The 234,909-nt window shown below is 44.5% G+C and overlaps 1 protein-coding gene and 1 long non-coding RNA gene across 4 annotated transcripts; one reads left to right on the top strand and one right to left on the bottom strand.

Annotated features, from left to right (window-relative positions):
* Positions 1–6,967: 6,967 nt before the first annotated feature.
* LOC123335247 lies at positions 6,968–8,684 on the bottom strand. The gene is made up of 3 exons (XR_006553651.1): positions 7,518–8,684; positions 7,368–7,418; positions 6,968–7,277 (listed from the first exon to the last, which is right to left on the bottom strand). It is a non-coding gene; the product is annotated as an uncharacterized LOC123335247 (long non-coding RNA).
* A 1,454-nt stretch (positions 8,685–10,138) lies between these two features.
* On the top strand, positions 10,139–141,412 carry SEMA6A (semaphorin 6A). Of its 3 annotated transcripts, XM_006078739.4 has the most exons (20): positions 10,139–10,756; positions 75,943–76,080; positions 78,573–78,690; positions 83,327–83,387; positions 84,364–84,426; positions 85,128–85,229; positions 91,223–91,313; positions 94,880–94,999; positions 95,698–95,786; positions 96,635–96,852; positions 100,603–100,734; positions 103,577–103,732; positions 105,137–105,313; positions 105,696–105,836; positions 105,910–105,990; positions 108,487–108,545; positions 111,234–111,254; positions 111,391–111,441; positions 116,549–116,704; positions 137,117–141,412. In XM_006078739.4, exons 2-20 carry the CDS (start codon positions 75,981–75,983, stop codon positions 138,319–138,321), a joined length of 3,141 nt encoding a protein of 1,046 aa, XP_006078801.3. In that variant the 5' UTR covers positions 10,139–10,756; positions 75,943–75,980; the 3' UTR covers positions 138,322–141,412. The 3 variants fall into 3 exon arrangements, with proteins under 3 accessions (XP_006078801.3, XP_006078803.3, XP_006078802.3); XM_006078740.4 differs by lacking the exon at positions 111,391–111,441 and having other exon boundaries at positions 10,141–10,756; XM_006078741.4 differs by lacking the exons at positions 111,391–111,441; positions 116,549–116,704.
* Positions 141,413–234,909: the final 93,497 nt, after the last annotated feature.

The following is a 234,909-nucleotide window of genomic DNA, read 5'->3' as shown; positions in this document are numbered from 1 at the left end:
TGTTCATTCAGTTACTCAACAAACAGGGATTGCATTTCTAGGATGTGGCAGGCACTGTTATAAGTGCTGGGGATACACTGGTACACGAAAGTCTGTTCCTGCCCTACTGAAGCTTAGTCTGAGTGGCAGGAAATAGACACTAAGTGTTAGTCACTCAGTCGTGTCAGTCCCTTTTCGACCTTATGGACTGTAGCCCTCCAGGCTCCTCTGTCCACGGTGATTCTCCAGGCAAGCATACTGGAGTGGATTGCCATGCCCTCCTCCAGGGGATCTTCCCAACCCAGAGAGTGAAGCCAGGTATCCTTCATCGCAGGCAGATTCTTTGCCATCTGAGCCACCAGGGAAGCCCAGGTGGATGCTAAACCAATAAGCAAGTAAATACATACACGGTCACAGGGCAATAATGGCCATGAGGAAAATGAAGTAGGGTAAGGGGTATCAGAGGAAGTATAATAGGTTGAGGATTTGTAACATTATATATGGTGGTCAGGGATGCCTGACATTGGAGCAAAGACCTGAAGAAGGAGTGAGCACAAGGGATATATTAAGAAACAGTGTTTCTGGTGGAGAAACAAGCATAGGGCGAGATGTGGAGGGAGAGAGGAGGCTAAGAGGAGCTGAGGAGGACAGGTAGAGAGCAGACCACCAGGCATGGGTTTTGACTTTCAGCCTGAGGAGATGGGAGAGAAACCACTGGATGGTTTGGACCAGAGGAGTGGCCAGACTTTACTGAAAGCATTAACTTAATGGATCTTTCTGATGGCCATGTGGAGACTAGACTGTAGGGTACAGAGTATAGCACATTCAGGAGTGGGAAGACCAGTTAAGAGGAGACTCCAGATGGAAACGATGGTGGCATGGACCGGTGTGATAATGGCGGACAGGAGAAGTTGTCAGACTCTGGATACATTCTGAAGGCAGAGCCAACAAGGTCTGCTGATGAACTGGGTGAAAAACATGGGAGAACGAGACGAGTCAAGATGACTCTCAGCTGCGTGGCCCGAGCACCTGGAAGGATGACGATGACCTAATGTGATCCACAGAGAGCAAGCTGATAACAAAGGCATCACTCAATCTGATTCACCATCCTTCAATAATGCGTCAGTAGAAACCTGGGAGCACAAGGATGACTCTCCCTCCATGTGAGTGGTCAATACTCCCTCAGTTCAGTTCAGTCGCTCCGTTGTGTCCGACTCTTTGCGACCCCATGAATCGCAGCACACCAGGCCTCCCTGTCCATCACCAGCTCCCGGAGTTCACTCAAACTCGTCCATCGAGTCAGTGATGCCATCCAGCCATCTCATCCTCCTTCGTCCCCTTTTCCTCCTGCCCCCAATCCCTCCCAGCATCAGAGTCTTTTCCAATGAGTCAGCTCTTCACATCAGGTGGCCAAAGTACTGGAGTTTCAGCTTTAGCATCATTCCTTCCAAAGAAATCCCAGGGCTGATCTCCTTCAGAATGGACTGGTTGGATCTCCTTGCAGTCCTAGGGACTCTGAAGAGTCTTCTCCAACACCACAGTTCAAAAGCATCAATTCTTAGGCGCTCAGCTTTCTTCACAGTCCAATTCTCACATCCATACATGACCACTGGAAAAACCATAGCCTTGACTAGACAGACCTTTGTTGGCAAAGTAATGTCTCTGCTTTTTAGTATGCTATCTAGGTTCGTCATAACTTTCCTTTCAAGGAGTAAGGGTCTTTTAATTTCATGGCTGCAATCACCATCTGCAGTGATTTTGGAGCCCAAAAAACTAAAGTCTGATACTGTTTCCACTGTTTATACATTATTATTATATTATTGTTAATATTATATAATATTATTATTACAGTTTACACAGTGTGTTTTGTAAGAAAATAGCTACAGCTTTCTCCTCTCCTTCTCCCAAAAAGGTGATCAGAAAATGTATTGATTAAAGAAAACTGAAAGTGAAACTCGCTCAGTCATGTCCAACTCTTTGTGACCCCATGGACAGTAGCATGCCAGGCTCCTCTGTCCATGGAATTCTCCAGGTCAGAATACTGGAGTGGGTCACTGTTCCCTTCTCCAGGGGATCTTCCCGACCCAGGAATCAAACTAAGGTTTCCTGCATTGTAGGTGGAATCTTTACAACTGAGATAGACTAATTCAAGGCAAAAGGGATAACTGCCCAAGGCAAGGGACTCTGACAAAATGATGTTGACACCGGGTTGTAATAATACAAAAATCTATGCTTGCAATCTTGTTCGCAGGGTAGAGAAGGGTACAGAAATGAGGAGGAGGAGAGGAGAGTTAGGGCCTTTCAAAAGTTTGCTTAAACAAGAAAGAGGCTGTAAAGGGCCATTTGGTGAACGGAAATGACTCAATCGCTTTGAAGCATGGAGAGAAAGGGAGAGGAGCTAGGAGGAAATCGACATGTGTGTTTTTATAAGTCTTAATAATACAATTCATGACACAATATTTCTTAAGAAAACGGATGGGTAGGTTTTCAGTTCAAATGTTAAAATGGAGCATTCTAGTTTAAATTAATAAGCACCTGGTTATGAATAAAGGTATATTTAAGAGGTTTCACAAAGAACATGACATCAATTGTTCCACTTGTCTTAAATTCTGAAGTACCAATTAAGCACTAGTACCGTGTGACTGAGTCATCTGAAACTCTGGGGAAGTGCTGAACAGTATGCTATTTATTTTAAAAGGTAATATTTAAGCTCATTTCCACCAAAAACTTATCTCTGGAAACATTAGTAAATAGAGCTAGTTACATGTTGTCAGTGTTTTATAGGACTATTAACTAGAGATTTGCCCAGGTACAAAATCCAAAGTCAGCCTAAGACTTTAGGAAACCATGCTTATATTTTATAAGTACAGAAGAGTTTTCGGAGGATCATTTTGTATTCAAAGACATCATTTTTTTTATACTTCATTTAAAAATCTACGTTAGATCTGAGTGTATCATTTTTTTAAAGTGCTTTCATTGTCCGCAATTATCCAGCCTAAGTTTGACATTTAAAACAGCTGTCTTCTGTTTTAAGATTTTGATGTTAAAACAAACAAAATACCCTTGGTTTTCTCCATCTCTCTAGTTATAAAATTTATCTTAAATACACATTCATCATAAACAGCCTGGAAAAAAATCTTTCAGTTGATATCAATTCAGTGTTTTCTCACATAATCTAAAAACTAGATTTGGAATGAATTTGAACCTATTAATAATTTGACATTAAGCTAAGCACAGGCCAGTGTAGAGCTGCCAGAGGCCTTCCACTACCTGGAAGCAAAGGCTTTGAAAACAATTCTCAAAAAATAAGTTATTTTACTTTTCATCATTCTTTTGGCTAAACAGCAAATTTCAAAGTGGTGTTTCATCATCTGGTTTATCTGGTTATGAAAATTTTAAATTATACTTAGCAAATTGAATTTTTAAACAAACTCATATTTAAAGCAGATACTTTTTAAAATCTAAATGGTAGGAGGAGGGACAATTAAAAGAAGTTAGGTTAGAACAGAAAGACGAAAATAAGGTCAGACATAGCTTTGGCTCTGTGTTACGTAACTAAACACTTCGATTAAATGTAAAGAGCTCTTGTGAGGGACAAAAACAGAGTTCTGGTTAGTTAACATTTATTGTTCACTCATGGCCTTATTTCTAATCTACCATTCTCTTCACTTCCCAAACAATGATTCCATATCAGGAGGGAATGGAGGTCAAGCGGCCCTGTGGGACAGTGGCACAATTGTTACACACGGAGAGGGTGCCACCCGTGAAGCTATTCACGATGGGCAGACAGTAAATCACTGTTAGCAGACTCCAGCCTGCTGGGACAGCAGTCCCCAGAGATGTTCTTACACTGTCCCCAGGGGATTCAAACTACAGTTTTATCTCATTCCACCGGTGGTCTTTTAGGGTTACATTTCTATTCTTATTGCACCTCATTTTCAAGCATCTTGTTTTGTAACCGTGGTATTTACTCATCACTCACATCTGTAAACCCTTTTATCCTCATTCAAAAAGCAAGTCAGACATCATACACTGAAAGTTCTATGATGGGGGGGAAAGCCTAGATTTTGTTAATCTTGAAAACTGAAATCTCAAAATAATTTTCTCGGTTTTTTTCCCCCCTTTTTAAGTGGTGCTTAAAAGTGGTCCCATCCAACCATCTATTTCTTTTCCAATTGAATCCCTGAAAAAGAACTCTCTGCTTTCACTAATTCACCCTGTCTTTTAGGTACCAGGCCCCTACTGTCTGCTAGGTACTAGAGGTATAAGAGAAATGAAAGATATGTAGTCCTATGACTCAAAGAGTTTGTGATCTGACAGGAAAGAGAAGCATTCAATAAGCTACTGGACCAAAAATTACCTCTAGCTGTGACAGATGGACTGACCGGGCAAGGTACTTTAAGGGCACATAGTGGAGGGGGTATGATGCCTTCTGGGGTATCAGGAAAGTCTGTTTCTAGCAGAAACATTTGGGCTGAAACTTGAAGGATGGGTAGGAGTTAGCCAGGTAAAGAGGGGAAGATGATAGTGTTGCAGAGTAGGTGTGTAGTTACAAAGCAGCTTGGAACTTTCCACACCAGTGATCCTGTGAGGGAAGAAGGGGATGGGAGCCTGGCAGAGAGATGAGAGCAGAGAGGTAGGCTAGAAGTGAGTCCTGTACAGGCTTGAAGGTCCTATTAAGGTTTGGGGACATTATAGTGTTTTAAGCCAGGGAGTGATGTGATCAGATATGCAACTTTCACAGATCGCTTTAGCTACAATGTGGAGGACAAGAGTGAACAGGATATTATTTATGTTAATTTGGGGGAAAACCCCACCAAAAATATTTCTCTATATACTGGTTCTGGGTACATATGATCTATATATAAGTATAGAAAAGGAACTATAAAGATGCACAGGAAACTCAAGACCATGAGTAATATGAAGAAGTGGAAAGACAGTGTTGATTCTCTGGACACTAAGCTTTATACACCATGTTTCAGTCCTTGCAATAAAGACAAGAAACAAATATGAAAGAATATGAACAGTTGCTAATTCTGGGATGGTAAAAACTGGAATGTTTTATTATTCCTCAAAATTTTCTGTATCTTTCAATGGCCTCAAATGTTTAAAAACAAAAAAAAAAGGAGGCAGGAGGAGAACCAGGAGAGAGCAAAGGCTATTTCCCAAAGGAAGGAGTGGTCGTGTACATGGCTGCTAAGACTTCAAATACAATAAAAACTTTAAAATGTCCACTGGATTTACTGTCATGGATGTCACTGAAGACATAAGCAAAAGCCCTGGCAATGGAGTGCTGGGAATAGAAGCCAGACAGGAACGACAAATGAGAGAGAAGACAATGGCAATGGTGATCATCAACAATCCTTCATCTTTGGAAGAGAGGAGAGAATACTGAAAAGCGCAGAAGACCCAAGGAAGGCTTGTTTCTAAGATGAGAGAGACTAAAGCCTGTTTACATGCAGTTGGGGAGATGCAGAAGAGATGGAGACAGTGGGGCAGAATTTCTGAGAGTGTGTAAATGATCTGAAAACAGGTGGAGAGTTTGGCCTCAGATTGGAGAAGGGAACTGCCTTCACCCTAAGAGGAGATAAGCAGGAAATGATAGGTACAGAAGCAAGAAGCACCCACGCCACGGACTCTTTTTCAGGGAAGTAGAAGACACTGAGGGTGAACTATCCAATTAGGGGGAAAAGTTACAGACTAACACAAAGAAAGGGAAGATGATGATGAAGCAGCTTCATGAAGCAAGTCAGGTTCACGACAGAGTGTACAGCCTGCTTAGATGTGTGCTTGAAATGTTTTTCTAGTAGGTTTCAGCTGCCAGACGCAAGAGCAGGGAAGGAAGGTATTTTTGTAATTTAGGACTGGTTTTCACTCAGATGGGCGTGACCAAAAGAAAGAGGAGTCAGGGAGTTGAAAGTGTTCACCAGAGAGACAGTTATTATGAAGCTCTCCTGGACACAGAGGGGAATGAAAGAAGCAGGGACTGGATGGATGGAAAGAATGGCAGAAGGCTTCCTGCAATTAGGGTGAGTGTGAGGAGGTGCGTAGGCAAGTAAGCTGGAAGGAGAGTCCATTGTGATTAAAGAGAGGATGTCAGAATTAGTGATTTAAAACCTGGAGCCTCTTCTGATAATAATGAAGTCCTGGAGTAGGCGGTAGAGGTGAGGAAGAACAAAGGACAGAGTAGATGAGGAAGGCAAAAAGCTGAGAATGCAGAGGCATGGTTAGGTGGATGCTCACACTGCCATGAATGGTGACAGGTGGTGGGACAGATAGGACAGTAAGCCTGGTGCTAAAATCTTGAGTAGGGTAAAAGTCTGTGGATAATAGTACCAATGTATTCACAGGGCACAGCCTCCAAAGCTCTGAGAGTTTGGGGGAGAAGGAAGAATGGTCTGACAAGCACCAAAGACACTAATTTCCCTTCATGATACTAACTTCACTTTGTGATAACGGCCTATTTGTACAAACTGTACTCCTCATGTAACTTCCAGGAACACCCACATGGAGTTGAGCAATAAGTAAGCACCAGCAGACATTTCGGAGAAGGCAATGGCACCCTACTCCAGTACTCTTGCCTGGAAAATCCCATGGTCAGAGGAGCCTGGTAGGCTGCAGCCCATGGGGTTGCTAAGAGTCGGACACAACTGAGCGACTTCACTTTCACTTTTCACTTTCATGCATTGGAGAAGGAAATGGCAACCCACTCCAGTGTTCTTGCCTGGAGAGTCCCAGTGATGGTGGAGCCTGGCAGGCTGCCGTCTATAGGGTCACACAGAGTTGGACACGACTGAAGCGACTTAGCAGCAGCAGGAGCAGCAGCAGCAGCAGCAATTTCCTCCAAATGTACTACTCCATTCTGTGGTAAAGCTGCTGTAGTTTAGTCACTAAGTTGTGTGCCTTTTGTGACCCCCTCAGACTGTAGCCCGCCAGGCTCCTCTGTTCATGGGACTTCCCAGGCAAGAATACTAGAGAGGGCTGCCATTTCCTTCTCAGGGGAATTTTCCCAGACCCAGGGATGGGACCCACCACTCCCACATTGACATGTGAGTTATTTACCACTCAGCCACCAGGGAGGCCAGTGGTATAGCAGAGATCAGATCAAATAGCTAGATGTGATCTTTAAAAGAATCCTGAGTTCACATTTTCATTTCCTCTTCCTCCATCATACTTTTTCCAGGTGATGTGGGGGAAAGCAGGTGTGGTCTTTTGAGCACTGAAGAGGAATTACGATGGACTAGCTCCCAGCACTGACACAAAGCAAGCCCCTTCTTTGCTCCGCCTCCGTCTGACCCCTGTAAAACGGTGGTGGGAGGTTTGAAGTGGAGGATGGCAAGGATGACAATGATGCTGGTTAATCTTTATAGATGCTAGTTAACCTTTACCTCTACACCCCTGCGGTTTACACTCTCCATCTCATTTAATTCACACAATTCCTGGGAAGAAAGTAATAGCGAATCCCCATTAACAAGTGAATCCACTGCTCCAGAAAAATTAGTGACTGCCCCCAAGGTCACCACCAGCTAGTAAGTTACCTAAAAACAGCTGGCCTCCAGAGACTAAGGCTGTTCTCACTCCAGGCCACTTAACTACCGAACAGTCCAGGGTTTCTTCTAGTCCTAAGGCTTGGTGATTCTTTAACTCCCATTAACTTTCTTTCCCTGAAGGGACAGGGTAGACAGCAGACTTCAAAGGCTCTGTAAGGGCAGCGGTTTTACTTAAAAGTTAAGGCAGACTTCTGGGAGTCGGTCAGCGCAGCGCAGAAGGGGAAATGACGTCATGAGGTTTCTCAGGGCAGCTCCCTACAGGTGCTCCCCTGAGGGCTTCAGGCAGCGACACAATAGCTGGCTTTTCTGCCAGCTCCCAGGGAGTATCTCTCCCCTGGCAGGTGGAAATGTCATCTCACCTGGTCAGGACTATGGGTGCCTAATTGGATGGTGAGACTTCAGATCTAGTCCTTGACAGGAAGATTCTGGGCGGTATTTCTCAGCCACGCAAAAAGTTAACTCAAATTCTTTTCTTCCTGTATTCTCTAATTTTAAATTACGTAAATTTAATCTCTTGCTTCTTGGCTCAGCGTTACTGCAAATTAAACATGCAAGTATTAATAATGAAAATAATTTCCCTTTAAAAACATATCTTGAAAGTCGATGTGGGGCATTTCCAATATATCCATAAAACAAACAAGACAGTTTAATTGTTTGTTTCTCCAAGGGAAGACGCTAAACTAGGAATTAATTTGGTTCAGCCTGTGAAACAATTCGTTTGCTCTGCCTCATTCTGCCAATTAAAGAACTTTTCCCAGACACAATTAGCATGTAAACCAGGGGCAGAAAAGGAAGAAGGGGCCTTGGCGATCCGGCCCGGATGGAGACTGCCGGCGGAGAACCCCGGGGACGTCTTGGGCCAGACATGAGGGACCGCGCCGGGGACGCACAGACGAGCTCGGGATTGAACGTCGAAATCAAGGGCGTTAAATAGTCGCGGCAGAGGATTGAGCGGTCACAGCTAGCCGGGACCCTTCCCCAGGGTCCGGACCGGATTCGAAAGGGATGTCCGCGAGCCAGTCGCCACCCGGGCCGCAGAAGCGCGCAGACAAGACCTCAGCCCCCACGCCCCAGCCGCTCCTGAGCTGGCGCCTCGTGCGGCTGGGGCTGCGCGCGCACCTACGGCCGCGGCACCCCACCCCCCACCACCGCGGATCTCTGGCGGCTTTTGCCTGCGAAAGGTGGGGATAGCGGCCCCTGCTGGCATCTTTGGCGAACAGCAGGGAGACGGACCTTTTTCCCTCAAACCATTTTCCTCACCTTTTCTAAATGGTTTGTGGACAATATTTATACTGTTGTCACGAGTGCACTTATTTTATTCTTCATGAGCCCTCATTAGCATGCTTGTGCGTATTTTAGTTGCCCGTACGAAAGGCAAAAAAAATGGGGGAAGGGGGTCTTATTAGTGGCCCTAGCCCCAATTAGGCAGCAGCAGCCCCAATTAGGGAACAGGTACAGTTTCTAATGCATTTATTTAAGGGAACTCGGCCTAAGGGGGACTGAGACCCTGATCTTCCCAGTGCTTTCCTCGGCCGACCCCATAACTAGTAAATATTGATCCGAGGACTGCTTGGCCGCCAGCGCGAACCAAGTGAGAAGCCCCCTGGGTGCGGGGGCCAACGTGCTCCTTTGCGGTCTTTTCGGCCAGCAGGCAGGGAGCGCGCAACGGCCGGGACAGGGGGACGTCGTGTGGCCTGCCCAGTGGGCACAAGCCTTGTAACTGTAGGACTTTTGGGCTACTGAGCTTTCAAGCGGAGGAAGACTGTGATTGCCATTCTCCTCCTGATGGTAACACAAAAGCGCCTTGGAAGAAGTTGCGATTTAGTTATTCCATGAAGCTGTTGGATACTCATTGGAATTGTGTGTTATTTCTGAAGTTTACATAATTATTTCTAAGAACAGTGTACAGACTTTCTAAGTTTAAAAGCAGATCGTCGCTACCAGCATTTCTTGCACTATAGTTAATTTGCTTACTTAACATGCTTTATTAACGTGTGTTGTATGTACGTTAACTAATAGCTGAGTTCATATCGTCGAAGTGTATTTTTAAGTGTACCGGTTTCTATCCAACTCATCTGGGTGCGCAGAGCGTCCGTCACTTCTGGAATTTACCTCTTGATATAGTAATCAGAAAGACTCGCCGTTCACTTACCCTCATCCTTTAAAACTTTTCCATTTAAAAAAATCGATGAACAAATCCTTTCTTGTAACTTGCTCCTGCACTACGTCTATTTTTATTTATTTTTTTGATTTGGCAGGGCTCGGCAATGCTGTCCGAGATTTTTTCCCCCCAGCAAGAGCAAATGCGGGGGTGAGGGGAGGCACGGGCTGGGCTTCTGCGGGTGTCGCCCCCGCCGGGACCTCCACCGAACGCGCCGCGGGCGGGCAATAGTGGTGGAAGGAAGCGGCGCTGACCAGTCGGTCCAAGGCTCCACCTGCGGCCACAGCGCGTAGTTTCTCCCTCTCTCCGCCTCGCTCGCTCCGGTTCACACACAGAGACCGCAGCCCTCCTTCGGGTCGGAGAAGACGCCAGCCAAAGTAGGCGGGGTTGCAGGAGAGTCCGCTTTGCGCAATCCAGTCCGGGACTTGGCTCCGCCCTGGAGCGGCGGCCTCTCCAGTGACAGAGGAGTAGTGAGCGGCACGGGGTGAGGCTGCAGCCAACTCCGCTCCCCGCGCACTTACCCAGGCGCTCCGGCCGCAGCAGCAGCGCTTCTCCGCGGAGCCGACCTCCCGCGATGCCAGCTTAGGAGCGGCGGTAGCGTCCAGCACCGCCACACCCGCGGCGTAGCGCTCCCGGTCGTGAAGCGGGGCTAGAGCGCGCACCCCTGCCCCAGCCCCCACCCCGCCCCCCACCCTGAAATGACTTGTTAATCGGCGCAAACACCAGCGAAGGGACTCGCCGGAGTGGAATCCAAGTGCTATTTGGATTTGGAGAAGAGTTTCTTGAACATTTCCTCCTTTCTTGTTGTTTTTTTCTTTCTTTTTTCATCTCCCCTTCTCCGCCTGTCATTGGAAATGAATACGGCGCGTTTGCATCCCAGAAAGTAGTCGCTGCGACTGTACCCCCACAGAGACAAGCACCCATGTAGGAATGACAAAGGCTTGCGAAGGAGAGAGCGCAGCTCGCGGCCCGGAGAGATCCCCTCGATAATGGATTACTAAATGGGATACACGCTGTACCAGTCCGCTCCGAGCCCCGGCCGCCTGCCCGTCGATGCACCGAAAAGGTACGGCTGGGGCGCCCTGGTGCGCCCCACCTCCCGGGCGGTTCCGCTCCCTCCTGCGGATCCCGGGGCCGCGGTCCGCACACCGTCTCGGCTTTGTGGTGCTTGCGTTTTATTTTGTCTTGTGTCTGTCTTCCGAGCGTTGCCCGGCCCTGGGGGAGCAGTCGCGAGCCCTGTCCGCCGCTCCTCTCCGCCCTGCGCCCCAGAGACCTCCGGGCTCCGCGTTATGAGCTTCCCCACTCGCGTCGCGCACACGCCAGGCGCCGCCCGGGACCCCAACCGCGCGGATAGCTGCCTGGCCCTGGGAGGTGTGTGCAGTATCCCTGGGGGCTCGTCCTCACTTTCGGGCCAGCGGGCAGCAGAGAGGCCAAGAAAGGGTGAGATTCTCGGAAGCGCCCGGTCCTGGTGCGAAGGCAGGGGAAGGGGTTCTACCCTCGAGGGCTAGAGGAGGTTCGGTCCAGGAGCGCTGTTTTCTCTCGACACTAGGTTTGGGTTCGATGTGGGAGGAGGGGTTCCACAGACACTGGGAGATTGGGGTGGGGGGAGCAAAGAGAGTCTTTTGTTGTCGGCGCGGGGTCTGGGCTGGGTTCAGTGGAGTGCGGGAAACTTGTAATGGCCCTGGCACCCGCGCACCCTGCCACTTGGTGACATCCCGGCTCCCGCGGCCGCTGGGCACCAGAGGTTCCGGGCTTTGTTTGCTCGAATGAGTGGCCTCCTCCCGGTGTGGCGCGGCTTCCCCGCCCTGGGTCCTATTCCCCGCCGCAGCTCCCTCCTGGGCGGCGAAGACAGCATCTGTAGCGTCTGCGTCCCTCTCGGGCACAGAACCCCGTGCCGGGGGCTGGCGCCCGCTGCTCCCTCTTCCAAATACTACGTGGTCCCTCTTTGGAAAGGAGGTGTCCCGGGAGGGGGAAGGGTGGGAAGACCTGGCTAGAAATGGCTCAGTACTTGCTAACCAGACGAGACCTCTGCAGGGGCCCGGGGTTCTCGATTGTCCGGACTACTTGCTGCGTGTAAGAGCGCTGCCTCGCTGGCAGTGGGGCGCTCCGCTGCCAACCCAGCCCGACAGCGCCCACCCACTCTGCATGACCCCGCTGGGATGGGAAGTGTCTCTCCCCCGTCTCCCAGATGCTCTGCTTTTTTTCTGGGCTCCCCACCGTATTATACGGTGCATAGCAGGATCCCGTAGTCCGTTCCCTCCTTCCATGACCGGAACGGTACAGGGGGAGCCAGGGAGCAGTCCTAGACTTGTGGGTATCGGGAAAGGAAACAGGATTCCGCTGTCGTTCCCGCTCCCTCGCCGCCGCCACCCTCCGCCCAGCGTCTCTTTCTCCTCTTCTTCTTCTTTTTTTCCCCTGCACGGGGTCACTCGACCAGGCACTTCTGGAAAGTTTCTCTGAAGGCCAGGGATGGGGGAGCACGACCGATTTCGGGCTCAGCACGTGCAACCCGCGGGAAAACGATCCCCCAGGGAGGTGGACAGACCGCCCAGGATATGGCTAGGAGGCAGGAGCCAGAAGCCAACCCTTCGGAGAGTGGCACCCCGGCCGATGGTCCAGCTTGGTTGGGGTCGCGGTGCGGCACTTGCTGGACTGGTCTCTTAAGCAGTCGAACAAGGGGAGGGCGTGGAGAGGGGCGAGAAAGGGAAGTTTCCCAGCAGGACTCGGAAGCTGGTCCGGCCACTGTGGACAGCGGCTGGCGCGAGGGTGCGTGTGGACACCGGCCGGGGATCACTGGCTCCAAGCGCAGCATCTCCAGTGTCCTGCACCCAGCTCGCCGTTTTCCAGCCGGCGGGTGTTCAGGGAGGAGCAGAGCCGGGAGTCAGGTGTGCGTGGAGCCAGGGAGGCCCCGCTGTTTTCGCAGCCAAGGCAAACACTTCCAAGGGGCTTCCCCCTGCCTGTTTTGCAAGGAGCAGCCCCTCCAGCCAGTCCGCGTCTGTCCTTGGGAGAAAGGCGGCTGCTTAGTGAATCTGGTGACCAGAGACGATCACGGTGGGATCGTGGGATCGCTCTCTGCTTGGGCTGGATGGAAATTAAGTAGCAGCTGAGTGTGATCCATGAAAGGTTGAAAACACAGGCGTGTGAACACACACACGTACAGACACAGACTCTCTAACATGTACGCCCAACTTTCTTTGCCTCCAATCTGAAAAGACGTTTAACCCAGTGGCAGTGTCCTGCCAGCAGGTCTCAGGAAAGCTATTTAATGCCCCCCAGCGCTGACTCTTAAGTCTTTCCGGGTAGGAAGGTCGAGTGCCTTTGCCTTGCCTTTCTCTAATCCTGATAATCGTCTGGTCTTCTTTCAACATACCTCTTGGGCATTAAGTCTACAGACTGCCACTCTGATGACAGTGAGACGATTGTTGGTTCCAGATAACATGAATCTTTATTAAGATTTTTTTTCCCCCAAAGTTAAGATGCTGGTACATATTTCTGAATGGAACATCTGATTTTTCACACCCTTTCCAAATGACTACAGAGGTCAAGATTGCAAGCATTTTGTATGGTTCTTTAATACCCTTTTAGTCTGCATGGAGCAGTTTTTATAGTAAGCTTTGATTAAACTACTCCAGGCATCAGAGTTAATTATTAACCTAACCTTAAATATAGTGGCAACACTGTGTGTCTCCACCTATTAACCTAAACTATCTGTTAAAAAATAATTGCACTATTTGAATTTGGCTTACCCATGCTTGTTTATATGGTAACTTTTATTTGACTCTTGAGTAACCACTACTCTCTATTATTATTTTGGTTTTAGGACCTTCTTAAATGAGGTGCTTTGCAAGCCAATCTGAAAGCAGAAATGAATAACCATCAGATTTAAACCTTTTGTGTGTTAGGCATTCTAGTTCATTTTTCTTATTTACACTGTTTGATAGCAATCTTCCCTAAGTGTTCTGTTTTGCAGTTATTACCCTCTAGAGATGGGCCACAGTCTCATAATGCATTTAATGTTCAACAGACACCTAAGATCGTTATCTCAGGGGCTACTTGCAGAGTATACTCATTGGATAAAACCATCTAAGTTTAAATAAGTTAAAATTTCATCAGAACCAGTATAGAAACTCAAGTAAATGTTGAATGAGTAAAGGAAAGAAACAGTCCCAAATGGGTCACATGTCTCCTCTTGAAGGAGACCTGGGCACATTTTTTTCCCTGCAATGAAAAAGAAAAATCTGTGCCTTTAAGTAAGTGGTTATAATAAAGTGGCAGTAAGTGCAACTCTTTATTTACACACACAGACACACACACACAAACATACACCCCTCAAGTTCTTTCAAAGTCTAGTGACTGCTTTTCCCATCAGTAAAAAAATATAGCATTTGCATTTTGAGGAGGTGGATAACATTGCCAGCCAAGTGTGTTGAATCAGAAGGATGGCAAGAATTAGGAAGACTGTTATCATCATTGAATACAAATAAGACACCCAAATTAAGAACTTGTATTAAATTCGGAATAAATCTTCCTGCTTTTAAAGGCAAATGGGTAGTTGCATTCCTTTATGAAATGGAAGGAAAAATACTGTTTTGAACAAGGAGGTAAGTCACATACTTAAGGTTGTGTATATAGTGCTTCAGCTCTCTTCTGAGCAGGACAAAAGAGTAATGATGGGAGAAAAAGTTTTTTTTAGAACTAGATTGCCAAGAGCTAATATATTCTCCCATCATATTTGTTTGCAGAAAGGAATCACAGAACAAGCCAAACTAATTGCAAATGCTTTAATTAGGCATCTGCCATTTGCAGCAGTAGAAAGTCTAGGAAAGTCTGCATGAATCCCTGCACTGCCTTCTGCCCTCCACACACACTTTAAGTTCATCGCCCTCCTCCCAGAGCGAGTGTTCCTGGGTGTTCACATCTCCAGGGGAAGCCTGGAAGCCTCCTGTTGGGACCTCCCAGTGTCCCCCACTCTCTTGGGGTGCCCTGGAGCCAAGTTGTCTCTGAGAGATTTCTATTCGAGTGAAGGCTTTTCTCCTCTGCCTTAAAATGTGCTGCAAGAGCAACTGAGCTATTTCTCTACTGGCAACCACACAGCTGCCTCTTGGGGATATGGGAAGGGAGGGAAGGGAGGGAGGCATTTAATCCCTTTGAAATGGGCAAGTAAGATGTCATACCACACAAACCTCAAGGGGGGAAGGGAGTTGAGCATACTTCTTAGCCTGGGACTATTACAGTATAGTTTATACACAAGGGTAGGGTATACACTCATTTGCAAGCAGATGAGTGCTTGCAAAACCTTTTTATTAGAATAATTCTAATTACACTAATGGAGAATGTCATATATAACTATCAATACTCTGATCTTTCCCAAATAACCCCTTCAGCACAGATCTTTCTCCTCCACATATGCCTTTCTTATCATCTTTTCCATCTTGGTAAATGGCAGTTCTAGCCTCTGAGTTGCTTAGGGCAAGAAACTCAAGAGTTATCCTTGACTGGCCTCTCTCTGATGTCATCACCTGTTCTCACTGCCATGTTGTTGGCCCCACCTGCAGAGAGCATGCAGACTCCTTCCAGGTCTTCCACCTCAGTGGCCCTCGCACTGGCCAAACCCCTGTCTCCATCTGCCTGCCGGGGGATCTACCGGGCTAGCCTCCCGGCTAGTTTCCCACCTTTGGTCTATGTCCCCTACAGTCTTTTCTCAACACAGCAGCCAAAGTGATAAACATTTTTAAAAGCAAAATCTCATCAGCTTATGTGTTCTCAAATGCTTTCCCATCTTATTCCATCAAAGCCAGAGTCCTTCCTATGATCTTTGTGGACCCACATGATCTGCACTGGGGCCCCCACCTTTCTGACCTCCACTCTTCCTTGGGGTCACTTGAGCATGCCCTCTCCCAATCTGGCCCTTTGCAAGGTCTTGCCCTTTCAAGGCATGGGGCATGCCTTTGCCCAGAGAGCTGCAGAATTTGCTTCTCCTCTCCTCCTGCAGGTTCTCTGCTCACATGTCGCTATCTCAGTGAAGCCTTTCCTGATCATCTTTCTTACTTCACCATTTTTCCCCCAACACTCCCTAACCCAGTGGACAGCCTCAGGGTTGGTTTTTTTTTTTCCTTAGGACTTTTCACATCCTGACAGACTGTCGGTTGTCCCCATTTATTTTCTGTCTTCTGCTGGAACATAACGCCACAAGGGTAGACATTCTCATGTCTCACTGCTGTCTCCGGCACCTACACCTGTGCCTGTCACATCACAGGCCTTTCATAACAAGTACTTGTTGAATGAATGAAGAGGAAATCGTTTTGTGAACAGCCAATCTTTTTCACCTGCTCCTGTTTCTCTGTGTGTCCATCAAATGAGACGTCTCTCTGCCTTGATGAGTGTGTGTGTGTGTGTGTGTGTGTGTAGCACTGTCTTCCATGTACACAGGTGATGTGTCTCATATACCATCAGTGGAGCACCCCTTCGAGGTTGTTTTCCCAGTCTTGGTGATGGATTGGAGCCTGCCTATTCCCACACTCGTGCCCATCAGTCCCCGTTCTGTAGTTCAGAGCGCACATCTGTGGGACACCTGGTTGAAGCTGGAGGGACTGTGAGTTAGGTAGAATCAACCTTCTAAAAAACAGAGCTAAGAAGACAGCCAGCACTTATGGGGCTTGAGCTTTTGACCCTGGACTCATTTGTTCTGCATTCTAACCGCTGGCCCCAGAACCGTCTTGCCTTTTAGGAGTTTGTTCAGAGTAGTTTTTAAAAATTAAAGTTTCCACCAGGAGGAATAAGCATGCGCATTAACTAACTCACATTTCTGCCCGGTCCCAGTGCAGTAATGACTATTGTTGAAGATCCTGTGCTTGAAGTCAGATGACCTGAGTTCCGGACTCATTACCACGGACAAGCCCCTTAACTCTTCTGAAGGTCAATATTTTAAATAAAAACTGTAAAGAGTAAAAATGCATGCTTTCTATCTAGTAGAAGTATAGGGAGAATAATACAAAATCATGAGTGTGATTGTATTTGGTAAAATATAAAATGCACTGTGATTTGACAAGTTTGACAAGTTTGATGCTAACTCCCTTCTCATCTCCCGAGACCCCAGGCCTAGCAGAGACCCTGCTTCATTGTCGTTTATAGAACAAAAGAAAGATTATACCTTGTGGATATCATTTTAATGTTAACCACATGATGAAATTAAATAAGGTCCTCAGACTCACTGAAAATAATCTAGGTAGTGTATGGATGGCAAATTTATGAATCAGATGCCAACCGTTTCAACTAGTGATTGTTTTTAATGTGACCATTAAATTAGGCAAGGTCATAGGAGTATCACTCTGCCAGGCATTTTTTTTTTTTTTAAAGTAAGGGCATTTTTTTTGCTCAGGTAAGTTTTAAATGGTTCACATCAATGAAAGCATTGGGACCTCCTTGGTGGTTCAGTGGTTAAGATTCCTTGCTGCCAGTGTGGGGGGGTGGGGTGGGGCATGGGTTCCATCCCTGGTCATGGAGCTGAGATGCCACAAGCTGTGAGGCACCACCAAAAGATAAACAAACAAAACTACAGACAAAATAAAATGAAAGCATTAATGTAGAACAGACACACCAGGGTAAAGTTTTGATCTCTGGTATATACTGCTATCTTCCCCATCAAATGCAGGGCAAATTCATTAGGTTTTGTGGCATATAGTTTCTAAAAATGTGGAGGGACTGTAGATAGCTTGGGAGGTGATGCAGAGGTCACAGTCTTAGGCAGACACAACACAGATTTGCATACCCCCCCTTTTTTTTTGCCATTTACAAATAGCCGTGGCTTTGAGGAAGTTACATCTCTTGTCTCTGTTTCCATTTGTCAAATGCTGGTGGTGTTTTTGTTGTTGAGGAGAGGAAATACGACAACATCTGTAAGATTCATGGCACAATGCCTGACACTACACACACTCATTAAATATGAGGTGTTATTTTTATTTGGGTGACAGTTGTCATGGAGAGTGCCCTGGTGGGGAGAGGACCAAAGGAAACGGCCTTTCACATCTGCAACATGAAGACAGGATGCAAAGGAAATGACCTTTGGACTAGAAAGGAACATTCACACCATAAGCTGGCCACGATGTCAGGGGTTCTAAGCAGAGGAGTGTGTGAAAGGGTCACTTGCGTGAGAAGAAGAGCTGGGATCCTTTGCCTAACTTTGGAAGTGGAAACATCATACCCAAAACAGGGAAGAAGAAAATACTATACAAGTAAAACAATAGCAAACAGCTATTTATATCTGTTTATCTGTATATCAACCAAGTACCCAAAGGACAGTTGTTTTTAAAAAATCATAGCTTTCACTTACTAATACTGTAAAAGTAAAATACACACACAGCCTGTATCCACTAAGGAATCTGAGAGCACCCACATTTAGAATCTGAGAGCTTCCCATAATGACCATTCAGGGATGAGCTGAATTGACCCCAAGGACCACACACGTGTCACAGAGGAGAAGCTTGGCTGTCAATCAACTCCTCCAGGAAGCTTTGGCTGGAATCTGCCTGAGTTTCTTCATGGTGGACATATACTTGCCAGATGACTCTTCCATGGCCAAACCTGACATAGTGACAGTTTGGGAGTGCCTGAATCTCCATGCCGAAGCAAACCACTACTTTCCCACAAGGTGGCACAGTGGTAAAGAATCCACCTGCCAATGCAGGAGACACAGGTTTGATCCCTGGGTCGGGAAGATCCCTTGGAGAAGGAAATGGCAACCCACTCCAGTATTTTTGCCGGGAAATCCCATGGACAGAGGAGCCTGGCAGGCTACAGTCTACGGGGTCGCAAAGAGTTGGACTAACTTGGAGACTGAGCGCACCTTTCCCACCAAATGCAGAAAATAGTCAGCTGACCCCAGTGGAGACAAGGATTACGCTACTGCTGATACACTGATACACAACCTGAAATTTGATTCAAACGATAGCCATAGATGTCCTTATCAGTGAGAAGACTCTGACTCCTCAAGAGCATAGCAAAAGGGGCAATAAATTGTTATTATCACTCCAGTTCCCTGAAGGAGTAAGAATCCCTCCACGCTTAGAATTACAGTTATTTTCATCTAGACAAAATTTTTCTCTTAAATTTTGTAAGCGGAAAGAGGATGTACAGAGAGCAGAATAAATCAGCAATCCACAGGCCCCAAAGACTGAAGGACCAGCTCCCACGGAGCAGCCTGTGCGACGACTGGTGCTTTGAAAGTATTGTTAGTATAGATGTTTCCGCATTCAGCCTTCAGACCTGAGGCTTTCATTTAGTATGACTCAGCACTTTCGAGTGGTTTCCAACTAACCTATAATTGCCATCTGCAGAAACTTTAATTCAAAGAATCCAAGCCAATTTGAAAACCTTAGCCAATGAATTTCTAAAATTGATGTTATTTATCCCTCTCTTACCCCTTCTGCCCTCACACGTGTTTAAGACCAAGCCTTTGTCCATCGTTTGATTTGAAGCATTTATAGAAGAGAACAGCATCTGGCATCAAAACACAATGAAAACACACCACTGGAAAATAAGCATTTGAGGGAATGAGAAATAAAGAATCTATTATGGTTTCATGTTATATGAGAGTTTTAAAGACAAGCTATCTGTGGATCCATTCTTTTTTCCTTTTTCTTATTCCTGAGTCTTTTTTTTCAGGAGCATATTCAATCTTTTCATTAATATTGCAGCGATTCCAGTGCTCCCCCGACTCCTGCCCCCGAGACTCTTACTGCCCTTGAATGAGGAAACTAAGAGAATACTGATGGAGCTGGTGAATGAAAAGGTTCCTTTCCTGAAAATGGAATGCTTTATGAAAAAATTGCACTCCGTAAAAGACACTCACAACAGTCCAGCGACTGTCTCTCCTTTTTACCCCAAGAGCCACTTGACTTCATTCACGTATTTTGGTGTATGAATGCATTTGTTCTTAGGCCTCAGAAACCCAGGTGGAAAACCAGCCTATAAAGCCTTGCATTATTCTAAAAATGTGAGCTCTGAGTTACTTTAAGAACATTTTCTGTAGAGTGAGCGCTAAACAGAAAACAAACTGTTTAAAGCATTCTAAACTGGAGTCTACGTAGCAGGATGGCAGTTGGGTGGATTTTTATAAATACTCGTTAATGGTTTCCGAGATGGATTCTGTGCTAATTCTTCTCACATCATGAATGATGGCCCTAGCTAGACACTGTTGCTGAGATCTTCATCTATTAATCATGGAGGCTGCTTTCTTATTCGGTTGCCATAGTTTCAGGGCCTCAGATAGTGTTGGGGTGTCTTGGGAAAGGTTTGAGATAGACTAGGCTTGCGAGCCTCGCAGTGATTTTGGCAGCCATGGTCTTCTGAAAGCACTGAAAACAACTTCTCGTATAATTCAGCATTGGATTAAAAGAGGCGACTTCTGAGAGTGTCTCTCTGGACCTTGTTATGTGCGCATCCAGCTGATATTTACTCCAGGATCTGTCTCTCACTCAGTCTTGCTGGTAAAAATTTACGGTCCAGGGGCTGGTGTCACTTTCATCCTTGGACAAGCCAAAGGGTGCGAACCCTTCGTTAGGCTGTTCCTACACATGGAGGTAAATGAGGTCAGTCCTGACTTCACTCACATTTCAGTCTCATAATTGGGTTTCGGCTCTGCAGATGGCTAAATAAATAAGGTGACCTCAGGAGTGTTGAATGTTGTGCTTTGGTATGGCCATGTAAGCATTCAGTGCTTTCCTTCAGGTTTCACCTTAATTTTTTCAGGTTTGACATACATTACTGAAGGGCTAGGGACCATTTGACTGCGTTTTGCAACACTGGCCCAGAGGTCTACTGCTTTGCCAGTTCTTGAGTGTATGAGCGGTTTTTTTTCTTCCTGTAATTATAATATCTTACTATGTCAGAGTGATAAGGAAAAGCTCTCCAGTTGTGGACATAGTGTGTGAGTGACCCAGTCAAGAGAAGATGTGGAGGAGTAAATTGCTACAAGAGGGAGATACACTCCACAATTTATGGGCTTCATGTGCAGTGGAGAACACAGCTTTCCTTTGTTAGGTAAATCTGGCCTCATATGACAGATACGGGTACATGTCTTCACGTTTTAGTTGCCATATTCCAAGTGGACTTTCAAGGATTCCTACCCATCTAAGCCCAGCCATTTCATTCCTTTGTAGATTAAAACATAAAACTGTCTCACACTTGAAGCACATAGCGCTGGATCCAGGACATGCAACACAGCATATGAGAATCCAGGTGGGTTCAGAAGAAGAAAACCTTGCATTCATTATAAATGGGCTTAATCTAGAAAATTAGTCATTTTTTTAAAAAACTAGGAAATGACAGGGTGAGCTTCAAAGCAGCTGTTTTAAATTTCCACAGATCCGGCCTGCCAAAATTTTTACTTAAGATCAACAAGCATTTGTAATGCACGTGCCTATTAAATTGACCCCTCCCTTACTCAGCCACACTCAGTGATTGATTTTAGAGGCCAATAATTTGAAGTAAATGAAAAGGATAACATGGCCTTAATTGCTACTGGCTTCACCAGGCTTCTGGGCACCAGAATTCCTTGTGGAGAAACACTTTTAAGCGTCACAGCAGTTTTTGATCATGTGGTCTGGCTTACCCAGAGGCCGCAATTATCCCCCAGCCCTTCCCCACCTCCCTCCAACATCTCTGGAGAAGCAAAGAAAACATGCATATGTAAATTCAGTCTTACGGACGCTTGATTATTTGGTAGGGTCAGAAAATAGGTCCTGCTCCTTCTATGGTATTCTTATGAAATAGTTGTTGTTATTGTTGTTGTCCTTGTTTTTAAAAAAGGCATAGAGTGGGAAGGACAAAGGGATTCATATTTCAGATCAGAAACTTTTTCTGCTCCAAGAAGAGTTGCTGGGAATTGACTTTGCTGTCCTCTCGACAATCCAAGACGTGATTACTCTTCAGTATCCGGTCAGACACAACATCGCACACCATCGCACACCGGAGCCTGAAGAAAAGTCACAGGGCTTTTGTGAGGCTGTCAGTCAAATACAATGTAGACTTTAATTAACCTTAATTAATGATTTCTGATTACAGATTTTTTTTTTTTTTGGTGCCTCCAAGGCATCAATACCTTGGAGGCTGCATTCTGTTGGAACATTTTCAGACAGCAGTGACTTGAACATGCTTCCATTATCTTGCCATGCAGACTACACGAGGTTCTTTATGAGAAACATGATTCTGTATCATTCGCAGAATGGTCATGTAAAGAATGAAATATCACTTGGGGGAGAGTTCAAACTGATAAGTGGTGCAAAGTGTTTTGAATCTTTAGAGGAACCATTTTTTATTTTAACTTAACAAATTTGTTGATATTTACTGGCACCTTTCTGGATTTGAGGCCATGCTTTACAAAAATAGAATGAGACTTTAAGTGGTGGTGCCCCAGGTCTTTCAAATGAAAGCCATTGTAGGCTGGTGGTGCTGGATCAAGTGGTATTTCCTTTGTCTGCTGAAAAGAATCCGCTTGCTACTGCAGGAGACTTGGGTTTGATCCCTTGGGAAGATCCTCTGGCGAAGGAAATGGCTACCCACTCCAGTATTCTTGCCTGGAGAATTCCATGGACAGAGGAGCCTGGTGGGCTCTAGTCCACTGAGTCACAAAGACTCGGACACAACTTGGCAACTAAACAAGAACAACAAAATACTCTTTCTTGAGTGCTAACCATAGTGATTGAAACACTATAAGCACTGGAGAAACTGGCCTTACTTTTGGTTTATTTGGAGGGAATGATGCTGAAGCTGAAACTCCAGTACTTTGGCCAGCTCATGCGAAGAGCTGACTCATTGGAAAAGACTCTGATGCTGGTAGGGATCAGGGGCAGGAGGAGAAGGGGACAACAGAGGATGAGATGGCTGGATGGCATCACTAACTCAATGGATGTGAGTCTGAGTGAACTCCGGGAGTTGGTGATGGACAGGGAGGCCTGGCATGCTGCAATTCATGGGGTTGCAAAGAGTCGGACACGACTGAGCGACTGAACTGAGCTGAACTGAACTTTTCCTTGTGTCATGAGTTTTGGAACAGATGTCAAGTAACTGAACTATAATGTTAACGCACTATTTACATTCAACTTTTAACCAGAGGGCCTAATGAAAGTTAGGTATAATATATTAATGCCAACTTATGAGTTAAGTTTCTGTGTGAATAATCACTTTGCAGCTTATCTGAAACTCTTAATAGCATATAACCTATCTGGTTGAGCATAATTTGTGCTTATGAATTATAAATGCCTAGCTTTTACAATTAAGCTTACCAATCTAGAAGCATCTTTAATGAGAAATTACCTAAATTAAATTGACTGATACTATTTGCTGTACTGTGTTCTAGGGTAGTGATTACCTAAAATATAGGCAAGATGGTTGCCCCCTGCATGCAATATGGTTTTACTTTTAACAGAAGTAAAGTCAACCGAGCGTCATGATCCCATGTTTGCCCAAACAAGAGAATATGCTACTGGTATCATCTAGAAAGCAGAGTGGTTTCCTATATAGCCAAGGGGAAGGCAACATCTTTTGGATACTTTTCTCTTTTAAAGGGATGTTTGGCTTACAGGGAAAAGTTTTCTATTAAAAAGGCAACTTTTATCTACAAGATGTTTCCGCTCATTTGTGATGAGGGGAAGTTCAACATGTTGAATATGCTGATTAATTAATTCTCCTGGGAGATCATGGAGGGTGGAGCTTTCGTTTTCATATTTTGTCCTGTCCAGAAACAAGACGTGTTAATACTACTCAAACACATCCGTTCCCAAGAATGAAAAGGACAACGTCACTGCCAGGACTGTTAGAAAACAGCCACTTCCAGTTCCCCAAGCAGATCCTACCCCACGCCAGGTGTGCCAGAGGAGGCTTTGAAATGTTGTGAATAGCTTGACATTATCACGTCGTTATTGAGATGCAAATTCTCCAGCACAACTTGCAAAGGTTTTCAACATAGGCAATGTCTATTCTCGCTTATTGTCAACGGTACCCAGTCTTCACTGGAGGGCTTATTCTAATAAAAGCAATCACAGTGCATCTGCAGTGTTTCATCGTTTCTCACTGCCTATGTTTGAAGAGCTCGACACACCTTCCTGGAATGGTCTCTTGCAGCGGGAGGACAGACTGACTTTGCAACAGTGAGGTGCACACCCAGGACTGGTCTGCCCAGGAAGAATCTTGCTGCTCACATTTAGAAGTCAGGCTTACCGATGATGATCAGCATCAACAGTATTTAACAGTGTTATTACTATTAATAAAGACCTCATTACATAGTCCTTATATTTTTCTAAGTATGTTTACAAACATTGCCTCGTTTAATATCATTACAGCCTAGGTTAGGCAAGGCGGGTATTATTATGCCCAATTTAAAGATTAGATAACTGAGATTCAGAGAGGTCAAATCCTTGGCCTAAGACTATACGCCTCTGGGAAGGGAAGGGCTTGAGACAAGGTCTGAAGCCTTCTGAAACTGAGCTCCGTGACATTGTACAGTTTGCTGAATACTTTAAAAAGCATTTGGAAATAATTTTGTCTTCCAACAGAAGATGTTTTCACATTATGCCTACTATGCAGATTGACTCCTGCCACAGAAAACCTTAGAAGTAGCTTTCCGAGGACTCCACCCAAGGGTTCAGGACCTAAACTCCTGCTTCTTGATGCATGCCAGTGCAGGTCTTTGTCTCCAGCAGCTCTTAGGACCTTGAGTCTGTCATCCAAAAAGACATCATTTGAAAAATGGAGGATGTTGTTATTTAGGATTCTAGCCCTGTTTGATAGTAGGAATAAAAACAAAGGTGGAAACTTTGACCCTGGTGCAGGGTACAACTGGAGGGACAGAGGACTCAACCAGATATTCCTGCAGGAATATCCTCCTGGGGCCTTCAACCTGTACCTATGAAACAGAAACATGCTTTTAGCGAGGAATAAAGTAGACCACATGGCTCAACATAAATGGATTTTCCCTCCAACCAAGGTCATTTGACTCCTCTGGTCCATACTGCTAGATGCAGTGAAAGCATCAGGTCCATTTAATTCAGCAGATACGTATTTAGCACCTATTCTAGGCAAGTTCTAGATACTGCAGAGACAAAGTGATGACCTAGTTCAGAATCTATTGATCGATTGTGGCATAACCACTTAGGGCCTAGACAGCGTATTAAAAAGCACAGACATCACTTTGCCAACAGAGGTCCATATAGTCAAAACTATGGTTTTCCCAATAGTCATGTACAGATGTGAGAGCTGGACTATAAAGATGGCTGAGGGCTGAAGAATTGATGCTTTTGAACTATGGAGTTGGAGTAGACTCTTGAGAGTCCCTTGGACAGCAAGATCAAACCAGTCAATCCTAAAGGAAATCAACCCTGAATATTCAATGGAAGGACTGATGCTGAAACTGAAGCTCTAATACTTTGGCCACCTGATGCAAAGAGCCAACTCACTGGAAAAGACTCTGATGCTAGGAAAGATCGAAGACAGAAGAAGGGGGTGACAGAGGATGAGATGGTTGGATGGCATCCCTGACTCAATGGACATGAATTTGAGCAAACTCCGGGAGATACTGAAGGACAGGGAAGCCTGGCATGTTGCAGTTCATGAGGTTGCAAAGAGTTGGACATGGACATAGCGACTGAACAACAGCACTCAAGGCCAGACATTGGGCCCACATACTATCCAGAAAGGTAGATGTGCAAAAAAAAATACTACAGTGTCTGAGGGCTGACTGTTCTCCATGTCCAAAGCAGTGTGGTAAGGATGCTGAGGACAGAAAGGAGTGCTCTGTCAAGTCTGGGAAGAAGCATTTGAGCTGCACCTAAGGGTGGACAAGATTTTGGCACCTAGTTGGCAAGGGGCAGAGGAGCAATGGGGCTAAGAGAGAGGCAGGAGCAAAGGCCAGAGGCAGAGAAATCCAAGATTTGGCCGCAGAGCAGCAAGGGAAACTCCTGGTGACAGGGGATATGGCCTGGAAGCCCCACAGACAGAAAGAAGGATGGAGAACAGCCCATGGAGGTCTCGGCCCTGCTTAAGAGGTAGGACTCCAAGCTGCGGGCAATTAAAGCTTTTCAGCCAAATGTTGATGTCATCAGACACGTGTTTTGGAACTATAAATCTGCTCATGCTGTGAGTGGAAAAAAGGAAATGGATTCTGGGTGCATTGACAAAGTTTAGCCTTCAGGACTTAGGGGCCAGTTGGATGTGTGGGGTAAGGGGGTGAAGGAGTGAAAAAAATGGTTCCAAGATGTCACATCTGGGGAGCTGAGTGGATAGTGGTGACATTGGCCGAGACAGGCCAGGTTTACAGACAAAAATTGTTCATTTTTAACGGCTATCAGAAACCATATGTAAATGACACATAAGAAGCCAAACACCAAAGCCTGGGACTTAAGTTCTATTGTGCTCATACCCAGCTCTGTAAAATGAGTGCTAAAGATTCTCAAATTAAGAGCACTTAAACTGTTGCATTTGGTCTGGCAGCTGGTACCACTTTCTCCAACATTAGGGAGGTTAATACCATGAGCTGAGGTGGATAATAATGAGAAAGACTGAAGCACCATCCAGCGCATCTATAAAGACTGGCTGCAAAGTGCAGGGCAAGCAAGAAGCTTGTGATTCACTCGTGGAGGAATCAGGGCCTGCATCGAGCCACCTGTTTCCTATTTTTCCCATTCTGAACGGTATGCGAGTCTTTGAATTCTGAAATTAAATGTACATGTGTTCGCCCCTTCCTTCCCTCCCTCTTCCCCACCCCGCCGTGGGCATATTTATATGAGTGTTTATCTCTTAAGTTGCCTTGTGCAACTGAAATGTTACAGGTGACGTAATTCACAAAACACAAATAACACCTAAATTGTGTTGGTTATTTAATAAGACAGTGTTAGCATACAGCTAGGCCTTTTCTGCTGCATGGTGCTAAAATTGAACACTGCTTATGTAGCAGAAGAAAAAATGTGTTGAGTAATATTTTATTTAGGAAGAAACCAACCTTCAGCTCATAGGTGAACGACACATTACAGATTTCATTTTACGGTTTCAACCTTTGGATAAGTACTGATACTATATAGTTCTCCACAAGAGTCCTCCAATGCCTTTAATGGTGGAAAATAACTAATATTTATGCTATAAAAAGGAACCCTAAAAAGACGGATATTCTGTCTTTACCCTTCACATTGCATTTTTATTTCAGAGGTTTCTGAATAAAACTTGTAACAGCAGAGTTTTATTCTCTAATAAAGTTTTGTTTGTTATTTTAAAAAGAGGTTGAATAACGGAAGTGAAACAAAACAGGACTAGAAACATCAAGCATCTTCAGGAGGGTTTAACAAATTAGTGAGTTTCTAGAAGGGAGAAAACATTTATGAAGTTATATCCTTTGAAGTCTTCTTTTAAAGGCACATGCAGATTAACCATTAAGGAATGATACGATGATTTTTTGCTTTTCACTGGGACGCCATATTTGAGCTGTTGTCTGTTGTGCGATGCCAAAAGCCTGCCTGTGTAGGCTGCCTTGTTTCTAACTTGTAGGCTGCCCTCTAGTGTTACTTAATCTCAGCACACCCACTTTTGTTCAGATCCCAGGCAAGGTGAAAAAACATACAAATCTTAGCGGCTAGTTAGCAGCTAACCTAGCCCACCTAGACACTGTCCCCAAATACAGTGTTAAAAAGTTTGATGCCTGGTCTGAAACGTGGTAAACACATTTAAATATGCCCATCACCAAAGCTCTTGATTGCAAAGAGGACAATGTTGTGTGGAAAACACACACACTGATGACTGGGAATGGAAGTCCGACTCCGTTACAAAGTTAATCATCGGACGAGAAGTTTTAGGACTACATTATCCAATTAATTTCACTGATATTTTTCTTTTATGTCATGCAAAAGAGCAATATACAATAACGTAAGCTCTGTCAAATAAGTCAACAAGACCTTCTTCAACAAGTTTAACTAAAATTACAAATGTCAAGGAAGAATTTTCAACCACCCCTGGGTGGGAGCTGTTTGACCAGAGAGACTCACCTCTAAGTCTCTGGCATAATTAGCCCTCAGGGAAAGGTTCTCTAACTTCAGTACACTATCCTATTACAGACCTTCAAAGAGTACATTTCAGCACTTTATAGATTATCCTCTGAAGACATTAAGAAGAGAAGCACGCACTGCAGCCTAAACCATGGCATTAAGTCCTTTCTGACAGTAGCACCAGCTCTGCTTTTTCTCGGATGAAGAGTAAGCATACTCCAGAGTCGGCAGTAAGTGGAGAGTAAATTTCAGTCTCGGTGGCTATATTTTGCATGTGTAACCTTGGCATTCTCAGTGGGTTATGGAGGTAACCTTACAACGTTCCAAGTGCATCGAGCTGATAGAAGCAGAGTGATGGACACGAATTTGATAGAAATGCTGACTGATGACAATGATGATGATGATGTCCCTAAAGTTTGAGACTAAAATCAGGAAGAATACCTGAGATCCCATTACTGCTGGAAACACAGAATGAAGCTGAGGGTTAAAAGTGCATGTAGGAGTCAACTTTTCTTCTAGAGGGGTATCATGACGAAGGAGTTAAAAGTCTGAGCCCTGGAGTTTCCTGTTCTGTTGGCTGTGAGGACTTGGGAAAGTCACTTCACCTCTCTGTGCCTTGTTTGCCTCATCTGTAAAATGGGAATACTAATAGTACCAACCTCATGAAACAATTCTGATGACTGAATCAGACAATATGTACCAGAAGAATGTCTGGTATATAATAAGCACTCAGTGTGAATGATCTGGGTCTTCCCCAGTGGCTCAGCGGTAAAGAATCTGCCTGTAATGCAGGAACCGCAGGAGATGTAGGTTGGATTCCTGGGTTGGGAAGATCCCCTGGAGGTGGGCATGGTGACCCACTCCAGTATTCTTGCCTGGAGAATCCCATGGATGGAAGAGCCTGGTGAGCTACTGTCCATAGGGTTGCAAAGAGTTGGCCATATCTAAAACAACTTAGGATGCACAAAAATTATCTATGATAATTTGACACCAAATTCTCCCAATAGAATCGGTGAAATTCAGTGCTTCATGTCACTGGGAGGGCATAGTTGACATTGTAAGTTAAAACTGAGAAGACAAGATGATGACAAGATGACAGCGTCCAGATGAGTCTTTCTCTCTGCTTCTGTTGCTGTCTCTTTTTCTATGTACTTTTGTGTGTCGGGGCGTGATTTTAAATGGTTGATTGAATAATCCTTCATTTCTTCACTTCATTTAGGAAATATTTAAGTGTGTACCTACCATATGCATCCAGCTATATTATATATTAGTTCTTATGGGATGAGAAGTTAGGTGAATAGGTTTTCCTCCCATTTTAATTGTTCTTCGTTGGGTCTGGTGTTCCACAGGTAGCCTGTATGTATCAGGCTTATGCCACAAACCTTCCTGCACTCTGGGAACAGACTATGTAGGAACTCCAAGGCAGTAATACTGAGGGCTTTTCTCACTGAGGGAGTTTTCTGTGTTAGATTGTAGTCAGGGTTATGTTTGGAATCACAATATTCCAGAGAGGGCCCAGAGGTCTCTGTTACTCTAACCTGACTCAAAAATCAATGTGTAAATACAAAAAGTTTATACTTTATACAACAAAACTTTAAGATATATATGGCATTAACTACCTACTCCAGTAAACTGAAAATGTCAGATTGATCCACTGGCTTTAAGTCGTTGTTTTTCACAAAACCCAAGAACCGAGCACTGAACCGCAGAGTAGATGGATTGAAAAGTGAATCCCCAATCCAGCCCAGTCTTCACCCCTGCTTCCCTGAGGCGCACCGAGAAGACCGAAAGGAAGCTGGGTGGTTAAAGCATAGACACAGGGCCACGCTGCTCATTAGCTCTCAAGCAAACGCCAAGTTACTTCTGGCTCTATCCATTCAAAGTACTTACTCCAGTGGGCAAAGCCTAATTCACAAATAAGGGAGTTGCCAGTCAGCAGTTAGGTAATGTGTTGGTGGCAGGGTACTTCCTGAGACAGATAATGGAGATGTTGGCCCCTCCTCCCCTGTGGCAGAGTGGACTCTGTGTGTTTGGTATTCACCCAAATGCAGGACCATCTGACAGCTGTTTGGTGTTTCCTGTGAAATGGACTTGGGCCCTGGCCAGATGCTAGTGGACAGATGTTCACAACACAAACCTGTCACCAAATAGGCGCTAATTGGTGCCCTCCTAATGATCCGAACAAATAAGGCAGGAATGGGCTGGATCTGCCGTGACCCTCTCGGGACCCATGCCTACCTTTCCCGGCTTGTGGACGAGGCTTTGTTGGGAAACCCGGCTCTCTCCAGCCTCAGGGATTTGGGGTTCCTGGGCCCTGTGATATAATACCTCCACAGGGATAGTCAGTGTCTGCTTTGTGTGTATGGAGGTCTGTACATAGGTACTTAGAATTGAAACCTTTCTAGAAAGTGGGCAGATCAGGTTGTTTAGACTACATCACTCACATCAAGGCAAGTCTTAAGGGTGGAGAATTTTCTCCACAAATTTGGTTTCTGTGCCGTAGTTTTTGATACTTTACAAAAATCATTACCTTCATGGGAATCCTCAAACAGAATGTGTGCGCTCATTTCACACCTTTGGTTTACCTGGTTAGCTGCAGCGTAATTTTGTTCAAATGTTTTGGATAAAATGGTTTTTAAAAAACTAAAGTTAGTTGAAAGTGAGTATTTCAGGGTCAAACTGGTTTGACAATGCCTCATTCATAATTAGGTGGAGTTGTTCCTACTTGTACAGACTACAATTAACAGTCTTTGATTTCAACAGTTCAACTGTCTTTTAAGTGCCGGGGGCCCTTTTTGAATAGGAATTCTGCACTCTCTTCTCTTCATTTTGCAAGTTGGGAACAAACTAACTCCTGGCTTGTTAATAACAGAATGTTACCTATCTTGAGACTGACAAATAATTCTTTATATAAGGCAGGATGTGGTGGTGCAGTGAAGAATCCGCCTGCCAATGTAGGAGACGTATTGGATCCCTGAGTCGGAAACATCCCCTGGAGAAGGAAATGGCAACCCACTCCAGTATTCTTGCCTGGGAAATCCCATGGACAGAAGGGCCTGGTGGGCTACAGTCCACGGGGTCGCCAAGAGTTGGACATGACTAAGCACATCAAGAAGGAGGAGGCAGGATGTAGTTTTATAATAAGTGATTTAGAACATCTTTTTCTGATGTTACTGTTCATTGCTTGTTTTCCCTCGATTCAGATTGTATACTGATGAGTACTCAGAATACAGACCCTCTCTAACTCTTGAAACTCGGTAGCCTACTCCCTAACATTAAAGCCTTCTTTCCCCCACCCTCTTCCAGAACTAAAGATCTAAGAAAGACTCATCCTTCACCCAGATCTTTCTAAAGCATGCCCTATACTAACCCAGCTAAAGAGGCTGGGCTATTCTGCTAGTCCTTTCTATAGCTGTTTATTATATACATATATATATAGAGAGAGAGAGAGAAACTTGGTTGAGTGTGGGAAAATATCTTATCATTGTATTCATCCTGGTTGAAATTCTCTAGTTTTTTTCCTCTAACATCTTATCCTCCGGATTGCTCTGGACCAAAATTGCACTCCCTTCCTTTCCATTCTTTAGCATAGCTCCTGCTCCCTTGAATGAAAGGCAGCTCGACTAAAGCAGCTAGAATGTGCCCAGCAACCGGTGCTGGGTCCTATTGAGCCCATTGTCTGCTCCCAGTACTGTGGAGCCAAATCTCATTTGATAGCACAGTGTGTTCTAGGAATTCCACTTCATCAGTACAACAGACCTTCTCTAACGCTTGCCTCTTTTCCCCATTTGCCACTGTCACCCGCAGTGCCACGCAGCCCCGAGGCCGACAATTATAATCCACTTCTCTCCAAGGCTCTGCTCACCCTCATTGGCAGGGACCACGAGGCATCAGCTGCCATATTAAGCAGACGCTAATGACACCGAGTGTGATCAGCTACAGCAGTCGACGTGATGGTGCGTTTAAGACTTAATCCCTTTGAGGGACTGAACTTGGAGTTCAGAGGTGGTCTCCCTATAGTGGTTACCCGGAGGTTCATAAGAAATCTGGCTAAAACTACAGTTGGATTTTCAAGTGCTTAACGGTCAGTGAGGTGGCTGGCTGTGTATGTTTAAACTGAACACATTAAAAAAAAAGTCTTCCCAATACAGTCACAAAAAATGAGCCTGATACACAGTTGCATAATGTGTTATACGAATGTACTGTACACATTTATAATCTACAGTTTTCAAAGCAGTTTTCAAACTCATATTGTCCTTATTTTCCCAATGGAGATGTGTCCTTTGGTGCCTCACAAGGATTCTTGGGAAGAAGGGATGCTCTTGAGAGTCTACTCCCCCTGCATCCTCGTCTGTCAGGAAGAGGCTCTCCTCCTGGAGACAGGGTCTCCATCATTTCTTATTTATCCCTACATCCCATCCACATACAATTTCACTCTTTCAATTTTCTAGTGGATTTTGGCAAGGAATACACTGGATGAAAATGTTTTCATTTTTGTCACCTCTGGCAGCATATGGCACCATTTATGAAACAATTTTCTATTGGATGCATAAAACTGCCCTTTTAATAAAACTTCCTGGGGACTTTTCTGTTGGTGCAGTGGCTAAAACTCCACACTCCCAACCCAGGGAGCCCAGGTTCAATCCTTCACCAGGGAACTAGATCCCACATGCCTTAACAAAGATTGAAGAGCCCATGTGTCACACCTAAAACCTGGCATAGCCAAATAAATAAATAAAATATTTTTTAAAATAACACTTGCTGTAAGTAAGCATGAGTATAAGCGATTATCTGCCACTGATAGAAAAGCCTTTGAGAGAGGATGGGAGCTGCCCCTGAATGACAGGCGCAAATGCCCCTCCCGTCAGTGCTGAGTGCTAAGTTGCTTCAGTCGTGTCCACCTCTTTGTGACCCTGTGGACCGTAGCCCGTCAGGCTCCCCTGTCCACAGGGAGTTTCTAGACAAGCATACTGGAGCAGATTGTCATTTTCTTCTCTACGGGATCTTCCCGACCCAGGGATCAAACCTGGGTCTCTCATGTCTCCTGCATGGGCAGACGGGTTCTTTACCACTAGCGCCACCTGGGAAGCCCGGCCCCGCCTAAAATGGAGACCAGCTCACCTTCCCACCTTCCAACTCCTCAGGAGCTTACCTGACTTGCTCCAGGGCCCTAAGCAACTGAGCTGAGAGATGGGGAAGAGCACCATCCTAACAAGCCCAGCCTGGGAGAATTTCACTTTGTACCAAGTCAGTAATGGGCCCAGACGATGACCCAGTAATTAGTGCAAGGCTGTCAATGCTCTTTTATATCCGCCATCTCATTTGACTCTCACAATACTCTATGGCACGTCTTTGCCTTGGTTTGGAAAAAGAGAAGAAACCTCCTCTTGAATAAAAAGACAATCTGTGTAAAGTTAGATGTGCTTATTGTTTGGTCCAACTCTTGTGCTTTGTAATCTTCAGCTTGGCAAAGTGAAACATGTTGAAAAGGATGGTTGGCTACAGAATCCTTTTTTAAACAGAAATGTGAACATCAGAGGAAACCTGGGGCCGGGACTACGGTTATTTGACACGTTCCGGGAAATTTTCAAGAGTAGGAACAAAGACCGTGGCTCACCTCGAGGTGCTCTCCAGGTTAATCAGTAATTCTCTGCTGTTGTCAGTGACATGCAGTGTGTGGTGGTGGCCTGCCTACGTTTTCTTATCATCATTTTTTTTTCAGATTCATGTAGATCACTGAGTCAGGCTCTACGGACAGAATCCCGTGATGGACTCTAAGGAGAGTCCTTCTGGCAAACATCAGGCAGGTATTTTTAAAGCCCTGTGTGAGCTGTCAGAAAGTTGATGGCTCCTGATACTTTGTCAGTTCAGACATTCTAATTCCTTAGAGGAATTATTGATGTTGTTGTAGCATGTCTATATTTAATTGCAAAGAGGAAGCTGATAGAGCAAGCTTGCTCTGATTACATCCTCCAAGATACCTATTCTATCTGAATCCAATAACCAGGTCAAAACTTAGGGCTGGGTGGGAGGGAAATGACTTTAGCAAAAAAAGCACGTGCCCGAGAGAACAGAGGCATCATGTCAGTGGTCACTGGCAGAGACGCTGGAGCTTGGGTACAGAGTCAAAGTTCATCACTCACTGGGCTGTGTGACCTCAGAAAAAAGTCAGCCTCCCTGTGCCTCAGTTCACTCCTCTGTATAATGGAATACTAATGGTGTCTGCTTCAGGGTTGCTGTGAGGATTAAATGAGTCAATATGTGTAAATTGCCTTAAGGGTCTATTATATAGTAAGCAGTGAAAGTGAAAGTCATTCAGTCGTGTCCGATTCTTTGCGACTCCATGGACTATACAATCCATGGAACTCTCCAGGCCAGAATACTGGAGTGGGTAGCCTTTCCCTTCTGGGGGATCTTCCCAAGTAGATAAGTGGTTTTTTGAGTTTGTTTTTTTGTTTTGTTTTGTTTTGTTTTTTGCTATTTTTACATCACCACCCACCCAAATCTTGTTTATATAAGTATACTGATGAGGCATAAGCTACAAAGAGTGTGTGTGTGTGTGTGTGTGTGTGTGTGTTCTGTATCCCATTCACACGCACTATAGAATGTGATATAGAATTGAATTGACACAAATGACAACATGAGCAAGTTTGCCCTTTTTGGCCTGGCCTGCCTCATCTGCTTCAGCACCGTCCCTACACCCAAGGTCCCTGTTCTGCCCCTCCCCACCCTACCTCCCTCCTTCAGATTCTTTCACCCACGTTCTCTTCGGTCATGGGCCATCTCTCATCTAAGTGACATTGTATGAACTCCATAAAGCCACTCAACTTTGAGGTCCCTGAGAACAGAGATTATACCCTAATCATTTTCGCATTCAGTTACTTGTTGAATGAGCTAATTGATGCTGATATTTTAAATATTAAGCTAACCCGAGACCTCTTTTGATGATACTGGATAGCTGACCAAAGGTGAGAATTTTAGGCATGATGTTTTTGGGGAAACTAGGTTGCAAAAGACCTACCTACCTAACTAGAATCGCCAGCATGAAGGCCTAGGGAGCAACAGGAGTCAAATGTCCCTCAGATGTTTGTGAGGATCTGCCCGTTTGGAGAGAAGGCAATGGCACCCCACTCCAGTACTCTTGCCTGGAAAATCCCATGGACGGAGAAGCCTGGTAGGCTGCAGTCCATGGGGTCGCTAAGAGTCGGGCACGAGTGAGCGACTTCACTTTCACTTTTCACTTTCACGCATTGGAGAAGAAAATGGCAACCCACTCCAGTGTTCTTGCCTGGAGAATCCCAGGGACAGAGGAGCCTAATGGGCTGCCGTCTATGGGGTCGCACAGAGTCGGCCACGACTGAAGCGACTTAGCAGCAGCAGCAGCAGCAGCCCGTTTGGGGAGCCCTGATTTAGTGAACTGTTCTAAGAATAATGTTCCTTATGGTGTAAGAGGATTAGAGTCAAACTTCCCTCCCAGAGTTTGCTGCAGATGTCATATATGTGTTTACACAGAGTGAAGTCCCTGGTAAACTTAAGGCACTCTTCTTACTGTTAGATTCTGAGTCCCTGGGAGCTATGATGGTGCTCAGGCCACAGGGCCCAGAAATGTCTGCTAGGCACATGACACACCGGCCCTTCAAAAGCTGGTCATTGGAGAGAATCCTTTGCTTTTGCTATGATTCAGTAAACCCACTTGAAGCCAAGATTTCAAGCCCATGGAGCCGGACATGGGGTTCTCTGGATCATCGATATTGTTAACATTAGCACTTTTTATTAGAGTATCATTTCACAGAGCTGGTTTCAAATTCAAGAACTAAAAGGTAGAGTAATGGTGTCAGATAACCTCGGAGGGGATCATTCTGTTGGTTATCTCTCCTTTCTTAAAAATAATTCAGACGCTGCTGACAGCATGAAATTTGTGACTAACCTTCAGTAGATACATTTGTTTTGCTTTTAAAACATGGTTAAAGTGGCTTAGACGCAGTCATAGAAGGAAATATCGGGAAATTAATTACCTGAAATAACTGAGGGATATTTATAAGGACATCTCTATTTAAAACGCCTTTAAAAATAAATAAACTGTTAACCATGGACCCCTTTCTATATAAACCCTAAAGAGAGACAGTTCCTTATCGTCTGTCTGCACAAAGCTAGGATCCATCACTGAGTTAAACATGATCATAAGATGCCTGTTGAGAAGGCTTATGACTGTCTACAGCCATCCCACCCTGAATGCACCTGATCTTGTCTGGTATTGGAAGCAAAGCAGGGTCAGGCTGGTTAGTACTTGGATAGGAGAAGACCCATGACCAAGGAACCCAGTGAACCAAGTGACCTTGAATGTTTGCTGTGACCAGTCCCAAAGGTAGTGGCATTGACCTTTGGCAAGAAGTAGTTGTGATAGTGTATGAATATTGGTTAAGAGTTCTGGTTATTGTGTGTATACTTTTATATGCTCTGAAAATTTATAATTTACATACAGAATAAGTGACATGAGGGGAAACTCTCTTGCCCACTTCACATAAATGGTGCATCCCATTTGTCAGCAGAAGAGATTCTGTGAACAAGAATTGGATATCCATGCTTCATTGAAAGTGAAGTGAAGTGAAAGTCGTTCAGTCGTGTCCAACTCTTTGAGACCCCATGGACTATGCAGTCCATGGAATTCTCCAGGCCAGAATACTGGAATGGGTAGCCTTTCCCTTCTCCAGCAGATCTTCCCAACCCAGGAATCGAACCGGGGTCTCCTGCATTGCAGGCAGATTCTTTATCAACTGAGCTATCAGGGAAACCCTGAGGAGTATAATTTATCACTTATTATAAATAAAAATCATTTTTATTTTCTGTCTCCAGTTTCTATCTCTTTACATTTTATTTCTCTGGTCAGTGTTGGCAGAGGTGACAAGAAAATTAACCTCTCTAACCCTCAATCAGAGGTTAAGCAAAATGGGTCACAGGGGGTTCCAGCTGGAGCCCTGCTGGGTCAGCTCCCCATCCTTATCCTCTCTTTCTGAATGTCACAAGGGTTTCACAGTAGTCTGGGCTCCTCCGGGAAATACATATAATCACCAAGATCCTTCTGCTTCTTATCTCTCTCCAGGCTTTAGCCTGAATCGTGTTCTAGTATCTGAGATCTCCATATGCTGTGGGATGGCGCAAAACAATGTATCCTATCGTTAAGGCTAACCTCTCAGACTCCAAGGGAAACTTTTATTTCTTGATATAGTCCTCAAATAGAGGCTTATAAAGTATCCTCTTACTAGGCCCTTATATTAAGGGAGTATAGCATGTGATACAGCCCCCCTAATTTTCAGAGACATTTAAGAGATGATTTATCAGATCTATTTTCTTATTTGCTTATAATGACTTTTAATTATATTTTTAGTTGATTCATCAAGAGCTTGAAAAGTGCTTATTTGGTCTTCCCATCAGTTAGTTCTGAGAGCCTTTAAATTCATGGTTTACAATACTGTATCTATAAGATAATGCTTTAGTTATTGTACATGTTTTTCTAGAAGAACTGCCAACAGAGAATGCCAGGCCTGCCCCATTATTGCCTTCATTTTCAAGACAGCATTCATGTAAGAACAGAGTTTTAAATTGTTTTGGATAGTGACAAAAACCCGTTTGGTTATGAACCATGGATCACAGAATGGAACTGTGCAGAGCAGTACTGTCTTAAGGTGAATTGAAGCTGTATAAGCAAAGAGAATAGAATTGCCTTTGTATATCTTCTGTTGACTTGGTAAAATCTGTGAGCAAGCCTGTTTGTTCCCTGGCCTCGGTTTTCCCATGGAAAGGGGGTTTTTTTTGGAAATATATCTTAAAACCCTTTATTTGGCTGAAGAAGCTGTATTAATGAAAAATGTATTATTTAAGCATAGCAGTAGCTTTTGGGTAGTGTGTGTGTGTATGTGTGTGTGTGTGTGTGTGTGTGTATATGTGTTCAGACGTGTCTGACTCTTTGTGACCCCATGGACTGTAGGGCACCAGGCTCCTCTGTCCATGGGATTCTCCAAGCAAGAATACTGGAATGGGTTGCCATTTCCTAGTCCAGGGGATCTTCTCAACCCAGGGATTGAACCCACGTCTCCTGTACCTCCTGCATTGGCAGGCAGATTCTTTACCACTGCACCATCTGTATATACCATTATGTCTCTAGATTAAATTGAACAAAATGTAAAACGGATAGTAGGAGGCCGGCTTTACGATTCTTGACCATCAAAAAGCCTAGAGATTTATTAGCAGCCCACAGCAACCCTCCAGAACCCATTTTCAAAGCAGTCTGTGTTAGAATGACACACATAGTTTCTGCCCTTCACGGCAGGAGCTTGAAACTTTTCTCCACACACCACCCCAAAGGAAGTTTTCTACTCCAATGTGACAACAAGTGTGATATTCACTGAAATACCCCAGGAGCCTTGAGAACCATTGTTGAGCTGACCTGGACATGGCAGCTCAGTAGGCACCATAGGGAGTTTGCCAATCCTCCTTGGAAGCAAGAACTAAGGTTGATAAATCAAATCTTAAGTATGGAAAAGAAAGAAAGAAAAGAAAGTTGTCAAGGGGGGTGAAGGCTTCATAACTGGCTCTCACTGTTCTGTAGTGCTCAGCTGTGCTGATGCCCACAGAGCTTTGGGACCAATTCAAGACCAGTCAGCCACCAGCTAGACAATTAAGTCCAGGGCTGCCAGATATCCCTGCCTGCAGGTGTGAATGTAAGTGATAGGGTAGATGGTCTTACACAATAACTATGATAGCCATGGGGCCAGAGTCTTCCAGCACAAAAGGTATGTATGTCCAGGGATAAAGTTTAGCCCTTTTGGAGATGGCATTGATCTATAGCCCCTCAAAGTGCTTTTCATTTCTCCCAAAGAATAGTGTATGTATTGCAAGGTTCTAGGTGGAATACACCTTAATTAATAGCGTTGAATTATGCTCCCTCCTTGTTTGCAGAATGCTTTACATTCATGGTGTTGACTCAAGGGATCATTCGGCTTCTTTTACTAAATATCAGATGTATAGGTGTTTACATCACTGGATTTTCTTCTCTGGTTTAGATCCAAAGACATTATTAGTCAGTCTGAATGCTTGCTTCTTGGTACTACTGTTATGAATAAAAGCTTCTGTTACAGAGGCTTCATCAAGAGATAAAACAAAGGCCTTTTCTTAATTAGCATATGACTTAAAAGAATACTAGTCAAATAGTTCAATAATGAGAAAAAATAAATGCTTTTAAAACTTTTCACCTTAAGAATATATAAAAACCACTTATTTCTGATAACACATTCCAGATTGGCTGGTGTTTGAGGAGTTAATTCCTAAGTGTTAACTTCATGTTTGAATATTGAAAAAATAAACAAACATAAATGGAGTGTGAATATATTTAGAGGGTTTGAAAGTGAAAGTGAAGTCGCTCAGTCATGTCCGACTCTTTTCGACCCCATGGACTGTAGCCTACCAGGCTCCTCCCTCCATGGGATTCTCCAGGCAAGAGTACTGGAGTGGGTTGCTGTTTCCTTCTCCAGGTGATCTTCCCAACCCAGGGATCGGACCCGGGTCTCCTGCATTGCAGGCAGACGCTTTACCATCTGAGCCACCAGGGAAGACTCTTAGAGGGTTTAGCACCTTGGATTCCTTGACTGGGGTCCAACTGGGATGACCAAAAGGAAAAGGATCAAAGCAAATATTTCCAGAAAATTGAATGTGAGGTTTTTCAGCCATATCAGGACTCGACCTCACTAGGATATTTGGTACACATGTCCATTTCTTTAATGCCAGTAGAATAAAAAGGATAGATTTTTTTTTTAAAGCTAATAGTTTGTTTTTTTCCCAAAATCCTTTTCAATGTCTTTATAGAGTAGCAGGAAAAACTGATGCAGAGGCAGCAAACAGAATGACTTAATGGAAATCAGGCAACAAGCCTAAGGAAAAAAGTAGGTTTGGAACTGAAAATAAATTGAACACATAACACCTCTCCATTCTGTTCCCTTTTCTTTTTGTTTTTCATGAGAATCTATATTTATGGAAAAGTCAGCTGATTGCTTATCAAGTTGAAGCTTGTGTTTGTTCAGACTAGCGATAATGAGCAACAAAAAGAGGTGGGCATGGCTAACACGCAGGAAGATGGAATCAGGGAAAATGGGTCCACTCTGGATGTGAGTTTTGAAAGCTCTTTAATTCTCCCTTGTGCTGTGATGATCACTGGAAGAGGTTAGGATAAGGATCTGTGTAATAGGATAAGGATCTGTGTAATTGGATGGGGGCTTCCCAGGCAGTCTGGATAGTCTTCTGGCTGCAGGCAAGAACTATCAGTCATCATCTACTTCAGCCCTGTGATCCAGTTGACAGGTGACCTATAGCCTTGCTCCTGGAAGTGTGGCCAAGAGACCAGCAGAATTAGCATCACCTGCAAGCTTATCAGAACTGCAGGTGCTCAGCCCTCTCTACGCCACCCTCACCCCTGGCCAGCCTGACTGGAGAGGAGTCTCCCCTGTGACAGTGGCACTCGATGATGTTTCAAAGCTACTGGCCTAAAGGATATGTGGACAAGAGCTATGAGGGCACAGTGGAATGTGGGGTGCCAAAATGGGGGTCTTAGAAAAGGGAGGAACAATTTTAGCTCGCCAGCTAACTACATTGTAGGGATGTGATGGTATTTATTGGTAATATATATCTTTCAGGATGTAAAGCAGAGTGTCTTGAGGAAGTTGTTAACTTGGGCTTTGACGTACTTGTACCCATGGAGTCATGAGGGCCCAATATTTGTCTAATAGCCCCAAGGCCACATGGGCAAATAGAAGTGAGGTCAAAGCAGTGGATGATAAGAAGAGAGATGCTAATCTCCATGATCTTTAGGATTATGGCTGTTATTAGGTTCCAGAGCTTTGACTCTAAGAAACAAGACTCCTCCCTTGGTTTCCAGCAGGTACTTATTACTGAAATGACTTATTATTTTATTAAAACTTCCTGCATCCAAAATGCTTTCCAGCCCTTTAAAGACAATCTTCGTCATCATAATAACCTTGCTGGGTAACTCAGCACTGTGTTCCCTGATCCTAAGTCAAATGAGGATTTCTGCCATCACTTCCACAATTTTGCTGGACAGAGGAACCAGATGAGGCTATGAAGATGTCAGGAGAAAGCGATGTGCCCCTCTTTAGAGCAGTCTGTCACCACATCCAAATAGCCTCTTCAGGCCCACATGGAGAGACGAGGTCAGACCTTCTCTCTTGCCCTCCCACTCTGGGCCGCCATTTTCCAGAGCAATCAAGTGATTAGGTGGCATATGAATATACCTCTTCCACAGTTTCTTGTAACAGTGGAGGGTGAGGCTGCAGATAAACGCTTGCCACTTCACCTTGTATGTCAAAGTCTAAAAGCAATAAATACAGCACTAGAGAAATAATGACTAGAAATGACGATATCACAGTAATTGCAGATCTATTTTTTTGTCCTTGCAACATTTTGATGTAATTATCTCAGTCCTGTTTGGCAGGCAGAATCCATTCTGAGAGTCACAGGAGGTCTCTCCAGAGAGGTACACAAGGAAACTCCACATTGCATCCATGCCCTGGTACTGCCTGGCCCCAAGCTCAGCAAGGCGATTCCTCAGTGAGCTCACGAACAAACTCTGAAAAGAAAGGGCCACCCCTAGTGACAAAGGTTGGAAGAAATGCCTTCAACAGTAATAAACCAGAAGTGTAAACGTGTTCCTGGAAAAAGGACTAAAGTCTATTCCCAGCTTTTCCGATAGACAAATCATTTCTTGGAAACACTAGGGACCAAAGAGAATTCTCTTTTCTTCCCCATCTCTACCAAGGTGCATTTACTCTGCCTGATAAATTCAGCGGAGGATACTGACATCCTCAAAGACTGACCAAGTGGATTTCAGGAGCTGCCCAAAATGTTAAAGAGTTTCATGACAAGAGAAGGAGAAGATAAATTCAGCGGAGGATACTGACATCATCAAAGACTGACCAAATGGATTTCAGGAGCTGCCCAAAATATTAGAGGTTCATGACAAGAGAAGGAGAAGAGAGAATCTACGAAGTTTACTACAAATGGGAAAAGCATTAGTTGGGTACGGATCTGACCACACTGGAGACTCCACCAAGAGTGTGGAGGCTTAACCGCATTATCTACACACATCTGTTCGCTTTATCGTAGTGTCCCATTTCCTTTTTCTCCTTCCAGCCTAAACTCATGTCAGTAGTGGGGGCAGTATCTCTGCTGGCTGGTCTGGGTGTGACAGACCTGGGAAGGCAGCAAACTAGTTGGATTATAAACCTTTGGAGAAGATCAAAAAGTTACCAGACGTTGGCCAGTCTTGACCACTCAGAATTAGGAAATGAAATTCTTAGCCTTATTTAAAAGGTTAGTAAGTCCAGAGGTTAAGGAGAAGCTTTGTTTTTAGATTAGTGGGTAATGTTATATATAGTATTCTATAGTAGAGCCTGTGAGGGTTCAAGAGTAATGAGAATTACTCTAGGAAGAAAGACGTATTTTCAGCAGAAGGTAGGTCAAGAGAAAAACAAAAGACTGAGACCCATCTCCAATTGCAAAGATGATCTCAGAAAAGGTGAAAGGGGTTCTGAATGGGAGAGAACCTCTCCTGACCTGGGTCACCTGGTACTTGGGCTCCATGTGTGGGAGGGTACAGGGGAAGGGAGTCTTACCGAACCAAGGGAACTTGTAAGGACTTTCTAAAAACATGAAGTAAAATTTAACTAGTTATGAAATACAAAGGCCGGACTTCTATGGCTTAAATGAATTCAGGTATAGTCATAACCGAAAGGCCAATCACAACCCCTAATAGTTGAAAAATGAAATTGACATCATCTTGAAAGGAAAAAGCTAGTATTTTCAGAGCTTAGGGGGGAAAAAAACCTTTATCTTCATGATATGCTGCCTGGGCTTTGTGAGTATTCAAATAGACCGACATTCACAGAATCTCAGTGTTATAAGTGGAAAATGATCCTATCTCCGACAGGACAAAAAAAAGTCAGGGAAATGTTTCAAGTGATGCTGAAGCCGCAGGCTCTGGAGTAAAGGAAGCGGTTTCCAGCCTAAAGGAGTGAAGAGATGGAGAAGCGAATGAAGCAGAACCGAGCAGAAGAGGCTCTGACGCCCTCACTTCCTTGCTCCTGGGACAATTCAGCCACAGACGCTTCCTGTTTCTCCAAGCATGACGCAGGAACCAACTACCCTCCCAGCAGCAGGGACAGAATTTCCAGAAAACATGGGGAAGAAATGGAGTGGGCAAATCCCCATGCATTTCCCAAGATACAACATGTGTTTCTACATGGGAGAAATTGGATAAGAAAGCATCTTGAAAAAGTTAAAAGTTTCTTCTGCCCTAGATATCCATTCATGTATAAGATGTTACCAAGTTCCTCTAACTATTAATTAGCATTTGAACTTACAATGACAACAATGTGAGCTTGGTACTGACAGGAGGAACTTGTGTGGGTTTAGCATAGCATCACACACAGTAATTTATCCTTTATTTAGTTACGTTAGTCCAGGGTTGCTACCTTTTAAGAGTTCCACTTTCAAATGTCCTGGAATACTAGTTATCACTTAAAATATATATATAATAATAGTTTTGGTGACTCTACCTTCCCCCTCCCCCACACACAGTAATCACAATAGGGCTTCTGAAAACAAACACAAGTTTAGATCAAAGACCTGCAGGATGAATTTGGATTCTTATTTTGAATATGTAACACACACTAGACACAGTGATCATCACTAATCAGCATTCTGCGTAGCCAGGCTGGCATGTGATTCAACTGTTTGTGTGTTTGCCCCCAACCTGGGCCACCCATCGACACTGATCCACATGAATGCTGTCAAGCAACTGCAGCTTGAGAAAGACATGATCCTGATCTGCCCCAGTTAGAATCGGGGTTGGGCCCTGTAAGCCATTTTCACTGTCATCTTCCTATTAACATGCTTATGAATTTTATTGTCTTGGGATGGATCGAGAGCTTTCAGTGTTGTTAAAGGAAAATATTATTTACACCAGACTTTTTCCTGTCTGCTTTCTGTTGTGCAGAAATATACTGTCATCTAAATGCCAAAAGATGCTGATCTGAAGAATTTGTTGGCTGGTATGGGTGCCAGTCAGATGAGAATAAACTGCCAGGGAGGACACAAGTACAAAATGTTAACTTGGGCCAAGTTTGTTTCTCTCTCTCTCTCTCACTCTTGACATTAGGTATGTGACACACAACGTCAGTCTCTGAAACAGGAGGGATGTCTGATCACAAGCAAACAGGGACTCTTGGGACAAAACTCCAGTGTCCCCTCATGCCCCACCCCCTTATTTTGCCGTATCATGGTTCTGACGGTGACAGATTAGCATGATCTGTGCCAAAGACGGGGGAATTCACTTCTTTTGCTTCAGGGAACAACCAGGGGCTAGCCTCTTCTAGTAGAGGTGAAACAGAGCCATAGCCAGACAGTAGGGGATCTTCGTGAACACCTGCAGCAGGAGCTCATCCAGGGATGGAGGGCACAGGCAGGGCACAGGGCAGGAAATGGCCTCTGTGCTGCAGTGTGTGGTGATGACGCAGTCCAGTTTGGCCTGCACTTGCTATAATAATTGTTCACTCACCTACTTTACAAGTGGTGTTTGAACTGATGGTGAATCAAAAGAATGATAATGGATACTTTTCCCAATCAAAATATAATATATGTATGGATGTGTATATATATATGTGTGTGTGGCAACCCACTCCAGTATTCTTGCCTGGAGAATCCCCTGGACAGAGGAGCCTGGCGGGCTACAGTCCATGGGGTTGCAAAGAGTCGGGCATGACTGAGCGATTAACACACACACACAAGGCAATTAAACATCCTGCCTATATGGCCTACCTGTATTTATTCCCATATGCCAACTCAAATACTTCTGTGGGTTTTTAAAAAATATCTTTCCTAATATTTTTTTCTAAATATACTAAAATTTCCAAAAGAAGGTAAAAATATGCTACTGTTAATAATAGCACCAATCATTAACAACCAATATATTTTTAGTACATGCTATTTGTTCACATAATCTGTACAGCACCCTTAAAGGTACTTGTGACTATGATCCCCATTTCTCAGTTAAATGAGTTGAGATTCTAAAGAGTAAAAGGATGTTTCCCTAGGTCACACAACAGAAATCAGCAGTGCTAGGTGTACAAGCCCAGACTGGACTGATGGCAAAACCCACGATCTGGTCTCCACTGGCTCAAACACCGTCTTACATGTGAGGCTTGTGGAAGTTTCTCTGTGAAGTATCACTGTCTTTGGGCAGGTCATTTAACCTCTCCAGAAGCCTGCTTTTCAGGAAGAAGGCTTCTTCCCTGCAGCAGAGGTACTGGATTCGATGTTTTCTCTGGTTTTAGCTTCTATTTATTGTTGTTCAGTTGCTCAGTCGTGTCCAATTCTTTGTGACCCCATGAACTGCAGCACCAGGCTTCCCTGTCCTTCACCATCTCCTGGAGTTGGCTCAAACTCATGTCCATTGAGTCAGTGATGCCATCCACCCATCTCATTCTCTGTTGTCCCCGTCTCCTCTTTCCCTCAGTTTTTCCCAGCATCAGGGTTTTTTCCAATGGGTTGGCTCTTCACATCAGATGGCCAAAGTATTACAGCTTCAGCTTCAGCATCAGTCCCTCCAATGAACATTCAGGACTGATTTCCTTTAGGATTGACCAGTTTGATCTCCTTGCTGTCCAAGGGACTCTCAAGAGTCTTCTTCAGCACCACAGTTCAAAAGCATCAATTCTTTGGCACTCAGCCTTCTTTATGGTCCAACTCTCACATCCGTACATGACTACTATAGATTCCATTACGGTACATAACTTCTATTACCATCTTACATATGAAATGTACTTATTATGAACACAAGCTGTAGTTTCCTATCAGTTGGTCTTTGAGTGAGCGTGTGTGTGTATGTCATTGTTGCCAAAAGATTTTCATCAAAAGCAAAGGAATCAACATCCCTACCTTCTAACTGCTGCTCAAGCTGCTTCTGGCTAGGTAGGTATTCTGAATACTGGGCTGCTCTTATTATGGACTCGAGTTTTTTAGGAACGCCTATTCTTTTTCACACAGGCTAATACACTGTCTTGCCTCTCCTAATAGCCCATGAGTCTTGAACTTGGAGCCAGAAAAGTACTGCCTTTGTAAAGCACAAAAGAACACCAGTTTGGGTGTTGGTTTTTTTTTTTTTTTTAAATCACACAAGGACTGAATAGAAAGCTCTTGAGCCATTCAGCGGCTGCTTGCATTGTACCGCTGCTCCTTGACTGCTGAGAACAGGGCCCCGCTGACAGTGCGCTACCTGAAGGAGACACCGCTCAGGAGTTACAGGACCTGGGATTTCTGCCAGTGTCCTCGGAACACAGAAGGCCTTTTTCTTCGTCCAACCCCGATAAGCATTTTGCAGTTTGTTGCTGGTCATGGCCTGCCAGCCAGCATTTGTTTCACAATTTTGTTGCCACCCTGTCTTCCCAATGTGCTGACACTTGGGGACTTTTTCTTTTCCTGTTTCGGTCCCACCTCCGTGAAATGTACAGCGAGACTTTGATTGGTCATAGTCCATGCCCAGTTAGCAATGCATCACTGTGTGAGCTGAGTTCCCAGGATTCGGCCTCCCTAGGACAATGTCTCTTTCTTCCCCCAAGCTGATGGTAAATATCTGGATGGCCTCATCTATTTAAAACCAGCCAAGCAGGCATTCTATTGCAGGGAGAGGATTCTTTTGTTTGTTTGTAAGTAAACAATGGGCCTGATCTTCCTTACTAAAATTAAATTCCAATCACTCTTAAAATAATACCAAAAAACAAATCTGATTGCAATAGCGGGGTGGAGAAAGAGGAAGGCAAATTTACTGGTGCTGGTTGTTGTTCCCCCATGCTGCCTACAGTGAGTTTTCTAAGTGATGATTCTGGAGATTTCTTTAATGCAGAGGAAATGACTGTGTTCCCTGCAGGTAGACAGGGCTGAGTGAACTCAAAGCCAGACAGGCATCTTTATTTGAAATCATTTCCTTTGGGATATACAGGATTGAGTTAATTGAGTTATTTAGTGTCAGCATTTCATTTTTAAATAATATTTTTTAGTGCCTAAAAACTAAAGGGCTATGCAAAATGATTACCGTATCTTCTTATTTTTGAATGATGCAGAAGTGCCCTGCTGTCAGTAGTCTCTGTATAGGAAAATCCAGACTGGAGAACAATCAAGGGAGTGGGTGTAACCTGTTTCACAAAATCATTATAGGAGGAGTCTTCAGCAGTTCTGCTCCCATAGCTACAACATGACTTTTTAAAAAGCTGAACATTCGTTTAAAGGTGCTACGTACATATTTCCAACTTCTACTTCAGCTAAGCATCATTCCCACACTTCAGGGTGTATGGGCCCCCTGAACCCAGTAGGATATCAATATGCACAGTGATGCTTTATGACTCCAGCTGAGCCCCAGCTGACAGGCTGCTCTCATTAACTCCCTTGGGTTGACGGCAGCCTTTATTCCTGGTTTACATTCCCATCTAATACTCGAAACATCATTGATCCAATTACCTGTGTTTCTGATTGGATACAAAGTCAGGATAACCGAGATATTACCTGGATCACAGTTTCACCTTGTTGAAAATCCAGTGATCACGTGCCTACCATGGATCTCCTGCTGCTCACTCATATGTGCTCACAACAGCATCCTACTGCCATGGGCTTTTGCTCATCACTGCAATTTCTATTCATCTCCACCCAGATCCTTCCTGTCCTCTCCCTCTAACCATCGCAGAGCCAACTTTGCATTTGTGCAGACTTGCAGTTCTGCACCCCCCAGCTACCCAGCTTCCCTGTTTCCTGACAAGGTCAAGACCTGATTACTTGTTCTGACTTTAGCCTCCCTGCCCCTCCCACCCCTGACCCCCTGTGCTCACAGCCATCCTGCCAACGAGTTGCCCTTCTTCCTTCTTCAGGCCACCCTAGTCCCTGAGCTTGACACAATGTCTGTGCTTTTCTTTGGACTCTCATCTCCTTATAACAGTACATGTGTTTGTATGATGCTGAGTGCTTTTACCCTCCTGGCTGTGTGGCCTGATTTGTTGTCGTTTAGTCGCTAAGTCATGTCCAACTCTTTGTGACCCACGGACTGTAGCCCATCACACTCCTCTGTTCATGGGATTTCCCAGGCAAGAATACTGAAGTAGGTTGCCATTTCCTTCTCCAGAGCCTCTTCCCAAACCCAAGTATCAAACCTGGGTCTCCTGCATTGGCAGGTGGATCCTTTACTGTTGAACCACCATGGAAGCCCTGTGGCCTGATTTACCTACAGGTAAATATGAGTAAGGCAATTCCAAGGCTAGAAAGCTGAAGACGTGAATTTCTTCAGTTGCTCTTCATGGAGTTATATCTCTGGTTAGGTTTCAGTAATCTTTTAAACAGGCCCTTTGTTGTAAGAGTAGAAAGTCTATCTGCTCATTCAGTAACTACATGCCTAGCACAAGCTCAGCACTGGGTGTCGAGTGGTAAATGAAAAGACCATGATCTGTGGATTTAGGAGCTCACAGCCTAGTGGCCACAAAAGATGAACCCAACCAGTGAGCAAGTGAGTTCACTGCCCATGACTGCCTGTGGTCAGCAGTGTGAAGGGAAAGAAGGGGGTTCCATGAAAAAGATCAAGGTGATAAGGAGGGGTGTCGGGAACTCACATAGACGGTTTGGTCACAGAAGTCTTGAAGGAGGTAGCACTGGAACAAAGACCTGGAGGAGAAGGAGCAGGCCAGAGGAGATAGAGGGATGAGCTCTCCAGGTTGACAGAACCACAGGTAAAAACAGCACCATGCAAGAAGGAACTTTAGGATATGTAAGGACCCTTGAAGCCGGCTTGACTGGAATGTGTTGAAGGAGGGAGCAGGGCTCCCAGGAGCTGAGTGTACAGGTCTGTGGGTTCAGGAAGTCTGTATTTTGTTCCAAGTGCAATGGAAGCAGTAAAGGGGGTGATGAGAAACCTGACTCATACTCCATACCCCATCAGCAGAAAGAGGTGGCTACAGAGGTGGAGAGGAGGGAGGAAATTCTAGCTGTGTAGAAGAATCAACAAGGCTGGCAGAGACAGAGCCACTGGATCCCAGAGTTAGTCTCTGATGGCCTTTGCGAGGGCAGCTTTGGTGTAGCTCCAGGTCGGGGGGACACATACCTCTGTGAGTGATGGAGGTTGGGGTGTTTACAGGTGGATCAGAGCTGTACTCACCCTGGTGAGGGGTCTGGCAACAAAGGTTAAGGCCTTTAAGGGAAGGGCAGAGGGAGAGAAAGGTTTGTTTGGAGTAGGGAGACAGGAGTGCCTATGGCCATGTCAGTGGGTTGGAAGAGGCAAAACTTCCAGAGAAAGGGCAAAGAGATGGCAGCCTCCTTGGGGAGGGTGGAGAGAATGAATCCGGAACAGGGGCGGGCGAGTATTGAAGCAAGTGGAGACTGGAAAGAGGGAAGCCTGGGGGTGTGTGAGAAAGGGAAGAGAGAATCAATGGCCACCTGGCCTTGGTTTTATGCCCCCAGTAGCAAGCGGGAGGATTGAAGCTGAAGCTCTAATCTTTGGCCACCTGATGTGAAGAGCCAACTCATTGGAAAAGACCCTGATGCTGGAAAAGATTGAAGGCAGGAGAAGAAGGGGGTAACAGAGGATGAGATGGCTTGACGGCATCACCAACTCAGTGGACGTGAATTTGAGCAAACTCCAGGAGATGGTGAAGGACAGGGAAGCCTGGTGTGCTGCAGTTCATGGGATCATAGTCAGACACAACTTAGCGACTGAACAACAACAAAACAAAGGAAGTAGGGCCTCCACCTAGACAGGGGAAGAGGGTAGGAAGGGTCTGGAATCTTAACTGCCTCGCCAATCCAGAGAGGGGCAGCTTTCGAGCAAGAGAAAGGACTGGAGAGGACGGAGCAGCATTGCTAAATTTGTTTTGCAGCCGCTGCAAACAGCTATGTACAATTTTTCTCCGGCAGTACTGCTTCACTCCAGAGAAAAGCAGCTGATGTACTTTGGAAAGATTTTCAATAACAAGGGCTTTCTAAATAACTTTCAGCTTAACCAGGAAATCATTCAACCAGCACTGCCCCCCTTCCCTCAAGTATTCCAGTTAGTCAAAGTTTCACTGAGACATGTCAGCAGTGAAAAATGCAGAAGGCATCTAAGTAGGAACTGACTGAAAAGGCGTAAGAAATCACAGAGCAACAATGGCCAGTCTCTTTAAAGCCTAGCCATTTCAAACCTGCCATCTCCAACGCATAAGGGCACCATAGGTTCAAAAGGGGAAAAAGAAAAGAAAGAAATCCACAGCTCAGAGTAGAAAGACTGTCCATTTGGAGTATTTCAAGACACATGTGTTTATTTTGTGGACCTGGCATTCTGCAATAATAACTTCAAAATTAACCACTCTGCAGTCTGCATGAACAGCCAGAGGGATTCAGATGGCCAAAAGGTTACTAAGTAGGTGTGACACAGGATTTATCTAAAAACGTTCCTGTAAAAATGTGTACCGTGCAGGCCGGAGCCCAGTTAAGGTGTGCTGGTGAGCTGTTGGCAGAGGGCATGGAGAAACCCGATCCTGCACTTTGTAAATTATAAACTGTTTACACTTGTCATCTCTGTCTGGGACACTTGAACAATTGGCTTATGTGTGACAGAGCGTGCAGAGCCAGCAGCATCAGAGTAACCGCATCCAGGGGCATTCTGAGTGACGTCTGCTGGAGCTTGGGGGAAGATCACAAGGCGCCGTGATGTGACAGGGGTGACGACCTTTACTGCCAGGCTGTGGGTGCCTTTAGGAGAGTAACACTGTAAATGTTTCCAGGGGCAAAGCAGGGCCTTTCCACAGGCTGCCTGGGCCAGGCATGCAGGTATACCATTCTGAGGAACCCGAGTGTCTCCCACACTAGCCTCCGGGTCCCCCAATTCTCCAAGCTGGAAAGGTCAGCTGGAAAAGGCAGGATTTATAATATCAAACTATAGTCATTTGAGGACTTCTCTGATGATCCAGTGGTTAAAAATCTGCCTTACAATGCAAAGGACATGAGTTCTATCCCTGGTTGAGGAACTAAGATCCCTCCTGTGGGCAGTTAAGCCCATGCACCACAGGTGGAGAGTCCATGAGCTGCAACGAAAGCTCCCACATAACACAAATCCGACACAGCCTAATTTATTATTTTTTAAGAAAAGGAGACACAGAGGTGGACTGGCCAGCGGGATCTCAACAGCCTAGGGACCAGGGACCTAAAGACACCTCCTGGTGCCCAGGGGGAAAAAGTCATTGAGTCATGTCTATCTGACCCACAAAATTGTAGGAAGAATTGTTTTTTAAAAATTTTGTCCCCCAGTTTTCTCCATTCTGCTGCTGCTGCTGCTAAGTCGAGTCAGTCGTGTCCGACCCTGTGCGACCCCATAGACGGCAGCCCACCAGGCTCCCCCGTCCCTGGGATTCTCCAGGCAAGAACACTGGAGTGGGTTGCCATTTCCTTCTCCAATGCATGAAAGTGAAAAGTGAAAGTGAAGTCGCTCAGTTGTGCTTGACTCTTAGCGACCCCATGAACTGCGGCCTACCAGGCTCCTCCATCCATGGGATTTTCCAGGCAAGAGTACTGGAGGGGGTTGCCATTGCCTTCTCCGTTCTCCACTCTAGACCCTCCCATTTCTGACCCCCAGTCTCCAGTACAATGCCCTGCACCTAAACTAATAAGCACTTATTAAATGTTTAGCAAATTTAAGATTCAGGAAATGACTATGATCAGAGGGCAGTATATGTAGTAGTTAAGAGGAAGCTTTGGAGTCAGCTTGCCCAGGGTTCAAATCCAGTGTGTGACCCTGGGAAGTCTCCTGGCCTGTAAAATGGGGATAATAATAGCATGTGCCTGGAGATGTTGTGAGGATTAAATGAGTCATTACACACAAAGAGTGTTGAGCCTGGTGCATGGTAAACACAATAAAATGTTACTATTTTGCAAAACAAAATTCTTCTTGGGCAGAGGGAACCCTTCTGAAATATACCACCTATAATAAAGGTAAACATGTATTTTTGGTCTCTGATTAAGAAAGATTGTACAACTTCTGCATTTTCATTATCCTGTTCCTAAAGGTAAAATTCTCAGATTAACTTGAGATTTTTACTCTTCAGAAGACCAAAGGGTTTTAAATAAAGTTATATACAATTTTATCTTTTAAAAAAGTCAATATGAGCCTTTTTTAAAAATAAGTTAAGCTTCTAAAATAATTTTTCCTCTAAAAAACAAAAACTTACCAGATTCTCTTTGGAAACAGATTCACATCTAGATTGCCAAATTTCACTCTTAATACGGGATGGAACAGCTGAGTTGTAATTTTTTAACCTCTCAGAACACACACACTTGTGATGGGAACATGGGAAAGGACATTTATCTTTTCAGCTGCATGAAAATGAAGCCCACAATACTTGAGTGAACTAAACGAAAAGTATATATTAAAAATTAAGACCATGTGTAACAGGGAGTGTCTATATAACTACAAGATTGAAATTCGTACAGTTAGGCTATTATAATGTCCTTTACCAGTTGCTGGAAGCAGTCGTGCCTTTTATATTAGAATGAAAGCAATGAAAATTTTCATTCTAAGGTATTCAGGATTTACATTTAGCGCAAATGGATGTGCAGCCATATTGAATCAGAAGCACCTTGTGATTAGGAAAACAAAAGCACTGAAAGAAAAGGGGGAAATGCCGATTTTAAATGCTCACTTAATCCCTAGTTTTAGGCCATACAACAGCTCTCTCATGGATGTCTCTTCAGATACCAAAATAACGGGTTGAAATATAAAGTTGTCCATGAATCACTATTCACACTAACTAGGTTCTTTGTTCACACTCGCCAGATTATTTTTCAGTTTTGTTGATGTTTTGTTTTAATGGCTGCAGTTAATAACCACCCTTCGAGACTGTCTCTGTGCCCACCTAGTACGTGGCAGAGCTTGGATTATGATGATGAAGGCAGTTTTACAATCAGAATCCATTAGTTAATTTAACACAGAGCAAAAACTCATTTGTCTCCTTCAGTGCAATTCATACTCAGAGTGACACAGGGTCAGGCCTTATCTGGTGGAGGGGGACAGCGAAATTAAAGTCCGTGGGTCCCGGCCCTTCACAGCGGTGGGATGGATGATTATCAGGATGGATATAATTGTACAGCCGCAGCAGTCCCCCACAATACACTGGCTATCTGCTCAGCACAAAGGTTTAGATCCTTAATTTGTTGCCAGCCAGAACATCTATGAAGGAGCTATGTATTTTCGTGCACCATCAGTCACAACTTAGATAGGCTGCTGCTGCTGTTTGCATTTTGGAAGCTTGGCAGCTGTCAAGTTCCTGCCTAGTTTTTGGCCAGAAAGATAGGATGCAGGGCTGTGGAAAGGCTTTTAGTGGCAGAAGTGCACCTCTGCCCGGGTCCTATCTCAGGCTCATTAGCTGAGTGGATATTTGAGCCTTGTTTCAAAGGTGTACTTCGATACAGAGTCATCTGTTTCATTAAGTTAATTTACCTGAGCAGGCTTTCCTGATAATCAGCTCAATGATAATACAGCCTCTGCGGTATCCGCTCAATTCTAAAGACAAACAATGAGATGAGGCGAGAGGACTGATGTGCAGGGTACTGGGGTCTGCATACATGCACTTGCCTTTCATGGGACATTCCCAGAAATTCACAACGTGTCCCTAAGCAAGCAAGAACCGTGGCAGGAAGTTTACCACGGCTTGGTATTCGCTTTTGGTTTCAAAGGATGAAGTTGGAAAATGAGAACGAGAGCATGTGCTATGTTAATCGCTTAAGAATAGTATCCAATTGTTAAGAAAGGAAATGAAGAAAGGAAAGGGAAGCAGTAAAAAAAAAAAAGAAAAGAAAAAGGGCTATGCTTTTGTTGATTAGGTGTTTAACCTCCAGTGATCCTGGAGAGAGTAAATTGCTTTACAGCTAAATTCACTTAAATGATATGGCCTAAAGGAAATGATATCTCCAACTTATGTCCTGTAAGAAGCTGTTAATTAAAAATCCACATTTCCCTCCCCCTCCCTTTGTTGGTTCTCTAAGTTGTTCATTTTTAACAAGCTTTTCCTTTGTGGTATTTAGACTTGAGTGTTATTATATTAATGACACTTGAGTTGGATTTCAGCCTGTTAGACAGATTAGTTGAGAGCTGTTTGGATGTTAAAATTTAATCTTATCTAAGGTTTTGTGGTCTCAGCGTTGACTTTTAACTGAAAGTGCTCACCAACTTTCACACCATGCAGTTAACAGACCATCTAAGACTAATCATTAGACTTCATTAGAACCACAACTGGTTGACAAGGACAGATGAAACAGTCCATGTTCCCTACCCCTTTCTCCTAGCACGGAGCGAGAATATCGGCTCTCAGGAGAAAGATGGAGAAGAATTCCTTCTCCAACCTCATTTATACTTTCATCTTTCCCTGGCCTGCTGATTATAAAAGATCACTTTCTGACAGTGCTTTGGTGAGAAACATTTTTCCCTCCATATAGAAAAAAATAAATTAAAAAACCTTATACTTCCATGCATTGGATCATTCTCAACAGTTTATTTTTATTGAGCAAGTCCCAAATCCATTTGTTTAATCTGGCAATAATCATCTTTTGGCCACATTCAATCTTCTTGAGCCAACATATTGGAAGATCCAACTCCACCCATTTCTAGGGCAGAAATGGACATCAGTTTTGTTCTGATGACAAAATGTTGAAAGCCAAGTATGACTGTGAAGAATTAACCTCTGTTTGAATGATATTTTTCTGGTAGGAGCTTGAAGCAACAATTTAAACTTCATTGTCAGGAGTAGATAAAATAAATATCATCGTTTCACACCCAGGGGAATCTGGGCCAGCTACCTCTTTCCCAGTTCTTATTTCATTGTCCATGTAATTGAATAAAACATATACTCTAATGTAATATTAAGATCACAGATTTAATAATACAGAACTTGGGGAATGCAAAATTTACTTTTCTCAAGATAACAATTTCTTTCACGTGCTGGGCATTACATGCACTTAAGCTGTGCTTTCAGCAGTGTAACTAGGTCAGGGATTTCGTATACTATGGAGGTGTTCCTGTCATTATGTGAATACCAGTGTCTTACATTTCATGTATATTTCAAGAGCCTGTATTTGCAAATAGAAAGGCCAAGCCTGTGTTAGTCTGCTGCTGTGTGTTACCAGGGCATGCATACATGATAGGGTTTCTGAGGCCAGTTTGCATGAAAGTCTTTTAAAAAGGAGGTTGGGTTCAGTCTATAGTAACTGCTTCATGGCTCCAATCCATTATGAACTGAAATAAGCAGGTAAATCTAAGCCTTTCTGGAAAAACTCAAATGTGTGGCATTTTCCTTATAGTAAATTTGTATTTGGACTTTACCTTGCAGTTTGTGTTATTGACATATGTCTCCCCCATAAATTGGAAATCCTCTGGGGACAGAGATTGTGTGTTTGATTATTCATTCATTGATGCATTTATCTATCCACCAAACCTTTGTTATTTTGTTAGCCTTTGCCTGCTGGGTTCACTGTCCAGTGGTGTGGGCAGATCAGTAAACAAATAATGTCAGTTTGACTGTTATGATAGAACTCTTTCAAGTGGAAGAAAGAAGAGAGACATTAGTGATTAACTGTCAGTGGGGATCAGGAAAGACCTCACAGAGGAGGTGATGTTTGAAGAGTGTCTTAGGGAAGGGAGGAATTCCAAGGCAGAAAAAAAGAATGGGATGGAGAAGTAGGCTGGGTTGGGGGGATGGCAATGAAGAAAATATTGGGGGGGCGGGAATCACCCTTCCCTCGTAGATCAGTTGGTAAAGAATCTGCCTGCAATGGAGGAGACCCCGGTTCAATTCCTGGGTTGGGAAGATCCGCTGCAGAGGGGAAAGGCTACCTACTCCAGTATTCTAGCCTGGAGAATTCCATGGACTATATAGTCCATGGGGTCTCAAAGAGTCAGACATGACTTTCATCAGTAGAGGGGAGAGCAGTGCAAGACAGATACAAAGGATGGATAGATGAGGAGAAAAGAAGGCAAAGAAAAACCAATAATGGCCAATTCAATTAACTGAATTGTGAGAGATTCTCATCCTATTGTTAGGAGCCATTCAGTAAAACCCTGGTATATATTCTTAATCCTGGGCACAGGTAGGAAAGCTAAGGTACTAGGGCAGGGCCCCTCACCAAGGAATACTAGGTGAGAAGATTACAGAAAGAAATCTTAAAAAAAAAAAAAAAATTTTTTTCTTAATCATTTTGGCCATGCTGTGCATGCCAGGATCTTAGCTCCCTGGTCAGGGACCAACCCTGCACTTACTGCCGTGCAAGCACATAGTCTTGACCACTGGACTGCCAGGGCAGTCCCCTTCAGAAAGGCTCTTAGGGCTGCTTCCGTCTCAAGTTCTTATACGTCAGCCAGCCCTCATCAGGATACTAGCCACAGTACCTTGCTCATCAATATAGACAATAAATACGCAATGTATTGTCTATCATAAAAGGGTTTTTTCCTTTGAGGTGTTTGTAAAGTAGCTGGAAAGAGGGTTGTGAGCCTAGTAGATAATGACTAACACCAAGGACCACAGGCTCTTCGTCCTATTCATAATGTCATGGCCCCATGCATCCAAAAAAGTACAGCACTCCCGCCCCTGAAGTCATTAAACCACCATGACAGTCTGGTTAAGCACCAAACTGCATTTGCCATCCTCTCAGAATGGCAGCAATGCATAAGTGAATCAAAATGTGGGTGACTCCAAGGCAAGACACAGAAGGTTATATGCGGTTGGGAAGTTTGGGGAAAAGAGGCAAAATAGAAACTACAGTGAGGAAGTATTTTTAGGAAATGTGTGATATATAGGTACAGTATACAAAATTCAAAATGCTGAAACATGAAGATAGAGTTTCCATATGCCAACCCCAAGCACAAAGGGGAATGGAGAAGAAAATGGAGGCATATATTAAACACCTCTTCAGGGGCCAAGGGCTTTTAGTCCTAAAAATAACCAGATGAAGAGAAAGTATTACTATCCACTTTATAGGAAGCCTACAGATATTAAATAGCCCACCCAAGGCCACAGAGCCATGAATAGAAGGAATCAGCTGGAAGCCCACTAGAATTACCTGAAAGTGGAGGAATCCTCAGTGCCTAGGACATGCCTGGCACACAGTAGGTGCTCAGCAAATCTTTTCTGAAACAGCCCAGACTTCTAAGCCTTTGTTTATGGCGTGGATAAGGTTGAGTCAGTCACAGAGACAAACTTATACATTCTCCTGGGATAAAGAACTGCCTTGAAAGTCAAGGGGGCAGACATTCAATGGGAATAAATAACAAAGTAACAGCAGTAAAAACTAACAAGATTAGGACAATGAGGAGTTAAAGAGAGAGTACTGTCTAGAATGTTACCCAAAATATTTTTTTCTTAAACTAGTATAAAAATGTTGTCATTGCAACAATAGCCAGGACAAAGCATAGAACATCTGACCCCTAAAAAATAGCTTCTAAAAATTAAGTGTGTGTGTGTGTCTGTGTGTGTCTTTATGTGAGTACAAGTAGTCAGACACACATTCTATTGAGGTTAGAAACCTGTGAAAGTAAGTAGATACACTGAAAGCTGTCTTTAACCTTAGCTGTAGCATTTGCTAGTGGAAACTCTGTAATAACTGTTGTGTTTTTGGTGGTGGCCATGATTTCTGTTCAAAGTTCTGACAGCTGCCCTCTTGCTATTTATGTATTTCTTGTTAGGGAGCCCAAGATGCACAACTGTGAGCTTGTAATGAGGGAAAGAAGACAATACAAATAACATGAAAAGGGGAGATGAATTGGTTATCGCCAGAGAGACAAATCACATATTCTATGCTGCTTTAATTGGAAAACAGTTCTTTTCAGGGGGTTACTTTCTCTTCAGCTGAGATAATTAAGTCTGGGCTGACATTGGTGACCAGCTCCTGATGATATATAGTCACTTACTAACAATGCAGCAATCAGTAATCAAAATTTATATTTCGCAGGTTACCAGGGCACTGTCGAAAAGAAAAGCCGTCCTGATAAGGCTGCGAGATAGGCTTCTAATCCAGTGTTCACGTGGCCTCTACGCTGTAGCATCTGGGTGGGTTAATTAGATCTGCTTTATTTCAACTCTTGTCATAGAAGAGAACGTACCTATTGTCTGTGTTTACATTAGAAATACTTTGCAAGCCCCGTGCTAGAAAAGAAGTTTCTGCAGGGCTCCCTGTAATTTTGAATGGATTAAATTATATTTTGCTAGTGGTTTGGCATGAGGGTGGGTGGGCACGAAACACGCTTGGATATTTGAAAAGCCACTCCATGTGGCTGGCACAAATACAAGTTCTCTGAATCATGATTAATTATCCCTGGCTGAAGCTGAAGGCATTGCAATGAAAGGGATTCAGATTGTAATTTGGAAGCCATTTGTGTTTATATCAGCAGTTCCCAAACTTGTCTGCTCACTTGAGTCACCTGGGGATCTACTAAAATTTCCGAAGTCCAGGTCACACCCCCAGGTCAACTCAGTCACAATCTCTGGGTGTAAGACACAGGCATCCTTAATGTTTAAAGCTTTCCAGGCAACGCCAGTGTACAGGCAAGTGTGGAAAGCACTGTTTTATGCCCACAGTGTGGTCTATTTTCACATTTAGCTGTGGATAGGGCTTCCCAGGTGGCTCAGTGGTAAAGAATCCGCCTGCCAATGCAGGAGACACAGGAGAAGCGGGTTTGATTACTGGGTTGGAAATAGCCCCTGGAGGAGGAAATGCCAACCCACTCCAGTATTCTTGCCTGGGGAATTCCATGGGCAGAGGAGCCTGATGGACTACAGTCCACGGGGTTGCAAAGAGTTAGACAAGACTGAGCATGCATGCACAGGGCAGCAGGTACTGGTGGAGTGTGGAAAAGCGAATATTCATGTTCCAATAGGCAGCCCTTGCCTCCAAGGTTCAAGTTGGAGTTGAAATTCAAATCAGAAACTACTGTCTCCCACTGAGAGACTAGAGCCCCAAGAAGAGCAGTATGTGACCCACCTGGCAGGAGAAGCAACTCAGTGATTGAAATGGACTCTCAGGAGAATGGAAACCAAGGAAGGAAGCAATCAGCCTTGGCCCCCATCTCAGCCCCGAGCTCAGTGTTTGCTGAGTAAACAAGTGAGAAGAGGAGCAAGGAGGAGGCTGTCCCTCGTAGCTGCCCTCCTGCAGAGGGATGCTGGGGGAGGGTGAAGGACACTTTTCACCCAACATGTCCCGTGGGTACAGTGAGTACCTTGCCACTCATCCCCCATCGCTCTTCTCATGAAGTTTCATTCTTTCTCTAGTCAGTGACCCCTCTTCTCTGGGAGAAGGCATTCTGGGAGAGTCTCTGGTGATCGTTCACAGAAGAGAACATTCATTCCACTTGTAAAAAACTGGGCATCCTCTGGAGATGCTTTGGAAGCAGCCTTTGCCATGGGATGTGAACGCCAAGAAAGGGCAATCATGCCAGAGATCATGCGGCCAGGAGCTGCCCAGAAGGGAACAAGCAAAACATCAGCTCCCATACACAGCCCTGTAATCCTGCTTACAGAAAGTAAAATTTTAAATATGAAGGGCATTTGCTTTGAGTTCATCTGATGCTTGGTATTCGACTTCATCACGTCCTGCCTTTCTGACTTGGTTACATTTTTATTTGAAAGTTAATAAATTAGGCAGCCATTCATATGGCACACAGGGGGTGGTTGTGGTGTTACGTAAACGACCAGCCACCATATATATTCATCTGTGTCACAGATGGAGTTACGACCGCCGACCCTACAGAGCCTGTAAATGTACCTCACCCTCCTCCTGTATTCCAGAACATTACCACTGGCTGAGCATGCTGTGAGGGGATGGGATCCTGGGGGAACTGTGGGAACTGGCAGGTAGCAGCAGGCCTGTGTTCCAGGTTTGCCTTTGGAGACACAGATTTTAAAAAATAACTAGTTCTGTTCCGAAAATGAAACACATACCTAAGGGAAAAATTTGAAAAAAAAAAAAAAACATAAAAGGACACAGCATAAAAAGTGAGTTTTTCCCCACATCTGACCCCCAGTCCTTCCCCGTCTCAGAGACAGCCACTGTGGTTGCATATGTAACCAAGCTGAAATATTCACCACAGTTTTAAAAAATTAGTCAGTCTGACTTGCGTTTCAGTTTTCACTTAAAATTTTGCCCCTTTTACAAATGCTACAGAACGCAATGCGCTGATATGTAAAAATAGTCAAAGCCACTTGGGATCAATATCAACAAATATTTAACAAGTGCTTTCAGTGTACAAAACATTGCCTAAGCAAGCCATTTCAAATGAGGATTTCACACATATATATTTCCTAGTGTTCTGGTATATAATCAACTAATCTAATTTAATGTCTTTGTACTAAAGCCTTTTCTCAGAAACCAAGATCAACCCTTCCTTGCCCCCCACCTCTACCCTCTCGTTCATCTTCTCATCCTTTCACAGGCTCTTTGATTGGAGATCTGTTTTAAGGCCAGACATCTGAGTGGGTGGTTCATTCATGGCCAGAGTACTATCTCTCATACCTTCTCCAGATGGACTGGCTCAAGGATCTAATAGTCCCCAAAGAAATAAAACTTTTCCAAGTTGAAGAAGAAGAGAAGCTGCAGAGTTTTGTGCTCAAAGACACGTACGTGTTGGAGGATGGGAGATGGTCCATGACAGAGCTGATGTCCCCATCCACCTCTCGTCTGCAGAGGGGGAAACACCCCCAACTCTGTACCCCACGGGAGCATTCTGGGCTGACTGAAGATGGGAGACCCTCAGCCCCCTCTGACTCCAGCCAGCAACATCTGTATGTCTTCTCTCCAGCTGGCTGGCCCAGCTGCTGTGTTGTCAGGAGAAAGTTATGAGTCACTGGTAAGGGATTTGAGACAAGAGCAGAGTTAAATCATCTCTTGGGGTCTGTGTGTCATTGGCAATTGAGCCTTAGTAACAAGCCAGTGGATGACATGCATCCCTAGGAAGGCCACACACCACAGCTTAACTGTATCCCACACTTCAGGACTTTCCGTGAGCCTTACAGAGATGGAAGAGGCTGGGCAGTATGCACACGGAATATTCCCAGCCCAAAAGGCTTCTGGTCATTAGGTTGTGACCATCTCTCTCCTTGCATATACTTTTTGGCTACTAACCCGCAGCCTCTACAAGCTGCTCAAACTGGGATCCTGAATGAATGAAGCCTGGTCAAAGCCCAACAACATCCTCTTTAGTCCTCTGATTGCTGGCATGTTATTTCATCTTAAGAGCTTAAGTCAACAGGAGGATTGTGCTGGACCACCTGTGGTTTTCTGCTGTAAGCAGTGCTTCCTCAGTATGTGGGAGGAAGGACTTATCAGAGGATCCAAGAATCATCAACAATCAGCCTCTCTACTGGGACCTTCAATGTCTAGTCTAGCCCCACATCCAATGTCTGACTCCATGCCCAATATTCCTTCCGTCCCAGCATTCCTCTGGCCTTCTGGTCCCTTAGGGGAGCCAGTCCATGTTTGTGTTACTAGGACTATGAGAAAATTCCTCCTCATTTTCAGCAGAAATTATCTCCTCATAATTTCTGTCCACTGATCTTAGTTCTACCCTCGTAACTGTCTTCTAGGTTTTCCTTCAGATATCTGAAAATACCTCTCCTTGCCCCTTGCATCTCCTCTTTTCTTTGTTTTTAGCACTGATCTGTCAGAAACTGTTCTGACACTCTTCCTTGGATTAACATTTATTCATTATTCAATGAATAATTGTTGGGAATTCACTGTTCCTGGATGTGGAGATACAGTGATTAACAAAAATCAAATTTGCCCATACAAAGCTCACATTCTCATGGAGGGAAGGGACAGACAGAAACAAATAAGAATATAAATGTAGGAACATCAATTAGGGACAAATCCATTACAGAGATTTAGAACAAAGGGATAGAAGAAAAGGCACTGGCCTGTTTTCAGGGTCAGGGAAAGCCTGTTGAAGGATACGGCATTTCAACTGAGTTCTGAAGGACAGAAGTGAACCAGCTATGTAAAGACCGGGATAGGGGAAGATTATTCTAGGAGCTGCTGCTGCTGCTGCTAAGTCGCTTCAGTCATGCCCGACTCTGTGCGACCCCATAGACAGCAGCCCACCAGGCTCCCCCGTCCCTGGGATTCTCCAGGCAAGAACACTGGAGATTCTAGGAGCCGGGAGCAGCAAATCTAGAAGCAGGAGTGAGAGAGCTGTGCATTTGAGGAAATCCAAACTGAGAGGTTGGAGTAAAGTGGGCCATGGTGGGATGGAACAAGACTGGGTGTGGGAGATGGGTGACACCATTTGCACCTGGGAGAGAGGGTTTCAGCTCTGTTGTAAATGCAATAAGGAACTACTAGAGTTTTAGGCAGAGGAGGACATGATCTGATCCATGTTTTTAAAAGACTGTCTGTTGCTGTATGGAGAGTGAAAGGGTGGAGAACCAAGTGGAAGCAGGGAGTTTAATTAGGAAGCTACTGCAGTAGTCCAGGCAGGAGCTGACGGTGGGCTAGATGATCATAGGTTGTACACAGAGAAGAGGAAGATTCGACAGGTGTTTTGGTTGTAGAATCAACATCATTGTTGTTGAGTCACCAAGTCATGTCTGACTCTTTTGAGACCCCAGCCTGCCAGGCTCCTCTGTCCATGGGACTTCCCAGGCAAGAATACTGGAGTGAGTTGCTATTTCCTTCTCCAGGGGGTCTTCACAACCCAGGGATTGGACCCTCGTCTCCTGCATTGGCAGGTAGATTCTTTACCACCGAGCCACCAGGGAACCTGGATGTTACCTCTCAGTGCTGTGAACTCTCATCATTTCCTTTTACATGCTTTCTACTTTGCTACAGCTGCTCGTGTACTATCTTCTGTAGTAGTCGTGGGGCTCCTCAAGGGCAGAACCCGCAACTGACCTATGACCGGGGTCTCCCCTGCCACCCCTGCACAGGGCCTTGGTTGCTCATATCAGACTCCTGAGGGAATGAAGGGATGAGTGAGTGAGTCAAGGTGGAACCAACAAAGGCAGTTTCTTATTTTACCTTCAGTGCCTACACACTTGTATGATATTTTCCTCATGCATCGTGTTCTTACTGGTAACCCCCAAAACATTAAAGAAATAATCCATGATGTACAAAAGCTATGCTCCTTTGAAGTAAAATGATTTGCAAAACATAGGAAAATGACGAATCATGACCCTCAACCTGCAAATCCACCTTCTGTGTGAGTAAGGGGGAGGCATCCGAATGCCCCTCACTTCCAGACGAGGCAGCAGTGCCCGGGGCAGGGATCATCTTGCCCTCCTGCTCTGGAGCACCTTGCTCCCTCCTCACTGAAGATTCGGGAGGAGATTCAGCCTTTCCTGTCTCAGACCTGATGGAAAGCACCGATTATTAAATCGATTAACGCGAGGAGCACACTGCCTGTTCTTGCCTAACACTTCGGAATGACTTTTCTGTGTTTGCTCTTCAGAGAGATGACAATTGTGTTAACTGAGCAGGAAGACTATTGCTATTAGGGTAGGAAATCATTCTGCTTTAGACTTCACTTTAGTTACTCAAAGTGAACCAGTGGACTCTCCCTTTCAAGAAGTTCATGCATTATGCTCTCTCCTTGTGTTCCATGGCTGTGTTTTTTTCCATCTCACTGCTCAGACCTTAGAATCCTCACCAGGGAAAGCCTGGGTGACCCAGAGGCACCTCTGTGCTTTCCAGTAACCAGGCAATGAGGAGCTTTCAGAACCATCAGTGTATTTCCTTCGCCTCCTCCACTTCCTCCCCTGAAAGGTGAGCCTGCACGTGCAGGGTTCCTGGGTGACCAGCCGCCCCGGCACGCCTGCTGGGCTCAGCCCAGGTCACACATTTGCTTTCTCTCTGATTCATCACATCCCTTTCGTCTAACCCTCAGCACTTTAATTTGGTTTCTGCCTGTCACCCTCAAGCTTATTGAATAATTTCACTTTTCCTCCTGATTCTGGTCTCTCTCACAGAGATGGTAATTATACCGATTTGTCTGCTGGGCTATTAATTACAGGAATTGTGGCTTATTTATTTATTTTTAGACTCAGAGGCTAATTGCTGGTGGCCATGTGCTGTTTTCCGCCCCCAGATAATTTGGACTGCAGTGATTAACCTGGTGTCCAGGTTACCTGCTATTAACCATCTGCCTCCATTTTATCCCAGAGTTAGAACTGATTACCATTGCGCCCAATGCCCAGCATCCCTTCTGTGAGGAAGAAAGGAGAGAACAGTGTGTAGAGGAGCCCCTCAGACAGGAGGGCAGGAGAGTATGACTTCCTCCTCTGCCGCCCTGCCCATTGCCCAAGATAAGAGCTGTCCTCCCAAAATATTTTTGAAATTTAGCATCTTCATTGTATTCATTAATCCTGCAACCTAGTAGTATTCTCCATGAAAAGAGAATCACAGGTAATGCAGGTTCAATCCCCTGGGTTGGGAAGACCCCCTGGAGGAGGGCATGGCAACCCACTCCAGTATTCCTGCCTGGAGAATCCCCTGGACAGAGGAGCCCGGCGGGCTACAGTCCATTGGGTTGCAAAAGAGTCGGACATGACTGAGTGACTTAGCATGCATGCACATTTAACAAAGCAGAGGGCAGGCCCTGCCAGCCCACAGTTCCCACTGATTACAGGGACTGGAGAAAGCCATTACCAGCGTCATTCCATGGGGAAGAGAAAAATTACAGGCTGCAGACAATCCTTTGGAGAAACCACCACCAAATGCACAAAAAAAGCCTTTGAGGTCTTTCCATTTGGGCTTCCCTCATAGCTCAGTTGGTAAAGAATCCGCCTGCAATGCAGGAGACCCCGGTTCAATTCCTGGGTTAGGAAGATCTGCTGGAGAAGGGATAGGCTACCTACTCCAGTATTCTTGGGCTTCCCTGGTGGCTCAGCTGGTAAAGAATCTCCCTGCAATGAGGGAGACCTGGGTTCGATTGCTGGGTTGGGAAGATCCCCTGGAGAAGGGAAAGGCTACCCACTCCAGTATTCTGGCCTGGAGAATTCCATGAACTATACAGTCCATGGGATCCCAAAGAGTCTGACATGACTCAGCATTTAACTCAGAGAGGAAGGAGTATGGCACTGCCTGAGGTTGGCTGTTCAATGGGAGGAACGTCCTCGCCAGGTGAGCCTGTCACCTTCTGCTACTGCTGGATGTCACCACTCGCTCACGAGAGCCTTGGAGCCCATCTCTACCAAGATCAGCCCTGCTCTGTGAGCATCACTTATCTGCGCAAACCTTGTCAGTCCCTGTTATGGCTGGGAGCCTGGAAGCCTGTCGTGATGAGCACAGAACAGAGGAAATTGAGACTAGATGACTCCGTCAGCAGTTCCTAATCTCAGAATTATTCTTGCAAGCAAAGTATAACAAGATATACAGTTTTTTCAAAAAATGAAATCAGATTGCATTTTTTAAATTCTGTGAGAATCTCACAATACACCTAGGGATAATTAGAGAGCTCCATGAGTGGGTACGTGCGTGCTCAGTTGCTCAATCATGTCTGACCCTTTGTGACCCCCATGGACTCTAGCCCACTGGGCTTCTCTGTCCATGGGATTCTCCAGGCAAGAATACTGGACTGGGTTGCCATTTCCCTCTCTAGGGGATCTTCCTGACCCAGGGATCGAATCCTCATCTACTGCATTGGCAGGCAGATTCTGCTCTAAAAGATCACCTTCCCCCTGCCCCCCGCCTTTTTTTTTTCCTATTTTTAAATCTCTTCAAGACAGAGGAATATAATTCTATAGTCTCTTTATCAAAACCTTTGAAACAGATATGCGTCAGAAAATTTAAAATTTTTAAGATTTCAGAAAGGTAACTTGGGACATATCTCCCAGTGCAGGCAATATCTAGTAATCAGCTTATTAGTGTTTTTGCAGTGAAATGTATAAATATTCATCCTAAGAGAGATAGAGTGTCATGCCACTGGAGGTCAAGTTTTGTCACCAAATGAATAGAAAAAAAAAAAACTCTTGATTTGGGGGGGAGGCATTGTTATTGTTTTGTAATTGCAAATAAAGGATTGTATACCTGTATTTCAAACACTGATTTGCTTGTCTTTCTATAAACTAAGGGAGAAATGAGGCATTTTTAAAACCAGCTCCCACCGCCAAAATACTTCAACTGGATGCTGACCGCCTTCATCTCAGTGGATGGGATTTCAGATGGTTCTGTGCACTGACCTTTAGGTCACTTATATAAGGAATCGAGTCACTAAGTGGTAGAAGCATTCAGACAAACTCATAATTTCCTGGAACTGACTCTCAGTGGCCTTAAGGAAGCCTATTTTCAGGATGTTTAGAAACAGTTCTTCATTTTGAAGGCAGGATTTCACATTAAAAACAAATGAACACTTAAGGGAGTGGGTAAGTAGTAAATAGTACTCTCTCGACCCCAATCCAAACTGATCCTGTCCTAAGTAAATCAAGCTGGACTAATGAGTCACTTTCATATGTGTAAAGAACATGAACAAAGCCAGTAAAGATATTTATTTCAGAAAAGTGCAGCGATATCTACCAGATACCATAATAACCTGAAATAGGCTTAAATGTATAGCTTTGCAATTTCCCTCTAGTTTAATGGGACATAAAGTGGACTATTTTTCTCCTTTTCATAAATGAAATGAATTTCCTAAAGAATATAAGAGAATTATGGAAATTCAAGAGACAATGCTTTCATCTCATTTCTGTTCTGGATGTGTCTGCACACAGAGAGACAAATAGTCCGCTGTGTATGGAGATTTCTACTGCTGATAAGTACTGGTCAGCAATATCATGCTGTGTGATGAACAGATCCTGAAATTATAGCAGGTCTAAAATCAGAAGCTTGTAGTCAGATATAAACTCTACTTTGGGCTTCCAGGGTACTGGGAGAGCATCAGAGTTCATTGAAAGAGACAAGAAATACGATGAAAGATGGCATGCAGTAAACACCAGAGAATCTATTTCAAAAGCTTAGTTTAAGGAAATGATTTTTACTCCCTGATCTTAAACTCCTTACCAAAAACAGCAGTAAGAATGTATAGGATTCTGTCAGTTTCAGTCTTTTGTGCTTGGTGATACTGTTATTTGGGACTGTTATTCAGAGCTCAAAAGGAGAAACTTGCAAGTTGTTCTTAATTTTCTCTCATGTCTACGGTGGACTTTCACTCCAAAATCGGGAATGACCACAATCCCTCAGCCACCTGAGCCTCAGAAGTATGACTGGGAGATTCTGCTTTCTGTAAATTATACTGAGACCAAACACAGGAGTGATTACAAGGGAGAATCATCCTGACAAAGGGCAGCCATTGCTCCGTTTTGATTTAAATCAGCTCAGGGTTTTGACAAAGGTTCATGGAAAACTCCAGTCAGTAATATCCTTCGTTTTTTCCCTTTAAAATTACTCTGCAAATATCTTTCTAAGGGCTGGCCAAAATTGCCTTCAATTTAGGCATGTTAGTTTTGCCCTCTTTCATTTTTAATGAAATCACAAATGTGTAGAAAACCAGGGAGAGTAATACAACAATAACTCACATACTCAGCACCTTGAAAGAATAAACACCAATATTCTCAGCTCTTCCCTCAGAGTTCCCCCCGACACCACTTTTTCTTCTTCTGTCATATTCTTAGAAGGAAAAAATAATCAGATACCAGAGCTACATTCTGAGCTACGTTCTTTAAACTGAACTTTGGGTGAAGTTAAAAAAAAAAAATCCATTCATTACTTCAGACAAATATTTGAAATTCCTTAAGCAGAGAGTGAAATGGCCCCATTTGAAAGCATCTGAAAGTCTGATCAGCATGGATTCACCCATTTCAATGCCCTGCTCTCCAGACCCAGCCCTTTGACCGGAAATGTCCTCCAACCTGCTTCTCCTCTAACCCCCACCATCCACAGTGAACAGTCGTGCAACCTGCCAAGGCTTTCTCCAAACAGAGGTCTCACTGAGCATCCCGCCCACGTTCCTCTGCAACACCTGCACCCTCCAGATAGTATTCTCCCCAACAGAATTTTAATTCCTTTTGTAAAAATGATTGTCTAGGTGTTCTATTTTTGGACAATGATCTAGAACTGTCAGGCCCACCTACTAGGACAGCAAGGTCCTGAGGAGGTGAAGAGATCTAGTTTTTTCCATCTCTGGCTGAGACACAGCATCCAGCACAGAGCCTGGCTCCTGGCAGAAAGCAGGGAACCAGAAAGAGGGAGAGCGAGTGATGGAAGTAATGAACATCAGGCAGAAAGCCAAGGAGAAATGAATGAGCCTTGGCTTCCTTTCCGAAAGCCACGTAACACAGGGACAGAGCTCGGGGCTGGCGTCCGGAGTCCTCAATGGCTGCTCAGCATTGCCGCTTCTCAGCTGCACGACATTTGCTAAAATGATCTCACTTCTCAGGGCCTCAGTTTCCTCAACAGCAAAACAAAGCAGGTATCTGTTCCTATCTCTGGAGCAGATGTTTGAGGGCAGCAATATTACAAAAATCGAGAAGCACGGAGATGGCAGGGAGCTAGGGTGTGATGTGGGTAAACATGGTTGGGATGGTGGCAGCTTTCTGAGATCAAGGGAGTCTGCCACAGCCTTTTCTGCATAGATTGCCAAGATCATGCCTGTAATTGCGGAGCCCTAACGAGTCAGGAGACTGTATCTGAAACAGCCAAGAAACGTGCATTAAATACACCGCCTCAAGCACTGATGGGGTGGGGAGAGCCTTGGTAGAAAGGAAGAAAATGATCATAACAATCACCTGAAAGACCAGGCTTTCCTTCTCTCCTCCAAAGTATCATAGGTTTATAACCAATCTTTATTTTTCTTAAAAAAAAAAAAAATTTCCTAAAAGGACTTCTGAATTCACAGCTGTTTTTCTGCTCCTTTGTGACAGTGGTTTCAGATCTAAAATAGGACACCTATTAAACACAGTCGATATTTATTACCGTACTCCACTGAATGCCATCATCCTTCTCCAAAATGTGTTGAAGTTCGGTCTGTGCCACTTCCCTTTCCCCTGACATGGGAGCTTTTATGTCTCTGTTAATGGCTGAGAAGAGGAGGAGAAAAAAATCAGATGCTTTACTTGAAGGCTAGAGCTGTTTTTCTCTTGTGCATAAAACTTGTATCTTCACACAACATCGCCCAGCAGGTGGCCAACATGACCTGTGAAGACTGCATACAGTAGACATTTCAACCAGACCAGCAGGTCCCAGTTGTCTCTACCTCCATGTGGGAGGGGTTCTTCTGTGGCCATCCCTATCATGCTGCAGCCCGTGGAACAGGGAGGCCCAGGCCAGGGAAGGACACCTGCTATTTAAACACTCTGATTCTTGAACTGTCCCCTTGATACAGGAATAACCTTCAATCTCCAGCATTCAGCAAACTGGATTTTCTGCACTGACATCCGCTCCCCACCTTTTCTCTGAGCAGAGGTTCCCTACTTGGACTTAAAGAGTGTCCAAATCTATTTATCCTCTCAGCTCCTGAAACAGGCAGCTTTGTTTTCACCCTTTATCACAGACAATGTTCTCCATGATGTATTTATTTTAAAACATCACTCTTGAGGGGGCTGCCAGCAAGCAAGTGGTTCTACTTAACACAGAGGTGTCACGAGCTCATCTATACCTCCTAAAACTGTGGTCGAGAAGCGTTTGAATCTTTCTACCACCTTCAGCCTGCAATCACCAGGCCATAAAGCAGAATGAGCCTTTGCATGCCTACACGTTTGCAAGCACCTGTGTACTCCTTTTATAGATTTTTTTATTATTATTACTGAAGCCATTAGGGACTTTCAGCCACTCTGTCCACCTAAGCATAGATGTATCAACCTATATCCAACTGTGATCATTAAGTGCAGTTTCCATTTATGCCAGCCTCTTTCTCTTTCCAACCTTCTGTCTGTTCCCCTTTCTTTGACATGCTAGGAAGGACATCCACTTTGGCATCACATAGCCCTGGCTCAACCCAGGTGGTGCTAATGGTAAAGAATTCACCTGCCAATGCAGAAGATGCAAGAGACACGGGTTTGATCCCTGGGTGGGGAAGATCCCCTGGAGGAGGAAATGGCACCCCACTTCAGTATTCTTGCCTGAAAAGTCCCACAGACAGAGGAGCCTGGCAGGCTATAGTCCATGGGGTAACAAAGAGTCGGACATGACTGAGCAACTATGTATGAGCCCTGGCTTGGTTTCCTGGCTTTCCCCTTTTACTGATGGGCTGTAACTACTGACTGGACACGTTCCTTATCCTTTTGAGCCTCAGTTTCCTTGTCTGCACAGTGGAGAGCATATGGCCTGTCTCTCTGGATTGCTGTGATATTTAATCAAAATAACAAACATGTGTGTCACACATAGAAGGTGCTCAATAAACTTTCACTTCCACCCCACCCTTCACCAGTGTCCACACCAATGTTTTCCTTTGCATTTGTGAGAGTGCTGTGATTCACATTTTTAAAATCACACAACGTGAGCTGTGCCATGTGAGACAGACTCTCCCTCCAGAGAGGAAGCTTAGGGGCTGGAAGGAGGAGGGGAGGGATGGAGGGAAGGAAAAGAAGGAGAGAACTGCTTCTCCTACTGAAGACATAGAGCTCCAGTCGTTAATCTGGGAATTCAAAGAATCCCAAGAAAAGCTGTTAAAAGGCAATTTTTAGTATCTCAACTGAAGAATGAGCAGATGTTTGTGGAGGGCTACCATTTTCTATGTGCATTATCTCACAATCTTGAGAAGCGATTTTAGCCACTTTCGTGATGAGAAATCCAAAGCTCAGAGATCTTCAGCATCTCTCCAGAGGTCCCAACCCATGAATGGAGCAAAGGCATTCAAGTCCTGTGTTCCTGCCCTCTGCTCCCACTGCCTCTCTAGGAATTATTAACCATCATTTCATTTCAAGGAAAAGCTTTTACGCCAGATTCACTTCAGATTTTTTCAAGATAGTCATGTTGTAAAGACAAAGATGAAGAGGTCAGAAAGCTGGGCAATAAAAATGAAAATGTCATCCTTAGAGTAAAACCTGACTAAACTCCAAATGTGACTCAATTGTAACAACAGCGATCTCCTCAACCAGGTCAGAACTAGCTATGGGCCTTGAACTTTGTCCTGATGTTGACCGTAGGCAGCGTCACAGTTCTTTTGCCCCAGCTTGAGGAACCTTCCACAGTTGGTATGTTGTCTATTGCAGTCCTCAAGGAGCAAAGTTGAAGAGAGCCTGTTCCATTCCTCCCGTTTGCCACATACAGAACCAGTGACACAATATGGCCCCTTGAGTTTCCAAACCATATGCAATTTAGGGGCAACCAGGAAAGGATACTGGCTTCCCTGGTAACTCAGCTGGTAAAGAATCCGCCTGCAATACAGGAGACCCCAGTGCAATTCCTGGGTCAGGAAGATCCCCTGGAGAAGGGAAAGGCTACCCACTCCAGTATTCTGGCCTGGAGAATTCCATGGACTGTATAGCCCATGGGGTCACAAAGAGTCAGACACGACTGAGTGACTTTCACTTTCAGGAAAGAATACAGAAAAAACCCAGCCCTATTCTCTTTGGAAAGAGCATCCGCTAGGTGCATGGAGTTTGTTCTGTTCCCACCTCTGTGGTCATCTCAGAGGGGCGCTAACACAATCGCCGCAGAGCCCAGCTGCCTCTCCCGCTGTCTGGAGCCCCAGTGCCCACTCTGCCTAGACTCCGACTCCCGTCCCAGCCCCACACCTCCACAAGGTGTCCGTGGCCTCGCAGCATCCAGTTCAGGGTCACTGCAGGCACTGTCCTCCCAAATCACCTAGAATTGCAATTGCTCCAGTCTCAGAGCTCAGAGCAGTTTTCATAGGCCATTATATTTTATATCCCTTCACTGCACAGGTGAGGAAAGTAGGAGTCAGTGCGGCTATGAGATTTACCCAGCGTCACACCTTCCATCTATTAATGATGGAGTGAACTAATGATTACCTTTTAAACTTCCTATGACATTAGTAGAAAATGTGCTTTTAAAAAGAAACGTTAGCAAATGCTTTTCCTCACAGGAAAAAAAAAGGGCTACTACCATCATTTCCTTTTTATTTCTAGGCTACACTTAAGAGTTATCATCAAGAGCATTTTGCATTTGCACGTTTCCAGATAAATTATTTTCTCATATTATCACTTACTATTAAAATGTTCACTGGTTACCAACATTCTGGAAGAATGGTTGTAACAAATCACATGCAAACTGTATCCATACAGCCAAGTCCAGGTACAATGATACTACAGCTGAACACATAGATAGTATGTGGAACAGCCCACTTGGGTCTTTGAAAACAGCAATGCCCATTGACTTGTATGTATCAACAATAACTGGGGTTTCTATTTACCCCCCACCCTTGTTGTACAGAAGTCATTGTGTCAGTAAAAGCATGAAGTGAAGGGGATGTCACAAGAACCAGAAATGGTTATGAAGTCAAAGAATGAGGTCACAAGTGGTCACATCTTCCTTCTTATTAATCAGGTTAATTTCACAAGTGCCACATGACTGAGAAGCCATGATAAGCCCACCCAGCCAGGAAATTGCTCACTTTGCCCAATACTAGTTCCAATCCTCTACCCACTACTCCCCAAATCCTGCCCCAGAAAATTCTACTTGGGCTCACAAACTTGTAGGATTTGGACAAACTGACTCACAGAGAAGAAAAACACTAAATTAGTTGCCAACATTTAGGGGGGGAAAAAATAGGAGATTTAACATACAACTTTAGCTTTCTGGCTTCTTAAGGAAAAGAAAAACTCAGAGAGCTGGATTTGTAGGCCAACACTGCAGCAGGCCAGCACTCCAGAGCTGCGTGGCTGCTGTCCACAGGAGAGGGGCCAGCCCTCCCCCAGTGGAAACATTCCCACCATTGTCTTTGGAATGTCTTTTTTACCCATTAACTTCGTCTGCCTATTCTTAAGGTTTTCCAGTGAATTTTGCAGGTTAGAAAAGTGTTGGAATATCATGTTTTAGGGATGGTATATTTTACAGGGGTCATTCCTCTTCGGGCTAAGAATAATGGAAGACTGAGACAATGTAGATGGAAAATTCAAGCGTAATAAGCTTATTTTTGAAGTAAATGTTTTTGTTTAGAATCCTCATATTGATACTCTTCCCAGGATCTAATGTTCTGGGTAGCTGATCAAGTCTAAATCCTTTTCAGCCTATACAAGCACAGTCAGAGAGGGAAATTGACAAGAGTCTACAGATGCCTATAAATATCCTATATGTTGCTATTTAGTTGCTCAGTTGTGTCCGACTCTTTGCAACTCCATGGACTGGATAGCCCACCAGGCTCCTCTGTCCATGGAATTTCCCAGGAAGGAATACTGGAGTGGGTTGCCATTTCCTTCTCCAGGGGATCTTCCTGACTCAGGGATCAAACCCGTGTCTCCTGCTTGGCAGGCAGATTCTCTACCACTGTGCCACCTGGGAAGCCCCATCCTACACTTTACAGAGTTTCCAGATCACTTAAACAACCCCATAGCAGCAGCTCAGCTAGCTCAAGATGTTGAAAAGCAGTGGAAAGTTCTTATTTGTTTTTATTCTCCTGGGCTAGTACAAGTCTGTATGCTGTGGTCTTAGCAGAGAGACTCAGCCCGTGTTCAACAGGATAGAAAATGACAATGTTATTGAATTGGGATCTCTCCACAAAGTCATTGTTTCAACAGGAAAATATATTGTCTACTTATTTACAAGGGTTAGAGCCCAAAGTTCTGTATAAAGGGAATGATACATCAAAACCTCAGCTGAAGAAAATTATGAAGCATTCATGTGGACTAGCCAAGATTAACCGGGACTGCCAGAACACTTTCACCCATATGATGTACATGTTAAAAACCTGATGATATGATGAGAGGAAGACACATAAAACAGATGTTTTTCCTGGTATACAGCCCTCCTGTAAACCTGGAGATATTTAAATAACCCATCTCAACCATGATCGGGGCAAAGTGTAAGGATTGGGGGAAAAAAGCCATTGGATTGCATAAGAGATTTCCTCTTTATGCGTTGCTCTTCCTGCCAGCATCTGGGTTTGAGAGTGTTGCATCAATCCATGCAATCGTTAAGATGGAAAAAATTAAAATTGGGAGATAGATTAAAATAGTGGGACTTTGTCTCATTAGCTGGAGGACATCTGTACAAAGATGGATGTAATTGTGGGAGGATACAGACTCCTTTGTCATGTCAAGAAAAGTTAACCTTTAAAAGGATACAGATATTCTCAAAGATTTCTAAAGGAATGAGAACCGGTTGTTGAGTCTCCATTATTCTTCCGCGGTGTGCTGCAAACTCTCAGAGGTGAAGGCTTCTGTACAATACTATGATATTGCTCTTGAGCCCTTGGTAAAGGTTGCCACTTCCTTTTACCCGAATACTTTCTGATTGGGGTCTGCTTTATGTTTTACTTACTCCTGTGATTGATTTCTCCTCCTTAATGTTATACTGAACAGAAGCCCTGACAAGCCAAATCAGGGCATCTCAGAGCTTCTCTTTGGGTTTAGATTCTCCAGAATAGGAAGAACTGGCAAATGAATGAATGGCTAGAGCAGTGCTTTTCACCTGTCTGTAAATACACATTTGCATCTCTGGGTAATGGACTGCCCTGTGACCAAGTAATTATTTAAAGTTTAATTTTAACCTACACATCAGAAATGGAGATTTGGAATGGCTTAGGCTTTTCTCTCAACCTCTCTCCCTCTTTGATTTTCAAGGTAAGGCAAATTAATTAATGTGCACTTTTCGATTGAACAAATGATTAAGACCCAGCTGTGTCTGTGAAACCATCAGTTGTGATGCAACACTTGGGGCTTGTTATGCTTTTTTTTGGCATGAAGAACAGACACACAGGTATCTAATATTCAGTGTGTTCCAAAAAGCGTCAGTTAGCAGCTTGTTTGCCAAATTAACTTTCAAAGATATGTAAGTTGCTAAGTTTGACTTTATTACACCCAAATCTTAAATGATTGATGGACTACTGTGAAATAACTTTGTTCAAAAAAGACAATCTTTGGCAGGCTACTTCAAAGACTTTACGAAGATAAAAAGATATTCCCATTTTACATTAATTTCCCTGATAGATCAACAGTTATTTGAAATATGCCTGGGGATTATGCAATAGGTTCTGTCTTACGACTTTCCTTTCACTGTATCCAGTAGCCCCACGTGGGAGTGTTTCTACTTCTAATGATTTAGGATATTTTTTTCCTACACATAAAGAGCATCTTTAAGAAAATGCAGATGGGTAGAACAGTATATCTGGCATTTTTATTCACTACCATTTCATCACATGGCAGCATCTGACACTAAAATATACAAAGATAGGGTTTTTTCAGAGTCAACAATACTATTCAGGATGTGGTTTCAGATGCTGCCTGTAACATTCTCCACAGAGACTGAAAGGATCCATTTCTTTCTTTTTAAACATAGATTGTGTGACTTTATTTATGTCTAAGGTCACTATAGAATTACTGTAGAATTACATAACCAGGAGTGAAAACCTCAACTAAGGTGTCAAGGGGGTAATGGAAATCATTGAACTGGGCCAGTACAGGTGTTGGGGGTCAGGTGGGGTGGTGGTGTTTGTGGCTGAGAGCATAATGCTTGAAGGAAACTGTCATTTAGGTCAGTATGTCAGATATTCTGATTTTTCTAAAGAAAGGTAGAAACCTCCTAATTTTTCAATATTGGGGAACTATTTCAAAATTCTGAAAGATCCTGGGGTGGCCACACAGAACATGTCTGGGGATGGCATGTTGCTCTAAACCTGCTGAGAAGAAAAAAATATATACATTTACATTAAAAGGGGGAAAAAAGCATTCTCAATTATCCACATTTTTCAGAATGTCATTTCGTGATTGTGAAATAGTCACACATAATGGCCTCACGATGGCTCAGGGCAAAAGAACCAAGACCCTGAGTCACTGGTTTGAGAGAAATTTTGCAAAAGGGTTCCTATGCATGAGGGAGGAGGGTGCAGTGAGTGATAAGACACAGGTTCCTTCTGCAAAATACCATCACGCGTGTATCCACCATGAGAAAGATAGAACACAGAGGCCCCTTTCTCTAAAATTTATCTTCAAGGCCATTTGATTTTATGGAGTGGAATAAAACTGACTTGCAAAAAAAAAAAAGAGAAAAGAATAAAAATCCCTTCTTTGCTCTTTGGCAGGGTGAAGTAGAGAAGTAAAGTCTCCCCGCTGAACTACTATGAGGTCAGAAGCCTTGCTGCTATATTTCACACTGCTACACTGTGCTGGGGCTGCTTTCCCAGAAGATTCTGAGCCAATCAGTATTTCGCATGGCAACTGTAAGTATCCACCTCTCTCTCACTCTCTCCGTGGGCACTTGTGCCTGTGTCAACCGGCAAAACACACACATTAAACATTTCATAGAAGAGGAGACTTGTTAATCACTTAAACTTGTGTGGATGGCATGCATGTGTGCGTGCTAAGTTGCTTCAGTTGTGTCCAACTCTTTGCGACCCCATGGACTGTAGCCCTCCAGGCTCCTCTGTCCATGAGATTCTCCAGGCAAGAGTACTGGAGTGGGTGGCCATGCCCTCCTCCAGGGGATCTTCCCCACCCAGGGAGTGCCACCTGGGAAGGTGGATAATTCAAGTCTAGTCAAACTGGTGGGATGACTGTTCTATGACTCCAATAAACAAGGTTGCGGGGACACACTTGTGTGAGGATTTGAAACAGCCCTCAGTACCTCCAATGAAGTCTGAGTTACTACAAGGAGGCTGTGATCACGCCTAGAAACCAGCTGCGGGAGAACATCACGGTCTTCTGGGTGTTGCCAGGACTGCACGTTTTCATAGGGTAACGAATACAGAGGCATTGTTACAACAGAAAAGAAGAAGACTGGGACAAAAATTAACTTTCGTTTAGACTCAGAAGTATATCATTGCAAGACTTAAAGTGCTTCTGAATTCCCAGTGGACCTAGTTTAACTGTTCATAACTTTCTTTTGATCTCTGCTATCAAGGGTAGAAAGCACCATGATGAAAAGGTCAGTTGACTCCTCAAAAGAGGATAATTCTACCTGTGTGTGGAATGAAATAGACAATTAACTACTTTTTTTCCTTTTCTCCAAAAGATAAAATATTTTATCACAGTAAAGGGGAAAGCATTTTACCCAAATATCTATCTTCACAGTAGTTATCCTCAAACATTGAATGAACCATTAAAAAGGTATTTGACAGTAGGATACTAACGCCGTCCACCCAGCTTTCTGCCGGACGGTCTAGGTTGTAAAAAGAAGTAATTTTACATGAAGGTGAGGTGGCAAGGCTTTACACCTCTAATTAAGAACAAAAGTTAGGGTATGACTAAGGACCAAACTGTGTAGTTTGAAATCATCATTCTTGAAGTGGCGTGTGTGCATGCCAAGTCGCCTTAGTCATGCCCAGCTCTTTTGTGACCCCATGGACTGTAGCCCACCAGGCTCCTCTGTCCATGGGGATTCTCCAGGCAGGAACACTGGAGTGGCTTGCCATTTCCTTCCTCCACCTAACTCAAGGTACTAAACCTTAATAAGCGTTTATCTCCATTTGAGATAAGTATTCTATCTTTGGTGCCCCTGTGCAGAAGAGACTCCAGGAGAAAAAATAAATAAATAAATAAGAAAGAGACCCCAAATATGCTGCTGAAAACCATACTTCAGTGGACACTCAAATCTTTGACAGGACAGAGACAGGAATTAATTGTTTTAGCAACTTCCTTGGTGAATGGGTAGATAAAATTTCAGAGCAGTGGAAGGGAAAGTACAAGATAATCCCATACCAAGCATGGTTGTGAGTGAGTCTCTAAGAGTGAGTCAGACTCAGAGGCTACAGGGGTTTAAGGTGTGTGGGTCAGAGCATTAATCTATGAATGGATTTTGAGTCATTATTTACATTTCTCTCACCCCCCAAAACAACTGCCTTTTAAATGTGACTCATCTTTTTCCCGCCTTGGTTTCTCTGAAGGACTGCCAGTGCTCTGGAGATCATACGTTTAAAGGCAGAGAGATTTTTGAGATGTAGGTATTTCCAAAGGTCAGGTATTATTACAAATTGCCTATTCTCCACTGAGGAGAACTGCAGAAAAGGAGAAATACGCTCGCTGACTCTGCAGGTCAGGGAAAATTCCAGATCACCCGACTGGCTACACTCAGTTTGACCCTGTCCTGTAAAAGTCCCCGTTTCTGTGAGATTAGCCAATTGCTTAACTTGAGAGTGAACTTCCCACAGTTCCTAGAATGCCAGCCGACCTAGCGGAGCTGCCTTCAATAGTAGATTATTCCAGCTGGACGCCTGTGGAGACTGTATTTTCCTTCTGGCTCCTGGACGAGGGCTCTTGCCTCCAGACCACATTGCCTTTGTGGTGATTGATGGGAAGGCTGCTTTGAAATAGTTTTGTCCGGAGACAAGATCTTTGGCAGACTGCCCCTCAGGCTTAGCACTCTAAAGAAGATGAAAAGAAAACTGGGCAAGAAAAGAGCACCTTCATGTAAAGGGTTCACTGGCAAGTTTAACCCCCCAGAAAGAGGGACAAGTCAGAAAGACTGACGCTCGGAAATCTAAGCCCAGGCTTATTAGCATCAGGAAATGAAACTGTAACTCAATTATCCTTAAAGAGCACTTTTCTATCACAACATTTCCTAAAATAACAGACCTGCGTGGAAATGGAAAATGGTGGCATGGTTGGACTTCAATATGGTTTTGTTCTGCGGCCACCCACTTCCGCCCGCCCTGGCCCTGTCAATTCTTGGCTTGATTTCCTCTTCCCTCTCTTGCCCCATGTCCTCTTTTCACAGATACAAAACAGTATCCGGTGTTTGTGGGCCACAAGCCAGGACGGAACACCACGCAGAGGCACAGGCTGGACATCCAAATGATCGTGATCATGAACAGAACCCTCTACATTGCTGCCAGGTGAGCCCCCTTTCCCCTGCGTTTGCCTTTGGAGCATCCAACGGGCCTAATACCTAAATGTCCACAGTCTGCCTCATAGTAAAGATCCTGACATTCCCAAAGAGAGTGTTACTTCATTTAAAGGCTACTTTCATTTGTCAAGCAACCATTCTTTCAAGACTTTCTGTGTCCTTTTAACTTCATGAAGTGGATTTGGATAGAAATAATTGCATATTTTGGAGTTTAAACTCAATCCACGGTTTATCTTGAACATTGTGTATATACATATATATGTATATACACACACACAGTATACACAGATATTTCTCAAGCATAGGGTAAAGTGTTCTCTCCTTGATACTTGCTAAATTAAGTTGAATGTGTCAACATGTATCAAATTAAGTTGAATGTATGTGTGGGTGGGTGTATGTTAAACCTGTATTTTTGCAGATAATATATAGTATATATTATTACTTTAGCAGAATGGCAGCAGCCACCCAGTAGAAGTTTTTGATAGGGATCTAGTTCAGAAAATACTCATCCTCTGGGAAAATGTTATTCAAACAGACCATGTCTTAAGGATGAATGGCCTGGTAAGACTACTACCCAGACAGGGATCATATGGATTTAGGTTTTGTTTCAACTCTACTCTTAACTTACCTGGACCACAACTTCTCTGGCTGTTCAGTGTCCTCTGTTAAATAAGAAACTAGAGTAGAATTTCTTAATGGTGTCCCCTGGGATTCTAAAAATACATGATCCCCCATTGGGGACAGGGGTTGTGGCTTATTCAAAATATTTCTAAATAAACAGCAACAGGGAGCACTATCTTGTGGGGTCCACTGTGGTATAACCTGGGTCTAGACTGATGATTGTTTTACACTGGGAAGGAGAAATAGAGATTATGTTTGTAGTACCTGTCTGGCTGTGAACACAAGTAAAGTAAATAATAACAGTGCTGGTTCCTTCAAAGCACTTAGATGTTCTGAAAATACAAGCTATACAATGTAAAGTTAAAAAAAAAAAACACTGGCTAGATTAAAATATCCTATGAGTACCCTACATTTTGGTCACAGGGAACAATGCCAAAGCACTTTCTAAAAATTCTACTTCACAAACACTGAGTACATACTTATTGTATGTGCTATATAAATTGCAAATATAGTTGTAAGTTCTTTATAAATGTTAATTCATTCAATCCTGGGGCAAAAAAAAAAAAAAAAAAAAAAAACCCTTTGAGTTAGAGCTGTTTTCATCCCCATGTATACCAGGAGGAAACCCAAGTGCACGAAGGTGGAATGACTGGGTCAGAATGACACGGGCAGGATTTGAACTGGAATGGTCTTTCTCTAGAGTCTAGGTCACTACTCTCTGTGCTCTGCAGCCTACTGAGCCATAGAAGGCCTACTTGTCCTGGTAATAACCTTCTAATAGCTTTTCCCCAAGAACAGTAGCCACTGTGGGTATTCATTAAAAACATTCCAATGAGTCCCCAGTAGCCACCTCTCTGGGAGAGTATTCAGTTCAGTTCAGTTCAGTCACTCAGTCGTGTCCGACTCTTTGCAATGCCATGAATCACAGCACACCAGGCATCCCTGTCCATCACCAACTCCCGGAATTCACCCAAACTCACGTCCATTGAGTCGGTGATGCCATCCAGCCATCTCATCCTCTGTCGTCCCCTTCTCCTCCTGCCCCCAATCCCTCCCAGCATCAGGGTCTTTTCCACTGAGTCAACTCTTCGCATGCAGTGGCCAAAGTATTGGAGTTTCAGCTTCAGCATCAGTCCTTCCAGTGAACACCCAGGACTGATCTCCTTTAGGATGGACTGGTTGGATCTCCTTGCAGTCCAAGGGACTCTCTAGAGTCTTCTCCAACACCACAGTTCAAAAGCCTCAATTCTTCAGCACTCAGCTTTCTTCACAGTCCAACTCTCACATCCATACATGACCACTGGAAAGTATTAGCTCCCTCTTAAATACCATTTTCAGTTTCCTAAATGTAACAGGGATGGAAGATTACATTTGTACCCAGTTAGCTAAAGGCTAGTCAAAACAAATGATTGAACATTATATCCGTGAGAAATAGGCTGACTCAAGAATCTTCTATGAATTGTTCACTTTGCAACCCAGTCTTTAGGGGAAAAGAAACATAACCGACTACCTGATGACTTTAATTTGGCTGTGAAACAGTCCAAGGGGCACCAGAATTAGGAAGAAGGTGCTGTGCAGACTTCAAAGTGACCAATATTACCCTTTGTTAAAACCAAGACTGTTTCATCCTAACTCCTGACCCCAAGAAAAGAAGAAAGGAAAGAAGGAAACAAAGGAGAAACACATTCACTTTTGTAACACTATAAGACAGACTCATCTTTGGTTAAAGGTCAAATCTTGACCTTGGTTAAAAGTCAAATCTGTAACAGCCTAGTATTGACATGTTGGTTTTCACTTTGTGCAGTCACTTTCCTGGAGTATGCACCCGTGGAAAAATTCCTAAATGATTTCTGTGGTTTGCATATTTAGGGTCTCTCCTTTCTCTTAAATTTCACATTTCCCAACAGAGCCCCAAGAGATCCACGTTCCCAGGCAACCACTAACATGATTTAAAGTGAAATCCTTCCCCAGACTCAAGTCATGCCAACATAGTTCAGTGGTGCTCACTGGAGAGGGGAAGGAAGAGAAGTCCTAGGATTGAGCAGTTTGTGTTCAAGTAACTGAGTTCAGTAAGAGCAGCGTACGAACCCGGGATGCGCACACAGTGCTGGGGAAACCCCTGACCCTTGATATGTGGTTTAGCATAATGCATCGTTCTGTGTGTTGGGCAATGTGATCTCTTGGAGGCTGAAAAATATTGCCACTGTCCAAAGGAGATTTCACTCATAGAATTTTTATTTTTAAAAGGCTCCCCAGTTCTTCTAGACAATAGGTGTCAGCTATCAGAAGCCATGTCCCCAGCCAGAACCCAGGGACTGAGTGAAGCTTGATGAGCAATGCCCCTTTTCAGTTCTGCTTTATTATTATCCATTTTGTAAATTCTTTTTTTGTTGTTTAATCTCTGAACTGCTAATTAACATAAACAGGCCATGCCAAAGGGGTGGGGGGGGGGTGGCAATCAAGAGCTTTCTGAGGAATTGCCAGTGCATATTAATCAGATGTTAATTTGCAGTTCATATGTTCAGCTCCTACTTAAAGTTTTGAGGAGAGGCAGGGCCAGAAAAAATCTAGAGTCATCTCAAAGCTGATACCAAAGTAATAGGCAATTCCACTCCAATAATGAACCTGACCCACAGCACCGCCAATAAAGTCAAACAAGCAATAAAGGAATGCCATAAAACTGCCTCAGAATTAAAGGGCAGAGCAGTTCTGGCACCCTACTGGAGTCTGAAGAACTTTCCAATTCAGCAATTTACAAAACAGGCTCCTCTCTCTCTCCCTCACCACTCTTACACACACATACACACTCACACACACTCACAAGGGCAAGGGAATTTTATAGGCCAACTGCCTTACCCCCTCCTTTTATTTTCATAGGAGAAAGCCTGTTTTTATTTCTGTTTTTCGGTGTTGTTCTTTCCCTAAAAGTAGTAGCAAACAGATTTCCAAAGAACTGGGGGCGGGGAAATGGAAGTGAATCCTGACAGCAGGATTCACTTTTTTCTTTCTCTTGTCTTTCTCTTTTCTTTCTTTTTTCTCTCTTCCCTTCTCCCCTTTCCCTTTCTTTTAAGTAATGAGGGGCCCTGAAAGTCTGCATGGGAGCCTTGAGGTCTTGCTTTAAAGCTGTGGGTAATTTTCCAGCCCCAGGACTTCCTGCATTTTAGAAAAAGTCAATGTTATTTCAAGGGAAAACGAGCTGTTTTGCTTTCCCTCACTAGCCCCCCATCTCCTCAGTTGAATGTAGCGCTTTTCTTTTCTTTCTTCTGAATTCCAGACAAAAACGCCCTTGTACTCAGCTCACACAGAAGGGGATGTTTAAATATAGCCCCACACCTGAGCTGCTCATTCTGTTTCTCCCCTTCCAAGGGGAGATTGGCAGCAAATCATAAAGACAACCAAGTTCTCAGCAAAACAGGAAGGTGAACAGAAGCAAGAAATGTAAACTTTAGCTCAAGTACATCTTAACCTTAATTGACCATCACTGTGTGAAAAAGAGTGGCTTCTGGAAATAATTTTACCTTTATCGTCTTGCGTCTTGTCAATCAAATCATCAAAGGTAAAGCTGAAAATATGTTTTCGAAAAAGTGATGGAGATAGACATTAGCTTTTTGTTAGCTCTCTTGATGAACAATTCTAGCATGTTGAATACCAAGTGAAAGGCTATGCGAACCCATCTGTGTGCTAGTTTGGAAGCCTATTTAACTTTCAGACATCTCCCACCTAAACTACGTATGTACATACAGATGTTATTGTTACGGGATGCAAGAGACTACTGGAAAGTTTTCATAAAAGGTGGCAAGATGCCATGATTTCTCTGAAGGTACTGAATGTGTTCCTGAAGCATCTCTTAGAAGCTGAACCCTCCCCTTCTTCTTGCCCTTGGATCTTGTTTTTAATAACATGGATGTGGATTTATCTGCCTTGAATGAGACATGGACTCATTCAGGAGAAAACGCACTGGCTTGACTCGTGCGTCTAACATTCTCTTAATTCTTTGTTTATAGGGACCATATTTATACTGTTGATATAGACACCTCACACACAGAAGAAATTTATTGTAGCAAAGTAAGTAGTTTTAAAACGTTCTTTCAGAAATGAAGATCTTAGGATGGGTCTTGGAGAGAATATGTATTGTAAATGCATTCATTGAGATGACATGGCTTAGAATAATTGGGAACATCTTATGAAATTCTAATTTGGGGATGAGTTAGGGCTTAATATGAAATGGTTATGTACTTCATATTTTATTCATCAATTACATGCACATAAACACACTGGAATTTTAGGTAATTCCTAAATTCTTTGAATAAAATATTGGATGTTTGTCCAGGAAAAGATCAGTTTCCATATGTAAACTTTTGTCCCACAAGTGTTTCACTGTTATGTTTCCATATCTTGCAATATTACGTTTGACTCAACTGTTGTGGTTCAGGAATTTGATCATTATCCATTTCAGGCAGATATAAAATATAACCTATGCTTTCTTATAACTCCACATGGAGGTATTTTAAGTTAATAAAGTCTGCCCCAGAGGTAGATGATCCCTTCAACACATGAATTTATGTGAAGGAGTATAACCTGAATTAAATCTTTGTCCACCTAAAGTGAATGTCCCCTTTATGTTTAAGAAAATGACTTCCATATTTTAAGGAAAAGGCCTGCTTTATGGAAACTGATTTATCAAGTGAAAGGAAAGGGCAAGGACATGTATTTTATCAAAATGAGCATAATTTAGCAAGTTAATGTGGATATTTTATGTGAAATTTCCACACTGTTGTTTATTCTTCTTTCCTTTCTCCTTCATCTTTTTCTCAAAGAGAAGATCATTTTGTAGTCTAATGAATAGATAGGGGTTCAAAATTAAATGAACATTTCCATTTCTAATCTTTTGTTGTTATGGTGAATTAATCACGGAGAAAGGGTGTGGAAAGCTTTCAATAAATATATGTTTAGCTTCTAGTCTCCCCCAGGGAACTCTTACTTCTAAAATCAAATGCAACAACCTCTGGGCTCTAATTGATTTCTTTCTTGATCCCTGCAGAAACTGACATGGAAATCTAGACAGGCTGATGTAGACACATGCAGAATGAAGGGAAAACATAAGGTAGGCAATTTTCATTTCTTCTGCAGCTGCCACTTTGGGTTAAGTTCTTGACTGTTATCTCCAGCCGCAGACCGTGATGTGGAATGGCTCACGCTAGTCCCTTTTCCCCCAGTAATTGCTTCTTCCATCAACTTATTGAAGGCTTTAATTTGCAAAAAACAGTTTGCTTTTAATGTGATGAAACAGTATGACAGCTGCTAGGGCTGCATCATGAACTATTTAGGGGGCACCAGGGACTTTGGACCCCACACTGGCTTGTGCTGAGTCTTCTGAGCACACTTGTTGGGAGCGCGCCTCGTGGTCCACAGCCCTCAGAAAGTCTGCAGCAAAGTCCAGAAAGGCTGCCGCAGACCCAAGGGGTCTGCGCCTCTGGCCACAGAGCAGCATAAAACACACTCCAGCGGGGGACCTCGTGCATCAAGGGACTCTGGAGCCTCTGGCATTAAAATTAATGTGACGGGATGCTGCTACATCCTGGATTGCCTTCCTTTGATGGCACAAACACACACCTCCTGTTCTTATTTACTGTTGAAAAGCAGTTGTTACTATCAGCATCATCTTGGGGGTAAAAACACCGGGACTTGTCCCAGGAGAATGCCCCGGCCACCTGCATTTTCACCTTGCTCTCAGCACATCATGGCCCACGGTTGAATGGGTTTCTACCCTGAACTGGACACCCACAAGTTTGAACTGTTTTTCAGGATGAGTGTCACAACTTTATTAAAGTTCTGCTGAAGAAAAATGATGATACTCTGTTCGTCTGTGGAACTAATGCCTTCAACCCTTCCTGCAGAAACTATAAGGTAAATGTTGTTCTGTCTGTTGGAACCACACAGCCTGGAGGTATTTCATAATTTACTGCGATTGTGCCTGCAGTCACCTAAGAGGGTTAATCCAACACCACCTGGGTTCCTCTTGCTTGTTCCGCTTAATGTAGTGCTCCACATGACTGATCCTGAGCAGGCTTCTAAGCTTCCTGTTTGTTCAGGATTGACTGACGTGGCTTTAAAGAGCCAACCCGGCAAAGTACGTTTCTGTTAAGACCCTATTCTCTATTGTTCAGAATGTCAGCCTGTGCACCCCATAGACCATGTGGATTTCCTCTCTCTCCCTTTCTCCTCTTCCCTCCAACCCCACCATCTCCTCTCTGAGCACAAAAGCACACTTATACTGTGAACGATTTCTATTTTAAAAGGGATCTCAAAAGCATGCCATTGGAAACTGTAGACATTCCTCTAGGTAAGATTTTCAAGAACACAGGAATTTAATTCCATTCAGAACTCAGCTGACTTGACCATGGTCTGACTTATCTTGGCCTTCATGCAACTGGGAAAAAGATTAACCCTTGCAGCATTAATAAATCAAGTTAGTTCATCTGCTAATGGTGTCGCTGCAGGAGTGGAGGTAAAAATGACCTGAGGTCTTGACCCCACATCTTTACTTTCCTTGTCCCTCTTCCTGCAGTAGTCTCTTGTTCAGCAAAGACGTACTGAGTTTCTCCCACGACTAGGAATTGACACTATAAAGACAGATACAAGGCGTCCATTCTTAGTGAAGCCAGACAGGGAGAAGAAAACTTCAATCCATGGGTTTGCTGCCATGGTGGCATAATACAGAGCATGATGGAAGCATCACAGCAAAGTGCTTACTTCAGCCTAAGACGAGGAGTCGGGGAAAGCTTCCAGAGGGAGGTGGACAACCCCTCTCTTCGAGTGCTCCCTCCTGTTGTCGGGACACATGGAACATGAACACCCCAGCCCAGGAGAAACCCGAGCATCTGTGATTGCCCAGAACCTGACATAGTGTCTCCAAACAGGTGTTGAGTTCATTTTTTGTGGGGTAAACAGTGAATGAGATAATGCCTAACCTCAGTCTTAAAGAAGAAGTAACCAAATGAAGGGAGCGGGGCATTCCAGGTAGGGGAACAGCATGAACAAAGGCATGGAGTAAGAAACCATCTACTGAGCTTGAGAAACTTCATTTGGTGCCAAAGTGTTGGACCGTGAAGTGACAAGTGACAATCAACAAGAGTCTGCAGAGGTAGGTGGCCCCAGGGATGAAGGGAAGGGAAGAGATTCAGGAAATACTGAAGTGACCAAAACCAGGAGGATTTATGTTGTTGTTGTGTGGCAGAAGCCAACACAGCACTGTAAGGCAATTATCCTCCTATTTAAAAAAAATGAGGATTTACTAATTAATAAGAAGCACAGGATAAAGAGAGAGAGGAGTTAAGAACTACTGTGAGACCATCTCCTGGTTGGGTGGCTGGGGCGGCCATCAATGTGGACAGGGAGGACAGAAGAGCGGTGGGGTGGTGAGAACATGGGGGGTTCCATTTTGCATATGCTGAGTGTGCCTGGCACCACAGATGGCAATGCCTACAGGACATGAATAGAGATCTCCAACAAGAAGATGGACGGCTCAGCCTTGATTTAGGGAGAGACACGGGAATGTCTAGATTTGGGTTTCACCAGCATAAAGTAAAACCTTAGGGATGAGAAAAGAAATGATGGGCTGCTGTCAAGACCAGAGGGCTCACCAGCCTGGGCTGGACAGTTTTAAAAGACTTTGCCTTAGCACAGCAGAGGGAAAATCTATTTTACCCTCATGCTCATCTTCCATGTATGTCTGAAAATGGGCACCAGCAAGGCCAGCATTAGAGTGAGGCAAGGGAGGCACTCCGATCAGGTGCAACATGCGAGGGCGCACCAAAAAAAATTCAGTAATGGGGCTTCCTGGGCGTCAGTGGTGAGGAATCTGCCTTGCAATGCAAGAGACATGGGCTCAATCCCTGGTGCAGGAAGATCCCACACGCTATGGAGCAACCATGTACCACAACTACTGAGGCCATGAGCCGCAACAAGAGAGGCCACTGCAGGGAGAAGTGCACGCAGCAACTAGAGACTGCCCCCTCCCCCTGGCTCTTAGTAAATAGAGAAAGCCCACTTGCAGCAACTAGGACCCACCAGAGCCAATAAATAAGTAAATGATTATTTTTTAATTTAGTAATCAAGATACATGATTTTTTCAATGTGGTATTTTTATAAGTCTAAACTAATGCCAAAAATGTCAAAGTGTTAGTCACTCAGTTGTGTCTGACTCTTTGCAACTTCATGGACTGTAGCCCACCAGGCTCCTCTGTCCATGGAATTCTCCAGGCAAGAATACTGGAGTAGGCAGCCATTCCCTTCTCCAGCAGATCTTCCCAACCCAGGGATCGAAGCTGGGCCTCCTGCTTTGCAAGCAGATTCTTTACCATCTGAGCCACCAGGGAAGCGGAGGATGAGACAGTTGGATGGCATCACCGACTCAATAAACATGAGTTTGGGCAAACTCCAGGAGATGGTGAAAGACAGGGAAGCCTAGCATTCTGCAGTCCATGGGGTCACAAAGTTGGACATGACTTAATGACTGAACAACAACAATGCAAAAAAATACTATCAGTAGATATTAAAATTTCACATAATGACAGGAGCTAATTCAGGTGATAAGAGGCAGCCCATCAAGTCAAACATTCAGCCAGTAACAGTATACTGGAGCTCTGACTAATTCTGCCACTTAATATTCCATCCCTGTGTGTCACTGTTTAGGACTCATTAAGATGAATGCTTTGAACAAATCCAAATGAATTCCCTAGCTGGAGACCTATCTCATATGACAAATTACAGGTTTCCTTGGCACTGTGTTACCCAGCCTGCAAGGGATCCAGCTCCTTCTTCCCACACGTGTTCCATTCCCCAGGGTGCTCCACTGCCTTCACCTCCCCCTTGTTCTAGCCACACCTGCTGAGACATGTTCCAGGAGCCCAGGGCCTCTCAGGAACAACAGACAGGGTATACCTAGCACGGAGAATGGCAGTGAGAACTCTTGGCATTGCTCAGAAAAGTGTTTTTAGAATCTCTGGGCAGACTGGGACTTTCCCGAGGACATGGGACATAATGTATTTGGGTTCAGAGAAAATGGACAGTCTGTCTCATAAGTGCTTTTTAATCACCAGATCAGGACCAAAGGGTCAAAGCAAAAACAATAGCCAGTCTTCCACTGAAAGACCCAAATCACAGAGTTCAGAAGCATCAAGTGAAACTACTTTGAAGCAGGAAGGTGACAAAATTTTGGTCTCTGCTTCTGCACTGTGCCCTGACTTCCACAAGTTTTATAACAGAAGTAAGCTGAATATATTAGAGAGATTAGAGCCCCAAATAAGATTATCCAAGGAAGAATTCTGAAGACTGTCCATTATAAATCTACAACTACACTCCATACCTTTTCCCTCCTGTTTTCTAAACCTCTTGAACTTCTGCACAAGTCAGGCTGGTTCTTAGTATAATTATCTCCACCCCACGGTGATTTAATTTCCCAGGGGCTGTTGTTAAGTCTGAGATTTGATGACTGCTACAAGGATTAGTTCTTACTTCAGGGAAAGAGGATTTCACCATGGCATTGTCTTGTGTCTGGACCTTTCCAAGTTCACAAACCAATACATTAATTCCTCATTGCTTCCCGCCCGTGACTAGCTATAGCTGTGGCCGCTTTTTTAGAAGTAGGTACATTTTAAAAAATATATTCCCCTCATATATTACTGTTTCCCCAGGGGCAGGATTACAGCCTGCAACTGCTTGGGATAACAGCATTTCTGTTGCATCACTGTATAGCGGGTATCGCTCTGAATACTTGTCACAGACTGCAAAGTCTGTCGCAGTTCAACAGGAAGCTCTTGTGGGGATAAAATATTAGGAAAAGACTTTCATAAAAATGTGCCGGGCAAGAGTACATTTGCTTTAAAGGGTGTCTAACCTGAACATCTTTCTCCTAAAAATGTATTTTTAACACAACTGCTTCATGTGATTCTCAGCCACAGTTTAAACAAGCATTATGGCTTTGATGGGGGAGATCCCAAAGTGGTTGCACATAGAAAGGCCTGTCCTATCCTTGAAAAGTTTCTGTGGGTTGAGGGCAAAGGGCACAAATGATTGGACTATACTAGCGACTGCTCAGTAAGGATCTCACTCTTTCCTCCTGGGCAGCAACTCCAGGCACCTTGATTTAAGGCACTTCGATTTTAGTGCTGAAGAGCATTTCACAGATCCTTCCTCAGTGCTGTCTTGGGTTTGTCTTCTTTCCATTTTCATATATGGAGTCAAACCATGCCACTGCCAGATGATAAACAAAATACCCTAAAACCATAAAGAAGATTGAAATACAGAGGAGTCAGAACATTAGTACTGTGGAAGAGATCACTGTTTGGTCTCTGTGATGCTGAGATTTAAAAGCTAGGAAGTTCTCATGGTGTCAGGAAGGGAGGGTGGGAGGAACCCCTGACTTATTGGTCTAGATGGGCCAAGCACTGACAGTTGGCTGATCAACAGAGGTTCATTTCCTGCTCACATCACAGTCAAGTGTGGGTCAGTCGAAGAGTTTCCATTCTGAGAGGTTATTCAGAAAGCCAGCTCCATCCTGCTTATATGTCTGCCATCTCCTGTGATCTCTTAGGATCTTGGAATTCTCCACTGGATCCTTTCTAGGATCCAGTGAAGAAGATGGAAAGAGAAGGGAAGAATGTGGACAGAGAGCAAGAGTGGAGGATCTGGGGAGGTTTTCAGGGGCAAGACCTAGAAGCGGGGCAGAGCCTAATACTCACACCCCATTGGCCAGAGCTCAGTCATGTGATCGCACCTGACTGCAAGGGAGGATGGGAAATGTAGTTTAGTGTGATATGGAGGAAAGGGAAATTTAATTTGTTGAACAGCTAGTAAGGCTTTACCTCACCTGCAAATGCCTATGAGCCAGGCAGGTAACTTGTAAGAGTGAAGCAAGCAGGATGTCAATACAATCTATGGGTAAAGGGGTCTTGGTGCTAGAGACTATATGCCGATCTGAAGAAAATGGCAGGGGTGGCCATTATTCAACTGTACCTTGCTGCCACTTGGCTAAGAAGGGCCTGAATTGACTTACCCACATGTTCAAAGGATGAAAGAAATCCAAGTTTTCATAAGCAATCTGCCTTTTTTAAAGAGAGTTAGTTTTCCTTTTTCTTTTTCTGAACATACTCAGATGACCAAACAGGCAGGCTAGTAATAACCTCTAGGGTATAGGAACAAGCCTGGGTTGGGCACAAGGAGATGGGAGTCAAGTGGCAACCACACTGCTCATATCCAGGGCCCGTGGGAGCCTCTCAGCTTCTGGGCCTCTCTTTCTCATCTCCACAATCTGAGGGTCAGACATGTTTCTGAAGTAGGTGCAAAGGCCACCTGAGCTCTGCTTGCATCCGTGTTTTTGTTCATGCTTGCTGATGCCATACTATTCTAGCAGATAACCTGAGAAAGAATTCCAGAGTCTTTTCCTAGAACTTAACCCACAAAGGCAAGACTCCTCTGGCAAAACAAAACCAAAACTGAGGTCATTCTCTGTAGAGTTCATGACTTAGCAGATAATTCTAGGGGATAGGGGAATATGTTTTCCTGGTGAATACCTCAGAAATCCCTTTTCCAAGGAGAAAGATGCTTATTTCTCTAGCATTCCAGGAGGATATGGGAATCTCTTTATTGTCATGGTTCTGAGTCAAGCAGACATGACTAATTCTTCTGACTCTCCTAGCTACAGAATCTTGGTCAAGTGACTTAATCTCTCTCAACATCAGCTTCCCCATCTGAAACTAAAAGACTTAACCTTAGAGAGTATTTGAGTATTATTTGCACCAGGCATATAAATTGCTCAAAAAATTAAGTGCTTTGTAAATATTAGTTGCTGTTATTACTGTCGGTTGTTGTTCCTAATTTAGTCCTATTATTTCATTTAGATGGATACTTTGGAACCTGTGGGTGATGAATTTAGCGGAATGGCCAGATGCCCTTACGATGCCAAACATGCCAATATCGCACTGTTTGCAGGTAAACGACCTGATTTCCTGATTTCTCCTCATTGCATTTGTTTTCGCGGGCTCAGCCTGTGGCTCTGGAGGATTTGCAGGGTCACAGTTGTACTTTGATTCTCCGGTGACTACTGTAACTAAGAAAGCCTTTTCCATTTGAAATCATATGGAAATTGTACTTTTGTTTTTTTGTTGCTGTTCAGTCACTCAGTCGTCTCCAACTCTTTGCGAACCCGTGGACTGCAACACGCCAGGCTTCCCTGTCCTTTACTATCTCCTGGAGTTTGCTCAAACTCATGTCCATTGAGTCAGTGATGCCATCCAACCATCTCGTCCTCTGTCATCCCTTTCTCCTCCTGCCTTCAGTCTTTCCCAGCATCAGGGTCATTTCCAATGAGTTGGCTCTTCACATCAAGTGGCCAAAGTATTGGAGCTTCAGCTTGAGCATCAGTCCTTCCAGTGAATATTCAGGGTAGATTCCTTTAGGATTGACTGGTTTGATCTCCTTGCTTTTTCTTTTTTCTCTCCTCACTTCTTAAGACAAGTCTTTGCCATGCTTACCCATGCTTCTCTGCCTTCAGAAAGAGTAACAACTTTGCACTGAACATGCGACATACTGGATAGAGCGTGTCTGGGCTGAAGTAATAGAAAATCCCACCTCGAACCCCCAGTGTGAACTGAGTATTTAAGGTGGGGTAGACTTTGGGGTTGCTTTGATTCAACAACTCATTCATCTCACCCAGGACACAGGTCCTTTTCATTTCTCTGCTCAGTTTTCTTTCTTTCTCTGAGGGAGACTGGCTGTTCTCACAGTCATAGGATGGCTGTTGGGTCTTAATTAGGGCTTCTCAGGTGGCACTAGTGGTAAAGAACTCACATGCCAATGCAGGACATTTAAGAGACATGGGTTTGATCCCTGGGTTTTGAAGATTCCCCTGGAAGAGGGCATGGCAACTGACTCCAGTATTCTAGCCTGGAGAATCCCCTGGACAGAGGAGCCTGGCAGGCTACAGTCCCTAAGGTTGCATAGAGTTGGACGTGACTGAAGCAGCTTAGCACATAAACGCATCCCCTTATCTACATATAGAAGGGAGAAGGAAAGAGGCGAAAGTAAGCTTCTGTAAGCTCTTTCTGTTACCAGCACATCTTCTCAAATATCATGACCTCATGAGCTTACATGCCTGTCTCTGATAAAACTGTAGTGGCCAAAGAGATGATACTGATGATCAGAGGCTGACCAACACTCCCATTGCTATTCCTTCCTTCCACTGCAAAGGATATAGAATGAAAGCAAATAAGCCATGACTTTCAGCCATCTGAAAGTGTATGTGTGTGGGTGTTTTATTGATAATTAGAAATTTATTTAGGAATTCATTGCCAGCTGTGCTCGTTGAGGTGGGTGCAGGGAGATGTATTGGTATAGGAGCTCCTCCAAAGGTAGAGCATTCCTAGCAAGCAGCCTTGTAAAAAACACAAAGTCATGTAAACCTATTTGTAAGCATGGGTAGGGGCAAGGCCACTGGAAAGAGTGCTTGAGGATTATATTCTGAAGTGCCTAACTTCTACTGCAGCACTTTTCTGACACTTGGAACCTGCATTAGTAATAGAGTAATGGAGGTTGTGGACTGCAGTGGAGAATGTAAATTTAATAAGGAAAAAGAGGCACCCCAAGGTAGAAAGAGGAGAATGAGCAGAGTGTTTTCCGAGGCCACCAACTTTCCAAGAGCAAGCCCCATGAAACCATCTTGTGGCTGCAACTCCTCCTCCCTGGAAGGTGTATCTGAATCCATGTTCACTGAAATGCTTGAAAGCTCTTAGAACTTCCACTGTTATACACAGAAGATACTTGTTGTCCCTGAATAGTTGTCATATTACCAAGAGTGACAAAATAGTACTCTATTTTACGAGTAAAAGTTCTGGCAAGATATCCAGTTTAAAATGTAAAACAAAGAGTATGGAGGAGTGTTCAGTAGCAGTAACCACACACACACACACACACACCCACTGTCCTCTCCTCCTCAGGTATATCCATATGACCCGGAGCTATGATTCTATAAGAAAAATTGTGATTTTTGCAGATGCATGTGCATCAGTAGAAAAGTTTGCCATCTGCAGCCAAAATCTAATCCAGAAGGTCAACACGTACAGATATATGACTGCCAATAATGTAGATATGAAGACAGCTCTACCTGAAACTGAGCAAATACCAGTTAAGACCAAAGAAAGTGAAAGTGAAAGAAAATGAAGTCGCTCAGTCGTGTCCGACTCTTTGCGATCCCATGGACTGTAGTCTACCAGGCTTCTCTGTCCATGGGATTTTCCAGGCAAGAGTACTGGAGTGGGTTGTCACTGCCTTCTCCAGGGGATATTCCTGACCCAGGGATTGAACCCAGGTCTCCTGCATTGCAGGCAGACGCTTTACCCTCTGAACCACCAGGGACCAAAAGTAGACCTCAAAGACTTTGCTTAGGTATGTTTATTTAAAACAGAACCATATGCTTATCCCACAAGGGTTAGAGCTTAAAGAGAACTGTGATGTATATAAGCCACTTCTGAAGATGCTCTGGAAACCACAATTAATGAAGACAGGTAACCCATTAAAGCTGAGCCAAGGAAGCTATTTATATTTATATTGAATATAATTATTGTTTCCATTTCACCTACACAAATTTTACTATTCCAGAACAGCCCATTTAATTATCTGTGTAAAGAATGCTTGCTAATCCAGGAAAAGAACCACAAATTTTAAGGATTTCATCTTCAACCATCTTGTCTCTTTTGCCTTGGATGTATCCTCAAGTAGAAGTCCCAAAGAGCATGAATTCTTAAAGAAAAGTCCAGTTTGAACTCATCATCATCCCTTCCCCCTCTTTATTTTGGCTTCTTGTATATCAGAATGTTCTCAGTTTGAGACTTTGGAAATACTGAAACAATATCTCTTAAATGGAAAGCTAGATCAGTAGGACTTAGTGGCTCTCCTGATTGAGGTAAAGAGGAGCAGAGACTCAAAAAGGATACACATACCAATCTTCTTTTTTTTTTTTCTTTTTTTTAATCGGAGTATGATTACATGTAGCAATTTTAGTCAGCTCTTTTTTGCTTACAAATCCTCTTTCTTCAACTTCCCTCACTTGCTTAGGCTGCAGACTTTCTTACTTCTGCTTGCACTTAAATTTTTCTGGTGATACAGTCAGCCTCTCTCTTTCCCGGGGCTCCTACCTAATCCAGTTTACCACGGTATGGTGGTGGCTGCAGCGTCCAAGGGGCCTTGCCCTTGAGATTTCAGTCAAGGTCCATCTAATGGAGTGAAGCAAACAACATTTTTCATTTACCCTGTTCCCTGAGCTGCTGCTGCTTAGAAATTGCCACGCAATTTAAAAATGAACAATGTTTCATCTCTCGTGATCCCAATTTAAAATGGTTAGGAATGTGGGCCAAGTATTTTCCTAGCGACTCTTGGATTTGTCCCAGTTATCCTATCTTATTTGTCTGATATAGGAAAGCCAGGTGGGGGGTGTGTCTGTTATTCCCCCGTGCCCACCATCTTGCTCCAACCCTATTCTCCTCTCCTCTTTCTCTTCAAAGATGGAAAACTATACTCTGCTACAGTGACAGACTTCCTTGCCATTGATGCCGTCATCTACCGGAGTCTTGGAGACAGCCCAACCCTACGGACCGTCAAGCATGATTCAAAGTGGTTAAAAGGTGAACAAACAATTAAAAAAAGAAAGGAGGTGTGGTGGGGGAGATATATATCTTGAAGGAGATTTAGCGTCTGAATGGTCCAGATTGTAGTTTCATTTTAGTAATGGCTTCTCACAGACAGGAAGGTGGAAATTGCATCTCTTGCCCTGAGTTGATTTATTACCTCCCCTTTTCACTTCCCATGAGTTTCTGGAGTATTATCAAAACTACCAACACCACTATAATAGAATACATTACATTCATCTTTCCTGCTTCAAGCTCTCATTTCAAAGTCCCACATAAACCCAACTAAACAAAACACTTCATTCATAGAAGGGAACGGGGAATTAGAGGTGGTGGGGAACAGGAAAAAAGCTGTTCACAACCCGAATGAGTCAAGGTTGACAAGGCAATGTGTACAAAATCTATTCTGTAATATGACCCTTGTATTGTAGAAAATAAAATTACAGAGATATGCAAAACTCATTTATTCTTCATTGTTCACTGCAACTGCTTCTGGAAGATTAAATCTGTAGGCTTAAATGCTTTTGGAAATCATTAAGCACTTGCATGTGTAAAGTCACTAGAAACAGTTAGTGTTAACCAAATGTCTAATGGCCCTACGATTTTATTTCATAACATGTCTTTGGTTGCAACTGATTGCAGTTCTTTTAACTCTGTGTGACATGCCCCCAATTAAAGTGCCCATTTGTCCACAGAACCGTATTTTGTCCAAGCGGTAGATTATGGAGACTACATCTACTTCTTCTTTAGGGAAATAGCGGTGGAGTACAACAGCATGGGAAAGGTAAGAGGGGAGGATGTCTTAATATGGGGCCAATGTGGTTATGAATGGCTTTGAAATAAAACCATAAATCTAAGGACAAGGTCATCATTTTGAGAAGACCCAGCAAAGATTGGTGGAAGTGAAACATTTTGCTTCCTTGAACCCCTATATGCTTTTTCTGATTAGTAACAGCATACAGGGAAACCTCTTAAATACATTGAAAACTTAATAAACAGATGAGTTTCAAGTATCTTAAGAAAGATGTGGTTTCCAGGTCTACTCAAGTTTTTTTGTTTTGATTTGTTTTAAACTGAGCTGCTCTACAGAGAGAAAGTAACTATTCAATACCTATAAGCAACCCCAGGGTTTCGACTGTATTCATTGCAAAAAAGCAATAGAAGACTTAGGGGATGTCTATTTTGATTATTTTTACCAGAGAGTGGATCAAGACCACTGAGTTGGAGGGCACAAATTCAATACCAGGGTGGCTTGCACAGTTAGAGGAATTCAGAGCATGAGAGGCAGAGCCCATAGGCAGCCAGGGAGGATGGCAGAGATGGAGCATACAAAGTACGCTTTTGTTTGAGGAAATAAAAAGCTAAGCAGTCTGTATGGAAATGAGTGTATGTGCCTGGGAGCTGATCCCCTGAAGGATTTATAGTTCTGTATTAAATGCCACAGCCTTATCTTTCAAAACATGCTGTTCCAATGCTGAGTTTTTCCCTTTTTTTTTGCCACTGATTTTAGAAACACAGGATTAAATTAAGCATCTTGTTGTTCTGTTTCTATTTTTCTAAGAAAGGTAAATTCTACCAAGATCTCCATGAAAAGTAAGTGTGTTTTGTCTTCTCCGTGTTTTCCCCCTGCAGGTAGTTTTCCCAAGGGTGGCTCAGGTTTGTAAGAATGACATGGGAGGGTCTCAGAGAGTGCTGGAGAAGCAGTGGACTTCTTTCCTGAAGGCTCGCCTCAATTGCTCCGTTCCCGGAGACTCCCATTTTTATTTCAACATCCTGCAGGCCGTTACCGACGTGATTCGTATTCATGGCCGTGATGTTGTCCTGGCAACCTTCTCCACACCTTATAACAGGTAACCATGTCCTGGCGGTGCGGACTTTATCAGTCCTTCCCGGCCTCCTTTTCCCAAGGGGTTCTTGTCTAATACACAAGATTTGCAACTGATGGAAACACTGCCATTCACTATAACTGTAACGCTCAGTTTTCATCCACAAATGGTCAGTATAAGTGCTGTTAGAGAATTTTGGAGAAAGTAATGAGATAAATTATTCCAATATCTTTTCAGATGTCTGGGATAGAAACACTATTCATGTGTTATTTCTCAATCCCTCTAGTTATCTTGAAAAGTGAATACCGTTGCCTTCTGTTTACACTTGAGGAAACCGAGTTCAATTATACTCTCTGGTCCAGGTAGTCCACAGATAGAAGCAGCAGCTTTGGCATTCAAGAATGTTCCTCTTTTCTAGGTCACCTAACATTTTATTTGACTTTTAATATTTCTATGATTAGATCAGTAATTTTTGAAAAATACTAGATATGTATCAAAATGCTACAGGGTGAAATTTAGGAAGTAGATGAGTCCATCTTGCATCCCACCTGGTTATCATCCTGTTTGAGGAACCAGAATCCCAACCACAGCACCACTGTCTGATTCTGGAGGGGTTTATTGAGGATTTAGGTTTCATCAATAAACCTCAATAAAAGGAGTTAGTGGTTCAGTACTAAAGAATCCACCTGCAATGCAAGTGATGCAGGTTTGATCCCTGGGCCTGGAAGATCCCTTGGAGAAAGAAATGGCAACCCACTCCAGTATTCTTGCCTGGGAAATCCCATGGACAGAGGACCCTAGTGGCCTATAGTCCATGGGGTCACAAGAGATGGACATGACTGAGCGACACCACCACCACCTCCATTGAGGATTTACAAGTCATCATTGTACTGAGAAATACTGAGTCTCAGCCCATTCATTCCTATTTTTGTATTTATTTAAGCTAAGACACTGAGCTATTAAATGACACACTAAAAACTGTCCCTGGAGCAGTGGACACATGTGGAGACTAAAGCATAGAGGAAGAGGGCCACTATGTTCCCTGGTGCTCGGCTCTCCCAGCCCTAGCACTGTCCTGTGGTGATGATCTTCCCTCTGGCCGTGGCCAAGAAATTGAAGTACATGTACTAGACTATGTACAATTCTGCCTGTTCTCTCTGATCTTCTGCTCAATCTCCTGATCTTCAAGACAATACACTGTCTTGTTTTGGGTTATACTTTTTACAAAGACTTTGAAGAACCTGGTGAATGGCTAGATGACAGGAACATACATGATGAGACTGGAGGACAGCAGCTAGGAAAAAATGCCCAAGAACTGGGTAAAGTCCACAACAGAGCAAGCTGAAAGATGAAATAACGTTCCTCAATTATACAGAGGGCAAGAGTTAAGAGTCCCCCGTTGAAGACACAAGAAAACATAAACCTGTATTGCAGCAAGTATTTAGTTAGGTTTAAGTAAGTTGTGACCATTTTTAGACTTGAGAATTTTTAGACTTGAGAATAGAAAAGATGTAAAAATTCAGGCCTTAACTGCTTGTACTTTGGAACCCATGTATCTAGGAGTGTTGAAAAAGAAGACTGTTCTGGAACATAGGAATGTAAGTGCCAGTGGAATTTCAGAGCACATTTCTAATTTTTTTTAATGTTTTTTGAGAAAATGAGTTACATTGTGATTATAACAAAGTAGGAGATTCCTAAATATTACACATACTCCATTTAAAGAATTTTCTTTAAAGGTCCCTAGGAGATATTCAGTAAGTGCATGCTAATGCAGTCTCAGAAACCATATTTGGTCAGTAAGATCCGAAAATGGCAAAAGTATGAAGACCAGTCTTCATCTATAAATGATAGTCCCTCTCTGATTACTCCCTCTGGTTTCATCCCTTTCCACCCCATTCTCCACACATTCCCACTCCATCATGTCAGGTTGTCTCAAATCCTTTAGGGGCTCCTCTTGCCCTGAAGATAAAGCCCAGCTCCCTTGTTGGCATGGCATGGAAGCCCATCATGGTCAGCTCCTCCTCCAGTGCAGAGGGTTGACTGAAACGCTCACACCCTGCTGTCTTGCCCAGCCTGCTCCCCCAACCTGTCTGCTTGCCCACTGAGCCCCTGGGCATGCTCCAAGGCTCAGTTCCACTCACATTCCCTGGAACTCTGCATGTGCCTTTCATATATACTGCCTTTACCAGATGGTCTTGGAAAAGTTGTTGTTGTTATTATTATTATTATCACTGCTGTTGTTGCTTGCTGCCACACTGAATTATGAATCAGCTGACAGCATGATTTGTTATTTACTGAGCATTCACTGCTTGAGAATGGGGATTCCATAAATATATGTTGAATGAACAGAAGATGGGAATAAAGGGAGGGGATAAAGTAGGGAAGAAAAAAGAAAGTATTTTACACATGATTCTAACATTAGGAAGATTATAAACCCTAGGGTATCTTTAGCAATTATGAAGTGCCTCATAAAATACTTCAAAATTTATTCTATTTTTCTTAATATTTAAAGTAAATGTGTACACCTCTTTTAGGAGAGCAAGATGTGAAAAGAGTCTTACAAAATTAAATAATGTTAGGGGCGCTGAAGTTTCAAAACAAATAGAGATCACTGTCTTATTATAGACTTAATATTGTGAATAATACACACACACACACACACACACACACACACACTACATACTTTAAAATTCATCCTGCCACTCTGTTTTAAATAAGCTTTCTAATTCTCCCCCATTTCTCACTTTCTTAGTAATACTTCAATAATTATTTTGTGAAATTAAAGATGGCATAAAATTCTCCTAATCATACATGGAGTGTTTTCCATAGCCTTTCGACGTGTGCAAAATCCAGGCCAAATCATCCTCTCTGCCCTGTACAAAGCTGATGCTGCCAAGCACCTGTGTCTTGCCCTGGGTGCTTCTGTGTGCAGTGACCCACTATCTCAAAGCCTGATTCAAACTGTTGGCCAGCCAGTGCCTGAAATTTATTTGATCAAAATCAAGGAACAACCATAGAAACAAACACAGGTTCAAGTAGTGTACCTAGATGAATGAATAATTCATGTCTTCTCACCATTGATGAAAAACAACCCCAAAGTCCTTCCAGGAGTGCCAGGCAAGAATGTAATTATAGGTAGAGATTACTGATGTTATTATTTAGCACTTAATTGAGCATTTTATTTGCAAAGCATTGGTGCTTTAGAGATTTAAACTGTTGAGTCTTATGCAAATAAACAGGAAGTAAAATTGGCAGTGTCCAGTGATTACCATAAAATACTTTTGGGTTCCTCACACATACATTCTCACTACTGACGTCCTTGACTTGAGGAGCCAAATTCAGAGAAGGAATATGTGGACAGCAGGGACGGTTTTACTTCAAACTTTTACCAATATCAGAGATGCAGAATGTTGTCCAAACATTTTATCTTTGGTTTAAAGACTGGTAATTAATTTCAGGGAATTCATGAAACTTGAAAATTACCAGGTCAACCATTCCTCCTTTATAAACAAAAGCAGTGCCAGACACAAGACCAAAAAAGGGTTTTTTTCCCTATGATTTTGCTTTAACTGGCCCTTTCTTTAAGACCAGTGAGGCAAATTTGATTCACTGAAACAGTCTCCTTATGCACTAGGGTCCCTTACATTTAGTGTTCAGAGTATGAACACTAAATTTCAACTTCCAGCCCTAGGGAAGTTTCTTTGGTGTATGTTTTCCAAACGGCATGCGGAACTGTTGCATAAGTAACACTTTGTATGAAATGTCCCATCGCAGCATCCCTGGATCTGCAGTGTGTGCCTATGACATGCATGACATCGCCAATGTCTTTACTGGGAGATTCAAAGAACAGAAGTCTCCAGATTCCACATGGACACCAGTTCCTGATGAACGCGTGCCTAAGCCCAGGTATGTGCCCATGTTTATCAGGCTCTTTTAAATTTCCAGAAGTGGTGCAGTTAGCTCCCATGATGAGTATCTTGGGCTTCCCAGGTGGCACTAGTGGTAAAGAACTCTCCTGCCAATGCAGGAGACATAAGAGACATGGGTTCGATCCCTGGGTCGGGAAGATACCCTGGAGGAGGGCATGGCAACTCACCCCAGTATTCTTGTCTGGAGAATCCCATAGACAAAGGAGCCCAGAGGACTGCAGTCCACAGGGCCACAAAGAGTCAGACACAACTGAAGCAACTTAGCACACACGCAATGAGCATCTTATCAACTGCACACCAGGGCCTTCCATGCTGGCAGATACAAATGCCAACACAAAAGAAAGGCCTATGAGGCCATTTACCTTCATTCCTTTAGCCAAAACGCCAAATTACACAAGTTATATTCAAAACAGTGACTCTCTAGTCTTTCACTTATCCACTGTAATCCTTGGATGACAGGAGCCATCTGCCCCAGCAGCCCCAGTGGTCTATAGCTGAGGAAACTGAGGCCCAGAGAGGTACAGAGTGTGTTGTGCAAGCTCACCAATCTGGGGAGATGACTTCCACCACTCCTCCCTGCTTCCCTTCAGTTTCACGAAACCCATGTCTTTCAGCCTTAATAAAATGTAAAATATAAACAGTGATAGCTGGATTCTGTGACTAGACTGGATCAGAGCTAATCCTGAGCTAAGGGCAGGTAGGGATCAGCAGGTGCAGTGGGCCATTATTAGGATGTCTCTGGTCTGAGGGTTCTAGTCTGTTTGGGGTCTGGATATACCGTGGATTCCCTCGTCTTCAAAACATGCCCCAAAAGTGCTTTCATGGGGAACCTATTGTCCAGAGACAATCTAGAGACTTTTGGTCCTGTGTAATTTCCATCAAATCTGCACACTAAACCAGTCCAATACTTTGTCCACCTGATATGAACAGCCAACTCATTGGAAAAGACCATGATGCTGGGAAATATTGAGAGCAGGAGAAGGGGGCAACAGAGGATGGGTTGGTTGGATGGCATTACTGACTCAACAGATGTGAGTTTGAGCAAACTCCAGGAGATGGTGAAGGACAGAGAAGCCTAGCATGCTTGCAGTCTGTGGGGTTGCAAAGAGTCGGACACAACTGAGTGACTGAACAACAAACCAGTTCATTCATTTCTCTATCTGGGACAGGATGAAACCCTCTCCCAGCCCTGTGCCTGCCCTCTTTGTTTCACACGCGGCATACCTCCCTTTGTTGTTCAGTCACTCCGTCGTGTCTGACTCCTACAGCATCTGAAACCTACATTATGAATATACAGAAACATACCTGTGTGTTAGCTTCCTCCACTTAATCTGTGGAAGGAAACCCACTGTCTTTTAAACTTTTTTGGTTTCCAACTCTTTCCTCCAACATCCAGTTCCATCCCCCCAAAAGTACCTAACCCAATTCACTGAATTGAACGACCTTAGATAATATGAATCACTGTACCCAGGGCAGAAACCCCTATGATCCATCCTTTTTCATCCCCCGAACCATCTGGCATGTGCCTTCTCTGTTACTAAAGGAGAAGAGGCTAATTGTAAAAAACATACTCTGGCAACCTCAGGTGAATTCTCAAAGGCTCTAAGTCAGATGGATTCTCTAAAGGAGTGCTGACTACCTTCCAGGCAAGCAGGACGCATACTTTAAGTGACTTTCCACTGGTCATCGTTCCGCATGCTGGCCTGTCTCTCTTACAGACAGCAGGATGCTTTCCCTGGCTGGCTGGCTTAGTGCCATGAAAGCATGTCCCCAGGGCTGGATCCTGCCAGTGCTGTCAGGGTACACTTTTCCCTCCTGCACCAGAGAGACAGCCAGGAGTCTGGACAAGACTGGCGCTAATGTCTCCCTGATCTGACTTTGCTGAGATGTCCCTTGACTCCTGAAACCATGTCATTTCTTCTAGAAACCAATCTTCAGTGTCATTGTTCAGCATGTTTTAAAATGACTTTTCAGACAAGAATTTCAGTGTAATTGGCTTTTCATGCCTACCCAAATCAAATGAAAGCAATAAAAAACAAAAGGTTCCCTGACCTCCTGGTAATGAGAGTGGGTTATACTGAGTCTAGCAGGTAGGTTCAGTGGTAAAGAATCCACCTGCCAAGCAGGAGATGTAGGAGAGTTATACTGAGTCTAGCAGGTATGTTCAGTGGTAAAGAATCCACCTGCCAAGCAGGAGATGCAAGTTCAGTCCCTGGGTTGGGAAGATCCCCTGGAGAAGGAAATGGCAACCCACTCTAGTATTCTTGTCTGAGAAATCCCATGGACAGAGGAGCCTGGTGGCCTATAGTCCATGGGGTCGCAAAAGAGATGGACACAGCTTAGCAACTAAACCACCACAAAGCAGGTTACATAAGGCCAGCAACTTTTGAACACCTTTATTTTCTACATTTGTGAAAAAGTCAGCCCAGTTGTCTCCTTCTGTGGAACAAATGCCTCCAGAACTCCCAGCAGGGTTTTAAGACAGGCAGAGCAGTCCCAGGGACGTGCAAACGTCTCACTTGTTTCGAAACTCTCACTTGTTTCGAGCTCAATCACTGTGGGGTTTGTTTGTGTTTCTGGCAGGGAAACCCGGCTGCTCTCAGCCAAGGCTGAACCGTCCTGGCTCGGGCTTCTCTATGGAGCGCGGAGGCGGCCCCGAGGCAATCTAAGCATATTTTTTGGTGGCATTATGCATTGTTCAGCTTCCTATTCTCAGCCTCCAATCTATTCTCCCTCATGCAAGTTGCATAGAGAAGCAGTTCATTCAAAGAATTTGCCATAAAGCGTGATAGAAGCTCACTCCCTTTGTTTCTTTGTAGGCCAGGCTGCTGCGCCGGCTCCACCTCCTTAGAAAAATACACCACCTCCAATGAATTTCCTGACGACACCTTGAATTTCATCAAAACGCACCCGCTCATGGATGAGGCCGTGCCGTCCATCATCAACAGGCCGTGGTTCCTGAGGACGATGGTCAGGTGGGTGTCAGGCAAACCGCGTCCTTACTGGATTTCCCCTGTTCTCGCCCATGATCATTGGACCTGTCATTGGTGGATCATGATTTGAAGTGCCACGAACCCCTTCTGTCATCCTGGCCTGGGTTCAGTTCTGAAGTCCTGGGCGGTTGGGTGGATGCCACCAAACCCCCATAACCACATTCCCAGTGAAAACACAGTTCAGAGAGTTTCAGGCTAACTGGACCCAGACCAACAATTAGAGGAAGCAAAGATGTCTCCTTTACCTTAGCTGGTTCATTCCACGTGTGTTCAAGTAGAGGAGCGTGAAGACAATCAGTCAATGGATGTACACACCTGTTTGTTTGCTGTGGTTGCAAAACATGCTGCAGGTTCCATCTGAGCACTGGCTCTGAATTGTTAGCTATCACAGCAGGCCTCCTTGACAGCTCAAACGGTAAAGAATCTGTCTACAATGCAGGAGAACTGGGTTCAATCCCTGGGTCAGGAAGACCCACTGGAGAAGGGCATGGCAACCCACTCCAGTATTCTTGCCTGGAGAATCCCATGGACAAAGGAGCCTGGCAGACTACAGTCCATGGGGTCACAAAGAGCCAGACACCACTGAAGCAACTTTGCACGCACAAAATACTATAATGGTTCTTGCCCATAAGATGGAAACCATGGTACATAACTTGCAGAAGAGTCCATGTTTTCCAGTTCCTGCCACACTGCTTAAAGAGAAAAGGGTATCCATGGACTGTTGAACTGCTATGGGATTTTAGAGAACGAAGATGCCATGTAGGACTTACCTAAGAGGATGATAAGGACTAACGCTCTTCACCTTCGGCTTTAAATGGATTTTGTTTGGCTTATATATCCTTTTATTTATTAACAGCGCCATTTGCACTCTACCCCTCCTCGCCATCCTTCAGAATTCTCAAGCCCTCTGTACACAATCCAAAATCGTCCCAACCTGATGTTTTGTTGACAAGTCTTGGCACCTCAGAGGAAGAGTGTGGAAAAATGGTAGCCAGGGCTTTTCTTTTTAGTATTCAGTGAAGCATTAGTGGTTAGTGCGAAATATTCAATGAGTTCACTTATTTCTTCCCCTCTTCATGGAGACATCAGTCTCTCCTTGTTGCTCATGGAAGGGATAATTGCTGAGTGGTTTCAGATGGTATGGCTATGTATTTATTATGTAACTTGGCCTCTGCACATACATACCTCTTTCCTCCCCTTGGAGCCATACTAATGCTCTACATATGGAAATAAAGGAGCAGAACAGCTTGAGAGCATTATTTATATGCATATATTTTTCTTGAGGTTCTTACTAGAAAGCTCGATCGCAATTGTTTGAAGTGGAAAAGGGGGACACATTAATGAAAGACCAACAAAGATATAAAAACTGTGATCCTGTCATTTTAGATACCGCCTGACCAAAATTGCGGTGGATACCACTGCTGGCCCGTATCAGAACCACACCGTGGTTTTCCTGGGATCGGAGAAGGGAATCATCTTGAAGTTCTTGGCCAGGACAGGAAACAGTGGTTTCCTAAATGACAGCCTTTTCCTGGAGGAGATGAGCGTTTACAATCCTGAAAAGTGCGTAGAATGTTTGGTTCTTTTCCTAGTAATTATTTGTCACGTTATTATCTTTTCCATTCAGAGAAATCATGGTAGACTTAGATTTTATGCATTTTAAGTGACTTTTAGCATTATTTGTAAAAATCCTTTCATACATTAAAAGCATTATTTCCTCCTTGTGGCTAATGTGTGCGTTTATATAGGTAAACACATATATTGTGTATTTATGTGTATGTATGTGGGTGCACACATAAGGATCCATTGCTTCTTCAGTTAGATCAGATGAAGAGACCTAACCTCATAGGCTGGGGGCAGGGAGGTGGCAGGTGGTGGCAGGAAGAAAAGAACTAACCCAAGAAAGACTATGAATGCCTTAGACTATCCTGCCTTAAAAATGTAGGTGCAGCTATGATGGAGTAGAAGACAAGAGGATCATGGGCATGCAGCTGGACAAAGCCAGCAGCTCTCTGTATGTTGCATTCTCCACTTGTGTGATCAAGGTTCCCCTTGGCCGGTGTGAGCGGCATGGCAAGTGTAAAAAGTACGTATTTGCCTCATTGATCATCGGATGTTCACGGTGCTTAGGTAAGCTCACAGTCATTCTCTTCCTGCAGAACCTGTATTGCTTCCAGAGACCCCTACTGTGGGTGGGTAAAGGAAGCAGGTGCGTGCGCCCATCTGTCGCCCAGCAGCAGGTAAGGAGCCCGAGGCGTGGGAGAGTTGAAAGTGGCCTAAACGTAGGCTTGATTGTGCTCACACACAGCACTGCCGCTCGGCCTTCTGTGCACATACCTCATCATTGTGACTGCTGGCAGTTCTCCTTCCTTTCCTCATTTCATAGAATACCCCAGCATCATACGTGGCAGACTTCCAATTGATTAATCATCCATCCTCAGACTGAGTAAAAACAGAGAAAAACAACACAGTGGACTTTAAGTATTCCCTGAGGAGAGGGACAAGAGGATATGTGCCTTGATCATCACAGTGCAAGAACGGCAGAGAAAGGGAGCAAGAGGGTACCGATTAGGTTAGTGATGTGGCCTGTCCCAGCCATAGCAAAACTGGCTCCTGTAATTGACCATCCAGGGCTGAGAAGAAACTGCAGGGCATTTGTTAATAAGCAATGCATTTGTGCTGCAAGCATGTGTATACATCCAATAAACCTTTCTCCTGCACCACAGAACAGCTGACCCTATTCCTCATTAGGAGTCAATCAATTCTTGGCATTTCTCCAGCAGATCAGCTAGATCAAGCCAGTCTACCACGCATGTGATTTTGGTGCTGAGAATTGTTACCCTGACTTCCAGTGCTTGGATGGTGTCAGTTCAAAGGCTTTATGCTTTTACTTCTGTGGATTTGAAATCCAAAATAACATTTGGAGAAATATTCAGTGCATGTCCTTGACAGGTTATGGCATTTCAAGGAAGATGCCAGATGCCAGCACAGTTCTTTCGTAGTCATTTCTTCACTCCCCCCTATCCACCAGGCAAAAGGAATTGTCCTCCCAACACAATGGGAGAGCCCCCTCTCCCATTTGAGAATACCAAGTTAAACAGATAGAAGGACAGCTGATTGACCACCACCTGCATAATTTGAGGGAAAGTATTCCCATAAACAGAGCTGATGAAAACTGTAGAGTCTGACCTGGAAATCTGGCTAATGCAAAGGGTTGACTCACCATGCAGTATTAGATCAGCTTTGCAAGTAGCAATATTGACAGACTACAGGGTGAGAGCTTTATAGCTTTTCACGGGGACCTTGAAGTGAAGGAGGAAGGATCACAGAAGCGCACAGTGAGGGAAGCTGAGAAATGGCCTATCTCCTTTCTTTAGTCAAGGTGTAACAAAGGTAGTAAGAATGAATTTTAAGAATCATTTTTAAGTCAGCATGAGAACCCAATTGTTCAAAACATGTGCAACTCTCCTTGGAACGTGGCCTCAGGACCGGGTGAATCCTGGCTTTCATTACAGCTAGAAATCTTTATCCTTTGAGGCTGAATTTGATTTTTGACACAGCATAAAAACACTAGAAATGAACACGGCAGATTATTAGATCAAGGTGTGACTGTCAAAGTAGTTTTCCGAGATGGCTCATAAATAAACTCTGAAGGCAGTTGCAAAATCGGAGTTTTGAGTATGTTGCAGAAAGAAGAGCAGAGTTCCCCCCAAAAAACAAGACACTTTGGACTATTCCAGTGTGTTTATTTAAAAATCAAATTAGATACTATTAAGATCAGTCCTTTTGGGGTATAGAGTTTATGCAGCCCAAAGATGACCTGCTGCTGCTGCTAAGTCGCTTCAGTCGTGTCCGACTCTGTGCGACCCATAGATGGCAGCCCACCAGGCTACCCCGTCCCTGGGATTCTCCAGGCAAGAACACTGGAGTGGGTTGCCATTTCCTTCTCCCATGCATGAAAGTAAAAAGTGAAAGTGAAGTCACTCAGTCATGTCCGACTCTTAGTGACCCCATGGACTGCAGCCTACCAGGCTCCTCCGTCCATGGATTTTCCAGGCAAGAGTACTGGAGTGGGGTGCCATTGCCTTCTCCGAAAGTGACCTAGTGGACTTGAAAGAAGAGTGAACCTATAGAGGACCATGACAGCAATACTCCTGAAGACTGGATGTGGGGCCAGGTGTGAACCAAATACCCACATAGTCTCAGCAAAACACACCACCGTGTCCTGTGTCCTCTCAGAGGCTCACTTATAGCCACCGACCGCTGTGAACACTTTGCTATACAAAGTTATTTCTAAACAAAGAAATAGATAAAGGTCTAGGAAGGCAAGAGTTGGGGTGAAAGAGAAAGGGAGAGAGGAAAACCCTTTTCTTAAGGTATAGACTTCTGTATCACATCAGGATGTTGGTTAACATTTAAACTTTTCAGATGTTTCAAAAATGCTCAGGGCATTAGCAGCAAAGAGTGATATAGGTAATCCACAAACTTGTTTACCCCCTGAATAAAACCTGAATTGACTGCCCAAACCATGGCTTCTCCTTGGAGATTCACAAAGGACTCATTTCTATAAACTTCGGAGATAAATTTTCAAGCTGTTTTATCTACTTCTTTTTATACCTGGCACTCAGTTTTTCAAACTGTGTTAGTTGCTTTAGTGAAATTTAAGATGAATGCTGGAATAAAGACTCATATCATTGAATCTGTTTCTATCCTCTTCTCCGTCCTTCCTTTTGAAGACTGACTTTTGAACAGGACGTAGAGCGAGGCAATACCGATGGCCTGGGGGATTGTCACAGTAAGTGGAGCTTTTTATCCATGCTTGTTTGGGGATATTTAGTCGATAAAAGATGCTTTTATGGAATGGCCTAGAAACATGACCCCACATGTGAAATTGAGTGCAGCTGCCTCTAAAACATGCAAAAATAACATAAATCACCTTCTAAATATCAGAGAAAATAGTGTCTTTGGAAGCCAGAGTTGTCGGTGCTGTTGCTGAAAATGCGGGCACCCAGCTCGTTATCATAAATGCGAAACAAATCCACTCTTGACGATGAACCTGTAGCAGCACAGTCAGCTGAATCAGCATTTCCACTTAAAAACCAGTTTTACCAACACAACACTGGAAAGCAATTTTCCTCCAATTAAAGAATAAAAAACTATTAAAAAAAAAGCCAAAACACCACTAGTCTTGTTGTCTTTAAAAATACAATATTGGCATAATCTTTAGACAAATGATTAAAAAGGTTGATCACTGAACTGTTTTTTTAGTTGAATGGGACTATTTGCTTTTCTTGAACATATTGACAAACAAAATTATTTTTTAATTAGACTTACGTTTATTACCATTTGCAATAAAAACAAATATTCAGAAAGAACCCACTAAGTACAAAGTGATTCAAAATACCCTTTTTATAAGAACTGACCTACTATGCTAAATCTCAGGGTTCATTTCAAAAGTTATTCAGTTCAGTCGCTCAGTCGGGTTCGACTCTTTGCGACCCCATGAACCGCAGCACACCAGGCCTCCCTGTCCATCACCAACTCCCAGAGTTTACCCAAACTCATATCCATTGAGTCGGTGATGCCGTCCAACCATCTCATCTTGTCATCCCCTTCTCCTCCCGCCTTCAGTCTTTCCCAGCATCAGGGTCTTTTCAAATGAGTCAGCTCTTCGCATCAGGTGGCCAAAGTATTGGAGTTTCAGCTTCAACATCAGTCCTTCCAGTGAACACTCAGGACTGATATCCTTTAGGATGGACTGGTTGGATGTTAATACTTTAGTTAGAACTTTATATAAAGGATCCTAGTCAAAACTCTGCCCAGTTGTTCAGTGACCTGATTAATATCCATATTCTCTTGAAAATGCTTTATTAACACTAATTTAGAGGATAATGCCATACCCTTGAAAACTTTAGTTTGCCATGTTTCAAAATGTTATATGTGATGAATTTTCAAGAAGCTTGTATTCAGAATGGCACCAGAAATAGCTCCTAGGGGAATGAAACTGTATTACTTCTGATACTTGATTCGATAATGAAAATCATGGATATAACTCTCCATCTTTGAGCCATGAGTCCTGAAATGACAGACTCTAAGGTGCCATTTAATACCTTTTCTAGAGAAGAGACATAATTAAATAAAGAGGGCTACAGACAGCCTCATTTCCAAATTCTTGGTCATATATATTTTTGGTTTGCAAATACATATTGGCAAAAGCTCCTTCCTTTATCTTTTTCTTACTATGTCCTCACACAAAATCTGAATTAAGAAGTAGACATAGGAGACAGTGGCATCACCGAAAGATGTTAGGTGTGTACAGCAAAACAATGTGATGTGTGACTGGTGGACTTTAGTCAAGTTGGTGCTTTCCAGTGCCATTTTTAGGGAAGCAGGCTTTGGTCTGTATGTGTGTCTATGTGAGTGAACTTAATTAGCTGACGTCAGTGAATATTTTCTTCATATTTGTATGAGTTGATGATAAAGGCATCTGTAGAAAAAACAGGGGTATCATGTGGGTTGAATAGGTGCACACACGAAAAGTGGGAACGTGTTACGGGCTCTCTGAGGCAGCAGCTACACCGGCAGGTTCATACTGCACCCAGGTCCCAGGGCGGAGCTCAGGGCAGGCCTTCAGGTCCAAGGCCGGAGGTTTACCCTTCAGTCTTGTGTTCCCCATAACCTGACACCCATTCCCATTGAGGCACATAGGGTGCCTGCTCCAGGCAGCAGGTAGTGACTTTTCTAGTGGTGTCTCTCGTCCTGGGCGCTCACTGGAGCATGACTACTTCCGTTAGTTGTTACCTAGTCACACACAGGCATTCACAGGACTTAGACATTTGGTGCACAGTGACTCTCGCACAGAAGTTTTAGGGGAAATGAAGAAACCATAAAGAGCCAGTATCAGAGGCTGAGGAGCAGGCTGAGTGAACCAGTGACATGACCCAGATACACAGCACATATATACATGCGTGCACGCACACAAACAGGATGTTGTCTCTATGTGTGATTTTTATATTTGTTCATTTCCTAACTTAAACCCCTGCTGAGGTCAGAACATTGTGATATTGGACAGTTCCTCACAGCACAGTTGGGAGGATGAAATGAGAGAGACTATAAAGAACAATTGCTTCGTAAGTGTGGTCCAGAAGTGACTCATCTTATCCATGTACAAGTCCCTCCTGATGGAGCAGGGCTTATGTATAATCGCAGTTACCCTTCTCTGCACTCACGCTTGCTTTTTCTCTGCCTCTTGGCAACAAAGGCATGACTTTGAGGAAGCCCACTTGGTAAAGAGACACAGGGATATGAAACTGAACCAAATATGAAGCATCTTCTGTTACCAGCAGAAACTAAAAAGCACTTTCTTAGTCTAGGCCTTGTGGGTTAGCGCAGCTCTGTATCAGCTCATTCCCACTGGTTACAAAAGTCACATTGAGCAGAGTGTTAAACGTTAAGTAACTCACTCCTCCCTTTTGTCTTTCAGATTCCTTCGTGGCACTGAATGGTAAGGAAGATGTTACTGATAATTTAATAGCAATGGAAATCTATTTGTGAAATCCTATTTCACTAACCCTCTTGAGTATTTCCGAATCTTATGTTTCTTTTTCAATTAACTTTTAAATTCTCATTATTTTTTATAGACATTTCAACTCCTCTACCAGATCATGAAATGTCTTACAACACAGTATATGGTCAGTTTATGGTTTTGCTTTGTTTTCTTATTCTTCGAGCCACTCATCCTGTGGTAGTTTCGAGTTTTCATTCCTAAACATCATGGACCAGATCCTTGGCTACTTCAGGGCCCCAATTCACTAAAATTATTCATAGCTTTCATGATGCTTCAAAAATTTCTCTACATATATGAGACAACTGACGTGTGAGAATGAGTCTTACATTTTTAATCCACATAACATGAAATATGCCAACCTTAGGGAATTTGGTGAATGCATTTAATGAGTTCTTGAGGGAGAAGAAATTGCTTTTGGACATAAGTACATCCAGGATAAAAGAACAGTGCTTATAAGTAATAGGCCACAGCTCCTTACCTGATAGATGGTCCCATTCCCCAAAATGCTGACTTTCAGAACAACATCCTCTGCAGGAAAAATCCATACAGAATGCAGATACCAAGTTCTTAACAGGCAAAACTTTCCAATATAGCCATCAAATTTTAATCATACATGGAGTATGAATTTGTAGACCTATCTTCAGTGATATTTCTTTAAATGTATATAAGGAAGAGTTATGCAGTCGAAATAATGTGCCAACAGGATCTATCCCATTGTTCCTCCTCTTTAATAGACAGACACTATACTAAATAAAGCCCATAAGTCCATAAACAGATATTCTGAGCTCTTTATAAGGAAAGTTAATATGTAGTTGAAATGTTCCAGTTCCTTTTCTCAAAGCTTCCCCAAATGTTTATTAAGGTAAACTATTCATGTGGGTTTTTTTTTTAAAGATAATGAACAGCACATATGTAATGGCAAATTTAAGCTTCTGTATTATAATGGGGACTACAAGTTTCATTGATATGTAGACATTTTATCATTTTTATGTTTTGAAATACATAACAGTAACAGCTCCAGGTCAGTCTTTCAACATCGAGGTAGGTAACAGAGGAAGAGAACAAAAAAAGGAAAGAAAAAAGAGGGAGGAAAAGAAAGCAAGGTAGATTTAGGATTCAGAAAAACAGTTCCTAATGGCTACAAATGTGTTTAATAGCTCTGTGGAAACTGTCACTCCTGTGTCTAACTAGCATCAATAAAACACCTCTTGGAAAGTCCTAAAGTTTATCTTATAAATGGCGGCTGTACAGATACAGAAAACAACACCCAGTCTCTCCTGTCATGAAGTGAGGCAGTGTGGAGTCAATGAGCCCACTGAATTCATCCACCTTTAACCTTCTCTCATCTCCGATTCAAACCAGAATACTGAACCCCAGCAACTGGGAGAAACATTCCTCAGGAGGCGAGTGTCATGTAGCTCAGTGTGCCCTTCAGAAAGAGAACCCAGTTAGCATCTGCTCTTTTCAATATCATACTTTGCAATCATTTCCTGTAATTGAAGAATATTTATCAGATATTGAGAAATTCAGGTCTTAAATCTACTTGAACCAGCAGCCTCCCCAGCATTCATCAGTCGGACTAAAGCCAACTTTAACCCCCAGGTAGTTTCTCATATAGATAGAATAATTAAAGCATGGGATGCTCTTGATGAATAAAAAGTACTCTTCGATTTATGGACCCCTCTTCCTGCCTTTACAAAAGGAAAGGAACTTATTAATTCCTCCACATTAACACTTTAAAGGACAATCCCCATTCGCTCCATCAGTGGTTTCTGTGATGACACTAAAGAAGAGTTGGAATTTTCCTTTCAGCTAATAATTCTGTTCATTTCAGGCCCAGTCTCTCCAGTGTAAAGTGGTTAGATGATTGATCATCAAAATGAGGGCTGGTTCAGTCAGTACTTACAAAAGCACAGAAGACTTTCTTTACACCAACTACTGCAAAAGATGCTTATTTTGGAGCTAATAAACCTAGAAGAGATTTAATTCATTCATTTGCAGATAGCTGCTTAGGGCCTACTATGTGCCAGGCACTGGACTAGGTATTCTTTTTGAACTATCAAAAAAAAAAAAACCAAATAGCTGTTTTCATGAGCCCAGATATAAATAAGGAAGCCAACCCCAAAGTCCAAGGTGCACCCACTGTGTCTAGCCATGTCCTTTACATGTTCCCATAACACTGAAGCTCCATGGCTGAGTACAGACTCATAGAGTGACCCACAGAACAAGAACTGCCTAACTCTGAAAAAAAGAATCATTCAATAACCCATGCAAACTCTGCGTGGTAGAAGCTCTCTGCAATACCAAGTACATATACAAGAACCCCTTTTTAGTGAATTGGACCCTGATTGTCTTCCTTCTCTCATCCTCTCTCGTATTGATTTAGTGCCTCCTCTGTGTCTAATTGGCTACCATCACTGTTAATAGGTTAGAGTAGTTTGAAGGGTCTCTAACCTCTGGAATTATTAATACAAAAACTTGTAGATATAGAGAAACAATATGATGCATACTGGAGTTAACTTTTAAAATCTATTTCTTTGTATATTGTAAGAATAATACATAATTAGCTCCACTGATTAAAATTATGACTTTTCGTATTGGATTAACAAGACCAAATTATAGGTTCCAAATTGTTGACCTGTAATACCATATCCACAAATGATTGCCTATTTTTGTTGCATGATTTTGGTTACAGAGTCTCTTAGGGAATGCACAAAAACAATATAGCCCATAGAACCAGACTCTAAGAAGAAACACGAGTGACACCCATTTAACAGTTGGAGAGGTCGAAATAACAAGGTCATAATAATACACTTCTTTGACTTCAAGTGCAGGACGGCTGCTTACGGGTGCTTTCACATGGTAGTTCTAAAATTCCAAGAATCAGGCACTGCTTTCTCCGACTACTGCTTTCCACCAGTGACACACACTGTCCTCGAGCTTACGTTTCAGAGATTACAAGCCTCACGCTGCTCTGTTTTTTTCTTCCATTTGAGTATATACGATGCATGGTTTCTCTAGATTTACATGGAGAAAACGGAGATGTGGTGGGTATTAAACTAACATTTCAGCAATAGGCAGAAGCTGATTTCTCACATTTGCGTGCAACATTTTCCTACCTAACTACCATCTGGTCCACACTAATTTCCTCTCATAGCCATAGCTTTCCGTTACCAATGACTTTTCCATGTATTTGCAGCATATGGTCCAGGAACTCTTTTCTACAGAGAATGTGTCCCCTAGGCATATATTTCCCCTAGATTACCGTATTAAGAAATGTTCTCCCTAAACCATACTTATGGCATTACCATAAAATTGCCCCTTGAACACAGTTAAATTGAAAGCGTTCAAAATGCATATCAATTCAGGTAAAAGAAGTTCTTGCTACTTGGAGGAAAGGCTTCAGTTTTCCTCCCCCCTCTTTCTGACTCACTACTAAGCTATTTCTCACTGTTTGGGTGCTGAAGTCTCTCTTAGGTTGACAGTATGTTTCATGAGAGCATGGTTAATTCAACAGCAGAAAATAGAGGCTATATTTTAGACCTCAGTATAAGCATAAAAGAAGTAAAAGAAAGTCTGTATTTCCAATTCCAGGTTATTAATTTTCCTACTCATGTTCTCTTATCAGTATTGGGAGATGAAATGTGAAACCCAGAAATGTAAAAAACAAAAAATCTAGATGCAAGCATTCTTGAGTTTTAAATGAACATGTTTTTAGCAGTTGGATATGAACTAGACTCTTTGTAGCAAAGCAGATATTTGAAGCTGTGTAGAAGCCAAACAAGCCCTACACAGAAAGAGGCCTCTTAAATGTTACCAAAGCTTTGTGGTAACATTTTAAATGTAGAGCTCCCACGGAAATCCTATAGCTTAGATACCCACTTGGCTTGCTTGCTTTTCCCTACTTTATTCACACACACACGTTATATATATAAAACCATGTATGTATATGGTTACATGGTCTGTAATTTACAGTATTAAAGTCTCCTGAAACTCCTACTTGCGATAATAATTGTGAAAAAGAAGAATGCAGTGCATTCACTAGTATCTTTCTTTCTGGTGGCTGGCATTTTATTTATCACATGTGTGGTGATCACAGCCCGAGGATGGAGTCACTTGTGAAATCTGTCCTACTTTGTACCAAAGCCATCAACTACACATTCGCAGTAGCTCCCTGATGTCTTTTTAAAAATTGTTCAAGAGGTTGCTTCTACAGGTAAGATGGTTTAATAAGCCAAAGACTCCACTTGAAAATCATAGAGAGGTTATTTTTTATTTCCACCAGAGAGAACAGGTAGTGGGGCTTCTTTAAATCATTGTGACAGTTTAGATCAAAGCGCCAGATGCGATCTGCATTTAACCTTGTGGGATGATGGAAAGGAAGCCTTAGAAATGTATTCACAGGAAATGTCCGATTTCCGCCGAAACTCCCAACCTGGCCATCCTTCTTCTGGCATTATCCTGCAGTAGGCGACTCTGGATCTCAGAAAGCTCTCCCTTTCTAGTCTGAATCGTATCAGTCATGGTGGCCTCAAAACCCACCTCTCAGTGGTATGAGTCAGGAGACCAAGAAACTTTACTTGGTTTGAGTAAGACACAAAAGGCAAAGCCATAACAAGGCAGAACAGTTAAGCCCTGTATTCCAGGCAGGAGGGCTGGAGCAGCTCCCTTTAGAAAGCGGAATGCCTGTGAGGCTGCACTGCAACCAAATACTAGACACATACTCCATGGGAAAGGCTCGGGGCAGCTGAGTTGTCTGTGACAGCGCAGACTCACTCACTACCATACACCTGCCCCAAATTCATGAATGTTACCCCCAGAGTGGACACATTCTGCCTTAGTGCTGCTATGGGAATACCAAGGGACTCTGATATTTCCTGAGCACCTACGATGTGTCAGACACTGCTAGGTACTTTCAGCATGATGCCACTTTATCCTCCAAACACTGGAGGCCTCTATTTTGTGCACAAGGAAAACCAAGGCCCAGGGAAGTTAAGTGATTCCCTCAGGCTCACCCAGCAAGCAGCAGAGACAAGACCTGGCCCTTCACCCTCTAACTGCAAGTTCAAGGGCTCTTCTGCCGAATCCTACCACCAGCCTTATTATGTCTAGGGCAATCCCCTTTGAGTCTTCTACCGCCAGCTTGGGTGTCCCACCTCCTGGCCTCTGAGCAAAGAAAAAGCAGGCGTCTCCGGTGATGTCTTCCCTAACTATATTTGTGATGAAAACAGGGCACTCCAGTTCCCTCCTGCCCAGCACCACCACGTCCGATGCGGCGGCTCAAGAGGGGTATGAGTCTAGGGGAGGAATGATGGACTGGAAGGAGTCACCCGACAGCACAGACTCTTTGGGGGCAGTGTCTTCCCATAATCACCAAGACAAGAAGGGTAAGGCCTTGGAAGCACCTCTTCCTCTGCGGGGAGAGGGAGGGCGGAGCGGGGAGGACCGTGTAGCTGCTTCCAGCTGAACCGCAGCAGCGTTTAATGAACGGACCTCCAACACACGCTGACGGAAAGCGTCTCAGAAAAGACTGCAACCCAATCCTCCGTGCTAGACTTGATCCGAAATGATTCCCCAACCAAGGAGAAACCACACAAAACAAATAACACATCCTCTCAGCTTCCTCCACCCAAGAGAGGCATGGCTTGGCCCAAAGTGGACGCTGGCTCCTAAAGTCCCTTTCCACTCCTCTTAGCTCATCCAGTGATTTTTGGATCCTCTTCTTCCCCCCATAATAAGATGGAATGCAATGCGGGCTTTGGCAAGTACATGTAATTGCAGTCAAAGCCCGTTTAATCATGAATGGAGAAGTAGCAGAGTGAAGTCTTTTCTGGCTGGTCCCATCCCTCACCCTTACAGGGGGCCGAATCTGAACAGAGCTGAGGTTCTGAGACGCACTTGATTGCCCTTAGAGGACAACAGCTAAAACAAAAAATATGTTATTTAATCAAGCAGAATTGCTATGCATTTAAAATGGAAAGGAAGCCACACTAAATGAAAGGGACTCTACTATGAACTGTCCTAAATTCTCCCAGGCTTTCTTTGCTAGAGACTAGAGACAGGAAATGTCATCTCTTTTCTCGCCATTTGCTGCTTCTGGTAACACATCCTACTTTAGTTGCAGCTGCAACCAAAGAGGCCTTTACTTGTCCAAAAAACAGTCCTGTAAATCAGAGACTGAAAAGCTCAGTTATGTTGCGAGCTGTTTCTCCCCATTCAGCATTGTTTACTTCTATATGTTTTCAAGAGTTTCATCCAAGCAGGGGTTTGAGTGTCGAGGGCAGACCAGCTCTGGTGACCTTTGAAAGACAGTCTCTGTCCTCCCCCCCAGGTTTCTGTATACATACTTCCATCTCTGCTTTTAGAGAATGTTTGCTTGGCAGACTCACGCTAAATTTTCATCCTTTTCTTTTTTTTTTCTGGAGGCTCCTCTCCTGAGAATGCCGTACACTCAGCCGCTACATGCCAAGCCCACATGGGACGATGCAGCCCTTTAACTTGTGAACTTACACCCTTAATCGATTTTATTATTCTCCTGTAACTTCTTACTGCTAATATGTCCTGCCCCAATATTTTTTTTTAAAGAAGCTGGTGTCTCGGCAGCCACTTAAGTTGGTGGGATCCCTGCTCTTCACCATCTCAAGACAGCACCAGATCCATTTGTGACAGGGCAGAACTACCACCGCAGGCTATACCAGCCCTAACATGTGCCGTTATTTGTTTTGTGTGGCTCTCGACCACAGATGTGTTAGTCTTGGCCGACTACTCAAGAAGAGACAACACAGTAAAAATCACATTGTGTTTGCCCACTGCGACTTTCTGAAAAACCAAACAGCCTTTCCAGTAAAGCACTAAATATGTCAACCAAATATCTAGCAGTTGGTTATAGTCATTTCCTCCTCACTTCCCCGAGACGGATGGCGAGAATTTTCTCCAGTCGTTAACTCTCCCAGGGGATGGAGGTTATCAAAGAGTCCAATTAACACTTTGACAGATCATTTGAAAATTCGGCATTGTTCATTCTCTTGGGTCTTCTTATGAATATTGACAAAGCTGGAAGCAGTCTACAGATTGTCAAACAATGGTGGCAGAGGTGATTGCATGGGTGTTTAACATGATCACTGTTCTCGTGCTATTAGCTCTTTGCCTTGCCCTGTCAAACTGGAGCTTCATTTTTTGACAACTGATTATGTATTTGATGGGGCAACGACAACGAGCTGTTACGCCGAAATTTAAAAAATAAAAATGTGATGTAGCTTAATGTTCCTTTTGCCATGATTTTTTATGATTTTGATTTCCATTTTGCTCTGAAGTGTTTTTTTTCTGTTGAATGTTCATGATTTATTTCCAACTTAATGTTCATGATTTATTTCCAACTTTTCTTTGGTTTTGCCAAGCGCTGTGTGGTATGACTTGGTGATGGCGTGACTCTGTTGGAAAAGTCTTGTTTCTTTTCTGACTCATGATGACGTCCTTTAACTTGACCCAATCTGTGATCCCCTTGCTTCTTTTCATTCCCTGATGTGGGCGCCTTAATGATGTCACATCCGTGCGTGTAGCATCTCCTGGGATGCGAGAGTTTTGTGGGTTTTCTGCAGGCCTCTGGTGGGTCCTCTTTTCACTGGGCCGATTGTCTCATGGGAATGTGACATTTGTGTGCCCTGGCTTTAGGCGCTAAATATACTCTGGAATTGTTTCTAAAATACCACACATTTCCCCACTAAGCAGAAAATGGTATCTGCTGACCAGTTAGCTGAAGAGGAATCAAGTGTCTGGTGCCCTTTTTACTTTGGCTGCTGGGGGGGGAAAAAAGCCAGTGAGCAGATGAGCCCGGAGCTCTGCTCTGCAGAAATGCTGAGCACTACTGGGCTGGTCCCCTCCTGGTCTCACCTCATCTTCCAAACAGTTCTGCATTTCCAGAGTATGTTTGCTTGCCTTTTTCTTTCTTTTCTTCGCTGTGTCTTTCGTCTTGATTTAATTCTGTGCGTCCCCCACATCCTGTCAAAGCCCCGTTCCTCACCTTGCAATCTAACCCTCTTCTGCTACCATTGTTCTCAGCCTCCCCTTTTCAAAATATTAATAATAGATGCCAGCCCTCTGCCCCTCTGTGGACCATTCCAAGGCTCTTTCCTTCTACACTGGGGGGTAGCATTCCAACACTGTTTGTGTATACACAGTCATGCTAACAAAGCGTGAGAAGAGACCCGCAAAGCACACAGAAGCATTATCACAGAAAATGAAGTAATTTTCTCTCTCAGTAACTGGCCTTGCCCTTCATTACCCTACTGGCCTTGTCTAATGTCACTTGTCCTTGTTGCTTTTCTTTAAAATTGCCTGATATCTTTCAAGCCCTAGATTCATTAGGAAAAAACACAGCCAACTGCCCTGTTTTATCTCTGGCTCCCTAGATGTCTGGAGCCTCTACTAGCCAGCCCTTTAATCACCAAGCTGATAAATTAGCAGCAGCCCTGGCTACTTCTTTCTTGGTTTTGCCACATTTAAAAATATATATTATTTACTCATCCTATAACTATTGAGGTGGTAATGGGTAGTTACAAAGAGGCTCTAACTACCTATGAATAAGAAAGAAAATCCAATTTATTTTTAGATTTGGCTTGTCTCCCCTCACCACCCCACCCCCCTTCCCACAGCAAAAGAAATAAGAGCTTTCTTTTCTAGGTTAAGCAATAGTGAGAAGTAATAGCCACTCTTGTGCCTCGTTTCTGACCCAAAGTAACAGTCCCCTAAAACCTGATTTCCAAGAAGAGTGAGGGGAGTAGCCATGGACAGCTCTACCAAGAGAGCTGTGGAGCATAAATGTCCAGTGGACACATGGGCCACTGCCCCAAGGACACAGGAGTAAACCAGATTAGAAGAAAATCTCCTTCAGAGTTTCTTTTCTAGAGTTCTCGTGAGCTCTCAGAAAGCTGATGAAATAGTCAATATGTAGAAAAATGTTCCCATTGGATTGGAAGTGCCAGAGCTGTAGTATGCATATATATTTTGGGAAATCTTTGAAACAAGTTATTATCACATTATTATATTTAGTCAAGAAGATGTGCTCAATTCAGACCAGGAAAAGATGTAGAAACAGAATTTAAATTAGAGATCAAATGAATAACTTAAACTAAAATGTACAGCAAATGCTGAATATATTTTAATCAATGTACAAGCTGTTTTGTAAGCAATTTTTAGTCTGGGAAATAATATTCCAGTAAGATTCAGAAGGTCTATAAAGGATGCTGAGTATACTGTCCACACTCTCTAACAATCCTGAATGGAACTGCATAAATCATAGAGTTTATCAACAATCCTCTTTACAGCCAATTCTTTATTCCTCAAGTACACCATCGCCTCCAAGGAGGACAGGTCACATCTTGCAAAAGATGATTTAAATGACTCAGAGACATCATGGCCTTCAATACCGAATCATATGGTGGAAAGTTAATGCCTTTGTCATTTCTCCTTCCATCTTCTTATTTATGTCAACACAAAAGTCTGTTTGGTGCTTTAACAACTCCAGAAACTCACTACTATCCTTTTGAGAAGAAAGAACAGGCTTTAGATGGCTTTGCCATGCAGCTGAAGCTAGCTGGAACTAACTCTGTTTTACTTTCAGTTAATTTGATTTGGGGGCTTCCCAGGTTAGAATCCTGGTAGGTGGTAAAGAATCCACCTGCCAAGGCAGGAGACACAGGAAACTCAAGTTCAATCTTAGGTCAGGGAGATCCCCTGGAGTCGGACATGGCAACCCACTCCAGTATTCTTGCCTGGAGAATCCCATGGATGGAAGAGCCTGGTGAGCTATAGTCATGGGGTCAAAAAGAGTCAGACACAACTTAGCGACTGAGCATGCAATTTTATTTCTGTGGTTACCTTCTAGTTATGAAAAGTGACACTTTTTTAATGATATAAACTTTCCACCTGAAACACATTTTAAAGGCAATTTAAATAAAATACTAAGTAAATGCTGATGTAGGAAGTAGAGGGACACAGGAATACTAAAAGTAAATAACACTGTAGGTGAGACTCCTTGATTTGCAGCACTATTAGCTGATGACTAAACTGTGGGTCGGAGAAGGCAATGGCAAGCCACTCCAGTCCTCTTGCCTAGAAACTCCCAGGGATGGGGTCGCACAGAGTCGGACATGACCAAAGCGACTTAGCAGCAGCAGCAGCAAACTGTGGGTAACTCTGGCCTGGAGCAATTAACAGAGTACAGTGAGGATTAAATTACCACCAAAACTGTGCTTCTGGCGTTTGGAAGAACGAGATTGAATGAGGGTGCTACCTTCTACTGGCTGGACTCTGGCCGCTTCAATTATACAATCTAGCGCTCTTCTGATTTCTCTTCCAACTACAGAGCTTTGTGATTAGAGATGAGAAGTTTGGTCAAGTAGGAATCGAGAGCACGATGGATTTAGACTAAAAAGAAATTAGTCATCCTAGGCTTGTTAAGCATCTGGCGAGATGCTTTCCAGACCAGCAGTGAGCATCCAAGTATAGACAACAGCTCGTTACTTCCCTAATTGCGGCCCAGGGACAGTTGACCTCCAGCACTTCCACTTTTCCAAGATCTGTAAGGACTCTTGTGCTACAGCGCATCCCGTTGGCCTGGCAATAACCTTTACTTGACCTTTTCTTTCCCTTTTCTCTCTTTCAAACTTTACCTACTGTGAGCCCCAAACCCCAGAGTCAGAGTTTCCTCATGAACAGACTAAGAAACCCCTTTTCAGAGAGCATATTTGGTAACAGAGTCTAGCCCAATTGCTTCTGCATTTAACAATCTGTAATGCTTAAAATGCCAACAAAGGTGCATATAGTCAAAGCTATGGTTTTCAGGTAATCATGTAATGTACAGATGTGAGAGTTGGATCATAAAGAAGGCTAAGTGCCAAGTAGACCCTTGAGAGTCCCTTGGACAGCAAGGAAATTGAACCAGTCAGTCCTAAAGGAAATCAACACAGAATATTCATTGGAAGGCCTGATGCTAAAGCTGAGGCTCCAATACTTTGGCCACCTGATGTAAAGAGCCAACTCATTGGAAAAGACCCTGATGCTGGGAAAGACTGAAGGCAAAAGGAGAAGGGGGCAGCAGAGGATGAGATGGTTAGATAGGATAGCCAACTCAATGGACAAGAATCTGAGGAAACTCCAGGACACAGTGGAGGACAGAGGAGTCCATGGGGTGGCAAAGAGTCAGACATGACTTAGTGACTGAACAACAATGCTTAAAATCTAATGGATGAAGGTTTTAAAACATCTCATTTCTCCCAATGGGGAAAGAGATCTCTTGGCAAGTCATATGCAGGTGATCATATATACACAGAAAATTATTGCTGAGGAAGGTAATAAAGGCAGAAAAATAAGCATCTTTTCCTGACTCGTAAACTTGGACTGCATTTTTTTCTGCCATTTCTTCAGTAACATTAACATAACAAAAATGTTTTCTGAGGAGTCATCAAGCAAAATTTATTGCTCCACTGCACAGTATTGGATGCCAATAAGGAGTTAGAGGCTAAACTAGAGATAGACAGAGTTCCTGTCCAAGAAATATCAAACCGCCAGACAGATGAAGCACACACAGACACAAAAATGCACCAGAAAGTCTTTACGACCACTATTATCCTTGTTCACAAGGCAAAATGGTGCACAGCAGATTTAGAAAAAGATATTAGACAACTGAAGACAACTTGGCTGAACACATCAAGGACAGAGGACTTGGAAACAGTTTAACAGCCCCTTTTCTTTAGTCGTCCCCCTCAGTACCAGCAGTCATACACCACTTGCCAGGGAGGATGAAGGAAGGGAGGTGTCTTTGGTACAGAGCTCATATTTAAAATTGTTGTGGAAATGCTGGCAAAGTTGGGCTCTTTTTGAACACTCTGAGCTTTATTTAAAAAAAAAAAAGCTCGACAGTAATTTTCATAGTTTTTATTAATAAAACCTATAGTATCACAGCCATTTTTAAATGTGATAGAACAGGACAGTCTTGGAAGCAAAAGGGGTTGAGAGGGGTTCTGTTTGATGGGGAGGGGGCTGCCAGTGGGGAGACAAAGGGCTGCAACTTCCTCTTAACAATCAACAGCTAACTCAGCCAGGTGGGAGGGTGCCTGGTGAGGGCCAGGGAGATGGAGGACCGGTGGCTGTCTTCCCCACAAGGCTTTTGAGTAAGACTTCACTTATTTCTGGGTTTTGAGAGGGAGAGGAAAGGTATCCTTCAAAATTCATAAGAAATTTGGCATCTACGTCGTTGCTGATAAAGAAAAATACAATTCATGAAATGCAGTCCATTCGTATAGTTTTAAATTTGTAAATTGTGCTATACCTGCCCCTTAAAGATTTATTATCATTGTTATTATGCTCTGTTAAACTATTTTAATCTCCAAAAGTTTAGAGTGAGTCTGAAGAATAGTCATGGGTAACCAATAGATGTACATCAGCTGAGGGTGGAAGAGTAGGGTTGCTACATTAAATACAGAGTACCCAGTTAAATGTGAATTTCAGACAAACCATGAATAATTTCTTAGTATAAGTGTGCCCCACCTGTTTCATGGGACATGCTTACACTAAAACATTATTACTTATCTGAAGTTGAAATTTAACCAAGAGTTCTGCATATTGATTTGCGACCTTGGCAATTCTATTGAAGAGGCTGCTGATAATTTATTCAGTAAGTATATAAGATTTAATCTGTAGTCTACATCTGCCCTTTAACTCTTAGGAAATTTATAGTAACCTACATAAGAGCAATTAAAGTAGCAACTTCATTCTGGGAAAAAATATTTTCATTATATCTAATTCCAAAAGTTGTATATGTGTTTGGATATTAGGGTAATTGAAAAAGTTATCACTAAAAGTAAGCTTCCAAGTGTCACTTTTAAGTGAAGAAGGCTCAGAAATCAAATTGTTCCTAAACAAAGGCAAGATTAAAACCACTGTTTCTAATTTTAATTTAACCTCAGGTTTTTTATCAACTATTATGTAACTATATGGGTTTTTTTTTTCTATAATTATTTGGATGCCTTTTTTTTTCATTTCTCATTTCCATGACTTTGAAGGAGATGAACTAGAATCCAGAAAGCACTAGAAAATAATAGTAAATTTCAGTTTATTTAACAGAAAATGTAATAATGGTGACACTAACCCTAGTCGCAAAGAAAGGCATGCATTTCAGTCACTCAGTCGTGAGCGACTTTTTGCAACCCTCTGTCCATAGGATTCTCCAGGCAAGAATACTGGAGTGGGTTGCCATTTCCTCCTTCAGGGGATTTTTCCAACCCAGGGACTGAACCCAAGGCCCTTGCAGGTCTTGCACTGGCAGGCAGATTCTTTACCTCTGAGCCACCTGGGAGACCCCAAAGATGTAGTAATTTAACTACACTTTAGTAACATTAACCCTAGCTCAGTTGGTAAAGAACCTGCCTGCAATGCAGGAAACCCAGGTTCAATTCCTGGATCGGGAAAATCTCCTGGAGAAGGAAATGGCTACCCACTCCAGTATTCTTGCCTGGAGAATCCATGGACAGAGGAGCCTGGCGGGCTACAGTCCATGGAGCCACAAGAGTCAGCGACTCTTAGCGACTAAACCATAAACCCTAGTATCAAAGAAAGGGAAAACAGCAACTTTCCTTCATTTCTTTCTTCATGCATTCAAAACATTCAGCAAACATGTGTGCTACATGGGAGCCTTCTGCTGAGTTGTATAGTACAGGCTGATCTGATTCACGGAGGCTATACGCAAGGAGCCTGCAGGTTAGCAGGGGGTACCCACAGGTGGCCTCCTGGCTAGCCGTGGGGCATAGCAAAGGCTGAGAGTTCAGAGAAGCACATAAAGGGTCAGAAAGGGAACTGAGATTGAAATGCTAGTCTGCAACCTTAAAAGTCATGCTCAGGGGTTTTGGCTTTACCTGTAGGCAGTGGGTGGGAGGGAGGGAAATACAGAGATCAAAGAGACTGACAGATGATAGATAAATAATAAACTGATTATTCAGTCCTATAGATTGTTAATTACACATACACAATATGTTTGGAAAATAGAATTTTGCATCAGTTTTGAATCTATAGTGTTTTTCTGTATATCACTGGCATTTTCTACAGCTGTTTCATGCCAAACTAAGACCTCTATGCTGGTAAAGCTGAGCCCCAGACTCCGCCTTCTCTGTCAGTGGGTAAAACACTGGGGTGCAGGGCACACGCCAGACTTCATCCAGAACAGATTTTGAAATGGAGGAGGGGGGAGGGCAGGGGGAGACTGAGAAAGAAATGATAATATAATTCAGGGTGCCACCATTTGGGGCTTCCCAGGTGGCACTAGTGGTAAAGAACCCACCTGCCAATGCTAACTTTTACTAAATTAGTATTTCTTTGTCACCTGCCAGAAAAGGAATCTATTGGTAGTCTCTGACATTTCTTTGAAGCACCAAGGAAAATGATCTGTTGTGAGCCAGCCAGGCATTGGGCTCTCTACTGGATGACCTGGAAGGTTCCCTGTGAGCATGGGTGTTTGGGGGTGGAGCAGCGGGATACCCACGTGGTCAGCTGTAATTGTTCTTTCAGCCGCACAGGCAGAGATGTAGATTTGATCTAATTAATTTTGTATCCTCTTGACAACTTGCTAAATTTATCTGGGGTCTTGATGAGATTATTGTGGAAAGGGTAGAAGGAAAAGAAGTTAAATGTCAGCCATGTAGAAAGCTGTTTCATCTCCCTGCCTGCCTGAAAGTGCACACCAATATTTGAATTTTCTTTTCTAGAAATACCAATTAAACCTTTTATCTTCACTTAACATCATTTTCTAAAAAAAAAAAAAGGGACTCAAATTATGATTAGAGAGACTTTAATTTTTTATTTTAAAATCAGCAACTTAAATCTTGGGGTGTTAAAAAAAAATCAGTTCACCTCTAAAAGTGCTACTTACTTTAATCTGTAGCTACTTTTTTAAGCCACATCACCCTTGACATGAATTCATTTTGCCCCACCCTTTTCCTTCAATCTTTTTCCCCCTTTCTCTCCTATCTTTTGCACAAAAACACACACAAATGACAAAGTTTTCTGACAGCTTAATGGAACTTTCAAGGACTACAGGGACTAGGTTAGGCATGATCATATTAACTGAACATCTGGTGTAGTTAAAAATGTGCTCTTTAATTGGCTCAACTGCACTGTGCTCAGCTAAAATTTGTTTTGTCCGCACAATCAAATTGGGAAGAGTCAGTGTGTATTTTGGAGCACGTATACTAATGGGAAAATAATACTAGCTTTGTCTCAGACCTCTTTCTGATAGCCTCGTTTCTTGGAGTTTAAAAAAAAAAATGCTTGTTATATACAGGTTTGACTTTGCAAACCTCACTGCTCCACAGACAAAGTAGTCTAGCAAGGGCAAAATGGTGGAAACAGGAAAATTTCTTGAGGATAGCCTCTCTTTTCTTGACATTATACATGAGAATGGCCTCAAAAGCTGCAAGAGTTGCTCAGAATACATAATTCATGCCATTGCTATAGAAGGAAAGAGGATGGAAGCGCTGTATCCACTCGGTGGTTGCAGGGAGACACAGGCTATGCAAGTCATAATAGGTGAAGTCCTGCCAAGCATGTGATTGTGCTGCAGGCCTGAGCAGACCCACAAGAACCCCATCACACACCAGTCTCCCAGCACTTCAGTCACAGAAAGACTCTAGAGTCAACCACTGAAACACAGCTGGGTAAATTCACATATATTGGGTACAGAGAACACGGGCTCTTCATAGGTGTCAGAAAGCTAATTACGGGTTGTATGAAGGTTTGTCATCCTTAATTAGTATTTCTTAAGCTCTTGTAAGTCTATAGTTGGGTGTTATCTTTGTAAAGAGATTCCTTTTTAATGTGACAATAGGAATTTCCCACTGCAATTATTTTTAAAATTTGTGTTTTTAAAAAAGATGCACTCTTTTTCAAATATGTATCTGCAATTAGATTTCTTCACTGAAGGCAGGCGCAGCCATTAGGAACTGTATAGAGATAATGGAAGTTCACTACAATCACCACAGACAGCGCTCATTAGGAGAGAAAATGATGTCAAGAAATTTACAGGGCAGCACACTGCGTTACGCCTAACCTTTTGGACATATTAGAGCCTGTCATTTCCAGCCCTACAGCCTCTTGTTATTCATAAATAATAGATAACACTGGACACAATCATCTGACATTTGTTAAGGTGATAAATATACCCTAAGTGCTGACGGGTCTTGCACTCCATGATTTAAAAGCACACAGCAGAAATTTAATGTAACTTAAAATGTCTTATATAATTCTATGGGTTTGCAGATTCAGTTCACCTCAGCAGATGGGTAAGCACTAAGCTCTGCTGAGTGCACGTTGTAAAGCAGCACCTTCATTTGAGGAACAGAACATGAGCTCAGGTCCCCTACTTCTATCCAGAAAAGAAAGGAAAAGAATCTTCCTGGGGTTTTTATTGCCTTGTCTGATCGTGGCGAGGTAAGGGGAAAGATCCCCTGAACCAGATGTCCCTTGATGGCTGTGCATTGTTTGAGTGGAGGAGATTTCAAGGTGACATGGGATGCAAGCTTTAAGGGAGGATGCTCTATGCAACTATTTGGTAGTGAGCTCCTACCAAGCTTCTCTTTCCTCTGTCCCCAAGACCCAGTCCTGGCTGGGCTCTCTAGTACCATCCACTCACTGAAGGCCCCTGGGACAGAGATGGGGAGCATGAGAAATTCCTGTGACTTTATGGTGGGGCAAATAAAGAGACAGTGGACATTTTGCCTGCAGCTTCTGGCTCTAGCAGAAGGGGTTGATTCTGTTACAGAAGTGGTGGTACAGCGTTTTAGGCCATACGTCAAGCTTTTGTCAGGAACCAAGGGGAAGTGTTAGGGATGTATTGTTCTTGCCAATAAAATCATATCAATTTTGTATTCTTTGTCAGAATATGGCAACTGCAAGAAAATGTCATACACAAGACCCACTAAAGATTCATACTTTCGTGAACATCAAGGAAGATTGCATTATTATTTTTTTTATTTTACAAATAATTTAGCAAGTCTGGCTACACATTGCCTCAGTGCTGTCTGGGGTTGGATTTCAAAGTGAAACACTTTGATGTTGTTCTCTGGAATATTATTCCTATCATTTAGGGCAGTGCCTCTCAAGCTTTAGCGCATGTATGAATCATCTGGAGGCCTTGTTAAAACACAGATTTCTGAACCCAATCTCCAGAGATTCTGATTCAAAAGTTCTAGTAGGACCCAAGGATTTGTATTTCAACAAGTTACTAATACGGAGTCACCCTAATTTAGGACACTTTTCAAATTGTATGGGCTATCTTATTTAAGGTCTCTCTCCAAGATTCTGTTATATTTTTAAATCCTTATTTCTCCATTCTTGGTTAACACCCTTGAACCCAAACAAAGTGTTGCATCAAAACAGTTTATCTGGGACCACACAGAAAGCAGGTAACTTGTCAGTTGGAAACACTCACCTTACATTATTAATTGAGCATTAAATATGTCCTGCACAGTGCTAAATGCTTTACATGAATTCGTTTATTCAATCTATTTAATCCATCCACAACACCCATCTCAGAGTCAATACTACTGGGGCTTAGAGAGATTGAGTGACTTGCCCAGGAACACAACTAGTTAGTTATAGATTCAAGACTGATACCCAGGTCTTTATGATCTCAAGATTTACATTCTTAACCAATAATACCCAAAATCATCTATAACCCAGATTCCACGAACTATATTCCCAGTAAGTTTAAGTTTTAAGAGTATTCAAACAAACCTGTCTCCTTAACAGTAAGTTTAAGAGTATTTAAACAAACCTGTTTCCTCAAATTTGTTTTATCTTTGCATTGCAGAGAAAAAAAATCAGAGTGCTGCAAAAAATTCCAAAGAATGACCCAAATTCCACAATTTTATAAGACAATCTACTTCCTTATTTTGTAGCTTTGCTGTCTCTTAAGAGAGCAAAGGAAGATGGAACCGGGAAGCTGGAAAACAGAAATGCTTTGTCTGGTTTCCAAAACTTTAGATGTTGGGTTTCTAGTCTTCCAAGAAAGAAAACCTCAAATAGAAGGAAAGTAAACCATGCAAATTCTGCTTAAAACTTGGCCCATCTGAAATAGTCATTACCTTTACAAAGACAGTGAGAGTCTCAGCACATGGAACCACAGGTCAACATTCCAAAGCATGGCTTTTAAAAATGATCTGATCATGACCCCCATTCTAGACCTCATCTCCGCTCTGGGTGCAGTCCTCCCAGGGGCAGGGCCGAGTCTAAAATAGTGGGGCCGAGGAGGAGGAACCAACCAAGCACTCCCACTGGCACGGAGGGGAAAATGAAGCTTTATGCTCATCCTCCCTTTTCCTCCTGCGATGGCATCCCCACAACAAATAATGCATCAGTTTCAGAGGTGATAGGACTGGAAGTGGATTCATCCGCAGACGACCACAGGCAGCATCATTTCAATATGGGAGTTTTAAAATAGCCTCTGAACGGAGGATATTAAACAGCCAGGAAGCTGTCTCTACTGTGGCGTGGCCAATCATTAACTTGATACCTCTGGAAGACAGACCATGGCCTCTTCCAGTACCTAATCTTTGGCCTGCCAGGGGGGAAAAACACGATTTGAAAATAAAAAAAAGGGAAAGTCTGAGTTGTAAACTCTGAGCCCACTTCCATGGCTGCTGGCGGTTCCGTTTATTCCTAAGCCATCTGGTTCGCATTATGCCGTGTAAGACTAGGAGAAGGCTGCTTCCTGCTGAGATAACCACAGAGAGCTCCCCCTGCACTTTCCGTGTGGTCATCTCCATGGGCCGGGGTGTGGCTCTGAGAATAAATTATCTGCAGTTAGGTTTTTCCCCTATTTGTTTTTTTCTCTCTTTGCAGGGATTACAGCGGGTCCTCTGTGGTTAGCGGCCGCGATGCTTGGCCCGTGACTCGTTCATTCATTCATGCTGCCTTGCAGGACTCTGAGGCTGGCATTTTGGTGCACTTAAGATTTTCAAACAAGAAAAATTGGGTTGTTGGATTCCATTCACCCAAGTTGTTATGAGGATTTCAAGGAAATTACAGGCTTGTCTTACTATAAAGCAGAAGCAAGAGTCTATTTTTAGGGGATCCCACTCCGGAGCTTTTCTTGGTATTTTGCCATCTTTCTTAGCTCTCAGGCCCAACACGAACCCCGCTCTGGCTCAGTGGTGGAGGAAATGTCCATCCTCCTTTTTGCCTTTGCATATTTCTCTAAAGGACACAGAGAGGCTTTGTTGTCTTTGTGGTCACCGGGTCCGCTTCACACAGATGCCTATTAATCACTTCACTATGGAGACAGACACATCCATCATATCACAGCAGCTCCGAAACAGGCAGTCCAGTGAACAGGGGTGAGAGGGGAAAGTGTGCACTTAACCATTTCAAGGTTCTGATAGTAGAAGGTCTCATGTACTTAGCAGGGTAACTGGAGTGGGGATGGGTAAGGCTTTTCCTTTGGTACTTAGTTTAACAGGTGCAATAGAGTAAATTTATTTCTCTTTGTTTGGCTTCATTTCTTTGATAGGACAGGTAACATCTCCCAGCCATGTCTGTATGGTGCAGGGGATAAGTATAGTTGAAGACAGAGTCTTATTTTAATAACAGTGATAATAAATTCAAGTAGGCTGGCTGTGCTTTTGATGCAAAGGTACTGACTCTTTGAAGCCTGTAGTTTCTCAATAATGGATTCAGTGTGGAACAGAATAAGCTGAAAGTCAGTTTTCTCAGGCAAGAAGACCCTTGAAATCACAGGTAAATTAATCAGTAATTTTCCTTCCAAATGGACATGTCTTCTAAACATCTTTTTTAGACTTTCAAGGCTTTTCACAGCCTGCTTCCAAATGGGGTTCAGCTCTCACTCCTATCTTCCCCTCCAAGTACTCATTCAGGCATGCATTCATTTACTATTTATTTAACAGCTATTTACTGAGCACCTGTATGCCTGGGGGTGCAGCGGAGCAGAAAATCTCTCCTTCCTGGATCTGTCTGGAGCAATTTAGGTGTAAAAAACAAACAGAGCATCATAAGAGTGATGACTTTAGGGGAGAGAGGTGCAGAGGTCCGGGAACCCTTAACAGAAGGAAGAGCTAAACTGGCTTGAGGGAACTGGAGACAGTTTCTTCAGGTCAGCTGAGACCTGGAGGAGGTCGGAAGGCTGGGAGGTGAGCAGGGGTTTTCTGGGCAGAGGGAGCAGCCTGTGTGAAAGCCCAGAAGCAATGAGAATGCAGCAGAGAGGTGGTGCCTAGAGCTAAGAGGCTAGAAGGCACCTGGGCCACTGGCCATCACTGAACACAGCCTTCTCTTTCCTCCCCTCCATGCCTTGGTTCTTGTTGCTCTCTCCACTTGGGTTGACATCCCATGCACTTGAAGACTTAGCTCAAATGCCAGCTCCTATATAAAGCCTTTGCCCATCCGTATTAGGTAGAAGCAATCATCTCACGATGCTTCTGGGCTTTGGATGTAGTTCATATGCACACACCTACCTTCTCCCATACTGGATCACAGACTTTGTGCCTCCTTCATCTTTGTCTCCCCAAAGCCCACCAAGGGACTTTCATCCATGCTCAGTAATTGTTTGCTGAAGGCAGCCGCAAGGTGCGTTTGGTCAAAACCTTGTTAGTCCAGGAGAGGACAGTCAAGGCGCCAACAAAATCGCAATCCAGCCCTGAGTTAGGAGAGTATCTTTTCTGAGGCATGTTGTTCCCAAGCCTGGCGCTGGGCATCCTGTGCAGACTAGAGGCAATGGTAGAGAATCTTCGAGCTACCAAAAACCATTATTTAAATAAGGAACTTGATGTTTGACATTTCAAAGTGCATGGACATCGTCATCATAGGAAAAATCAGAACTGTGTTGGGTTTCCTCTTATTTTGCCATTTATAACTGCTCTTATTGTGAATTACATATTGTAGGGCCTGGAGGGTGGGGTTGTTCATAATCTTTTCAGCCTCTAAAGAGCTTCACACTGCCCCTCTGAGACCTCCTTCCAGCAGCCTCTGAAAACTCTCTCAGCTAAGAAAAAAAAAAGTGGAGATTCTATTCTTTCTCAGTTCTGCCAATTTAAGGCATGATTTCAGAGAAATCTTTGAGCCATTGTGTGTCTAGCTTCCTGCAATAGGAAGGTGGAAAGAATAACCATTTAGCACCTCATGACTGGTGAGAAATAGCTGGTGGTTAATGAATCAATGCAAAGGGTTTCTCAGATACTGTTTTCATTACTAATGCCCCATTTTCAACTGGCGAGAGCAGAAGGCCCAGGGGTTGGTAGAGGAAGGTATTCCAACAGCCCAGGGTGGAAAAGGCATCACCCTACAAAGGCCCTTCTACTTGCCTAGGGTTTCAGTGCCACTCCTGAAGCAATGATGTTCCTTCAACCCTAACCCTGAGCCCTTTGCAAAGACGCATTGGTTTTGTATTAGCTGATTTCGCTGGAGCACTCAGTTGTTACAAATAACCCATTTACCTTCATCCTCTCTTTTGGAATTATCCCAGAACAAATATCTTTTTACTTTAAAAATAGTTTATCCTATTATTATTTTGAATACATATCGAGCACCTTTATAGATTTCTTTCATCTAGTGGTTGTTAGTATGATTATATTGTTATATGGGGATATTCTGTGATTTCAGAAGCAAGTCACTTCAAAGATGACCCACCAAGTTTAGAAGTCTATTTAAAAACTGTCTCTAAATGTGTTGCAAACCCGTTTATTTAATAATTACTCAGTAAGTGCTCGACCAAGAGCCCTGGGGATGGTGAGGATTATAAACACATATAAAATATGTACCCTACCCTCAAGGAGCTGATTATAGGATTATTACCCCACTAGGAGTCTAACTCGGAGAAGGCAATGGCACCCCACTCCAGTACTCTTGCCTGAAAAATCCCATGGATGGAGGAGCCTGGTGGGCTGCAGTCCATGGGGTCACTAAGAGTCGGACATGACTGAGCGACTTCACTTTAACTTTACACTTTCATGCATTGGAGAAGGAAATGGCAACCCACTCCAGTGTTCTTGCCTGGAGAATCCCAGGGATGGGGGAGCCTGGTGGGCTGCCGTCTATGGGGTCGCACAGAGTCGGACATGACTGAAGAGACTTAGCAGCAGCAGCAGCAGCAGGAGTCTAGTAATATGTATGAGTCCTAAGTCATTTCGGTAATGTCAGACTCTTTGCAACCCCATGGACTATAGCCCACCAGGCTCTTCTGTCCAAGGGATTCTCTAGGCAAGAATACTGGAGTGATTGCCAAGCCCTCCTCCAGGGGATCTTCTCAACCCAGGGATCAAACCTGCATCTGTTTACATCTCCTGCACTGGCAGGAAGGTTCTTTACCACTAGTGCCACCTGGGAAGCCCAACTAGTAACATAATCACTGTGTTTTGCTGAACATTTCCCACTGTTGTTGTTTCACTTATTTCAAAATTCAGGGCCTACAGGCAATCCTGAAACAGAGGTACATGTTCCCTGATGTTGCCTCAACATATCAACCTTTTGGCAACATTTGCAAAGCCCAAGGATTGGAGCTGGGAAGAACACATCTGCCCCTCCTCTGGGAGACCCATAGCAAATGGAATCTAATGGCAAAGCTGTGACTGTCACTCTGAAGCCCTCCGTGAGCCACTAACCCCCCCATCTCTCTTTGGTGGCTTCCTCTGATCTTTAGATGTGTCCAGCAAACTGCTGTACTTAAGCTCTTTCTTAATCATTATTTCAACTGATTCTTATAACTACGCAATAAGGCATTAAAATTAAGGGTGTTTACCCCACATTACAGATGGAAAAAACTGAGGCCCAGAGACATTGTCATTTGCTTAATGGTCACCCAGCAGTAAGTGGGAGCCTACAACTCCAGGCCTTTGAAGATCTCTAGTGTTACACTACCCTCAGCCTGACTGACAGGTCTGGTGTGTTCAAGTCTTCACAATGACCATCTGTACAAAGCTGATTTCATCATTTCCACAGATGCTGCTTTGCCCTTTTCTTATGATATAATCAGAAAGCTTTAAGTTTGGAAGGCATCTTCCAAAAATAACTTTTCACGTCTTATCTTCTTGACTTTGCTTTCAAGTTAATCTCTGATCTGTTTCTAACTTTGGACATGGGGTTTCTGATTTTGCACAAGCAGAGGAGGGAAGCCACCTGTTTCAAGGTAGCTATCTCAAAGCCCAAGAAATGCAGAAAGGTTTTTAAAGACACTATTTACATAACAAAATGAGCCAAAGAAAGCTGTCTGAGACTATTTTTCTCAAAGGTCAGACCCTGCCTGATTTGTTAAACAACCAAAAACCTGAACTCAAATGTAATGCACTAAAAGAGTCTTTCCCAGTGAAAGAGCAAATGGGGTCCAAGAGACTCGGATAGTTAAGGACCTTCAGACATGAAAGACTATTTGGGAGCTAAAAGCAAAGTTAAGAAGCAATGTATATACTTTAAAATTTTGCAGTTCTCCCAATTAAACAATAAATGAAACAAATGGATTGCTCTAGCCTTCTTCTATGATCCTCTTAAACTTAGATGGTAATTTAAACCGTAAATTGACAGTCAATTGTAGATCACTACCTATCACAAGTATGAATTTATTGGGGAGCCCCCATAAATACAGTTGCCAGAAGGGACCCAAGAAATGCCCACTGCTATGAAACAATCTACCTAATATCTGTATTGAGGGGGGCCTAGCCTGTGTTACTCCCCACTGACATCACCAAGTCAATAAGTGAAATTAAGCCCATTTTATTCACAGGTGTACATTTCTGTGCCATCATATGTAGGTGGTTAAAAATGATGTTTAGTAGAACACCATGCAAAACCAAAGTTGAAAGAAAATTGGTTGCTATAACAAGGAAATGCAAATTTAAGGAAGAAATTCTCATTAGCGCAGTTACTTGGTATTACAACATATTTGGATGCAAGACACCCCACTGTTTGGGGAGCTCCACAGCCTAAAAAGGTGTGAGTTTTAGCTGAATTTCCTGCTGGTTTTTTGCCTCTCAGTTTCTACCCTTTAAAAGTTCATGAAGATAAATCGTGAAATATTTGACAAGTGTCATATTTGGAAATTAGTCAGTGTCTGATCGTATTTTCCCTGGGTAAGTTTCCCCCCTTACCCCTCAACACCAAGGGCATTTGTTTAATCACAGGATCTTTGTTTCTCAAGAGATACTTGGTGTTTCTATAATATTTATTCCCCACCTGCAGTTGCAATCCTTTGTCACAGGACAGTCATTTCCACAGCAACCAACTGTGATGTCACGATTGAGGGGATGAGGACAGTACACAAAGAGAAAGAGAATGCTTTCTTCTCCAGGCTAAGTTTTCTGAGTTTTAAAACCATCGCTTCACCAATCAAAATATTGTAACAGAAAAACCCCATGACAAAGCTGCATTTCCTCAGGGTCTCAGGTGTCACACACAAAGCATTTCAACAGAAGTGTAAGGGTTGTGTGTTGTGGGTTGGGGAAAGGGTAGAGATTTTTATTTCATTTTATTCTCATTCTGTACTACTGATATCTGCCAGTAAAATACATTAAACATATTCCAGAAAGAGTTGATTTAGTTGATGAAAAATGTGTCTCCTGAGACCAGAGAAGGTACATTTTCTGTCTTACTATCATTTCCATAATAGGAACAATGTTTACATTTCCTCAGCCCATGTTAGAGTCTCTAATGTATTCATGTTCTTTCACTCTCCAGAGGCAGGAATCGAGGTATTTGAGATTTTATTTTTTCAGCTACTGCATCAAGCACTTAAGATCTGACAATTGTGATGTGTATTCTCACTTGGCATTAAAAAATAAAAGCTTCAGTGTTTGCATTTGATTAGAGTCTCTCAGCTTGGTGGCTGATTAAGCAGGAACAGGGAAAGCCACTTTCTTCAGAAACACAGCATCTTGGTTAATGTAGTGTAAGATTATTGACAGGCAGAGTCACATAATTTTTATTAAATTGAAGAGATTAGCTCTGCTGAAGAATCTCACCGTGATAGCAAACTCTAGCTGTAATAATGAGACCTGACACTTCTCAAACCCACTCTACAGGACCCCAAATGGTCTCTACTTTGAAATAGTCTTTCAGCTCAAGTAGAGGAAGAGCTTCATTCAAATATTCAGCATATTTACCTAAAATTGAGTTTTTTTACATGGGTTCTTTGTTTGGGGAGAAGTGATGCAAAATCAGCATAAACATTTGTTATCTATGGGCTTTAGCTACTCTCTTTCATTATAAATGATACCCACTGTCTTTTCCCCTGTTGCTTGAAATGCTAACCTAACTGTTCTCCAGACAGAGGCCATGGGGCCCACCAGGAAGTAAGTCATCAGCAAACTCCCTGGAAGCCTGGAGCAGTGTGCCATTTGTTCATTTAACATGCATAAAAGTATTGCCTATTTCCCCTGACTCAAAATACCTCACTGGCACTTTTATGATGGGGAAGATTGAAAAAAAGATGAAAAGGGAAAAAGGATTAGATTTTGGAAAGGAAAAAACCGCCATATTCCAAGGACTGGACCAACTTAGAGCCCATACTTGAAAAGAGGGGAATGCACCTTTTCAAAACACAAAGAAGACAATAAGGGAAGTCTCTTTACATCCTGGGGGGTGGGGCGGGGAGGATTAATGAGTTAATGTTTGGCAAGAGGGAGCCTCAAAGACAAGTTCTGCAGAGGTGCCATTGTCACTTATTACTGTTATTAATTAACAGGGTGAATGCCAAACAAAATTAAGCCTTGGGGTCTGCTCTCATTTCTTCACACCATATGCGATGTCTTTTGCAGGAGTGATTCGGGAGAGCTATCTCAAAGGCCACGACCAGCTCGTTCCTGTCACCCTCCTGGCCATCGCGGTCATTCTGGCTTTTGTCATGGGGGCCGTGTTCTCGGGCATCATCGTCTACTGCATCTGCGATCACCGGCGCAAAGACGTGTCCTCCGTGCAGCGCAAGGAGAAGGAGCTCACCCACTCGCGCCGCGGCTCCATGAGCAGCGTCACCAAGCTCAGCGGCCTCTTCGGGGACACCCAGTCCAAAGACCCCAAGCCGGAGGCCATCCTCACACCACTCATGCACAACGGCAAGCTCGCCACTCCCAGCAACACCGCCAAGATGCTCATCAAGGCCGATCAGCACCACCTGGACCTGGCCGCCCTGCCCACCCCGGAGTCCACGCCGACGCTGCAGCAGAAACGCAAGCCCAGCCGCGGCAGCCGCGAGTGGGAACGGAATCAGAACCTCATCAACGCCTGCACCAAGGACATGCCCCCCATGGGCTCCCCAGTGATCCCCACTGACCTGCCCCTGCGGGCCTCCCCCAGCCACATCCCCAGCGTGGTCGTGCTGCCCACCACGAGGCAGGGCTACCAGCACGAGTACGTGGACCAGCCCAAAATGAGCGAGGTGGCGCAGATGGCGCTGGAGGACCAGGCGGCCACCCTGGAGTATAAGACCATCAAGGAACATCTCAGCAGCAAGAGTCCAAACCATGGGGTGAACCTGGTGGAGAACCTGGACAGCCTGCCCCCCAAAGTCCCCCAGCGGGAGGCCTCTCTGGGCCCTCCCGGAGCCTCCCTGTCGCAGAACAGCCTGAGCAAGCGGCTGGAGATGCGCCCCTCCTCGTCCTACGGGCTGGACTATAAGAGGAGCTACCCCACGAACTCGCTCACCAGAAGCCATCAGGCCGCCACCCTCAAAAGAAACAATACTAACTCCTCCAATTCCTCCCACCTCTCCAGGAACCAGAGCTTTGGCCGGGGAGACAACCCGCCCCCTGCCCCACAGAGGGTGGACTCCATCCAGGCGCACAGCTCGCCGCAGCCCTCAGGCCAGGCCGTGACTGTGTCGAGGCAGCCCAGCCTCAACAGCGCTTACAACTCACTGACCCGGGCGGGGCTGAAGCGCACGCCCTCGCTAAAGCCGGACGTGCCCCCCAAACCCTCCTTTGCCCCTCTTTCCACATCCATGAAGCCCAACGACGCGTGTACATAATCCCCGGGGTGGGGAGGGGGCAGGTGTCGAACCAGCAGGAAAAGGCGAGGCGCCCGCCCGCTCAGCTCGGCAAGGTTCTCCATGGCTGAGTACCCACCCGACCAAGACGGCCGCGGCGGCGCCCGGGACTCTGAGTCCCTCCCTGGGACGCAGTGGGGGGAAGGGACTGTCGACAATTGGGCCGTGCGGTTCGGTGAAGGTTCGTGACGAAGGACTCACCTCCATTTTTCTTCCTTCACTCTTCCCCGACGCCCTGCAACAGGTTGGACTCCCGAAAGACTTCAATCAGCATCACAAACATGAGCCAAAAGCACACATACCCACCCCTCCACCCACGCCTACCGTGTGCGTCTGCACGCCTGCGTGCGTTCGCGCGGGTGGACGCGCGCGCACACACACACACACACACACACACACACACACACACACACGTGGATAGCAACGGCAACATCGTGTCCATGACTGCACGGGGCGCTGCCCCACTGGGCCAGCGCTCCTACCTGCAAAACACATTTTTTAAAAATGAGAATTAAAAAGACAAAAAAAAAAAGAATTCATTGATAATTCTAACTCAGACTTTAACAATGGCAGAAGTTTACTATGCGCAGATACTGTGAAATGCCCACCAGTTACAGCTTTCTGTTATAACAGATGAATGCCATGCTGGGCAACTATGTCATAGATTTCTGCTCCTCTCTTTTAATGAAATAACGTGACCGTTAACGCAAGTAACTCTTTATTTATTGTTCACATTTTTTTTTCCTTAAGGAAAGGACTCTTCCACATACCACATCCTCTGAACAGCTCTTCAGAAAGCCCCCTTGATAGTTAAAACTATTTAACGTGAAATCCATTAACTGGAATAATTGAGTTTCTTTATTTTTACAATAAATTCACAGAGTAAATAAGTCGGAGCTGGAATTCTGAGCTTTGTGTTTGGACTGTCTGATCTCTAGCTAAAGAAAAAACACTTAAGAGGGGAATATTTATTTAAATCTACCAGCTTAATTTTCTGGTCAGGTCCCTGGCCTATAACATGCAAAAGAATAATTTGTTTAAAAGTCCTTCCAGATCCTAACTTCTAAAGCAACCAGGAGAGGAACTCTGAGAATGGCACTTTGTGTCGCATTGCTGCCAACATAGCTTTGTCAGGGGTTCCTACTTTCTGTGAAGGCACCAGCTTGTGAAACACCATCTCATTTCACCTTGCATGTGAGACAGCAAACAAAATCTACCAATGGTGTGAACTAATTAATATGCTGGCTGCTACCTTGCATAAATTAATGGTTTGATCACACAGGTTTTTCGTGGGGTTACATCTGTGAATAGCCTGTTTTCCACATGTAAATTTGTGCCTTACACCCTGAGTTGTATACACTTGTAAACTGTCATTATGATAATCTTGTCCCTCTTTTGAAATAAATGCAGATATTTATTTGATCCTCCCTCCTCCCACCCCCACTGCAGTCCTCTGGAAGCTTAGCCTCCAGCTGAGGGAAGGAGGATGCAGTAGTGATGATTATAGGGGAGCCGGGTGGTACCACAGCCCGATTCACACTTCCATCTAGTGGTGCCAACCCCAACCACCCTTTGGCCATTCTGCCAAGCACGGATCCCAGTGTTGTGGGTGGCAAATCCCCTTTCTTCCTCCAGAGCTCCCTGCTTCCCTTGTATTCTCAGATCATTTCAACATGATGATGTCCTCATTAGCCAGCAGAAAAGGGACTAATGTCCCAGTCCCCATTTCTGCTGTGTCCACTGCCAGGAGAACACGCTGTGTAAGGTTGGGCAGGCACCTGGGGGAAGTCTCCAAGCCATGTGCTAGGCACACACGTGCAATGCACACAAAGAAATAACATGGAAATAGATGCAGGCAGGCTGGTCCCTGCTGTGATTAATGAGTAACTCCAAGTACAAGGCCAACCACAATGGATGCTGCGAAAACGTTGACTGGGGCAAAAGGTTTTTAATTTTTTTTTATTTCACTATCCTGTTGTGGCTGTTGTTTGTAGGGGGAGGGGGTGGGGTGTGTGTTTTTCCCCTTGGTTTTCATTAGCTCAAGCACACACAAGGGACTTTTGTTTACTTACTCTATTGCAAAGAACTGTCAACATACTGTAAACTGGGAGCATTGTTGTTGGTTGTTATTGTTTTTTTAAACCGCTAAACAGTATACCTGGTGGCCTCTTTGTCTCGTTTTCATTTCCAGTTCAATCTCTGGGTTTAGTTTTGTCTTAAAAAGGAAACTTCTGAAAAAGACGATCAGGGATAACTTTGAATTGGCTAGTGAAGAGTGGTACCTCCATAATCAGAATGAGACCCGGGTGTGCAGCCAGAACTCATGCACTACCTTCTTATTCCAGACACCCCTTCAGTTTTGCTCTTGTTGGGGATAGGTTTTTGTTGTTCTTGTGTTGTTATGCTTTTGTTAATGGAATCCATATTCACACCCTGTGAACTCTGTGCCCTGAAACCATGAAACTTCGCTGCAAAGAGAGATATTGTCTCTTTCCGTCTATTTTCCTTAGAAATGGGGAACTTAGGAAGATGATGGGTATAATCACCCTGCTGCCTTCTTCCCCAAGCTTCACTCCCACCAGAAATGAGGTGCAGCACCCACCTGCTCTCTCTGGTCCCCATGTGCGGGCATCAATGCCTCAGCTGTGTTACAGAGACCCGTGTCTGCCTCCACCCCTCCCTGCCTCCCACAACCCATCACTCATGGTGTTAACCCTAAAATGCCCACAGGTATTGAGGTGGTCTTCTGCATTGAAGTATTTTTCCCGTTTTCTTTTGTTCCCCACAGCGTGTGGGGGGAGGGTCCCTAAACCTGAGTGTGCCTTTGCTCTCCACCCTTGCTAGACACTGGTAGATGCAACCAACTCAGATTTATATTTGTTGTAAAGTTGTAAAAATATTGTGATGTCACCAATTTTCCTTCCATCTCCACATCCCCTAACATCTGATTCATGACTTAATGTATGTTGTAAAAAAGTAAAAAAAAGAAGAGAAAAAAAGGGAAAAAAGACAAAAAGGCAAGGAAAAGGCTCTTTATTACTTAAAAGTAATAAAACAAGACTGTTCTGCATTCTCTTTTGTGTCCTGAATGCTTTTGTTTATCTCGTAATTTCCTCCTTTCTCGCCCCTCCCCTTTTGGGCTTGGATGCTTCTCTTTCCATCTCTATTTGGCTTCCAAAGCATAAATCACAATGTAGTTAGGCCCATTTGTTTGCAGTACCCACACCCTGCTCCCCAAATTATTGATGTGTTTTCTCTGCCTGCACCCAGCCCGGAGCAGGATTGGAGCAGAAGCCACCAGTAATTAAAAGGCAGAGCACACGTTGACTCCCTCGATTCATTTTATGCATTTTCTTTTTATGGGCTTGTTCATCATCAAACATTTATGGTAGGCTTGATAGTTTAAGAGATCAAGGCTAGGATTTTAGTATGTAAGGTCCACTAAAAATAGATCTTTGCACAGATGTGACTTCAGCCTTTTTACATATTAATAAGGTAGAGGGTGCCAGATTTTACTCCTTGTTAGCATCTATCTCTTATAAGCCAGAAGACATGGTTGGAGGTATATTGCAGTACAGGACTTGGTTTTTATTTTGCAGGGTAGCATTTTGAAATGCCTAGATCAGGTTTTTTACCCCTTGTGGAGTATTTTTAAAACAGTTATTTAAATAAGTCTTCAGCTGTAGTATTTTACTGTTGACCTTCTGAAATCATTTTTTTCAAGTGTTTTGGGTCAGTTTGAGTGTGAAAAGCTGTGGTTGGACCTCAGTTTACACCCCTCAGTGGTCTGGTCACCTTTTGCTAAGTTATTTCCAATTGTTTTACTTGAATCCCACCCACAGGGCCAAGTGCTATCAGGCACAAAGTTGACTAGAATATAGTCTCTGCCTCCTCATTTATAAGGAGGGGTGGACATGGCCTCTAAGACTGGGAGATGGGAACAAAGTGCTGAGGGAAAGGCCCAGCGATCTGGGGCTCTGCATATGAGCTGGTCCTTATAGAATCAGTTCTCTGGATGTCTGACCCAGACGGAAGGGCTAACTTGTACAAAGGTGCCAAGGGCGCTGTGATTGCAACACAGAAAGTTTAGTGAACCTTGAGCGGGATCTGTGAAAGAGCCTGGCCAGGGCAGGGCTGGGAAAAGGGGTCAGACCAGGAGAGGCCTGTGTACCATGGGCAGGATCTAGCTGATGGGCAGTGGAGCGCATTAGAAGTCTGTGAAGCTGCACGCACATGTGTTTGTGTTTAGAAAGCTACCCAGCAGTAATGTGGAAAATGGACTGGTTCAGGAAGAGGCTGCTGACTGTTGGGCGGTGTGCCAAGCGGCATGCCAAGTTGGTAGGAGCAATGCATGAAAACCCCACATCCGGTTTTGGATTCTTCAGCCACTCAGTCATGTCCAACTATTTGCAACCCCATGAACTGCAGCACGCCAGGCTTCCCTGTCCATTACCAACTCCCAGAGCTTACTCAAACTCATGTCCATCGAGTTGGTGATGTCATCCAACCATCTCATCCTCTGTCATCCCCTTCTCCCACCTTCAATCTTTCCCAGCATCATGGTCTTTTCCAATGAGTCAGTTCTTCACATCAGGTGGTCAAAGTGTTGGAGTTTCAGCTTCAGCATCAGTCCTTCCAATGAATATTCAGGACTGATTTCCTTTAGGATGGACTGGTTGGATCTCCTTGCAGTCCACGGGACTCTCTAGAGTCTTCTCCAACACCACAGTTCAAAAGCATCAATTTTTCAGTGCTCAGCTTTCTTTATGGACCAACTCTCACATCTATACATGACTACTGGAAAAACCATAGCTTTGACTAGAGAGACCTTTGTTGGCAATTTCTCTGCTTTTTAGTATGCTGTCTAGGTTGGTCATAGTCTTTTAATTTCATGGCTTAGTCACCATCCACAGTGATTTTGGAACCCAAGAAAATAAAATCTGCCACCGTTTCCCTTTTTTCCCCTTCTATTTGCCATGAAGTGATGGGACCAGATGCCATGATCTTAGTTTCTGAATGTTGAATTTTAAGCCAGTTTTTTCACTCTCCTCTTTCACCTTCATCATTAGAGTAATACTAGCTTAAAAGACCTGACACCTACTACTCCCAAACTGAATCTCCAAATTACTCAGCCATCCTTCCGGAAGTCATTTGGACATGCCTCACTCTTCCCCAGCTGAGCATCCCAAATTCCTTCATCCAGGTTGAGGCAAAGGGAAAGGCTGAGGTTCAGACCACACTGACAAGTAGGTAGACAGGTCCTGCCTACCGTGCAATCTGAAACTTGAGATGGTGACTTTCACTGAAGTCGGCTTTGTCGGTGGTGAAGAGGTGACCAAGGCTGACCAGATGCAGCCTATATTTTAGCTGCATTTTAGGCCCTGGGGATGTCCCTGCTCAGACCTGAGATGTGCATCAGGTAACCCAGCTTTTCAACTGTGTTTCCTTGCTTGCCTGTTACAGGGTTGGTGGCTTCTGCCAAAAGTTTTTAGACAGCCAGCTCCCAGGAGTGGCTGTCCCAATACAGGCCAAGTATTTCATGGGGCCAGGCTAGGTATTTCATGGGGCCAGAGTTGGTGTCTTAGACCTGCCTGCTTCCCTTAAGTACCATGTCAAGCAAGCACAAACTTGTCTCATTGTTCAGTCTTGTAAGTTGGCAGAAGACATACAAGACTCACAGAATCACAGGGCCTAGGTTTGACTGCCAGAACAAAAGCTCTTTCCAGAAAAGTCATTCAGTAAGTGAAATAGAAGTTGTCAGAAGGGCACCTACAGTTTCAGGACCCTGGGATATTTTGCATGAGGGAAAGGGGTGAGGGAGATTTCAAAGAACCCTTTAGTAACAAAATAGCACAATTAAGAGCTTAATCCTTGTCCAGGCTGAACACTGTGACAGCTGGGTGTTTGGACTCAGTAACCCTTAGAAACCTGCATCTCACGCCCGTCTTAAACCCAGGTGGTGACGTGGCTCTTGTACAGAATTGGGAAGGAAGGCTCACAATTATTGATCGGGCCTGCCAGACAGATGGGGATCTTCAATATTCCATTTAGACTATTGTGTATCCTCAGCTCTAACCCCTAGGGGATGCCTGGAGGTGGGGGTGGTTAACCTCAACAGAGGGTTAGGGCTGAACTGATGCACATTAGATATGACTGGGCAGAAAAACGTGCAGATGTCCCTCTGGCAAATGGAAATGAAATCTGAGCCAATCCAGAGAGGCAGCTGAGTGGTAGGGAGTTCCCCAACCCCTCGGTAAACACATCCCTGCACACATGTGCACACAGCTGCTGTGACAAGGCTTTTCCCCCCTTGGTCTAAAACCAAACCTGGCACAGGGGTCAGAACCAGTGCCCACTGGACGTGGACCCTTTGGGAAGGCTTCCTCCCTTTTCCTGATAAAACATGCGTTCCATCTCAGCACTTTGTGGTCAAAAGTGAACAGTCATAAGGGGCTTCCAGGTGGCTCAGCAGTAAAAGAATCCACATGCAGTGCAGGAGACGCAGGTTCAATCCCTGGTCTGGGAACAGGAAATGGCAACCTACTCCAGTACTCTTGCCTGGAGAATCCCGTGGACACAGGAGCCTGGCGGACTGCAACCCATGGGGTCACCAAGAGTCAGACACGACTGAGTGACTAAGCGTGCACACACAAACTCTCATAAACCATAGTCACAGGAGTGGGAGCCACGACCTTTGCAGAGGGGCCTGGACACGGGTCACTGGCAGCCCACAGGCACTGGCCGTTTTTTTATTCTTCCTAATCTGCTTCAAATAGGAGATTCTCTCTTGAGAATCACTAACATCAAGTGATTGGTCCCACATTATTGGTCCCACTGACGGAGCTGCAATAATGGTTCAAATAAGGGGATGTTAATGAAGGCGAAAGTAGGACACCATGAAATTGAAGGCATTTTTCTCATTGATGATTTTCAGTTTAAAAAAAAAAAAAAAACAGATGAAGGTGACATTGGATACAACACCAGTGCCAGGCAACCAACACGAAAAGAAACTCTGGCAGGATTCCCAGGGGTCTCCTAGGATGAGAAAGATGATGAAAACTCTGTCTGAGAACCAAACGCTCTCTTTTATCCTGTTCATCATGACACCTGCCCTGACCACGTTACAGGGTGATGAGAAAGCGGGTGATCTCAACAAACTTCTTTCTTAGGTACGGACACTGAACATTTTGCAGGCCTGATCCGTGTCAGCGCAGAAGCACAAATTTCAAAAATAAGGCTAATGCTTGCTTCATAAAAGATGAAATGTGGAATGGCACCAACCCAAAAGAAGCAGGTCTTCTGATTGCTGATGAAAATGACAATTTACACTGGGGGCATTTTATAGTCTGCAGACATAATCTTATCCATTATATCATTAGATCCTCATAGCAGCCTGGTGGGGTGGGCAGCCACATATATGATTATCTTCATTTTACAGAAATTGGACTTTAGAGACAAGGGATGTTACTTGAGCAGTGATTGACATTAAAAAATATGAAGTCATGTTTCTAAAACCTGTGTGTTGACATCATCCCTTCAGCTCTCTCGGGGACACCTCAGGTTACACAATTATTCTGCTTCACCAAAGGGGAAAAGCCTCCCACAGCATTTCCCAGGAGAGATGGTTACAACAATAAAAGTCCCCAAAATAAAGGCGAGGTGCACACGTTCTATTTTGAGGGCATTGTGCTCTAATATTTTTCCATCATTAAAGAACACATCTCTTCCTTCCTGTGTCTGCAAAGTCCTGATGCCAGCCGGGTTATAAGGAACTATCCACAGTGCAAGAAAAGAAAGAGCTGAAGCCAAATTCCCTGACCTCCCTTCTGGAGATGCACCCTGCCACTTCAGGGGCGGTGACGCGGGCTGCCTCAGTGGAAGAAAAGGATGAAAGGCCTGGCTGTTATAGCTTCTTCTTCCTATCCGAACCCCAAGAGCACAAGAGAAATTTAAGAAGCTTAAGAGAACGCAGGATTAATTCGGAACACAGAAGAAGAAATGTCCCCTATGTAGAAGGGTAAAGACTCTGCTTACCCTTCCTTTCATAGAATGAGGACAAGTAAGTAAAGAGGAAGAGGTAAGTAAGAAATAGCCCAGGTGGGGGCTGCCCTGGTGGGACAGTGGTTAAGAATCTGTGCTCCCAATGCAGGGGGCCTGGGTTCAATTCCTAGTCAGAGAACCAGATCCCACATGTCACAACTAAAAAAATGATACTGCATGCTGCAATTAGGGCTTCTCAGGTGGCGCTAGTGGTAAAGAACCCACCTGCCAATTCAGGAGACATGAGAGATGTGAGAGATGCAAATTAGACCCCTGGGTCAGGAAGATCCCCTGGAAGAGGGCATGGCAACCCACTCCAGTATTCCTGCCTGGAGAATCCCATGGACAGAGGAGCCTGGCGGGCTGTGGCCCATAACGTAGCACAGAGTCAGATATGACTGAAGCGACTTAGCATGCACGCATGATGAAGACCCATGCACGCAATTAAGACCCAGACTAAACAAAAAAATAAATAAATGGTGTTCTTTAAAAAAAGAAATATCCCTGTTGACTTCTCACGTAAGCCCCTTTGGCCACTTTGGCAGTATGGATATCAGCTAAACAATTTGACTCCATCTCTGATGTCAGTGGTGGGATGATTCAGTTGAGCACCTAGACAATTCTGCCAATAGGAGACAGAAGATAGAGATGGCTTCCACCCAGGTACCCATCTTCCTCTGTCACATCACTGCCCATGGCCGCCTGGAATTCATAGGGTACATGGTGTACAAGGGTCAGGCCCATCTCGTCCAGAATGGGTGGCTGGCCTCCCTCCTGCCCTGGGGGCAGCGTGACCCGGCCAGTCACCATGCAGGGCTGTTCTACAGCACTCTGAAAAAGCTGACATCTTCACTCACCTCCTGACTCATAACCTCAGACAGATTCCACTTGGAGGGAGAGGAAAATCACCCTTCTTCTTTACCCCACTGTTCTCTTTCTGCTTGGTTGATGGCTTGCTATTTGTTTGTTTACCAGTTAAAACCCTGTTCCCAACCCACAAGCCTTTTCTCAGTACACAACTATGCTTTCAATAAAGACGAAGGCTTGGCTGGCACCACCTTTGGTAGCTCTGGTACAAAATATATACATAATTCCAATTGCTGCAGGGTGCTGTTTACTTAATTGTGTACTCAAAAAACAGAATGACCTTTGCAGCAATTAACTTTCCCTGATCTAAAGGGTCTGAATCAATAACTGGTTGACTTTGTAAAGGAAGTTTTCTACTCCAAAGTGTGTATTCCAGGACAATACGGACTACAATTGTTGTGAAGACGTGCCTCCTCCATTCCTGGGGAAAGAGTACATTTCTTTTGTGAAACAAAGTTGTCTATAGAAGTCTGACTAGGTGCGGGCTGATTCAAATTCTTATTGGTGTTTAATTTTAAGAACCAAAGATGTGTCCCTCTCTGCTTCCAGGGAGAAGGCCTGTGATCACATTTCTGTCTTGGGGAGAAAAGATAATGTGTTAGACTGACATGAATGAATAGAAACAGGTAAATACTCATATTTCCTTCTGACTTTGTAATTTAAACAGTGTAAGTCAGTAGGGAAGGGCGGTAACTGGAGCCAGAGTAAAGTGAGGTGAAAATTACTAGGTGTTAGAACATCTGCCTCTCATTTTAATTAGGCGACTGTAATAGCAAGATCAAAACCTTTTCCTTGTCACTCAATCTGTTGAGCTTTCTAATTGAGAAACCAAAGGGCTTGTTTTGTCCTCAGGAAAGAGTGACCCAAAAAGATCCTCTCTAATTACCTGGCCAGAGCAGCTGAAGAGCCTGGGCCCAGGGACAGAGCAGGGCTCAGTAGGGGTGGTGTCAGGAGGATGAGATGCCCCACAAAGGCCAGCCCCTGGGGGCTTTTAGGGACAGTCAGCCCTCATTTGGTGACTTAGAGTTCTCACTTCTCACAAGGCAAAGCAGCTGAGAAGAAAGCGCCTCGCATTGTAAGTCTGTGGGCCTACTCTGAGCCGGCCTCCCCAGTTGTGGGGTGGTCATTCACACTCTTGGCATCTTCCTCTTCCCATCTGTGAAGCGGACAATGACGGCACCCCTGTCTACTTTGTGGGAGCGTGTTCAAGTCACCCGAGGTGAATGTTTACTGGTGCTTACAAAACGCAAAATCCTACTGCATTCTTCTTCCCCAACTTGGCATCCAAAATGAGATCCTAGTCCTTTAAATCTTCTGATTAAATAAATGACTTTGAGTCCCCATCCTGCTGATAATGGAAACGTCTCTTTTTTCTCTCTCCCGTAAACACTACTTATCTGAAAACAAAAGCAGCCAGCCGGACCTGGTTAAACAAAAGCCCTGCTTGGCCCAAGAGAGCCCAGGCTCTTTCTTACTGGTGCGGCCATCTCAGCCACATGACGCCTGCTCAGAGGCCAGGGGCTCCCCAGCCTACAGTGCTGTTCTCCTCCTCCATTCCTAGATGGCTGGCTGGGGAGAACTGGTAGTCCTATCACTGAATCCTGCCTTCCCTGCTCCCAAGACTCTTCCTCTCTGCTTGGCTCCAATGCAGTCTCTGGGCTAGACAGCCTGGGCTCCAGAACAGGCCCCAGAATTCACTGCAAGGAGCACAGCTGCAAGTTCACGCACCGCCTTGGGTGTTGAGGCAAGGTTCATGGCATCCTATGATGCCTGGTGGCCCTGGATCACCTGTCCGCTATGGTGACTTGTTGTTGTTCAGTTGCTCAGTCATATCCAACTCTTTGTGACCCCACGGACTGCAGCATGCCAGGCTTCCCTGCCCATCACCAACTCCTGGAGCTTGCTCAAACTCAGGTCTGTCAAGTCAGTGATGCCATCCAACCATCTCGTCCTCTGTCGTCCCCTTCTCCTCCTGTCTTCAATCTTTCCCAACATCAGGGTCTTTTCCAATGAGTCTTGTACTTTCTGCCGACACCCTCATAGCCTCATTCCCTGAGCACACCTCCAGTGCTGCCCTGTCCAGGTCCAAAGTATTTCCAATCTCGGCTCCAGTTGGCCTGGATGGAAGAACTGCTCACTCAGTCCCCAGCCCATCCCTGTGCCACATCCCAAGGGTTTGTGACAGTTTTTTCAAGAGAAAAACTGCTTTGTTACCCCTGTAAAGCATTATACCAGAAATATCAGTGAGAGTCATTATCATGTATCTCGTGGTGCTGAAAGATATAGTTTGACATCCTTCTGTTGGAGAAGATGAAATCATAAGTGGTGGCTCAATAATACACTGCTTGTCCGTGTCTAGAGCTGAGGGCAGGAAGCAGGCGTCCCAATTCCTAATTCACTGCCTGACACCATACGCTGTGAAGTACAGATTTAACTTCTGAAAAAAAGTAACAGCTGAACTTGGAGGCTGAAAAAAAAGACAGAAGTTCATTTCACTCTCATATAAAAGCCCCACAACACAGGATCCAGCAGCTCTGCAATTTTCAACATGCTCTGTCTTTCTTTGGATCTGAGAAGCTCTTCTAATTGTGCTGTTTTCTCAGTCAACAGGAAGAGCAAAGGAGAGTAGAAGGCACGCTGGAGCATTCCCAGCCATTTTTAAGAGCTCATCCCAATAGTTGCAAGGAACTCTTCAGCACATCCCAGGGACAGGAATGTAACTGCAGAGCGACACAAGTGATGGAAACTAGGAAATGTAGACTTCAGAGGCTTGTGCTCAGCGAAAACTCAGAGGTGCACTGGGACTTTAAAAAAGAAGGAGAAGGGACTTCCCTGGTGGTCTAGTGGCTAAGACTCTGTGCTCCCAATTCAACAGGCCCGGGTTCAATCCCTAGTCAGGGAACTAGATCCCACATGCCACAACTAAGACCAGGGGGAAATGAGATGTAATCAACCACGAATTAGGGTTGATTTGGTTTAGGTACCGTGCATCCACCAAGCCTTCTCTGAGTTCTCACGCAGAAGTGGGCTTTCCTTCTCTTGTCCCCCAAGGCAGCCTGTATATACAAGCTTCTCGTTTGTACCACAAACCCATTGGAAAGATTTACTTCTCCATTAGACTGTAAACACACCAAAGGGCAGGAACTGAATCTTTTTCACCTTTGTAAGTCCACAGTCGACAATTGAGCCTGATAAATTGGAGGTACACAAGAAATTATTTGCTAAACTAAGTTATCATCAGAGACAAGACAGTAAGAGTTGAGTCTCCTCACACATCCACGCAGGAACAAAGTTACTGCTGGCAGTCGCCACGGTTGTCATATAACAGCAGGAGCACTGATTACACACTCACCAGGTACCAGACCCTGGCTTATGTGTTTTCCCAACTTTAGCTCACTGAATCCTCACAAGAACCCTGTCTTTGTCAGTGCCATATGACAGATAAGCTAAGTGAAGCACAGACAAATTAAAGAACCTCCGTACTCACTGAGCTGGTGATGGGTCCATGGCCCCCATAGCCAGTGCTTTTAATTATCTTATGTCTTATTAGGTGAGGTGGGCTAGGAGATACTTTTTTAACATGATCAAGAGTGCTTATCAGACACCAGGGCTTCCTGGGTAGTTTGGTTAGTAAAAATAATCCACCTGCAATGCAGGAGAACCCAGTTTGATTCCTGGGAAGGGACAGGCTACCCACTCCAGTATTCTTGGGCTTCTCTGGTGGCTCAGATGGTAAAGAATCCACCTGCAATGCAGAAAACCTGGGTTCGATCCCTGGGTCACGAAGATCCCCTAGAGGAGGACACAGCAACTCACTCCAGTATTCTTGCCTGGAGAATCCCATGGACAGAGAAGCCTGGCAGGCTACAGTCAGTGGGGTCGCAAAGAGTCGGACATGACTGAGCGACTTACACACACACATCAGACACCAAGAGACAGCCAACTCTGCAGGAAGCTAAGTGATTAATGACACAAGGGATGGGAGTCAGACTAATCCCTCAGCGACACTCTTCCAACAGTACAGACAACACCGAACAGCCCATCCCGCAGCTACGCCATATGCTCACTCCCACACCAGTGCTGCAGGGACACTGGTCCTATTTTCCAAAGGGCTTTTGCGTGTGAGATGAAGTTAGCAACTGAAATTTCACATGTCCAAAACAAACAAATTTTCTAATACCCGAAACCCTGGAGCCTCATGAGAGCCCCACCCCAGTACCCACTCAAATACTTACATTGTCTGCAAAATCACAGTAAGAACTAGACACACAGTGATAGCGGAATAGAAATCAAAGATCACCCCAGACGGCAGAGTGGGCATGAGGGGACTGTGAGCCGGTGATGACCCTGAGACACACAAGCACATCAGCCACGGACACCAAGCACATGCATGCTGAATACTAGAGAGAAGGAAGCGGGAGAGGGAGGGAGGGAAAGATGATGGGAGAGGAAGAAAGGATGGCATGAAGAAAGGAGGCAGGTTAGCTTCTCTTTTTTGATGTTCTATGTAAGTAGTGAGAAGAATCTCCTAAAACCATCGTAGAGTTTGTTTTTGTTTTTTTTAAGCAACTAGAGTCTGGGTCGGGGGGCAGGCGGAGGGGGTGGGAGACATGATTTGGAGGGGAAAAGACAACGAGATTTGATTCCACAGACACTTCAGAAATAATGGCATAATCTTATCCGTTTTCAGCAAATACAATCTGAAGCATTCAAGCCTTTGATAAAGGTGTATCACCTTCATTGGTGCAGCAAACTGCAAATTAAGCTTTTTTTTTTTTTTAAATGCTGTTCAAATTGCCGGTAGAGCAACCTTTTATGAGATATGATGGTTCAAACAATTTTGCAAAGAGCAGAAGACAAAGAATACGTTTTTACACTGAACTGGTTTCCTAGGAAACACTGAAAAAAATGTAATAGGATATCTTTTAGAGGTAGTTCAAGGACCAGGGCTCTTCTTTACTTATTTTTTTTTTTTTTTGAGCCATGTTTAATATCTGCCTCTTCCTCTCTCTGCAGTGGGGGCTAGGAGGGTAGAACAAGCTCTCTCGTACCCAGAAGCCCAAGAGTCCTCTCATTAACTGAGTGCCCACTCTACACAAAGGAAAAATATTTGAGCCAAGTTGAGCCTTCATTACTCTCTGCAGCAATGTGAAGAAATTAAAGGGATAGAACTTGAATCTTTTGCTCTACCATTAAAAAAAGAAAATCTCCAAATCCCAACTAAGAAATTAAGCAGAGGGGAAAGCCAACCCACTCTTTTTCAAATCACATCTAAATTAATCTGTTTCAAGGTCTTCAAATACCATTTATTTTAGGTTCATTTTTACTCTGGCTCTTCATCCGTCTCTCTGATGTGCCAGCATAGGCAAGCTGACAGAGTAAGCCTGAATTAGCAGGCTCACACATTTCCCAAGTTCAGACACAAGATCAACCAGGGTCTTGAGGAGGCAGAGAAGCTCTGGGTGAAGAGTTGGGAGAATCCACAGGTCAGGAGCCTTTCAAGGGGCATGGGGTGGTTTGCAATGACACCTTCGCTGGCCCTCATTTCCATCAGTCATCACTCATGTCAAGCAGAAGTCAAAATAGGAAAAGTGAAGGAACATCTGGGCTGTGTGGGAAGGAGTTACATTTGATTTTAAAATAAATAAGGTATCAAAGCTTCAAGTTTCACTTATTCAAAAACTGGAGGCGAAAATGTTGGCTTAAAGAAGTTTCGGATCTTTTTGTGGGTGGGCAAAGGGGAGAAGGGGATGCAGCCTCATAAGAATTTCCTCACTTAGGGGTGCCCTCACCCCAGTGCCTCCTTCAAAGACCTGCAGAGAGCCCAGAGAAGGCAGTGGGGCAGGGGGATGGTGGGTGCTGGTGGAGCCCCTTCCAGCATCAGCGGGCCACCTACACCCCACCTTTCTTCACATCCCCTGAGTCAGGGTAAGGGTGACACTCTGGGAGGAAACCTCTTCAAGCTGAAAACAACACGACTGTTTCCCTTTCAGGATCTTTGAAGAGAACTGGTGCGAGAGTCTTGAGGATCATCCACACACAGAGTAACTGCCTTTGCAAACAGGATAGTGTGACGGCTTCCCCAGGGAAAGGGAAGGACCCAGAATCTGAGGCCTTTTCACTAAGATAAAAAACTGTAGGATGCTCAACAAAAGCAAGCCGACATGCACAATGTTTATCCTTAAGGTTTCATGGGACTCAACTCACGCTAAAAGACACGGCAGGCCCCAGAGGGGACCCTACAACCCCACTCTATAATTTTTAAATGCAGGTTGAATTGGCTTATAGTAAATATAAAGAACCACATTGCTCAGTCACTTCAGTCGTATCCGACTCTCTGTGATCCTACTGACTGTAGCCCACCAGGCTCCTCCGTCCATGGGATTCTCCAGGCAAGAATACTGGAGTGGGTTGCCATTTCATTCTCCAGGGGCTCCTCCTGACCCAAGAACCTCATTTGAAGGTGGGAAATTCAATTTTAATAGAGCTTATGGGGATACATGGGCAGGGGACAAAGCAGCCCTCCCATCTGCCTTCGTACATTGAAGAGGCAGGTGCAAATGAACAGAGGCCACACACGGTAGCCTTGGGTAGTGTAGACATTTAGATGTCCTGCTTGTTTGCTTCTTTTTTTTTCTGATAATAGCATCCTACTTTCCTTTGGAGAGCTAATGCCTCCTTTGTAATGGTCTTGATGGGACCATACGTTAAGGTTGTTTGTCCTCCTCTAAACAAGAGGACGGCCGACTCATTGGAAAAGACCCTGATGGGAAAGACTGTAGGGCAGAAGGAGAAGAGGGCGTCAGAGGATGAGATGGTTGGATGGCATCACTGACGCAATGAACATGAACTTGGGCAAACTCCGGGAAATGGTGAGGGACAGGGAGGCCTGATGTGCTGTGGTCCATGGGGTCACAAAGAGTCGGACGACCAGGCAACTGAACACCAACAACAACCAGGAGGTAGACAGGTGACCCAAGCCAGACCAAAGCCTTCTTCCCAGAATCTCAAGGAGAAGGACATTCTCCGTGGTCGGCACTGATGCCTGAACGAAAGGAACATCACCAGATGCACCCTTGGAAGTCCATCACTGTGATGGACCTTCACAGCTGCCAGCTGCTTCAGATGTCGACAGTAAAATACCCCTGTGCTATAAAGTCTAGGATAAGTGCAGTTTGAAGGGGAGAGCATGTGCTGGTACATGTGGTAAAACAGGAAAAATAAACCACTATATGAGCCCTCCCTCTACAGCAAGTGGGCCTACAGGCTGCATCATTCAGCTGTATCATCCTGGAAGGCCTCTTGGAAGGCATGTTGAAGAAAGGCAGTGTTTAGTCAGCTTTGCTGAATCGTGGGGCTGGGACACTGAGCCTTCTGGACAAAGCATACAACTTGGGGACCAAACTAACATGACATGCAGCTGTCATTGTTGTTTAGCCACTAAGTTGTGCCCAACTCTTTGTGACCCCATGGACTGTCATCCACCAGGTTCCTCTGTCCGTGGGATTTTCCAGGCAAGAATCCTGGCCGTGCTGGGCTGTGCTTAGTGCTCAGTAGTGTCTGACTTTTTGAGACCTCATGGACTGTAGCCGGCCCGGCTTCTCTGTCCATGGGATTCTCCAGGCAAGAATACTGGAGTGGGCTGCCATTTCCTTCCCAGGGGATCTTCCCAAGCCAGGATCAAATTCATGTCTCCTGCATTGGCAGGCAGATTCTTTACCACTGTGCCACCTGGGAAGCCCAAAATGACACAGAGTCAATTAAAGCAGGAGTTTGTTAACAGGATAGGAGGGTATCACAAATCCCAGATGCAAGGGTTCACTGGGCCACATGAAGGCCCAGTCCCCAAAACTAGAAAGTCAAGAAGCAGGGTGCTCTCTGTGTCTCAGGGGCCCCTCAGTCTCTGGTGCCCTGTCTTAGTTTATTGGCAGAGATTTCCCTGCCAATCTGACTCTCTTCACACAGATCTAAAGCAGGCACTCCACAAAGGCACATGAGCCCCCAACACACATGACTTCTGGATTCAAACACTTGGCAAGATTGACCACACTCTCTGAGTCTCAGCCTTGGGACTCATGGCTGAAGCCCGCAGCTGGGGGGGCCCGTGTCAGTGGAGGCCCAGCAGCCATCCTCTCCGGCCAGATCGGAGCCTTGCTGCATTCCCTGGAGCCTCTGTGCTGATTTGGGAGTTAGCTGCCCACTGAAGAATATCTTGGGTACCATCTAAGGATAGAAGGAAGGAGCATAGTCTGATTTTGCAGTTCGATGATCATTATTTTTAAGTCTGGGGAAAATTACTCAGCCTTTCTGAGCCCAGATTTCCTCATTTTTAAAAAGTAAGTTTTTAGGAAAGAATTAAATCAGATAATTTAAGAAAATGCTGGCACACAACAATTCCCGATAAACAGCATCCATCTATCCCCCCTTGCCTTGCTGCACGGGGGAATCAGAGGACAAGGGCCTTTCTCCTATGATTTTTGCATGGCCCTGAGGTTTCAGACACGGATAGGGACTGCTGGATTTTCCTTAGCCTTTTTGAGGGTCTGTTTCGACTGTAAATACAAGTTCGTTGGGCTTGCTCTAACATCCCAACTCTGCATGTGAAGGCTGAGTGGCAATGCTGTAAGCAGTCTCTGGGCCCTGATTGTGTTTGAACAAACATGACATCCCATGTGGTTAATGGGACTCCACAGGTGCTCGGTATATTTTTACTCTTTAAATGTTAAAAACGGAAATAGAGTTTTCCCAGGATATCAGAGCCCCAGATGTCAGATGAAGAGGGAGATTCTCAACAAGTGCCTGGTATTCAGAGATGGGGGCCAGTAGGGGAGGGATGGGACACTGAATAATAAAGTCTCTCCTCTTGGCTAGGCCTCACTCTGCTTTAGTGTTAGGTTGACAAGCATTGTGGCCTAATTCTAATGACCACATGGAAACAGAGGCCTTTCCCCAAAACATCTGTCAGAAAATCTGAAACTGATTCATTAGTGAGCAAACACTGATTACACATCATTCTGCTGGCTGCTATTCTAGTGGCTGGAAAAGTGGGCAAGATCTGGTGATGTGCGGCCCAAGGAGAGACCAGAGGAGGGGCCCCCACCTGGATTGTGGGGCTGGAGGGGGCTTCAAGAGGGCTTCCTGGAGGAGGTGGCCCCCAAGCTGGGTCTTCAAAGATGAGTAGGAATGAGCTGAGTGAGTGGGGCTGACAGTTGGATCTCACGGTGGTGGCATAGAGGGGTTGTTCCATGAGAAAGAGACAGCATGTCTTAACAAACGCCCAGCAGAATAAAGCTCCTGTAGAAATCCGCAAGCACCCAAGTCTTCAAATCTAAGACAGACACATTTCTTCAGATGCTTAAGTCTCTGAAGTCAGCACACATTACACAATGTCTACACACAATACTGTTTTTCCCTTAGCAGCCTCTTCCTCTTGTATACACACATACACACACACACACACACACACGCACACACCCACACATACATTGTAACCAGTGTTAACAATCTGACATGCGCTCTCACATACTATCTCTTTGGCAGGATTCTTTTCAAATATGGAATATATCTGTATTTCCACTATCCATATACTGCTGCTGCTGCTAAGTCGCTTCAGTCGTGTCCGACTCTGTGCAACCCCATAGACGGCAGCCCACCAGGCTCCCCCATCCCTGGGATTCTCCAGGCAAGAACATTGGAGTGGGTTGCCATTTCCTTCTCCAAGGCATGAAAGTGAAAAGTGAAAGTGAAGTCGCTCAGTCATGTCCGACTCTGAGCGACCCCATGGACTGCAGCCTACCAGGCTCCTCCGTCCATGGGATTTTCCAGGCAAGAGCACTGGAGAGGAGTGCCATCGCCTTCTCCGTCCATATACTGCTAATCGCAGTAATTACATTCACTAGATCTCCAAGTGAATAGTGATATTGGACTTCACAATATTTTAAACATAGTAGATTGCAATATGTATTTACTTGTTCCCATGTCAACAAGGCTAAAATACATAAACTGGAAGCTCTATCATTAAAAATTGACATTATTTTGATTTATTAGATTCCCAGAAATTGGGTTACTATTTTAAAAGTGAAAGTTGCTCAATTGAGTCTGACTCTTTGTGACCATGGGTAGCCTTTCCCTTCTCCAGGGGATCTTCCCAACCCAGGGATCAAACCCAGATCTCCCACACTGCAGGTGGATTCTTTACCAGCTGAGCCACCAGGGAAGTCCAAGAATACTGGAGTGGGTAGCCTATCCCTTCTCCAGTGGATCTTCCCAATCCAGGGATCGAACCCAGGTCTCCCATACTGCAGGCAGATTCTTTCCCAGCTGAGCTACCAGGGAAGCCTATATTAAAAGTTGTGCGTATTTTGGTACTAATGATTATTTCTAAAAATTACTCAGAAATGAGCCTCTAATTCACAATAACACTAATGTCTTACCTTGGGGTGCTATAACAAAATACTGTAATTTAGGTGGCTTATAAATAACAGATCAGGTGCCAGAATGATCAGGTTCTAATGAGGAGCCTCTTCCGGTGCTGACCTCCAGCTCCGTGTTATAGGCTCACCTGGCAGAGAGCAGAGAGAGGGCACAGCTCGCTGGTGACCCTGACAAGAACATGAATCCTGGATGAGAAGACTCATCTGGAGCCCTTATAACCCTAATTATTTCCCAAAGGCCCCATCTTCTAAAACTACCACATCACAGGGCATAAGGTTTTAACATAGGAACTTTCAGTTCAGTTCAGGAAATTTGGGGGGACACAAATGTTCAGCTCATAACAACCAATCACAAAGGTAGTTCTCCTTCTCCTCACACCATGACCACCCTTGTAAGGTCTCTGTCTTTTTAAGTTGGGTAGATCTTGTGGGCAAAAATGTTCATTGCTTTTAGTGTCCCTCAATACTGGTAAAATTTTAAGTGTACACCCTGCCTGCATCTAAATTGCTTCAGTCATGTCTGACTCTATGAGGGCCTGTGGACTGTAGCCTGCCAGGCTCCTCTGTCCATGGGATTCTCCAGGCAAGAATACTGGAGTGGGTTGCCATGCTACACCCTCCTCCAGGGAATCTTTCCAACCCAAGGGTCGAACCCATGTCTCTTAGGTTTCCTGCACTGGCAGGTGGATTCTCTACCACTAGTGCCACCTGAGAAGTACCAGGTATAACCTACAGTAAATAATAAATCCTTTATATCAGGGCTTCTCAACTTCAACGGTATTAACACCGGGTTGGAGAACTCTGTGTTGTGTGAGGCTGTCCTGTGCAGTGGGATATCAGAAGCTCCCTGCCCTCTGTTATACATGTAGCATTTGTCCCTTAGTTGCGGCTACCAAAAAAAAATAATAATGCCTCCACACATTGCCAAATGTACCTTGGGGTCATATCACCTCTCTTGACAATTGCCACTCCGTGTCACTGATAATGGTTCTGCTTCTGTGATTGAACCCAGAGCATAGTCATCATCTTTATCATACACTGCCTTCTGGATCTCTTTCCTTGTTCTCTTCTATTTATCAATGTTTGTATTTGTGTCAGTACTATGCCTGCATTAGTTATGGTAGTTTTAAGTCAGGTAAAGTGAAACCATCACACTGTTCTCTTGTCAACCTTTCCTCAGCATTTATCACGTATTTATTCACCCACATATGATGTAGCCATCTCTGACCGGGAACAACGTCCCATTGAAGCCATCCTGTAGAGAATGGGTTTTTAAACCAGAGTTCCTGACCCCCTTGAAGTTGTATGTAAAATTACGTGTGTACATGTGTGTCTTTGTGTGTTTCCAGAGATGCTATGGACAGAGGAGCCTGGTGGGCTGCAGTCCATGGGGTCGCTAAGAGTCGGACACGACTGAGCGACTTCACTTTCATTTTTCACTTTCATGCACTGGAGAAGGAAATGGCAACCCACTCCAGTGTTCTTGTCTGGAGAATCCCAGGGACGGGGGAGCCTGGTGGGCTGCCGTCTATGGGGTCGCACAGAGTCGGACACGACTGAAGTGACTTAGCAGCAGAGATGCTATGAAAGGTGGTCACTCTGAAGCATAATATTTTTCTAATCACCCTACCTTTTCAGAATCTCCTACAAAGCACATGGCAGGCAAATCAGGGAGATCCATCCACAGTAAAGATGGATGCAGGAGGGCTTCTTCCCTGGTGGCTCAGTGGTAAAGAATCCACTTGCCAATGCAGCAGACATGGGTTCAATCCGTAAGTCGGGCAGATCCCACATGCCAAGGAGCAGCTAGGCCCATGTGCCACAACTTTTGAGTCTATGCTCCAGAGCCCAGGAACCACAACTACTGAGCCCATGTGCCACAACTCCTGAAGCCCTTACAGCCCTGAAGTCCAAGCTTCGCAACAAGAGAAGCCACTGCACTGAGAAGCCGGCACGCCACAACTAGAAGAAAGCCCAAGTAGCAGTGAAGACCCAGCACAGCCCAAAAATTATAAAAAATAAACAAAGCGATGAATGCAGGGGCCTTCCCTGGAGATCCAGTGGTCCCGGGTGATTCAGTGGTTAAGAACCTGCCTTGCAATGGAGAAGATTTGCAGATTTGATCCCTGGTCAGAGAACTAAGACCCCACATACCACAGGGCCACTACTGATCTCATGTGTCACAATGAAAGATTCCTCATGATGAAATAAAGACTCCATGTGCTGCAACTGAGACACAACACAGCCAAATACATACATACATATTGTTTAAAAAAAGATCAATGGCTTGCATGCACAGAACCTAGTCTCTGAAATTTGTGACAGGTGCTCCAGTGAAGAGACAAGTCAACAGACTTTATTCCAGTGAGGGATGACATAAGCAGTGACACTGCCTCACAAGTGTGACCAAGAATCCCGGGTGTGCATTGGAGGAAGGCAGGAGCATACACCCACAGATGGGGTGGGAAACCTCTGGTGTTAGCAAGGCTGTTGTGGAGCAACATACGAACATCGTTATCGTATCCTCATCTCCCATTTATTATTTATGTCCCACCTGCTTCCAAAAGGATGTGACACGGCTTTCAGTGAAAAGCACAGATACGAAAGAATCGTGCAACCTCTACAACTAAACTCAGGAGGTGAGAGCCAAGAAGGCAAAAAGGCAAAAGAAGGAGGCAGTCTGTAGAATAATTATATCAGGAAGCACTGGCTTCGCTCTGAACTTCCTGTCCTCCGAGAGAGAAAAAAGAAGGCAAACAATGGTATATCGTTTCCTTTAGTTTGTAACAGGAAACAGACCATCAGGAGAGGCGTTAGCCATCTCCTGGGAATTCTGGCCCTTTTGGCCATCGGAGACCTAAGGAAGGGGAGGAGAATGTAGGTGGGTCCCTCCCCGAACATCCGGCTCCTGCAGGGATGACATGTGTCCATCTAAAAAGGGCTGTTTCTGCCATCTAAAGAAAAGATGCCCTTGTCAAACTGTTCATTCTGCTCATCAAATATTTACTGAACAACAGACTGGTTCCAAATTGGGAAAGGAGTATGTCAAGGCTGTACATTGTCACCCTGCTTATTTAACTTATATGTAGAGTACATCATGCAAAATGTTGAGCTGGATGAAGAACAAGCTGGAATCAAGACTGCTGGGAGAAATATCAATAATCTCAGATATGCAGATAACATCACCCTTATGGCAGAAAGTGAAGACCTAAACAGCCTTTTGATGAAAGTGAAAGAGGAGAGTGAAAAAGTTGGCTTAAAACTCGACATTCAGAAAACTAAAAACATGGCATCTGGTCCCATCACTTCACAGCAAATAGATGGGGAAAAAATGGGAACAGTGACAGACTTTATTTTGGGGGGCCCCAAAATCACTTCAGAGGGTGACTGCAACCATGAAATTAAAAGACGCTTGATCCTTGGAAGAAAAACTATGACCAACCTAGACAGCATATTAAAAAGCAGAGACATTACTTTGCCAACAAAGGCCCATCTAGTCAAAGCTATGGTTTTTCCAGTAGTCGTGTATGGATGAGAGAATCGGACTATAAAGAAAGCTGAGCGCCAAAGAATTGATACTTTTGAACTGTGGTGTTGGAGAAGACTCTTCAGAGTCCCTTGGACTGCAAGGAGATCCAACCAGTTCATCCTAAAGGAAATCAGTCCTGAGTGTTCATTGGAAGGACTGATGCTGAAGCTGAAACTCCAATACTTTGACTACCTGATGTGAAGAACTGACTCATTGGAAAAGACCATGATGCTGGGAAAGACTGAAGGCGGGAGGAGTAGGGGACAACAGAGGATGAGATAGTTGGATGCCATCACTGAATCAATGGACATGAGTTTGAGTAAGCTCCGGGAGTTGGTGATGGACAGGGAAGCCTGGCGTGCTGCAGTCCATTGGGTTTTAAAGAGTCAGACACAACTGAGTGATTAAACTGAACTGAGCTCTGGCCAGACTCCAGACCAACAGTTTAACGTTGAGAATAAGAACCTGGTGCCTTCGTTCAAGGATCTCATGGTCAGGGAAGGTAGATGTGAGCAAATAATTAGAATGAAACTCGATATGTGTCCCAAAAGACAGATGACCATCAACATGGAAACACAGAAGAGAGACATGAACTTTACTTGGGAGGAAGGCCAGCGTTCCGGAAACTAGGAGGAGGGAACAGGAGGCTTCCCACCTGAGGGCCTCCTACAGGCAGAGGAAGTACAGAGATGGGCAACCAGTTTTATGGGAAAGGAGCAGAGTGGCACACCTAGGGTGTGGAGTGCATGCTCATGGCGGAACAAGAGGAGGCTTGACATTTTGGCTGCAGTTAAATCATGAAGGGCCTTTTATGTGAGGCTAAGGAATCTGGGGCTTGGCATGAGAACCATCAACGATGTTTAAGCAGGGAGCGATGAATTCAGATCATGGGTTTCCTCTATTTGCTTAAGATCCTCAAAGCCCACAAGGCTGATGGAGAGTCTAAAATTGGCCAACAAAACCTCACCTGCAGCAACCAAAAACCGAAATGAGGGCATTGCCTGCAAGCTCGGTGTTCTTTTGCAAAGCAGAACTGCGTGTCCTTCCTCATAAAACACATAACTAGGGACTCTGGCTCAGTGATCCTGCTTAGGCATAACCAAGAAGAGGCGTCACATCAGCAGCAGGGGGCTACTTCCAAGAATAAATTTAGGCATTTTGGAAGAAAAAAAGAAAAGCCGAATTGGGAACCGTCTAAAAACTGTTTTTTGGAGAAAGACACGCAGGTACTTTCCACTCCTCTGTGTAGTTAAAAGAACAAAAGCAATAGCCTGTTCCCCCTTCATGCAGCAGCTTCCAGTGGGACAAAAAGCCAAGTGCAGCGCAGCTGAAGGAGGGATGGGAGCCCAGAATGGGTTAGAGCCAACACTGGGGTTCTAGGCAGAGCCCAGTGGTTCTGGGGGCATGTGGACAGGAAATACACCTGTTCTAAAAGTGTAAGGGGTTACCTAGGAAGCCAAGAAGAGGCAAGACGTCACAGAGCACAGGTCTCCCCTCTCTTTGCAGGGAGAGAGATGGGACCGCTCATCTCTTCCACCTCTGACAATGACTACATTCCCTGCTCCTTGCTGGCCAGCCTCCCCTTGAGAGCCCACCGTCCTTCACTAGGAGAGCCACTCTACAGATGAGCTCACAGCATGCGTTCTGAGCCCAAGGAATCTGATGGGACAAGGACTTATTTCCACAGTTTGAACAGACAAGTAATTTATGATCCCAGGGACCCTGAAGTAGGAGTAGGCTGCATTCCAGTCATGATACTCTCATTTTGTGACTATGAAGACCTCACTGAATAGATCCTGAGCATTAATTGTGACCCACTATTTGATATAGTAAGTCCTTCCTCAGGGCTCTGTGATGTCGTAAGTTTGTTTGCTTTTTTAAATTCCAAAATGATGTTATTTGTCCTCTGCTCTTTCTGAGAAGCAGCCTGTCATAGTCTCCCATGGCTTTATGAGAGCTCCCAGACAGTTTTGCCAATGACCGTTCAACACCTCAGAGCTCCCAAAATCCCTTGCAGAGATGCTGCTCGGAGCCTTAGCCTCAGCCAGTAAATACAAAATTGCTTGCTTCTCCAAGCCTGCTTCCTTTACCGTCTGACCCCCATTTGGGCTGAGATGCCTGGATACCATTTTGAAAAATGGCTACTGTAAAAGGATGCATGCTAAATTGCTTCAGTCGTGTCTGACTCTTTGTGACTCCTCTGTCCATGGGATTCTATAGGCAAGAATACTGAAGTGGGTTGCCATTTCCTCCTCCAGTGGATATTTCCGACCCAAGGATTTAACCCGTGTATCCTGCAGCTCCTGAATTGCAGGCAGATTCTTTACCACTGAGCCACCAGGGAAGCCCTGTAAAAGGATAGTGCTTCATTATAGGAAAAACTTAAAGAGTTCTCCCCAAACTGGTGAACTCAATATAGTTTCTGGTTAGGACCCATCCTCCTTTTAGCAACCTCATCTCATTCAGCACTGACCCCACACTCTCCAGGGCTCAGGGTCTTCTTTTCCTCTTGAATCCTTTACCCAGATTTGACTCTTATCAGTTTCCATGTTCCAGATCTTTCCTGAAGCCCAGCCTTCCATCAAAATACTCTGTGTCCCACCTCCTTACACCCTGAACTCTAATTCATCTAATGGTGGAATGGTGCTGCTGCAAAAGCTCCTTCCGATGGCAGACTGCAGAAGAAGCTGTTTCCACCCTAGAGCACACCTTTAGTGCCTGTGCTGCTCTGCACCCCTCCCCCATGCTCTCAGCTTCCCTTTGCAGAACCTCATCTCCCCATTGTGTGCTATCTTAACAAGACGTTCGCTCAGGATGACCCAATCTGTCAGGAACAAGAGGTGCACACGGGACCATACCAGGCCAATCTGGCTTTCCTTGGCAGAAGTGACCTAAGGATAACTCAACAGCTGGAACCGGCGGACCCAAAAGCAGGGCTCTGTGCGCTGGCTATCCAGAGCTCTACGCCTGCCCTGTTTCCTTTCTTGTCCTTCCTCCATTCTGAATAATTACCCAGGAAAAGTCAGGCCACACCTCAGCTTTTTTATTCTCTCTTAGATTCGTTTGCAAGGCACAAAGCCCTAATCCCATTTCTTACCTGAAGGAATGGTCAACTGTGGACATTTTAAGAAAAGGAAGCCTTGGAAGAGACTATTTCAGACAAAGTGGCCTCAGGAGAGGCTGGGTGCGTTCCTTGAGAAAAGAGAAAATGCCAGTGGATGTTTCTGGTGTAGCCTAGCCTCTCCACCAGCAGGTTCCATTAAGGGGATGATCAAAGGGCTGGGGGTGACATTTGACATGTGCCAAGACCTTGGCATGAGGATCCCACTTGTTTTCTGGTCGGGGGGGATGACTCTGCCCTCAAAGCCTGGCTGGGCCCTTGCTGGAGCCCTCCTGAGGATGACACCCCAGGACATGGCGGGCAGCTGTGTTTTCGGGGCATCCTTGCCAGCAGTGCAGGCCCAGCTTAAACTGGAGGACATCCCCACAGGGAGCCCAGGAGGAAGCAACTCCCCCCCTCACCGCCCCCGAGGAGGCTCTGGCTCCTGGCTCCCATCCTCCTAGACCAAAGGGGGAGAAATTAAATCAGCTGTGCTCAGAGACAGACTCCCAGGAAGCAAAGAACACCCCAACTTCAGGATCAGGTCCTTACACCAGCCCCTTCCAGTCTCATATAAGTAAAACTCCACTTCTACACCCAATCCCACAATGTTCTTTTCCACTTTTTTTTTTTCCCATAAAGTAGGCCCTTCACATCATGTAAGCACAGACCCCCACGAAACCTGGCTCTATCCCCAGTGGGATACAAACAGAGGAAAGAGCAATGAAAAAAGGAAACCCATCAGTGGGAGTTCTCTGCACAGAAGAAATAGAAGAGAATGGTAAGCAGGGTGTAGCAGGACCCACCCTTCTTTCTATGTCACAGGGAGATGTCCCTCAGTACTTCATGGGGACTGTGGGCAAGCAGAGAAATACGCATGATTGTCCCTGGGGCCAAAGGAATTAGAGGCCAATGCAGAAGGGCCGGGCACTACCAGGTAACCAGGAAACAGGTGCTTCCTCCCTGGAAGGGGCACCGCACCCATCTTCCTCAGCAGGAGCTCACTCTGAACTCAGCAGGACACTTTACTGAAAGAAAGGTAGCCTACAGCAGACTCAGTGAACAGACAGGAAGAAGCGGCTTTATTTAACTAGCATGGTTCCTTGTCCCAGACACACTTGGGGCTGGGAGAACAGACCTCAGAGTTTAGGTCTTCAGAGGATGTCCCCCACGGACAGTCCCACAGAAGCGGTGCTTTGTTCTTATCCAGAACAGCTGCCAGTTTATGCTGTGCTCCCGTGAGAATCAGAAAAATAAGGAAGTTCCCTCCTTCTGTCTTGATGGTGCACCAGGCAGACAATGGTTCGTGCCTGATTGCTGGCTCGGTGAGTGGGGCACACCTGGGATTCTAGTCCTCACCCACCCACCGGCTCCCTAATGCTCCCTGCTCTGGGGGGCCCAAGTAGGGCCCCTGTCCCCAGGAGCCTCCATCCCTCTTCTCCTACAGCCCTTCTCTGAGCCCTGCTGCTTCCCATCCCCTGCCTCTATCTGTTTGGAGTCCACTTTCCCCATGGCCTTCCCCGGTAGCTCAGCTGGTAAAGAATCTGCCTGCAATGCAGGAGACCCTGATTCAATTCCTGGGTGGGGAAGATCCCCTGGGGAAAGGATAGTCTACCCATTCCAGTATTCTTGGACTTCCCTGGTAGCTCAGCTGGTAAAGAATGTGCCCACAGGTAGGAGAACTGGGTTCAATCCCTGGGTTGGGAAGATCCCCTGGAGAAGGGAATGGCAACCCACTCCAGTATTCTTGCCTGGAGAATCCCTAGTGGGCTACAGTCCATGGGGTCACAAAGAGTTGGACACAACTGAGTGACTAACACTTTCACTTTCCTCATGGGAGACAAGTCTGCAGGCCTCCAGGAGTTATGTGAGGTGGTGCCCCTTTTCCTCTGCTTTCAGAGGCTGCAGAGTGGACAGAAAAGGACTCTGTCTCCGGTACAACAGGAACCTCCTTTAGTTTCCACCATGATGGCTCAGGTCACCTTATGACTACCTAGGAGCAGACAACTTCACCCAGTAAGAATCTGCTTTCTCCTGAAGTCAATAAAATATAGCTTCATGTAAAGTATGCTTATTTTTTTTTCAATTAATAATAGTTTGGGTCTAGTCTCAGAGAAAAATAATCCTGGCACTATTATCTTCAAGAAAACGGAGCCATCTCCAGTTTCATCTTGATATGAAATCCCCTACCCACAGACACAGATGGAGGGGAAGTTGCAGTATGTGACACTACAACATGTTTCTCAGGCTCAGCAGAAAAATTAAGCTCTAGTCCCTTTGATTATTTTTATTTACTTATTTGGCTGTGCTGGGTCTTAGCTGAGGTACTCGGCCTCTTCAGTTGCAGCATGTGAACTCTTAGTTGTGGCATATGGGATCTAGTTTCCTGACCAGGGATCTAACCCAGGACCCTGACGCTGGGAATGTGGAGTCTTAGCCACTGACACCACTCGACCGTTAGTCCCTTTTATACACCAGTGATTCACTTTGTTCTACTGCTTCCCTGGAAAAGTTTCTCTCTCTGTTACTGGATATATGAAACATGTATTACGGATGACGAAATTTATAAGGGAGTTATCAGTTAGCTATTGCTACAATAATGTTGCATTAACTCACAGGCCTATGACCAGAAGCATGTATTTCTCCCCCTGAAGATCAGCCTGGGTTCAGCTGGACTTTACACCAACCTGCAGACTGGGTCCAGGTCTCGCCACAGGTTTTCCACCCTCCTTGGCCCAGCAGCTTTTTGAGACATGTTGTTCTCATGGTTAAAAAAAAAAAAAAAAGTGGGAGTGCAAGCTCAACCATGAAAACACATTTCAAGCCTCCACTTACATCATGTCTGCTTATATGCCAACAGCCATAGCAAGTCGCATGGCCAAGATAAAACTAACTAGGGCAAGCCCAGGATCAGTAGGGCAGAAAAATATATTCTGCCTCTCATAGAAGGAACATGGGAAATGGCACACAGTAAGGGGTGAAGAACTGAGAAGCCAGCTACCATAAGGAGGGAGGGTAAAAGGAAGGATGGCAAAAGAAATAATATTTTTAGAGATCTATTTTGTGCCAGGTATTGTCCTACGTGTTTCAGGCATAAGAAGCCTATATTATAAATAGAAGACTGACATCTAGATGGGAACACTGGTGAGCAACTGAGCCTGGATTCACACATGGGTCCAATAGACCCCAGATTCTGCCAAGGGCTAGAGAGCTGGAGACAGCAACCTCTGTCTTACTCTTGCAGGACCACAGATGGATGCTGAGCAAGGAAAGAGGTAAATAAACGGTGATCTTTTCAAACCCAGGCTTCTCCCAAAGAGCCTGAAGCAGGAACATTGTGTTTGAAGTAATAATTGGAGTCCAGTGGCTGAGTCTTTCATCATTTAGACTGCAGATTCACTGCTTGCTCATTCTAACACTCTTGCAGGCATTGAAGTTAGTCCTAGACTGTATGAGTCATACAATCTTGCCCTAAATTCTATGCTATAAAGGGGTCAGGAGTTATTTTCAAGTTACAAGTTCAGACTTTTACATGTTCTAATTGCTTTCTTACATTTGACTCACGTGTTAATACAGAAGATAGTATAGGAGGAACAGGATAACGTTATCAGACAGCATTCACAGGTGTAGCTGCAAGTCTCTAGGATGCTCTTAGGGAGAACAAAGCAGATCACAGAAGTGCAAGGATCTGGTGGTAAGTTAGTTGGTGCTGAATAAATATTTGCCAAAAAAATTAATCCATCAACAAAGATTATCTACCTGTGCAGGTGCTGGTGACTGGAAGGATGTTTACAGTTCGTCTAAACCGCCAGTGGGCTTCCCTGATGTCTCAGACAGTGAAGAATCTGCCTGCAATGTAGGAAACTCTGGTTTGATCCCAGGGTGGGGAAGATCCCCTGGAGAAGGGGACAGCTACCCACTCCAGCATTCTTGCCTGGAGAATTCCATGGACAGAGGAGACTGGTGGGCTATAGTTCATGGGGTCGCAAAGAGTCAGACATGACTAGGTGAATATGCTACCATTCAAAGAGAAACACTACCTCTGAGGCTTTTTTCCAACCTGCTTTCTCACTCTTGTCCTTTTAAACATTGAATGACATTCTGATGGTTCTTCCATATTTACTGATGACTTGGGCTCATGTGTTACAACCTTCCCTGATCCACAAGTCCCACCATTCTCCTGGATAACTTGGGTACAACTGTGAAGACCACATAGTACCCGAGCTTTGCAGCTCCCAACTCTGTCAACACTAGCAGCCTTACTCTTCCCCACATCCATCCATCTCCATTACTCAGGCTTTAAATCTAGGGCATCACCCTCACCACATTTTCAAACTGCCGATCAGAGCCAATGGTGAGTCATGAAGGCAATTTAGTGAGCTGTAGCATTTTTACTGGAGAAGGAAATGGCAACCCACTCCAGTGTTCTTGCCTGGAGAATCCCAGGGATGGGGGAACCTGGTGGGCTGCTATCTATGGGGTTGCACAGAGTCGGACACGACTGAAGTGACGCAGCAGCAGCAGCAGCAGCATTTTTACAAAATGGAAAAGAAAACATCCAAGATCATTGCATGTAATAAGGGCATATCTCAAGAAACTTTTGCTTGAATTATACATACTTGATAGGCATACAGAACTGTGGTGTCAGATTTTTTTTCCTGAGAGTTATGGTCAAAAAAGTTTGAGAAATACTTCCCTTGGCTTTTTCATTCACAGAACATTCCATTTTTAAAATATCACTGTCTCATGCTGCTGCTACTGCTGCTAAGTTGCTTCAGTTGTGTCTGACTCTGTGTGACCCCATAGACGGCAGCCCACCAGGCTCCGCCGTCCCTGGGATTCTCCAGGCAAGAACACCGGAGTGGGTTGCCATTTCCTTCTCCAATGCATGAAAGTGAAAAGTGAAAGTGAAGTCGCTCAGTCATGTCCAACTCTTAGCGACCCCATGGACTGCAGCCCACCAGGCTCCTCCATCCATGGGATTTCCCAGGCCAGAGTAGTAGAGTGGGGTGCCATTGCCTTCTCCGATCACTCTCTCATAGCCACCAGTTATTATATCTCGCTCTCTACTCTTCATACACCCATTGCTGCAACTCTTTTGTTTCCATGTGACCCATGAGCATGGCAGGTAAGAAACTTAAGAACAGGAATAATACCCCATTGAAAATCTCCTAGTCCATCCTGTCCCCTCTGAAACACACACACACACACAATACTGTACTGCACACACATATAAACTGTCTAGTGCACATAGGGTGTGTGTGCATGCTCACACTTGAATGGAAATTGACACAGAAGGTGAGTTTCACACATGAGCTGATATGGAACAGAACAGACACCACATGTGGTTATGGAAGGTGATCAGAAGCATGAACATGGGAGTTTGCAGATATCTTAGGCAAGGAGGTATGGACTTGAAATTTGAATTAACTTCATGAAATGAATAAGTAGCAGGGAGATTTCACCTGTTACCTGAGTCATAACCCAGAAAAAAAAAAAAAAAAGCCCAATGTTAAAAACTCAAGCCATAACCTAAACTTTGACTCAATGTAGATTATAAATTCAAATTTTCCCTTGGGCCACTGGATATAGCAGGACTTCTCAACCTTGGGTACTGTAGACACTTTGGGTTGGATAATTTTTTATTGGGGAAAAGGGGGGCCGCATCTCTGGCCTCCACCTACTAGATGCCAATAGCATACTCCTTCCCCACTTGTGACCACCGAAACTGTCTCAGACACTGCCAACTGATCCCTGGGGGTAAATTCACCCCAACTGAGAACCACTGTTATATGATGATGGTACTAAAAACAATGTCATGAAGTGTCTCATGGGTGATAAGCTGCTCTCCAGGCATGATCTCTTCTAGTCCACACAGCAGACCTGGAGGCCAGGCCTGCTGGTAAGACAGGCCCCACAGGAACGTACCATTGCCCCACTGCCTGGGGCACCTCAGTGCTCTTGGAATCTCAGCCTCAGTCTTTCCACTCTAAAGCAGAGAATCTGTGACTTCATGTAGTTGAGTCAATCACAGAAAGAGCCACTCCTTACCTACCCTATTCTCAGTCTTCCGGCAATGCTAAGATGAGAATCAAAATTCCAGGAAACGACACTGTTTATGGGAATCTAAGTCAGTGCAGCCACTACGGAGAGCGGTATGGAGGCTCCTTAAAAAACCAGAACTAGAGCTGCCATATGATCTAATAACCCCACTGCTAGGCATATATCCAAGCAAAACTCTCATTCAAAAAGACTCATGCACCCCAATGTTCATAGCAGCACTATTTCCAACAGTCAGGACACAGAAGCAACCTAAGTGTCCATAGACAGATGAATGAATAAAGATGTAGTGTGTGTGTATATATATATATATATATGTACAATGAAACATTACACAGTCACAAAAACGAATGAAATTATGCCATTTGCAGCAATATGGATGGACTAAAGATTATAATAGTAAGTGAAGTAAGTCAGACAGAGATATATGAGACAAATTATATGTGGAATCTAAAAAAATAATACAAAGGAACTTATTTACAAAACAGAAATAGATTCACAGATTTAGAAAACAAATTCATGGTTACCAAAGGAGATGAGGGAGCAGAGATAAAGAAGAGTTTGGGATTAACACACACACAGTATTATATACAAAACAGATAACCAACAAAGTCCTACTGTATAGCACAGAGGACTATATTCAATATCTTACAATAACCAATAATGAAAAAGAATATATATACACATATATGTTGTATGTATATATATATGGGCTTCCCTGGTGGCACAGTGGTAAAAAATCCACCTGCAATACAGGAGATGCGGGTTTGATCCCTGATCTGGGAAGATCCCCTGGAGAAGGAAATGGCAACCCACTCCAGTATTCTTCTCTGGGAAATGCCATGAACAGAGGAGCCTACAGAGGCGGGCTACAGTTCATGGGGTTGCAAAGAATTGGACATAATTTAAGTGACTGTGGCTCAGACCATGAACTCCTTATTGCCAAATTCAGACTTAAATTGAAGGAAGTAGGGAAAACCACTAGACCATTCAGGTATGACCTAAATCAAATCCCTTATGATTATACAGTGGAAGTGAGAAATAGATTTAAGGGCCTAGATCTGATAGATAGAGTGCCTGATGAACTATGGATGGAGGTTTGTGACATTGTACAGGAGACAGGGATCAAGACCATCCCCATGGAAATGAAATGCAAAAAAGCAAAATGGCTGTCTGGGGAGGCCTTACAAATAGCTGTGAAAAGAAGAGAAGTGAAAAGCAAAGGAGAAAAGCAGATATAAGCATCTGAATGCAGAGTTCCAAAGAATAGCAAGGAGAGATAAGAAAGCCTTCCTCAGTGATCAATGCAAAGAAATAGAGGAAAACAACAGAATGGGAAAGACTAGAGATCTCTTCAAGAAAATTAGAGATACCAAGGGAACATTTCATGCAAAGATGGGCTCGATAAAGGACAGAAATGGTATAGACCTAACAGAAGCAGAAGATATTAACAAGAGGTGGCAAGAATACACAGAAGAACTGTACAAAAAAGATCTTCACGACCCAGATAATTACGATGATGTGATCACTCACCTAGAGCCAGACATCCTGGAATGTGAAGTCAAGTGGGCCTTAGAAAGCATCACTATGAACAAAGCTAGTGGAGGTGATGGAATTCCAGTGGAGCTACTTCAAATCCTGAAAGATGATGCTGTGAAAGTGCTGCACTCAATATGCCAGCAAATTTGGAAAACTCAGCAGTGGCCACAGGACTGGAAAGGGTCAGTTTTCATTCCAATCCCAAAGAAAGGCAATGCCAAAGAATGCTCAAACTACTGCACAATTGCACTCATCTCACACGCTAGTAAAGTAATGCTCAAAACTCTCCAAGCCAGGCTTCAGCAATATGTGAACCGTGAACTTACAGATGTTCAAGCTGGTTTTAGAAAAGGCAGAGGAACCAGAGATCAAATTGCCAACATCTGCTGGATCATGGAAAAAGCAAGAGAGTTCCAGAAAAACATCTATTTCTGCTTTATTGACTATGCCAAAGCCTTTGACTGTGTGGATCACAATAAACTGTGGAAAATTCTGAAAGAGATAGGAACACCAGACCACCTGACCTGCCTCTTGAGGATGCAGGTCAGCAACAGTGAGAACTGGACATGGAACAACAGACTGGTTCCAAATAGGAAAAGGAGTATGTCGAGGCTGTATATTGTCACCCTGCTTATTTAACTTATATGCAGAGTACATCATGAGAAACACTGGGCTGGAAGAAGCACAAGCTGGAATCAAGATTGCCGGGAGAAATATCAATAACCTCAGATATGCAGATGACACCACCCTCATGGCAGAAAGTGAAGAGGAACTAACGAGCCTCTTGATGAAAGTGAAAGAGGAGAGTGAAAAAGTTGGCTTAAAGCTCAACATTCAGAAAATGAAGATCATGGCATCTGGTCCCATCACTTCATGGGAAATACATGGGGAAACAATGGAAACAGTGTCAGACTTTATTTTTTTGGGCTTCAAAATCACTACAGATGGTGACTGCAGCCATGAAATTAAAAGAGGCTTACTCCTTGGAAGGAAAGTTATGACCAACCTAGATAGCATATTCAAAAGCAGAGCTATTACTCTGCCAACAAAGGTCCGTCTAGTCAAGGCTATGGTTTTTCCTGTGGTCATGTATGGATGTGAGAGTTGGACCATGAAGAAGGCTGAGCACTAAAGAACTGATGCTTTTGAACTGTGGTGTTGGAGAAGACTCTTGAGAGTCCCTTGGACTGCAAGGAGATCCAACCAGTCCATTCTGAAGGAGATCCGCCCTGGGATTTCTTTGGAGGGAATGATACTAAAGCTGAAACTCCAATCCTTTGGCCACCTCATGCGAAGAGTTGACTCATTGGAAAAGACTCTGATGCTGGGAGGGATTGAGGGCAGGAGGAGAAGGGGACGACAGAGGATGAGATGGCTGGATGGCATCACTGACTCGATGGACGTGAATCTGAGTGAACTCCGGGAGTTGGTGATAGACAGGGAGGCCTGGCGTGCTGCGATTCATGGGGTCGCAAAGAATAGGACATGACTGAGCGACTGAACTGAACTAAACTGAACTGAATCACTTTGCTACATATCCACAACTAACACAACATTTTAAATTAATTACACTTCAGGTTAAAAAAAAAAAAAAAAAAAAAAAAAAAAACAGGAAATATGACACTGAAAGTGCTTTGGGGAGCCAAGTTTGTACATTTCCCTTCTGCAGTGAATCAACACAGATCATTAGCATCATTCACAGAAGGATGAGGCCCAGAGAAAAGAAGTAACTTCCCCTATCTTGAACATGCATTGGGGTGCTCCTGCTCTGGGCTTCCTCTGACCCAGAGACAGGACTCTGGGTCTGTCTGCCAATTACAGTCCTCATCTGTCTGCATCCCAATTCCAAATTCCTGGGAGCAAGTCACAGTGGGGCCTTCAGGATAGCAGCACTGAGAAACTCCAGAGGGCACTATTCATGCAGACCATCAAACTCCTATGGCACCTGGTTTCCTAGCATGCACAGGGCTTCAGAGGGCACCCCAAGGATGAAGAGCAAATCTCAAGGTGGTAACAAACTGGGCAGGCACCCCAAAAGGTGTCTACTGAAGTGACCTCCAGCAAGTCACTAGATGTCTTGGGGCTTCAATTCCCTCATCTCAACTTGGCAGTTTTAAAACATGGCCCCCCAGTTCCTCGCCACTCTTCCCACTGAGAGGTCCAGGCCTCTGTGCCTCCCCCGCAATATGGGCTTTGTGACAGCTGAGCCAGCAGAATCTAGCACAAACTCTGCTATGCCAGAGTCCGAACCCAGACCTTTTGAAAAACAACAGAATTTCACTCTACATCTCTTGGGATCCTCATTGTCAGGACCCAGCCACCATGCTGTGAGTAAATCCAACTAGCCCCTGGAGAAGCCCAATGGAATGGCCAGCACCACTTGGCCAGCCAGGTGAGTGAGCCATCTTAGAAATTCATCCTACAGCTTCCCATCAAATTGTCTCAGCTTATCCCAAGTGGAGCAGAGGCGAGCCTGCCCCACAGAGCACTTCTCAGATTGCAGACTCATGTGGTGAGGACCTGATTATTGGTGTTTTGGGCCCGTGTTTGGGCTGGGCTGAGATGCAGCAATGACCCAGAGCCTTGCATATTCTCAGCCTTCCTCGTGGAAGCGTTACAGCACTCGAATGAGAAAGCATGAAAACTGAAAATTCTCGAGAAACTCAAGAGTGTCAGCACAGCTTTTATTTTGTATTATTCCAAGGTAAACAGGCAGCAGAGCTGTGGTTGTCTCAGCCAAGTCAGCTTTGGCCCGAGTTCAGGGAAAAGGAGGTGGTTGCGAAGGGCAGCAAGTACAGAAGGTAGGATGGAGCAGGAGGGGTGTGGAGAAGGAGCAGCACAGGCCAGGATGGGACGGGATGCTGCTGTTTATCATCTCAGGGCTCAAGGTGACCTGGGGAGGCTGTCTGAGACCCTTCCTCCAGCAGATATATGAAGAATATCGATCTTATTTTAAAGGTGCTACGAGGAAACAAATGTCAGTGTCTAACAGTAAGTTTGAGTTATTCTGTTCTCTCTGTCAGGAAATTCTAAACCAAGTCCCTCTGGTTTCCTTTTGGACCCATACCTTTGGATTATGGTGTCAGTTACATTATGGAGCAAAACTAGAAAGTCTGAAGGGGAAATAATTCAGAGAGAGGAGCCAAAAAATCAGCCTGGTTCAGTGGGCACCTGTGCCTTCAAGGACGTCCTTGGCCGCAGTGAGTCTGGCCCAGAGAGTGCTTCCAAAAGTCTCAATCTCTGCAAAGGGCAGTTGTATGGCTATCTTTTTAAAAAATATTTTCCTTATCTTTTTAAAGTCTATTTCACACACTGAGCAGAAATCTGATAATCCAAGTCCCAATTTAATGATGGAAATCAATAACTTACTTTGTACATCAAGGTGTAAAAACCACCAAAGAGATCTTTCTGAATCAAATTCAATGCCTGGTTGTTGCCCTTCAGTTTTTCTCCTTTGCGATTCAGTTAAGCCTGAGTTTGGCAGAAATGGCCTTTGACCTTCCTACAACCCTGGATCTACTGAAAAGCTGAAGAGGAGTGAGTTGCAGCTGAGTATGTTCTGGAAATCAAACACAACGTCAGCAGCGGTGCTCCTGCAGCCAGGTTAGGACTCTGTAAAGTCAAGATGAAGCAAATGGACTTATTCACAAAATAGAAACAGATTCACAGACTTCAAAAACAGACTTATGGTTCCCAAAGGGGAAAGGTAAGGGGTAAATTAGGAGTTTGGGATTAACATATACATACTACTACCCAACTCTAGTACCCTTGCCTGGAAAATCCCATGGATAGAGGAGCCTGGTAGGCTGAAGTCCATGCGGACGTGGAGAATCAGACACGACTGAGCGACTTCACTTTCACTTTTCACTCTCATGCTTTGGAGAAGGAAATGGCGACCCACTCCAGTGTTCTTGCCTGGAGAATCCCAGGGACGGGGGAGCCTGGTGGGCTGCTATCTATGGGGTCACACAGAGTCGGACACGACTGAAGTGACTTAGCAACAGCAGTAGCAGCATACATGTTATGGTATATATACATACTACTACATAGTATATATACATACTACTACATAGTATATATACATACTACTACTATATATAGATAACTGAGACGTCCCCGCTGGTCCAGTGGTTAAGACTCTGCACTTCCAATGCAGGGGGTCAGGGAATTAAGATCCTGCATGCCACACGGCATGGTCAAAAAATAAAGACAAAAACAGATAATCAACAAGGACCTACTGCATAACACAGGGAACTCTACTCAGTACATTCTAATAACCTACATAGGAAAAGAATCTGAAAAAGAATGGGTATATGTGTAACTGAATCACTTTGCTATATACCTGAAACTAACACAACACTGTAAATCAACTATACTCCAATATAAAATAAAAATTAAATTTTAAAAAGACAGAAGCCAACTTGGTAAATAGCACTGAAAATGAAAGGAAAATAAATTGAGTTTTGAGGACACTATCTGAGGTTCGTGCTCAGCCATACCCAAAACCAGCCCTACCCCTGTGCAGTGTAGCCCGAGAAGTGAAGTTGCTCAGCAGTTTGTGACTCTTTGCGATCCCATAGACTGCAGCCTACCAGGCTCCTCTGTCCGTGGAATTTTCCAGGCATGATTACTGGAGGGGGTTGTCATTTCCTTCTCCAGCAGATCTTCCCAACCTGGGGGTCGAACCCAGGTCTCCCACATTGCAGGCAGATGATTTACCCTCTGAGCCACCAGGGGAGTGAGCCACCAGGGAAGAGCCACCAAGGAAGTGCAGTGTAGCCTACAAGAATCAATACCTTCTGGTTTTGCTGAAAACTCTTTGAGCTGGTTTGTGTGTCACTTGCAATTAAGAGCCCTAAACAGGGTTTCCCTGGTGGCTCAGTGATAAAGAATCTGCTTGCCAATGCTGGAGACACGGGTTCGATTCCTGGTCTGGGAAGATCCCACATACCACAGAAAAGCTAAGCCCGTGCACCACGGCTACTGAACCAGTGCTCTAGAGTCTAGGAGCTGCGACTACTGAGCCCACACACCCTAGAGCCTGTGCTCCTCACCAAAAGCAGCCACCACAACGAGAAGCCCATGCACCACAGCTGGAGAGAGGCCCCTGCTCTCTGCAACTAGAAAAAAGCCCGCGGAGCAATGAAGACCTGGCAGAGCCAAAAAGATAATAAATAAATTAAAATTAACAGAATTTAAAGAAAGAGCCCTAACCAATCAACACACACAAAGAAAATTTCCTGAGGTGACTGAGGCAGGAAAACCACATGGTGAATAGGTCTCTCTGCCCAAATATAAAGACCCCCATTCCAGCGGGAGCGCTTTTATTTTGCCTTCTGGCCACCTTGTCTGGGCCAGAAAAGGGCACTGGTAGGAGACCCTTGGGCTTCCACTTTATTTTCCTTCTCAGTTCTGGGCCTCCTGCTCCTCATATCACATCAATTCACCTGCTTTCATTCTCTCTCTCAATCTCTAGCCTCGCCACCCCCTTCTCTCCTCTCTTTCTTTCTCCAGTTAGTTTGGACCACAGCAACGCATGCTCATGAAAGAGTCTGCGGGTTTCAAGTAATAAGATACAAGGGATTAAAGTTCTGGAAAATGTACAGCTGCATTCAAGCCAGCTCATAAAACCCAGCAAGGCAGCAAAGGGCACAAGCTGCCCCCAGGTGGGTCCACTTTTACTCTAAGCACCAGACCCATGAAGGAGCAGGAGAGCAGCCACCCCACCCCACTCCAAAAGTGCTGTGACTACAACAACCTCGCTCTCCATATTTTGGGGAAATGTTTCATTTAAAAATATTCTATCCCAAAATATACAAGCAGCTCATGCAGCTCAATATAAAAAAATAAAAAATGGGTGGAAGACCTAAATAGACATTTCTCAAAAGAAGACACACAGATGGCCAAGAGTCACATGAAAAGATGCTCAACATCATTCATTATTAGAGAAATGCAAATCAAAACTACAGTGAGGTATCACTTTATACCAGTTAGAATGCCACTAAGTCGCTTCAGTCGTGTTCGACTCTGTGTGACCCCATAGACGGCAGCCCACCAGGCTCCCCCATCCCCAGGATTCTTCAGGCAAGAACACTGGAGTGGGTTGCCATTTCCTTCTCCCATGCATGCAAGTGAAAAGTGAAAGTGATGTCGCTGAGTCATGTCCAACTCTTAGCGACCCCATGGACTTCAGCCTACCAGGCTCCTCCGTCCATGCGATTTTCCAGGCAAGAATTCCATTGCCTTCTCCATCAGTTAGAATGGCCATCATCAAAAAGTCTATGATTAATAAATGCTGGAGAGGGTGTAGAGAAAAGAGAATGCTTTTGCACTATTGGTGGGAATGTAAACTGATACAGTCACTATGGATAACAGGATGGAGGTTCCTTTAAAAACTAGGAATAAAACCACCCTATGACCCAGCAATCCCACTCCTGGGCATACACCCTGAGAAAACCATAATTCAAAAAAAAACACATACCCCAATGTTCACTGCAGCACTTTTTACAATAACTAGGACATGGAAGCAACCTAGATGTCCATCGACAGATGAATGAATAAAGAAGATGTGGTTCATATATACAATGGGATATTACTCAGCCACAAAAAGGAATGAAATTGGGTAATTTGTAGTGATGTGGATAGACCAAGGGTCTGTCATAAAGAAGGAAGTGCATCAGAAAAAAAGAACAAATATTGTACATTAATGCATATGTATGGGATCTAGAAAAATGGTACAGATGAACCTATTTCCAGGGCAGGAATAGAGATGCAGATGCAGAGAACAGAACGTGGACTCAGGAGGGGAGGGGAAGCGAGAGGCGAACTGGGAGATTAGGATTGACAATACAGCAGTGAGATGGTTTAGTTGTTAAGTTGTGCCCAACTCTTAGTGATCCCCATGGACTGTAGACCATCAGTTTCCTCCGTCCATGGAATTCTCAAGAATACTGGAGTGGGTAGCCATTTCCTTCTCCAGGGGACCTTCCCAACCCAGGGAAGGGTTCATCTCCTGCACTCCAGACAGTCTCCTGCATCTCAAGCGATTCTTTACCTCTGAGCCACCAGGGAAGCCCATACATGTATACATATACACTACCAAGGGTAAAACAGATAGCTGGTGGGAACCTGCTAAAGCACAGGGATCTCAGCTCGGAGCTCTGTGCTGATCTACAGGGGTGGGATAGGGTCAGGTGGAGGGAGGTCTAAGAGGGAGGGGATATATGTATATGTATAGCTGATTCACTTTGCTGTAGCGCAGAAACTAACACAACATTGTAAAGCAATTACACTCTGATCAAAAAAATATATATTCTACCTTGTGACCAAACCACGTATCCCAATTTGGGGTTCTGGAAGCATGGCTACTGCTCACATTGCAACAACCGAGCAGTCTGGGTTCTCAGGAAACACACCTCTCATGACAGATAGGCACTGCCCCAGTGTCACTCAGGGCCTGTGTAGTCACTGTCCTTTCCAACACTAGGGCAAGGGGTGGGCGCTGGCAGATTTCAGCTCTTAGGACCCCAAGTACAGACAGCCCCATGCAGAATAGGAAAGTGTTCTTGGTCCCCTTGGGCCTTGATTGCCGTAGTCTGGCCCTTGGATGATTTATACAGGCCACACAAATACTTTTTATTCCAATTATCCTAATTTAAGGACATTTTAGAAAACTATATAACTAGAAAGTAATTTGATGGATATGATTGCCTGAGAGGTGGCCAAAATACAAATGACTCATCAAAATATAAAATAAATAATAGCTCAGTGATCTACTGTAATGACAAAAAATCATAAAGGTGGCAGAGAAAGGAAAGACATTTAGCAAACTCTGCCCTTTGTTGTCGCTCTAATGTCTTCAGAGGAGTCTGTTTCTCTGGACCACATTTCTTCAGAGTATTGTCTTGTTTTTCTTGCCTTCAACCCTCACCCACCTCCCCACAGAGCAGAGAAACGTCACATTTGGCTACGTAAGAACAGTGACCAGGCTACTGGGCTTATAGGAATCTCTCCACTCTGCTGAAAGAACAATGAATTGCATGATGAAGTGTGCCCCAGTAGTGGCTGCTCTTGTTCAGTCGCTCAGTCGTGTCTGACTCTTTGAGACCCCATGGACTACAGCACGCCAGGCTTCCCTGTCCTTCACTATTCCCCAGAGTTGGCTCAAACTCATGTCCATCAAGTGAGTGATGCCATCAAAGCATCTCGTGCTCTGTTGCCCCTTCTAGTCTTGCCCTCAGTCTGTCCCAGCATCAGGGTCTTTTCCAGTGTGTTGGCTCTTCACATCAAGTGACCAAAGTATAGGAGCTTCAGCTTTAGCATCAGTCCTTCCAATGAATATTCAGGGCTTATTTCCTTTAGAATGGACTGGTTGGATCTCCTTGCAGTCCAGGGGACTCTCAAAAGTCTGCTCCAACACCACAGTTCAAAAGCATCAATTCTTTGGCACTCAGTTGTCTTTATGGTACAACTCTCACATCCATACATGACCACTGGTTTTTCCATAGCTTGGACTAGATGGATCTTTGTCAACAAAGTAATGTCTCTGCTTTTTAATATGCTGTCTAGATTTGTCATAGCTTTTCTTCCAAGGAGCAAGTGTCTTTTAATTTCATGACTGCAGTCACCATCTGCAGTGATTTTGGAGCCCAGGAAAATAAAACCTGCCACTGTTTCCATTTTTTCCCCATCTATTTGCCATGAAGTGATGGGACCAGATGCCATGATTTTAGTTTTTTGAATGTTGTTTTAAGCCAGCTTTTTCACTCTCCTATTTCACCTTCATCAAGAAGTTCTTTAGTTCTTCTCTGCTTTCTGCCATTAGGGTGGTGTCATCTGCATGTCTGAGGTTATTGATTTTTCTCCCAGCAATCTTGATTCCAGCTTGAGCTTCATCCAGCCCGGCATTTCACATGATGTACCCTGCATAGAAATTCAACAAGCAAGGTGACACTATACAGCCTTGATGTACTCCTTTCCCAATTTTGAGCCCTAGTGATTAGGTGATCCTAGTACACACTTCCTTGGAGAAGGAAATGGCAACCCACTCCAGTGTTCTTGCCTAGAGAATCCCAGGGACGGGGGAGCCTGGTGGGCTGCCGTCTATGGGGTGGCATAGAGTCGGACACGACTGAAGTGACTTAGCAGCAGCAGCAGCAGTACACACTTCACATGCAGACTTCACACTGGGGCACATGATAAAAGGCTCATCTGCTCACAACTTTATTCTGACTGTGGTTCAACACTTTTTAAACTTGTACGAAATGAAGAACAGTGATGGGTGCAGTGGTGGAAGAGGAGGAGTTGGGGGTGCGCCAGGGAGACTACATTCTCCACACTCAGTGTTCACAGGAGGAACGATGGCCAAGCCACACAACCTATTGCATCCACAATTTTCTAGCCTAGTGTGGTCAGCTTCCAGTTGTCCATTCTATGGACCCTGTACCTGCATCTCTAATCTACACATATTGCTAAGCTAGGCAAAAGAAACTCAGTCCATAGCAATAAATTTGGGGGAAAAAATAGACTTGTAGTCTTGGAACTAGTTGTTCACCCTGCAGGATGCACCAGAAGTCAAGCCAGGAGCCTGAATTTCAACGTCAGAAAATCTGGAATCAAGTCTTGATCATCTGTCTTATTGGCTGCATGATGTTAGTTGACTCATTTCTTAGGTCGTTAGCCCCAGTTTCCTCATTTTATAAAGGTAGAGGGCTTGTGGCTCAGTGGGAAAGAATCCACCTGCCAGTGCAGGAGACACAGGTTCAATCCCTGGTCCAGGAAGATCCGATATGCCACAGAGCAACTAAGCTTGTGCACCACAACTATTGAGCTTCTGCTCTAGAGCCTGGGAACTGCAACTACTGAGCCCATGTGCCATAATTACTGAAGCCCACAGACCCTAGAACCTGTGTTCCACTACAAGGGAAGCCACCACAATGAGAAGCCTGTTCAGTGCCCCTAGAGAGTAGCCCCTACTCACTACAACGAGAGAAAAGCCAATGCAGCAACGAAGACCCAGCACAGCCAAAAATAAAGTTGTTGTTTTTTTTTTTAAACATAGATTACCACCCCAATCTCTCCAAGTCCTTGTGACAATTCAGATGGATTAATTCACATAGAGCAGTTGGCTCATGGTTGACAAATACTGACTGTTCATTCCCTGGTTCCTCACCCTCCTTCCTTCCCATGGAAAGCCCATGGGAGGAAGGAGAGGGGACTGCCAGGAGGCGGCTGGCGGGACACTGAGATGTGGGTTTTGCAGGCAGAAAGCTGCAGCTCTATTCTCTCGCCCCTGCCCCTCCAGCCCTAAAGACAGGGCCACTTTGTTGTGTTCTCAGGGAAACCAGCTCCTTTCACACCATCTGGCTTTGGAGGACAGAACCTAACAGGGGAGACGGGTCAGGCAAGGGCAGAGAATGCTGGGCTAAGACACGCGGCCAAGGCTGTGCTTCCTAGTGGGCTCTGCCCAGGGCCTCTCCTTTGCCAGGGGCTACATTCTGGATTTTCCCTCTTGTGGATGCTCTCTCCAACACACCAGCCTGTTTGGCAATCAAACTCCCAGTGATGGGCTAGACTGTTGGTGGGTCACACGGCTTGGATGTCATCCCAGACTCTGTGCAGTCTGGATGGATGGTCTGCCACAGCCACGATGTGGGGCATCTGATTCAACTGTAGAGAGGAGACATTTAGATGCTTTGTCTCCTTTATTATTATTTCAAAAATGAATATAATGTCACTACCAAAAAATGGAGCAGAAAACTGAAAAGTTTCCCGAGATAACCACTGTAAGTGAATTTTATCTGCAAGCATTTCAATTCTCCCTTGTTACAAACTAAATTACTGTCACTCTGATTTCTCATAAACCATTTTCTCTCAATATAACAATGCATCTGGCAAGTGGCTGCAACAAGGGACATCCTGAGACGATCCAAGGCTATAGGTTCTGGAGGAACCCCAAGTTCTGGAGGTAAAGGTGGAGCCTCTCTGAAGGGTGGTGCTGGCCACATCCATACATGTCCCAGGTTCAACTGTGACCTTCAGAGCCCAGTGCTAGTGAGGTGCATCGCACACTGTCAGAAGCCAAACAGCTGCCCCCTTCTTGAACTCAAAAACTTAGCAGACAGGAGGAGTAGAGATTTCAGGCTGCAGATTTCTGCAATCACAGGATAACAGGCAAAAACAGGTACAGAAAACGGACTTAAAGAAGCATCTCTGTACTGTGTTCCATTAATACACCCTGAGTATTTCTCTCCAATGGCAAGGCTTCTCAAGGGGTGTCCATTCTGCACGCCTCTGCATTTTGCAAAGGGGTGGAGTGGGGTTCATAATGACGCCATATTGCTATGAATTAAAGTACTATTTAATTAGTACGTTGAGCATTTAAACAACATCTTTATGATGCATAATTGATAAAGTTCTGGGTACACAGCTTTGCTGAGTCACTTTAAAAGTTTCAAGGCCTCGGATGACAACTACACTTTCTCCTGGCGCTCGTCCTGCCACATGCTCTTTCGGGGCCTGTTCCACTAAAGAGGGCAGCAGTTCTGGGAGCTCCCAGGTTGGTGACTTTCAAAGCAAAAACAGCTGCCTCACAGCTGCTGAGAAGCCAGGGCAAGTCCTTGTCTTCCTGCTGCCAACTCAGGAGGGAAAGACAGCAGCAGGTGTGGAAAGCAGACCTCGTCCTCCAGGAGCCAACAGACCAGAAAGGAGCAGCCGGCTGAAGTGCACCGCAGCAGGGGTGAGGGGACAGCTCCCCCCACGGCTGGTGCCTCCAGCCACAGCGTCAGGGAGATGTGAACACCTGGATGGGCTAACTTCCTGTCGGGAAATCTCCCTGGCTGCCTTCACCAGTCACAAGTCTGCAGCCCAGGTAGGCTGAGTTGACAGAAAATCTGAGCCTGGGGCAAGTTCATCTTTGAGGCTGTGTGAGTTTGCTTATTGCTGCTGTTCAGTCAATGAATCGTGTCTGACTCTTTGCGACCCCATGGACTGCAGCACGCCAGGCTCCTCTGTTTGGAGTTTGCTCAACTCCCGGAGCTTGCTCAAATTCATGTTCATTGAGTTGGTAATGCCATCCAGCCATCTCATCCTCTGTTGTCTCCTTCTCCTCCTGCCTTCAATCTTTCCCAGCATCAGGGTCTTTTCCAATGAGTCGGCTCTTCTCATTAGGTGGCCAAAGCATTGAAGCTTTAGCTTCAGCATCAGTCCTTCCAATGAATATTCAGGACTGATTTCCTTTAGGATGGACTGGTTGGATCTCCTTGCAGTCCAAGGGACTCTCAAGAGTCTTCTCCAACACCACAGTTCAAAAGCATCAATTCTTCGGCGCTCAGCCTTCTTCACAGTCCAACTCTCACATCCATACATGACCACTGCAAAAACCACAGCTTTGACTAGACAGACCTTGGTTGGCAAAGTAATGTCTCTGCTTTTTGATATGCTGTCTAGGTTTGTCATAGCTTTTCTTCCCAGGAGCAAGTGTCTTTAAATTTCATGACTGCAGTCACCAACTGCAGTGGTTTGAAGCCTAAGAAAATAAAGTTTGCCCCTGTTTCCTTTAGTGTTCTAGGGCTGCTATAAAACTGTACTGCAGATGAAGTGGCTCAAACAACAGAAACTTACTTCCTCACAACTCTTGGGGCTAGAAATCTGAGATCAAGATGCCACCAGGGTCAGTCTCCTCTGAGGCCCCCTGCTTTCACTTGTAAGTGACCACCTTCTCCTGCGTCTTCACATGATCTTTGCCCTCATAGGTCTGCATCTCAAGGCTTTTATTAGGCCGCACATCATTAGGGCCCAACTCATGACCTCTTTTTATATTAAGTACATTTCCAAAGATCCTACAAATACAGTCACATTCAGGAAGTTAGGATTTTAATGTCTGAATTTGAAGGGGAACAAAACTCAGCACGGGCTTCCCTTGCGGCTCAGCTGGTAAAGAATCAGCCTGCAATGCAAGAGACCTGGGTTCGATCCCTGGGTTGGGAAGATCCCCTGGAGAAGGGAAAGGCTACCCACTCCAGTATTCTGGCCTGGAGAATTCCACGGACTGTACAGTCTATGAGGTCGCAAAGAGTTGGACACAACTGAGCGATTTTCACTTCACTTCAAAACTCAGCACATAACAAAGGCCTTCTCTCCTAGATTTCCTCTCACTCTGTTGTACGACCCTCACCTGAGCTTCTTCCTGTGCTTTGTCTGAATCCAAACACTAACTGGATGCTATTGGGACTGACCATGGGAGCTGATGGAGAAGAGAGACATTAGCTAGGCCAGTATGATTCCCCTTCTCTCAGGAATATAAACACAAAATCTGCAGAGAGGCTGCCCACTGGTCATGGAAGGCGAGAGAACATGCATGAACAGGAGCTGGTGAACCATGCAGGCTAAAGATGACTTCTGACTCGGCTGCTGGAAGCCTTTGAGCCACTGGGGACACAGGAATGCCTCCCAGACCCAGTCGTCCAGAGCAATATCCACACTGGAGTTTGGGTTCTGAGGTTTCTGAACAATTACACAAGGATCCAGAAAATAAAACCCCTTGTTTGAGCTGATGTTGCTATGTATCTACCTCTCACAATGGCAACAAAAGATACCTCCTGGATAGTATAGATATAATACAAAACATATATGTAATTTTTAACTTTCTGGTAGCCATATTTAAAAAATGTAAAAGAAGTCAGTAAAATTTAAATAAATATTTTATCTAACCGATTAAGTTCAAAATATTATTTCAACATGTAATCAATATAAAAAAGGTTAATGAGAATGTATGTGCATATATATATAATGTCCACTCCAGGGTTTCCTGGAGAACTCCATGGACAGAGGCTGGCAGGCTATAGTCCACAGGGTCACAAAGAGCCAGACATGACTAAGCACAGCACATATATATAATGTATTATGCACAGAGACATACATACACACACACACATACACACACACACACACACACACACACACACACACACACATACTCTGGACTATGCAATTCTAAGGCACAATCCCAGTTGGGGCCTCCAACCCCACCAAGTACATAGGTAAAGCCATTACATGGATTGTTCAGGTCCTAAATTCGGCTTTTTCTTTATTGTCTCAATTGAGTGATTCTGTTTCTCTAGAATCCCATCTAGAGTGGAGCACAAGGACATATTTACTTAGGAGCTTATGGAGCACCCTTGCTTTTAGATTTGGAAATAAGAGAAATATTGAGATGATCTGCAGTCTGGGATAAAATACCAGGGATTCAGCATCATGCGAATTGATCCAGCTTGCACCATGGAGGTAGGGCAACCCTGGAAATAGGGCATCCAGGTCTGTCTGTTAAGAAAGCTGCGGCAGGACTTCCTTGGTGGTCCAGGGGTTAAGACTCTGCACTTCCAAAGCAGGGGACACAGGTTTGAACCCTGGTTGGGCAAGTTCCACATGCTGTGCAGTACAGCCAAAAATAAAAATGAGGGAACCCTCCTACACTGTTAGTGGGAATGTAAATTGCCACAACCACTACAGAGAACAGTATGGAGGTTCCTCAAAAAACTAAAAAAGATCCACCGTATGACCCAGCAATCCCACTCCTGAGCATATACCCGGAGAAAGCCATAATTCAAAAAGATGCATGCACTCCAATGTTCGTTGCAGCATCAAACTAAATGCCTATGAAGAGAGGAAAGGAGAAGGAAGATGTGGTTCATATATACAAGGGAAAATTAGCCATAAAAAGTACCGAAACACCATCATTTGCAGAGGTGTGGATAGACCTAGAGACTATCATACGGAGTGAAGTCAGAAAAGCAAACATTGTGTACTATCTCTTATATGTGGAATCTAGAAAAATGTTAGAGATGAACCAAAGCAGAAGAGAGACACAGATGCAGAGGACAAACATGGATACCAAGGAAGGGGGTTGGTGCGATGAATTGGGAGATCGGGAGTGACACAGACACACTACTATGTATAAAACAGGTAACTAATGAGAAACCACTGTATAGCACAAGCAACTCTACTCAGTGCTCTGCGGTGGCCTAATGGGAAGGAAATCTGAAAAAAAGTGGATATGTGTATATGTAACTGATTCCCAAGCAGAAACTAACACAACACCGCAAGGCAAAAGTGTGAAAGTGTCAGCCACTCAGTCGTATCCTACTCTTTTGCAACCCCATGGACTGCAGCCCTCCAGGTTCCTCATCCATGGCATTCTCCAGGCAAGAATACTGGAGTGGGTATTCTTCTCCCATGTCCTTCTCCAGGGGATCTTCCTGACCCAGGGGTCAAACCCAGGTCTCTTGCAATGTAGGCAGATTCTTTACCATCTGTGCCACTAAGGCAACTATATTCCAATAAAAGTTAAAAATTAAAAAACAAAATATTGGTAAAGGGTAAAGAAAATTAAATAACATGTATTTGAGTCCTCAAAAATGTTATTTACATATATTTCATTTAATAAATTTTATCATAAAAAATAAAGTGTTAAGTTAAAAAGAATAGCAGAAAGAACTCCTGTATACCTTTTATCCAGATTCCCCAACTGATAACATCTTTCAAAAAAAAAGAAATCGATGGTAGAGTGGACTCTGTTATCCCCTTCCCCCTTACAGATGAGGACAATGAAGCTGAGAGGTGACGTGACTTATTGAAGGTCATTCACTAGTGGGTGGGAGAAGGCAATGGCACCCCACTCCAGTACTCTTGCCTGGAAAATCCCATGGATGGAGGAGCCTGGTAGGCTGCAGTCCATGGGGTCACTGAGGGTTGGACGTGACTGAGCGACTTCACTTTCACTTTTCCCTTTCATGCATTGGAGAAGGAAATGGCAACCCACTCCAGGGTCCTTGCCTGGAGAATCCCAGGGACGGGGGAGCCTGGTGGGCTGCTGTCTATGGGGTCACACAGAGTCGGACACAACCGAAGTGACTCAGCAGCAGCAGCAGCACTAGTGGGCAGTAAGAGCCAAGATGCAACCCAGTTCCCTCTAATTCCCAAAGTGGTACTGTTCATGCTACCCAAGGTTCCAGGGACTTGGGTTTAAAAGTAAGTGTTTTAGAAAATAAAATCTATGGTAAAGTGGGAAGTGTTGTTGTTATTGGTGTAGTAGCAGATCATTCAGGTCCTAAGCTCAAGCACTTTGTCCATGGGATACCCTTCTACCTCGCAATGAGCAAGTGATCCCAGTACTGGGAGAAACTCTGATTACTTTACCCTCCTGCTCTGCTGAGAAGCCTGGGGTCAGGCCAGCCTGGTGTTTTGAGTGGGAAGGTGTTGAGTGGGAAGCCAAAGCTATTCTCCTTGATGGGCGGAGCCAGGTAAGATGGTGTCTGTTACAGCAGAGTGTCTGGGGACAATGGTGCTCTCCCAAGCTCTGGGATCTGCCCTCTGGATGCCACACCACCTATACAACAATCCTCCTCCCTGCTCCAGTCTCTGGAACTGCTCCTGTCTTAGACCCAGCCCAGGTCTCCTGATCCCTCAAATGTATTAATAGACTCACCTGTGTGGGTCTGAGTTTAATTATACTTGTCTGGCAAGGGATTTGGGGAGATTTAATTTAAGGCTGGTGTTGAATGCTTTTAAATTATGTTAAATTTTCTGAGGCACCCAGGTGCAACACACATCTTTTATAAATTACAGAGCAAATGCTGTGGAGGCTGGGTGCACAGAAGGGCCAAGGATCAGAACAGATCCCCAAAGGATGAGATATATTTCTGGCAACAAGGAAGAGCTTAACGCACACCTCTCATTATTGTTAATGGGAGCTGGGTGTTCAGCTCAGTCTCTGGACACCCGTACCATGTAAATTTAGCTCTTGGAATTCAGTTGCTCACAGCTCCCTGTCCGCCCGGTAGCACTGAGCCCTGGTGAAATGTGTGTCAAGCTCTTCAAAACAATTATTGCTGCTAGAGGAAAAATGATCAGCCAAGTACTCAGATGTAAACACTCCTCAGAGCTGGAAATGGAAATGAGTTCTGGAAATGTTTGCTTTCTGTTTAAAATGAATCTGTAGACATCTCAGAGGCTGTGTGTAAAAATGGGAGGAGGGATTTTTAACAGATGATAATGAGCTTAGGAGGGCACTGGCAAGGTGTAGAGGCCAGAGCAATGATCTGGGGGTCACAGTCGTAGAGTTTTTGCCATGGCTCTGCTGTGTGACCTTGGGTGAGGTGCTTAACCTCTCTGGTCTCCTTTTAGGAGTCTAACTCACAAAGGTGTTCAGACAAATGATATATGTTAGAATCTAAATAATGATGCACATCATTGGGAAGAGTGCTTGAAGACTCATCAAGTGTGATTGAAATCCTCCCAAATGAGCAAGGGAGCAAGAAATCAAAATGAACCCTCCTGTGCATAGGTGGGCCCCCTTCACTCCTGGGGTCATGGTGGCCCAGATCCTACTGATTCCTGGACAGAGAGATGATTTGGGGGAAGAGTCCAAGGATAGGATTGGAGACCCCTCTACCAAGAAGATTCCACTTGCACTTAGAACTAGAAAATTCTGACAGCGACCCCAAGGCATGGACAGGAAATATATTTTTAATTTTATTTATTTATTTGGCTGCACTGGGTCTTAGTTGTGGCACATGGGATCTTTAATTACAGATGTGAACTCTTAGTAGTAACATGTGGGATCCAGTTCCCTGACCAGGGATCAAACCTGGGCTCCTGCCCTGGGAGCACAGAATCTTAGCCACTGGACTACCAGGGCAGTTACTGGACAGGAAATTAACAGGGGGCTCTTTATGTCATCTCAGTTTTGGTTAAGATCCCAGAGGCAGAGAAGTATGAGAGAACACTAGGAGTCAAGGAAGCTCCAGTCCAAAGTGGGGTGCTCGACCATTACGCAGGCCATTGCGAAGATGTGTCCACCAGCCGTCATCTGCCTAGAGGTGAAGGAAGCTTCCAGGTTTTCTTTGGAGAGGCATGAGAGTGTGCCCTGAGTCTGCAAGGCTCCATCCTACATTGGGGTCGTGAAAGAGGGCTGAGGCTTTACCCCTTTTCAATTCAGCTGATAACGGCTTCAAAAGAATCACTTGGAGAGTCTGATCTGTGTCCCCTGGAATGCTTGGGGGACAGAGACTAAGTCTGGCTCACTCCTCAAGAAGTCCACAGGCAGAGGTGTGCTGAACCAGCCTCGTGGCGGAGCAGAGAGGGTTCCTGAAAACTGACTATACATCCACAGTGGCCATCTCCCCAGGATGAGATGTGGGACCACAGGAAGGGACCTGGCCTAGCAAAACATCTTAGACCCGGCCTATATGGGCCACCTGGAAGGAAAGTGAACTACAGGGCCAGTGGACTACAGGGGCTAAAGGAGAAAAGGTGATACCCATGGCAGTTGAAGGCTCCCAAGAATGTCCCCCCATAAACCCCACATGCTGAGAACCTGTCTACCCAAGAGGCAACAGCATGGGTTATACTGACACCAGCTAAATTCGAGTTTTCCTACCCCCATCTCTGCTCTCTCCACCCTCCCCAGGCTCTGGAGGAGCCAGAAGCAGCCTGGTAAAGTGAAGAGGAGGCGAACAGGACAGTGGGGATGGAAGAGAATCCAGCCAACCTTCATCCATCTCCCACTGCTCAAACCTAAGCTGGGAGGACAGAGCTTTCCTGTTTCAGTCAAGTTTGGTTTTAATTATTACAGCAGACTGGGTACTTTTAATTACTGAACTGTAACTATTCTTAAACGACCAGAATTTGTGTGGCCTCACCATGTGGCTTGCAGAATCTCAGTTCCCCAACCAGGTACTGAACTCAGGCCATGGCAGTGAAAGCTTAGCATCCTAACTACTGGACCATTCAGGGAATTCCCAAGAAATTTTATCATGGATGGATAAAAATTGGTACAGAGAATGGATCTGGAGAGTCAACAATGAGAAAGGGCTGGTGCTGAAGCTGAAGCTCCAATACTTAAGTCACCTGACGCAAAGAGCAAACTCACTGGAAAAGACCCTGATGCTGGGAAAGATTATGGGCAGGAGGAGAAGGGGATGACAGAGGATGAGATGGTTAGATGGCATCATCAACTCAATGGACGTGAGTTTGAGCAAACTCCGGAAGATGGTGAAGGACAGAGGAGCCTGGTGTGTTGCAGTCCATGGGGCTGCGAAGTCAGACACGACTGAGTGACTGAACAACAACAAAATTGTTTTCTACCTGCACCCCCCAAGTTTGGTCAGTCAGTGTGCCAGTTACACACGCTGCAGGGACAGCCATGTGCTTGCAATGGTTGTCGCCCTCTGGACAGGTCTGGCTTGGTGGGAGCGGTCAGCTCATTCACCAACCCAGGAGGGCAGATGAGATGGCCAGTGACACGATGCAGCCACTGCTCCCTGGAGCCAGGGCTTAGAAAGGTTTGGGGGTACACGGACTCTTCCCAGTCCCCGTATGTTCAGTGGGTGTCCCAGATAAATGCATTTCCAAAGGTGCTTCACCATCTCTACAATGGATATTTGAGTCATAAAAGCCTGTGTGCTTAGTCGCTTCAGTCATGTCCGACTCTGTGCGAACCTACGGACTATAGCCCACCAGGCTCCTCTGTCCATGGGTTCTCTAGGCAAGAGTACTGGAGAGGGTTCCTGTGCCCTCCTCCAGGGGATCTTCCCAACCCAGGGACTGAACCTTCGTCATTTATGTCTCCTGCATTGACAGGCGGGGAATCGCATTTCATTTAATTTTATCAATTGTACAGTAAAGACCAAAGAGGTTAAGGCCTTTGCAAAAATCACCGTTCTTTTGGTTGCAAATGACAAAGGAAGGAAGGAAAGGACAGGAGGGAGTGAGGGAAAAGAAGAAGGCAAATGTGTGGAACGTTTAGTAGCTTTTGTGTGTGAGCCATTATTTGTACAGTTAAGGCTGTACCTGGGGCTTCCCTGGTGACCCAGATGGTAAAGAATCTGCCTGCAATGTGGGAGATCCAGGTTCGATCCCTGAGTGGGAAAGATCTCCTGGAGAAGGGCATGGCAACCTCCTCCAGTATTCTTGCCTAGAGGATTCCATGGACAGAGGAGTCCATAGCAAAGAGTCAGACACAACTGAGCGACTAACACTTTCACTTTCACTTTCAAGGCTGTTTCTAGGTGCTCAATTAACATTATCCCAAACATGTATGTTTTTTCCATTTCTTGCCAATGCATTTGCTTTGCTGTGAACAAAGATGGCCACCAGTAGCTCTAGTATTCTACCAACTGGGCAATCCCAGTGAAAAAGAGCGGTTCTAGCAGACGTCACAGCTTGAATTTCATTGACCTGGTTTAAATTGCATGCCCAATGCTGAACTAATCACCATACGTCTGAATGTCCTGGCCTAGAACATTCCTTGGGGCTGGGATTTGGGATCAGTCCCAGGGAAAACATGGCAAGTGAGTGAGAAAGAGCTGCTGGTACTTGAAGACGAGGACATGGGTGATGGGCAGGCAAAAACAACAGATGTTCACTCTGGACAGAAAGCCAGTAAGTAAATGGCAAAGCGGGGATCAGAACGTACATGTTTTGATTCCTAAACCAAAGATTTTTGTCGGTCCAAAGAAATTTCACTGAAATTTATATTTTTTATAAATTTATATTATTTATAAAAAGTGACTCTCTTTTTATATTTTATTCACTGGAATTAATAGATAAATTAATAGGTAAATTCGCTAGTATTAATAGGTAATCCCAAAACTCAATTTATCCTGCATGAAGGACCTGTTAAAAATACACCCATGTAAACAATATCATTTCACACACAAGACAGCAAATGAGACCCCTGGCCTCGTTGTATTAGTATTGTTCCAGAAAATAATTTGTCCTCTAATTGACTCTGACACTTGAGAAAGCTCTAATTTGATAAACTCCTGATTCAGGGTTACAAAGCACTGTTGCTTTCACATGCGTGAGACAAAATTTAGAGCAAGCTGACAACACAGCCAAATGTATTCTTCAGGGTTCTTGGGAGTTCTGTCCACCCATCACCGTGAGGTCCAAAAGTGAAGAGGTGAATATGGCTTGTGGAAGGGACAGAGCTGTTAATTTGTCAGATGGGATCAAGAGCATACATAGGATGTCTAATGGGAAGTCTGGGGTTTTCTTTTGTTTATATTTACCTGTACATAAGAAAAGGAAGCTTTTTTTTTTTGCATAGAAACAACACCTAGACTATTTTTAATCCTTATCTTTGCTACATAGACGTTCAGAAGCATCAATTAAATGAGTGGATTCTGGCTGGCGGTCAAGCAAGTCACTACTTTCTAAACATGCGATGCTTTACCTGAAGCACAGAGGCACAGAAATGGGAGGAAGGTGGGCCATGGAGTGGTATTTCCATAATCTCTCAGTGACTCCTTTCTTCCTGAATGTTAAACTTGGGACTGAAAGTCCAGACCCTGCTGGGCCACGACCTGAGATGAAATGAGAGGGAGCTGAGAGTTGGAGGGTCCTATGTCCAGAGTGCCTTCAAGGCCCTGAATGTGAGCTATGACATCTGAAGCAGACAAACTGAAGTTGGTTTGTGTTACTAAAGAGCCTGGACATCAGTGGATACAATTTTTGATGCACTTAAATCAGAGACTTCCCTGGTGGTCAATTGGCTAATACTCCATGCTCCCAATGCAGGAAACCTGGGTTTGGTCCCTGGGTGGGGAACTAGATTCCACATGCTCTAACTAAGAGTTTGCACGCCACAACAAAGATCGAAGACCCCATGTGCCACAACTAAGACCCAGTACAGCCAAATAAGTAAATAAATATTAAAAAATAAAATAAAGCAAATCATTGCATGCACACAAAATTCCTGAGAAAGATGGGTGCCCCCTGATCTCCCCAAGAAGAAACCTGCCCAGTAGAGGGGTGAGTGCACACTAAGTCGCTTCAGTCCTGTCCCACTCTTAGTGACCCTATGTACCACAGCCCGCCAGGCTCTTCTGTCCATAGGATTCTCCAGGCAAGAATACTGGAATGGGTTGCCAAGCCCTCTTCCAGGGGATCTTCTCCACCGAGAGATCAAACCAGCATTTCTTAAGTCTCCTGCATTGGTGGCTGGGTTCTTTACCACTAGTGCCACCAGGGAAGCCCCCCTAGATGGGTAAGTGATGCAAACATATGGTCTCTCAGTTACCAATTCATACAATAGTCTGGCCTGCTGCTGCTGCTGCTGCTGCTGCTAAGTCGCTTCAGTCGTGTCCGACTCTGTGCAACCCCATAGACGGCAGCCCACCAGGCTCCCCCGTCCCTGGGATTCTCCAGGCAAGAACACTGGAGTGGGTTGCCATTTCCTTCTCCAATGCATGAAAGTGAAAAGTGAAAGTGAAGTCGCTCAGTCATGTCTGACTCTTTGCGACCCCATGGACTGCAGCCTACCAGGCTCCTCCATCCATGGGAGTTTCCAGGCAAGAGTACTGGAGTGGGGTGCCATTGCCTCCTCCAAAGCTTTCAGTGAAGGCCACTTTAAAGTTTGATCAGCTTTCATCTATCCATCTATATGTCCATCCACCTAACGTATGTTCCCAAGTTCCCACGTATCGCAGGCTGGGCACGTGAGACCTGATCTCCAACATCTGGAAGCATCAAGCATCCAGGAAGCACACACTGAACAGCAAATGGTTCCAAGGGCGCTGAGGGTGACAGGAGTGAAGGGCCAAAGGTGTGCCCACGCCTCCGGGTCCTGCTTTCAGGAACCACTACTGCCCCAGGTGTGGGGCTCCAAGAGGGTCACCGCCAACGGCGGACAACAGCTGGAAGGAGGGGCTGCCCCACACAGAAGGCAGGCTTTGTGCTGGCCCCGTGTGGAAAGGCTGACTGGCTTTCAGATGGATTTCCTATCATTTATCTTCTTATCAAAAGGTTTAATCACTTCCTGCTCTCCTGCCTGTATGGGAATAATGAGCTTATTCTCTCCTGACCAATATAATGCACAATAGAAACAGTTCAGAGACTCCTCTGCCTTCTAAAATGAATGTTTTTATTGTATGCACATCATCAGAGTCCCAGTAAAAGGTGTGTTTAAAGAAGAAAAATAAATCTCAGGAATCCCATGCATGGCTCTGCACATTGCCTGCTGTCCTTTGTGAAGATGAATTTTACAGGAAAATGAGTTGTCATGTCATTTCTCCCCAATGCTGAATATATTTTGACGTGTAAGAGAGACCTCTGGCTTCTAGAGAAGAAAGCAGGCTTTTTCAGGATTGTCCGCCTCTCTGTCCGGAATGAGAAAGTGCTTAGAAACTGGAAACTAACCATGGTGGGTTTTGTGCAGAGTTGGGGTGCTTAAGTCTTGTTCTGGAAACAGTTAAAAATCCAACATTACACTCCTGGATGACAAGGTCTACCTCATATACCTTGATGCCTCAGTTAGCTCACCCCCTAAACAAAGCCCCTTTCTGTGAAGTCAGACATAATAAATACAGCCGAAGCAGCATGGAGCCAGAGCCGCTCTGAGAGATGGAGGCTCCTAGGACCCCTTTGGCCTGTCCTGTGCAGAACCATCAAGTCTTTGATATGATTCTGGCTTTCCAGATTCCTTCCTCTGTCCTCTCTCCCAGGTCAAAGCTGGGGCCCTCATCCTCTCTCCAGCATCAAAAGGTGAACCAGTCGTTGCCTCCCGTGAAAGAATTCATCACTGACACTGTGGCTTCAACAGCATTTAACCTTTCCTCTAACTGTATAATCAAGGTGCATTTTAGGCACTTAGAAGTGGGTGAAGGGACTTCCCAAGGTGGCAGAGTGGTAAATAATCCACCTGCCAATGCAGGAAACACAAGAGATACAGGTTCAGTCCCTGGTTCAGGAAGATAACCTGGAGAAGGAAATGGCAACCCACTCCAGTATTCTTGCCTGGAAAATTCCATGGACAGAGGAGTCTGGTGGCCTACAGTCCACGGGGTCGCAAAGAGCTGGACACAACTTAGCGACTGAGCACACACACACAGGTGGGTGAAGAGGTATTAGGGGACGGAGCTGATGGGCCCTAAAAGACCTCAACAGCCTTATGACCCAAAATGTGGTCCCTGGACCAGCAGAATCTGCATCCCCTGGGAGCTTGTTAGGAATGCAGCTGCTCAGGCTCCAGCAGCTGAACTGGATGGGAATATGCACTGTAACAAGACCCCCCAGGTGGTGCTGATGGCACTGATCAGGGACCACTGTTTGAGAACTACTGCCTAAGAACTAGTCAGGGAATCAACACTCCTTGAGTTTCCCCTGGGGTGTTTTCCACTGGGGGTTGAAGAGGCAGTTAATGAGCTTTCATTTCCTTGCTGACAGAGGTGAACAACCAGCAGCGCAGTACACTTGGGGTGGAAAACTCACTTCCCATTCATTGCTATCAGCTATCACCCAGATCCAGCCTCTCCTGCATCCCACATCCCCTGCACCTCCTCTCACACTGCTCAGGCCTGCCTCTCTGCCTACAGGATTTCCAGTATAAATTGTCAGGCACACGAGAGAGGGTCCCAGTTAATTATCACAACATAATTGCAGAAAATCCAAACCAGGTGATATACAGTAGTATAGACTTAACAGTCTCATGTTATATACAAAATCAGAATATGAATCCCCCCAAAAAAATCCATCAGGAATGGCATAATTTTAAGACTAGCAGAGACCCTTGGAAACCGTTTGCATTTTTCCCACATGTCAGGCCATAGAAATGTCTGCCACGCTTTTTCAGGATCTGTAATCTGTGAACCTTCTTAATGTTTATATATATGAAAGAGTCTGTTAGTATATTGGTGACTATTTTGCTAATATTAATCATTACTGATAGAATTTATTATCTTAAGAAAATCTGATATAGAAGTACCACTTAAAAGAGCCCTGAATGGGGATGTTAATGGGGGCTGATAATAGGGGCCCCCAAATCAAAATCTTGGCAAGAGAAGTCAGATGTGGCAAAATGCCATGATAAAACCCATCCATACACTCTGACATGCTGTTAATGGAAGAAAAGGCTCTGCCAAATATTAAAGATAATGCTGGGGGTGGGGAGGCAGCTTGAAAGCGAGAGGACAACATAGTAATTACAGATTTATGTGCTCCTGGAACACAGCCCCCTGACTTCACATTTGCTGCTATGGGAAAAGTTGTCTTGAATTATGCAGGATCCTCATAAAAGCATGGGATGCATAAAATGTGACCATGACATACATGAGAATATTTCACTCCTCAGGCCCCTGAAGCCAAAAGTGCACCCTGATGTGTCTAATGTGATTTCTCTCCTAGGTTCTAGAACTCATCTCCTCTGCTGGGAGAGGAGGCCTCACAGTCTCCATCTGTCCCCTGGGACCCCCCTCCGCCCACCCACACACCCACATACCCACCCTGTATCACACATAGTAGACATCCAATAACATGCTAATTGCCAACAAGAGACTTGGTTTGTAATTCATTCTTTGCTGTTGTTTTTTAATCCAGGCTGATAATACTTTTGAGTTCTAGCTTTGAGCAGGACTCCTGTCTGCTCAGCCAGATGGGTGTTTTACTGGTGCCTCAGTTTCCCATCTTTGCAAAAAGATTGGTCCCCAGCTGAAAGTCATTGCTTAGAGAGAGTTCTATGAAGGATACAGATGGTGTACCCTTCAGAAGCAAGGAGGGCAGGGGCCTCAGTTGTGTCTCTAGCAGTGGGAAAGGGTGTATAAGTCCACACTTCTGTGCCCACTCTCGTCCCAGGGTTGGGGGAAGGCATCACAGGTGGACACAGTCGCCCCATTCTTTCTCCCTCTGTGAGACATGTACTTGTCTCTCCAGCAGCGGATACACAGGGCTGGAACTCGGGAGACAGGGTGGATCTGCTCTGGGGTCTCTTCTGGAAGTGGGAAGTTGAAATTGTGAGTGATGAGCTCTGAGTATTAAGAGGAAACAGCTGATGGAGGCTGAAGGTGGGAGACACTGCCTCAGGGGTCAAGAGGGGGAGACTAAAAGCTAATCTGGGAGGTGGGGTGACAGCAGCCCAAATGGGACAGCCTTTCTGCTACTCTTGTGCAAGCTCCTCCTCCGTCCCCACCCTGGAAGGAGAGTCAAGAGGCCAACAGAGAAGTACGGAGTTGAACCACATGACACTGCTGTTTCTAGGCACAAAACGGTTGACTGTGGGCAACTTCATACAATTTAATCTAAAACTACCTGATGGAAAGGTTCAAGAGGGAGGACATGGGCTGTTGTTGTTTAGTCACTCAGTCGTGTCTGACTCTTTGCGACCTCATGGACTGCAGCACATCAGGCCTCCCTGTCCTTCACCATCTACTGGAGCTTGCTCAAACTCATGTCCATTGAGTCAGTGATGCCATCCAACCATCTAGTCCTCTGTCATCCCCTTCTCCTCCTGCCTTCAATCTTTCCCAGCATCAGGGACTTTTCTAAGGAGTCAGTTCTTTGCATCAGGTGGCCAAAGTATTGGAGCTTCAGCATCAGTCCTTCCAATGAATATTTAGGACTGATTTCCAAGATTGACTGGTTTGATCTCCTTGCTGTCCAAGAGACTCTCAAGAGTCTCCTTGAGAGTCTTGAACCACAGTTCAAAGGCATCAATTCTTTGGCACTCAGCTTTCTTTATAGTCCAACTCTCACATCCATATATGACTACTAGAAAAACCATAGCTTTGACTATACAGACCTTTGTCAGTAAGTAATGTCTCTGCTTTTTAATATGCTATCTATGTTTGTCATAGCTTTTCTTCCAAGGAGCAAGCATCTTTTAATTTCATAATTGCAGTCACCATCTGCAGTGATTTTGGAGCCCAAGAAAATTGTCTGTCACTGTTGCCATTTTTTCCCCATCTATTTGCCATGAAGTGATGGGACTGGATGCCATTTTCACTCTCTTCTTTCACTTTCATCAAGAGGCTCTTTAGTTCCTCTTCACTTTCTGCCATAAGGGTGGTGTCATTTGCATATCTGAGGTTATTGATATTTCTCCCTGCAATCCTGATTCCAGCTTGTGCTTCATCCAGCCCAGCATTTCGCATGATGTACTCTGCATAGAAGTTAAATAAGCAAGGTGACAATACACAACTTTGATGTACTCCTTTCCCAATTTGGAACCAGTCCATTTTTCCAGGTCTGGTTCTAACTGTTGCTTCTTGACCTGCATACAGATTTCTCAGGAGGTACATAAGGTGGTCTGGTATTCCCATCTCATGAAGAATTTTCCAGTTTGTTGTGATCCGTACAGTCAAAGGCTTTAGCGTAGTCAAAGAAGCAGAAGTAAATGTTTTACTGGAATTCTCTTGCTTTTTCTATGATCCAATGGATGTTGGCAATTTAATCTCTGGTTCCTTCTGCCTTTTCTAAATCCAGCATGAACATCTAGAAGTTCTTGGTTCACATACTGTTGAAGCCTAGCTTGGTGAATTCTGAGCATTACTTTGCTAGTGTGTGAGATGAGTGCAATTGTGCAGTAGTTTGAACATTCTTTGGCATTGCCTTTCTTTGAGACTGGAATGAAAACTGATCTTTTCCAGTCCTGTAGCCACTGCTGGGTTTTGCAAATTTGCTGGCATATTGAGTGCAGCACTTTCACAGCATCATCTTTTAGGATCTGAAATAGCTCAGCTGGAATTCTGCCACCTTCACTTGCTTTGTTCATAGTGATACCTCCTAAGGCCCACTTGACTTCGCACTCCAGGATGTCTGGCTCTAGGTGAGTGACCACACCATCACGGTTATCTGGGTCATTAAGATCTTTTTTGTACAATTCTTCTGTGTATTCTTGTCACTTCTTCTTAGTATCTTCTACGTCTATTAGGTCCATACCATTTCTGTCATTTATTGTGCCCATCTTTGCATGAAATGTTCCCTTAGTATCTCTGATTTTCGTGAAGAGATATCTAGTCTTTTCCATTCAACTGTTTTCCTCTATTTCTTTGCACTGTTCACTTAGGAAGGCTCTCTTATCTCTCCTTGCTATTCTTTGGAACTCTGCATTCAGATGGGTATGTCTTTCCTTTTGTCCTTTGCCTTTCACTTCTCTTCTTTCTCAGCTATTTGTAAGGCCTCCTCAAACAACCATTTTGCCTTTTTGCATTTCTTTTTCTTGGGGATGCTTTTGATCACTGTCTGCTGTTATGAACCTCTGTCCATAGTTCTTCAGGCACTCTGTCTATCAGACCTAATCCCTTGAATCTACTTGTCACATCAACTGTATAATCATAACGGATTTGATTTAGGTCATACCTGAATGGCCTAGTAGTTTTCCCTACTTTGTTCAATTTAAATCTGAATTTTGCAATAAGCAGTTCATGATCTTAGCCACAGTCAGTTCTGGGTCTTGTTTTTGCAGACTGTAGAGAGCTTCTCCATCTTCGGCTACAAAGAATATAATCAATCTGATTTCAGTATTGACCACCTGGTGATGTTCATGTGTAGAGTCATCCCTTGTATGTTGGAAGAGTGTGTTTGCTATGACGAGTGTGTTCTCTTGGCAAAACTCTGTTGCTCTGCTTCATTTTGTACTCCAACGCCAAATTTGCCTGTTACTCCAGGTATCACTTGGCTTCCTACTTTTGCATTCCAGCCTGCTATGATGAAAAGAACATCTTTTTGGGTGTTAGTTCTAGAAGGTCTTGTAGGTCTTCACAGAACTGTTCAGCTTCTTCAGCATTATTGATGGGACACAGACTTGGATTACTGTGATATTGAATGGTTTGCCTTGGAAACAAATAGAGATCATTCTGTTGTTTTTGAGATTGCACCCAAGTACTGCATTTCAGATTCTTTTTTTGACTATGAGGGCTACTTCATTTCTTCTAAAGGATTCTTGTCCACTGTAACAGATAGAATGGTCATTTGATTTAAATTCACCCATTCTTGTTCACTTTAGTTCACTGATTCCTAAAATGTCAATGTTTACTCTTGCCATCTTCTGTTTGATCACTTTCAATTTACCTTGATTCATGGACCTAACATTCCAGGTTCCTATGCAATACTGTTCTTTACAGAATCGGACTTTACTTTCACCACCAGACTCATCCACAACTGAGCAGAAAACCACAATCACAGAAAACTAACCAAACTGACCACATGGATCACAGCCTTGTCTAATTCAATGAAACTATGAGCCATGCCATGTAGGGCCACCCAAGATGGACAGGTCAGGTAGAGAATTCTGATAAAACGTGGTCCACTGGAGAAGGGAATGGCAAACCACTTCAGCATTCTTGCCTTGAGAACCCTGTGAACAGTATGAAAAGACAAAAAGATAGGACACTGAAAAATGAACTCCCCAGGTCAGTAGGTGCCCAATATGCTACTGGATAAGAGCAGAGAAATAGGAAGGAATGAAGAGGCTGAAGACATAGAAGCCTCCAAAATTTGCCGTGGTAGGAGGTGGTGGATGGTGGTGAAGAGAGAAGCCGAGCCGCAAGGGAGTCTGTAGACAATCGAGACAGGAGTGGAGTTCAGAAGTGAACCTGAGTGACCAGGGGGATTATTCCTTTGCATTGCCTCCATATCACCATTGCCCTCATCACCCTGCCTTGCAATGATTTGTTTTAAAGGTGCCTCCAGAGGGCAGGGACAGTGTCAGTCTGCTGTGCATTCCTAGACCTTACCTGGGCGCCTGACACCCAGTGGAGGCTCCAGTAAAGGGTGACTGAATACAGCAGATGCCTACTCAATAATACAGTGTACCTGTGGAGAACTAGTGCCTAGCTAGGAATCTTATAGAGGAAGGAACAGGATACAGTATATCCTAAAAGTATTAGACGACTAAATGTGTTGTTTTCATGGAACATCTCCCAGGACTGGTGTTTCCCAGAATATATTTTGGTCATTCAGACAGGAGTTGAGCTAAAATATATCTATGCACATCTGCAAACAAGAAATTAATAGTGTAAACTAGATTTCAAGGTATGTGTGTGTGCTTAGTCACTCAGTCATGTCTGACCCTTTGCGACCTCATGGACTGTAGCCCGCCAGGCTCCTCTGTCCTTGGGATTTACCAGGCAAGAATACTGGAATGGGCTGCCATTCCCTTCTCCAGGGAATCTTCTCGACCCAGGGATCAAACCCAGGTCTCCTGCATAGAAGGTGGATTCTTTACCATCTGAGCCACCAGGGAAGCCCCAGATTTCAAAGTAGAAACAGTAAAATACTTAGCAGGAAAAAGAACTGTTTCTAAAGACCTGAAAAGTATTTCAGAAGCATATAATATAAATATTATATTTATATATATATGTATATATGTATATATATATTAGTAATTCAGAGAATATTAATAATAATTAAATTATTCATTAAAATAGGTTCCCTCATGCTATCTATGATGCAAGACTAGATTAGCCTAGTTGGAAATACATACTTGAAAGTAATATGACTACATGGTCTCAACTACTTTCTAACTTTTCAATAATTCAAGCTACTTATCACTTTCTTCCATACTTAAAGTTTTTAATCTACCTATTCAATGCACTAATTCATTTGAAAATCTGTGAAAGATACTGTGCTTGGTATCATGGGGTTACAAAGATGAATTGGAAGGGAATTTGCCTCCAAGGAGATTTCTATAAGAGGTGCTAAGCCAGGTGGATGAGATTAAATGAATATTCTTCAAAGGAGAATGTGATAAGTGGTATAAGAAAGACAAAGACAAGCACCAGGGACTTCTGAGGAAGGGAGGGTGCTTCCAGCTGTGGGATGAGAGATACTTTTCTGTCTGGAATCCTATCTGGGGAGACAGGCTGTCGGTGAGGAAGGGCAGAAATGGCAGGAGGAAAGAGCGTCATCTTCTGGGCACCCCGGGTCATTATGTTAAGACATTTGAGTGTGTTTGTAACATCCGGCAGCCGAGATCTGGGACTTGACTCTGTTAGTCAAAGCGAGGGACCAGAGGACTGACCGGGGAGTGGCCAGTGACAGTGGGTGTGTCAGTGGCAAACTCACCAAACGGGAGTTTATAAGAAGCTTTAATGGAGAGTTCCAAGTTAAAAAAAAATAAACGCGTATGTCGAAAATGTGAAATTCTCAGTTTGGCTCTGTTTGCCTCGGTATTCAGCTCAGTTCAGTTCAGTCGCTCAGTCGTGTCAGACTCTTCGCGACCCCATGAATCGCAGCACGCCAGGCCTCCCTGCCCATCACCAACTCCCGGAATTCACTCAAACTCACGTCCATCGAGTCAGTGATGCGGTCCAACCATCTCATCCTCAGTTGTCCCCTTCTCCTCCTGCCCCCAATCCCTCCCAGCATCAGAGTCTTTTCCAATGAGTCAAATCTTTGCATGAGATGGCCAAAGTACTGGAGTTTCAGCTTTAGCATCATTCCTTCCAAAGAACACTCTTGGTATTAAAATGCTCCACTAACCCATACCTGAGAGTAACCAAAGAAATCCTGGCAAATGCACCAAGCGATTTGCCAAGAAAATGAGAATGGAAAGTGCCCTTTGGATTCAGGCTATTTAAAACAGCACTGGAACAAAATTAATGAGCTGTGTCATTTCAGTGTGAGGACATTAGGAAATGTCCTGGCCATATTATGTCAACCTCACACTGGGTCATCGTTCATGGAAACTGGCTCCAAAGAGATGCTGCCACGTGAGTGGTACCTGAGCAAGTCAACAACAAAACACGATGCGTGGGCTTTCCACAGATTACAGCCAGTATTTCCACCAGGACTGAACACCTGCTACCAGTTCCCTTCAATTTTCCTATCAACCCCAGGCATAATGTCAGGCAAAAGGACCTTAATTTGAATCCAGATCCTTTTTACCTCAAACCCAGGGCTCCACAGAAGTCACACCTTTGCTCAAAAAACACCAACTCCTGGGACTTGCCTTGCAGTCCAGTAGCTAAGACTCTGCAGTCCCAAAAGCAGGGGGCCTGGGTTCCTCTCATCAGGGAACTAGATCCTACATGCCAACCTGGCATAGCCAAATAAATTTTTTTTTAATTTTTTAAAAATAAACACCAACTCCCCACTTCCTCAGGATCTTGGGTCCTTTCTCTGTAAATGAGGGAGCAAGGCTGGGGCAGAGATAAGTCTGCTCATTTCACAGGGCCATTCTGAAGTTCAAATGAGAAAGCAGTTTTTCAGCTCTGAAGGGAGGACTTCATTAACAGGCATGCTTTGATGAAGAGATGAGAGCAGCACAGGAGCTGTGCAAAACCTGGGCTCTTTTCCAAAAAGCAGAATTGGCACCCCTGGGACCTAACGGGAAGGACACACCTTCAAGGGGGTGGCAGAAGGAAGTGGCCCTGAAACCAGCTGGGGGAGGAAAAAGTACTCCTCAGGCTCTCCAGTTTCGTCCAAGGCTACCTCTGGCCCCACAGGGCTCCATGAGCAAGGGCTCAACCAGCGGAACCCCTGTAATAACACCGTCACCCTCACTGGCCTAGTCCCAGACCTCCGGCTAGGTGCTGGGTCTGATGGATGGGTCGGAGCAAGACCACCACCAGCCACCTTGCTGAGAAATGGGGCCTGGGTCCACGAGGCTGTCCTGCCACAAAAAAAAAAAAAACATATCCAAACAGATGCCAGGAAGCCCTCCTTTCTCAGCTAGCAGAGGGGCTCAGTGGCTTCCCACAGTTGGCACAATAAATCAGTCCAAATGCACCAGTTTCAAGGCCAATAGGGGTCCCTGTTACCAGAGGCCAAACTCCAAGCTGGTGCTGCAGGGTTTATCTTCTGGTTAGTAAACCCTGGTTGATCCAGAGCCTGTTCTCCCAGCCCCACTGGATCTTCTTTAGGGAGAGCTGGGCATGAAGGCTCAGCCATGGTCTCCAGGCCAAGTCTGGGGCTGACTACACACCCAGCAAAGCACAAATCTGGAGGTTGACTTTCCCCTGTAAAGAAATCATGGGGGAAGGCCAGGAGGGATTCAACCTAAATTACCCGGAAAACAGCCTCTGCCTTCTGCTCAGCTTGGGGGTGGAGAGTCGCTCTCCAGGGCTTTCGATTTCCTCCACTAAAAGCTCTAACCAGATTTTTCCTGGACTTAACTCCCAGCAGGCCTTTAGCTGGGTGTTAGCAGGTCCGTGAACTTCCTGAGATTGTCTGTGATGTGTCTGTACTGTATGTGTACATAGCAAGGAGGACACCTGCTGGCCCCCATCAGGCTCTATTGGTCCTATTTCTTGAGCGCTTCCCTGGTGCCTCAGACGGTAAAGAATCTGCCTGCAATGCAGGAGACCTGGGCTCGATCCCTGGGTTGGGAAAATCCCTTGGAGAAGGGAACAACCACCCACTCCAGTATTCTTGCCTGGAGAATCCCGTGGACAGAGGACACTGTTGGGCTATAGTCCATGAGGTTGCAAAGAGTCAGACACGACTTTCATTTTCATTTTTCACTTTCCTTGGTGACTCAGACAGTAAAGAATCCACGTGCAGTGTAGGAGACCTGGGTTCATTCCCTTGGTTGTAAAGATCCCTTGGAGAAGGGAATGGCTACCCACTTCAGTACTCTTGCCTGGAGAATCCTGTGGACGGAGGAGCCTGGCAGGCTATGGTCCATAGAGTTGCACAGAGCCAGACATGACGGAAAGACTATCAGTTTCAATGACCCCAAAATAGTTAAGAACTGTTGCTCCAGAAAGGTAAACTTCCTCTGTTCTTCCTCTCTGAGAAGCAGGCCCCTTTGTGTCCAAACCTCCAAGAACCATTCTCGACTGCCTGGAGCATTACCTACAGACAGGGTCTATGCCATGGCTCTCTGGAATTGGTATTTACCTCTTCAGAAATGGGCAGCGCTTTCTCCCTGATTCTTATGGAACACCATTCCCCTTCTCCCTCAGAAAACAGGTTTCTACAAGAGCAGAGGAGGTACAGACCAGATCAGGGTAGCTGCAGGGGGCCTTCTCAGGGACAGAGAGTGCAGTCTGCCAAGAGGCCCCAGAGAGGCATTCTGCTGCTGACTAGCCCCAGGAAAGGAAGGTAGCAGTTTGCACCAAGCTGAGTGTGCAACATAGCCCTGTCTTAAAAGAAAGAATTCCCCCTGAGGTAAACAAGAACTATCAGAAGGCTGCAGGGACAGCAGCCACCCTGGCCAGGACAGACATGGTAACAGCAGAATGGTAAAGAGCTGGCTGAAAACAGCACAAGGATGTACCCAGATGGAAAACATTTTCAGTGCAAAAACAAAACCCTCAAACAAACAAAAAATCAGAAGCCAGGGAGATCTGGGCAACAGAAACACAAAAAAGCCCTTGGAACACCTCTCCTTCTGTCTGTCCTGAAGCAATGTCCTGAGGGTCCTTGGAAACCAGGAGGACTCTCTGGGGGTGGAAGGGGTGGGGGCGGGATTCAGTGCAAGCCCAGGAGCCCTGCAGCATCATGGCTGTGCTGCTGCCCCACTTGGGAACCCAAACCTGGGAAAGTCTGCCATTAAGAAAAGCTTCAGGTCCATGTCATTCCCATGGGACTCACATGTACTACAGAAAATCTCTCTTCTTAGCAGTTCAGCACATCCTTACTGCAGTCACCTGCTTCTTTGATGGCTTCCCAGGTGACTCAGAGGTAAAGAATTCACCTGCTGATGCAGAAGACATGCATTTGATCCCTGGGTCAGAAAGATTCCCTGGAGAAGGAAATGGCAACTCCAGTATTCTTGCCTAGAGAATTCTACGGATAGAGGAGCCTGGCAGGCTACAGTCCACAGGTTTGCAAAGAGTCAGACATGAATGAGTGACTGAGAATGCACACACACTGCTTTTTTGGAGGAACAGGGAATGTGAAGAACTACTTTTCCTACCAGTTCCCTATGTTTTTAGACATGAGACTTGCTGCTGGCTCTTTTTCTTGAAGGCGAGTTGGGATACTTCTGCTAAGAATAATGTATACGATATGTTTATTAATATGGAAAGTTGTTTGCAATATATTATCAAATTTTAGAAAAGGAATAGAGTAGACCACACAATAGTAGATTCACTGTGATTCCATTTGCATATAAAAGTAAGGTGAGCAGGGATTTCCCTGGTGGTCCAGTGCTCCCAATGCACTCAGCCTGGGTTCAATCTCTGTTCAGTGACCTAGATCCCACGTGCCACAACTAAAGATCCCAAATGCCACAGTGAAGACTGAAGATCCCATGTACTGCAACTAAAACCCAGTGCAGCCCCTCAAAAGAAAAATGAGCAAACAAAATTATATAAACCCAAATACATGCATATAAATATGTACACACATAGGCATAGTCTATATTTCTCTCTATATATGTATATACACATCATCAGTTCAGTTCAGTAGCTCAGTCGTGTCCGACTCTTTGCAATGCCATGAATTGCAGCATGCCAGGCCTCCCTGTCCATCACCAACTCCCAGAGTTCACTCAAACTCATGTCCATTGAGTTGGTGATGCCATCCAGCCATCTCATCCTCTGTCGTCCCCTTCTCCTCCTGCCCCCAATCCCTCCCAGCATCAGAGTCTTTTCAATGAGTCAACTCTTCACATGAGGTGGCCAAAGTATTGGAGTTTCAGCTTCGGCATCAGTCCTTCCAATGAACACCCAGGACTGGTCTCCTTTAGGATGGACTGGTTGGATCTCCTTGCAGTCCAAGGGACTCTTAAGAGTCTTCTCCAACACCACGGTTCAAAGGCATCAATTCTTCAGCGCTCAGCCTTCTTCACAGTCCAACTCTCACATCCATACATGACCACTGGAAAAACCATAGCCTTGACTAGATATATAAAAATACATAGATTATTATGTGCCTAGAGGTTAACATTCCATAACTCTAAGTAGTAGGATTATGAGTAATACCTTTTCCTGCATACATTTTATGTTTATTTTAGAACTTCTTCTACAATAAGCATATAACAGGTTTTTTTAATTTAAAGCAAAAAATGCTCAGCCACTTCTGCCAGGAATACATGTTAGTAAGGTGGACAGGTGTAAGGGTAATTCACTAGGATATAAAATGGTGCTGGGGGTCTACGCCATTCTGAGAGGATCATTCTAACATTTATAGTCTAGCACTCAGCACTGGTGTGGCCTGAGACAGATTCGTTTCCCTGTGTGTGTTTCAAACAGCAACCCCTCAGACACAGAAAGAGGAGAGAAAACAGAAAAGTGACAGACCTGAGGCCCAACAGGGAGATGTGGTAAGATGGCATAAGGCAAATCATCAAAAGCTGCCATTTCCCACATGACACCCTAGATATCCGAACCACCCACTCGTATGTGGCTTCGATGTTTCCAAAAATGTTGAGAAATGAATCCACATTATAGAAGGGAGAATCTAGAATCTCCTTCAATGGAGCAGAGACATTTGAATTCAGCATGATTCAGCTCAACAAGGTGGTTAAGTGTACCCTGTGTGTGTGTGTGTATGTCTGTCTGTGCTCAATCACTCAGTCTTGTCTGACTTTACGATCCCACAGACTGTAGCCCACCAGGCTAGTCTGTCCAGGGGATTATCCTGGCAAGAATACTGGAGTGGGTGGCCATTCTCTTCTCCAAGGGATCTTCCCAACCCAGGGATTGAACCCATGTCTCCTGCATCTCCTGCATTGTCATGCAGATTCTTTACCACTGAGCTACCTGGGAAGCCCCTTAAGTGTCCCCAGCTGAGTTCTAAAAAGCAAGACCCTCCCCCAATCTTCTAGAAATAACAATGTCAACAATGACAATATCTTGCTCTCGTGAAACAATTCTTATATCAACCGGTCACTCTCTACAACAGCATTATCATGCAGCTATGATTATTATCATACACATTATACCAATGGAGAAAGTGAGGCTGAGGGACACAACCAGGACTTGACCTAAATAAACTCACTCTCTTCTCCAGGTACATTACTGTAGCAATCTAAAAACAAAAATCATTCACCAGCAGCCAGTTATTCCAAATATGCATGGCGATGTTTGATATTTAAGCAGAGGAAAGGGCGCAGTCACACAAATCTAATTTATCATCTTGTCTCCTTATACAATCAAATGAAAGTTGCTGATACCTTGAAGTGTACACACACGTTTTTGTTGGATTTTGTTTTGTTAGGCCCACGGTGGAATGTTTGGTCTCCTAATCAAGCTGAAGCATGGCCTTTCCTCCTCCTGAGCCATCTCTCTGGGAGGAGGAAGCGCACTGCTGGAGGAAGCTGACCCGGCCTTGGTCCCGGAGACTGGGAACCAGAGGGGCCTTTTATCCCTCTCTCACTACCAGGGCTGTGTTGCCCCATCCCAGGCCCTTGTTGGCAAGAGCTTTTGTGGGCCACAAGAGGAAGAGAGGGCGTGAGTGACTTCCCCCTTCATTTCCCAATCTCTCCAAAAAGCCAGGAGGTGCGTGCTTCCTTCCAGCCGAAGGCTCTGAGACATCCTGATGCTTTTAAAGTAGAAGCTATGATCTTAAAGACTAACCCAAACAGCGCTTAAAAGAGAGCAGAGAGTACTCCCGGGTTTCTTTTGTGCTGAACCCTAACCCTGGGAGGACAGGAGTCCTTTGCTGAGGGGCGGAGGCCCCCAGGGGAACCAGATGCCGGCTCTGCCAGAGGCAGCCTCCAGCCAGCAGGACCCTGCAGGGTTCAGGGAACAGCAATCAGTGGAGCAGCACGTTTTGCTTGCTTGTGTGTTTTGTTTGGCCATTCATCAGACGTTCTTTATTGTTTGTTTCACTTTAGAAAAAATGAATTCATGTCTTTCAATTTAATTTTTTGAACAGGCCACATATTTAGATAGTTCAAAAACAAAAATAATATGAAAATGAATACCTGAAGAAAGCTTGCCCACACCTGTTTTTTATGTGTCCTTCCAGTTGGTTACATATTTATTTCCTCCCTTTCTTACTGAATAGGCATTCTCAACAGGGGGGATATCACCCCCAAGGGGGTGACAACTGGTTTTCAGAAGTGAAAAATTCTTACTCTTTTTATGTATAAATCACAGATACACAGTATATATATAGCACATAAACTGATTATACATGATATTAAGATTTCATAGGGGTGGCAATTAGAAAAAAAAAGTCTTAAAAAAGGCTTCTTGGGAGGGGGATAATGAAAAAAACAATTGTTACAGAAAGTAGTATACAATAGATACTGTTCTACACCTTGGTTTTTTTTTTCACTTTACAATATATCCTAGAGATCTTTCCATGTTGATTCATACAGATTTACCTCATTCTTTTTTATCGTGATGTAGTATTCCATTGTGCAGATGTACCATTATTTGTTTGACCAGTTTCCTATTAATAAATACTTGAGTTGACTCTAATCTTTGGCTACTGTACTATCACAGTGAATAGCTTTCTGCGTCTACTGAATATACATACAGGTGTATCAATTTATAGATGCCTAAAAGTGGGGTTGCCAGGTCCCAGGGTAAATTCCTCTAAAATGCAGATGGAAGGGACATCCCTGGTGGTCTAGTGGTTAGGACTCCACCTTCCAATGCAAGGGGTGTGTGTTCAATCCCTGGTCAGGGAGCTAAGATTCACATGCCTCTGCCAAAAAACCAAAATATAAAAACAGAAGCAAAGACTTCCCTGGTGGTACCTTGGATAAGAATCCTCCCGCCAATGCAGGGGATACAGGCTTGATCCCTGGTCCGGGAATCCCACACGCCATGGAGCAAATAAGCCCATGTGCCACAACTATTGAGCCCGTGCTCTAGAGCTCAGGAGCCACAACTACTGAATCCTGAGTGCCCTAGAGCCCATGCGGTGCAACAATAGAAGCCACTGCAATGCAATGAAGAGTGGCCCCCGCTCGCCACAACTAGAGAAAGCCCACACCTAGCAACACAGACCCAGCACAACCAAAAATGATAAACAGAAGCAACACTGGAACAAATTCAATAATAACTTTTAAAAAAATGGTCCACATGAAAAGAAATCTTTAAAAAATAAAATGCAGATGGACATTGCCATATGCCCCTCCATTTTGTAATTCTGTCATCTGACGAGCCAGAAACAGTTCAGCTGCTCTGTCCACGGCTTTGTCCCATACCTCCTGAGGGTCCTGTAAGTGGCTATTGGACTATGGGCAAGGAGACCACAGAGGTCCAGGGTCTTCTCTTGGTTGTACTGTGACCAGGGTGTCCCCAGTCCCAAAGACACCAGTGCACCCTTGGCTAAGCAGAGAGGGGCCTTTGTGACCATGCTTCGGGCCAGGAAGGGAACACAGCATCATGGATGACGCAGGAGGTTTCAGGCGGTCAAAGAGGTTATTTCCTGGGATGACGTCAGGCCACAGTGTGGGATTTTCTGCCTCCAACCTGTGAGTAGGCAGCTCCCAGCACAAGCTGAACACAACCTAACCTTGACTTCCTAGCCTAGGAGCAGAGGGCCTGCCCAGGGAGGTTACATGGAGTGTTCAGACTCCCATACGATTTCAGTTCTGACGCAATTCCCCTCCTGCCATCCAGTGCAGGAAGGGAAGTCACACTCCATGGCTTCATTGTCCTCAGACGCTGTGGGGATCACACGTCCTCCAAGCGTTGGCGCTTTGTTGCTGCTGTTGTTCAGTCGCTCAGTCATGTCTGACTCTTTGCGACCCCAAGGACTGCAGCACGCCAGGCTTCCCTGTCCTTCACCATCTCCCAGAGTCTGCTCAAACTCATGTCCATTGAGTCCGTGATTCGAGCTCTGCTCCCACTTTAATCTGCAGCTCAAGAGACATTTGTGCTTCACACCTCAGTCGACTCTGTGAAGATTTTATTTGGTCCTTAAATTATTTAAACCAACTTAATCATATTTGCTTTCAACAGAAACCCACTGCATTCACAGGTTTGAAAGTGGACTAAATGAGGCCCCGGGGGGGTGACTGGCTGCTGCTTGTGGCTCTATCCGAATCCCCTCCTGGACACGTCATCTCATCTAGGGACACGCATCCCTGCTCTCCTGTGCCTGCTAACCCAGGTCGCATACATCACAAATCACCGACATTTTCTGTGGCATTTCTCTCGTCTAAGCTATTGCTGGCCAGGATCTTGACTAACTTATTCAAGAACTTTCTCTTCTTCCTTATTTCCCAGTCAGACTCCTGAATCCGCCTGGTCTTTCCTGCACAGTTCTATAAGAAACTCAGAACACCCATCTAGCTCTTCCAAGATGACTTTTTGGTTGAGTTGAATGAATCCAAATAAACAAACATCAGCCACCAACATGACAAGGATGAAGTGGGAACAGTGCCTCCCCTCCTGTCTGCTGCTTCTCTCCACGAAGCTGAGAGCAACAGATCTTTGTGCCACTGAGAAGTACACTAGGCATGCCAAACTGCATCAGTTGTGAATTGTCACTGTCCCATTTGCTTCACAACAGTGTAAAAATTACAAATTTTTCATCAAGAAAGAAGAACTCTGAGCTAGTCAGTTATAGCTCAGCTGCCCTGACACTTCCATCACCCACACTCACGTGGTGCCCACCACCTCTGCCCTGTGCAGAGCAATCTGTGGGGTGCCACTGGCAGGGCCAGTGTGGGCACACACATTCCTCACTCTCTTTCAGTTGATCAATGTTTCAGACAGCTTCCATCATCATTTCATTCATGGTCACAAGAGTGGAAAAAGATGTCAAAATAGAAATCACTCCTCCTCCTCCCTGGTAATTTCCACTGTGGTTATTTTTCTCCAATTTCTCTCTCTCTATCCTCTCTTTTCTATCACTACATTTTCTCTCACTTGCTCAAGAATCTCAGAAACTAGCATGTCCTAGACTTCATAAAAAAAACCACCAGGTCCTTTTATAAAATGATTGTGAGGCTTATGGACAGCAGTACTTGTGTGAGGATACCTCTCAAATTTGAGGGATTACACTATGTCTATGGGCTTCCTAGGTGGCTAAGTGGAAAAAAATCCTCCTGCCAATGCAGGAGATGCAAGAGACACAGGTTCGATCCCCAGGTCGGGAAGATCCCCTGGAGTAGGAAATGGCAACCCACTCCAATATTCCTATGTGGAAAATTCCATAGACAGAGGAGACCGATGGGCTATATACAGTCCATGGTGACACAAAGAGTCAGACACGAGTGAGCCATGGAGCACTACATGTATGAGAAAAGTTCCATGGCTCTTCTGCAAGCCCTTCCCTGATGCCAGATGTATCTGAAACTCCAAATTCTACTTTTAGTCACACCTCTGGCTTTCCAGGGTCAATCTCTGCATAGTGGCCAGGGAATACCACCAGATACCAGGCACTTGTAGACAGGCCTCAGCCCAGCAGTGTGTTATTTCTTAACAGTCCATTGCTAGAAGTCTTGGTTTGGGCTATGGACTCTTGATACTGCTTCTGAGCAACAACAGCTTGGGCTGACATGCTGAGATGGAAAGGATGCTCATGATGTATTATGTTTAAAAAAGTATGTCAATACTGTCATCTGAAGCCTAAGTCAGTTTTATTAAGTCCCTCTAACTTAAAACTAATGAAGGAAAATGGGATCAATTTGCTAGGAATGGCAGTCTTATTTATTCTTTGGCTGTGTATATGTGCTCATTCACTCAGTCATGTCTGACTCTTTGCAACCCCATGGACTGTAGCCCATCAGACTCCTCTGTCCACAGGATTCTCCAGGTAAGAATACTGGAGCGGGTTGCCATTTCTTCCTCCAGGGGATCTTCCCAACCCAGGGACCAAACCCACATCTCCTGCAGTGGCAGGCAGATTCTTTACCATGGAGCCACCTGGGAAACCCCTGTGGCCATCTACGTATTTATAAATAAGCATTATCATATACAAAGTAAATCAACGTGTATCAATATACAAAGTCATGTGGTGAAACAGAAAGACAGACAAGATGGGACCCTGCCATCAGAAAGTTTAAAGGAGAAGATATAATCATAAGGATAACAATAGTAACAATTAATAATAAACAGCTAACATTGCTAAATATTGCCAGTCACTGCTGTACACATTCAACGTGGATTTGCTCAACTGATTTGCACAATAGTCATATACAGTATTTAATTATTATCCCATCTCATAGATGAAGAAGTTGATGCACAGAAGGTCTAGTTAATTTGCCTGAAGTCACACACCAAACACCCAAGCCAGGGTTTGCATCCAGAAAACCTGCCTCCTGAATCCACATGCATGTCTGCTCAGTTGCTCAGCTGAGTCTGACTCTTTGCAATCCTATGGACTGTAGCCCTCCAGGTTCCTCTGTCCATGGGATTTTCCAGACAAAAATAGTGGAGCAGGTTGCCATTTCCTCCTCCAGGGGATGTTCCCGACCCAGGGATGAAACCCAAATCTCTTACAGCTCCTGCATTGGCAGGTAGATTCCTCACCAGTGATCCACTTGGGAAGCCCCTTAAACCCACATACTTAACCACTATACCAGGAAGGTAGACAACCATTAAATGATGCATAAATGAATAGGATACATAAAACATGTCACAGTAAATAGCTATGGGAGGGTCTTCCCTGGTGGTCCAGTGGTTGAGACTCTGTATTTCCACCACTGGGGGCACAGGTTCAATCCTCAGATGGGGAACTAAGGTCCTACATGCCATGTGGTGTGGCCAAAAAAAAAGCTGTGGGAATCCCGAGGAGATGGAGAACCCCTCTGGGTGGGGAACAGGGGCACTGGGGTCTCAGTCAGACTTCACAGAGGATCTGGCATTTGTGTGCAAATTTAAGAATGGATGAGTTTGAAAAACCAGTACTAGGTGGGGAGCTTTTCAGGTAGAAATGATGAGGTTGACGTGGCCTTGGAAGCAGCGGAGAAACACAGGAACAGTAAAACATTCTGCTAACAAGGTAAGTGAGTTATGTGAGGCAGAACTGAAAACAGTTTACAGAGACAGGTCATGTATTGTATACTGTAAAATAAATCTTCGAAGCATTTTAGGGTTCATTTAGGTCTGATTCCCACATAAATGTTAGTTGCTCAATCACGTCCAACTCTCTGCAACCCCATGGACTGGGGCTCACCAGGCTCTTCTGTCCATGGGATTCTCCAGGCAAGAATACTGGAGCAGGTTGCCATTTCCTTCTCCAGAGGATTTTCCCGAACCAGAAATCGAACCCAGGTCTTCTGCACTATCAGGCAGACTCTTTACCATCTGAGCCACCGGGGAAGCTCTCTCAGAAATTTTCACCAAGTCCTCTAGCTTCCATTTGCAGGGCTTTAGGATTTCCATATACAGAAGCATATAAATGGCAGGATGGAGGAGCATCTGCCTGGGGGTGCTAGGAAAATGAGGGGGGCCGGAGGCACCTGTCAGTGGAATCTTAAACCCAGGCAATCACCTCTCTGCTGTCATTGCAAACTCTCCTAGGGAAACATAACTTTTTATTAGTACACTTAGATGAGGCCCGAGCTGATGCCCCAAATTGGCTCCGTTCTCTTTTTAAGGTGAAGTGTCACCAAGTTCCAGAGAGAAAGGGCTTGATCTCTGCAGATGGCTGCTCAAGCTGGCTGGGAACCAGTCTCTGGCCACATCCTGTGGGATGCATGCTCTGCTGGAGGCGGCTGGCAGCCTCTTAAGTTTAATGGTTTATCCCCCTGCTGAAAATAGTCTTCTCAAAGTAATGCAGCCTCTGGTGCACTGCTGAGGGCAGCCCCAGCCCCAGGGTTACGGGCACAACAATTTACTCTGAGGAGAGCTGACACCTCCCTGGCCTGGACGACGCAGGTCAAGAGGTGAAGCAACACCAGGGCCAGCCCGCAGCTCGGTCCTCACCCAGAGCAGAGGACGTACGCCAGGGATGCAGGTTTCCACCGTCCAGACACTGAGGAGGCCTGGCCAGCAAGGGCAGTGAGAGCAAGAGTGGGATGAATGAGGTGCTCACTGGTCTCCTGGTTTACACACTCAACTGTTCATTTGATTACATAGCTAACTTAGGTGAACAGGCGATAAGAAGATAACATCAAATGCTTCCACGTCCTCTGGCATCTCCTTCCTGTCCTCAAAAGAGTTCCAAGTTTTATGTTTTTTGGGTTTTTTCCCTGGTTTTGTCCTTTTTTCTCTTTTAATTGGAGGCTAATTGCTTTACAATGTTGTGTCAGTATCTGCCGTACAACGTGAATCGGCCATAAGCACGCGTGTGCCCTCCCTCTTGAACCTCCCTCCCAGCCCCACCCCATCCCTCTTCTCTAGGTTGTCACAGAGCACCGCGTTGAGCGCCCTGTGTTACACAGCAACTTCCCACTAGCCACCTATTTCACGTGTCTAAAACAAACTCAAAATGAATTAAAGACCTAAATACAAGGCCAGGAACTATAAAACTCTGAGAAGAAAACATAGGCAGAACACTCTGACATAAATCGCAGCAAGATCCTCTATGAACCCAACTCCCAGAGTAATGGAAATAAAAAACAAAAATAAACAAATGGGACCTTCTTTTGCTTTTTAAAAGGGAAATTAAACAAATCTTTGGCACACCGTGTGTGAGATAGAGGAGAGGTACGTGGTCTTTGCAAAAGGGTACCTGGCATTCATTTCTGTTCTGCTTGGATCCTGGCTAAAGGAAGGCCTCTCACTAGCAAACAGGGCTTCAAAGCAGGGGCAAGAGACCACAGGGGGAGACCACCGCAGGCTCTGCTCTCAGCAGGCACCTTCCGCCCAGGCAGAGCATGATGACACAAAGAAGGAGGCAGCTACCCTGGAATAAACCCCTCATCCGAATTGGGGAAAATAAAGCATTTCTTCCACATTCATTTGTCAAGCATCTCAAGCAGACTGAGGTGAGAGAGAGGGAAAAAAAATAACAGAACTCAAAATAGCACAGCGCTGCGTGGGAGGGATTAAAAAAAAAATGACGGTGCTCTGAACAGTGACAGACAGCAAGGCTTCAGTTCATCACTCGATAATAAAGTGCGCCCCCCGGGAGGCTCCCTGTTTCCACTCCACTTCCTTCTCCACGTCCCCGTGTTTTCTGCACATGAATATGTACACTGTAGTGTAATTGACTTTGAATTTGGGTGTTTTTGCTCATCTTGTCCTGCCCTAGATTCCCACAGCTGTGCTGCTGGGTGATGGCTGTGCTGGCCCTTATGTGATGCCAGAGCCGGAGGTCTAGCGCTGCACCAGGGGGACACAGTGTGGCCCCCACCCAGCCCTGGCCCATATCACCCAAAGACCAGGTAAGGCTGTGGTCCCTTAAGGCAAACACACACATCCCCCGAATCTGGGAAATGGGATTCTCTGGTACCTCTTCCTACCACCAGCTGGCAGAAGCCAAGCAATAATCTGCTCAACTGGAAGCAAGCTGCTGTTTCTCTCACTTCCAGCCACACAAACCAAAGCTGCTTTGCATCTTTGCGTCTCCATCATGCCAATGTTGTGATGAACCAGTTGTTCCTCCAGTGGTTGTCATGTGCACAGATTCTACCTCCTCTCCATCAACCCCAAGGCCAGCTTAAATAGTCCAGGAGATGGGGGAGTGGTAGGTGTTTCTCCTTCTGAGGTTGGGGTGTGAAGGGTCCCCACCACATCATTTGTGTGTAATCTCTCTTAGATGCAGCATGACCACCCAACCTGCACACAATCAGATCAGATCAGATCAGTCGCTCAGTTGTGTCCACTCTTTGCGACCCCATGGATCACAGCACGCCAGGCCTCCCTGTCCATCACCAACTCCTGGAGTTCACCCAGACTCACGTCCATCGAGTCAGTGATGCCATCCAGCCATCTCATCTTCTGTCGTCCCCTTCTCCTCCTGCCCCCAATCCCTCCCATCATCAGGGTCTTTTCCAATGAATCAACTCTTCACATGAGGTGGCCAAAGTACTGGAGTTTCAGCTTTAGCATCATTCCTTCCAAAGAAATCCCAGGGCTGATTTCCTTCAGAATGGACTGGTTGGATCTCCTTGCAGTCCAAGGGACTCTCAAGAGTCTTCTCCAACACCACAGTTCAAAAGCGTCAATTCTTCAGCACTCAGCCTTCTTCACAGTCCAACACAATGAAGCTCCACAAATGTTACGTGCTGTAGACACTGGATCAGGCAGGGTTTGGTTGGAGAAGCAGAACCATTCTAGATGATTTAGACTTGGATATCAGAGTTGGCGGGAGTTAGACGTCCTTCAGTGAAGTCGTGCCGTTTGCACGGCCTCTGCTTCTGTGTCTAGTGTTGGATCTGCAGTTACTCTGGGTCAGCTAGACCCTCCACGGAAAAGGAAGCAGATGTGGATGACGGCAAGGGCAAACTAGAACCTACAATATACTGAGACTCATATGACCCACTCCAGTATTCTTGCCTGGAGAATTTTCATGGACAGAGGAGCCTGGCAGGCTACAGTCTATGGGATCACAAACAGTCGGACACGACTGAGCGACTAAGCATGCATAACACATGACATCTGGAAACCCGGGGGGATGCCACTCTGTGTCTCAACATCTGGATGTTCTTGGGGACCTGCAGAAGCGGGGATTATATGGAGCTGGCCCAGGCCTTGGAGAGACTGAAGGAGATCTGGTAGAAGTGGGAAGATCTGCAGAGCCGAGTGCTGCCCCGCACCTCCTGGGTTAGCCAGCACACCAGCATGGGTGTATACAAGCTGCTACCTTGCTCTTGCCTTGTAGCCACATTCAGGGCTTAAGAACTTGGCTCCTGGAAAAGGGAACCCTCCTACACTACCAGTAGGAGTGTAAATTGGTGCCACCACTCTGGAAAATGGAATGGAGCTTCCTCACAAAACTAAAAACAGAGCTGCTGTAGGATCCAGCAATCCCACTCCTTGGGCATGTATCTGGACAAAGTTACAATTCATAAAGACATATGTACCCTAGTGTTCATAGCAGCACTATTCACAATAGCCAAGATGCGAAAACCACCTAAATGTCCATCAACAGAGGGGTGAATAAAGAAGATATGGTACATATATGCAATGGAATATTCAGATCAGATCAGATCAGTTGCTCAGTCGTGTCTGACTCTTTGCGACCCCATGAATCACAGCACGCCGGGCCTCCCTGTCCATCACCAACTCCCAGAGTTCACTGAGACTCACGTCCATCGAGTCAGTGATGCCATCCAGCCATCTCATCCTCTGTCGTCCCCTTCTCCTCCTGCCCCCAATCCATCCCAGCATCAGAGTCTTTTCCAATGAGTCAACTCTTCGCATGAGGTGGCCAAAGTACTGGAGTTTCAGCTTTAGCATCATTCCTTCCAAAGAAATCCCAGGGCTGATCTCCTTCAGAATGGACTGATTGGATCTCCTTGCAGTCCAAGGGACTCTCACTCAGCCATAAAAAGGAATGAAATAATGCCATTTGGAGCAACAGAGATGAACCTAGTGATTATCATACTAAGTGAAATAAGTCAGAAAGAGAAAGACAAAAACCATTATGATATCACATATATATATATAATCTAAAATATGACACAAATGAACATATCTATGAGACAGAAACAGACTCAGACATACAGAACAGACTTGTTGCCAAGGGAGAGGGGCAGGGGGGTAGATTGGGAGCTGGGATTAGCAGGTGCAAACTATTATATACAGAATGGATAAACAAGGCCCTGCTACATAGCACAGGGAACAATACTCAATATCCTGTGATAAACCATAATGGAAAAGAATATGTGTATATATATATATATATAACTGAACCACTTTGATACACAGTAAAAATTAAGACACGGTAAATAAACTATACCTCAACAAAATAAATTTTAAAACAAGAACTGTGGCTCCTGCTTAACCTCCACCTTCCAAATTTTACTCAAAATGTCTCCTGTGGCTAAGGCTCACCTAGAACCATGCAGCTCGGGGAAATCCCGGGGGGCTGCAGCTCCAGCTTCCTAAGTTGCTACAGTACAAACAACTGAAATACTTGCTAAGAGAGCTGTGACCTTTCACCTCCACACCCCTTCCCCACACCTGTAGAAGAAATACCAATCCCAGCGCAATGCATTTGTTCTCAGCAGCACCCATTTGTGTTTTGCTCACCACCATATGCCTGAACCTAGTAGGTTCTCAAATTTGGCTGAACGAATCAATGCCAGAGATGATCAAAGCAAACTCTAATCTTTGCACAAGTCTTCAGCCCGCTTTTTTTTAACATCAGTCTATGAGTAAACAAGCATTTGCTCAACACCTATTTTAAGCCAGACACTAACCTGGGTACAGGGGGAAATGCAAGGAAAGAGAGAGAGCCACCCATGACCTCAAAATAGTAGCCAGGTGGTTTAAGAGGTGACACAGATTCATCAAAAGCTAATTAATGTCATGGCATTACATTTGGTAAGGAGACAAAGAGTGCTAACAAATTACTCTATGAATCATGACAAGTGACTTCAGGAAGCCTTCCTAGAGGAGGTGAGATTTCAGTCAAGGCATGAAGATAGATGGAGGAAAAGGGAGAGAAAGCAGAAGTCAGAGTTCAAAGGGCCTATTTGGAACAGGGGAAGGCCCCAACCCAGCTGGCTTTTCGACTTTGTGTGGAGGTGCTCAGTTGCTCAGTCGTCTCCGACTCTTTGTTAGCCCAGGAACTGCAGCTCTCCAGGCTTCTCTGTCCATGGGATTTTCCAGGCAAGAATACTGGAGTGGGTTGTCATTGCCTCCTCCAGGGGATTTTCCCAACCTAGGGATTGAACCTGTGTTGCTTGCATCTCTTGCATTGGCAGGTGGATTCTTTACCTCTGTGCCACGTGGGAAGCCCTAGTGTAGAGGACAGGAGGATAAAAAGCCAGGGCTCACGTCAAGGATGATATCAGGAAGTGATCCCCCACCTCACTGCCTGAGCTTGTCCAGCACTGAGAAGAGAAAGTAGGACCGTGTTGATCCTCAATGATGATGAGAGAGAGCCAACACTCACTAAGCATCTACAGTGTACGGGGGCTGTCACATCACTCAATCCTAAACTAACCAGTAGGTAGCTATTATTTTCCCCACTAATGGATGACGAACCTGAGTCTTAGATGACATTCCTTGCCCAACCATCAAGTGGCAGAAATGCATTCTGAATCCATGCCTGTGCTTGCAGCCCTGTCCCTAAGCTGTCCAGCCATGCAGAGACTGTCACCGCCAATGACCACTCCTCCCTAAGTGCTTCTAGGCTGCCCAAGCAGGCCAGCGCTTCAAAATCCCAGTGACCAAGATGCTACTGTAAATACTAAGTGACCAGTCAAAACTCATGAGGGCCTTCTTTTATCAGTGAATTTCAGTTATGATTAGAGAAGGAAATAGGCCAGAATTTAAACTGGGTAAATGAGAAAATTCTGCTAAGAAAGTGGTTTTCTCTCCCCAGGAGGGTGGACCGAAGAGAGAGCCTACATCACGGTAAAACACGTATTTATCTTGGAATGAATACTTGGTACCTCTTTGCTTTTTAGTGTACAGGGGTTTTCCCCTGTCGATTATAGGTTTCTTTTGTGGAACATGTTTTCAGTTTATAAGTTGAAAAGCACTCAGTAACGTTGTAATGAAACTGGGCTTGCACACAGAAATTGTCATCTAAGTGCCCAGCCTGTGACAGCCTTCCAAACAGTTCAGTGCTACCTCCAGTTGTTGGGGGGAGGAGATCTCCTACATCCCCCATCCCCCACCCAGAACTGCTCTAGCAAGGGGTCGCCAGGCCGAGGCAATGAAGCAGGAATGAGAAAGCCTGGCAAACCAGTAAATGTGTCAATTTATTTGGACTCCCTGCAATTTAGAAGTTGATTTCAAAGAAAAATTGCTTCAGGCCTCAACTCCTTCTGTTGTTGCCAACTCTGGCCCATTTTTACAGCTGACTGACCACCGGCTAGAAAGGCAGGTCTCTGGTAGTCCCAGCAGGCCTTGATGGCTCCTTACTGTCCCCGAGCACAAGTCACGAGCGTAATTACAGCTAATGGAGACAGGTTGGGGCAGGCCATGCCCCACACAGCCCCCACCACCTGCTTCCCCAAGGACTGAGCTACAGCTTGCACAAGCAGCTGCTTTGTTGTGAATCCCCGGTCAACAGCTGACATGATTCATGAGACCTTCACACTCCTGCACTACAATCCCCTCACGCCTCTGGAACCTTCTCTGCTAGCCCTCACACACAGCCCCGGTCACTGGCTTCACATTCTCCCACCCTCGCCCAACGCGACCTCTAAGGTTAATTGCGCTGCCTCCAGGCCTCCACCCAGCAGGAAAGTCAACAGTCTGATTTCCCTGGGAGGGACTGGCCAGTGGGGGGCAAGAAATCTGCCCCACTCCCCACACATAAATCCTAGCAGACATCTTTCTCTTCAGCAGCTTAAAGTCTGAGTATGTCTCATTTAAAATCGATCTCACTCCCAATGCCAGTCTGAAATTAGGGGAAAGGGGTTATCAGGTGGCTCTGCGGTAATAAAGAACACATTAATCTCAGCTGAGTTTCCAGAGAGAATTTTTTTTTTTTTTTTTTTTTTTTTTTTGGTTCAGAAAGGGTAGTTATTTAAATAGAGTTGTCTGGAGGGTGAATATTTAATACATTGTCCCCTCAACAAACCCTTTAAGAACCTATTAACAGCCTGGGTTGTTGAGGGATGATTCCTCTACATGGCCTAGCTCAGGGCGACTGGAGGATGTACTGTATCAGTTCAAACAGAGCTTGTTCTGAGGAAAAAAGGCAGCCTGGGGGAGCAGCAGCAAGGAGCCTCAGCCCCAGGGTTACTCCAGGCTGAGGTAAAAACGAGTAGGAGGCCGGAAGCAGACAGAAGCCGCCACCAGCAGGCAGGGCCCTGTGGACTGAAGGGTGTAGACCAGATGACCTTTCTCCTCCGCTGTACCCCAGCCCTGGGCTCCCTGCCTGAACTTTCTTCCATTGTGAATAAAGCCATCTAGACAAACGGAGATAACCTTTCCAGACCAATCACAACCTTTCGCTGGGCCATTTGCATGCAATTCTAACAGAAAGGTCACCCAGAAAACTCCGTGGTCGGAGCCTCCCTCCAAACAACAAATGCGACAATTAAAACAAAGCACCCTTCATTTGACGGGCGCGGAAGCAACTGGGCTGGCCCAGGCCCGTGGCATTTGTTACCTGAGGGAAACAATAGCAGCTCTGTAGGCACATCTGGCCGAAAGGGCAGGAGCTGCTGCCGGCTTCTCGGTTCAGGCCGACGAGAGACGGGCACCGGGAGACTTCCCATCAAAACCGCAGGCGAGTTTCAAGTCTTCCACCACACCAGCTCCAGCCTGCCAGTGTGCGCATGCGCAAGCGCCTGGACGCGCACGTGCGGGTGACAGACTTAATCTGGTTCCAGAGCCAGGTTTAGAGCCAGGAGCACAGGGCAAGCCTAGCAGTTGTGAGTGTGGCTCTTTTCCTTGCACTCTGGAAGAGCCAAATTGGCCATGGCTTTGCCCTTGAACTCAAAATGTGTATTTAACTGTTAGAGCCAAGGACACATTTCTCACCTTCTTCTAGCTTTTTCCAGCCTCCTACAGAACCGGGTCTCCAGTGGGAGTAGTAGTTTAGGAATAGCTAATGGCTGCTCTAAAGACTCTCAAATGCCTATAAGTGCAGGCTATATTGGTGGGTAGTTGATGCCCGCTTGGACCATGCTTGAGGTTCAAAGAGAAACCAGTCCACGTAAAACACTTGCTGCTTAGGTGTGTACTTTTGAACCATCTCGCTCCATCCATACTCCTCCTGCACAACTCACTGGACCGGGGCTTGGAGACCTGACACACAGAAAGAACCAATTACCTTTCCAATGACCTATGGCCCATGTTTCAAAAAACAAAAAGAAGGAGAAAGTAATAATTAAATTTCTCTTTCTCACTAATATGAACGATGAATCAGACAAGACTTTCCTATTGGCAGAAGAAATGACTTCTGAAGAGTCATGAAATAAATGTAGAGCTAAAGAAATCAAAATTAAGGATGAGCATGGACGGAGGAGCCTGGTGGGCTGCAGTCCATGGGGTCTCTAAGAGTCAGACATGACTGAGCAACTTCACTTTCACTTTTCACTTTCATGCATTGGAGAAGGAAATGGCAACCCACTCCAGTGTTCTTGCCTGGAGAATCCCAGGGATGGGGAAGCCTGGTGGGCTGCCATCTATGGGGTCACAGAGTCAGACATGACTGAAGTAACTTAGCAGCAGCAGGGCTGTGAGCACCAGGAGTCACTAATGGTTGAGAGTGAGAGAGAAAGAGGCCATCACACTGAATATAGATACAATTGTTCCTTGGTATCAAGGGCATTGATTCTGGCCACCACCCATAGTCAGCCGTCAGCACCTGCCAGTTCCACATCTGCAGAGACAGAGGGTGGATTGTATTATATTTCGTCCTACAGGAGGAGTACCTGAGTGAGGACCCTGCTGGAGCCCCTTTAGATCTTCTGTACCGTTTCCAGGCGACCCAGCTATGCCTCATTTTCTGATCTTGGTTTCTGGCCTTCCTCATTGCTCCCCGCACAGCTCATCATCAGTTCCCCCTTCCAGAGGCGCTGTTCCTTCCCTGAAAACTCCCCTGGAAAAACACAACAGATATCTTGGGGAGACTTGTTTCCCCAGGTTCAAAAAGAAAAGGGCGATTACATTAAGAACACATTTAATCATTCCCACTCTGTTTGATTAAAGGAAGGCAAACAAAAGCCCTGATTTATGAGGCAACCACCAGACCCTGCGAGGATGATCCAGGCAGGCAGAGGCAGTGCCATTTATACAGACTGAATAACCCGATTGCCTCAGAGGGAGAAAGACGGCATCTGATCTCTCCTGCCAGAACGGCTGTCCATTTGGAGATTCAAAACACACCAGTCATGCCAGGCAGCTCTCGCATCTCTCTCTGGGCAGGGCCACTAGCAGATGTGGCCTGAGAAGGGATCAGAGCCCTGATTCCTTTCGACTGACAACAAATGAGAAGCCACAGGAAGTTTAGGTGGATTCCTATTCCAGGCCGGGTGGCAGTTACTTCGGTGTTTTATCTTCTTTTCTGTTTGATTTACAGTGAGCATGCTCTAGGCTAGGAAGAATGCATGGTATTTTTATAAACTTCAAGAAGTTTCTAGGCCATGAAATATTCTTCACAACTTGTCTGAGGAGGCAGGCAGGGCAAGTGTGGTGCAGACCATATAGTGTAAAAAGACCTCCACTAACCAGAATTCAAGTAACCCAAACTTCTCAATTAATCAGACATTTTACTGTTACTTTTATAAACATAAAACATCATATGACCAAAAATATCACTTTAAAAGTGTTAAACTAGATGGTGTCTTACAAGCTGTGCTTAGAGAGCTCTAAAATGGTGACCCTGAGGTACTGTGGCATCTTGAATCATGTGAAAATGTGTTATGTTCATCAGACTCTAATTACTAAGGCATAAATGTGGCCACAAATATTTTGGGAAGATTTGCAACAAAAAAAAAGTTTCTCTTTTGTTCTCAGGGAAGCAGGGCATGAGACGCTTAATTTGTATTTTATTTATTTATTTATTTATTGTTTTGGCTGTTCTGGGCCTTTGTTGCTGTTCAGGCTTTTCTCTAGTTGTGGGGAGTGGGGGCTACTCTCGAGTTGCAGTGCTCGAGCGTCTCATTGTGGTGGCTTCTCTTATTTCAGAGCATGGGTTTAGGGCACATGGGTTTTAGTAGTTGCGCCTCCTGAGCTCTAGAGCACAGGCTCGATGCTTGTGACACACAGGCTTAGTTGCTCTGCAGCATGTGGGACTTTCCCAGACTAGGGATCAAACCAGTGTCTCCTGCTCTGGCAGGCAGACTCCCCACCACTGAGCCACCAGGGAAGCTCCAGCACTGGATGTTTAAATGACCATCTTTGTGACACCAAACATTATTTTTAAGACTGTACTATAACAGCTTAAACATTATGTCCTCAGAGAAGAGGAATCATGAGGAATTTGTCCAAATGCCCCTGAGGTAGACAAGGGCCTCTAGCACCCAAAGACATGGGTGAGCCATTGGACATAAGCAAGTCTTGGGATCTGGACAAGGGGTCAAGAGACACGGGTGCAAGCCTTAGCTTTATCAGTCAAGGAATGACCTTGGGAACCCCTCGTTTCACTTTTCTCAGCTATAAAACGGAGAGACTCTACTAATGTATAAAATGATCTATCTCCAAAGATGATCTTTCTTCTGAAATCAATAACACTAGGAAAAGAACACAAACACACACACACACACACACACATACAGTAACTCCTCTCAAAACAAAACCCAAATCTATACCACAGTTGGAGAAAGAACTCAGAGGCCGCTTGTCTTCCTTTTACTCCTAAACCCAGAGCAAGTTATAAAGAGAGATACAATGGGCTGAATCCCATGCTTTGCACTATAATTTTGCACCCCCACCCCAAGGGAAAATCCACCTGAGATGACCACCTTGCACATCCAGTTCTAGTTCTAGTTAACAAACTTCTTTCTCTGATACAGAAAGACCTTGAAGTTTTCAGCCTGTCACTCAGATTTGATGCTTAAGGATATCTTCCTCCCAGAGACCGCCTGACCCGACCTGAAATTATATAGCTCTGAAGACTTTCTATCCCTACGACCCTTAATCCCAGACCCAACTCAGGAGTTCTTCCAAGTCCGTTTGAAAGAGGGGAAGTAGGAGGCTTCATTTGGGGAAATGACGAGGGGCTTCCTTCCTCTTGGAGCTGAGTGAACTCCCTCTTCAGGACTCCCACGGCCTCAGAGGCCAAGGTCAGGGGCCAGAGAAATAGGGCAGCATCAGGTTTCCCTTTAGGCCACAGACAGCAGGTTTGATTAAACTCAACCTATTGCAACAGATGTGTCATCTCACACAATCAAAACGAGAGGGACAGTATTCCTGATGGTTATTCTCTGAGGCTCTTTCAGGTCGCGTAACTTGAACAACTGACTTCATCTACTTAAGCTTTAGTCTCCTCATCCATAAAATGGGTTTTAGAAACAGTCCCCACTTCATCAGGTTGGTATGTTAATCCAATGAGATAATTCACGCCAAGGACGCTGATGTGTAGGAAGTGTTTAGTAATATGTAGCTCTTGTGTTTGGTGTCACTCAAAACCCCTTCTTTGTCCCTGCCTCAAAACCCCCCTGAGGACAGGGTATCATGGAAGCTAAATTTGATATGACCTACATGCCTGCTCTAGAAGAAGGACTGGGGGCTGCAGAACCTTCTGGTTTAGGAAGGGCATGGAGCAGTTCACTGGCTATGAGCCAACACCTCTGATTTTTGCACCTGTGATTTCACAGCACTTGGTCCCAAAGCAGCACCTCTGCCATTATAGACAGAGGTGAGAAATGAGTCATTTTTGCCACCCTCCTCAAAGCCCTGATAATTTTGGTCACACCTATGTTTATTAGTGTCCCATGGGAAACATTAAATAAACTTTTAGCTGGGGGTTGGGCGTTCATATGAAGCCCAGCTGAATCAGAAAAGAGGAAGTTGTATAATTCCACACACAGCATAGCCAGGGTCTTGGTGTGATACCTGTGGCTGAACACATGGGGTAGAGGACACGGCCATAGCTTCACTCAACCTGGCTCTGCTGTTTGCCAGCTGCAGAGCTGCGGGCAAGTCACTGAACCTCTCCAAGCCCATGTATCCTCCTTTATGAAGAAGAGAAGGTAAAAGCCTGGTGATAACTCCTTGCTCAGTCATGCTGGAGAGCCTGTTCTGGAGTTCGGTATTGGTTGCTGTTGAGTGCTCTGAGCTTCTCTCGAAGACCCACTGATGGCTGGCAGGCAACCCTGTTAATCATCTGGTGTCTCTTCACCACAACCATCCTCCCTTTGGACGGGTCCTCAACTTGTCTGACAGGCACAGGCAGTCAGCCCCTAGAGATTCTAAATCCTACACACTTTCATCCTCATGTGTCAGCCTGGGAATAAGCTGGGGCCAGAGACTACTTTCTCTTGATTCCACTAGAGATCACATGCTCCTCAAGACAGTCCGCATCCAGCTTGGAATGTGGTGGGGATCTGATGACTCAGGGAGGTGGTGGCTCCGATAAGTGATGCAGAAAATCTTCCTCCCTCTCTCCCTCCCTTGACTACCTCCAGTTCCTCTAGTGGAATTTCCCATCCCCATTCTAATGTCCTTCAAGTCCTGGTCACAGCATTTTCTACCTAGACTTATTGTTTTACCTAATTTTTTTTCTTACTAGTAAACTTTTAGTCATTAACAGCATGAACTCTGGGTTTCCCTGGTGGCTCAGGGGTAAAGAATCTGCCTGCCAGAGCAGGAGACCAGGTTCAACCCCTGGGTTGGGAAGATCCCTTGGAGAAGAAAAGAACAACCCATTCCAGGGTTCTTGCCTGGAAAATCCCACGGACTTTTCAGAAGAAGAACCTGATGGGCTGCAGTCCGTAGGGTCACAAAGGGTTGCACACGACTTAGCGATTAAACAATAACAAGCATGGACTCTGGTCTCAGACTACCTAAGTTTACATGCTGCTTTCCCACTTACTGTGTATGTGACTTTAGCCAAGTTTCTTAATCTGTCTGTACCTCGGTTTCTACAACCGTAAAATGGGGGTAATAACAGCTCCTCCTTTACAGGGTTGCTGTGAGGATGAAACACTGCTCACAGTGTTTAGGTGTCTAAAGCACTGAGAACAGTGTCTGGAACATAGTAAGCACAGCCACGCTGTTGCTGACTGCTTTATTATCGCTTTCTCATGCCTCAGTAACCTCTCATCATTAGCAGGGTTCTTCGGAGGTTTCGTGTCTCAGGAGAGAAGGAATAGAGACTGCCCAGTCAGCTCTCCACTCCGAGCTAATCCATCACGCTGCGGGCTCTCTCTGCCTGTTTATTGTGATCCCAGAGAGCTCAGTCCTTCCTGTTCTTGGGACGGTTCCTCTTTCTCCGGAACTATCTTGTTTACTCACATTTCCGTATACCCACTCTGCCTAGCTTCCACAGAGAGAAATATATATCTACATTTTGCAAACAGATACATGCATAATTTTTTAAAAGACCCACGTATGTCAACCTCCCCACCACCATGCACAGCCCCACCCCAGAACCCAAGATGGGGGAACAAAAGGCAGTTTTGCTAAGTTCCTAAGTCTCCCAAAATGTGGGAGGCACACAGGAGACTCTTGATTTTTCTTAATAGGTCCCCTCTTAATAGCCATCTTTTTTTAAGCTACAACAACAGAGGAGTAGAATTAAAAGAGAATCCTCTTAGGTAAACCTGTCCTTTCTGGCCACTTGGATAGAAGTTATGGAAATAAAATTCCCAAGCCCCACATAATGGCTCTCCCCACCTGCAACTCCTGACCTCACAGCCCACCAAGCAGGTGGGAACAAAGACCATCGTCACTGCTGCTGAAGGACATGGGTGGAGGAAGCTACCTTGGCTGTGCCCCTGTGTCTGTCTCCCCCGTGGCACCTCTGAGCACTCCTCACACTTTCTCCCAATCTGTGTGGCACAAGACACACCAGACATTTCCAGATAATTGCCATCAGCTTCCCAGGAAAACAAAAAGGTTGTAGTTGGCACTTTCTTTTCTCTCTCCACCCAGCCGTTCATGCAGGGGGAAAAAAAAAAGTCTACAAGTTGAAAACAGCTTTTTTTAAAAGCAACTACCCACATTAAAGGAAGACTGTTTAATTCTAGATCCACAGCTAGAAGATCAAAAATAGGAATAATTGAAGCCTGAGATGTAACTGTCAAGAAAGACATTTTATCCTGTTTGCCAAGTCCTTAAACAGGTAAACCACATATTTAAAGAAAGCACCAAGATCTGAAAATCCCAATGGGATTTTTTTTCTCTTATTTAAGGCATAATGAATTCAGTCTTCAGAGGCCACAGAGTACGGTTTGTTAAGCTCTCTGAACTGTCAGCTGGATAATTATCTAGCAAAGTCTGTGTGTAGGTGACTCCCTGTGATTCAGCTTCTTTCCTGTTTTGAAACAGAAGGTTACTAACCTCTGGAACAAAATTTGGCCAAGTCAGGGAATGTCAGTTTTATGCAAACAGCATTTCCTTTTTTTCAGCCTTCCTTTTCATCCTATGATATCTGACTTTTAAAAGTCTTATATGTGTACTGAATTCCACTCAAGTACCCTTTCCAAATGCTCCAGAGAGAAATGTAGAACTTAAAAACAAACACCAAACAAACAAAACCCACTCCCTTCTCCAGAGTGGCTGGAGCCAGATAAACATGATCTCAAACCTGATAAACAGCTTGACAATGTATATTCCGAGGAGAGGTGAAGCAGACATGTTAGGGGTCAGATGCAAAACAAGAATTCCAAAAAAAGTCTCATCACTCCCGAACCTGTTGGTTTTACATATGGTTTTTAAATTGTGGCTTTCTAATATCTGAGCACCTGGATGTTACTGTGTTTAAGTTCCCACTTGGGAGGTTGTTGCTGTGGTTTTCCTTTCATCTAAAAACGAACCTGAACAGCCAAAGAACGGGCTCATCCTTCTGTTGCGTGGACCTCATCATCATTATTTTGAAACTAACTTATTCAGCCTCCTTCCCCACAGGATGCGAGGTACCTTCCAGCCCAGACAATACACGCCATTATCCTAAGTTGACTGAGGAATGAACTCGAGATCAGATGCAAAACCCGAAGTGGAGCGGAGTTCATGCAAGGCTTACTGGTGTCCCCAAAGGAACTTTGTCAGGCAGGGCTGTTGGCTACACCGGACCCAGGCAGGAGATGTGGGGTGTTAAGAACAGGACACAAAACCTCAGTTAATTGTTGTCAAGAAGCAAAATCAACAGACCACCTGTTTCAGAACTGGCCAGCTTCCCTCAATTTAGTCAAACAGGATATTTTGTTGTTCTTTGCTCCGAAACCAGAAAACAACCCACTGCTCTTACAGCTGCTGCTGCTCGTGTCCTCTGCCAGATGCCCACGTGGGCCTGAGGCAGGCAGGTGATTTCCTGCTTTGCCCTTGGGCAGGACTGGAGTGAAGAGCAGGGCAGCGATCAGCTGTGGCCTCTGGACTCCTGCCACCAGCAGGAAGTCACTTACTCCACACTCGGTCTCTATTAACCACGGAGAGCAAGGTGGCTATGAAAATGGGCAAATGCCCAAAGCCGTTTTAATTGTTCCTGCTGGGACCTGGTTTCTACACTCATCAACCTGGACTATGCACTGGGACTGGAACATGGGAGGCAGGCCATGGGCATTCAATGGATGAACTGACACCTGAAGGAACAAGCTTATGGGAGCCATCCTGCCACCATGGTCCCCCCTGGAATCAGGAGTTGTTAGAATATTTTATTACATGTAGGGTGTTCTAATTTTTTTTTTCGGATCATACCAGCCCTCCATCCATCATGAGCTCAGTCGTGTCTGACTCTTTGTGACCCCATGGACTGTAACCTGCCAGGCTCCTCTGCCCATAGGATTTTCCAGACAAGAATACTGGAGTGGGTTTCTATTTCCTCCTTCATGGGATCTTCCTGACCCAGGGATTGAACCTGCATCTGCTGTACTGCAGGTGGATTTTTTACTGCTAGAGCCATTGGGGAAGCCCTCATACCAGCCCTAGAAAGGCATATATATTTATGACTTCTCATCAGCTCAAGAGAAGCTACCAGCTTCTTGGAAAATGTCTCTAACCTGACATTTTGTTTTTGTTGTTCGGTCGTTAAGTTGTGTCCAACTCTTTGCAACCCCATGAACTGCAACACACCAGGCTTCCCTGTCCTTCACTATCTCCCGGAGTTTGCTCAAACTCATGTTCACTGAGTCAGTGATGCCCTCCAATCATCTCGTCCTCTGCTGCCTGTTTGTCCTCTTGCCGTCAATCTTTCCCAGGATCAAGGTCTTTTCCAGTGAGTCAGCTCTTTGCATCAGGTAGCCAAAGTATTGCAGCTTCAGTTTCAGCATCTGTCCAATGAATATTCAGGGTTGATTTCCTTTAGGATGGACTCTTTTGATCTCCTTGCAGTCCAAAGAACTCTGAAGAGTCTTCTCCAGCACCACAGTTTGAAAGCATCAGTTCTTCAGCACTTGGCCTTCTATATGGTCCAACTCTCACATCCATACATGACTACTGGAAAAACCATAGCTTTGACTCTACGGACCTTTGTTGTCAAAGTGATATCTCTGCTTTCATTAATTATTTTAATTGGACGATAATTACCCTACAACATTGTGATGGTTTTTGCCATACATCAACATGAATCGGCCACAGGTATACATGTATGATATCTCTGCTTTTTACTATGCTGTCTAGTGGTTGTCATGCATCTCTTCTTTACCCAGGCTGCTTGATTATCAGTGTTTCAGAATCTTAAACATCAAAGTCTCTTTTACTGTTTCTCCCCCAACACTTCAACTGACCCCCAAGGTGTGCCCTGATTTCTTGGAGTTCCCAGCCGGGACATGAAGGTTAGGTCTTGATTAGCCTGCAAGGCCACTTTCAAATGTGTCACACACACATATAAACCCATGAGAGCTTGACAGCTACAGTTCTTGATGCCAGCCTGCCTCTGGAAGGAGCAAAGCAGCACATGATCTCAGTGCTCAAGACATGTTGAAAAATATCTCTGTGTGACCAGAGGATGGATGTTCCTCGAAACCAGCTGCATTCTTGGATGAAGTTAACTCCACAGCTCTGTGATCACTGGTCTTTCCAAATCATGTTGCAGCCAATACCAGTTTTTCCCTGCTGCCTAAAGATCAGCCAAGAGCCATCTTCACCCCTGCAGTCGCCTTCCAAAAGATACAACTATTGTATGACATACTTCAACCGTCCAGTGAATAAATGGCTTGAGGTCATTTTGAGGGTTAGCTTTCAGTTCTGCAAAACCTATAAATCAAATTATAGAAAATACAACAGCTTGGATTCGTCAGGGTAAGGGGTTACAATAACATCTAATTTTGACAGGTAGAGGGAATTGTTACTTTCAATTTTGGAAAATCTATCCAGTAAAAAAGTAAACCCACAATCTTGATAGGAATTTGTTGGTAAAATATGATAATGTGGACTCATCTCACCCACATGGGCCCTATCACACCTCCCTCTACACAGATGTCTGAGCAGTTCTTCAGTAAAGCTTTCTTAAATCTTTAGGAAATTGTTTCAGCTCTGTTTCCCCCAGGTACATCTTAAACATTTTTTCATTTAGTCATTCCTGGGTGGCTTAGAGTTTTATAAATGTAATCGTTTTTTCTCATGACATTTTCATAGTTGCTTACAAATGGGATATAGTATCTGAACAATTTGCTGAATTCTCTTCTTAGTTCAACTCATTTTTCAGTTGATTTGCATGGATTTTCTAAATAGTTATATATAAAAATAACTGTCTCTTCTTTTACAATATTTATATTTTATTTTTACTTTTTTCTGTTCATTTTAATATTTTTTATTTTATTTTTTAGCTTTACAATATTGTATTGGTTTTGCCATATATCAACATGAATCCACCACAGATATACACATGTTCCCCTTCTTGAACCCTCCTCCCACCTCCCTCCCCGTACCATCCCTCTGGGTCATCCCAGTGCACTAGCCCCAAGCATCCAGTATCATGCATCAAACCTGGACTGGTGACTCGTTTCATATATGATATTATACATGTTTCAATGCCATTCTCCCAAATCATCCCACCCTCTCCCTCTCCCACAGAGTCCAAAAGACTATTCCATTTGCTAGGCTACTGTTGGTGGTATGTCTTTGTTTCTGATTTCAAACTAGTGATTCACTATTGAATATGATGTTTGTTGAGGGGTTTCTTTCTTATGATGTTTGTAGAGGGGTTGTTTTAATTTCTATTTTGTTAAGTGGTTTTTTAAATCATCTTTGTTGAATTAAATTTTGTTAATCTGTCAAGATGATGTTATGATTTTTCTCTCTTAATTCCTGATCAAATGAATTAACATTAATAGATTTCCTCATGTTGAAATGTCTTGTCATTCCAAAGATTAACCATACTTAGTTAAGATGTATTATTCACTTAGTATATTAATGGATTTAATTTAGTAATGTTTTGTTTAGGATTTTTATATCTTTGTTCATAACAGTGAATGATCTATAGTTTTCTTTTCCCATGATAGCTTTGTTTAGTCTTGGTATATCATTATCCAAGCCTCATAGATGAGTTGACAAGCTTCCAAGTTTATTATGTGTTCAGAAAGAAGTGATATAACCCTCAAATTATCTGCCTTCATGATCTGAGCTTTATGACTAACTTTGACTAACTGCTAAATGTTTCTGTAATTATTTATCTCTCTTTAATTTTAGAATTTATGTTTACCAGGAAACCACCTGTTTTTTAATCAGTTTTTCAAATTTATTTAATGAGATTGAGCATGGTATGCTTTTATGTTTTAAATCTGCTAACAGAATACATGTGCTTTCTTATTTCTAATGTTTCATTAATTTCTTCCTTTTTTAATAATTGGAATTGCAAAGTCTTGATTAGTTATTCTTTTTTGCATTTACTTCCCTGGTGTCTCAGACGGTAAAGCGTCTGCCTACACTGCGGGAGACCTGGGTTCAATCCCTGGGTTGGGAAGATCTCCTGGAGAAGAAAATGGCAACCCATTCCAGTGTTCTTGCCTGGAAAATCCCATAGACAGAGGAGCCTGGTGGGCTACCATCCATGGGGTCACAAAGAGTCAGACATGATTGAATGACTTCAATTTTGCATTTACTCTATTAACTTCCACATTTTTGCATGTTTATTAATTCTTTCCTTCTGCTTTTTTGGAGTGTTACCTTTTTTTTTTTAAGCTAGCTTCTTGATTCATAAGTTAATTAAAAAAATCTTGGGAATTTTCTGGCTGTCCAGCGGTCCTAACTCTGCACTAACTCTGCCAAGGTTGTTAAGAATCTGTCTTGCAATGCAAGGGACACTGGTTTGATCTCGGGTCCGGGAAGATCCCACATGCTGTGGAGCAACTAACCCCGTGCACCACAATTACTAAAGAGGGCACACCCCAGAGCCCATGCTCCACAATGAGAAGCCACTGTGATGAAAAGCCTGTGTGCGCACCACAACTAGAGAAAGCCCCTGTGCAACAACAAAGACCCAGCACAGCAAAGATAAATTAAAAAGACAACCTATTATTAAATGGGCAAAATTTGAACAGGCAACTCACAGAAGGAGATATTTGAATGGCTAATAAACATGTTAAAGGTATTCAACATTAGCAGTCATCAGAGAAATGCAAATTAGAACTCCAGTGAAATACCACTTGACATCCACCCAATGGCTGTCACTTAAATGATGTCAAATATCAAATGTTGGTAAGAAAGTGGAACAAAATCTCTTGTATATTGCTGATGGAAGTATTGATATAAAATGGCACAACCACTTTGGAAAAGAGTGACAGTTTCTGGCAGTTTCTAATAAAA

The sequence above is a fragment of the Bubalus bubalis genome, chromosome 9, assembly GCF_019923935.1.
Source record: "Bubalus bubalis isolate 160015118507 breed Murrah chromosome 9, NDDB_SH_1, whole genome shotgun sequence".
NCBI classification, from domain to species: Eukaryota; Metazoa; Chordata; class Mammalia; order Artiodactyla; family Bovidae; genus Bubalus; species Bubalus bubalis.
Note: the sequence above shows the minus strand (reverse complement) of the source record. Positions and strands in the feature narration are given on the sequence as shown.

What these genes read in the sequence shown, in the direction of transcription:
- SEMA6A (XM_006078739.4), top strand. Translation starts at nt 75,981, where the DNA reads ATGAGGTCAGAAGCCTTGCTGCTATATTTCACACTGCTACACTGTGCT. An exon ending in CAGTATTTCGCATGGCAACT is followed by an intron (nt 76,081 to 78,572) that starts GTAAGTATCCAC and finishes CTCTTTTCACAG; the next exon opens with ATACAAAACAGTATCCGGTG. An exon ending in TTCCTTCGTGGCACTGAATG is followed by an intron (nt 111,255 to 111,390) that starts GTAAGGAAGATG and finishes TATTTTTTATAG; the next exon opens with ACATTTCAACTCCTCTACCA.